The sequence below is a fragment of the Rhamphochromis sp. 'chilingali' genome (genome assembly GCF_963969265.1).
Source record: "Rhamphochromis sp. 'chilingali' genome assembly, chromosome: 10".
NCBI classification, from domain to species: Eukaryota; Metazoa; Chordata; class Actinopteri; order Cichliformes; family Cichlidae; genus Rhamphochromis; species Rhamphochromis sp. 'chilingali'.
Genome location: NC_137937.1, coordinates 26,755,672 through 27,016,616, shown reverse-complemented (window position 1 = coordinate 27,016,616; position 260,945 = coordinate 26,755,672). Strand labels below are relative to the sequence as shown.

Here is a 260,945-nt window from a genome sequence, read left to right as displayed (position 1 = left end):
TATGAAGTGGTATCTCTCTAACGCATTTCTAACAAATAGGACTCAGCAGGTTAAGTTCAACAATACTCGGTCTGAGCCAGTACAACAGAACAAGGATGTAGGCTACTTAAACAATCACAGAGAATGCTGTGTGATCCATCTGAGTACATTCTGCACTCTTTGTATGAGTTGCTACCATCAGGCAGATGGTTTAGAGTTCATCAGGGAGAAATGAATAATTTTAAGAACTCCTTTGCTCCTCTGTGAATCAGAATATTAAACTGTAGCCTAAAATACGTTGAAGCTTCACAGGTTGCAATATAAGCCAGTTCAAAGCCAGTTGGAGAGATGCAGATTGTTTGGTTGTTTTTGATTTTAAATCACTGCTTTTATCTCCTAGCGTTACATTCCCACATCTAAATAATCAACAAAATAAAGTTGGCAAATATCCTAATTTTATTCATAATAGTCATATTTAATACGTTTATTTTACAGCCCTTACAATACTATTTATTCTATATCCTAGTACAGATAAGAAGTCCTGCATATTAATTATGCATATTGCGGGACTGGCAGTAGTTAGACTGTAGGGATAGCCCACCTGTGGTGGGGATGTAATGATGTTATTTGAACGCAACAAACAGAACCGTTCCGAATCACGAAGAAATGTTAACAAATTTGCAGGGCAAATGACGAGAACACCAAGCAAAGTGACTGAATCAGCAGCATCCTCTTGATGTAACAGAGAGAGAGAGGGAGAGAGAGAGAGAGCGTGAGGAGGAGCGAGAGAGAGAGAGCGCGTGAGGACAGCGAGAGAGACCGCGCACGAGCATCCTGTGCTCAGACTCTCCAAGGAGGCTGCGATGTAGACAGGATGAAACTGGCGGGGTGTTTTTCCGAGGACCGTGCCTCTCGGTTGTCGTTACCTGTCATGGTATATCATTACCATCTATTAATTATGTGGAGAACAGGAGGAGTTTATTATAATTTTGTCGATGCCTGAGGATTATGGACCGTTACAGTAACGAACAACTGTGTAACGGTTCGGACAGCTGCCTCTGTCTTTTTCTTTTTCTTCTTCTTTCCCTTCTTTGCTTAAACAATTTTTAAAGCGCTGGCGTCGGTGATTTTCTAACAAAATGTTGAATTTAGCGCTCTGTCGACGTGAAGGATGCCCGTGGCACGTCATTTTTTGTTGCCGTTGGACATAAACCTGTGGACGGGCGCTGTTTCCCAGGCAGTATGATACAATATTTTGACATAACCGTTATTTTTGTGTGTTACGCTCTATTGCGCATGCCTAGTGTTAGCTATAGAATGCTGCCCGACGCCACTTCTCTCCGTCCTGGCCGTGATTTAGGAGAGAAAAAGTGACGGCAGCTGGGGGACTACATAGCAAAAAAGAGAGAGAAAATGCGTTGGCAAAGTGGCAGCGTGGCGAGCAAAGGATTTGACTTGAGATCCTTCATGAAATAGATTGTGCCATAAACTGAAGAATGTCAGGGACACCAAATGCAGAAGCTGAAGGAGTAGTCTCCAAAGTAAAAGTGAAAAAGGAGATCAAGACAATCGTGGAGAATTTGGAAACCATCCTGGGAGATCTTAAGGATGTAGCTAAAGAGCTCAAAGAGGTAAATTAGAAGAAGTGTTCTGCCATGTGTCGTGTTATTTCCACAGGCTTGCTGTGAGGGTGCTTTTTCTGAGCATCCTTGACTGAGAAGAGATGGAGGGCTGACATCGACCTCACCAGTGGGGCCTGGAAAAGACTACACACCGTGCTCCTGCCTTTCCCATTAATGTATGTGATCATTATCACCAACATGAGAGAGATTTGGCACTGGGAGGACATAGGGTGGGAAATGGCAGGACAGCTTCTTCACCCTGACTCATAAGCTTTGATGAAAGTGTGAAAAAAATGTGATCACAATTAATATTTAATGGACAAGTTGGTGCAAGCAGGAAGGTGATTTTGCATTGAATTTCATCATCTTAATGCTGACTGTTTTGTTGGTCCAAATGATTTCCTGTCAAATAATAGAGAGAAAGTGGTCTTCTTCTTTTCACCTGTCACCTCCCTGGACTCCTTGTGGTGTCTTGCTTATCTTCATCTTTCTTTGTCTCTCGGCATGTGTATTTGTGGCTGTCCTCCTCCTCTCTAGTCCTAAAAGATCAAAACTCTTTTAGAGCTGTCTGACTGAGGTCTCAAATCTCAGTGATGGAGAGACTACAGATGTTTCTGTAGAAATCAGGATGATATTTCAGGTTTATATTCACAGTCACAGAACCAGTAATATATAGCTGCCTCTGTGACATATTTCCCTTCATTCACATTAAAGTGGTTTCTCTGAATCAGTCTCACCCCCTCACTTGAAATAACCTGCAGTCTTACCTGCTTTTATGCTTGCATTCCTCTGCCGACTGCACACCAGGCATCCAGTCCGCTCTGCCAAACCTCTAACCTTAACATGACAAGCTGTCATTCTAATACAACTCTGTTGCGTACAGCCTGTGGTACATTATGGATGGGTAGCCGACACAGCATCTGTCTCCTTCTGCCGCTCTGTTCCCCTCACTCTCATTTTTTCCTGCAACTTTGACTAAATTACACTCCTTTTGTGTTTTTCAGCAGTTTACAATATGTCACAGCAGGCACCAGAGATAAATGAGAAGAAGAAGCCATTGTAATCTGTCTATTCTGATCTTTTTATGTGATGTGCCCTTCCTTTTTCTTCCCTTCTTGCTTTTTTTCTTTTGCTTCTGGGAGATTGTGTAGAGGATCAGTTATTCTGACACCGCACACACTAAACACATACCTCCAGGGGGTGTTACTATCAAAGCCAGTGTTTGGGGTGTTATCCATTTGAAATGCAGTTATCTGTTATAACTCACAGACGGGGCTGGAGCCGAGCCTGGCTCCAAGGAGGGACCCTGCCCAGATGCTTGGCACTGCCGCCGAAGCTGCCTGGCCTACAACAGGGGCTGCACACTGGGATACTGGTATTACCTCTTGTGTGTGTCCCAACAAATTATCCATTTAAAGACTGCATGGAGAGTTTAGCACTCTGCCCTAGCCTTCTCATCTTTATTTTTATCGCTCCCTCTCAGTCACTTGCTCTCTCTTCTTAGTTGCTGTTTGCACATGCATTTAAAACCACATGATAGCAAATGTGCTTGAGAGCAGGCTAACATACTGGGTACTCTAAGATGAGAACCCCTAATCCAAAAGATAAACAACATCTTTGTCTCAAATGTTGTAATTTTACTTTCTAGAGAAATTTTCTCCTTGGTTGCTTTAATGGCTAGGATACTGTGAACTTATGCATGCTCAGCTCAACTTATGTTAGACTTTTTTTAGACCCTATGAGAGCTGCCGAGTTAAACATTAGCAAAATGTCCAACACCACTTCAGTTCTGGGCTTCAAAGGAAGCACCACTCTCCAACAAGGGAAGAGAAGCAGGAAGGAAATGTACTCTAAAGGGAAGGTTTTTGGAAAGACTTCTGAAAATGCCTCAATAACGTGGGCATTATATTACTAAGTACCAGTTATTAGTTCCCAGTAGAGTTTACTATGATTATTAAATTTTATCTGCTGTGTTAAAGACTTCTTGGGCAATGTTTATGATGTATTATAAACCTTTCCAGCATCCAGATATTGCCTGAGCACTGTAGGTGTAAATGAATAGTAGAGTATCTGTGTCCATGGAAGTGCTGAAAGTGCAAGTACTTACATTTCTAAAGATAAAGTGTGCATGGTCTATCATATTTTAGTTGTCTAGTCAGCCCTTGGTTTTAGGTGGGTGTATCTTGTTTGGTCGACAGCTGGAATTTAGAGGTGTCACAATTAGGGTTAATATAGCTTTTAGTTTATTTTTTTATTTCAACTTTTTAATGTTTTTATTTAGTGAGTTTACTTATTCAATTTATTGCCAGTTATTCAAAATTGTTCAGTTTAATTTTGAATAACTAAAAAGGTTAATTTTATTTTCCTTTGTAGTTAAAATTTGTCAGGGGCAAAGCAGAAGTTCAGAACTGAAGGAAGTTTCCTCTACAGTCTACATCTTTGTTCTTTTTTCATTAGTTCAGTTCAGTTAGCTGGACTTTTTTCATAGTAAGCTCTAGTTAACTATAATAGCCTTGGTTTTGATGGTAAATGGTTAATGGGCTGGTACTTACATAGTGCCTTTCTACTTAATTTGAGCACTGAAAGCACTTTCTACAACAAGTTTAATTCATCCAATTACACAACACACATATTCAGGCAGTGCTTTTATCTATATGTAAGCACTTATCTAATATTCACTTAAACTCAAAATATGAAAGATGCATCTGGAGTAACGTGGGGGTTTGACACATGAACAGGAGTATCTGGGATGGGTCCATTGACCTCCAATTGGTAGACGACCCGCTCTACCACCTGAACCACTGATAAATATAATCACATACTGAGAATAACATTGATATTTAAAATTGAAATATTAATATTGTGTCAATAAAGAATATACGATAATATAACACATATTGTTCTACTGATTAATAAATGATTGCTAAAGAAAAATCACTACCAAAGTGTTAGCAAAAGACTTTTAGCTTTTGTTTCATAAGTATTTTTAAATAATCTGGTTAAAACTGAATTCTATTGATCAATTCCAGAAACAAACAAAAGAAGAAAAAACATGCATATATATGTAGATTAATCATTCTTAGATGTGTAGTCCATCCAACCTTCAGATCCACCATTTGTTCATCGCATCCAGTATCAAAGCACCAAGATGGCAAAAGTGAAAACACATAGCAAGGGACTTCACTAAGCTGGCTACTTCCATCATTTGTTAGCTATATGAGAGCAGCTGAGAGCAGTACGACGTGGTGTATTCCAAGAATGGTCAAACACTTCCCAGTGAATATTGATGAAGTATTCATCTCTGTTTTTAATAGATATCTAGTTAATATTGTTATCAACATTTGATACATTTTTTATAACAACATGATGTGACAATCTAATAAGACAGTGTTAGAGGAAATTCAGCTATAGCATTTTGCATGTGCACTTGAATATATGCAGGTCTAATTTTTAAAAAATTAAAGGAACATTTTAAAAACACATAAGATTTTAATGGGGAAAAAAACATGCTGGATATCTCTGCTGATATGGACTGGGTTTTGGATTTATTGGGAATGAAAGGATATCACATTGTTTGATGAAAATTAAGATTATCAACTTACAGAGGGCTGAATTCAAAGACATTCCATAAAATCAAAGTGAAAAAATTATGCGGCTGACTAGTCCATTTTGCCAAAATGCAGCAACTCAAAATGGTACTCATTGGTGTATGGGCCCTGCGTGCTTGTATGCATGCCTGACAACATCATTCAGGACCTGCTCCTAATGAGATGAGTAATGGGTTTCCATCTCCTCCTAGATCTGTGAGGAGATCTGAGCTCCTGGACAGTCTGGCGTTCAATTTGGCTGTATTGGATTTAGGTCAAGTGAGCATGTCTGCCAGTTTAAAGCAATGGGTCCAAGGATTTCATTCCATTTCCTAATGGCAGTCAGGGTGCTGTTGCTCACCTTGTAGAGGTCTGTGCATCCCTCCATGGATATGCTTCCCTAGACCATCATTGACCCATCATCAAACTGGTCATGCTGAACAATCACATGTGTCTCCAAAATCACGTGTCACATGTGTTAAGGGTGAACCTGGTCTCATCTGTAAACAGCACAGGGTGCCAGTGGTGTACGTTCCAATTCTGTGGTTCTATGGCAAATGCCAAATCAGGTTCCACAGTGCCAGGCAGTGAGCACAGGACCCACTAGAGGATGTTGGGCTCTCCGGCCACCCTCATTAAGTCTATTTCTGATTGTTTGGTCAGAGACATTCCCATCGGTGGTCTGCTGGAGCTCATTTTATAGGCCTCTGGCAATGTCCATCCTGTTCCTCTTTACACAAAGGAATGCCCTGCTGATGGGTAAGGATCTTCTACAACACTGTCCAGCGCTCCTAGAGTAACTACCTGTCTCCTGAATTCTCCTCCATGCTCTGGAGACTGTGCTCGGAGGTGTTGGACTGTGCAGCCTTTCTAGGGTCCAGGTATCTCACACTACCAGTAGTGACACTGACCATAACCAAACGCAAACCTAGTGAAAAAACAACCAGAAAAGATGAGGAGGAAAAAAGGGGTCAGTAGCCTTCATCTATAAAACCATTCTTGTATTGAGTCTCACTGTAGCACCTTTAGTGCATCTGTTAACCCTCTCTGCAACTTAAATGACGAGAAGTTTAACTGGCTCAATTCTATACTCTAATTAAAGTTTTCCTCTATTTATTGTTTTTATTTATTTTTATCAGTACATATTGCTTGTTATCTTCCTGAACAGTTCTTAAGTACTTTCATTATGTAGGATGTGGATGCAAACTTCCGATGGGAAGACATAGATGTATTTTTCTATCTGCTGTTTCATATCTACTGTATCTACTGTATTCATATCCTTTCTGATAAAGTTAGTAGGGCATTTTACATAATTTCTTTTTCATTACAGATTTGTTAAATGTCTCCTAATGGTCTGCTGTCACATGTTGCATTTCAAGGAAACAAAGCCTTCGGTTATGTCTTTTTCATGGTATTTTGATTAATAAGAGACAAACAGTTTAGTGATCTTTTCACTCCTCTGCACTGTTCTTTTTTTTTTTACATTCCTTTGTCTTTGTCATCTTTTCTCTTTTCTTCTTTCTCAAAATTGGTTGCATATTACAAATGATGGTTCTTCCATCTTGCATCACAGGACATGTTTGGTGCTGCTACTTCTCTTGAATTCTGCTGGTGCATGAGATTGATGTAATCTATCACTTAGGTCAGAATCTGGCAGGCTCATGGCTTCTCTCAAAAATCCTATTGATAGTTATTTTCTCTCACTGTGGTTGTCATTGGGATGTATTAAGCAATCTTCAGTCTTATAAATTTGGAAGTGTTTCCTCTTTAAAATGTAATTAAGAACATACAAAGATTTTAATTTGTCTTTTCCTCTACTTCATCTTCTTACCCTATATCCTAATGCATTTTTTCCAAGTTGGTAACTTTTTAGATGAGACTGTAATAGTAAATATTTTCTGTAGGGCTTCGCAATTGAAAATTATGATGGCTTCTGCAATTATGGAAATAAGATTATTGATGTAAAACAAATAATTTTAAAGTAGGCTATCTGCTAAAGCGTTAAACTTTTGCTCTTTACTAAAAGAATCCAAACAAACTCTCCCATATGCTTTGGCTGGTTTAGTTCATCTCAGTTCACCCAGGATGACAAAAAGAGAACCTTTTGTTAACAAGAGTTTGGCTGTTAGGAGGAACTTTGGTTCTAGAAACAATGTTTCAAAATTAGGTCAATCTAATTAATAATCACTGACCAAAATATTGCATCATTACAACTTATACCATAACCAGTGGCTCCATGGTGAAGTGGTTTACACACATTCTCCTAACAAATCATAAGCTCCTCGGGTGAGTCTCAGGAGGAGACACAAATCCCTCTGGGCTTGAATCAGGAAGGGCATCCAGCATAAAAATTCTGCCAAGTGAAACATGTGGAGATACCTGCTGTGGACATCCCTTGTGAATAAGGACGCAGCTTTTACAGTTTATACCATAATCTAAGTGGCCTAATTTCATCTTCTTGTGACACACTTATTTATTTTTCCTTCAGCTGTCATAGTTACACTTCCTATTATCACCAACAGGTTGTTCATGAGATTGACACCCTAACTTGTGACCTGCAGTTGGAGGAAGACGGACTAACAGACAGCTCAAAGACAGACACACTGAACTCCAGCTCGAGCTCCACCACCACCACTACCACTGCATCCAGCCTGGAGAAGATGAAACTCTTTCCCGAAGACTGCATATTTAAAACACCTGCTTCCCTAATGCCAGTCCCCATCAACCCTCCTGGAGTCCTGACTGTACTCAAGAAGCCACACCCACCTCTACCACCACCAAGGCATACCCCGCTGAGAGCCGAGGACCACAACGTTAAAAATCTGCCTCATCCAACTTTAGTGTTATCAGGGAATCTATCCAAGGCTAATGGGTCTCTATTAAGGAATGGTGGGGTTTTCCCATTGAAATCAAACAGGGATTTATTTTCCTCTACACCATGCTTCATTTCTAATGACAGTGGAATCCCTGAGTCGGGTCTTGTTCCTACATTGCCCAGACCCATGCCTCTTCTACGGCATGAAAAGAACAAATGCCCCAAGGCCCCTGGCAGGGAGCCACGTGAGAGGGAACGTGTACGTTTCAGCGAGAAGGTTCAGTTTCATGGCTACTGCCCGGACTGCGACCTCCAGTACGATGTAGATGACACAGAACTACACTTGCAGGCTGAGCTGAATGACTTGAGGCTCAGCCCAGTACACTGCTGCTCCTCTTCCCCTCCTCCTCCTCATTCTCTTTCCCATGAATTCATGTTGGAAAATGGCGGTCTACCAGTCAGCCACAGTTTCCCACCAACAGGAAACACTGCTCCACCTTGTGTGCCTCCCCACACACCTTCTCTCAAGCCCCAGAAAACAATCCTTCGCAAATCAACCACCACCACAGTTTGACACCAACCCCCCTTGTTGTGTCTAGTTTAAACATTTTCGAATCATTCATAGTGTTTTCTACTTTATGAGTGCTTTCTACTCCAGTTGAACTTTGGATTATCCAGAGAGAAGAAAGGATTGGAAATAATAAACAAAAGAGCGGATATAGTGAGTGGAACAGAAGAAGGCATCGCCGTGGGCATCGAGATGTACATGGAGAGATCAGGACGAAGCGGTGAGTGTTCCTGAGTGTGCCTATACGAGTTGTTCATCAAGAAGGTTTGTTTGCTCCAGCACATCCCCATGAGTCTGTCTGTGTTTTTGTGGTTTTTTAGAGTATCTTCATATGTACAGTACAGAGGTGTTCCCAGGATATTTTTAAAGAGCACAGCACAGGAAGAACCAAGAACAAGACAGGGAATTAAAATTGGTGTAGAAAACTTACAATTTTCATGTTCATGGGTACTCCTGTGCCCTCATACAGATGCCATTGCTTGAAAACTGCCACTGCAACTTACCAAGCCTCAATAGGCACAATATTAGCATGTATAATATACATGATATTATTAGATCATAACTGTTGATTCATGAATTTGTATCTTTTTAATGTTGCAGCTGGAAATTATTTCATTACTTATGGCTTAAAAATATTAAAACGACAGTATATTTTAAAGTAAGCAAAAAAAAGGTAATTACAGTTTCTTACAATTTAAAACAGTTGTTGTGAAGCACATAGTATATTTGAATTTAAAATATAGTGAAAAAGAAATAGCAAGCACTAAAAGAAAATTGCATGTGCATATGCCATACCAAGTCTGTATATTTAATTTAAGAAATACTTAAATAAAGTACATTAAAACACTATAAAGTAACTTGTTAAATATAACAAGTTATATCCCAGTACTGTTCCTGCTAATGCTATTATCTAAAGATATAGGGCACTTTATCCAGGAGTGCCTATTTCATATTTCAAACATGGGGCGAGTGCCACCCCATGTTTCCCCTCTGGACACACCACTGCATCTGTTTGTTGGTTCTTGGGCAACTGATACTGGTAGACTGCTTTTTGTTTTGTTTCTTCCAGGAGATTGTTGGTACTGAGTCTATTACTTGGGATCTTCTCCATTAGCAATAATATAATGAATTAATATCTTTCTAGATGAAACAATAGCACCCACTTCCCCTAGATTTTATACAAAAACTTAAAGATCTTCCAATATGCTGGCACATAAACAGAATATATCTTCACACATACCTGCCTAGATTCACAGTTAGGGTTGTGAGACAGACAAGTGAGTTGGTACTACCTCTTCCTTCATCACCTTCCAGGATTCATTTTGTTGACGTGTGAGACTGTAGAAGTAAAAGGAGGGAGAGAAAATGAAAAGAGTGACACGGCAGGTTGGAGAGAGAGAGAAGGAAGTGTTAGCTGATACAGCTGGCATTTTGATTTGCGTCGACAGACGTCTCCACAGCGCATACTAATTGAAAAATCTTTTACTTTATTTTCTAATAAAAATCTGTCTTTAGCAATGCAAGTCTCATTTTTGTTGACATCTACCCTCCACCCGCTGTGATATCAGCACCACCCCCCTGTGATGTGAAGCTAAATGGACAGTAAGCCTATCAGTTCTGCTCTTGAGTGGAGAGAATCAGGCGAAACAATGCTGAACTATTTCCTTTTAAATCAGCAGTAACATCGGACCATCTCAGTCTATATGAACAGTTGGTAGTCTCCACTTTATTGGCTTCCATTAAGAAGCATGTTTCAGAAAGTCTGTTATTTTTGCATGTGTGTGTGAGAGAGAGAAATGTGTGAGCATATGGCTGATATTTCAGTACATCTGAGATTGTTTTCAAATCTGTGTGTGTGTGTCTGCATATACGTCTTTGTATTTACAAAGGTGTGTGTAAAAGCACGAGTCAGTTTGCCAGACTGGGGAGACAGCACACCCAGGAGTTAGATGAGAATAGTAGCACCTTCCTCCCAGCAATGCCCTTAATTAGCTAGATTAGACTAGAGGAGATAACAGCACTGCCTCAGAAAGCCTTTGTACCAACATTAGCCTTGACAAAGCTCTGAACCGCTGCTAAACATATTTTTTATGACAAACAGTGAGAGAGGAGAGAGCTAGCCGGCAAGCAGAGAAACTGAGGAAAGAAGGTAAAGATGTGTGGAGGACAGTTGTGATGTTCGGGAGGCATGTTATATAAACAGTGAATTTACTATGTATATCACTTATATGTTCTGTTGGGGTGGTGGGGGTGGAAATCTTGAAGGTTAAAGCTGAGAAAACCAGGGGAATGAAAATCGCACATTGATGACTAAATCCAATGCAAGACCTCGCTGGCCTTACAATCTAAAATCGGCATCTAGATTAGGGATCAGTGGATATTTAGCCATGTAAAAAATGAGAAAGAGTAAGCACGAGTGGGGATGAGGGCACATAGGGTAAAAGTGTGGGACAGAGAGAAAGTGAGTGTGCCGTAGAGAGAGACAGACAGAGAGATGGTGATGCAGTGAAAGCTGATGCTCTTTTAGCTGCATTGCCCTGCTGTTATGTAGCAAATGTGGATGTATGTTTTTCCACTCGATTAGTGCTCACGGCACAGAACATCCACTGTATTAATGTTGTATTCATGGTTTTATGTCTGGCAGCAGCATGCACACATACGTACATATTGAAATACTCATACAAATAGGTACATCATCAGTAGATCCTACTCATATGGGCTTCTGCCACCGTAGTAGTTTTTTAGTAGCTGAGGAAATTGGCACAGTGTCATCATGTGATTAAAGATGTTTAAAGTTGTTTTGTTGCAAATTCTGTGCTTAAAAACTCTTAGGCTAGCTCAGTTTAGTAATAAACTTCAAAATCTTTTACCATATCCATCCATTCGCTTCCGCGTGTCCTTTTCAGGGTCACGGGGGTGCTGGAGCATGTCCCAGCTGTCTTTAGGGCGAGAGGCGGGGTACACCCTGGACAGGTTGCCAGTCTATCGCTGAGGTTCCTTTACCATATTTTTTTTTAAATCTCTTATCCACCTCAGTATCTAGGGCTGGAAATTTACCCAGCTGTCACAGAGTGAGAGGTAGGGTACGCTCTGGACAAGTCACCAGGGCTAGACAGAGTCAGACATCATCATAGACAGATAAACAGAGAAAGACTTCTATTCACATCACATCCAACCAATTAAGAGTCACCTAACCCTTACTTTAACCTGTGGGAGAACATGTAAACTCCACACAGAAAGGGCCAGCCCCAATTGAGGTTGAACCCAAAACCTTCTTGCGGTGAAGCGACAGCGCTAAACATCATACCACCCAAAATGCATACCAAATTTACCCGTTTCTGATCAAAAACTGTGATCAAATAACTAAACACAAAAAGAAAAACATTGAAAACATTGGAGGCATCTGCTTTATTTTTCTTTTCCCACTCTGTCTCATTTGTGGCAATTTGCTGTTGCACCTTCCAGTCAGATGTCTTACTGAATACAACATGATATACATTTTGTAAATTATGGGCCTTGTTAGAGACAAAAGTGCTCAGTTCTGGTATGTTTTAGGGCATGCCTACTTTGGCATTGATAAGCTTTTGCCACATCAACATAAAGTTGCCAGGGTACCAGAAAGGTGGTGGTCAATACCAGAAACAGTAGAATGACATGGCTCTCAATACCCATGTTGATATGAAAACACAAAGATATTCCCATGTATTTGAATGTATGATCATGTATTTAAAAAAAATTACAAAAATGGCATTTCTGTATATTAAAGCACAGTACAAAGAACAGTACAAAACCTAAAAAGCTAAAAGTATATTTTGTTGACTGAAATATTAGGAAGCCTGCTTACATTATTACAATTACATTAAATTAGCTTAAGTACGTTATATTAGACATTGCAAACATTTTAGCCTGTGGGAACAAACTGTCTTAAACAAAATGGTAATGTGTAATTCAGGATAACATAAGAAGGATAATACTTTAAGTGTTGTTAACATTACGTAAAACGTATTCAGCCTGAATTCTTATGAATAGATTTGGATGACTAGGTGCTTCAGTAAAAAAAAAGTATTTCTTCCCTTGGTCTGAAAAGCATGTTTGCACATTTACATGCTGCCTTTTGTGTGGCATGTAAGGATAGACTAGAACACGTGCTCTGCTTAATGTTTCACAACAGGACTAACCAATACAAGACATCACAGTGGCTCACATTGTCCATTTTTTCTGAAGTGTTTCTAAATGTTTATTCAAAAATATTTCTCTCTTAAACTAAATCTGCTGACTCCAAAATGTTGTTGATGGTTTTTTGTATTATTTGTTTGTTTTGCCCTCTCACTTCAACACTGCAAAACAGATTATCATTATATCAACCTGTTCTTAACCTTTAAAATGTTTTGGCACTAGTGGCAATTTATTCATTTTAATAAAATTTCACAACCATTAAACATAGTTAAAACAGAAGCAGGTACACATGAACTTTGTTTTGTAAAAGGGACGTTAAATTATAGAATTTGTGGACACACAGACTACAGCTATCTTTCATTAGGTTTACATGTTTCAGTGTGTTGAGATTTGCTCTGCCTTTCTGGTATTACTTTCAACCTACTCTGTATTAATCTACCAGACATGTGTGACAGAAGGATGCCAGTATGAAGTGGGAGAAACTGTTCTGCCATTTGGGCTGGCTGACCGATGCAAAAGTGTTTCATCAGTCACTGGTTTAATACATGCATGACCTATTATCAGATTGTTCTTGTAACACAAAAATCACTACTCCTCTGACCATGGGTGTAGGAGTTTTTCACAGTTTTTGCAAAGGCTAGCTGAGCTCCAGCGCTCCAGGCTTGAGGATGAAGTTGTAATGGGCAGGGAGGAGGTGGATATTCACCGCCTCCATCATGAGTCAAGACTGACTCAAATGCACTGACCTACTCCCTACAGCTCACAGCTCTTGTTTATAACCCATCTTTCTCTCTCTCTCTCTCTCTTCTCTCACCCCCCCCCCCCCCCCCCCCCCCCCCATCTCATGCTCTCTCTCACTATTTCTTCATTTCTTTCTTCCTTTCCCCTTGGATGATGCTTTACTCCCACTCAGCAGCATCTGTATGCATAACACTCTCTTTGTGCACATGCAGCTCCATATACATGTGGGTGAGGTAGCTATTATTAAAGCATATCTGACACTTTGTATAGCAAACACTCCTGTTTGTAGGTTTAATAAAAAAAAGGTCAGGCACTTCCTGACTTTGAATGACAAAAAACCTTCTAGGGATGATGGCTTTTACTCCCTATTGTTATGCGTCCAGCACCGCCTCCATGTACAGCTTTTACATTTCAATCCCACGTCCTGCTGACGTCAATAGTCCATTTATCGGGTGAATTGGTAAACATCCGCGTTCCATAATGAGTTTGAAAAATCCTTACATGTAAAGGCTTGATGTGTAAATTTGGATATGTTACAGTAACAAGTGCAGAAGAGAGGATGAGCTCATGAACGGGGGTTCATTTAAATTAACAAACAATCCAAGTTTAAGAATGACCAATTACAAGTGTAGGTCTCCATTTCACATTATTGTAACTTAAACAGGGGCTCGTCCAGGATTTGGATCCAAGACTCACACAGAGTCTTAGTAAAACTGTAAATCCAAACCTGTCCCACGGCCTAATAAAGGAGACGTGGAAATCAGTTTACTTTGTGCCCAGATCAAAGTGAAATTCATTTTATTGATTGTTTTGGTATTCTTGGTGATACATAGCCTACAAATGCACCTGATTGATTTTCTGTGTTCCAGAAGCTGCAATTCAAGCAGAGTTAAACATTTTCTGCATCACCAATTGAATGAATGTAAAACCACAGACAATACGAAGCACAGTTTGTGCTGGTGTAACTTTATAGCTGGCCTTCAATTGGTAGTGTTAACAGGTTGCATTCCTTCAGCAGAGAAGCTGAATAGTACTTAAAGCACACTAAATAAATCAACATAAATGTGGTGATCCCAGCTGATTATAAATACATTTAAGAACATAACCTGCTCCAGACCAGGTTATATGTTCAGGAAAAGTTGCCATGGTGATCTAATCAGGTGATAACCACCTCTATAACACATAAAACTCTGACTTTAAGCTTAACATAGCTTGCTAACCCATTAATCATGCTTTGTAGTACACCCCTCTGCTCTGTTACTATGATTTGTTTCTTGCTATAATAGTCAATGCATGTGCTTATAGTGCTCCCACTGACTGTATTGTCTTCGTTCCATTTTCCAACCTGGCATGTGCACAATGTGCGATAAAACCCAAAAGATGTGTCAGAGTGAGACACATTTTGCCAGTGAATATTAATTAGCTGTTGTGTCTTGGTCTGATTGTTTGTGGTGATAGTCTGCCAAGAGACACAGTTGTCTGTTTGCTCATCCCATTCTGCATGCATCATTTACTTTGATTTTTGTTTCCCTCAATCAACTATATTTCATAGCAATCATTGAAAAATTAAATTGGTATGGGGGAAGCATTAAACAAAATGAAAACCAAATCATTTTGGTGTTTTGTGCCAGAGGCATTACATTTGTAATGGAGATGCTGTGTGCAGGGTTCATTAGAATACAAATAGACATGACCTACATTGCCAAACGCCAGAGCATTCAGAAGTAAATCTGGTGCACATTAGGCCTGAATACTGGCTCGTCTTGGTGCTTCTCTGTCAGTGACTCAGGCAAAGTGATGATTTGGGAACGTGAGTGGGCATGTGTGTTATTAAAATGCATGTGCGTGCTCATATGCATTTATTTTCATTTTAAAGGGGATACGTGTGCATGAGTTTTAAAAGGTGAAAAAGAGTGCAAAAAGACTCATGGGTGTATGCAGCCATGTGTGTAACATGGAGTCAAAGGCCGTGAGATGGCTCGGTGCAACTTAGAAAGCTTTGGTGGTGAAGCAAACTTAATCTGAGGCTTTCACGCTCCTTTGGAGATTGTTAAAAGTTAGAGGCATCAGCTGCACCTTACTCGGGGAAGGTAAACAATATTTCAACAACAGGATCAGATCTGTAAGAGCCACAGTGGCCCAGATGGGGTCTTCTGCTCATTGAACCTCTTCAGACTTGAGTGAGAAACACAGAAAAAAATGCTATTTAAGGAGTCCCACAAGTCTGGGCAAATTGTCTGTCACAAAAGGGAAGGCTTTTTAATCCACGAAGAAAAATGCAAGACTGTTCAGTCTTAATAACTTTGATGGCTCGTGTATGTGTTACTGGGCGTTTGTGCTTTGGCATATTTTCATTTTGGTCAATGAAAAGTGATTGTTAGTGCTGTGACTGCTCTGTCAAGTGGCTCTCCACTGTGCAGCCAGATATTCACACTAATATGTTTCCTCTTTTTTCTCTCTCTCTCTCTGCAGGGCCCATTGACACACTTGAGATACGAGACAAAGGGATGCTTGCTTCATACACCGATCGACCCCGGTTGATCAGGCAGGGAAGAGCCAGAGCTGAGGCCAAGCATCCACCACCATTTGCATAGCTCTTGCATAGTGCTTGTGCTGTTTGTGCACTAAGCAATCTCTGGGAACCAGCTGTGCTGGAGCAGTGTTACTGTCTAACTGGCAAAGCAGGAAGGGTAGTCACTGTGTGTGTGCAAAAAGATGAATCTATTGATGTGGAGGTGATATTTTCATTCATATAAATGGTTGATTTAAAGATTCAAACACCGATGAAACCTTATCATCAAAAGTAAAGATGAACCAGTACAAGATGGGGTGAAATAATGTCAGCCAGTATTTGATTGATGTCTATACTTGTTTTTGCTTTGTGCGTGCTCAGATGGAAATCAATAGCTCCACTCAACCGATGGAATTTGCCTTTTAAGAATTGTAATTGTTTGTGTCTGGAAAGCCCAACGGTTCGGCCTGGGAGCGAAACGCTCTCTGCTGGACTGCAGAAAAGGAGAAAATAATAGCTATGTCAGTACGTGCCATATGCACAACCACAGCATGTTTTTGGAAAGACTCGTGTTTTGAAATGGTTGATGATGCGGTCACTGGTCCTTGTCCAGACATTCTGTTCGTTGTACATCAAAATCTATCCGCTCATCTGGTGCCATACAAGCTGTGTTTATTTCACAATGACATGCAGAGATTCAGTACAGTGTGGCATAGTTACAGCTTTAAAGGGTTATTGAAGAAGTAATAATTTGCATCAAATTTTTTTTGTATACAAATGTACATGTATATTTCAGGCATTTTTCTACAGAGACTTTAACATTTAAAAAGATGATATTTTTGATATTGTGTTGGATGACTGAGAGGTATTTTGATGAAAGCTGACATTCCCTCGAGGTATATGTTTTTCAGGGCAGAGCAAGATGAGTTATTTATACATACCGAATCGTGTTTACATGAATGACAAACTTAACTATTATAACTTAGAGAAACTTTACAATGTCGGCTGCAGTGGGAGGAGGAAAATATAATGCAGAGATGAAACGTGACGAAAACCAAATACCTAGTTGTGCTTTATCAGAAGGGAGGCATGGGACTGAATGAACGCATGACTGACTCTTCACTTTGTCCTGCCATCACTGTGTTTTTCTATGCATTTCTGTGGAGAAGCTGTCTGGTAGTGGGCCTGGAATGCTGGATTTTCTGCCCTCCAGAACAGAATTAAATAGTATTCCCTCTCATTCCCTCATCCATCAGGTCAATCCTGACGTCAATATAAACCTGACAAATTTCCATGTTGCTCTGGGTAATGAGTCATAGGTAATTAAAAAATGATGAAGTACTTTTATATATATATATATATATATATATATATATATATATATATATATATATATATATATATATATATATATATATATATATATATATATATATATATATATATATATATATATAGCACTTATAAAAACCAAATGAGTTATAAAGAAACAGAGTAACAAGATGAATATTACTCCAAATAGATCAAATATATACAGGATATACATAGAAAATCAGTCAAAACTCATCAAAGTTCCCACCTGACATCCAAAAAAATCAGCTAAGCAAAAAATGCAATAACTTACATATTAAATGAAATCATGCAAGGTTTAGTACAATGAAAATTAGTTACTGGCCATCAGAGTAGATAAGGGTTAAAACTCACTTTTCATTCCTTGCAATTTCACCACAGGAGATAACCAAATGACCTTTTCAGCACTGAGAAGGCACTAAACTCAGTTAAAAGCTGAAATTAAATCAGTTCTATACCCACTGTAAGTGTCCCCATCTACAGCCAATTCACCATATTTTTTTCTAAAACCAACTGTAAGCATCAATATTATGGAATATAATCACCGTTTCAGCAGAAAAATTGTACTAATATAACATCTGTGAAATAGAGTAACAGAAACACCCATCAAATATGGTATGAGTGTTGATATTGCGTAGAGAAGCTAAAGAGGGCACTTTGCAACTTATTTGGAATGCCAGAAACACAACCAGCCTTTCTGAACAGAGTCGGCATAAAGGAGTGAATAAATAACTACAAACAAATATGTGTGTCTGAAAGAAAAAAAATATTGGCCGATATAGCAGACTTTTTAAATCAGAAAATACGGGTATCTTAAAAGTCCTACATCAGTCAGGCTCTAGTTTAATGATATCACCATGTGTGTAACTGGTAAAAACCAACAGCATGAAAGGTCTGCTTGGTACCAGTTTGGTACCATGCTCATCTGTGACTTCTTCTAGTGGGTGGATGTAAAATTCATTTGGTTAAGGTTAAATGTGTTTTTCCACTCTGATAATTTCATGTACTTCATGTACTTAAGAAGTGCATTGAGGTCTAAAAAAACGCTGTAAAAAAATAAGGCGAATTAAAAGGCGACTAAATTTCCACCCGCTCCATGTACTCATTTCAGGTCTGTAAGTCAGAAAATATCCACAGTATGAACAGAAAATGTTGCATGACTTCATTTAGTATGCTGAAGATATTGCACACAAAAATAGCTTTTCTGGGAGGTTAAATGAGAGGCATTCACAGGTATTTCATGTAAACATGATTGCTGGTGAGCAACTTTTTTTTATTAGCACACCCCCCTTGATACATTTAGATTAGAGGCATCACACACACTTGTAAACCTCACCTCTTTGTTCAGATACTGAATTAAGGACTAAACTGACTCAGCAATGAATCGCTTTTAAAGCTGATTGGAATGTCTCAAAAAGTTGTTTGTGTTATTTTATTGTGTGTCCACAAACTGTTGGGAAATAACCTGTGAGAAGTAAACACTTTGCACTTGGTCAGTGTGCGTGTGTGTGTGTGCTTTAAACCTAACAATACTTTTAGTGCTGATTTTATGTCTGTATTCTCTATTAAAAGCTGTCCTCTTGTGCGTTTATCTCACGGATATGTTGAGCCTCTGTGAACCGGGAGCCCAACGGAGGAAATTAAACTGCCTCCGAGAGCGTCACACTTCATCAAAGTTACCAAAAAGCAGTGAGAGCAAACGTTTCAAAAAGAGAATGACAGAAAATGGCATCAGCAGCTGCATCAGTTAATTGAAGATTAGTGTGATGAGATAGCAGGCTGGCAGTGCTAAAGGCCATCAGCTGTCTCCCGAAGATATTCAGAATATCGTATTCATTAGAATAATTCAGATGAATTCATGGTGGCTTGTCATGGTCATACAAAAACAGACCGCAGCCAGCAGCTCAGTGCCATAAAAGTGACAGGGTTACAGGAACGGGGCAGCGGTGGCCTAGAGGACAGAGGGGAACATCATAAGTTCAAATGCATGAACTGGAAAGCTCTGCTAAGAATGTGCATGAGAAAAAGATATCTTTAACTCTGCCTTTTGGAGTGCCCTCAAGCAGGGCTCTCCATGAAAGGACTGCAACAGAGCTGGGCAGCTGTTTGCAGCCCAAGTGAATGGGAATCAGGCCGTGACAATAAAAAACTACTTGCATTTAATCCCGGGGTGCCTTATGTTGTAATTATAGTAAATGTGCAAATTTTCACAAAGCAGAACAAACTAAAGATGCTCGTGGTGCTATGATACTATAATGAATGTGTTACTGATATATAACAAAGCTATGATTATTTAGTTACAATATTAAAAATTTAGGAACCAATAGCCCTACTGATTGGAGAATGTTAAATATATTTTGAATCCTGAGGCAGTAATTACCATAATATGTGATTATTTTACTTGAAATATGATTAGCAAAATATGTTATTCAGACACTTGTTAAAGTATATTAGATTTACAGAGAAAGAGTGAAAACACAAGAAGTGAGGCTGGTGTTTGTATTTTCCATTTAGTCCACGTCAGACCACATCAAGAGACCAGATAATGTCTAGAGTAAAAACAGCTACTCTTAGGACCACATGAATCCCGAAAAGCTACTGACTGTTTAAAACAATGTTTCAGATTAATGCAATACCATGCAAAAGTCTTAAGTCACCAATTTCTTTATGTTTTGCAGTGAAAATGGGAAACACTTGCAGTGATTAATTAAAATATGTGCAAGCATACATGAAAATCCAGTAAATAAGGGAGAAAAAAAACCCTACAAATTTCAACAAGCTTGAAAATTGACGTCTAATATGATCAATTTTGCTGTGCATCATAGCCTGAACTCGGTTAGAAAGGCTTTCTTGTTATTTCTTCAGGAATAGTTAACCAGGTTTCTTAAAGGAGTCTTTTGGATGTTGGGTGTCTTTTGTCCGTCAAGATCACTGCATCAATATTACTGAAGCAAATTTGGATTCATCACTCCACAAGTCCTGTTGCCATTGCTTTTCAGTCCAGTTCTTGTGAAATGTGGCATACCTCAGCCTTTTCTCCCTGCTTAAGAAAGGGTTCATGTCAGCCATCCTTCCACTGAGACCATTTCCAAACATTAGCTGGATCATCTGAAGGGATCTCTCAGGATCCTGTTGCTAGATTTTTTTCTTAAGGATATCACTTATAGAGAGTTTTTTTAGGCCTGTCAGATCATCTTTTGTTCTCCGTTCGTCCAATTTCCTCCATTTTTTAAGGCCACACTGCACAAAGTGCTGAGGTATTCCAAGTTTCAGGCTAATAGATTTTTGGGAATCACGTTGTTAGTACCAAATACTATTTGAAGCCTTTCAAACTGTGTTATTGTTGGTATTTCAGGTAGATATAATTAATGAAATGGGAACAAATTGTATCTTTTTACAACAGGCTGCTGGTAACAAAGTGCCTAAAGAGATACATTTTAAAACCGGTTCTTTGCCATGTTGTTTGTGATGTAGACACAACACTGGTTAATTCCTTGAGTTAGGTGCCTTTTTCATGCTTGAATGATTCATAGCTCAGTGTTAAGTTGCCCAATAAACAAAAATAATGTCTATGAAAATGGTCAGGCATAAAGACATAAAGAGGAACTTTGAAAGACCTTAGGAAATCCAGGTGAATTATTGTTCAATACATTTTCTTTTTAAATACAAACTCTATTTAAACCCTAAATATAAAGGAATGACAGGTGACTCGAGACTTTTGCACAGACCTGTATATTCAGCAATGCTCCATCCGTGCAGGTGGAGAAGACAGCAGCCACCTTTCCAAGGGCACAGACAGGCGCGCCTGTTTTATATTACTGCTTATCCGGATGACGGCTGTTTCACCAGGATGGCACGAGAGCTAAAGTGAAGTGATCACCCCGCCCTGTCAAGCTGGCAGGGTTAGGCACAACGCGCGCTCTGTTAGTGTGTCACGTGACCGGGGGAAAAGAAGAAAAAAGAAAGAGGCGAGGAAGAGAGAAAGGGAAAAGCAAAAAAAGAAAAAAAAAAACTGTGGGACTATCCGCTTGGAAGAAGAGGGAGGTTTTCTGTTTACGCGCAGGTAATGAATACTAACACTTAGCTGGTTATTATAATATTGTCCTAACTTGTGAGAGTCCACCTCTAGCAGCTCGTCTGCAGTCTGCCGGCTGGATAGACGTTGGATGCATGTTTGTTTCCACGAAAGAGGCTAAAGGCGTGAAGCTAGTTGGCACTGAGAGATGTGCCTTCAAGCACGCTCGTTCGTGTTGCTCTCGCTGTGTTACTGAAGGCCAGCACGAATTCCTGTAAAGTGCTGATGTGTCAAATGCTTGTGACCAGTCAGCCCTCCTTGATGGTGAATCACTCGCTCCAAAAAAAGCACGAAGCGGTGGAAAAAACTTGCGGCTAATAATCCTCTTAACGTCTAAAACGAGCGAGGACGCTGAACTGGCCGCTTCCTCTTGGATTCTGTCGTTTATGCGGCTTCCTGAGTGTAAAATAAACGTGAAATAAAACTCGTTACTTTGGTCTTTTTTAGTATTTAGTCGAGAAGGGCGAAGAAGTCAGAAGAAGTGGGAGACTGTTCAGTTAAGAGCTCCAGATGTGATGGGAGGACGGACGTGGATGTCGGCTGGATATGAGACAAGCACGTAAGTGAGGGATGGGTTTTGTTTGGACGGTCAGTAAGCAAGACATGTTTTTATTTTCTTTTTAGTCTAATTTCAGCTGTTTTAAACTCTTACTTATACTTTTTCCTTACTTGCATATTAATTTTTCAGGAGTAGATTTAAGAAGTTAAGAATCTGTGTTACAAACGGTTAGTTATGTCTATAACTTCTGTTCCCTGAAGGAGAGGAACGAGGTACAACACATAAGTATGGGATATCACGCCCTCGCGTGTCCTGGCTGAAGAAACCTTTATTCACGCCTTTACGGCAGATGACGTGTGATGACACGCGCAAGGCCCCGCCCGCACATATAGCCGCTGCCATCACCGTCATCCCTCAGTTCGATAGCCGCTCTTCACCGAGCCAACTGCTCAGTGGGGCCACCCTGTGTTGTACCTCGTTCCTCTCCTTCAGGGAACAGAAGTTATAGACATAACTAACCGTTCCCTTTCAGTCGATTCACTCGGTACAACACATAAGTATGGGACCTATATACACGCCCCGCAGAGCAGCCACCGAACCGGAACGGGACCACCACATCCTTAGTGAGTGGTAGACCCAGCAGAAAGGACAGCATGAGCCACCGAAGGGGCTGTAACGTCCAACCGATAAAACCGCACAAAAGTGTGCGGCGACGCCCAATTAGCCGCTGCACAAATATCAGCCACAGGCACCCCTCTAAAAAGAGCCCATGAGGTCGCCATCCCCCTGGTGGAATGAGCTCCCACCCCGTGGGGCAACGCAAAACCTCCGGTGCTGTATGCCAGCGAGATAGCTTCTACAATCCAGTGGGACAGCCTCTGTCTGGACAGAGCTCTACCTCTATTCGGATTAGCGAAGCAGACAAACAACTGGTCACACAAACGCACATCCCGAGTGCGCTCAATGTAGGTGCGTAGCGCACGCACCGGACAAAGAGAATGCACCCTCCTCTGCTCCTCAGATTCAAAAGGAGGGGAGCAAAAGCTCAGCAACTCAAACTCCATTGAACTATAAGATGCAGGCATGACCTTGGGAAGATAGGCGGCATTCGGACGCAATACGACCTTGCGGCCATCAGGAGAAAACTGCGTGCAGGCAGGATGCACAGACAGCGCATGAAGGTCCCCCACTCGCTTCGCCGAGGCCAAAGCGAGAAGTAATGCGGTCTTATACGAAAGAAGTTTCATATCCACCGACTCAACGGGTTCAAACGGAGGGCCACAAAGGGCCTCCAGCACCAAAGACAAGTCCCAAGCCGGGACACTGGACTTAAGCACGGGCCTCAGCCGGCGAACCCCTTTCAGAAAACGCACGGCGAGGGGATGCGCACCTGGTGTCACCCCGTCAAAACCGATATGACAAGCAGATATAGCCGCTAAATAAACCTTGATCGTCGAAAACGAAAGGCCTTTATCCAACAGCTCCTGCAGGAATGTCAAAACATCCACAATAGAGCACTGAAATGGGAGAGTGTGGCGGTCCTGGCACCATCGCTCGAAGGCTCGCCATTTGTAAGCATACAAGCCTCTAGTAGACGAGGCCCTGGCGCTCTGAATCGTCGCTACCACACTAGGTGGCAGACCCTTAGCAACCAAGTTTAACCTCTCAGCAGGTAAGCATGAAGGTGCCACAGATCCGGGCGCGGATGAAACACTTCCCCCCCCCGCCTGAGAGAGGAGATCCCTGCGGAGAGGAAGCTGCCAAGGACTTGCTGCAAGCAGGCTGATTATTTCTGCATACCACGACTTCGCGGGCCACCAAGGGGCCACCAGGATCAGAGAGAGGGAATGCCGACGCACCCTCTCCAGAATTGGAGATATCATTTCCACTGGGGGAAATGCATACAGGAGCACGTCTGGCCATTGGTGCGCTAGCGCGTCCAAGCCCAAGGGTGCATCGTGGTCGATTATGGAGAAGTACAGGGGGCAGTGAGCATTCACCCTGGAAGCAAAAAGATCTATTTGCGCCTCGCCAAATAGATCCCAAATCTGAGCCACTATTGAAGGGTGTAACCTCCATTCTCTCACCAGAGGACCCCCCCTGGAGAGAAGGTCCGGCCCCAGGTTCAGGTGGCCCGGGACATGGGTGGCTCTTAGAGTCAGAAAATGAACACTGCACCATAACAGCAGAGAGCGAGACAGCTGCAACAGGGGAAGAGAGCGTGTTCCTCCCTGCCTGTTTATATAAGACACCACTGTTGAATTGTCCGTCCTGACTAAGACATGCTGGCCCTGCAGGACTGGACGGAAACGCTTTAGAGCTAAGAACACTGCTAACAGCTCTAAGTGGTTGATGTGCAGCTGGCGCTGAGCCGCGGACCAGATCCCTCTCACTGACGCACCCTCGCACAGCGCTCCCCACCCACTTAGGGAAGCATCTGTGGACACCACCTTGCGAAACAACACCCTCCCAATCCGAGAGCCCTGGTGCAGTAGCCCGGGCTCCCTCCAAGGACGGAGAGCTAGCATGCAAGACGCAGTTACCGGCAGCCTCCTCCGGAGGTGACGCGAAGCACACAAACGGTGAGAGAGAGTCCAGCGTTGAAACGCTCTCATTTTCAACAGCCCAAGCGGCACTACGGCGATCATAGATGCCATCATGCCCAACAAGCGCAATATCGTCTGGAAACGCAGTCTGCGTCCCAGCTGAAATTGAGCGAGGCAGCGATGAAACGCGGCCACTCTGTGCTCTGACAACCGTGCGCGGCTGGAAAGAGAGCATATTTCCAGACCGAGAAAAGCGATCTGTTGACCTGGGATTAGCGAGCTCTTCTGAAAGTTCACAGAGAACCCCAGTGTCTGAATGTGTGACAGAACCCGCGACAGCTGCGTCTCCGCCTGTTCTCTGGAGCAAGCCACGAGAGCCCAGTCGTCCAGGTAGGCCAAGATGCGGATGCCCCTCTTCCTGAGGGGCGCTAGCGCTGCCTCGGCACATTTCGTAAAGGTGCGGGGAGCGAGCGACAGCCCGAACGGCAGCACTAGGTATTCGTAGGCTACGCCCTCGAATGCAAACCTCAGAAACTGCCTGTGTTTCGGGTGTATAGCGACATGAAAATAAGCATCTGTTAGATCGATTGTCGCAAACCAATCTCCCGGGCCGACTGCACTCAGGAGCTGTCTGAGTGTTAGCATCTTGAACCTGTACGTTCGCAGGTACGTGTTCAAGACTCGCAGGTCGAGGATGGGACGAAGCCCTCCCCCTTTCTTCGGAATGACAAAATAACGGCTGTACCAACCTTTGTCCGTCTCCGAAGCGGGGACCACCCGTATTGCTCTCTTCTGTAATAGCGCCTGTATTTCCTCTCTGAGTACCAAGGCTGCCTCGGGGTTGACAATCGTGTTCACGACTCTTTGGAAACGAGGCGGCTTGACCCGGAACTGCAACCGGTAACCCATGGCAACGGTTTGCAGCACCCACGGAGAGGGGGCGCAAGCGCGCCACTGAGGGAAGTGAGCAGCCAGCCGGCTGGCCTGCAGCACTGACGGCGGGGCGCCGTCGCCCCCCAGTGTGTCTGCAGGGGACTGCATCCCCTGCCTGACCTGGCTCATTTCGCCTGCAGGTTGAGCATTTGAGATTGTTTGAGAGTAAACAACACTCTTTATTGATTGCAACATGGGAACATGTACATTTATACATTTTGTTGGGTGCACCTTTTTCGGGGCATAACAATGAAAAACAGCGGGAACACTCGATGTGGTCGCTTGAACATTCAACACATCTGAACCGTGTGCAGGGGTTATGTGCTTGGGAGACCGCGATAGGGAAGTGCAGCGCCTTCTGGGGCTGACAACCTGAACAGAACTTAAGCGGCACCTCTTGTGCGGCAACAGAGGGGTAAGAGCAGCGTCTCCCTGCTGCCGGATCCCTTCCCCACTCGCAATCACAGCTAGGAGGGCTGAGGCTTCTTCCTCCTGGGCGTCGGGTCCCGTCGGGGGCCCGGGGGAGGGCCTTTGCCCCAGGCCGACTGGCGTGGAGCTCGGGCCGGAGTACGTGCTCTCGCCGGCGGCCCTCCCACTCCAGCAGTGGGCGCCGGTCTCTTGCCAGCTGTCAGAGGAGCGGCGGGCCTGTGAGAGCTAGCAGTGGGCTTGGGCTGGGGCTGGCGTCTGGGGATGATGTCGCGCAGAGCTTCCGTCTGCTTCTTCCTCAGATCGAATCTAGCCTGAATGGCTTCAAGTGAATGTCCGAATAACCCAGCCGCAGACACTGGTGCGTCCAGATACACAGCTCTGTCTCTATCAGGGACGTCGGAGAGGGTCAGCCACAGGTGCCTCTGCGCCACCACTGTCGAAGCCATCCCTCTGCCCAGGGAGAGCGCTGCACAGCGAGACGCACGGAGGATGTAATCCGTGGTGACTCTAACCTCGTTAAGAAGAGGTGACAGCGGGCTGTCCTCCGGAACCAGCGATCCAAGCTCCGCCAGGCACATTGCTTGGTACGTCTGGAGCATGGTGACGGAACTCATGGCTCGAGCGGTGCCGGCCTGAGCCCGATAAATCTTCTCCAGCTGCGAGGCCGAGAATCTGCAGTGCTTGGACGGCAGAGTTGCGGGGCCACCGACACCATGGTTATGGGACGGGGCCAGATAAGCAGCCAGAGACGGCTCCATAGGGGGTGGGTTAGCTAAACCAGCTCCCTCGGCGCCGTCCAATTCCATGTACTGTCCATAGCCGGGCACAGTGACGCGGGTAGACAGAGGTTTGTCCCATGACGCTGTTAGCTCGCAGAGAAAGTCTGGGAACATGGGGAGGCAGTTTTTGGCCGTTGCGGGCTCCGGTGGAAGGAAAAAACCCGCAAACCGCGACGGCTTCCGAGCTGGTGGAGGAGAGGGCCAGTCCACCTGCAGCTTCTCAGCGGCACGGCGAAACAGGGAGAAAAGAGAGGTGTCATCGTGGCCGACCGGCGCAGCAGCGGCGGCATATTGGGTCGACAATGAGCTCTCCTGCTCATCCTCCGACAAACCATGGATATCCAGGCCGATGTCCAGCACGTCATCGTCTTCCTGGGGAGCGCTGGCGGGCTTCAACCCAGGCTGAAGCCCGTCAGCGCTCCTGCATGGTTCCGGTCCGTCATCGGCTAACCCGTCAACGTATTCCATGTGGTCAGCCCAGCTAATCGCGGGGACATCGACCTGAAAATTTTCGTCTTCGGACTCGGACGAAGCCGGGGCTCCAGACTCGGAAAGAAGAGGGTCATGCCGTGCGACAGCCGAGCGTCCCAGCACTCTTTCCACAAACGTCACCCGTCTTTCCAGGGTCGAGCGTCGGAGCTGGCGACAAAACGCACAAGCTTCGGGCTCCGTCAACGCTCTCCTAGCGTGGACGATCCCCAGGCAGACAGGGCAGGCATCGTGCTGGTCGCTGTCGTGCAAAGAGAAACCACATCCCTGAGGACAGGGGCGAACAGAAGATTTCTGCTTTGCTCGCTTCGGTTTGGAGTCCATTCCCAAAACGCAAAGCGAAACGCTGCACAAGAAAAACTTGAAAATAGCGCTCCGCGGGCAGCCTACGCACCAGCTGGGCGGTGGAGGCTAACACCAACAGGGGCAGTTAAGCTAGGTTCAAGTTGGCAGACAACGGAGCTAACTAGCAGTAGCTAGCTAGCCCAACTCAGCAGAGGTGTTCTCAGCGAGGTGAAGAGCGTAAGAACTGAGGGATGACGGTGATGGCAGCGGCTATATGTGCGGGCGGGGCCTTGCGCGTGTCATCACACGTCATCTGCCGTAAAGGCGTGAATAAAGGTTTCTTCAGCCAGGACACGCGAGGGCGTGATATCCCATACTTATGTGTTGTACCGAGTGAATCGACTGAAAGGGAACACTTTTGTTATTCCTTTCTTTTTTTAAATGGTCTGGAGCATTGGCTGTCGAGGCTTTCCGAATGTCTCTCAAAGTTTTTCTTTGGCTCTTTTTCACTCATTTTCAGGGAAGTCTTTTACTTGTTTGTTAGGTCACTTAACACTAACCTATGAGTCATTAAAGCATAAAAAAAGGCACCTGACTCAAAGGATGAACCAGGGTTCTGTCTACAACTTGTCTGACAACTTGGCAAAGAACCAATTTTAAATTGTGTCGTCAGGAAATTTGTTACTAGCAGGCTGTTGCAAAGACACCTAATTTGTTCCCATTTCCTCATATGAATCTGTGAAAAATGCCAAAGATAACAGTCAAGAAAGGCACACAAATGACATGCTTGCACCAAAGGTTGATTCCAAAAGAGCTAGTAGCTGAAAGCATGGTATACAGTGTGTCCCTAAAGCACATGAGGAAACTGGACAAGAGGAGGAAAAAAGAAGAAGAGGCAGGTTTAAAAAAAAAAAAAAAAAAAAAAAAAAACTACGGCAGATGAACAGTATCTAAAAATGATGAACAGTGCTCCAAAGAAACAGAAAAGAAATCTGACACAAGATCTGAGGGATGCATCTGGCTCTTTAGTTGATCCATCTATTCTTCCATGAAGCCTTATCAGAAATGGCCTCAGTGGAAGAATGGCAGTCAATAAGCCATTTTTTTAAGGAAGGGAAACACAAAAGGCAAAGGAATGCCAAATTACAGAAGAACTGAAAATCAGTGGAAACGGGTCTGATGGAAGCAATTATTAGTGATTACTGAAACAATGATCTTAACAAAGAACACAACAAAAGGCAGCCAACATCCAGAGAGGAGCTCTGAATGTCTTCGACACTGTATAAGCTGTATTTCCTGTCATGTTTGCATGTTTCAGTAAATCACTGCAACTGTTTACCATTGTCCTTGCAAAATATATATAGACATGTGGGGTGACTAGAGACCTTTGGAAAGTACTTATATCTCAGTTAACTAAAATACTGTTTCATATCTAAGTTTTAATAGTTTTAATGAACTATAATAAACTTAGTGCATACTCAATGAACCTGAAGCTTTTTAATTGGTTTCTCCTGTTTTTATTCTGATGTTGGAAGAAAATAAGAAACATGAGTTATAGCATGTGCAAAGGTGAATTTGTCTGATGGGGTATTGATGCCCATTTTGGGAAAACTATCGACGTGGGGTTTCCCCTGTATCCTAAGGCAGTACACATCTAGTTTAAATTTTAAAAAGGAAAAGAAAAGAAAAAACATTTGTAGAATTTCAAGGACTAGAAAATGAAGGAATCTCGAGCACTCGGAGGAGCCTTGCTTGACCATCAAGGAGCTACAGAGAATACACCAACGTGGACATCCTGCTCCACCACCTTCCTACGCTCCACTGTCTTCCTTTTTCCAGCCCGATCTTCCACCACATCTTCCTCAATGACTTCCACTGCCTCCCAGACAAGTTTCCCTTCCAGCTTACTCTCATGGTCCTCAGATAATAGCTTCATTACCAAAAAGCGAAAGCTATAATACAAACAAGCTATTAACTACCATCAAAATAATAAAGTGCCTTACTTCTGTTTCCTAACAAGAGTAAAATTGGATTAGCAGGAGGTAATCTGAGCCCCAGTTTACAGTTGAACATGTGATTAAACAGCATGTAACGCACTAATCTGTCCATGCTGTGCAAGTTAGACTTTCAATTTGTCTTGCACCTGCAGAGGGTTGCAGTATTTATGTGTGCTACAGCGCTCTGTTGGTGTTATGACAGGCAAAACAAAGTAAATGGACAGTGTTTACATTGGCAGGATGTCTCAGCGGGGAGAAGAAGAACAGGAATAGGTTGAAGTCCACTTTGCAAGCATGTGCCCTTTCTAAAGTTCCCAAGAGTGCAAAATTCAGTCACTCGTTTTTAACTCCTGCCCCACGGCTCTGACCTTTTCTGAAAGGAGAAATGCAAATAGACTGTTATTGAAGAACTTATTATAACTACTTTACAGTGTCAGTGAACCACAATTTAGTATGGTACTGTGATAAAGTTTTTTTTTTCTTTCAGCAAACATAGATAAGCACAAGTTAAAGTTGGCAGGAAGTACACTGTGCAGGTTCTTGTTGTACCTTTTGAGTATGAGCTGATAAATTTAACCTTGTGATGACCTCTGACTTTGTAATATTCTTAGGTAAATAAATCTGAAACGGAGGAGGGGAGAAGATGAAGCTGAACGAGCGCAGCATGGCGCACTACGCCACCTGTGATTCACCACCAGACAAGACGGGCTTCCTGTTCAAAAAGGGGGAGCGCAACACTGCTTATCACCGCCGTTGGTTTGTCCTGAAGGGTAACATGCTCTTCTACTTCGAAGAGCGCGACAGCCGAGAGCCCATTGGCGTCATCGTTCTTGAAGGATGCACCGTGGAGCTGTGTGAGTCGACCGAGGAGTTCGCCTTTGCCATCAAGTTTGATTGCGCCAAAGCTCGTGTGTACAAGATGGCTGCTGAGAACCAAGCAGCCATGGAGTCCTGGGTGAAAGCGCTGTCAAGGGCCAGCTTTGACTACATGAGGCTGGTGGTGAAAGAGCTGGAGAGGCAGCTGGAGGAGATCCAGGAGGCTGCCGGAGGCAGCTTTGTTGGGGCTGGAGTTGGAAACCTGCAGGGCAGGCCCAAGTCCTCAAAGCGAAACCATATGGGACGGTCCAGGTCTGGAGCATCTTCTTCTTCATCTTCCTCGTCCTCCATATCATCGTCATCATCAAGTGTCCCTCCCATGTCAGCCTCCTTCTCTGCCCAGAAGAACCAACAGGATGAGCTGCAGCTCATCTCTGGGCCCTCCAAGGAGAATGGTGTTGCATGGAGTAAACCACCAGCTGCCTTGGCTAACGGCTTTGTGGAGGGAGCTTCATCCTGTGCGGTATGGGAAAGCTCCGGGGACCCTGCAAATGTCACTGGATACGGAGCTGATGGAGCGAGGGCTCCGCCTGTGCCTCCCCGGAGAAAAGGTGCTTCTCTGGAAAGCCCCGTATGCCCTGGAACCGGCTGCTTCTCCAAACTCCATGACTGGTACGGCAAAGAGGTGGAGGAACTGAGAGTGCAGTGGCTTCAGAGCCAGTAAGCTTACTGAGGTAGATCGCCTCTTTTTCCACAGTATATCATTCCTTCCTGATCATTCTGCAGTGCTTCACCTATCTGAACCCAGCAATAGAGTGAAGTGACTGAATGGAGACTTAACTGCAGTCTTAACTAATGGCAAATGAAGGAAAAAAAGCATTTGAGATTATTTTAAAATCCTGTCAGAGGGGAAAAACTGCCATAAATGTTAACACTATCCTTTGTATAAGCCAAAAAACACAAAATATGCTCTTTGTCCACAAACCGAGTTATATTTGCCAATTGCAATTTTAAAATCATAATTCTTGTATTACAATCATCAGTTTTTCAAAAATGATGCAATGAGTTTAGCCTTGATTGATCCTTTATTAGATACAAATAAAATAATGCAGCTTTATATTTGCTGTGACCTTTTTCCCTTAATAAGAACCATGACGTTTCTCATTCCTTCCTTATCATTCTGCAGAGATTGTACATGCAAATTACTTTGCTAATCATGTGGACATTGCAAAAAACAACAGGTAACTGATAAGGTCACAACAGGAAAGTCTTTTTATAAGGAAAAGGAAAAGCATGAGGTGATTTCTGTTGTGTAATAACAATCTGGAGACGTTGCACAAGACAAATCCACAGAGTTTGAAGTTGTTATGTCACATTAACCACGCTATAGTGCAAAGACAATTCTGCAGCTTTATGATTGAAGTCCCAGTTTTGTGCTGTCCAGCTTTCACCCCTTTTGGTGATGCAACTTTTCAAAGCTGCTGGACTGTTTTTGAATCGTGTTCAACCTAATGACTTGGGCTCCAGGACAGTTTTCATATTTCAAGTTATATATTCAGGATTTTCTGTTTTGGTCAAACTCCCGTAACGCTGAGATAATTCACTATAGTAAGGTGCAGGTGTATGTACTGTGTATGGCCATCGCCAGTATTTTTATTGATCTGGGTGACCTGGCCCTTCAAATCTTTAAATAACGAGGGTGAGAAGTGCCACAGTCTACTTGAGGTCCAATATTACCTCAGATATTTCGTTGTCATTCTTGAAACAGGCAAAATTCCTCTAACCACAACAATATAAGGCACAAAAAATGTGTTTTCATTTCATTACTAGGCTACTTATTTCCATATTATGCACTAATGATTAAAGAGGTCATGTCCTCTATAGTAGTTGGGATCAATGCATATAACTTTGATACAGTAATCACTTCTGCAGATATTGACTGACTCTGTCTGCTTCAAACTTCCTTTTACTGAAAGCTTTTATGAATGTCTTTAATATTCTGTTCATTTCCACATTTTTATGCTTTCTGTTTAATTTGTTTCTGCGAAGCACTTTGTATCTTTGTTTAAAAAAGTGCTGCATAAATAAACTTTATTATACATATTACAGTTTCTCTGAATTTCTTTAGGATATTTTTGTCTAAACATTTAACCGTTTTCACCTAATTAGACATAATTTGTAAATGTGAGTCAGTCTGTTTTCGCACACAGTTGCACATTTTGTTTGCTTGTGCGTGTCAGCCATTTTGCTAGGCACGCTCTTTAACATAAGTATCTGATCAGTCAATTGCATGGCAGCAACTCAAAGCATTTAGTCACGTAGACATGGTCAAGGCAACCTCATGAAGTTCAAACTGAGCATGGTTGATCTGGGATTTCCCCCACACTATCTTTAGGGTTTAAAGAGGCTGGTGAGAAAAAGGATGCGTCCAGTGAGCAGCAGGTCTTTGGGCAGAAATTCCTTGCTCATTTCAGAGTTCACAGGAGAATGGGAAGGCAACAGGAATTCAATAAACCACTTTTTACATCCAAGGTACCCAGAAAAGAATATCTGAATGCAGAACACATCTAACCCTAAAGCAGATGGGTTACAGCAGCAGAAGACCATGCCGAGTGCCACTCCTGACAACTAAGAATAGGTGATAACTAACTATGATAGCTGTAATAACTATCAGACTAATTCACCTAAGTTGGAAAATTAAAAAATTAATTTCTAGTGCAACATTCAGATCATGGTCAAAATTAAGCACTGATCAGCCTGATTAGCACATCAGGCTGATGAGTAATGGTGTGGGACATATTTGCTTAGGCCAAGCAAAGCAAATATGAGGATCATTTACATCCCACAGCCTATCTGAGTATTGTTGCCGACCATTCCTTGATGATCAAATCTTCTGAGGGCTCCTTCCAGCAGGATATCACGCCAGTTGGTAAAGCTTTAATCATCTCAAACTAGTTTTTGATCACAACAAGTTGTTCACTGTACAGTCACCAGATCCCAGTCCAGTAGAGTTCCTTGTGATGTGGTGGAGCGGGACACTTGTGTCATGGATGTGCCACCAAAAAATCTGCAGCAATTGTGTGGTTGACAGAATTAACAATGCTATACTGAATTTTTTCATTTGAGGAGATCGACTAATAGAAGCCTAGTACAGCAGCAGCCTTTATTGCTGCTCCTCCTGCTGCTTGTTTTCAGCAGAACCCAAGCTAATTGTATTATATTGTAATTACCAGGAAGAAAAGCAAAACTTGAGTCTCATCTCTACAGTTATAACTCATATCATTGCTTTTCTGTACCCCTGTTTATAGCTTGTCTTTCTCACTCATATCTTTCCCAAGGCCTCTGAAAATATCCATCAGTAATTCTCCCTGTTTTAGACCTTTATGTTCACTGCCTGATTATCAAAGTTGACCAAATGTTATTCATTATGTTCAGATTTATGCCTAATGAGCAAAATTAAAATAATATAAAAGTATTCAAGCGAGTTTGAACCTGTTTAAATCCTCCATCCTCCACAGCCTGTCCAATATCCTCCAGGTTACAGAAACTATATGAAGGTCACTCACCTTCATATGGTTCATATGATTCGCTCATATTCTAACAATATTGTTGTCTATGTTTAATTCTGCACAGATTTTTTTCGTAGATGGAACAAACGGTTTTAAGGAATTTTATTAACAGCCCTTTGGGGTACGAGGTGTTGATTTGCAAAGCGGTTTACATGCAGGTCAGGTAGCAGGCCCCCTTAGCACAGTTCTGCTCATCGGAAATAATCCTAAAAGCAGCCAGAGGCAGCAAACTAAAGTCAACCCCTTTTAACATTTTGGGAGAATCTGAATTACAGTCTGGTGAATCGTAGACAGGTCTGTGTGAGTCAGCACTGGCGCTGAAATATGGAAATAGTCTCATGATCAGATCTCATGTGTGCAGAAAAAGGGGCCCATTTAACCTGTTTTTTAAACAATCATCGGAAAGGGTTTTGAGGGATCTTCTCTATATTTTGTGTATTTTCTGTGGCAGTGTGAGAGCTGAGACATGAAGGTCAAAGCAGCAGAATCACTACGCTTTCGGTACCATCACTGCTTTCTCGCCTGTGCCTGTAGCATTGTGACCTGGTCGCTGAAGCTGCTTTCCTTCCTTTCGAGACTCCAAAACCTTTACTCATTTTCACCAGGAGTTTTGTCAAAACTTCAATTAAGAAGCACTGAACTTTTCCAGGTAAGTCGCCACCTTTATTTCCCCCCACAGGCGTGCTTTGCTTCCCGTGTAGAACTTTTGTGCATTGTGGGTGAATTACAATTCACAGTTCAGCACCTGAAGCTTTAATAGGAATTCTGTCTACTGCTCCACCTTTAGTGGCATGACTTTTACAAAAATGCAGGCAAGTAGAGCAGACTAAAGCAAACCACATTGTGATTTTCAACTGGACTCTCTTACCTTCATCTCTCCTGTTCCACTCTGCTTGCACAGCTTCATCTTTTGGCAGTCTCACTTGGCTGTGTCAAAACTTCTTCTTTTGAGCTGCCTGTGAGCATGTCAAATGCATAAAAAGACTCCATTCAAAACCTTACTTGAATAAAATTATGTAAATGTCACCGGCAACATGTATTTAAAATATCATCAATACTCTATCACCACTCTGCAGCACAAAAATATCTTACCTGTCAGTCTTTCGGTGCTTTAATCTATAGAAATGTACCGTATTCTGTACAAAATATGTATTATTTCCCTTTGAGGTATAATTCAGAGGAAGTATAGCCTAAATTCACACAAAATGGGAAAACTAAAGTATTTGTACTCCAGTCACAAGCTTGTATTTTACTGCCTCGCTGTGCATATTACTGCAGATCTGCAGAGTGCCTTATGTCTTGATTATCAGAACAGAAACCATATAAATATGAGAGCTAAAAAGCACAGCAGAATTAAAATGCTCAGGTATGATGTGGCATAGTTAACTATAAGTTATGTACAGGTAATTGATAAACTCATAAACATAAGGTAGAGTAATAAACAAACTGATCACTGGACTTCAGAGTTCCCTCTCTTAATTAATCTGAATGTTCTGTGTGAAGTCCTTCCAGACTTCTGCTCATGAATATCATTAATGCATGCCACCCATCCACATCCCCCATGCAACTGCCACCTGAGAGAACGTTGTTATGATACATGAAGAGATGTGTTTTGCTGCGATCTGGTGTCTGTCTCAAACTTTAACTGGTCAAGAAACTACTTACTTTGCTTGTTGTGACTGCACACTCAGTGAGGTGCAGCTAGCCTTGGGCTCAATGCCTTATTTGCAGAGCTTCTGCGACACGTTAGTCTTGCAGGGTTGCAAGTGTTGCTTACTGCCTGCTCTATTTACCTGCACCTCCTGACCTATTAGTGCCTTCATGAACTGAATACTACCATGTAAGTAGTAAGACATTTAGGACGACAGTGGATTAGATGATTATTTTTACTGTTTGTCTCTTTTTTTCTCTTCCAGAAATGGAGAAGCACATTTTATATAACTGTATGTCTGGTGTCTGATGCGCTCAGTTTCTCACTTGCAAAAGGATTAAGAAATTCTTTAATGGTGCATGTTTGACATTTTCAATACAGAAGAGAGACGTCTCTTTCGTTGGGTTGCCATTAGCTCTGCAGCACATAAAAAAGACACACACAGAAACACACACACATGCATTTTTCTTGAAGTTCATTTCACTTTTCTCCTAATTTAGTTTCGAGGGCGAGCTTCTTGTTTCAGTGTTTTTTAGTTGTATTTGAATATGCATGTATATCATATCAAGACATTAAGGGAAATGCACCTGACTATTATCTTTTCTAGTTTTTGAAATTTTAATTGCAAAGGTTTTACACCTAGTTTGGTTTTTAGTTTTTATTGCCACTTCCTAGCTTTTATATCAGTCTTGGTACAGTATGAGTCTGAATGCATACAGTCATATTAAATAGCTATACAGACACAGACTGCACACATCTCTCCTGCATCTTTGTGAGCTCTTCTGCTCACTAGAGGAGATCTAAACAGTAACACATAAACACATATTCACACTTTGTCTCACCAGCTGCATTTCTAAATTGCAGTGAAATTAAATCATTCTTTAAAGATCTATTTCTGCTTTTCAGAGAATAGATGTGTGAGGTTCTTCAAAACCTGCAAACTGCCAGAGCATTTCCCGGTGGCCTGAAGGTCATTTTCGGCCTGCAGCGAACCGTCAGTGAACATGCATTGAACTTGAGCAGCAAAGTCACAGCAAACACAAGAGAGCTGACGGACCTCTCAGGCGTGACTCTGCAGGGTTCATGGTGAGCACCGAAAAGGGGAAGTGCATGTGGGCTTGCTCTTTCTTTCTGTAAAGCCTTTACATGCTTCTAGTGGAGTCAATCGGCATAATGCTGACTCCTCTAGAAGAAACATGGAGCACAGAAGGAGAGATTGGAAAAGAGGGAATGAAAAACATGAGCATGAAAACGCATAGTTAGCCTTTTTTTGTACTCTTGTAGCTCATGCTCAATTTCAGTACGTTCAAGGTTGCATTGTAGATTTATTGCATGACGTATGAAAACTTTTCTGTGTCTGTCCTTGTGGCAGCAGAGCTGATTCTGCTGTCTGTGCAGTGATGCAGAGGGCCTTCAGTATTGCCCATGATGGATAACAGTTTGTTTAACTTCAAGTGTTTTCCCACTTTGCAGGAAATCCCAGAGTAAGACTCACTAATTACTTTATTGAGTCTGCTCCAATGCTGCTCCCAGAGCACAACATACCGTTCTCACCATGGCAGACTGGTAGAAAATCTCTAGATAAGGGGAACTCACACAAAAATGTGTGTGGTGCTCTTGGTTTATATAAATATTTATTATTAAACTTTGGATGTTAAAACTGAGAGACTTTTCAAATTTAAAATTGCTGACACGGAAATTCTAGCATATCCAGTCATGGAGCTGTTCACATTATGTGTGCGTTGTGTTATATTCACAATTACATTATTACACTTGCAGCCATTAGCATATATCTACAACCACAATAGCTGACTTTTGCTCTTTTTTTTGGTTTCTTAATTTTGTCATGAAGTCTCATCTCCATTCAAATCACTTTTTGGTTACACGGTTCAGTTCCGTTAGTTTTCATTAGTGCATAACACCATTATCACTGATACATGAATGACTTGCGCAGAAAAGGGGTAGGAGTGATACAGTGTGATTTTATGTTTGTTTGTTTGTTTGTTTTTCAAATTGCAAAATGTAATATTGAGACAGCTTTCATTTTTAGCACGTATCATTAAAAGTCATCTTTTTTCACAACTCCAAAAGTTTGTTACTGTAATCGCAGACTGAAGGAATATGTGACTGTGCCAAATTAACACTGTCATGCAGTCTGATGCCTCGACTCTGCTGGCTGGGTTCTCTGCGGGTGCTTTGGCTTCCTCCTTCAGTACAAAGGCATGTTAGATTAAATTGTGATTCTGAAATGTCAGTAAGTGTGGCTACGTCTGAATCGATGGGCTAGTGACCTGTCCAAGGTATATCCTGCCTTTGCTCAGTGACAGAAGGGATAGACTCGAGGAAATGTAAGTTTATTGTGTAAATATCCAGTGATTTTTAACCGATTTCCCTTTATGATACCGTAAAAAAGACGTTTTCTATAAACAGGCACACGCTCCTCATGCACTGCAGGCCGTCTACCATTAGATGTCGCTGTTTAACAATTTTAGATATGTATTTCACAAATAGCTTCAAACTTTATACTCATACCTGGCAATATAATTTAACGTTTTTACCATCAAACAAGAAATAAACAACGGATTTCGGGTCTCTAGAGAAGTAAAAAGCAAAAACAAAACAGAAAAACACAACAATCCATTGTAGGTCAAGATAAAATATGTCTTCGTTTGTTTTTATTTCCCCTGTCTTATGTGTTAGAGAGAAAGAGAAAATATTAACGTCACATTTAAGTGATCTCCTTACTTTAAAGTATAGCATAGTACAGATCTACTGAGTTAAAGCCACAGCAAACAACATTACACACCTGAACATCTGTTTTGTTAATAATTTTTTTTTTTAAATGATCTGCATCCATAAATAAAGTACCAAAATAAAGGTGCAATAACTAAAAGACTTCACCTAAGAAACTAGACACCTTTTGCAGTAACCTGCCCAGGATGGTATTCAATAGGAGCTACTTCCTCCCTGATAATTTCAACATAAAAGTACACTCTTAAAGCTAAACACTGGTGACTCAGAAAGTGTTTTTTCATCTATGTATATCACACTTCTGTCATAAAATCTGTCCTTATGACAGTTTTAGAAGATTATTAAAGGATACATTTACAGCTGTGGATACATCTCATTGAGTGAAATCAGCTGAGACACAATACAGTGTTTGTGTGCATAAAAATGGGTCAGTGGTGGCAAACATATAAGCATGTTTGCACAGGAAATAGGTTGCTGACACTGCTGGGCCAGAGTGATTATAGACCGCCCAGCTGTCCCAAACATCCTGTGTTTGTTGTGAGCTCATTTAACTTCATATTTTTTGTGAATATGCAGTCATACAGGATGACAATAAATTAAATGACATGCGTGTTTTCAGGCAGATTGTGCCTTGTTTCAATATTTGGTGCATATTCCTAAATAGGTTCATATTTGATTGTATCATGTCGAGCACAGTGCCAGTGAAAAGTGGCTGTAAGTAATTTAGTTGGTGTGCACTGAGCTGTACAATTAAGAGACTGATTTCATGCTGTTTTATGCTTGTCTTGCGCCACATGCATGTCACAGGAAAATATCTGACAGCTGCAGTTTGCAAATAGAATTAGATGAGCACATTCAGTTACTGTATTTTTAATAAATTCTGCATTTAAACAGAGCATTTGCTAAATGCAGTCAGCTGTTTAATACTTGCCACGTGTATAATTAATAATAACACGATCTAAGGTGACGATAAATAATTACTATAATGTGAACAGGGGCCATGTTGCATGCAAAGTGAGGATATTGATAGCAAAAAGACAACTGAAAACTAAAAGTAGGCGTGATAGAATTTCAGTTGACTCAAATAAAAATGAAACCTTGACTCTGAAAACCAATAAAAACAAAGTAAAGCACTCTCATAAAACACACTAACAATAAATAAATACATAAATCAAACAGGAAATGTCCCGAGTTTTCATCTGTGTAATTTTGGTCAAATTTGTCAACAAGCCCCACATTTCTTCATGATTTCATGTTAACTGCCATCACAATGTGACGTTTGTTTTGTAATAGTCTACTTACTAGAAACACCCAACATATTATAAGAATTAAAAAGACTGAATCTGAAACTAATGAAAAATGAAGTAAAAGTGAACTGTGGAAACAAACTGAAAGGAAAATATAAAGGAAAGTTCATTAGAAATACAAAACAGAAGAAAAAAGTAAGGTGTGGTTTATGTTGATTTCATGTATCACTATTTCATCACAGAGGGTCCTGTTCTCATCTTGTACTAGAGATCTTAAACAGCACTGTATGGGGTTTATTTGCAAGACTCCACAAAGATCGCCTGGTTATCTCTGCTCTTTGCCTGAATTTAAACATAGGACTTTAAATGTCAGCTCACAGGACATTGTTACCTTGGCTGTACCTTTTACCCACAGCAAACTATGGAAGAACTACATTTGAATACTTTCCTGCACACAGATGGAACAAGCTAAAAAAAAACCCAAAAAACTATGAAGTTATCTGATTCCATTGGAGCATTTTAAAATGTTATATTTGTGTATCTGCAACTACTCTTGTACTTTTTCTTTTTCCTTCTGTCTTCTCATTTACAACAAGTCCCTTTAGGGTTGCTTTGGCAACCCCTAAAGGGACCTCTTGTACATAGCTTTTTTCATTTCTGAGCGTGTATACTGTGTCATTGTGACTTTGTGCTCTTAAACTGTATGCCCTTTGTTGAAAAGAAGATCTCAATCTCAATGGCCATCTATTTGAATAAAACAATTTAATTCTACTCTTTCTTTTGGCTGCTTCCTTTAGGGGTCACCACAGTGGATGGTCTGGCTCCAGCTGACCCTATCCATAGGATTCACACCATCTGCACTGTTCTCCTTCACTACATCCATGAGCCTCCTCTGTGATCAACATCTTTTGTCCAGTATATCCAGTCTCTCTCTTCTACACAAGTCCAGACCATCTCACTAACTTTGTCCTAAAACCGCTCAAGCCGTCCCTCTGATGTACTCATTTCTAATCCCGTCTAACTTGGCCACTCCCAACAAACATGTAAACATCTTCCACTCTGCCCCCTCCAGCTCAGCCTCCTGTCTTTTTGTTTGTGCCACCATCTCTAAACCATAGATCATAGCAGGTCTCACCAACATCCTGTAAACCTTCCCTTTCACTCTTGCTGTAATTATCTCAAATCACATCCGACACTCGTCTCTGGGCCTGCACTCTCTTCTTCACTTCTCTTGTGCACTGTCCGTTGCTTTCGATGGTTGACCCCAGGTATTTAAAGTCATGCACCTTCACTACCTCTACTCCTTGCAGCTTTACAGTACACACACGCGTATTCTGTCTTATTTGCACTGACTCTCCATTTGCCCTTTTGGTTGGACATTTCCCGTGTGCCTGCGTGGGCCTCCTCCTCTACTCCACCTTCCTCTCACAGTCCAAAGACATGCATTATAGACTTATTGGTCATTCTAATTTCGCCATGTAAGGCAGAAAAGGTGACTTGTAAATGTACGGTTAAAAAATTGTTTTTACAGAGCAGTAAGACAAGAAAAGTACATTACATTTCACTTTGAATTTTTATTTTCATTTAGGTTTAGTTTCAGTTCCTTTCCTGTGTGGATCTGCTCATTTCAGTTTAGTTTTTATTGTTGGAAAATGTTCTGTTTCAGTTCAGTTTTTATTAGTTTCAGTGTTACTTTTGGTGTTTATTTTTTAATTGGGGTGGCATTTGTCAGTCTATTACAATGCAAACACTTCTCATCATGTAGACATTGCAGTCTCAATGAACATGAAAAAAGCAAACGCTAAAACTAAGCACATTACCTTGGTGGTTTTTATTCTAATGAGCTTTGTAAGCATACAGTTTGTTTGTCTTTATAAAAGAAACTCATTTTTAATTCTTATTTAATTTAAGTAAAATATTTTCCACGCAATATTTTACTTTTGTTTTAGTCTACTGTAATAACGGTGTTACAATTCGGATATTGCCTCCTTAAGATAGAAAGTCTTATTTTGAAAATACAAATGCGGAAGTAAGTTTAATCGCGAAAGCTCACTGGACCGCCACACTTTTTTTTTCTTTTTTTTTTTGACGGAAACGAGGGCTAACCATTTTTTTCCGCGTCAAGTTCGTGGCTGAAAGTTTTCTTCCTCTCTCTTTTTTCCCCCCTTTTGCGGAGGACCAGTCGCATGCAGTCACAATGAGGGAGAAAGCGAAGGACTTTTTATCGCACGGCTTCTCCTCCGGTGTCCACTTCACGTTGCTCTTCACTGACGTCGTTTAGACTTACTTTAATGCACAACACATTTCCGTTATGCGAAGTCCAACTTGTTGGTTAGTCGTCGTGCTGCGGTGGGTGCCCATCCGAGATAACGGAGAACGTGAGTATGTTGTGGCAGTAACTTTCACCCCCCCTCCCTCTCCCACACTCTCTTCTTAGCATTGCTAAACTTTTCTTTCTTTCTTTCTTTCTTTTTCTTTCTTTATTAAATGTAGCCGCTTGGCGACTAATCCCAAAATATGCAGCAGCCATGTGAACATTTTTTCTTCAAGGTCGGAAAAAAGAAATGTAAAAAAAAAAACAAAAAACGTGGTTGTGTATAGTTTAAAGGGTCTGCAGGAGTAGCTTCCCGAGTTGGTTGCATGCAGGCGGTGCTGGCGCAGATTTTCCTTTAATTTTTTTCCCTTTTGCCCCTAAAGTGTTTTTTTTTCTTTTAACTAGAAATTAACTTGGTCCTGTCAAACCACAGAACAGCTTCTTCTGTCTCAGCGAGCACAGCTGTCACAATATACACACATGGAAATGTGCAGTTGGCAAGTTTGTAACTAACTCGAGTGAATTTATGTCACTCAAAAAATTGTTTAAGGCTTTGGCGCAAATTTACTCAGCAGTGGTCGCCATGGTGATGACGCAATACTAATCCCACTGACCCTTGATTTTAGGGATTCGTGTCAGGTATTTAAATACAGAGACAGGCACTGATAAAGTACGCTTTAAAAAAATACCGTGTTAAAAACGTGCATCTGAAATTTAGTTTGCGCCTATTCATGACTGCTGGATGGAGATTAGAAACTAGTGGGGAGAAGCCACTTGGTTTGAGAGTCCAGTGCTGTGTGAGTGTGTGTCTGTGTGTGTGAGAGAGAGTAAATCAAAGTACTCATTTTGGTGTGTGTGTGTGTTGGAAGGAATTCAGGTCTATTTCTGGCTCATGGCTGTTTGTGTGTGTGTGTGTGTGTGTGTGTGTGTGTGTGTGTGTGTGTGTGTGTGTGTGTGTGTGTGTGTGTGTGTCTTTGTTTGCACCGATTCCAGCTTTTAGAGCTTTGAAATGAAGGTACTTTTGGGAAGGTGAAGGCGTGTTGTGCCTTTAGTTGTGATGGTTCAGTTCAAGGTGTGTGAATGTGGAGTGCTTTATGTGGCAACGTTGGTCTGTGTGTGTACTACAGGAGCATGATCCTTCAAAGTAAAAGCTTCACTAGCTGTGGTGGTTGCTGAAATCCTCTGACCAAAAAATGTGTAGTAAAGAGCAGATGGAAAACTACATTCTAAGATGCTTTTTGGAAAATATTGGGGTTATGGTTCAGATGAAAACAAAAAACACCAGAGGCTGCTAAACATGTTTTTTTTTTTTTTTTTTTTTTTTTTGGGCCTGTCCCGTTTGGCTCTTTTGCCATCAGAATTGTTGTCTAAAGGCAAAGAAAGATGCCCAACGGATTTACTTTACCAAACTGACCATCCCAGCCTTGCCGTAATGGTCCATTTGATTCACCTTTTATTGTTTATTTTATTTTCACTTACTGAATACGGGACAGACTTGACTGGGGGAAAGAAGGGGAGAAAGAAAGAGGGAAAGAGAAACAGCTGAGAAGAGGGACGGGAGAGAAGGGCAAAAGACAAAAACCAACAGAACGGGCAGAGAAAAAAAATGCATATATCAATCACCTGGATCACCTGCTGAGAAAGAAAAAAGAAAGCAAGCAGAAGAGAACAAGAGTAATAGAATAAACAACATCACAATGATATATGGGAATATGACAGTAAATACTAAATGTTAAACATTATTGTGCAGCACATAAGATCAACAGAACACAGTGTGCTTTGAGGTAGGAGCCAAAAAGGGTGTAGTTTGTGGGTGTGATCACCCGTGTGTACACCTGTGAGCATGGACGCGCTTGTTTTTTGTTTTTTTAAAAGGTTCCTTCATGTAATAATCTGCTAGAGGGTGTGGGGGGACCACAGCCCCGTCCTCCAGGGCGTGAAGCAGGTGTGGAGGAGATCAAAACTCCAGACATCCAGAGGCCCCCAGAACACAAGAGACCAAGGAAGACCAACAGAGGGGCAGCTGCGCCACTGTCCCAGAAAGAGCTGAGGAGAGTCCCAGATGAGGGCTCACTCAGCAGCCGCGGAGCAGAAGCCAGGGGGAGTTGCAGTGACGCGCCCGTGAGCTCCGCCGGCAGCCAGCTGCGCCTGAGTGACCGAGCCCCAGGCCGAGAGGCCGGGGGCACCCCACCTCCGAAGTGGCCCGAGCGAGCCCCAGGCTCCAGGCCCCGATAAGCGGCCGCCAAGGAGTGAGCCGGTGTGTACCTGGACGCCCATCCCCGGACACAAAGAACCACCAACGCACCGATGTCTGAGGGGGTCCGCCACTGGCAGGGGAAGTGGTGGTAGGGGGAGATAGGCCTCCAAACCTTGGAGGGCCTGAGATGTCCCCAGAGAGGTGGCGCCTGACACCCAACCTGACATATAGACACAGACATACAGGCACACACAGATACAAACATCCATTCCCACCCTCATGCTCTCATATGCACTTACTCCACACTCAACCAACGTGGAGACAGACATAAAGAGACGTTGTACACACGATCACACTCCCCAAGCGTACTCTACAAACCGGGTCTAGGTGCCCCCGCCCCTGGAGGGGGGAACTGCACCCAGACCCAGGTGGTGTTTCCCTTTTCCCTGCGGTGCTAAACATGTTAATACCAATGTATTAACACTCAATTGGGGTTTGTTTTGTTGTGATATAACTTGGGGAGTACCACATCAAGGCTTAAATGCATTTTTTATTTAAAACATTTTCATGACCACCAGATATGTTTTGCCATCCTTAATCGCCATCAAATGGGTAAAATAGCATAAAGACATGCTGACTTCAGTAAAATTAGAAGGCCCATTACATGCACCACTGTTTGGGTCACAATATAATTACAACATTATATTGGAGGTAATAATGAGCTGTCATTCACGTTAACATTTTCTTTGCATAATTCTGCCTCTTCTACATTTTTCGGTGGTTACGTTATTTTACTTTTGCCCGTGTGTGATCTGTGTGATATTAACAGGTGCTGAAGCTTACCTGCAGGGTACATATTTACCTTGTGAGGTCTGCATACTTTGACGACTGAGTCATTTCGATGCAACAGTCACACCTTGAGCCACAGAGGCAAAAAATATCCCTCTTGGGTGGTAAAGTAACACGGCTTTGTATATAGTTTCTTTGGCTGATAATTTTAACTCTGTCGAGCCAACCTGACGTGGTTTATGCCAGACAGGCCTGCAAAGCCAGGAGAATATTTAACGGTGCATTGGGTTAAGGGAGCGCTATTCAGTCACCATAACTTACAGTGTGGGATAAAGAGCGATGGTGAGCGATGTAGGTGCAGCCATGGCTACGTCTTCTGTGCAGAAATTAATGAATTAGAAAGGCGAAAGAGAGACAGCAAGGACTTTAGTTCCTGCTTCCAGCATGAAGAGAATGTAATGTAGGCCATACCAGCTGGAAAACAGTGAACCATATCAGACACAAACTAAAATGACCGAACTGATTGCATCAGAAGGTGAAACTGTATTGAGTCATGAAATATTCCTTTTTTTGTAGTTTAACCACAAGTTAACTCTTTTGTCTGTTGTGATAGTATCTTTTGTTTGAAAATACATCCTAAAAAATTCTTCAGTCTTGGTCGTCATTGTTATAAGCTGGTGAAAACCCTCCACAGACTAAAGCCTATCTGTAATCTTTTTACAGGTTTGCAGCACTTCCAGATTCCTGTTTGGCTTGTGTAGTCTCAAGTGAAACTGTTATTTCTCAGAAAAAAACCCTTTTACTTCCCCACAGATTTTCTTGATTTCTGATGCATGGATGCATTGGTTCTGTCTTCACTTCTCTTTTGCTCTTTGTGGTATGGCTAAAGTGGGGGTGTCACACTTATAGGCCACATGCAACCCAATTTGATCTCAAGTGGGCTATGCCCGTAAAACCGTATCAATGCAAAGGAAGAAAGGGAAGAAAAAACTGAATATACAATCACAAGTATATTCTAACAGAGACATGCCATTAAAAATGAGCTCGAGTTGAACATTATGCCTGACCTTTGGCATTCATGTAGTGCATTTGCTCTCATTGCAATTTACTAATCAGAGTGGAGCTATAGAAGGAACAAAACCTTCACATGTGGTGTTGTTGTAACTAAACAGCATTAGTGTTTTATGACTTTTATTAATCCGACAGCCTGGTTAGATCTTAAAATCCTTTTGGCTTTCTGTACATTTTCATTCCTGTGCGATCCAGGATTAGCAGTGCATTTTGATATGATTACTTGGTTGGGGATTTTATGCAATACAGCACATTAATATCCTGGAAGCTGTGAAAGAAAGGAGTGCAGCTTAATCGTGATCATTTTTACTTTTTTTGTTTTTTGAACCAGTTGTGCATCCAGAAACAAGTGAGAGGAGTGAACTCTGAAGCTTTGGCTATCAGATGCGGATCAGACACTGTCATGGTTCGATGTCTTGAACTGAGATGTTATCAGAGTCAGCTTTTCCGCTTCCCCCAGGGGTTCTAAGAAATCCACTGATGAGACCACGAGAGAGGTCTGACTAGAGCTGGGCGATATGAGATTTTTTCATATCACGATATGTTTTTTTCATTTCAGGCGATAACGATATCTATCACGATATAAGCCAAATAACTATATTTGTAAGATTTAAATGTGCCGTTGCTCACAAGTAAAATGTGAAATAATCAGCAGCTTGTTTTTATTTAAATATTTATTTCCCATAATAATTTCAACAGGGTAGATGTACTTAAGGAACATGAGACTTTTTCAGATAAATAAAGGCAAATATTGCAAACTACACAAAAGGCAGCCGCTAAAGCGTTTAAGTTTCAAAATAGAACAAACGAAACAGACTAAATTGTCAATTCCACTTAGAAACAAAATATTAATTCTAAAAATAAATCTTAGTTTGTTTTACAGAAGAACAGACAAAATTGACTAACTTTTGTCAATATCAAATAAACTGAGAACTAAAAGGAAATTCTCAATCTCTCCTTGTTGTATAGCTTAGCTTTTCAAACACTTTTAACAGTTACTTTAGTCTGACAAAAGCCGAATGACGCATTAGCGCTTCCAGTCAGAGACTGAGGCTACGTCCACACGTACACGGGTATTTTTGAAAACGGAGATTTTCCGTTTTCGTTTTAAAAAATAATCCCGTCCACACATAAAGGCAGAAATGAAGGAAAACGCTGCTATGAACATGCCAAAGCAGCAGGTGGCGCTAGATTCCTAACCGTGCAGAAATGTTGGCCAATCAGAAGTCTAGAAGCCTCGGTGGGAAAAAGTAAACAAAGCTGGGGCATAGAAGCAGAACCGAGTCGTATGTGTGGAGGGACAGTAACTGTGTGTATATGTAAGCATTTAAACACTGCAGAGAGTAGAATTAACAGTATTGTAGAAATTCATTTCACCGAAACAATAACGTGGCGCACAGTGTGACGCATGCACCAGTTTATTGTATTTCCAGACTTGCTTTCGGCACAATTTACAGTGCACGCTACTGTTTTTTTGTCAGACTTGAAATAGCCGAAATACCTTCACACTACGGAACTTCTATGGCTCTTCCGTTCGACAATCTCTCCGGCATTGGAACCATCATCTGTTTTCTCTTCGGTCATGCTCGGTTGATTTTTCTAGTCGGCACACTCATTTCCTCCATTATGCGCTGGCTCCATTACCCGCTGGCTGCTTCCCAAACAAACACAGTGCGGCTTGGTACTTGTGCTGTACGTAACGCGACGTGACGCTGCGGCTGTGATTGGTTCGGTTCTGCGCTACGATACTTGATTTGGATTGTCTGACCTTTTTTTTTTTTTTTTTTTTTTTTTTATATTAAGAGGACAAGAGCGGCGAGGTCTATCGCGATAGCTTGATTTCTCTATCGAGTAAAAGTTATATCGCGATACATATCGTTATCGTTCTATCGCCCAGCTCTAGGTCTGACCCACAGTGGCCTCAGTGGGGAAGAGGGAGGAGGCGGCAAAAGAGAGAGGAGAGCCATGGGAGATAATTTGGCAGGGAGCTGGGAGTTGACTGAGAAATAAAGAAGAAACAAATTAGGACCAAAAAAAGGGGAAGGAAAGAAGGCTATTTTCTGGTCATAACAGACTTTCTACAATAACCCGGACATTATTGAGCTGTTGGTGTATGTTTATGTGATATGACTTGCACAGCTTTTGGCATCTGAGTCCTAAAATTTTAGCTTTAATTGTGGATTCTCACCACAGACACACACAAACATATACATATAAGGCGTTCACTAGGGTTAAGTACTTGCCTGTGTGTGAACACGTTTGTGCAAGTGTTAGAGAGGGGATACGCATGCGTGCCTGTGTTTTTTCCAAAACAGCAATAATTAGAGAGTGTGTGTGTGGGTGTGTGTTTTACTCCAATGCACCCTTGTTCTTGTTGTTGGAAGAATGTTGATTATAGTCTTGATTTAGCTGCAGCAGCATAAGGATCTCACTTAAAAGCATGTGTGCGCTTGCAGGCTCGGCATTTGCTGGACATTGATGGATATGTGTGTGTGGGTGGTTGCACACAGTGAAGGTGTATGATGGGGTCAAGAGTTTGTTTTGTTTTCAAGTTGTCCAAAGAAACACTGCCCGTCATGACAAGTTTTTCCAGATTCCTTGGCTGCGTGGTGCAGAGCTGGAGTTGTTCGCTGCATTTAAACTGTGCTATTCTTTTGTTGTTGTTTAATTTTTTTACAAAAATGCTAAGTACTTCATGGTTGTAGTATTGCAAATGTGAGAATTTTCTGCCCTTGCATGTCAGACAGAGCTGTGTTTTTCTATTTAGCAGAAATACGAGTCGTGTCTCAGCTGAAGTGAAAGTAGGATTACATTTCTCACACAAAATGTCCAGTTTGCAGCAAGTCCCATCACAAGCACATAATTTGCTATCAGTGCAGAAAAACAGGATTCTTGGGAAATGTCTTTGTGCCAAAAAGAGGCACTTTGTAAGGCCTAACACAGAAACTCTGTTCGCTCCTTATAAGCCCCAACGTAGAAAGGTTTAGACTAGCCTTCCGGGAAGGCAGATGCCTGCAGATGATTCACTGCTGATCTGAGTGAATGATGGAGTCAATTATGTCTCAGCCAAATCCCAACAACAACTCAACACAGTGATGGAGTATTGCACCTCTTAAATATTGGCAAAGTGAATCAGAACAATCATGTGACTCATTCATAAAGTGCTTGTGGATTTCAGACAGACATGTATGTGGAGTTTTGAGTCGTGAATGTGTGAATCGACTGAATTGTTTTGATTTGACTCAGTTTTAGTGGTGAGTAGCTGAGTCAAGGATTGTGTCATCAACTTTTCTGAAACTAAGCTTTTGATCCCTTACCTTCCAGTAAGAAGTTGAGGTTGAGCTTTCGGTGACAGTCGAGCTGAGAAGCTGTTTTTAAATTCAACAGTGAACTGATTTTTGTGTTTAACGGTAAAAAAAACCCCACTCTCATTTGTTCTTGGCCAACAATTTCTAAGCTAATTAGACCAAAATTTGAATATCTCTTGATAATGTGGGGATATTTTGTACCCAAAAGGTCAGAGGTAAAGTTTTGGCTCGGTTTTCGACCTGTGTGAGTAGGGGCTCAGTTCTTCAGTGATCTGTTTGGATTGCAGGCAGCCATTTTTGTTGTGAGTGAGTCTGGCCACTGGTCTTTGTAATTATTCATACATCTGTTTATTTATTGATTGGCAGTTTTGGTTCTCTATTGGAGCTGAGTGTCAAAAGTAATATCCATATGAATGTCAGCAGAACATTGCTTTGTAACAAGATGATCAACCCACCTGTCAGTGTTTTTTGATATTGTGACTCATTTGTGTAGCTTTAGGGAAAATAATAATTAAATATTAAAAGTCAGGAGTGTATCATTTATCCTGTGATGACGCAGAAATGCAACAGATTTGTGACACATCAGTGGTGGATATTCTCTTGTTCCCTTCTATGTTTGCATTAGTCTGCATCACAGAGCTGGAGAAATCAAGAGGGGATAAAAACAGTGGTCAAGACTTGTCTTTTGTACTGGGTACACTGTTTCTTGCTATACACTACATATGGGCAAATTGCTATTACTTAAAGGGGGGGGGGGGGGGGCTCAGGCCTCTGCATTCCGACAACAATAACACAATGCTGCTATTCTTAAGACACAGAAATAAAGTCCAGCCACTTTCTGCCTATTTCCTGTGGTGGGAACTGAGACAGGGAGGCAGGTTGGGAAAGTAGGAAAAGCAAAGGCTGGGTCTATGATGATAAGAAGGAATTCAGACTGTGTGCAGGAGTAATCCACGTTGAGCACTGGAAAACAAAACTGGGGTTTTAGCTTAAATGAAACAGTTAATATGATGATATTATGTATCCTGACTAATACACATCCTTCCAGCTGTCCGACATCCTACCAATGACTAATACAAAACATCTTTACACAATCTGCAGTCTGTCATTATCCTGACCCTGGCATGTGAAGGAAATACTAAACTATAGGGCTCGTGTAGCAACAGGCAAAAGAAAAAAGAGAGAGGCAAGTTATGACTTTGCTTTGATTGTGTGGATTTGACATGTGAGGAGGGAATGAAGTCAGCAGCAAATGACAGGCATCACAGACAGTACAGGCCTCAAAGCTGACAAAACACAACACACAATGAGGTCTGTGTTACAGGCAAACACTTCATTACAATCAGGTCCGGTAAAGGTCTGATTTGGTGTAACAATTCTCAGAAACAGCGGTTTTAGATTACAGCTTTAGGTTTTGTTAGTTTTTTTCTTTCAAAAGAAGACTGATAAAAATTATTTTTGCCAGAGGCCTGATCATGTGATTTCTGATTGGGTCACAGATAAAAACTAAACTCCTCATTTGCGACTAGTATGATTAAAGCAGGCTCCACACGGGCAGACGTTTGACTGATTTTGGTCTCGGTTTCACAACTGTTACACCCCCTGCTTTCACTCCACATCTAACGCGGAGATTTTTTTTTTTACAAGATATTTCCTTCTGATTCTCCTGGAGCATCAGTGTGAGGTATTTTAGCTTTTGGAAGACTGATCAGTTTATTCTAGGCCCCATCACCATTTCTTGTGGCCTCTAGTAAGTACATTTAAACCACTTGAAAGCCACAGTGGGTATGTTATCTGTTCAGCACTGTAGTGGTATTTGAAAAATTCATATCGCGCTTGACATTATAAAGAGTATATCAGTACAGCCGACGTACTGGCCAACACTGAAGCACGTGGAATTGGGTTTACATTTAGTGCTATTTAATCATTCCTATTTTTTCAGCATTTTTGAGTCTTTATAAGGACATAAATTTAAAACACACCGATAAAGAAATCTTCAGGTCTGAAGAAACACGTTTTCAGAATTTAAAGCCAAAATCAAATTTTTGAGCATAAATTTAAGCATCTGTCTGTTGAGATATAAAAGATGAGATATAAAAACTGCACCAATTTGATGATGATGATACAAAATAAAAGAAACAAGCACTGGCAATCCTGGATGTTTGACCTTATTTCTGATAATTCAATGAAGGAAACCTGAAAAAGTGCATTTTCGGGAAACTTGAAGGACTTCTATCACCATGTGGGATAGATGGCTGGTCAACATATTTTCTAATATAGGAATATTTTAACACTTTCAATCTTATGGCATGGCAAGTCCAGATTTGCAGATCTTTGTAGTGTGATTTCAGTCTCAGTTTCAGTATTGTTACACCCCTGCTCTTACTCCGTAGCTTCTTTGTGAGTAATATGGCTACATCCGAATTGTTTTCCTTTGACATGTGTTAGACAAAAGGTTTCCTGCTCATTCTCACAGAGCAACAAGTTAGTGTTTGGAACAGGGATTACAGAGCCAAAGCTTATCCATGTCTTTGTGATATCCAGATTAAACTTGTATAACAACACCACTGGGCTCTGGCTGTGCCTAGTAGTTGCAATCGCCGCCTCCCCTCGTGTTATACCTTTGAATCAGCTGATGCTTTCCTCGGGCTATGGGAAGTTAAGCCCAAAGTTATCTCATGTTTCAGCGCTACTTCCTCCTTTACAATATGTTCTTCAATTATGTAAGCTGTGTGCGTCTCGCTTTCTGCTCTATGTATTATCAAAGCTCTTTCACATCTCACTTCACACAAACAGGAACAGTAAGCCTCAGCCAATCCCAACCCTGCGACTGTATGTCTTTTTCATGTCGGCCTCTGCTTTTATGCACCTGATCAATCGGCCTCAACGCAGCTCGTTGCGGGTAGCTGATGTCAGGCCGTGCCACTTTGGCGTGATGCAGAGCAGCTTGTTGCATTCAAGTATAAAACATGAAGTGAAAGGAATGGAAAAAAGGTCACATGGTGTCGGTTTGTGTTAACTGGTATGTTGCCTATCAGTACAGCAGGCAGTTGTGCTTGTCAAAACAATATTGAATGGTGGCTGTATTAGAGCGAATTCCTGGACCCTTTTCTCTTGAAAACAGACTTGGATAGTAGTGGTATGTGGATTTTTATTCATGTCGGCTTTTTTGTTTTTTATGGATGTTGTTGATCAAACTTGGTGGGACATTTATTAACTTTATGTACACTTACAGCCATGAAGCAGACTCTTCACAGGCATGGCGATATTTTTTCTTAGTTTACCGATCAAACTAGAGAAGTTATGAAAGTATAAATTTGCTAGTTCGTATCGTAGACTGTACATAAAAGATCAGAATCAGAATACTTTATTGATCCCTAAGGGAAATTATTTTTTGTTACAGTGCTCCATTATAAACAAACATTAACAAAGACTGGATGGAGGCAGCCACTGAAGCAGTACCTATTAATTTCTTGATTCCTCGTTTTAAAGTATTTAGTTTAGGTTATTGGTTACTGCCAGTTTGTCTTGTCACTAACTTAACAGCTAACAGTAGAAAACTTGGTTAGTTGTATCTAAAATCTGAAAGTACTAAAAAAAAGATAAAATTGAACTTTCACTCAGTGGTGCCCACATGTTCTAAAAAAATTAACTTAATATGCTCAAAAAGGCATGGTTGAGAGGATTTGAATGAAGACTAATTAGTAGACAGCTACTGGTTATAATGGTCTCTGTTGGTATACTTGTCAATCAAGGCAGTCAAAATCTAAATGGTTTTATTCATCCACTCTACAGTTATTAAAGAGAAATAAGCTATAGAGACCAAAGCAGTTTCTGTATCAGGCTGCTAACGTGATTGCTGCTGCTTAAAATGGGATTGTAATGACCGTTTATTCTCGCCGTTCTCACTCTCCCATCTATAGCAACAGTGTTAAAACATAGCAAAAATAAGTAATCATAATACTAAGATCACTAGTGACGACGTGTCTCAGTGGAGTGATGGCAAAAAAACAATTAGCGATTTCACATCTTTTCAGTTTCATATTGTGACTCGGTTTATTTTTATCTCAGAAGCCGATAAAAGCCGACCCATTTCCTCCCATTAATATCATGTTGATAAGAGCTAAAATTACCAGCTGTTCTTCAGCGGGAACATTTTGTAGCTAATTTGGCTTTTTGTGTGCTCTCGTATATCTGACCAAATGATCATGTCACAAGCTTTCGGTGCTGAATTATGATCTGACTTACAGTTTTTCTCTCAACAGTTTTAGCTTAGCTGATGTGATCATATGATTTTTTGTGTGCATGTGGATAAAAAAAAACCCATGCAACTCTAAGCTGAAGGTCCAGTGCATAAATCTGCACCTCCAAGGTGCATCGTGCAGGCTATGATGAACCTTAGCTGTGTCACAAATGATCTCGGTTTTGCTTTGTTCTTGTGGAGAGAGGATGCTTGAATTGCACTTAATTATATATTTATTTAATGACACTGTCTGCGCCATTTCTCTGAAAAGAAGATCATATGCCAAATTAGCATCAGCCACTTTCGCATATCATCCACCCTCTTAGTCTAAGTTAGAAATACCCTATAGCTGAAATCACAACTTAGCTGTTGTTTGTAAACTTCTTTAAAACTTGTAGGGTTGTGCAGGAGTTTGTAATGGCTTAGAAGTAAATGAGTTTAGTGGGATGCTTTTTATACATCATATATTTCATACTCTTTAGGTTATCTGAGGAGCTGTTTTGGGGAATTATAATTATTAAAATACATTATGTAGTGGCGAAGAGACGAAAACGTGCGTAAGCATGCCTAGTTATTTTTTGATAGTTATTTTTGGTTATTCTCCTTCTCAGGAGTTGGCTCACAACCGATCATTAACAGATGGTTATAAGCTAACATTATGCTGGCTAATGTTAGGCTTAGGTGTCCTAAAAATGACACTTTCCCTTTGATAAATAGATTGATTATATGACAGTTTATTCGCTAAGTGTCCAAGTCCAATGACCTTAGCTCCATTCCAAATAGGGCTGGGTGTCGTCACTGATTTCTAGAATTGATTCAATTCCGATTAACAAGGTCCCGAATCGATTCGATCCACGATTCGATTCAGTTCGATTTGATTTGAATCGGGGAAATTTTGCCTCAGACAGTCAGAAATATTATAATTCTGATCACGTATCAGTACATTTCCATATTTTTATATCTATAAAAAGAAAGCTGACACTTGCGAGACTTTATCAAAGGTCTAAGCATCACAGCAGATGCCTTTGTGTCAAAGTAACTGAGGATAAAACACAGAAAAACATGAAGGCGATTTTCCAGGCCTGGGCTTTTATAAAAAATATTCTGCAGTACATCAAAAACAGAAGGAAACCGTTAATCAGCATATGAACATTACCTGATGCTGTTGAAGCATGAAGCAGAGCAAACTTACAGAGGGTTTATCAGAGACACAGCTAAGCGTTTTCAGTCAATATTGTTTGGAGAGAGATCAAACCTGCAGCTTCAGAATCAGCGCAAAAACGACATAAACACAAAGCGCGCACCCGCCGAAACATCAGAATCAGCGAGCTGTCGGGTTTCGGCCCCGACCGTGTCCGTGCCATTGGGTGAGAAAGGCGACATTTCGCTGATTCTGATCTGTCGGCGGGTCAGCGCTTTGTGTTTGCATCTTTGTGAAGAATCCGTGTACCTGCTCTCATTTACTGTTTTAGCTGTTTGGTGGTTGTTGAAATTTTGTGAGGTTTAACCTGAGATTCTGGCGTTTCGGGCAAAATAAATTTATATAAAAAAATTGATTCAGGATTTTAATGAATCGATATCACGTTATCCAAGCTAGAATCGATTTTAATCGATAAATCGATAATCAAAACTCACCCCTAATTCCAAAGACTGGTGTTGCTAATAGCGGCAAAAACAGGATCAATAACAAAACAGGATACAGTTGATGGCAGTCTGCAATCTACTGACATCTAGTGGTGAGATTTTACACACTGTACCTTTAAATTTAACATATTAGGTCATTATTAAGTAATCAGTGTAGTGTATGTATCAGAGTAGATAAATCGAACATTTATAAAATAATTTAGAGGTTATTCTAAAATATCATGATGTGTATTGTGTACTGCGATTTAGCCTTAAAATACGAAAGCAGAAAAGTTCCCAGAACCACTTGTTTTTTTTTTTTCACTTGCAGCTTTCACCACAAATGTGTATTCATCATGCTCACAGTTAAATATTTTAAGTAACACTTGTACTTGATATTCTAGTTCTCTCCTCACGTAAGGCAGCACGTTGGTGTGCATGTGAGTGTACATGCACGGCGTCTTTGCATGTGTGCACTGTTTGCTGCTTGCCAGGGCAGGGCTTCCTGTTGCTGTGATTGCTGCCCAGGCAGAGCAGAGCAGTGATCCTTTGGTCTCCTTTCCTCTTGTGCTCTGCCACCTGGACCTTCATCCACAAACCTGGCGCCGTCTCCTCTCCTCTCAGCTTTCTCCTGCTTGTTATTCTCACTTCCTGCCTGGCCTCTCATTATCCGCCCATCTGTCTTTCTCTCTGTCCTTGTGACTGTTGTTCCTCCTCCTCTTCCTTTTCTCACTGCTTTATTGCCTTCTCCCCCCTCTTACAATCACTTACTGTGCCCCTGCTTTATAAGTTTATCCGTATCTCTGATTCATTCAATGATTCAGGGAGTGAAAATTCAGAGGTAATAAAATCTGTTTTTGACCCGAGTTCCTTGGATGCACATGTTGCTGTGTTGTTTTTTTTATTTTTTGGCTTTAGGTTTTTGTGTGTGTGATTTATATAAATTTTCCACTGCAGTTTTTACAGGAAACGCCGAGTGTTTGATGTCTCTGTGAGCCTCTATGCCATGCATATTAATTGAGTCATAAGCAATAGATTGGATCCGGCTGATGTCGGTAATAAGGCTCGGGCTATATAAAGGTCGGACGGATGTGGTTCGCTGTAAATTGCATTTTACTTAATGAGCGTGACAGTTAGGACTGCATCCTATTTTTTTCAATAATGTACAACTAATCAGCACATAGAGGTGTACATGTACACACATTCCCAGACCAGTTGCTCACACATCTGTATGTTTGTGTGTTTTAGAGCAAGAGCAAACAGTTTAGCTCATCGCCCAACAATCTGATATCTATTCATGTTTAAGTGTGTCTGAAAAAACATGGAGGTAGTGTCTGTGATGTCATGTCTGGAGGGTCTGGCGGGAGTGCAGTGTTGGAGCTGATGTGTAGCAGTCAAGTAGTAACTAATGTTTATTGCGCCTGTGGTTGCATCTTCTTCCTGTCTTTGTGCAAAAAGGAGTTCAATTCCACTTCTGCTGTCGTTAGTTTCTCATATTTATCTTTTTATTCTTATAGTTTACAATTTCTTCACAGCTTGCTCTTTAGGGAAAGTTCGCTTGATTTCCACTGTGAATTCAGTGAATTTGGAATTTTTTATAAACATTTTTTATTTTAAAATGATTTGCTGATTAGTAGAGCTATAATCATAGAGTTGGCTAGTTGATTATTTAGGCGATATTGTTTACATGACTATAGGTTTTGACAAGCCCCGGCCACACATGCCTAATGACTGGTGATCCCCTGAAAACCACAGGTCACTCTGGAAAATGTGTATTCCTCAGTTGAATGGCAAGTGATTGCTGGTGATTGCTGCCTGTGTGGTACTGCAAGGCAAGGCAAGGCAAGTTTATTTGTATAGCACAATTCAACAACAAGGTGATTCAAAGTGCTTTACAGAGACATTAGAAACAAAAACAAATAAAAAGCACTGCGCTGAAAACCTGCTTGAAACCAAGCTGCTTGCCAGCAGATTGTTGTGGGTGTCCATAGTTTGCATGGAAGATGCTGACTTGTTTGCGAACATGTTTGCCAAGTGATGTTAAAACTGTGAGGAGTGTGATGTAAATTGAGAACAAGACCGGTTGCCTTCAAAATCAAACTTGGATCAAGTTGGCATCATGCAAACTATGGGCGACTGTAGAAATCTGCAGCCAAAACTATCACATTGAGGTTTTTGGTATAGCATCCTCTTTGTGACCAGTTTCACCTAGAAACAGCCACCTGTTGGGGAATACATATATTTCCTTTAGTGACTGGAGGTTGCTGACCCCTTACTTTCATAAGGAGAAAAGTGCAACACCAATAGCCTTCCTGGACCAGTTTAATGGTAGTTTAGTAGCTGGAAAAGAAGACTACATTATGAAAAATGCTATGCTTTGAAACATCCAAATGTAATCTCCATAAATCTGCAAAGTCTTGTCTATTTTTCCTGAGTCTGGCGTGCTTTTTCCAGTTGTTTACAGTGGCAAAAACAGCTGTAGCAACATAACAAGGTGCTAGTCATCTTTTCCACGCTGTGCACCTCTTCCTAGCTTAACCAGCTGTCCAGTAACAGTGGAAAGACGGTCGAGCAACACACTGACCGAATGTCACAACAAGTGTGGAACAGCAATGAAGGACAAGTTAATGCTGCTGCTCTCTGAGTATTTATGCCTGCACCTGTTCAGTAACCAGTGTCAGAGCTGCTGAGGCTGTGCCTTTTTGGTACTATCAAGGACTGAGCTGAGTATTGTCAGGAGTGCTGAGTACTTTTAGCATGAAAAAACCCAACAACTCCGAGATGCACAGAATCTGCTGAAATTAAATTGATACTGTTTCAGAGAACTCATTGGCATATAGTCATCTTGTCGTTGTTAGGATCTTCCAATACTGTCATTTTTCAGTATGCAAGGTCTGATAATTTTACATTGGCAAACTTGAGTTAAACCACTTAAAACTCCAAGCCATTAAGTAAATTTTAAAAACATAAATTAGATAATTGAGCTATTTGACGTTTACCAACATCAAATGTTTTACATTTAAGCTAAAATTATTTTAATTATGCTTTTTTTGCCATGTGACTCCGGTGACAAAACATTTCAGCTTCGGTTGGCAGCGGGACTCAAAAATTCTCCCTTATACAAACTCACAGGAGCCTCGAGATCAGTTTATTGGTTAAGTAAACTTGTTTTTAAAACCCTTTAAAATCTTATTTTACGAGGTAGTTTAGCACTTGTCAGACTTGTAACATTTTCCCACCCAGTCTGCATTTCGGTTATGCATCCAGCATCTAGTGGCCATTAGAGGTGCTGCAGCGCTCTCAAACCAGACCCCTACTTCCTAATTTGAATGCATGACCTGAAAACTCAGGTCACTTCAACACTTTCATGGATGTGTGTGTCCGTTGCATCAAACGAGCTGTTCCCTAATGGGGACAACAGGGTAACTCAGTGGTGTGTGAGAGCTGATACCAGGCCTGTGAGATATAAATAGCAGTCTACATCCACCAGCAGCATAGATTATTATCTATGAGTTGTAGTGTTATATAAGCCGCGGTCTTGGGAGATTTTATTTTCTTGGTTTTGCTCCAAAAAAAGCTTTTTCTTTTCTTTTTGAGAGGAGCCATGTGGTGTTAATGTTTGTGCAAACAAAAAAATATTGAGCAAAAGATCATGTTGTCTCTGTTCCCTGCAGACCACATCCAGGACGCTGTTTACTGTAAATCATACTGCTAGCACTTCCATTTAGTGGGAATAAAATGCCGCAATATAACACATGAATTTCCCCAGTAAGTCCTGAGTCATGAGGTTACTCACGCTAACAAGATCGATTCATGTCTGTGTTTCACACATCCTGTTTCCTTCCGTCTTGATTAAAATCAGACTCTTTTATGTCCACTTCTGGAGCGTGTACATCATGAGTATTAGGGATAGATGAGAGCTGTGTGACTCATTGTGGTGTCTTGCAACCTGACCTGGTGTGTGGTTAACTTTATAGGACAAGGTCAGGATACAGTTTTTATATTCACTGACCAACTACAAGCTAATTTAGATAATAGATAATTACTGCCTAAGTTATTGTGGAGGTGATTCAAGATGGCTGCTGAGTGGTTAGGCTTGCTTCTAGAAGGACTTTGCCTCATGTCACATGCTCAGAAGAGATTGTTTTATATTTGTCTAAATGTCAGCAAGTGTGACTAGCTGCTGCGTTTTGACACTTGTTTGACATTTTGCATTTGTCCATTAAAGACTTGTGTGGTATGCGTCACTACCTGTTTGCTCTTTTAAACAGCAGTGGTTGACTTGCTGCATCAGTAGTTTCACAGTAGCATTTGTTTGGTTAGATCATTTTTCTCTTTTTTTCTTCTTGCCAAAAAAATCTGACGTTGATCTCGACACAGTGCAGCAGTTCCTCAGGTTGTTTTGTGGTGTCGATGGGGGAGAAAAAAGCGGTGCCAAATTTCTGTAAAGCCCACGAGAGAGACGAAGAAAGCAATCAGTGTGCCATCGCGAGCGTGCGTGTGCTTCGCAGAAGAAGAATGCGGGCATTGTAGGGGAGGAGAAGGAGCTTGAGGGAGTGATGAGTAAGGTGAGGAAGGAAAAAAGGCAGGAGTGCACAAATGTTTTCCAGTTGCAATTTCGTGTGTTTGGATTGGCTTTTTTTTCTGCCGTCTCCTGCCGAATGCTGTCTAGGAAAGCAATAATACAATAATAAAACACTGAGCTGAGGTTAGAGGTCCCGGATAAGAACAGAGAAAGGAGACACAAACACTGTGTTAGCCTTTTTGTTTCCCCTCACAGTTTGAATATGGCTCTTCGTCAAGGTAAAAAGTCAAGGAAGTTTGAGTCCAAACACATCTGGAGATCCTCAGAGGACAGAGAGGATGAAAAGAAAGGGAAAACCCTGGGAACGGAGGCGGCCAAGACCCCAATGGATACGGCGAGAGGAAGTGTGTGTCTGTGTTTTTGTGTGCATGTGTGTGTGTATGTTCTCTAGGCAGTGCTGAGTCATCGCTGGGCTGGCCAGGCAGATAGAACCAAGCTTCTGGGAGGCCAGCTGAAGGGGCAAAGTGAGGCATGCACTGAGCATGCTCTGAAAAAGTACAGGAAGGGGATTAGTTGTTGTGACAGGACACATCCAGGAACTTTAGTGACGCAATATTTCACGATGCCAACTTTTCACTGCCTCATTGACGTACGTGTCCCCTTGATATGTTTGATGGTGCTAATGAAAAAACGGCACGCTTATTTTAAGATGTGATCTCACGACTTTTACAAGTCTTCATCTCAGAAGGTTGTCGCTCAGGACACAGAGAGAAATTAGATAACAAGACGCGTTGCTCCATGTTTTGGCCCGACCACAGCGCGACCCCCCCCCCCATCCCCCCACCCCCTGTTTCTTGTGGTTGTCTGTGATCTGTTGGACCACAGTCTGTGACAACCCCCCCCACCAGACACAGAGACACAACAGCCCACACGCACCCATATGCAAAAGCACTCTCACACTTCCTGTATGCCGATTAGACTCTTCTCTGCAGCACTGGAGGAAGATGGTATGTACTGTAGGCACATGTTGAAGTTAGAAGGTTAAACTCCTGTTAATGATACTGCAGTTTACGTCTTATAGTCTAACTGTTCATCTGTTGCTCAACACTTTATTATGGAAAGACATGCAGGGCAGAAAAAGAAGCAGCTTATATATAATGCATGTTGACTTCTTTGCTAAAGGCACCTTGAGGTGTTGCTTTTGGTTTGTGTTATGGTGAATATTCTACCTGTGTTCACCGCTTTACTGTGCAGCACATAAGAAGAAATCTGACTAGTTGTTGTATGCTAGTTACAGTCTGTTAGTTACACCATGTGTCTGCAGTGTTTACACATGCAAAGTGGCAGTTTTAAGATGAAGCTTAAATTCACCTCTGTATGTATGTCTGTGTATGTGACTGTATTTCTTCCAGTGGTGGGTTTGAGTGTCTTATATCCAAGCACAAACTTCCAGTTATAAAATTAAGCCAATGTAGAAGTGCCAAGAACTGCAGATGGCAACTAATGGCTATTTGAAGTAGGTGCCAAAAGTGAATCAGTCACCATAGACTCTCGTGGTAAAATGCCCACATTTAGTTAGTGCAGAAATGAAACATTTTGACAGTTTAGCACAAAAATCAGTTATGGTCTCTACAGATGTTTTCCCCCCTTCAGAAGTTTCTTTTTTCCTGTTTCCTGGCTAAATCGTATTAAGACTTAAAGTTCGGCATCATTGTGGGCGTCTTCTGTCCATTCGATGGAGTCAGGAAACATTCTGTTTTAGTTAACACCTTGCTAAGTAAGCTTGCACCAGCACCAGGTGATAATGCCACAGCTCTGCCTTCTTGTTCCAATATGGCCACGTCTGGATCGAAACAAAAACTTAAGATGAACACGCACAAAGTACCAAAATGGGTGCTCCAAAAGTCCACACAGCTGATATCACAGTAGCTACATCCTTTTTTTTTTTAAATATCCTATCTATGGCTCTTCCTGTCTGCTTCAGAATTTAATATGTCAGCGTTTTAGGACTAAAAAGACTCTAAATGTCCAGTCATATTTGTCTTCTTTCATTTCCAGAAGACCCAAATCTGCTTCTTTATTCTACCAAAAATGGGACTCTTTCATTGCCGTCATTGGCTGTCTCTAAACGTCACTTGAATCTTGCTATATCTGAACAGAAGTCGTGTCCAGTTATTCCAGCTACCAGTCATGCCTGGGCTACTCACTTCCAAGTCAACACACTTTTATGTCATCCTTATGCTACATGCCCAAAAATGTGTTCTCCCTGATCCCCTATGCCTATTTGTTTAGTATACTCAAGGTCAAAAAGGGATAAACACACACACACACACACACACACACACACACACACACAGCAAATGGGCATTTAAAAAGAAAGAAAAGAGAAGGGCTTGTTGAATACTTAGGAATACATCCTTCCTTTATTCTGATGAACTGTGTGGTTAAAGCTGTTAACCACGGAGTTCTTTTAAATTACAACAGTACTAGTTTTTTAACGGTGGTGGACAGGTTGAAACACGTGTGCACTGTACAGAGAAGCTGCGTGTTAACTTCTTCGTGCACCAAATGATGCAGTACCTACAGTTGATAATGTAGTTGTGGGCCCTGATGAGTAAAATGGTAGATGGCTTTTGATAGTTTCAATTTAGTGATTATTATAAGAAAAGCCACAAGTTTAAACAGAGAAAGCCCTGTGGGATTAGACTAATCAGCAAACACTGAAGCACTGTGCATTAACAGAAGCAAGGAAGTGAAACAGTGCACGCAAAAAAAAGTAGCAGAGCCCCACTGTAGGAGGCCAAGCCTTCCAAGGCAACCCGAACACATCAAGTTCAGTGCAGTATATTACCACATGTCACATCTTTACTGTCTCACTCATAAAATGAGGTTGCGTGTGTGAATGTTTAAGGTTGGATGATTAATCAGTTTAAAATTTTAAGATTTTGCCACATTCATTAAGTCCAAACTCAGTCGGTGTTTACTTCAGTTTGAGCAAAGATTATGAAAAGCGCGGCTTTGGTCAACAAGAGCTGTCCAACAGAAGCTAAAAACTTTTAAAATCTTTCAGGAGGTTTATTAGATGTTGTCTGCAGCTGTTTTTCTCTCCATATCTTTGAGAGTCTCTCACTAAACCTGGTTTCGGCAGCATATGACTGAAATGCCCTTTGGTTGACTGCTACGACTTTCTGTCTATTAAGTCAGCTTCTGCCTGGGCCCCTTGTTGCCCCCCCCACCCACACCTGCAGATGTTGTGGTGGAGGCTAGCCGGCAGAAGTGGTTACCCTTGCGAGACAGGTTATAGGGTCAAAAACGCTCATTAATATGCGCCTCGCTCTCTACCGGATGAGCCTGTCCCTCTCCACCAACGCCACTGATTTATTTATTTTTCGTGTTAATTGTACTTAAAGAAATCCCCTTTAAGTATAATAAATAAATAAATAAATACTTTTGTTTTCACTACACTTATGATGTTTGTTAAGTTAATGAATAATCATGTTGTTTGTGTATCGTGTTTTAAAACGTGAGTGATACACTGGGGGGGAAAAAACGGAAGGACCATTAAAATAGGTCACGTGTAAGTACACAAACACACGGATGAAAATACAGGCAGCGTGGCTGATTGAGAGATTTTCTAACTGTACTTCCTCAGTCAGGGCCTCATTCACCTTCTGTCTGACTGACTAATTACTGTTTCCATTCATAAAATACTTGAGTTGCCATCATCCATATCAGTGGAGGTTAGAACGCAGTTTCTCCTTTCTCTCTGCTCGCCTCTGCTGTAGGAAACAATTTCCTGAAATTTACTTAAAATGTGTACACTCGCTGCGTTTTCTCCCATTAACTGAATGGTAACCGATTGTCCTTTGAGTGAACCGTGGCCCTGTGTTGAGATACTCTAGGATACTCTGGTTGATTGCCAGAGATTTTTTGCAGGCCCATGTAATCCAATTTGTGCGGTTACAGATCAAGCTCAGATGAAATCAGAGTTTTGAATGTTCTTTCTTAGTGTTTGAACTGTTTTTAAACTTTGAAGCAATTCAAAATGTGCTGTAACTGTTGTGCCATTTCCCATGTTTAGTGCTGCATGTCTTGCACAACCCTCCACATTATCCTGATCTAATTGCATTCCTATATTTTGCTCTCGTTATTTGCTCCTCTGGCTTTTTTCGTTCTTTTCTTCCATGCTTCATCCATTCATTTCTCTTACCCGCCTTCTTTTTCTGTTCCGCAGTGATTCTCATCCACTCTGGTTACTGCAATGAATGGTAACACTATCCATCCAGCCAACACCACAACAGCAGCAGGCCAAGGTGTGGCAGTTGCCCAAAAAGGCTGGACGGAATTCTGCGAGCTGCATGCCATCGCCGCAGCCCAGGAGCTGGCCCGGCACTACCGGAGTTTTGCAAGAGAGCGACCACACCATGATGTGCTTCCACCAGAGACCTTTTCAAAGCAATTTACTGACCTCTTCCAGCAACACTTCTGCTGCGAGGTCGACAAAGACGGCACGCCACTGGGTCAGAACACAAGCTCTGCCGCCTCCGGTAGCGCTCCCTCATCGTCTCCAGTGGTCCTTCGTCCTCAGCCTGTAATCACTCGAGTGCGGACTTTGCCTCGGGTGCAGGACTATCGGGAGACTGGCAGACCAAATGGAGGAGCTGCTCCACTGACTGCGTCACCGAAAGTGGAGCCGGTGGTGTTGAGCCGGGAGCAGGAGCTGCCACTGAGATGCGCTGCGGGAAACTCCTTTTCAGGATCTCGCACAATTGTCAGCGGGACACTGGTGATTCATAGCCATAGCAACGAGGAGATCTCTGGCACAGATCATCGCCAGGTATCTGAACGGTACTCTTCTGACTCTTTAACCTCGAACCCTGAAAACTCAGAAGTCACACATTTCTCTTTCAGCCAAATCCGGAAGTCTGTAAATAAGCTTTTAAAGAAATCACCCCAAGCCAGTCCACGCTCATCCCGGGACCTTACCCCTAGGAACCCCACCACCACCAACAGTAATCTTCCAAATAATGGTGACAGAGTGGGTGCAGTTTCCTCCATCAGCGAAGAGGTGTCATCCTCTTCTTCCCACTCCTCCGAAGCCACACCCACAGCTGCTTCACACCGTCCTGGAATGAAGGAGCTGATCATGGCTCCTTTCAATAGGTTTCGTAGTAAAAGGCAGAGGCGATCCGAGGCGAGCGGCTGCTGTAAAGAGGGCCAGTTGAGGTACTTTCTGGTGGACGAAACTGTTTCAGACTCACAGCCCCGCTGGCAGCGTTGCCACCTGCTGGTCAGGAGGATCAGAGACATTCAAGGAGGAAGAGGAGCAGGGGAAAGTTACCAGTTAGAGCTCTATGATCCTCCAAAGGTAAAAACACAAGCTTTGGCACACTTTATATTCATCGTACACGCGATTCACTAAACTCTAACAGCTCAGCTGTGGTTTCACATGATAATATGTGGGCATTTCTTTGAAAACAGTTCACAGCAGGTGAAAAGTATTCATTTTTATTTTTAAATAGCTTTCTGTACAAAATTTGACTCCTGGGGTTTCTATCTGAAACAGCTTCATGACTTTTGCTTACAAAGAGAAAGATAGAGAAAGATTTGTCTTGACATCCTTATCAGTGGACTGGTGTTTCATGTAGGTTTAGCTGATCTCACAATCGTTTACCGTGGTCTTTCTTTATCTGCCACATTGCAGAGAAATCATACAGATTAAATCATTAATGCTGCTATGTGTAAGTATTTTATTTTGAAAGCTCCACTACTGGTAACCAGCTAGCCCCGGCCTAGCCCCATCTCACGTGTACACAACTACTCATGTGATCACGAGTTAAACTAAATATGCGAAAGAAGTATCATTTATATCATGAATTGTAAAACCCTTGCATGATCTTCTGGCCTGATTGCTTGCCTCTAGTTGCATGCATGAAGTGTAAGAATGGTACCGATGGCACTATTCTCAATTTTTTCAAGTTTATTTAGTCAGGCTAGTATGAATATCTTTATCTGCCTTTATTATAATTTGGAAAAGACAAAAGAGTATGAGTTGTTAGTAAAATAATTCTTTAGTTGCGCACTTTTTATAGTTTTCTTTTGGTCTCTATTGGACATAAAAGTCATCAAAGTGTGTGAGGAGTGTTTAAGTCAAGAGGTTACAGAAATACTGTTTAGCTTGTCAGGCAAAATATATAAATATATAAAATTATGCCATGATGTTGCAAATTAAAGGAGATTGCAAATCATTTACTTTCTTTCTTGGAACACCAGACTAGAGTTTTTTTGCCTGAAAAGTCACGGTGTAACCCCTCCTGTCACCTCATATCCTCCTATATTCAAACAAATAGAATTTAGCTATGCTAGTCTGCAGCTTTTGTTAACTGTGTATGGAAAGAGACTAGTCATGCACTACAAGTGCATCCTCAGTACTTTATAGATTTGAGCGAGAAAGAAAGAAAACAAAAAATGTATTTTCAGAAATGTTGAAGAAGTCAATTCAAAATATTGTCTACTGATCTACACACATCACGATTTATCTTCTTGATGCTTAGTTTGATTGCAACAAGCAGATGTTCATGAAAACCACTGATCGTTTTCTGTTGCTGCTGTTCTCAGTACAGGAGAGCTTTGCAGAGTTTCACTGGATTGTGTCTGCCGCTTTTGCAGATGTGCATGTGTTGTTTTTTTGTTTTTTTTTAAATAACCTCTTCTCAGAACTGCTCACACTGTGACATGTTACAGCTGACAGGTTTGTCATCTTGTGTTTCATATCTATGCATGGTAGGTCACTAGATCTGTTTGTGTCAATAGGATGGAAACCCACATTTGCCTTTAAAGGGCTGGGTAAAGTTTGCCAAGCAGTGTCACATACTCTTAAGTTAACGCACACACAAAAACAAGCGCACACACATTAAGGCACAAAGTCATTTCCTGTTTCCAGCTGTTTAGTTGCAGGGGTTTCCCCCCCTCCTTCAAATCATCTCTTTTCTCTGCCTGTGTTTGTTTTTGTTTGCATAAATGGTATTTTTACTGCCTCTAAGAAGCTCCTTTTAGTGAATAGTTTGCCACATGACAAAACAAGACGAAAACTGTGATGACATTTAGCTTTGCCTCAAAAAAAAAACGTCTTGTCTTACTGGCGGTTTGCATTTCACCTTTACTTCTGGTGATTCAGTGGCATCTAGAGGGAGTGTTTTGATGATAAACACAAAGCTTTTTTGTTAACCAAACTGAAAACACAAACTGAAAAGATATTAGTCATATACTCACAGCTTAGTTTAAAGGAGGGCATGAGCTTCAGGTTCACTCATGCTTTCCATGCACAATAGGGTCATCACAGTTCATAGATGATTTGTTTCACACTGGTACCCTTTAAAGATTATCCTAACTGGTTTACCCTTTAACCTAGTTAAAGAAGTGGAAATTAAGTTGCTAGTCATATGAGATAGATTTAATCAGTCCGTACTTCATTGACTATTGTTACTTATCCCTTTATTAATATACAAACATATACAGGGCATTTCTATAGCTCAGAAATATAGCTCAATATTTTCTCGCTGTGACATTTTCACTCGATTACATCAACAAATCTGCAACATTCATGTCTTCTTTTAATCCTTGGTGAGTAGATACACCTCCCACACTGTTTCCTGTTTGCTTGGGGTTTTCTGCAGCCAGTCACAACTTTTCTCCTTACACGAAGCAACCATGACATTAAAGCCGACGATCTAACATTAGTTAACTTACCCAAATGCCAGTAAAACAGCTCTGACCCTGTCAGGGTTGTGCAATGACCTGATACCTGCAGGGTTGGATTGAGCTTGTTCACAATAATCCCACAGATGGTTGGTCAGATTGGAGTCTGGGGTCTGAACAGTTTTGGTTTGAATATAGTAGAGAGTTTTAGTAAATAATTAAAAATAATGCTTATATAGCTTCAAAAATTATTTACGTTTTATCAAAGTACAGTTCAGATTAACTGTTAGGTCTATGACATCACTAACCGAACTGTAGCTGCAGCAAGTGGCAGGTAGATGTAAACAAGCAAGGTGGAAACTTAGATGGATAACAACCCTCAAACCAGCAGTACTTTGAACTGTATGCGATCCATATGTTGGCTGCAACAGAGTAAACTGGCATATAACCACTGAAGAGGAGTAGTAGGTAGCCATGTTCAGCACATGCATGTTCATGTTAACCTGCAAGTAAAGAAAGAAGAAGGCTGCTGCTAGCACTGCAAACATTAGTGCCTCACATAGCAAACTAATCTGATAATGTGCGTGAAAGTGACACATGTCAACAAGCTTTCTGACTTTTGGATTAGTCAACTATTATTATTTATTAGTAGTAGTATTTCTTCCCATTTTATCAACCAGTAAATAAGTTGCCAGTATTATCCCTTCTGTATTGTACAGTGTATTTCCAGGGGTGTTGGTCTGCCACGATGTGTAGGTGGGTGGTGATGGATGATAGGACTAAGATGATTAGTTTTATTCACTAAAGTTGTCAGTGGTTTAAATGCAATGCCTGACTGGTGTATTACTTCTTAATTAACACTTGTTAATGCCAAGTGGCAATTGTAACTTGGAAACATGACATCAGTTGTTGCTGTAAGCTCTTCGCAGCACAGCAGGATGTATTTCTTTCTTTCTTTTTCTCTTTCTCTTTTTCTCTCTCTCCTCGCATGCTTAGCTCCCCCCACAAGGCCTCATGGCATTAAACCCTGCAATATTTCCAGATGGGGCCAGCTGTGAGGCTGCATGTAGTTGCACACTTAGCCCCTAAACCAGTGATCAGAGCAGGTCGAATGCTGTCCTGGGCCCTGCCATCTATAAGGTGGCAGGGCCCAGTAAGCAGAGTTTAGTCTCTTTAGGGTGTGTGCAAGTGTGCATTCAGACACACATAAAGGTCCATGAGAGAGACATTGCATGCATGTGCATGTGTCTGAAGGCGTATGTGTGTCTGTAGAGTTTTATATTTAGCAGCCCTCGAGTCCTCAGCCGCTTACAGCCCTAACCATGTGTGTGAGGTAATTCAGTTGATTTCAGAGCCAAAGTCGTGCATGTGTGCACGTGCTTGCGTGTTTATTTAGAATGGGAAGACATTGGCAGGATTTGCCTGGCTGTTTGCAATTTTGCTTTAATGCACTGGTGCTCTGAATACGCTCTCTCTTAATGTGTGTGTGTGCGTGCGTGCGTGTGTGTGTGTGTGTGCATGTGTGATCTTGGAAGGCAGATAGATAAGGGCCTGAGAATGACCTTAAAAGGAAGGAGAGCTGTGGACTAGCATTCTCACATTTAATGTACACATGAAAAACTTGTGCATTAATTGCCGTAACAGTTATTTAAACACACCAAGCTGGAATGCGTTGAGGTTGCTATTAGTACAGTTTCCCTATTCTGAATGAAAATTGGGGTTTTTCACATCTGTAGGCAATGTGTCAGTGTGTGAGCATGCACGCCTGCACACATCACACATATCTTAGCTGCACAGAACATAATAATCCTTGAGCAAAGTACGCATGCATTTTTATTTATATCTTTATGTGTGAGAAACAGAAGTAATATCAGTGAGCTCATTTAGCACAAAGGCGCAAGCTGCATGGAAACTGATAATGAGTTTGCGTGAGAAAGCAGCAGGCAACAGCACAGTTGTCAGTTGCTTAGTATTAGCCTGAAAAGGCAATAAACCAGTAAGATGATACCCCGTAAGATTTTATGCAACACATTAGGTTGTCTGTGAGTATTGTTGTTTTAGTAGGTTGACTTTAAAAGCAAAAACATGCTAAAGGCAACAGTCAGCTAGGTTACTTCTGGGAAAGATGCAGTCACTTTTCAGCCAAGTCCTAACAAATGTCTGTTTTGTCCTATAATTATATTTAAAACTGAGGGCAGTTTCACTTCTGCATAATCTGAAGTGTTAGCCCATATTTAGGCCTGAAATAGATTTTAAGCATGCAGCTGCCATAGGTACTGTGTGGAAGATTAAAGCCTCGATTACACCGTGAGTACTCCATCCGTGTCCGTGTCTGCAGCATGGAGTATAATCAAGGAAAAGTGAGATCCCAGAAGTGCAGTTTTAAGGAACTGATCTGTGAATGCAGTTTATCTGATGGCAACACAATAAAGAACATTTTGTATCACATCATTTTATATCTCTGTACAGCTGTGGGAGTTTCCTCGGTGATTGCAAAGTGAATATATTATACTGTTTTAATATTCTACAGAAAAATAATGTCAAATATTGGTCATAAATTGCACACATTTATAGTAGAGTTGAAACACTTTACTGGGTTTCATATTAAAATTGATGAGTAACATAGAATGTGCATTTTTAGTGTTTAAAAAAAGGGCAACAAGAGAGATAATATATCTCTATATCTTTATCCTTCCATCATCAGCAGCTTGTCAAAATTAATAACTTGGTTTCATGTTTAAAGTATATCACAGCATCTGATCTCCTTCTTCAGATGGTTATCATACTGTGAAAATGTTATAACCTGTCATCCTCTAACCTAACAGTGCACTAAAATTACGATAGCATTCTAGTTAAGGAACTTAACGCAACTTTCTGTTGCTGCTTTCTCCTGCTTAGTTTGCTTGCTTTGGTCAAATTAGTAGCAATAGAATAATTGCTTTCATTTTTTAGGCTTGCAAGCTGCTGCTTGCTGAACCACCACTGTCTGTGTGAACTATGTGAGTCACTGATGTCTCATCTAATGTGCACTCAAGTCCTGCCCAGTGTGTACTGGGATAGACTCCAGCACCCCCGCAATGTTAGTTGGATGAACTGCAGTTCTTCAAATGGCCACTTGAGGCATGCTCCAAAAAGCAAGATGTCCAACCATCGATTATTAACTGCCTTGAACAAATAACAATTCTGGTTTCTGTGGATGGCTTCCCCCTTTCTAAAGACCTCTATAGGGTTGAATTTTTATGTGTGACTCGTCCAACATGAGACCGGAATAGGGGGCGTGGCTACTTGGAATCCTAGGTGTGCAAACAAATTACTAACAGAGTGGCTTGAAAAGGCAGAGTTAAAATGACACCATAGTGGCTACGTCCAATTTTTACACTGCTGCCAATTTAGAGTCAGTTAGCCTATTAGCCTTGTCTTAGGTCCATAGAAATAAGTCAAGTCTTTTATTTGTGAGGGTACACATAGCTGTGAAATTTTCTATAGTGTAAAAAAACAAAGTTAAGACAATGTAACTCTTGATATATTGCAGAAGTGAAAATTGTTATGTCAGCTGAAAAGAGAAGCAGTCTCCAAATTCTCATTTCGCCTCGGTATTCAACGCTGGAACTTCATGTTACAAGTTAATTTAAATTATTTATTGTGATGAAGTGTTTTATTGTGAGGTTTTGTGTGTATGTTTGACATAATTCGTTTAGCTTTTCTTTGCTTTGATTGTTTCTGTACCGCTAAGGCTGTTTATTCAATAGCGATTCCTACTTTTCCTTTTATCTGATGTTCAGTAGTCAAGGTTACAGACAAGGTTTGTGTCTTGCCAGGAAAATCGTGGCTCTGTCTTCCAGAGAGAGTTCCCACAGACTGCTACAGTCTGATATGTTTCCTCAGACCTCCTGTAGACTTCATCTTAATCATACGCCTCTCATCTCATCCCATCTCATCTCAGCTGCGCATATGTGCGTGCTTGTCCTTTCGCATGTGTTTGTTCCAGCTCTTCTAATCTTTCCCACATGCTCTTGTTTCATGCTTGTGTGTACACGTGCATGCATGATGTATATTGTTGATTTTCGAGCAGGTCCTTCGCTGTCTTAGTGTGTTTGTATATTCGCACACATACTTTTATGTGTGTGAGCATGTATCGTACAAGCTTCTTTTTTGCCTCCCATTTAATATGTCATGCTTTATCATGAAGCTGCAGCAAAAAGTCTGAAGTAGAACTTTCAAAAATGGATCTTCTGAGTCAAACATGGATTTTTTCCACAACGATCAACAGAATCAAATGCTTTCTTATATGCATTAGATGCTGTTTTCTTTGAGTGAACATTCACTGCTTTTTTTCCCTCTGCACTTTCTTACTGACAGTAAGAGAGGAGTTTGCAGCATCAGTGGAAAATAGTTTTCAAAGAGACTCTGGTGTCCATCTGTTCTGTGTTACTTGTTGTAATTCAGTCTCTCATATGGCAACATGCAGCGTTAATTTGGCTTGGCTCGTTGCATACCACAACTAAAGCCCTAAACACATGGGCCCCAGTCAGCTGTCCGAGAAACAGAATGAAACCAGGCGAGAGAGACGCAGGAAACACAACAGGAGGAGACATGAGAAAGACAGACTGACGGTTAGGCTGAAATCAAAAAAATATCAGAATTTATCAAAGTTAATTTTCCCTCGTGAAAAGTCTTCTCTAGTTTTGCCCATTTTATCCATATCGAATCATTTAAAAATGCATGTTTTCTCACATTGAGACATGCATATTTTTAAAAGTTTGCCTCTGTGGTTTCTGCTGCTAAGCCGGCACAATCAAAGTGAATCAAATTTTATTTGTGCTGTTCCAAGCTTTTGCAAATGGCATTTCAAAGGCTCAACATCAGTGCGTTTTTCCATAAATAATGTCCTACTTCGTGAGGATCACATGCACAGTGCTGAGGCTTTACTGGAACTACAATATTTCTCTGCTACAAACCCTTTTTTTATGTTTCTAGTATGCGGATGACATCGGATGACTACTTGTTTACACTAATTTAGAAACAAAGTCGATTTCAGCTTTCTCAGAAAATGCAAACCAGACTTAAGCGCATCAGTAAAGAAATAGATTGATTACATGATCTAGAAAAATCTTTAGGTTTTATGTATTCTAGTAAACTGAATAAGTTTGGGTTTGGGAGTTTGGGCAAAAAAAGACTGCCTGTAAGACAATACCCAGCTGATTGTATAACAATAATGTTTTTCCATTGTCTGGCCAAACATTTAGTCAGTCGATTCTCAAATCAAATAGCAGATTAATCAATAATGGAAATATTACCCTAGCAAAGTGAAATGCAATATGTCTTTTCTTCCAAGAGAAGCACAATGATCAGTCTGTCACCATTCACAACAGTATTTAGAACAGCAGAGATTGTCTCTCTTCAGAAATAGTTTCCTTCTTACTCAGAACTGTCTTCATATCTCACCCACAAAGTTGTATCTTTTCTGCTTTCCAGGGATCGAGTTTCATGAAATCTTCAAATGATGCCTTCAAGTAACTGAGTCATGTAATATGTGTGGGTGCGCTTGCATTTTTGACTATTCACCAAAGGTGCGCTTACCACATGTATTTAGGTGCAAACTTTCAGGTAACGAATCCATTTGGTGGATCGAGACAGATGAAACAGACTCGAGACTAAACGTTCATGTTCGTGTTTGTGACGTTAAAGGCAACAAGGTTTGAAGAGGACAAAGGTTCTTCTCACATGCCTCAACTCGTCCTCGCTTCCTCTAATTTTACATCATCTGATCTCATCCAGCCCACAGGGATCTGAGGGATGTTTTGAAAGAAAGAAATTAGGATAGTTAGAGCTCTGCAAAGACCTTAAACATCTAGCCAGTTGGCTTTGAGCATGTGTGGTTGGTTGGAATAATAAATGTTTTGAAATGTAATGGCCGCCCATAGTGACTGTGAAGTGAAGGAAAAACTGTTTTGCTGGATGAGTTTTTTGATGTCTTTCTTTTCTTTAATAAGAGTTGTATGTGGTGCTACTGTGGATTTGATTGGAGGGTTATATAGAGATTAGAGCAGGATTTTTAAAATGGCTTAAAGTCAAAGTGGGGGGAAAAAAGATAGTCATAAGTTTTCGGCTTACATTACATTCTGTCTGTGACCATTCGGGTAGATGATTGATGGCTGGCCTTTGTGCGGGTGAGAGTGTGAAAGACAGCAAACCCACACATTCTCAGGTTACTAAGTGAATAATGCCATGAAGTTGTGGTCAAAGGTTTATATACCCACATCATGGGCATGAATGTCGTGGTAATTTTTGGGCTCTTAATGATTTATCCCCATCCAAAGTTGTGTTTCTTAATGTTTACAGGCCTCCCAAATACTGCACAGACTTTTTTAATGACCTCAGTGAACTGCTGTCTGTGATCTGTGTTGATTTTGACTGTGTAATTATTGCTGGGGATTTTAACATTCATGTGGACAACCCTCAGGACAAAGGGACTAAAGACCTGAGTAACACTCTGGGCAACTTTGGGCTGACTCAGCATGTAACAGAGGCCACACATAATAGAGGACACACTCTTGACCTACTGATCTCCAAAGGCCTGAGCATTTCAAAGGTTACTGTGTCTGATGTGGGCCTGTCTGATCATTACTGTGTTTTCTTTGAAAGTAAAATCTCAGCCCACACAAATATATCAACAACAGTGATCACAAAACGGTGTATAACTGAACACAGTAGTGCAATTTTTAACCAGGTCTTCCCATTAACACCTGACCTGCCCAGAGGGTCAGTCAATGAGCTCGTCAATAGCTTCAATGCTAACATGTTAAATGTAATGGACACTATTGCTCCCATTAAGGTGAAGGTTATCTCTGGAAGGAAAAAGTCTCCATGGAGAAACTCCACACTGGTGAAAAATGAAAAAAGAGAGTGTAGGAAAGCTGAGCGCAGATGGAGAAAAACAAACCTCCAGGTTCATTATGACATTTATAAAGAGAAACTTCACAATTATAATTTACAACTGAGGAATGCAAGGAGGTCCTACTTCTCTGACATCATCACTAAAAACAGCCATAATGCTCGGGTCTTATTTTCTACAGTTGACAGGCTAACAAACCCTCCTGTGTCAGTGGCAGCTGAACTTCATTCGACCATGGCCTGCAATGACTTTGCCAAATTCTTCACTGAAAAAATCCAAAAAATTAGACAAGCAATTGGTACATCAACAGCAGATCCAGGATATGTACTGTGTCCACCAAAAAACTGTTTAAACACCATGAAACAGTTTCAACCTATTAACAGCAAAGACCTGGAGGACATCTTAGGTCAACTGAACTCCTCCTCCTGCTGTTTAGATGTCCTGCCAACAAGTTTTTTCAAAAAGGTCTCAAAGACTTTAGAGTCAGACCTGTTACAGATCGTCAACTTTTCTTTATTATCAGGTGTGTTTCCAGAATCACTAAAAACTGCTGTAATCAAACCTATACTGAAAAAGGACAATCTTGACAAGACACAAATGAACAACTACAGGCCGATCTCAAATCTCCCGTTTTTAAGTAAGATCATTGAAAAAGCAGTTTCTCAACAGCTCAGTTACTTCTTAAAACAGAATAATTGCTACGATGCCTTCCAGTCAGGTTTTAGACAGAACCACAGCACTGAAACCGCTCTGACCAAAGTGTTTAATGACATATGTCTGAATACAGACAGTGGAAAAATGTCAGTCCTAGTTTTACTGGATCTCAGTGCAGCATTTGATACAGTTGACCACAACATATTACTCAAACGACTGGAGAACTGGACAGGTCTTTCAGGAACTGTACTAAACTGGTTCAAAACATACGTAGAAAACAGGAAATACTTTGTATCAATAGGTAACTTCACATCTGAGCAGACAAGTATCACATGTGGAGTTCCCCAAGGTTCCATCTTGGGACCCCTTCTGTTTAACATCTACATGCTCCCACTGGCACAGATTATAAACAACAACAAAATAAACTATCACAGCTATGCAGATGACACACAAATATATATCACAATGTCACCAGGAGACCGAGGCCCTGTACAGGCTCTTGGTAAATGCATTGAGGAAATCAATGACTGGTTGTGCCACAATTTTCTCCAGCTAAACAAAAACAAAACTGAGGTAATAGTCTTTGGCGCCAAAGAAAAACGATTACAGGTCACCAGAGAACTTCAATCTATACATCTAAAAACCACAAACCAGGCGAGAAATTTGGGTGTAGTGATGGATGCAGACCTAAACTTAGAAAAACACATTAAGACAATAACAAAGTCAGCTTACTATCACCTCAAGAATATATCAAGGATAAAAGATCTGATGTCTCAACAGGACCTGGAAAAACTAGTCCATGCATTCATCTTTAGTAGGCTTGATTACTGTAACAGCATCTTTACAGGTCTACCTAAAAAATCAGTCAGACAACTACAGCTCATTCAGAACTCTGCTGCTCGAGTCCTCACTAAGACCAAAAAAGTGGACCACATCAGTCCAGCTCTGAGGTCCTTACACTGGCTGCCTGTCCATCAGAGGATAGACTTTAAAGTTCTGATGCTGGCCTATAAAGCTCTGAATGGTTTAGGACCAAAATACATCAATGACCTCCTGACCCAGTATGAACCATCCAGATCCCTCAGGTCATCTGGATCCGGTCTTTTATCAGTTCCCAGAGTCAGAACCAGACACGGAGAAGCTGCATTCAGCTTTTATGCTCCTTATATCTGGAACAAACTCCCAGAAAGCCTCAGATCAGCTGAAACACTCAGTTTATTTAAATCCAGGTTGAAGACTCACCTGTTCTCAGCTGCATTTGAATAAAGCACCAAATCCACACTTTAAGCTTAAATTTCAAAACTTACATTTAACTACTGATTTTATCTACTGTTCTGATTTTATCTGTTTTGATTTTATATACTGTTGTTTGTTTGTTTGTTTGTTAATTAGTTAGTTAGTTTATTTGCTTGTTTTAATCAATTTTAAATCATGCTTTTTATTTGTTCTTGTTTCTAATGTCTCTGTAAAGCACTTTGAATCACCTTGTTGTTGAATTGTGCTATACAAATAAACTTGCCTTGCCTTGCCTTATGCGATCTATAAATTTTTTTGCTTGGACAGCATCAATAACAGCTCTAAAAAACAAACATTGGGTGCACAAGTTTGAAATTATTTTACTAAAAGGAGGATGCCACTATAGCTCAATTGAGTGCACTGGAGACTTCTAAACCAAAGGCTAGAATCTGTATTGCTGGCTAAACGATTGGTGCCATTCCCCACATTGTCTCCCTACTTATCCGTGCACTGTCATGTCAAACAAAGGCTAAAATGTCCAACTGTTAATATTTAAAAAAAAAATGTATAAAATAAAGTAGAGTTGAAAAAAATACCCAGGTAGCCTGCCCAAAAGTTATTTGTGATGGAAAACTGGATTTCTATTGCTTTTTTCCCTCTGGCAGTATTCAAAGATTCTTTATTTTGATTGATTTGCTGCAGTTGTATTTACTTTCGATGTCCCATTTTTTTGCTGGCTTTCTTGTTTGATCTTTGCCAGTCTCTAACACTACATTTTGTGTTTTGTGTAACCGTTTTCCATTGTTCATGTACCAAGCCAGCAGCCAACACTCCAACAAAATCCAACTTCATGAAGTTTTCAACTTTCATTAATTACTGAAACTGCTTTAGAGGCGAGTCAGTTGATTTTCGTGTTGAATTTGAGTCATATGTTTATTTTTTTAATCATTTGTATTCAAACGGGAAGAAAGTAAATGTTAAAATATCCGCCCAAAGCACAGCTCTACATAATTCAACAGGCTAAAGCCTGCACAAGGGCTGAATACTTCTACTTCAGCTCTTGCTGACCAAATGAAGTCTTGCTGGTTATCCCTACCTAAAAACAAACATTTCACAAAGCACCTGGACTTAACATCAGATGCATTAAAAGCAGCTGACAGAGGCTGGAAGCTTCAGCAAGTTATGTGGATCGGTTATTATATGACATCACCTGGAAGTCCTGTGTGGAGCTTATTGAAATCAGTTTCTTGTGGAGTTTCAAAGAGTTGGATTTAAAGGTTTGCTGGCAAGGTGAGGTGCTGAATTATGGCTGAGTTCACTAGTGTTGAAAGTAAAGTCATGGGAAAGTGCAGTGAAGTGCTTGGACAAAACTAGTCACAAAATTGCCTCTGTATGTTGTCACAGTGGGAGCCGAAGTGGCAGTGCTATGAAGTGATACAGCAGGAGCATGAATTAGTGAGCATAATAAGCACGAAAGATTTCAAGTACATAGCCTGGTGATTAGAAAGTGAAAAGTGAGCACGGGGCGCTTGCTACTGTCAGTGTTAGTCATTCTTTACCAGAATGTCTCATTAGGCCATTTTCTCTGTGTGGTTAAACATAAGAGCTCCATTTGCCGGTGCTGGATTTCAGACAATTCCCCGTCCAGAGTCTTTTTTTAAATATATAATTTTAGATTTTGCGTCTTAATTAAAAAGTCTTCACAGACCAGTCTTGCATGAAAGTAGGCTTGAGGGATTAAGACTGAGTAGAAAACCAGTGTTCAGTAAGAACTGGCAGTAATGACTCCTGTCAGGAGCACATGAGGACTCATAGAAATCTTGCCAAGTACAAGCCCACAAATTTCCAAGAAAAGCACTTGGTGTTGATATATCTCAAGGCTTCAAAGGAGTAAAACCTCTCATAGGTTCTAGACTACAGACAATAGATCACTGGCAAATGTTCCTCTTCTTCAACTTGCCTCAACCGATCTAGATATGGGCAGAAAAAACAAAGGCACTTTTTAACCTTTAATTCTTTTTCCTCTGCATTGATGTCCTGTGATATGAATTATGTACAGATTTGTGATGGAAACACTCTTTAAGTTTATGTACCGGATCCATCTCAGTTGACGTGTTTATATGAACCTGTCTACCCACGCACTTCACAGCAGGAAGGAACAGCTGATCCTGTTTCCAGGGATGGCCATGACTTTCAAATATATTAGTCATTAAATTATGAAAACAAAAATGGGATCGCTTATGCAAGTATTTTTCATTTTAAATTAGCAACTTTTCATCTTCTGCCAATGCTTTGGATGATGTAAGGCGTTTCTTCTGCCAGAAAGTGGCAGTAATGCACTTACACGCTGTTTGAAAACCAATATTAAACAACCAAAATAGAGGACGGATGTGTTACTACCTACCAGGCGGCAGGTAAAGCAAGTGTGCTGCAGTGAGATTAGTACAAACAGAAGAAAGAAACAGCTCAAAAAGCCCTTAAGGGAAAAAAATTAACGAAATCGAGGCGCAGTGTACACAGCTGCAAGCAAAATTAGCACGTTTCACATCATTTTACTGCTATTTGTGGAAGAATAGTCAAATAGTTCCTGACTACTAACAATCAAATAGCATCTTTGCTTTAATTTCATATTTCTTGTACAGATGGATTACATATTAATGGGAATCCTGAACCCTTGCGAGGAGATGCTGGCATAGTTTAAGGAAGGCTAAATCAATACAGAGTTGTTCTGAAATATTTCTAGAAAGCCCTCGTTCAAAGGGCCAAAGAGTCACTGAATGGTTTGAGTACTGTGTGCATGACAATTGTGCTATGACCTTTGTAGTCCGCTTTGAGAGATTAGGCCTGTATTCTGACACTGCCTTCCACCTTCATCACCAAACCACCAAATGAGGGAATAGCTTACAAACATCGCTCCATCAGACTTTAGACTAGAAGAATCTCCGGCCCATAACTTTATTATGGTCATTTCTCCTTTAATTTGTCATTCAGCTTTAGTTATATGGAACGAGCACCGGCTATGTTTTCATTCGAGCGTTGCACTTTCAATAACATTTTAAGAAAATCTCCTGAAAACAATGCAGATGAATGTTTCCATCCACTGTTATGAGGAGTTGGTTTGTTAAACAGCTGGCTGCACTAATTCTCCAGCTGCCTGCCATTAAATTACAACAAGATGATATAATTAACAGGGAAATAGTTTAAGCCCACAAGCCATGGCAAACAATATGAACTCCTTCACCAAACTTTTGCATTAGTGTTTGTTTTGCATATTGATTTGAGGAGCATTGTGATGGCCTCATCTGTCCACACAGATCAGATGTTTCCATCTGCAGCTCGTTTTCATGTATTCAGTGCAGAACAGCCTTCAGTGAACATCTGAGTTATGTTTCAGTGTTTCCATAACTTTGTCATTAACAGTATCCGTAGGAGAGGATGAATGGAAACCCAGAAAAATAACTATGTAAGACCTGCGCAGAAAAATAGCCAGGAACTATTAGGAAATTTGCCTAATTATTCAGACAGGTTTCAAGAAAAAAAGGCAAAAATATGCCTCCTAAAACCACAAAACCAAACACATTTGTGCCTTTGGATGCTTGTCAAATAATAACCACATAATTTTCTGTAATTTTTTCCCACTATTCCTTGGTCTTTGGTAGAGGTCACCCATTACCATGAAGCCATTAAGCTGCAATCTAGAAAGTCCAGCTTGAGTCTAACAGACTTGTCTACCATCTGACTTGTGCAATGCATTTTACTAATGCATAGCAGTTATTCCTCCACATAGTTTTGCAGCATTTTTAAAAAGCCCAGAGTGAATATCTGCAATTAGAAAAGAAGCCAGCTAAGCAGCACAGACACTGGACTGACTCCTTTGAGGAGGATGTAGGCAAGTAGAAGTTGTAAAAGATCTCATGGCAGGTCAAGATTTTACTTCCAATAAGTTTTCCGGCATAACGGAATTCGCTTTCACCGGGAACTCTTGTTTCTCCTGTCAGCGTAAAATATGCAGCCTGTCAGGGGGATTCTTAATCTCACGAGTTATATTTCCTGGTTGAATAAAAGTTAACCTCACGAGCAGCTTGTAGGTTGTACCTGCAAAGAAAACAATCAGCGCTACCTTTCATAGCCTGCTCACTCTGTGACTGGAAAGGTTTAATAGTAAAATGATGCCATTTTAAATACTTGAATTAATCGTCTTTTTTTTTTTATTGAGGCTTAAAAGGTTGCTTTTTAATACCTAAAAGAACACTGTAAAGCAGAAGCAGCTGAGCTGAGATATGGTGAAAACAAGAAAAAGTTCATGGCAGCAGGCAGCTTGTCACATCATTTTTATTTCTTTTTTCTTTTTTTTTGTTTGCATTAAGTCTAAAGGAGCCCAACATATTTCTCATGCAGAGTGGAAAAGTTCTCTCTCTCCTCTCTCACAGTGCTGAAAATGCACGTGTTTGCCTGTGTGTATTTCAGTGTGACAAAAATGTAGAGAAACATCTAAAGGAAGTAGAGTGGTTAGAGTCATGTGGTCAAGATGTTTGTCAGATCTCTTGCTGTGTCTTTCTAGTTCTGTCTTCTTCTGCACAAGGTCCTCTCATGCTGCGTTTATATGTCTTTGCTTGCGTCAAAGAAAACTGCATATGTGTGACTCATGAAATGGCTACTATTTATTTGTTCATGCATTTTAAATGTGTTTTCCCCCCCTCGTGTTGTAAGCTCTTTGTTGGCCTCTGTTTTGTGTGTGTGTGTGTGCAACCTACAACCACAGTGCCAGCGCACATGACCTTGCTGAGTGGCGTGTGGAAAGCCCCCAAGCTGTGCAGCACCCTCACCCATCAGTTTTTTTTTGGCCTTTATTCATCTTCTTCATCAGATCCCATGCAGACCTGAACACACTTTCACACCTGCACACTTTCACAATCACCTGCAAAGGCTATTGTATTACCAAGAACAATTATGTCACGGTTTGAGTAAGCAAAATCGCAGCGATATTAGGCATGTGCATTTATCGAAGGTGGTTTGTTGTCACGGAAACGAACTGCATAGCAGTCAACAGAGGATGAAGTTCGTGTATAGTTGTTTTGCAAAATCAACTGGAAATGTTTAATGCAGCATGAGCATGAGCTGCAGACTAAGCACTGGCAGAAAGGGTTGCACAAAGACAAGGCTGACCCCTTTTGTTTGGCCTTCCTCCACCCAAAATCATAATGCTGAACTCCTCAGACAGGAATTCAAAGGTCACATATTGCATGCTCTGTGATTTCCTTTAATTTTCTTTAGTGCAGTGCACTCAGCAGAGCACATCCCTCAACCGACACCATGTTTGTGTACTGCTTTAGCCGTGGCAATGCTATGCTCTAACCTGTACCCCCTACTTTTATAGTGCTGGGATTTTTCTACATCTTTACATAAAGGCACAATTGGAGCAGGTTTTTCCATGGTTGCCCTTTTCTTTTCTTTTTTTAGATCCACACAGTTGAAATGATTATGCAAAACTTTATTAAAATTTAGTTCAGCAAATATTGGAAACCATTATGTGTGAAAAATAAATATTATGACCTTAAAGAAGGACTTTCTTAGTCACAGGACTCTTTTGCATTATTTTTAGCTCAATGTATGCAATGATTTGGGGAATTAATCTGTTTCTGTCTGCTATATTTATTTTGCACTTTTCTAATAATACCAGTTTTTGATCATTCACTTATCTGATTCCCACAAGGTCATTGTGAGAATCTGACATTTGCTAATTGTTCAGGTTGGCTGTGCTCTAAAATTGTTTCTCATTTACAAATTTTCTCAAGGCTGCAGACAAACTTCCTGTTCTTTATATGTGGCTATTGAGGGCTTTTTGTTAGTTTTTCTCTTTCAGTGTGAAAATCTTATCATTTTCCATATTTGGTTTTACTGTAGAACACTTTTGTGCAAACTCTGCAAAAAAAAAAATTGCACACATATTTTTTTTTCTTCCAGCACCTTCAGACATGTAAAGCAGTGGTTCACAGATGGACCAGATGTGCCTTGGTGGTATTATGGCAATAATAGATTATTACTGCATTATATTAGATTACTGAATTAGTATGTTGCATGCACCCATTTGCCTTTTAGGAATTATAAGATGCATCACGGGCCTCTGATTGGTAAATAAGGGAGATCATGAATCACTTTATTTTGTGTAGCCAAACACCAATGCAGACACTCACCACTAGGGCTGTGCGATATGACGATATATACCGGATGACAAAATTAAAACGTCTATCGTTTCATATTATACAGCATCTTTTGTTTCGTGGTGTCGCAAAATACCCTGTTTATGGCAATATTTTTTCATCTTTTGGATGGTAACCACGTGGATGCAGACACAGAGAATACCAGTGAGGATGAGGCAGAACAAGGTAGCTCCAAACAGGAGGACCAGTCAAAAAAAATCAAGGACCTTGTTCCTAAACGAGGGTCTACCTCTGTAGCATGGACATGGTTTGGCTATGAAAAGTCTGACATGGACTAGGAACCTTTTTTTTTTTTTTTTTTTTTTAAACGGACCAGGAAACTGCGCTATGCAAATTATGCCGCAAACCGGTCCCCACCACAGACTCAAACACGTCAAACCTCCTCTATCACCTACACAAGAATCGCGTGAAAGTATGGAGAGAGTTTACGGATGAGAAGCAAAAAAGAACTGTCAGGTGTTCAAAATGAACCTTAGACTCAAATGTTAGAACAGGCAGCATGCCATGTTATAAATGCTCAAAAAAATAAAATAAAATAAAAATCGCGGCCGTTACAACTTATATCTAAAAATATATAGTTTCATGCATCGGTCAAAACACTCGACCCCAGTGCACAACACCTAGCTGAATACGCTTCACACACGTTGAGTTGCCCGAGATTCACAGAATTTACAGAAAATGCACTATTTTGTGATATATGTGTTAGACATGAGATTTTGTGTGTATATATATATACAGTGGGGCAAAAAAGTATTTAGTCAGCCACCGATTGTGCAAGTTCCCCCACTTAAAATGATGACAGAGGTCAGTAATTTGCACCAGAGGTACACTTCAACTGTGAGAGACAGAATGTGAAAAAAAAATCCATGAATTCACATGGTAGGATTTGTAAAGAATTTATTCATAAATCAGGGTGGAAAATAAGTATTTGGTCACCTCAAACAAGGAAAATCTCTGGCTCTCACAGACCTGTAACGTCTTCTGTAAGAAGCTTTTCTGTCCCCCACTCGTTACCTGTATGAATGGCACCTGTTTGAACTCATCATCTGTATAGAAGACACCTGTCCACAGCCTCAAACAGTCAGACTCCAAACTCCGCCATGGCCAGGACCAAAGAGCTTTCGAAGGACACCAGGAAAAGTATTGTAGACCTGTACCAGACTGGGAAGAGTGAATCTACAATAGGCAAGCAGCTTGGTGTGAAAAAATCAACTGTGGGAGCAATCATCAGAAAATGGAAGACATACAAGACCACTGATAATCTCCCTCGATCTGGGGCTCCACGCAAGATCTCATCCCGTGGGGTCAAAATGATCATGAGAACGGTGAGCAAAGATCCCAGAACCACACGGGGGGACCTGGTGAATGACCTGCAGAGAGCTGGGACCAAAGTAACAAAGGTCACCATCAGTAACACACTACAACGGCAGGGAATCAAATCCCGCAGTGCCAGACGTGTTCCGCTGCTGAAGCCAGTGCATGTCCAGGCCCGTCTGAAGTTTGCCAGAGAGCACATGGATGATACAGCAGAGGATTGGGAGAATGTCGTGTGGTCAGATGAAACCAAAGTAGAACTTTTTGGTATAAACTCAACTCGTCGTGTTTGAAGGAAGAAGAATACTGAGTTGCATCCCAAGAACACCATACCTACTGTGAAGCATGGGGGTGGAAACATCATGCTATGGGGCTGTTTTTCTGCCAAGGGGACAGGACGACTGATCCGTGTTAAGGACAGAATGAATGGGGCCATGTATCGTGAGATTTTGAGCTAAAACCTCCTTCCATCAGTGAGAACTTTGAAGATGAAACGAGGCTGGGTCTTCCAACATGACAATGATCCAAAACACACCGCCCGGGCAACAAAGGAGTGGCTCCGTAAGAAGCATTTGAAAGTCCTGGAGTGGCCTAGCCAGTCTCCAGACCTCAACCCCATAGAAAATCTGTGGCGGGAGTTGAAAGTCCGTGTTGCTCGGCGACAGCCCCAAAACATCACTGCTCTCGAGAAGATCTGCATGGAGGAATGGGCCAAAATACCAGCTACTGTGTGTGCAAACCTGGTAAAGACCTATAGTAAACGTTTGACCTCTGTTATTGCCAACAAAGGTTATGTTACAAAGTATTGAGTTGTATTTTTGTTATTGACCAAATACTTATTTTCCACCCTGATTTACAAATAAATTCTTTACAAATCCTACCATGTGAATTCATGGATTTTTTTTTTCACATTCTGTCTCTCACAGTTGAAGTGTACCTCTGGTGCAAATTACTGACCTCTGTCATCATTTTAGGTGGGGGAACTTGCACAATCGGTGGCTGACTAAATACTTTTTTGCCCCACTGTATATATTGACCAGGAATGTGAACGAGAGTCGTACTAACTTAAACATGGTGCGATTCTCGTTAAAGAGGCTCTGTGAAACTAATCATTATTCTGAGAAAAACGTGGCCTGTTTCAAAAGACGAACTGAATCTGAATGATAAGCAACAAGTTTTTTGGATTGTGTAATATAGCAAAGAGGTGAGGTATATGTCAGATATACAAAGTTGCAACAGTACTGGAAAAAAAGGCTGCAAATTAGCTGCTACTGCTACTGACATGTATTATTGTACTTTAGAAATTGTTGCAAACCACTGCGCTAAACAACATCTTTGTCACTTCTACCTAAAGGAGCTTGAAGGCATGTGGGACTTTAATATAACTCGAATGTATTTTTCTCAGTTTTCCGAGGCTTGTCCAATTCCCTGATTAAACAATTTCATTAATAAGATTTATTTCCAAGTGTTATTTACTAACAAATTGTGGTATGTTTTCTAAGTATTCACATAGTAGAAAAAAAAGTCCGTAAAAATTGTTCAAACAGTACTAAAAATGTTTCTATATCTGCATCTTTTCTGTGCAGTCTACAAACACATTCAGGGCACGTGTATTGGCACTAAGTTATTAAATATTAATTGAGAAACTAATCTGCAGACTAATGACTTTTTGTCTCCTTCTCATTACAGTTTTTCCGTGAAGCATTAAATAGGAGTAACAAGTCCATGCGTACTTTACCCTCTCCTCATCACACTTTTCTCTCTCCACTCGGCTTATCCTGAGGCACATCTCCAACCCTGCAGATCTCCCTCCTCCCGATTCTTTCTGGACTACACTTCCCACTAGAGAGCCAAACACAACTAACATTTATTCATTATCTACCCCTCTGAATTTCACCTCAGAAAGTCTGGGACTCTTTTTTTCTTTTTTAAATCTTGTTGCAAACTGATATGATTTGTTAAATGAGCTGTAGCTTATAAACATTTAGAGCTTTCTCTGGTCCCAGCAAGACAGGAGTGATTAGTGCGGCTTGTGTCTGGGTCAAAGTTAAAGTTGAGTTTAATATGTTATTTTAGGATTTGCACACAGTTTTAAAACAGAAAACAAAAATGCACAGCAGAAAGGGAGTGAAGAAAAATGTGCTTCATGCTGGAGAGGATTACACTTTTCTCCACACATATGAACAGTTACTGGACCCAACACACCCTTAACTGACCATCACAAGTACACACACACACCCATAACTGACACAAGTACACATGTGGGTTAGTAGATCCTACACAAACAAGCAATTGTCCATTCAGTGCTGCATGAATTTGGTGCCTTTTTGTTGGTTTTTTTACAAATTTGTGCTCAGCCAGTAAAAAGCATAAACAGCATCGTGCTGCAAATAACGACACAACTACATGCATAGTTTATGGGTTAAGACTAAGAGCTGTGGGCCAGCTTTTCATTGTTATTTCATAGTCTGTTAGATTTCCAAAATGATACATCTCTTAACTTCTTTACTGAGAAAAGCGTGTCATGCAGGTGTGAAAATATTTTTGCAAGATTTTGCTCATTGATGCAAAACTGAATCAGTTAAAGTACTTGGAAACTCAGCTGCAGCAAAGCCCATGTAAGCGTGCGCAGTTTCACGTTCAGCTCACCACTACACCCAATCGCATAATCTATTTTCTGCTTCTCAGTAAGCAGATTTCACCATCGGAGCAAAGTCTCCAAAAAGGTGCTGCTTGGGAAAATTCATCTTGAATGGATTATTTTGTATTTATATTGTATAAAGAGATTTAAGTTTTACGCGATAAAGAGATTTAAGTTGGTCCCACTGGAACAGCGGTTAGGGCAATGACCTGGTAACAACTATTCACAGACATTTGTCTTTCCATTGAGAGTCTGGAAAAATATATTTCTATAGTTTATAGTTATTTTAAATACAGTTTTTGGGGGGCAAAAGGAAGATTAGTGGTTCAGTTTCCAGCTCTTCCACTCTTTGTGTCTAAGCGAACCCCAAACTTCGCTTGAGTGAGTCTGAGTGATGGATAAAAGCTCTTATCGCCTGTAGAATAAAGTGCTGTGTAAATCTGTGTGTATGTGTGTTTGGGTGAGTGTGGCTTTTAGTGTGAAAGCACTTGAAGTGGTTAAAAAAAGAAACAAAACAAAAGCGGTATATAAATATTGATCAATTTGCCATTTACCATAGTGACAGTAAAGAAATGGCTTTAAATAAGAAAAGGGACTCAGATTGGGATTTCTGTGACCCTGCTATATATCCCAGATTATAAGCAAGCCGTTCACACAAGTTTACACTGTAGGTTTTAGTGGAAAACCTGCAGAGATGATATTTATTCAGCTTAGTTTCACTTCATATTTTTTTCCATGATTATCCGTCAGTAGCTGCCCTGTGTTTAAGAACCACTCGTCGGCCCACTGAGACACCCCGAAAGTGGTGTCGCTGCCATGCATTTCTATTTAGGGTCATGAAGCCACTTTTGCCCTTTGGTTATCAATGCTGTGCAGGTCAGTTCATGGTGCTTCAAGCTTAAAAAAGGATGATTAATTTCCAAAGCAAGATGTATTTCCAAAAACTTCTGTGCCGCAAAGTATTTCACAGACCTCTCTGTCAGATGTTATTATTGGCAGTTTGTCTTTGGTCGAAAACAGTGCACGTTTTCGGTAGAAGAAAGATCCAATGAAAACTCTCAGTGGGTCTGAGGATTATCTTGAGTAACTGATACGTGATTTCTGTTTCAGTTGAGGTTTTAAAAAGTTGTGTTTTTTGTCAGAAGCACAAGAAAATGAAATGCCATATCCCTCCGCTGTGTTTCAGCGATGACAGAAGTCTCACTGGTGAATATCTCACATTTAAAGTGCTGCTGAGGGGTTTAAAAAAATGGAGAAATCGGGAAAATGCTTCTCTGTGATTTGCATAAACACTGGCAGAATAAAGGCACATTATACAGCTATGCATGACCTATAACTGACAAACAGTTACTCAGAAGTGTTGACTTGTTTATATCATGTTATAGTATATTCTCGTGGCTCAAAGGCTTTAGGTTTTTTAAGCCTGTGTGTAAAAATGCATGTTGATGAGTTATGTTGTAACTCTCTGACTTTTCAAGCTCGCTGTCACAGGAGTCGTGTTTTCACAAACTCAGAAAGATGTTGCTCCTTTCTTCTTTTTTTCTGCTCTGTCAGACTTACTAATTGGTCTTTACTCGTGTGCAAAACCGCAGCTAATTCATTTACGAGGAACTGCACTAGGTTCTGTGAATCTTTAGTGCGCTGTCTTAACTTCTTCATATTTGCTTATATATCAGTATTTCTGAGAACTAAGCAAGGAGGGCAGCGCACAGTGAAGTGACACATTTATTCATTACAGAAGGCTACGTCTCTGACAGCTTCTGACAGGTTTCCAAGAACACAGTCATCACATCAGTGTTGGTAACCCCACAAGTAGTGCTAAGTGTGTGTGCGTTTCCCACATCCTCCATGATGCCACAGATAGAGCTGATAGTGAATGTGATCAGCTCTAGTGATCTCCTGCTGCATGAACTCCACCTATATGCACAGCTAGTCTGCGCAGAGGTGACTGTACCGAGTTATTCTCAGTGACGTGAATGTTTTTAAAGTAAACTAAACTTCAATGTCTGTAGTGATGATTAATTTTAAAGTTGCATTTTTAGCACAGCTGCTTTAAAAAAGGTTGCACAAATCTCAAAATGCTACTGCTGCCAGAGTTAAGTTCAAACATGATTCAGTTTGCATGAATGTTTTATTTTGTGATTACAGCTGCTCTCCGTCTATGTAATCCTCAGCAGGGACCTAAAGTTCTTATCGTGTTTTGGATCTGTTTTCTTTGCAAGCTAAAAGAGACCTCGTCAAAGAAAAAAGCTGGAGTTAGCTGGGGTTTAGAAAGTCTATTTCTGTCCCACCAGCTATGGAGGGCAAACTCAGGAGTGTTTATCTGCATGACACACGCAACAGGTGCTAGAATCAAGCAGCAGAGTGGAAAAACAATGCCAGCTGCAGCTGTATGTGTTCATAAAGTCGTTAAAAAGGGAACAATTTTTTCTGTACAAACATACCAGGAATTTGTGTACGGTAGCCAAGATTCAGGCGGCGCAGTAAGCTATTCATCTTAGATTATAAACACAATCCTGTAACATAAAATGTCCACTAAAAAACATGCAGACAGGCACAAAGAGGAAGATTAAAGCTGGCCATTTTCTGTAGCTAATATCAACAGACCAAAGCCAGAGTTAGTCTGTCTGTCCCAGTCTGCACAAAAGCATTTCTCATATGAAGTATTTGTGTTGTCATTAAATGTCAACCATGCAAATGAACACATGACATCTGTGTAGCTTCCTGAAATTACTAAAATAAACATTGCTTGCATGTAGTTGACATTTCTAGTAGAGCTGGGCGATATGAGATTTTTTCATATCACGATATGTTTTTTTCATTTCAGGCGATAACGATATCTATCACGATATAAGCCAAATAACTATATTTGTAAGATTTAAATGTGCCGTTGCTCACAAGTAAAATGTGAAATAATCAGCAGCTTGTTTTTATTTAAATATTTATTTCCCATAATAAGTTCAACAGGGTAGATGTACTTAAGGAACATGAGACTTTTTCAGATAAATAAAGGCAAATATTGCAAACTACACAAAAGGCAGCCGCTAAAGCGTTTAAGTTTCAAAATAGAACAAACAAAACAGACTAAATTGTCAATTCCACTTAGAAACAAAATATTAATTCTAAAAATAAATCTTAGTTTGTTTTACAGAAGAACAGACAAAACTGACTAACTTTTGTCAATATCAAATAAACTGAGAACTAAAAGGAAATTCTCAATCTCTCCTTGTTGTATAGCTTAGCTTTTCAAACACTTTTAACAGTTACTTTAGTCTGACAAAAGCCGAATGACGAATTAGCGCTTCCAGTCAGAGACTGAGGCTACGTCCACACGTACACGGGTATTTTTGAAAACGGAGATTTTCCGTTTTCGTTTTAAAAAATAATCCCGTCCACACATAAAGGCAGAAATGAAGGAAAACGCTGCTATGAACATGCCAAAGCAGCAGGTGGCGCTAGATTCCTAACCGTGCCGAAATGTTGGCCAATCAGAAGTCTAGAAGCCTCGGTGGGAAAAAGTAAACAAAGCTGGGGCATAGAAGCAGAACAGAGTCGTATGTGTGGAGGGACAGTAACTGTGTGTATATGTAAGCATTTAAACACTGCAGAGAGTAGAATTAACAGTATTGTAGAAATTCATTTCACCGAAACAATAACGTGGCGCAGTGTGACGCATGCACCAGTTTATTGTATTTCCAGACTTGCTTTCGGCACAATTTACAGTGCACGCTACTCTGTTTTTTTGTCAGACTTGAAATAGCCGAAATACCTTCACACTACGGAACTTCTATGGCTCTTCCGTTCGACAATCTCTCCGGCATTGGAACCATCATCTGTTTACTCTTCGGTCACGCTCGGTTGATTTTTCTAGTCGGCACACTCATTTCCTCCATTACCCGCTGGCTCCATTACCCGCTGGCTGCTTCCCAAACAAACACACGTGCGGCTTGGCACTTGTGCTGTACGTAACAAGTCAGGCGGACGTGACGCTGCGGCTGTGATTGGTTCGGCTCTGCGCTACTTAATTTGGATTGGCTGACCTTTTTTTTTTTTTTTTTTGAGGACAAGAGCGGCGAAGTCTATCGCGATAGCTTCATTTCTCTATCGAGTAAAAGTTATATCGCGATACATATCGTTATCGTTCTATCGCCCAGCTCTAATTTCTAGTTATATCACAGACGTGCACATCTTTTCTCTCGCAGTTTAAAGCTAACATAGTAGTTTTGTACTGTTTTCTTAAAGAAGGCCTGGATGCAGACGCTCAGTAGGTAGTGCAGGTAGTCTCTCTTTAAGCCAGCTTTCTGCTGATTGGCTGACCCTCGCAAACAGAAGATTGAGTAGTAGCTGGGCGGGGCTTCTATGCCCACGGAGATAACTGTATCAGGGATACTCCCTGTCCCATCTGGCTCACAGGGGTTACTTTTATATAGGTTGACCTCATTCTCTGAAACGTGGGTCATTATAAACATTAACTTTAATATGTCAGAACATTAGGAACAGCAAAATCATTTCTTTTTAATGTAAAAAAATCACAACCAATTAGGTTTGGAAAGTTAGTTTGGATTTGTTTCGAATGCTTTTTATGGAAAAATATAATATCATTAGAAGGAAACTTGGCTGGTGTAGTTTCTTGGTATATTTTGGAACAATAACATTCTGTTGCACAGAAGAATGGATCAGGTTTTGGATATAGGTCTCTGCTTGTTTAGTAAGATTATTTTACTGCGCTGTGTGAGTCCTTTTAAATGGAATATCAAAGACAAGAAAAGCACAAAACAAATCGTCAGTGATCCCGATGTCAAACCGGGGGAAGTACAGGCCGATGTGTTGGTTACTGTGATTGAGGTCATGACCTCCCATGCTTGAAGAGGGTCTGATGGGTCGTGCTCTAACCATTTAAGCTGTGTGTGTGTGTGTGTGTGTGTGTGTGTGTGTGTGTGTGTGTGTGTGTGTGTGTGTGTGTGTGTAGGATAACTGTGCACATACAGTTTGCAGAATCTCTCCAGAGACCAGTTTGGTAACCCTGCAGAGTCTAAAGTCAGTGCAGCACACACACACACAATGCATGCACCCCAGACAGCGTTGGCTACGGTGACCCTCGGAGGGATAGAGGAATGTTGAGTGTCAGTCAGTTGCTGTGCCGACGGCCTTGAGAAAGGGACCCTGGGAAGATTGTTTTGGACTCCAAACATCCTGTGTGTCACCCGTGTGTGTGGGTGTGTGCGCACAGACTGTAGATCTGTTTGTGTGGGTGAGAGGTTGCATGGTTGCATCTGCTGTCGTGTCTCTGTTTGTTTGTGCGCTACTTTCACCAACTGTTTACACCTGCTGCCATGTGTGTAAACCAAGGTGAAAGAAGAGTCATTACAATGTCTGAAAATTACTTTGTGTTTGATTTTTTTTTTTTTTTTTTTTAAAGAAAAGTTATTTTAATAGTAATTTATGATAGTATGGTGAAAATAATTCTTTTGGTACTTTAATGATGATATAAAAGTTAAAAAAGCAGCTCACACGTTATTAAAGCATCTGTGTTTGTACAAATATGACCTGTAGGATTTGGATTAAATATGTAAAATAACCTATTTTAAAAAGTAATGCAAAAAGTACAAATATAATGAAAAATATAATAAAGGAGAGATTTTCAACTGTGGGGTTGCTGTAGCTCAGGGTAGAGCAGCTTATCTACTGATTGGAAGGTAGGCTCCCCCTAGTCTGCATCCCAAACATCCTTGGGCCAGATATTAACCCCAAGTTGCTCTCTGATGCATCCATCGGTATGAATGTGTGTGAATGGTAGTTAGTAAGCACTTAAAAGCATAGAAGACAGTGCTTGTGTGATTGGGGGAATGTGGCATGTTGTATACGGCGCTTTGAGTACTCCGGAAGAGTAGAAAAGTACTATATAAGAATCAGTCCATTTACCATTTAACTGCTAAAGATGCTGAGTAAGAACTGAAAAAATACTTATCTTCAATCAAAAATCGTTCCAAAAGACTTTCATTACAGTCCATTGATATTTGGGTTTTATGGGGGGGGGGGGGCTGATGTAACCTATACATGGCAGTTATTACAAACTCAAGTTCATTTTTAGGAATTTGCAGCCCAGGATGTAGGCTGTATTGTCACTGCTGCATATCAGTGTTTCATATTTGTCATATCTGTGTGACTGTGCGTATGTTTGAAGTTGAAACATAGTAGTGAAAGTTGACTCAAAGTGAAAATTTGTGGTGTTGTATTATTACTGGCACTGATCACCATCAGCTTAATATTTCATAGTTGACATTCTCGTCCCAGAAAAACTGTATTATGAAAGGATTTACTTTAAATTGTCCTGCCATAATTACTTTGATTATCAGATAAACTGTAATTTATTTAGTTAAAAAATCAAAATGATGGATAAAACATGACTCAGAGAATGTCTTTAAACAGTCATATTCAATTTACGGTAATAAAAAGCGCTCCCCAAAAAACAATCCTGCTGCTGGACTTGATTAAATTTGACATTTTGGTTCAATAAAAGTCATAATCTCGTATGTTCTTTCATCACCATCTGGATTTTAAACAGAAACGTATAACTTTTAGCCAAGTGTCGTTCATGTGGGGATGTCAAAGCTTCAAAAGACAGTTTTGGTGGGTTTAATCCGTAAATAATGTCTAATATATTTCAATAAAAGATAAATGATAACAGTAACGAGCCCGAACAAGCTGACACTGACAAAGTGTCACTGATAATGTTGAACGTTGTGAAATAAGATGATTTCCGGCCTCATTAAAAAGGGAAGTTTAATTCTGAGCTAAATTAGAATTAAGCTCAGATAGCATCACAGAGGCGTGTGATTGGTCCCAAATTCGATCACCACCATGACAGCAGCGCATGCAGCTTTGCGAGCACTCAGCAGCATGTAGCCGCCCTTTAACGCGGGCCAGAGGATCCACACAACCAGTCCGGTATCAGTGTATATATGTTGTGTTTTACTGGTAAAACTTGAGCTTCTTTCTCTTGACTGTTTAAACCACCCACAATCAGATTGGTTGCATCAATAATTTACAGAAAGTTGTCCTAAATAATTGCTAAAACAGTGAAAGTGGCAGTGTGCTGCAGCCTTGCGTTCTTCCGCAGTTGCAGGGTGAGGAACAGGCCATAGCCTCAAGGTCTGCTGGCAAAACAATGCAGCGAGCTGTCGAGACAAAGAGGAGCAGTAATTTAAGACATAAATGAAAAGCTTTCCCGTGGGCGCTATTGTATATTTACGCTTTCAATGTACTCAGTCTCTAGGGTTACTTGCGTCTGGATGTGGAGGAGGTCGATGCCAGGCAGTAGTTGGTACAAGCATAGCTTTTGTGTGTTGATTTCTCTCTAGTAATCAATCAAGCTGTGTAGTTGCTCGCAGACCTCACAGACGGGGTTTGAAGTTTTTGTCTGGGAGGGGGAGAAAACAGCAGAAGTGAGAATGTGCTGCTGTGACTCACATTTAAAGCCCCGGTCGTGGACAATGCTAAACCGACATTTTTAATGCTTTTTATTTGGTGCAAAACGAATTCAAACATATCAGGGACAGTAAATACAGTGGGGCAAAAAAGTATTTAGTCAGCCACCGATTGTGCAAGTTCCCCCACCTAAAATGATGACAGAGGTCAGTAATTTGCACCAGAGGTACACTTCAACTGTGAGAGACAGAATGTGAAAAAAAAAAATCCATGAATCCACATGGTAGGATTTGTAAAGAATTTATTCGTAAATCAGGGTGGAAAATAAGTATTTGGTCAATAACAAAAATACAACTCAATACTTTGTAACATAACCTTTGTTGGCAATAACAGAGGTCAAACGTTTACTATAGGTCTTTACCAGGTTTGCACACACAGTAGCTGGTATTTTGGCCCATTCCTCCATGCAGATCTTCTCGAGAGCAGTGATGTTTTGGGGCTGTTGCCGAGCAACACGGACTTTCAACTCCCACCACAGATTTTCTATGGGGTTGAGGTCTGGAGACTGGCTAGGCCACTCCAGGACTTTCAAATGCTTCTTACGGAGCCACTCCTTTGTTGCCCGGGCGGTGTGTTTTGGATCATTGTCATGTTGGAAGACCCAGCCTCGTTTCATCTTCAAAGTTCTCACTGATGGAAGGAGGTTTTGGCTCAAAATCTCACGATACATGGCCCCATTCATTCTGTCCTTAACACGGATCAGTCGTCCTGTCCCCTTGGCAGAAAAACAGCCCCATAGCATGATGTTTCCACCCCCATGCTTCACAGTAGGTATGGTGTTCTTGGGATGCAACTCAGTATTCTTCTTCCTCCAAACACGACGAGTTGAGTTTATACCAAAAAGTTCTACTTTGGTTTCATCTGCCCACATGACATTCTCCCAATCCTCTGCTGTATCATCCATGTGCTCTCTGGCAAACTTCAGACGGGCCTGGACATGCACTGGCTTCAGCAGCGGAACACGTCTGGCACTGCGGGATTTGATTCCCTGCCGTTGTAGTGTGTTACTGATGGTGACCTTTGTTACTTTGGTCCCAGCTCTCTGCAGGTCATTCACCAGGTCCCCCCGTGTGGTTCTGGGATCTTTGCTCACCGTTCTCATGATCATTTTGACCCCACGGGATGAGATCTTGCGTGGAGCCCCAGATCGAGGGAGATTATCAGTGGTCTTGTATGTCTTCCATTTTCTGATGATTGCTCCCACAGTTGATTTTTTCACACCAAGCTGCTTGCCTATTGTAGATTCACTCTTCCCAGTCTGGTGCAGGTCTACAATACTTTTCCTGGTGTCCTTCGAAAGCTCTTTGGTCTTGGCCATGGCGGAGTTTGGAGTCTGACTGTTTGAGGCTGTGGACAGGTGTCTTTTATACAGATGATGAGTTCAAACAGGTGCCATTCATACAGGTAACGAGTGGGGGACAGAAAAGCTTCTTACAGAAGACGTTACAGGTCTGTGAGAGCCAGAGATTTTCCTTGTTTGAGGTGACCAAATACTTATTTTCCACCCTAATTTACGAATACATTCTTTACAAATCCTACCATGTGAATTCATGGATTTTTTTTTCACATTCTGTCTCTCACAGTTGAAGTGTACCTCTGGTGCAAATTACTGACCTCTGTCATCATTTTAAGTGGGGGAACTTGCACAATTGGTGGCTGACTAAATACTTTTTTGCCCCACTGTAGCTGTTACTGCATTCTCTGTTAATTATTATAACATCTAAAGCACTTCTGGATGGATGCAAACTGCATTTCGTTGCCCTGTACCTGTGCATGTGCAATGACAATAAAGTTGAATTCTATTCTATTCTATTCTATTCTATTCTATTCTATTCTATGTCACGAATCAACAGGCCTCTGCACAAAGTTGTGCAAAAGGACCCCACTCCTCTCGCATCACACTGTAGTGCTGCTTGTGTTTTTAGGTGTTTTGCATCACTTCGACATCACTTTGCATGTCTTTATGGACATTGCACTTTAAAAAAAAAATCTTTTCCATCATCAGACAGTAGTTTCAGAACAGAGCATTGTCAGGGCTACATAGCTTCAGGGGCTGTTTCCTACTTGTACTCAATGTTAAGTCGACATAGTAACCAGCTGGCAGTGTGCTGAGCAGCAGCTACAAAAGAGCACTATGTGTGGGTTTTTTTGTTGTTGTTGGGGTTTTTTAATGGTATCATATAGAGCAGCGGTGTTAAACATAAGGCTCGGGGGCCAGAATCGGCCCCACTGGACTGCTCTGGAAAAAAGGAGTGCATAGATTTTAGTTTTAACTATATTTTCATAACTTTTACAATTTCTCTATTGATAAAGATTCCTAATTACACCAAAGCAATTAAGTAATTGATAAACAGTTAAATGATAACTTTTCAACATTTACTGTATTAATTTGTGGGGTTTTTTACTGTGGGTTTACAGGACAGTCTGGCCAACTTTACACAGTTATAATTTTTTTTGATGGTCCGGCCCCTTTGATCATAATAGTCAGTACTTTGTTTTAATGCTGTTGTTGCACATGTGATTAATAAAGCCAGGCCCATTTTTAGACCTAATTCTTGCTAACATGGCTGTTGCTTATGGGGGTATTTTTAAAAATCCTGAGGACACAAGTTCATATATTTACGTCTACATCAGTCATTGTACATGTAGGTCAGTTGTGCTAGACATAGGCAGTACCTGTCTGAACATAGGTACCACCAAAAAAACCAAAACTTGCTTCTGTGATGCTGGTTCCTGCAGTGTAAAGATACAAAACATGGTAGTCTTGTTTAAAAAGTTATAGGAACAATAAAAACGTTTTTATGGGTAGAAAGCTGCTATTTTTAGTCCGTTTGTATCCCTTACATGATCATTGTGCATCTTTTTGGGCAGGCTAATGTTTCCTCATCTTCTCAACACTAATGTGTTCCATAAGTTACAAAATGAAGATAATTTTATATTCATAGAGAACTGAAACTAGAGTTTGAGACCATAAACTCATGAGGAAAGTATTTAAAAAGGCCACAAATCGATACTTTATGTTGTGAACTTCTTTTTTTGTTTCTTCGATCCTGCTGGAAGTTAGAAAGATCGCAGTGTTGAATCTCTTCCTCATAGCATCTGTGGCTGTGGTTGTCTTTTATATACGGTTTATGACACTAACAAGACTGCTGTGTTCTTTCCTTTGACTCTGCCGAGGGAGGGGCGGGGGTCACCACGGATGAGCAGAAAGAAAAAGAGACATAGACCTCTGCACTTCTTTGAGAGCTTTAAAACATTAACACTCACGCAGTTCGTAAATGCTCTGACTGTTTTCCCACATTACTCACCGGTTCTGTTGGAGATGGGTCCAGATTTAAAAATGAAAGAAAAACAGCAAAGACTGCGCCTTGTGTGTGTGTGTGTGTGTGTGTGCGCGTGCGTACACTCTCCAGGGAGTATTACAGGCTGCAGCAGTTTGCAGTAATAGGAAATGCGCTGTGAGCTTGAACTTGCTCCCTCGATGAAGTTGATTCACAGAAATCAGGCCTGTTACGTTGTTGCTCAACCAGTCAGACATCTGCTGAATGTTTTTTCTTCTTCTGTTTTTTTTCCCCTCCACAGACACACATGGTTCCTCAAAGATGCTCCTAGTCAGGCTCTCATTCATATTCACACAATAAATTCTTCTCAATGAGTCACTCTCTGCGCGAATGTTCACCAACACACACACCCAGAGTGAGAGTGACTGATAGCATTAGTTGTTGCACATCCGGTGCAGTTTTAACTTGCATTTGTAAATTAGTCTGCAGCCAATCTGCCTGTTGCTTTCTTGATTAACTGCATGCCGTGTTAAATGATAAAAAAAAAAAAAACAACAACGTACAAATGTCTCTCTTCTTCTTTTTTGGGGCTGCAGATGCTCAGACTCTAGTGCAAAGCTCAAATATAATCTCTTTAGATCATTTTAAGTAGAAAGAAGCTGACAAAATGATAAAGAGATATTTTATTCTTCCTGTCACAGTCTGGCGAGGGCAGACTGTATGAATTGAAAAAGGACCCAAAACGCAGACGCCAAGGAACAGGGAACAGAACTTGAAATGTTAACAAAAGGCGAGCCGTTTAATAAGGCTAGTAGAAGAGGTACAAACAAAGGGCAAGGCAAACTGAAGCAAAATTAACACAAACCTAAACTGGGGAATCTAAACAAGCAATAAGAAAAACCTAGGCAAGAAACTTGGAAGCATGGCATGGGAAACATGGCGTGGACAACAGACGACCTGACAATCACACACTGAAAACAGAGGACTTAAATACACAGGAGGTGATTAGGGGAAGTGGAGACACATGAGGAAACAGCTGGCACACATGAACATAATGACGTCACAGTGGGAGAGTAAAACTGAACATGATGAACACAGAACACCAGACCTCTTCACAATAAAACAGGAAACATAATGAGACATAGACATGACAACCCGAACTTGACAACGTAAGACACAGACATGAAACGCATGAAGAGCAGGGGAGATTTAACATGGTTGGAAACACGAGGGGAAAATAATAACTAGAAACACTTAGGCATAATAATACAAACTTGATAACATAAGACACGCAGCATGAAACACGAAGGGTGAGGGGAAGCTTAAATACAGGGGAAGAAAACACAAGGAGTCTAATAACCAAATGAACTTAGATAACCTAATGAACAAAATAAACTCAAACTTAAAACGCTGGGTCAAGAGACCCAGGACCATGACACTTCCTTTGATGAGCTGATGATATTCGAGCCACCGATTTATCACGCATCCCTGCTTCGGCACGATGCATGAGGTGGCGTAAAAGAGGCTGAGGTTGAGTCAAACAGAAAAACAAACAGAAATGTGGCACATAGATCAGATTTCAGATAGATCAAAGAAGGGGTATCGGAGGGGTCACATGTAGGTACGCACTCCCAGATAATCATCACCTGAATCCTCTGAGCTTTACAGTAAGTTTCACCTCATTGCTTGGCTGCCCAGGCTCAAGCTTTACTGTTGTGGTTCATTATCGAGGTGAGCTCTACAAATCCCCCTGCTCAGTGCTCAGCACCGAGACAGTCAGTGACTCACCGATCCACACTGAAGTATTTAGCAGATATTTCCCTCGGGAGTTGGTAGAGACCAAAAGCAGAGCTAAGACAGAGTGAATATTGAATTCAGCAAGACTTGAAATGAGCCATGATGTTGGCTCTGTGGCTGCCAGATGTGTTGGTAGCAACTGACCTATAAGGTGATGTTTAAAACTTGTGTTCACTGCCCCCAAGTGGCCAAAGAAAAGCAGGATTATTCAGTGCACAGTTTTGTCACTTCTTATTTCTAAATTAATAATCCATTTTTTAAACTTTGATTAATATTAGCTTTCAAACTCAGCTTCCAATTTGTTATCAGACAACATGATTATTTTCATACGAATCTTGTAAAAAAAAATCATTTTTTTGCATTGTTGTTTTTCTCTTAGACTGTATATTTATGTCATCTTTCTGGCTTTATCTCAATCTTTCTACAGGGGAAATTATTAGAAAGCCTGAAACTTGTAACGCTGATGTAAATTTCTGTGAACATACTCGACTGAAATACAGCTGCGGCAGCAATTTGGTGCGAGCTCCCTTTAATCGGTTCCTCTTGCACTGACTCAGGTTCTCTAAATGAGTCACATCCTTGACCTGTCTGCGTCATTGTGCTTTTTAGTGATAATATTAGACACTGTGGTTGAAACTCATAGCATTAAGGGTTGTGAGGGAGAAAGGTAACTATTCTTTTGATGATTGCGCTCCTGTGTTGTTTTATGTGTGTGCAAAAGATTAACATATGCATTCCTCGGGCTCATGCACTGTCACATGCGCTCAAACTCATGCGGTGCACAAAGCAGTGGAATTTGTCCTCCCTGCACTTTCTTTTGCCCTCCGTTCCTCCCTCTTACCCACCCACCCGATGCCGTGTCTTTTACTGTCTTGTCTGTTTCCTTTCGCTGCTTCTGCTCTCTCACGGTGCTGATTTAGTTAGCTTCCATTATTGTGCAAGTCTGTTTAATTACACAGTTTCACTTCGCGGGCAATTTGATGCTCTTCGTCTGGCTGGTGATGTGCTTTTCACAGGAACTGAACAGATCATGTGAAGAAATGCTTCACAGCATGGACTACACCGGAGTTCACTTAGTTGTGACGCATTTATTAAGGCACTTGCAGCACTAACTGCTGCACTTCGGAGATCCACTTCGTCTTGCAGTTCGACAGCATGGCTGACAAAGAAAACAAGCAGATACAAATCACCATTTCTGGTCAAAACGTTAAGACAAAAAGCTGAATTTAATGCACAGATGCAGACAGTCATGCAGTCTGGAAACCCACAGGCTAACTTCTCGCATTGGCTATGAACACAGATTAATTTGATAAAGATAAATTGATGTCAGTGCTTTTGAGATTACATTTCTGCGTGTGCACTATTTACCTTCATGCAACCAATGCTCCCTTAAATATGTTTGCTTAGTATTTAAATGCACTGGCATTTATATAGCAGTATTTACCACTCAAAGCACCTGCAAGCCACATTTAGCCATTCAGTGCTTTCTTTTGTACACTTCACACACCTTATCTAGTTCTCATACCTGAAAAATTTGGAATCATCAGTAAAGCCAACATGTATGTCTTCTGAGCCGAAGGCCGAAGGAGAACATGCAAACTCCACACAGAAATATAACTTGGATCGTTGCAGAAATCTTGTCCCTTACATGAGACAGATTCAACAATTTAGGATTTGCGTTTTGAAACGTTTGTCAAACACAGCTGGGTGTGACAGATGTTAGCTTGGACTGAGGGGAGTTTGCGGGCCACACTTTTTAATAATTGTCAGATAAATCGATAAGGTAAAGAGTCACGAGTTGTCACTATAGCTTGTGATTACGTTCACTCTTAAATTTTTCTCTTTATCTCCAATTTTGGATTATTGTGAAAATAATCAGAAGTTCAATCCAGAACTTTGCTTTTCTCATATTCTGTTCTGTATGACCAAGTTTGCACTCGCACACATGCAGTAACAGAAACTAGTGATGAGAGCCGTGTTCTTCTTCATGACGCCTGACTACTAAATGTCAAGGTTTGACAGGATTTGACATTTCCAGTTGTCAAACATGAAAATACTGTATGCAGCTGACACGCTGTAGTTTTTAAACTTTTCATAGTAGCTGCTGATGTTCTTGTCTACATGTGTTTCTCTCAGTTGTCACTCAGCCTTCGTTTCAGCAGTGACTTCTGTCCCAGACATGCCGCGGGCACTTTACACATGGCTGACTGAGTCATTCGTCCATGCATGTGTGTTTGTTTATGCCGTTGGCTCTGTTACCACTTGTTTGGATGTAGGGGTTCGGAGGCTCTTCAGAGCTGTTTTAGTGGATTTTTTGTGTGTGTATCTGTTCAGCATTCTTTAAAAATAAATTTTTTCCCCCAAAAATGTGTCTTCGTGGATTGCTTTAAAAAATAAAAAATAAAGCGAGGTCCAGTGCAAACTGCTCCAGGTAAAGTATGTCACAAGTCAGCAACAGCTGTGTGGAGTCATATGAAAGCAGCCTGGGATGGAGTATTTTTGCTTTCAAGATCCTTTCGCATCATCATCCTTTTGTCCAGCTGGCTTCAGGTTCACCTGACTGGGAGGGGATTTTGAGAAGTTTAAAATATGTGTATTTTTTAATAATAATAATAATAATAATACATTTTATTTGAGGGCGCCTTTCAGAAACCCAAGGTCACCTTACAAAAAACACAATTAATAAAAGGAACAGTAGTCATAAAATACATAAAATAAGTTACAATTTTAGTATATTGAAGCCTGGATCCTTTCTGGTTTTGTTGGTGGTTAATAAACTCGCAGTGTCATAAGTTCATGCTGAGGGCCTCGGGTCAAACAGCCACCAGAAAGCCCCTCATATCTCATTTAGGTTTCTTCAAACACAGCCAGCCTTCAAGCCCCGCTGCGGGAGCTTGCGTCACGCTCGTTTGTGTCCCGTGGTATTTTTAGCCTAATTGGTCAACATTAAAATTAATCTACAGAGGTGATCGCACAAGTGCAAACTGCCTCTAATCAAAATAGAAAAAGGCCCCAGTGCACAAACGAGTCCTTACTTGGCAGCCTTCTTAAATGTTACCCATGACAGCCAGATTGAGCTGAGTAGTACACAGTGTTGCATGACATCCTTTTTTGGGGGGCAATTTCCTGTTTGGAACAGTCTCTACTTCTCAGAAAAGGAAAACCAAATGAGTAACAAATCTACACAGACCATGAAAGTTTGACCACTGCACGCTTTAAGCTAAGTTAAAGAAGACGTTTGCGTGGAAAAAATGTTTCCATTTTGTTTAAAAGACGATGGGCTGATTGTGTTTTTCTTATAATACTTGAGTGTTGAAATGTGATGTATGTCACCGACACATCATCTGCTATGCAAAAACAATGGAGGTAAAAGGATTTTCTTTGAAAAACCAGGCTTCCTCGTACACTACCTGCAGCAACCCTGACCTGTTTCTTTCAAAGAATTTGGCACATGCTCATATCTGATGACTCATTTTGCACTTTTGATACTTGCACAAGCCCATTTAAAAATGTGTTAAAGATTATCAGGCCAGCTTATGAGGAAGGTTGACGGCGTGCATACAATTGTGAAACCCTTTTTTTTTCTCCGTTTCTTTCCCTTTTATGTGTTCATCAGAGGAATTACTCTCATGTATCAGACGCTAATTATGTACTCACTGTGTGTTTCAGGCCTCCAGTCCCAAGCTGACGACTCACTGCTCAGATATCCAAGAGGTCCGGCGTTGCAACCGGCTGGAGATGCCTGACAACTTTAACACGTTTGTTCTAAAGGTTTGTACACGATTACAGCTAAATGGAAAAATGATGCTTCCTAAGAGAAGCTGTAGTTTGGGACTCTGACCGCTGAGTTGTTTATATCCACATTGCTTAGATCTTCACCGTTCAGCCAGAACAGGATAAACACTGTCATTTCAAAACTCACAAAGTGGACTGACAAAGTAGACGTTGCTGGTTTGAAGTGAAACGATATTCCACCATAAAGTCTCTTTTTTTTACCCACCAGCTGCTCAGCTCTCCATCAAACATAAACCCACTCAAACAGACAGCGGTGTTGCTGCACTCCAGCCGTTTTTTTTTATTTTATCTGCAGCGATATTTGAATGGCATTTTGTTTGTTTATCGAGCACATTCGTGCACAGCAGAGGATTACAGCCTTTGTTCACAGCGAAGAAGCAAACTACAAAGTTTTCACAGCCACAGGAGCGAGTATTTGATAGCGGTTTTGCACATCAGTGGTGAAAAGTGTTAACTTTCACTGTTGTCTTCTTTTTTAGTAAATTTAACAAAAAGCTCTCATGCCTCTGTTTTTTATTTCAAAAGTTCTGCTTCACCCAGAGGCTCTTGATATTGATAGTATCTCTCCTTACCAAGGAAATGCTTTCCTGTAGCAGGTGCAGGCAGCTTTTCTTTGTTTTTAATTGGAGCACAGTAAGCACACCTTCCCTCGAGCTATTTGCCTTTTTAACGGTAAACCTTTTGAAATTTAACAGAACATTTTGTTATGAGGGTTTTTTTTCTTCTTTGTACTTATTAAATTGCGGTGGTTACATTAGTATGCAGTGTTTTATTGCCCTGTGCATTCCTTCCTGTTACACTATTAATTCTGTTGTAGTGAAAATAAACGAAAAAGCTCTAAGTAAGTGCAGAGGTTCAGGGCATTTTATGCATTTGCATCATGTCCATTTTGTGTAGCCTGTTTTTTTTTAAGCATCTTTATCTCTGCAGGTTAATCGAGGTAGCCTGATATTTGAGACGGACAACGAGCAGCAGGTCAGCTCCTGGACCACAGAGCTAAAAGAGTGCATCAGCAGCAGGTGAGAGATGTGTAAACACAAAACAAGGACAGATGTTTGTGTGATCTGCCTTACACGTGTCTCATTTCTTTACCCGTTCTTTGTTTTTATGAGTGTAAATTGACTGAAGATCGAATCAAAAACTAAATATCACACAAGAGACTCAAAGTATATTCAGTCAAGCTCTGTAACGTCACAGAGGAGTAGCGACAGGTCTGCAACCCCCTGGTAACCTAGAGAAAACTTTGTTTATGGTTTAAAGTGTAGAAGATTACATTTATCAATCACATTAGTTATATAGTGCAGAACGAGCATTTTTATTCTCAGCTTGCTGTGGGTACTTCCTTGCTGTACTTTCACTTCTGAGTGGAAAGTGGAGACACACTGACATGCCAGCTTTGGCCAATCTCAGCTTTGTTGACTGATATCAGTACATTGGTAGTGTTAGGTAGCATTTTTAAAATGATATTTTTAAAAAGTCAAAAAATCTTACCTGCCAAATTGTTATTTTAAACACGAGCGTCAGCCCAGAAATTCACATCGCGAGAGGAAATATTTAACACTTGGCTGTTTTTAGTGTTTGTGGGTGTGTTGGATGTTTACTTGTCCTGAGGTATGTGTTTGCAAAAGGAAGTGAGAATAAATGTTGATGTATGTGCATATGTAGACAAACAGGTGTGTGTGTGTGCGGCCTCGAGCGTATTTATCTTTTCTTGAACTGCACAGTTTGTATTCGCTCTGGTTTGTCCGTACAGCTTTGTGCTGGTTTCAACTTTACTGCATTTGAAGTATTCCTCCTAACTGATCAGTCAACAGCACCATTAGTCAACTTAGTGCTCGCTGCACACCTTTGAGAGGTAACGTATGATGTTTAGAGGGAACGTGTAGCAGTAAATGTAGCTTTTCAAAGGTTAAAGTAGGAGACGGCTTTAAGAGCCCTGAAGGCCCTGTTATTAAGATCTTTCATGTGGTGCTTCATTTCCTATCAATTCTCTACTTTGCACGGAAAGAATGAAGAAATCTCTTTGAATTTTAAAGAAATGGGAAAAGTAAGAAGAGTAGAAGTCATGCAAGAAGACAGAATTATCAGTCATCTTCTAAAAGGAGATGCAGACTGCACTGTTGAAGCTACTTCTGTTAAGCAGTAATCAGTGCAAACTGTACTCACAGGAATACCCAATCCTGGAATAAAACTTAGTGGTACACAGGTTTTCTGTTTCTTGTTATAAAGACAATCTCTGTCTATTTGTGTGTGTCAGTGTGCGTTTCTCTGAAAGGAAGTGTGGGGGAGGTCTGAGAATCTCGGGGCATTTCTCGTTTCTGCAGATATCTGGAAGTGCACACACTCTAAAAACAAACAAACAATGAACTTAGAAAAAGAACTGCCGTTAAATTTGAATAAATGTCTTAAAGTAAGTACATGTTAGATTCTTCAAGGCTTTGTTTAGAGCCGCAGCTGGCCTGCATGTTGCATTAATTGAATGGAAGCAGCCCACAAATGCGTTGGAGCTGGAAGATGTTCAGATGAAAGAAGGGCTGTTCAGAAACAATCATATGATTCTGGATCAACTTTTGCTGCAGTGTTGCGTTAAAAATAAAATAAAGGACGTACAGAAATAACAGTCCAGTGTTGTAAAATCAAGTGTGTAATACTTTGCATCTGATAATCCTTTGAATGCATTATCTGGACCTTTGAAAACAGCTTGTTTTTGTCTAAATTCTCACTAATATCATCTAAAAGCTGGTTTAGTTTTTGTAACTTCACCAAGCAACACTTGGATCATCGTGACTCTGCAGTGCTGTTCAGACACGCCTCAAATGTAAATATTAATTTTTACAATTACACTTGAGCTTTACTTTCACGGTCCAGATACCAAATCTAACAAAGCATTGTTTCTTATGTGAAGCAGAGTCATTCTTAATCCTTTTAACAGCATCCATACTTTTCCTATCAGTACAACTCACAATGTCTACTGTGGAAAAGGCTTGTTGTCCAAAAGTCCGTGGTTTTATTTGTGCGATTCATCATGCAGAGCCTACAGAGGACCTCAAAAGGCACACAACACTTGGTGAGACATCAGGGAAGCAGTGTGAGGGAAATAAACTCGCATTTTTCTTCAGATGTGGTAGGTGTAGCGTGCTTTAAGTGTGCTGAGGGCAAAATTTTATTCCTTGAAGATTTGCTGACTGTGTGAAATGATGTCCATACTCAGGGAAAAAATGATTGTCACAAAGATAGAAGAACAAGAATGGACACACACACATACACAGTGAGAAGTAAAGTCTTCCTGTTATTCATTGCTCTGCAAACTCAAGTCAGCATTTAAGCAGGATTTTACTCCAACTTCCTTCTTTAACCTTCCCGTTCTCATCTGTCGGGAAGCGGCACACACAAGCGGCCCAGATATACCACTTGTGTGTGCGTGTATGAGAGAGAGAGCGAGCAGTGAAACAGAAGAAATGTAAGTTCAGATCTCAACTGGACTCACTTCCCGTCTGTGGCTTTGTTTGCCTTCAGCCTGCAGACTCACCTCACCAGCACATCCTTGTGAGGACCCTCAGTAGTGTAATGCATTTCCTAGCCTGCTGGTAAGCAGATAGAAGTCTGTAGGCAATGTTTGGCCTTCTGTCAAAAATATTAGGCCCCACTTTTTCATTATTTTATTTTGTAAAAAGCTCAACTTTCAGTTTTTATACTGTGCGTCTAACTGTTTGCATAATGTCCCAGAAACTCAACAGTAGTTGCAAATGTAGAAGTTGGTTGCCTGATATTGTGCAACTCTTTAACCAGTTTGTGTAGTACACTATGTCTTGACGTGTACTCAAATACATCTGCTGATTCGGAGTGTTAAACATTAAAGCTGCAGACAGCTTACAGTTTTTAGATTATGTCATCTTGGCTGTTGAGCTGTGATATGCAAACTGCATTGAAGTCGTTCTGGGGGTCCATTCTAACAACATGGAGCCACGCCAGTGACATTTTTGATATGTTGTAGATTAGTTTGAAGCTGACACAGTGTCTAAGCTCACAACTCAGTGTTACGTTCAAGTCCACAGCTGCAAAGTCCTGAAGGGCTTTCAATGTAGCGCTTCACTTTATAAAAGCCCCACCAGTGAAATGGGGAGACCGCGGCTTACATATTGAGGTTTGATGACGATGCAGGTCAAGTGAATAAGGTCGCAGTCACACACTCCTAGAGATCGATCTATGAGCATCTGCCAACCACTGCTTGTTAGGGAAAAATGAGTATTTCCCAACCAGTTGCGAGTTGCTGTTGCAGGTTCACCTTCAAATTAAGAGCTGCACCTTTTGGTGGCTCCAGTGCTGATTGCACAACTTTTACTTTGAAGGAGAACCTTCTCATTTTTGTTATGCATTGCACTTTTTCAAGTTCTACTACAGCTGACTTAGTACTTAGTGAATTTTTGCGGGCAAACATGAAAAGCTACAGACAGCCACGGCAATCCGCCAGCAGCCAAAGCAGACACTAGAGTCAGAAACCTCCAGGAAACACTGCCAACCAGTCGGGGAATACACATTTTTCCATAGCAATATGTGATTATATCGCATCCATTATGACAAACAGCTGTTTGGTTACAAGAGAAATCTCAAAAAACAAATGACAATTTGCAAAACAATTTGCATCTCAGTCACAAATATAGAGTAATATTATAGAAGTATAGTATTAAATTAGCTATTTTTAATAGCTAGCAAGTAAAGGCTAAGACTCTTCTTTTGGGTCGAAAATTGGTCGACGCATCGGGCAGTGGACGACCCGAGGGCTTTTCTCCACTGTCGTCATTAAGGGTTGCCGATCATCATCTTCGCCCTGATTCAGTCGATACTGAGATTCACTTGCTGTTTCCGTAGCAATTGGAGTTTTTACAGGGTGGGGTTGCTAGCCCCACGCCCAACCCTCCTCCTTTCTCATCCGGGCTTGGGACCGGCAATGGCAGAGACTATTGGCCCAGCTTCTATATGAATTTGACTCGTACCGTATGGACATCTTGGGCATCTCAGAAATGCGATGGGCAGGAAGTGGGAAGATGGTTAGTGATGGAAAGATGGTGCTCTACTCTGGCCATGCCCAAGACCATGCACGTGGCGTGGGCTTCATCCTCTCGCGACGTGCAACAACATCATTGCTGGCCTGGAAGCCCATTTCAGACCGCCTAACCTTAGCTCGTTTCCAAGCTAGGCATGTGAAAGTCACAATTCTTCAAGTATATGCTCCAACAGAAGAGGCTGACGATACTGACAAGGATGGGTTCTATGCGATGCTCCAGGATGCCATTGACAACTCCCCGCGTCATGATTTGCTGATCGTGGGCGGAGATTTCAATGCGCAAATAAGCAGTAACCGGGATGGCCTGGAATCGACTATCGGCCCGTTTGGAATCGCAGCAATGACAAATGAAAACGGTAGGCGGCTGATCTCGTTCTGTGCGGCAAACCTGCTGACCATCAAGAACACCTTCTTCGGCCACAAGCGGATACACAAGGCGACGTGGAAGGCCCCTGGTGGCAGATATACAAGCGAGATCGACTACATCTGCATATCATCCCGCTGGGCATCCACCATTAGCGATGTTAGAGTGTGGCGTGGAGCCGACATTGACTCGGATCACTGCCTGCTAATTGCCAAATGTAAACTTCACCTGAAGCGCCTCCAACCACGACTGCAGCGGCCAAGTCCTTTTAACATTCAACGCCTAAAAGATGCAAATACGGCAGCAGAATTTCAACTCGAATTGAGAAACCGCTTCCAGCTCCTTGCTGCGGAAGGAAATAACAACAAAAATCCAGATACACCCTGGGATGAGCTAAAAGAGGCTGTGGTCGGTGCAGCAGAATCGAAGATTGGTCGCCGACGGGGCGGCTTTAAGGAGCGCTGGATCTCCGACCGTTCATGGGAACTTATAGATCAACGTCGCTTGGCAAAGTCAGTTCGGGACCAGGTGGCCTTTGACCCACATGCTTCTGCAGACCAGCGTGAGAGGGCCATGGCCACCTACCAAGACCTTGCCCGACAGGTCAAACGCAGCTGCCGGCGTGACAGGCGTGAATGGATCGAAGCTAAAGGCATCGAAGCCCAAGAAGCAGCCGATCGGAACGACACCCGAACCTTATATCGCATTGTACGAGATCTAACTGGGGCTCGTGGTGGCCGCGGTGTTCCAATCCGAGACAAAAATGGACGTGTCCTCCTTACTGCAGCTGAACAAGAACAACGATGGGTTGAACACTTCCGTGATACTCTGAACCAACCTGAGCCACCCCAACGGTTCGAGGCCGAAGACCTGGCACCTTCCATGGATCTTCTTCCTGTCGATATCGGACAAATCAGCATCACTGAAGTCAAGACAGCGATCCGACTCCTCAAGAGTGGAAAGGCCGCAGGCCTGGACGAAATCCTCGCCGAAATGCTGAAGAATGGTGGACCCCATCTTGAAGCCGCCCTTACAAGCCTCCTAAACGCCTGCTGGTCAACATCACATGTACCCGATGATTGGACAAAAGGCGCCATTATCAAACTTCCAAAAAAAGGTGATTTGGGTGACTGTAACAACTGGCGGGGCATCACGTTGCTGTCGGTACCCGGGAAAGTGTTTTGCCTCGCTCTTTTGAATCGGCTACGACACGCTGTGAACGAACGATTGCGAGAAGAGCAGGCTGGGTTTCGGAGTGGCCGGTCATGCGTCGAGCAAATCTTCACCCTCCGCATGATCATTGAACAAACATTGGAATACCAAAAGAAGATTTCTATTAATTTCATTGACTTCGAGAAGGCTTTTGACAGCGTCCACCGGCCGACTCTATGGGCTATCCTACGCCACTATGGAGTCCCTCAGCAGTTTGTAGATGCCTTTCGTTGTCCCGTTGCTGCGTCCAGACGGATGACGGCTGCACAGCCTTCTTCAAGATCAATACTGGCGTCCGACAAGGATGCGTGCTATCCCCTTTCCTCTTCCTGTTGGTAATTGACTTCATCATGCGACGATCAGTTGACCAAGCTGACATCGGTGTGCCCTGGCACAAAGCGCGTAATCTCACTGACTTGGACTTCGCAGATGACATCGCCCTGCTGGGCTCGACTCAGGAAGACCTCCAAAAGTTGACCGCGGCCCTGCAGAGGGAGGCAACGAAAGTTGGATTAAGAATCAGCGCCAAAAAAACCAAGGTACTCCGAGTTGGCTATGCACGTGCCCGCATTCCTGTCATGATCAACCAACAACGTGCTGAAGAGGTGGAGAATTTTACATATCTTGGCAGCATCATCTCGAATGACGGGGTCTCTGATCGGGATGTCGACGCCAGAGTAGGGAAGGCAGTTGGTGTCCTGCGACGTCTCCAACCTATTTGGAACTCGACCTCCCTGAATGTAAGGGTCAAGATCAGACTACTGAACTCTATAGTCTTCCCTACTGCACTTTACGCTAGTGAAACCTGGCGCTCAAGAAGTGCAATTATTCAACACCTGAACGTGCTTCAACAACGTGGCTTGCGGCGAATCCTGAGAATTTCCTACCGGGACCGAATAACAAATGAGGAGGTCCTACAAAGAGCAGGCACCCGCCCATTAGCCGATGTTGTTGCAGAAAGGCGCTTTCGCTTTGCGGGACATATTTTACGCCTACCCCCTCATCGCCCAGCTAAGATTGCCATGACATGGCGTCCACGCACTGGCAAGCGAAAGCAAGGCCGACCAAAGACCACATGGCGTCGAACATTTATGGACGATCTGAGAACTGTCGACATTGCCTGGGACGAAGCTGAAGCAGTCGCTGCTGACCGACATCGATGGAGATCACTAGCTGCCCGATGCGCCGCTCGGCGTAGGAGGAACTAAGTCTAAGTCTAAAGGCTAAGACTACCAAAGAGGGTTCAAATAATCCCTTTTGTGACAAGTAAATAAATCAAAGACCAGACTAAATTCTCACAAAGACATCTATGCAGTAACAATGAAGCGTCTTAGCAGCTTTTCATCACCGTGGTTATGTACACCCAGGGCTGAATCCGTGCTATTGGAACTGTGGTCCAACCTAAATGTGACTAAGGCGTGGTGAAATAATCCCAAGCAAAGTCTACAGACAGAATAACATTCGTGTGTGTATAATCTGAGTCTGCTCTTGTCTTTCAGGTCAGTCAGCGTGGATCTGGAGCCCCTCCCTTCCCCGCCTGACACTTCTGCCCCAGCCAATCACAGAGGGAGCTCAGAGCCAGAAAGTCAGAGTCAGCGTGAGTACTGGGATGAGGGGACGTTACCTCGGCGACACATCCTCTGATAATCAGAGTGTTGCTGTGTATTTCAGTTCAAAACTGTTATTTTTTTATTTCTGAGGTTTTGTTTTATCCTGTTCGTTCACACGTGGGTACCCAGAGATAAAGTAACTACACGAGAGGAAGTGCAAACATTTAGTTTATTTCTGTTTTGCTCTCCTTTAGCTCTGCTTTTAGTCTCTACAACAACATACTCCTGTTCGTCTGCTATAAGCGCTCCTCTGTCTTTAACTGGGTGGTCACTGGGTTTCTGGTGTGTTTTTAGAGCTTATTTGCTCTCTTCAGCAGCTCAAAGATAAAAACAGACAAGCAGGTTGGCTGAACACAGAACCAGTGTTTCACAGTGAACACGGAACCATTACAGTTTACACAGTATTGATTATTTCAGCCAGTTTTGCACATTCGGACAGAAACAAACACATTCGCCGTCTTTGATCATCCCTACAGCTCCTGTCACCTTCACCCTGCCAGAGCAGGTAATCCAGAAGACAGATCACTTCCTGTTCTCCTACCCCTGGTTCCACGGACCCATCTCTCGCGTCAAGGCGGCCCACCTGGTTCAGAGCTCCGGGCCAGAGGGACACGGGGTGTTTCTGGTCCGACAGAGTGAGACACGCAGGGGCGACTATGTCCTCACCTTCAACTACCAGGGAAAAGCAAAGGTACGGATCAGTATGTGGGTACAGTTGTGGTTGCAGTTGAGGATTGTCTTTTGAAACCCAAGTTGTTTTGTTTTTTTCCATCTGGAAACGTGAAAATTGTGCAGACACAGGAAGCATTACACAAGCATAGATAAACAAGTGTGCACACTGAGCACTGTGGTTAGGAAAAGAATTCACTTCAGCCAACGTGAAACGTCTGTTTCCTCATCTTTTTTCCCTCTTTCCTCTCTGCAGCACCTGCGCCTCTCTTTGACAGAATGGGGTCAGTGCAGGGTGCAGCACCTGCGCTTCCCATCTGTTATGGACATGCTCAGTCATTTCAGACTCTTCCCTATCCCACTGGAGTGTGGAGCCGCCGGTGCTGTCACTCTGTCCCGCTTCGTAGTGGCGGGTTCCACCCCGCCTTCACAGGGTGAGACTCGTGGATTTGGACCTCATTCAAATAATAATGTGTACCAACGGTGTTATCGCTGAATTAGTAGTGTGATGCACACACGTTTAAAGGCAGTACACCCGTACTTATACAAATTAAAGGAGCAGCTTCTCCAGTAGTTTGTGGTTGTGCTCCACTGCAGTTTGTAGTACCTCCGCGAATCAGTGCACATCTGAAATTCAGACTGAATAAAGAGGTTTTTAGTTTTTATATAATCAACTTCTACAGCTCATGTTTGCTGATTTATTTCCTCTTGTTTCCCTCAGGTCAGCTCTCAGGCGCTTTCCTCGTCCCGTTCTCCCTCCATCGCTGGAGCTCTGAGCCCAGCTTGGCTCACTGCAGCCTGGCTCGCAGCTCCAGCCAGCCCCCTTCCTCCTGCTCCACCAACACCACGGCCAGCACCAGCTTTTCCACTTCCAGCTCCTTTTCCCAGTCTGGAATCCATTCTTTTACCCGCACCGGCATGGTCCCCGAGCCCACGCTGTCAGCCCCGCCTCCACTCCGTCGGAGCGAGTCGGTAGGAAGGAGGAACCTGCTACGCCACCCCAGCACCCACGCTCCCATCATCCCTCAGCGGGACTCAGACTATGAGCTGGAACCTGACCGCGGTCGCAAGCGGGCAATAGACAACCAGTACATGTTGCTCTGACCCCGCTGAGTCAAACACCTGCAACACCTCTGAACGACAGCAGACACCTGTGAAGCTGACACACTCAGACACACACAAACACACTTGTGTTTGCTTGTCGCTCCCCTCCCACAGGTATATAACCTGATTGCAGCAGACTCATGAACTTGAGTGAAGAAGTCTTTGTCTGATGAATGCATACCACTGTGTATGTGGAAACACACACAAACACTCACTTTGTGCGTGTGTGTGTTTACCAGTGTCAGACCCTCACATCCTCCACCCAGACTGTCCACAGTGAATGTATTTTCGGAGCTTTATAACAGTGCTGATTATTAATGTTGAGGTTCTCTGTGAGAGTGGGAGAGTCAAATGACTATTGACCTAAAGCCCAGGCAGAAAATAGTTTTCTATATTTCTATTCTGGTCATTTTTATAGAGGTGCACTTGTTTTCATTTCTTTGGCACTTAACCAGAACTGATGGGAAGGCACTCCCTGCAAAATTGGTTAATTTAAAATATTTAAAAGACATTTACTCTCCACACAAAGTTTCCAGTGTGGAGCAAACTCTCACCTTTCTTTCTTTTTTTGTACACAGACAAAGAGCGCTCATTTTAGAGCATTATTACATTAGATATTCTCCCACTTGTGCTTTATTATGTATTGAAGTATATCTTCAGTGCACTTTGAAAGCAATGTGTATTTTTTCTATGCACAGATACTTTTGTAGAAAAATAATAATGATTTTTATTTTTTTTTACAGTCAAAAAGGGGAAACTTTTGTTACATTTTGCTAAAAATGGATTGAGCACCGCTTCCACTCCTTCAAACTTACAGAGAAGAACGGATTCAGAATCAGATTTTCATCACCGCTCTTTAATTTTTACCCTAAATCTAAGTTTGAGTTGTGCATCTGGATGTGACCGTTTATGCGAGAATAAAGCAAGTGTGTGGTGTTATGTTGAATTTTGATCACCTAAGGCAGTTATACTCAACTTATGGGTAGGTCAGGGTCACTTTGAGTGTCAGCTGGAATATCTGCCCTTTCAGATTTACTAAATAAAAAGGACAGACGAGGTTCCGGCTCTTTAATTGTACCCAAAGCAGCTGCAGCTACAATCCAGCTGCTGAATGCCTTAAAAGATATTATTTACTTGTAATATAGTCAAGTATTTTAAAAATAAACTATTTTACAAGAGAGTAAATTATTACTTATAATTATAATTACTTATATAACAACAAAGCACCACAGAAATCATTTCTGCCACAAAATCAGAGAAGCTGGAGTGATAAAGTAACAAGAGAATTTTAATATGTCGCCATCCTGCAGCCGTGAACGGTGGGTTTAGATGGTCTGTGGATATTATTACAAGCACTTTTTAAGAGTTTGAAGTTTCAACTGAATGAACGACAGAAAATTGTACTTCTGCTCTGGTTTATATGCTATAAGATGTGACGTGTAAACGTTTTCCTCCATTGTCACAGGTTTACAGGTCGCAGGCATTTAAGAGCTCATAAAACAACCTTTAACAGCAATAACTCTGAGTGATTGTTTGCTGGATCAGTTTCTCTCACAGTTGAGGAGCAGTTTTTATCCCACTCTTCTTTTGTGGCCATTCATTGTGCACACCTCCCATATGGAAAAGATATATATAAATCTTATAAAGGTTGTATCTGTCTTGTGTGAAACTTGTATGAAAAGCATACAAGAGTGAAAACAGATATAAGATCCCTTGAAAAATTATATAATGATAATGATATAATGATACTTACTAAAACAATATATGAAAGAAATAAGAAAGTGGCCACTTTCATGAGTAAATCATATACGTTTTTACTATCTCTTTTCCATATGGGCTCTGTTCAGGACCCACTGCAGTATTTCAGGCTGCTGTGGTTGGGATCGTCGACCTGTTGCACGATCCAGTTTCAGTCAAGCTTTAGCCTTCACACAGTGGCCTTACATTTGGCTCTAGAATACTTTGGTATAGAAAGGAGTTCCCGGTCGACTCAGTCGATGCTTGAACGTTGGCGTGACAGCTTTGTGCAGGCGTGCTGTGTTTGGCTTTCATCAAATGTGGCACTGACTGTGGCATCTTTTGATCCACAAGTCTTGTGGTTTGCTCAGATGCTCCTTTGCAAACCTAATCTGTGTGCTGACATGTTCCCTTTAGAGAGAAGAGGTTGTCTCCTTCCAAACAATTCATACTTGTTCTGTCATGGACTTTAACATTAAGAAATGTTAAAGGTGCTATGGAGGTGCTCACACTTGCAGACGATCAGTTAAGTGTGTTTAATTTGCTTCTTACTTTCTTAATTACTATGGAAACAATAAGGGTCTTCTTAGTTTTTCTGCATAGAGTAATGTGTGATTTAAGCGGTCTCTTTATGTTTTTTCAGCAATACCTTCACTGCATTTTACTGATTTTGTGGCATGAAACGATTTACCAAAATAAGACTTGGCACTCCAATGTGAATTTTGCACTTGTATGTCAAAAAAAACAAAGACATAAACTTGAATGGCTTCACTTCAAAGAGCACAACAGGGGGGGAACTTTATGTGCAGACCAAAACAAAGTAGTTATTGAGTCAAAGTCGGGCATTTAACACAAGTCTGATTGATTTATCCTTCACGTTGTCTGGAGTCTCAACCTTTTTCCAATCAGTTTTGCATCGGGCTGTTAATCCAGCATTAAACCCTTAATGCTCCGGAAAAACTGAGGTGGCTCAGTTAATATTAACATGTGCTTTCCTGATTTGGGGGAGGAGCGTCATGTTCTTATCTGTATTTTTTACACTCACAGCATTAATTTTTTTTTTTTTTTCGTATTTTCTGTGTGACTTCACCACAGCAGCTAAAAACCAAGGAATGGCTGTGAAGTTAATGTCTTTTTTTTTACACTATATGTTATTTGTAATAGAATTTGTATGTTTATATCATAGAAGAAGTTTGGTTTCAATCAGCAAAGCTTTGAAAGTGTCACGAGATGTTAGACACCAGTGATCGGACGCTGTTCCTCTGTCCTCCAGCTTCATGTTTTTGTGCACTTAAACTGGATTTAATCGATAACATAAGGTGCCTTGTGAGTTTGTCATCATAGCTTTTGTAAGGTTTATCCCACCAGTTGAAAGTGCACTGACTATGCCAGGTGTCAACTCAGGTGTAAATTTTATTGCTGTGAGCGGACTTAAAAAAAAAAATCTCATTCCACCACATTGAGTTTCTTCAAAGGGCATCTAAACAGCTGATTTTTACCCCAGACTTTATGGTGTTCTCGTTTTTCACACGCCAAACATGAAATGTCATGTTTCCTGTAATTTTTACTTTATTTTTATTTTAATAATTGAAGCTTCAGTGCCACTAGCAGCAGGATTTCTTGGGGAATGGTGTTGTAGGACTTGTCTGTCTTCTAACCTTGCTTTAACACTAACTTTAGCAGATGATTTTAGGTTTACTTGCAGTAAATCTGTGCTTAATATATGGTTTAGATATGATTCTGTTTGTCTCGCTGTCCTCTTAATTATTGCAGTTTGCTGGTTTCTTTCCTTTTTTTTAAATAAGAGAAAAAGAAAAATGCAACTTGACTCCCTCCTTGTCACGATCAGAGCGAGATCGTCGTCATTACTCCTCTAATAACAAGTCAGCTTTGTCTACCAAAGGAATATTTGTTACAATGGTTGTGTAGTTCTCTTTAATGTAATCATCATGATAAAGACTGACATCTTTCAAGGGGAACAAAAACAAGAATGTTTTTGGCAAAAGTACGGTTGGTCTTCCTAACTTTTATGTTGCTCAAAGTCAAAACAAATCACCTTCTCCATCAACACCTCTGTTTCTCTTCTGCTAAACGAAAGCAACGGTAACAGTAACTATTTTTAAAAATATACCAGTCCCCTCTCTTTGCTGATTTCCCTTTAAGGGAGAATGACTGTGCCTTTTGCCAGAAAGCTGCTGTTGCTTTTCCCCTTTTTAATTGTTGTTGTTGTTGTTTTTCCTCTCCAGAGCTCAGGGTGTGATTGTGTAGTGCAATATCTGAGAGATGCCCCGTGCTTCACACCTTCATGTTTGTAGCTAGGGAGCGATCAGAAGCTTGGATGGATGGCTTTCGGTGTTTTCACCTGGTCATAGATTGAAGTAAAAAATAGCCAATGACTGCCCAAGATCCTGGGAAAACATGCTATGTTAGAAAAAATAAACAGGGCTACCGCATATTTCTGTTGCTTCATGGCTGATATTTGCAGGAATCGAGATAATGCAAGAGAAAATCCCCATGTACCTCAGGGGTCTTTTAATCTTTAACATCTACTCCAGAAATGCCCCCACTCACCCCCCCAAATCCATGTTTTATTTTTTTAATGTCCAGTAGATGAATGTCATGTGTTCTCAATACTGTTCATCCCGTTTTGTTTTGTTTTTTTAACTCAGCACTGTAAACATTCCAGTTTAACCCATCATCCCTTCTACAGTCAACGAAAACCACCTTTGAAAATCTGTCATTGTGTTTGCATCCCTTTCAGCATCTAAATTATATTAAATATATATCAACTGTATATTTGACCCATTTTTTAAAATAAACCCAACCAAAAAAAAAAAAAAAATGGTGTGGTTAGTTTGTGTATCTGATGTTTGTCTTTGTTCATCACAAAGAACAAAGTTGGCAAATGCGACATGGTGGCATTTCTGTTTTACAGCTGTAAGATACAGAGATTACAGTGACTACACTTACCTGACACTTTGTTGGGTACATCTGTTCACATGGCAACAAATCAGAATCAGAATCAGAAAGGGGTTTATTGCCAAATGTTGAGCAGGTTTACAACATTAGGAAATTGCTGCGGTGCTTCAGTGCAAACATAGTGTCATAAATAGCACTTAAATAGACATGAAAAAATAAAAGTAGGGATAAGAATTAAAAGTGCTACGTAGAAAGATATATACATGAGTGCAGGTGGTGATCAGTGCCAAACATGGAATGATGCAGTGAACACAGCGTAGGGTCATGTGTTAGTGGCGGGTACAGTCATATGGTTATTGTTCATGTGTCCAACAGCAGAAGGGAAGAAACTGTTCTTATGGCGAGAGGTTCTGGTGCGAATGGACCGGAGCCTCCTGCCTGAGGGGAGCAGGTCAAACAGACTGTGTCCAGGGTGAGAAGGGTCAGCTGAGATCCGAGCTGCACGCCGCAATGTCCTGGAGGTGTACAGGTCCTGCAGAGATGGGAGTCTGCAGCCAACCACCTTCTCAGCAGAGCGCACAACACACTGCAGTCTCTGTTTGTCCCTGATAGTGGCTCCAGCGTACCACACGGTGATGGAGGAGGTGAGGATGGACTCGATGATTGCAGTGTAGAACTGCATCATCGTCCGTGTGGACAGGTTGAATTTCTTCAGCTGCCTCAGGAAGTACATCCTCTGCTGGGCTTTCTTGATGACGGAGGTGATGGTGGGCTCCCACTTCAGGTCCTGGGTGATGGTGGTACCCAGGAAGCGGAATAAGTCCACAGAGGTGATGGGGGTGTCAGTCAGGATGATGGGGGGGAGTGGGGCTGTGTGCTTCCTGAAGTCCACAATAATCTCCACTGTCTTCTGGGCATTCAGCACCAGGTTGTTGTGGCTGCACCAGGACACCAGACGTTCAACCTCCCTCCTGTAGGCAGACTCATCCCCGTCAGAGATGAGCCCAATAACGGTGGTGTCATCTGCAAACTTGATTAGCTTGACAGACTGGTGGGTGGAGGTGCAGCAGTTGGTGTACAGGGAGAAGAGCAGAGGAGAAAGAACACAGCCCTGAGGGGAGCCGGTGCTAATGGTCCGGGAGTCCGAGACATTCTTTCCCAGCCTCACATGCTGCTTCCTGTCCGTCAGGAAGTCAGTGATCCACCGGCAGATGGGATCAGGCACATTCATCTGGGAAAGCTTGTCTCGGAGATGGTCTGGAAGGATGGTGTTGAAGGCAGAGCTGAAGTCCACAAACAGGATCCTGGCGTAGGTTCCTGGGGAGTCCAGATGCTGCAGGATGAAGTGTAGGGCCATGTTGATGGCGTCGTCTACAGACCTGTTGGCTCTATATGCAAACTGCAGGGGGTCCAGGAGGGGGGCCGTGAGGGTCCTGAGATGGGAGAGAACTAGGCGCTCAAATGACTTCATGACCACAGATGTCAGAGCCACGGGTCTGTAGTCATTTAGTCCAGTGATCCTAGGTTTCTTGGGGACAGGGATTATGGTGGAGGACTTGAAGCAGGCAGGCACATGACATGCCTGCAGTGAGGAGTTGAAAATGCCAGAAAACACTGGGGCCAGCTCGTTTGCACAGTGTCTGAGGGTGGCAGGAGACACACCGTCTGGGCCGGGAGCTTTCCGAGCATTCAGGTTCTTAAACTGCTTCCTCACATCTGCTTCATGAATATGAAGAGTTGTGGTGGGAGGAGGTGGTGTGAAATCCTCTTTTGTGTGGGGTGAGGAGGGGGGTGTTGTAGGTGAACAGTTTGAAGGTGGTGATGGCTCTATGGAGGGAGGAGAGGTGGGGGAATTAGTGTCCAAAGTGCCTCTATTGTTGGGGCCGTTGGAGGTGTGAAGGCTGCCTGATGGCTCGTCAAAACGGCAGTAGAAGTCGTTAAGGGTGTTGGCTAAGAGCAAGTCATCAGTGGAGTGGGGGGTTTTAGGCTTGTAGTTTGTAATATTCCTAAAACCTTTCCACACAGAGGCCGAGTCATTCTCTGAGATCTGCTGCTGCATCTTCTCAGAGTGCTGATGTTTAGCGATGTCCACTTCTTTAGTGAACCTGTACTTGGCCTCTCTGTAGCAGTCCCTGTCTCCGCTTCTGAACGCCTTTCTCTTTTCCAGCCACAGCTTTTTGAGTTTAGGAGTAAACCAGGGTTTGTCATTGTTATAACTCACCCTGGTGCGTGATGGCACAATGCTGTCCTCACAGAAGTGGATATAGGAGGTGACAGTGTCCGTAAACTCGTCCAAGCTGTTAGAAGCAGCCTTCATTGTGTCCCAGTCTGTAGACTCCAAACACGTGCGAAGCTCCTCCACAGCCTCGTTGCTCCACAGTTTTTTAGTCCTCACGACAGGTTTGGAGAGCTTCAGCCTCTGTCTGTACGCGGGGATTAGGTGGATCATGACGTGGTCAGAAAGTCCGAGTGAAGCGCGGGGCACCGCGCGATAGGCCCCGCTGATCGTGCTGTAACAGTGGTCTAATGTCCTCTCCTCTCTGGTCGGGCATTTAATATACTGCTTGTATTTGGGAAGCTCATGGCTCAGATTGGCTTTGTTAAAGTCCCCAAGAGCAATGATGAGAGAGTCCGGGAATGTCCGCTCCATGTGCAGTATCTGCTCCGCGAGTGCGCTCTGAGCTGCCTGCGCATCTGCGTCTGGCGGGATGTAAACAGCGGCCAGGATGAATGAAGAAAACTCCCGCGGAGAATAACAACCAAGTGCATTTAGACATGGTCAAGATGACCTGTTCAAACGCCAAATGAAAATCAAAAGAAAGGTGATTCTTAGTGCAGCAGATAACTTAAGATTACAAGGAAATGGTTCACAGAGATGGATGCCCAAAGTTGGTACATACATTCTTTTATAATCACTTTCTTGATAAAACTCAAGATGGTAGTCATTTTCATGATGGTTATTGACAAAGGCAAAAAAGTATATTTTGTTAGATAAGTAGATCTGAGTTTTCTGTGATCTACTTTAGCCCAGTAATTTATAAAACACTTTTTGGTAGCTCCGACCTTGCACTGTAAACTCCACCCCCTGAGATTTTTTCAGTGTTTTTGGACACATGCAAACCCACATGGATACATTATGGGTTATTCACAATAAACAGGATTAAAAAATTATTATTATTATTTTTTTACATTAAACAAAGAAAAACCCAATATTATAAAAAAGCAGTTTAACACTTGCACTTATGTATTTTCCTTGCTCAAAATCAAATCCAGTCATTTTATTGCTAAGATTGCACTCAAAGAGTGAAATGGACAACTTTTTCCATTTACTATTCAATGCACAGTACAGTGGAAAACTCTTGAGTCATCACTCATTTGATTCACTTATTTACTTGAATAGATGAAAAATAGTAATGAAAATGCAGTTCGACACCCATTTTCAAAGCAAATACAAATGAGGGGTGGCTCAGGACTTTTGCACAGTACTGTACCCTACTACTGGAATGCCATGTAAAGACCTGAAGCTTTGTAAATCTAACGTCCACTTGCCATGCTGTGTTATCAGCGTTCTTGAGACTGAATAAATACAGTTAGCGTTCAGAGATACAGTGGCTTGCAAAAGTATTCGGCCCCCTTGAACTTTTCCACATGTTGTCACATTACAGCCACAAACATGAATCAATCTTATTGGAATTCCACATGAAAGGCCAATACAAAGTGGTGTACACGTGAGAAGTGGAACAAAAATCATATATGATTCCAAACATTTTTTACACATAAATAACTGAAAAATTGGGGGGGAAATTGGGGTCTGCGTAATTATTCAGCCCCCTGAGTCAATACTTTGACCTTTTGCTGCAATTACAGCTGCCAGTCTTTTAGGGTATGTCTCTACCAGCTTTGCACATCTAGAGACTGAAATTCTTGCCCATTCTTCTTTGCAAAACAGCTCCAGCTCAGTCAGATTAGATGGACAGCGTTTGTGAACAGCAGTTTTCAGATCTTGCCACAGATTCTTGATTGGATTTCGATCTGGACTTTGACGGGGCCATTCTAACACATGGATATGTTTTGTTTTAAACTACTCCCTTGTTGCCCTGGCTTTATGTTTAGGGTCGTTGTCCTGCTGGAAGGTGAACCTCCGCCCCAGTCTCAAGTCTTTTGCAGACTCCAAGAGGTTTTCTTCCAAGATTGCCCTGTATTTGGCTCCATCCATCTTCCCATCAACTCTGACCAGCTTCCCTGTCCCTGCTGAAGAGAAGCACCCCCACAGCATGATGCTGCCACCACCATATTTGACAGTGGGGATGGTGTGTTCAGAGTGATGTGCAGTGTTAGTTTTTTGCCACACATAGCGTTTTGCATTTTGGCCAAAAAGTTCCATTTTGGTCTCATCTGACCAGAGCACCTTCTTCCACATGTTTGCTGTGTCCCCCACATGGCTTGTGGCAAACTGCAAACAGGACTTCTTATGGTTTTCTGTTAACAATGGCTTTCTTCTTGCCACTCTTCCATAAAGGCCAACTTTGTGCAGTGCATGACTAACAGCTGTCCTATGAACAGATTCCCCCACCTGAGCTGTAGATCTCTGCAGCTCGTCCAGAGTCACCATGGGCCTCTTGGCTGCATTTCTGATCAGCGCCCTCCTTGTTCGGCCTGTGAGTTTAGGTGGACGGCCTTGTCTCGGTAGGTTTACAGTTGTGCCATACTCCTTCCATTTCTGAATGATCGCTTGAACAGTGCTCCGTGGGATTTTCAAGGCGTGGGAAATCTTTTTGTAGCCTAAGCCTGCTTTAAATTTCTCAACTTTATCCCTGACCTGTCTGGTGTGTTCTTTGGACTTCATGGTGTTGTTTCTCCCAATATTCTCTTAAGACAACCTCTGAGGCCATCACAGAGCAGCTGTATTTATACTGACATTAGATTACACACAGGTGCACTCTATTTAGTCATTAGCACTCATCAGGCAATGTCTATGGACAACTGACTGCACTCAGACCAAAGGGGGCTGAATAATTACGCACACCGCACTTTGCAGTAAAAAAAAAAAAAAAAAAAAAAAAGTTTGGAATCATGTATGATTTTCGTTCCACTTCTCACGTGTACACCACTTTGTGTTGGTCTTTCACGTGGAATTCCAATAAAATTGATTCATGTTTGTGGCTGTAATGTGACAAAATGTGGGAAAGTTCAAGGGGGCCGAATACTTTTGCAAGCCACTGTAAAAAGCTAGAACACAAGAGTGCACGTTCACAGTAACGACACACCAACAGTACAAGCAAACCACAAGAAGCAGTTCAGTTTTTAAAACTTTTTTATTGTTTTTAAATTTTTTTGCTCATTTTTTAAATTATTTATATTATCTACAAAGTAAAAGTTTTAACTTAAAAGTTACATAAGGGTTGGGTGAGAAGTGGGATCTGATCACCTCAGCCGTTATAATTTCATAACACTTTCTCCTGTCCTCTCGGCTGCCAACATGAGTTTATTTCACAGAAAGTTTCTCGTCATGTTTCATTTTTAGTTTGGTTAGAAACGTGTCGTGTAGTCTGGAAATAAATGCAGCACATAGCAGCAGCAATAAACAGTAGGATTAATACTGTCTAAAGGTTGGAAGATTCTTTTCATAACAAGGTGCGGACAAAAATTACGAGTTCCAGTTGAATTTTCTTCTTCACACTCGCTGATTGTTTACTCTCTTTCACTTCTTACTTGGCAAGCTGACTTAAGTTGCAATTTGGGACCCCTGAAAGTGTGTGTAGATGTAGGTATAACTATCTGTGTTTGCAGATCTGTATGTGTATGCGTGTGTGCTTGTGTGTGGGGGGCCTGAATAGGAGCAGTCTTGTCTGTTAAAACTCTAGCTCGTTAAAACATGTCACTGCATCAACCTGTTAACATTCTCTTATTGCCTGGTCAGGGAGGGAGGGAGGAGGGAGGGAAGAGAAAAGCTGATGTGAAGCATGTCTGGTGAGGATGAGGGAAGAGAGGAGAGGGTGGGCTCTCTCATCCTCTTCATCGCCTGGTTATGAAGGCTCTGGTTGAGAAGCGCGGCGCAGAGCGGGTCCCTCAGCTCGCTGACGCATCTACAGCTGCTGCTGATGATGAGGTTGCACTGCAGGGATGACAGAAAGTTTCTTTGTAACACGTTAGACAGCTTTACAAAATACAAACTATTGTTTTAATTACACTCAAATAACAAACCAGTAATTCTCCTCCAATCATCTAAATCTGCACCTAAAGACGGAGTTTTCCCTGGTTTAACCTGAGGAGAATTAAATATCTGATAAAAAAAAAAAAAATAAGTGTGTTTCTTCTGAAATTACCATTACTCAAAATCTCACCCCGATCATGTGTCCCAAGCTGAATCTTTTTAAAGACCTATCTTTAAATAACTGATGGTTCTGCAAAGCCCACAGTATGACTCGACCATCTGCATGGCTCTTATTGTGTGTATCGAATAGAGGACAGATGTTTTCCTTACAAAACACAATCTGAAAGTCACCAGTTCACCTTCGACCAGTGTTTAAATGCAGTTAGCTCAGAGCTGGTTAGTTATTAGCCCCTCAGTGGATGCACCTTTACCACCTTTACATCTTTCAGCCTTTTATGACTCAGGGGTGAAATGTGTTTCTTGTACTGACTGGACACTTGTTACTTTGTCCCAAAGAATATGACAATATGTTAAAATCTTCTGACCAGTGACTGCTGACCTATGTGTCAGCAGTGTCCACGCACATATTTGCCTGCTGGGAATAATACAAAAATCACCTCTTTATGGTCATTTTTAACTGAATCAGATGAAAGGTGTAACATGTGCACAACTTTTATTTATTGCTTTATTTCCCAGGGGATAAATTCTCATCTGAATCAATTCCTACACAGGACAAATTTTACACGCCAAGTTTATGATTTGGGTCAAATACAGCAGCTGCCACTTCTTTCAAAGCTACCTTTTCTTGGCCTCTGTGTTCGCGGGAGTCGCCACACAGAAATCTTACTTCCTATTAAAATTCATTATTTTGAGCTGACTGTAACAAAAAAAAAAACAGAAAAAACAATTTGTGTCCATGAACATGACCGACTACATTGCTGTTCTCCATGGCACCGACACTTGGGTGTCCACGCCTCCCCTGCCTGCACAGGGAGTGACGACAGAACCTCATCAGACTTTCATGGCTGAGGGATAATAACTGTCCAAAGAATTAAAAAAATAAAATTATGTGTGATTGCCCCAGCTAACTGCCATTATATCTATTAATGACACTCACCCCCCATGCAAAAAGAATTGAAGTCTAAATATTTCAACCATTGCCATGAAGAGTACTCACTTATTGCCTCAGTTTGCACAAAGGTGTAAAGAGGAGCTAGTAATGTAAAAGAACATTAGAGAAGGAAAACAACACAGTCTCTTTATAGAGGAAGGAAAATAATAAAAATACCTTGTGGATGTGCCAGGTAGGAGAAATGTGTGGTTGAGGAAACAGGGATGGGGTTAAGGGCAGTCTGGGCCATAGGTGGCTGTGGACCAGCTGGAGGACCCTGGGTAGCCATGAGCATCATTGGGGGATGGGTGGGTGCCGGGTGGTGGGATGGCACAATACCAGACTGCATATGGGCCTGGGAGCGAGAGAAAGAGCACAAGTGTGAGTGAGTGCGCCAGAGTGAGAACAAAAGTGTGACAGTGAGAGATCAACAGAAGGACAAAAGCCAGACTGGGTAAAACGATGAATCAGATGAGTTTCAGTGACACAGCGTTTCACGGCTCCGCCTGTCTGTTACCGACAGGAGCAGCAGCTCTGAACAGACACCGCATGATTCTGAATGTTTTTTTTCCTGTCTTCTTCAGCAGCCTGTTTACATAAAGGTGGGGCTCAGAGACAAACGCACATACAGCATGTGACTTCAGCTAAGACAATAACACGAGGTTACAGTTTACTTTTCAAGTTTGACTTGGAAACGGCAACGTTTGTTTTCCATGTGCAATGAAAACTTCCTGTAAAATGAAACGGTGCGAGTACTTTAACACCTGTAGAACAAACAGAAAATAAAAGAGCACTTTCACTGTGGTCGACCCTTCACACATAAAAGTCTCCTTAACGTACAAGGAAGGAAGAGCCAGGATAACAGAGGACAGGACAATAGCACAATGATTACCTTGAAAGTCTTGCTTTTAAGGCTTATACATGCCCAGACAAAATCTGAAACGGATCCACCACTAGAAGAAAAAGTTTAGCTTCCACAAGGTTTATAATATCTCTACTGTACTGAGACAGGGGTATGAAATCCTGCCAATCACAATCCTAGGGCTTTGGAAAGCTGCTCCACTCGAGTAGCATCATACAATTTACAGTTAAAAATATCCATATCTCATATTTGGCCTTGGTGGAGGCCCTCAGTAGAGACAGATTGATGTATCTCAATGGCAATATTAGCTAATTGGCAGTCTATTGGTATCTGTATTTATAATGGTCAATAGATGAAGTAAAGTTGATGTGTGAAACACTCTTCAGCCAGACAGATTGCAGAGTGGCCTCTGGTGTACAATTCTGAGCAGAGCACAAACAGGTAAATAACTACACATAATGTAACAATGCTAAGGAAACCCATTTGTTTCATGTATCTAGGGGGAACCCCCCCCCAAAAAAACCCCCCAAAACTGTCAGCTATTAGTCATCCTCCCTCTGAAGCAATCTGCTTTATCTCCTTAACCAGTTTCCTTCTGATTGGCTGCCCCTCATAAACAGATTATTTGAACAACAGCTGCTCTAAGCCAGAGCTGCATGTCTGAAATGATCATATTAAAGCCATCCACTCTCACTGACTTCATACATATGAGAGTAGAAAAGACTGAAACTGATCACTTAGTAACTTAAGTCGTGCACAAACACTGAAGTCATCATTTGAAACTTTGGGCAGGTTTATTGTGAGCCTTCTCTGTGATCAACTCTATAGCCTATATATGACACGCAACAAGGGAACTCTCAATAGGTCTATTTAAAGAATTCCTTCATAGACTCAATGGGGCCAAACTGCTATGGGTATCCAAGAATATCTCTGAATTCCGTGGTTAGGTTGTCTTCTTATCAGGAAATAATGTTTCTTTTCCTCTGTACCCCACAGCGTACCGTGAGAATGACAGCGCTACATCCCAACTTGATCATACTGCCAACAAAATGTCTACCTCATTTAAAGGGATTAATAAAAGCCAAATATGACCCATTCATAAACTCAAACACCTACTGGAATGGATCCCAGACCTTTCTCACACCCACAGTTAAGTCCAGCACAGGAAACACTGCCAATCTGATTGCCTGGCTTGAGCCACTGTGGTCGCTGTTGAGCACGTTCACAGCAGGCTGTGACTTACCTGCTGCACGTGCGCCATGTGGTTGGGGTTGTAGCCATGCTGGACCTGCTGTGGGTGGATATACACAGCCTGCTGAGCAGAAGGGAAAGATGCCTGTGGGGACTGAGGGTTTGGCCCTGGGGTCATCGAAGGTGGCGTGGGTGCCAAGGCCGAATACATCTGCTGCTGTGGAGGCTGGTTAGCCAGGTGGAGGGCCTGGGCTGCTGCTGCTGCTGCTGCTGCTACAACAAAAATCATAAACACATGTATACATTACCATAATGCTCCACTTGAAAAAAATCCAGCTCCATGGGGGGAGGGGGTAATTACTACCGCCAACCTTAGGGCACTCACCTGCTGCTGCCTGTGGGTGCTGTGGGTGCTGGACTGGGCTGGCAGCTGGATGGCTAGGAGGGCCTCCATGTTGTGGTCCACCCTGCTGTGCCTGGCCTGTAGGCGTGGCAGAGGGCTGAGGGTGCTGCGGGTGAGGGTGCAAGGTGGCACTAGGGTGGGGGTACTGCTGAGGCATTGGCCCTGGAGACACTGAAACAGCAGTCGGCGTTAGTAATAGTGAAAAGCATTAAAAATCACACCCCGTGCATTGGCCGCACACGTACCATACATGGTGTGTGTCTGCTCTGGGTACTGTGTAGTAGAGGAAGAGACGAGACTGGGCTGGCCATGCGTGGGAGGCGCCATCATCCTGGCACTGCCCTGCATCACTGGACTGAACACATGCTGTGCCTGAAAGAGGCAAAAAGGAAGCCAAAAAACTGAGGAAAGCCTCTATCAACTCCTGCCGTCACAGTTTTGGTAACTGAGTGCCAATTTAGAGAGCCAACATTTGTTCAGAGGCTGCACATGAAATATGGACATAAACACTTTTTTGTGCTTCTGATGCATCTGTTCAGAGAAAGGAAGCTTATTTCTTTCTTGGTTTATACTTTTTTGTAATCATTAGTTAGCCGACTTGCATTTCTTAACACCAGCTCAATTTGTAAGCGCTGTGATGAAACTGAAAGAGAAAAAAAAATGGCTTCTATGGTCTCACTCTGTGGTTCTGGCATATCACATGAACTGTGGTCTGATAAAATCTACAGTAATGCATTCTATGTTCATAGGTTGCATAAAACATTCTCACAAGCTTTCATTTAAAGAGCCTGTGTGTGAGATCATGTTTGTCTGTCTCATCCCAAAGCTGGCCATCTTCACTCAATTTAATTGGCACTGACGATCAAAGTGACATAAGGTTCATTATTTTTGGGGCATCAATGATTATGTGCGTACGATGTGTGTTCGATATGTCCTGAAAAATGCTTCCTTAAAGAATTATGTATTTAAGAGGCCAAATCCTTTCATGACTGTGTTAAAGAAAAATGTAACATTCATGAGGTTTAACTTATTTTCTTACATTTATTTACCTATTTTACATTTCACAACTTAACAGTCATTGTGGTATTGGCATCAAGCCTCAGATATCTTTTTGTCAATACCATCTACTATTCATTAGTAATCAACATAAAAAAATATAAATGTGTGCTTTGAGTAGGCTCTGCTCCAAAAAGTGCTTGAGCCTAGCTGTTTGTATTACTGAGGATTTTCCAGGATTTTTTAAGTCACTGCAGTAAAAGCTGTAGTTTTTCCAATGACAGCCTGTAGCAAACAGGTAGTAACTCTTCAGGTATAAGAAGCAGGAGTACACTTTGAGCTCAATAAATCAGAGGTGATAAAAAAACAAAAACAAAAAAAACTGGCATGACATTGGCACCCCATCAAACTGCTAAAGATCACCAGCATCTGTCAGCCAAATCACCGACAAGTGAACAGCTGCGGGAGATAAAAACTGCCAGTTCTAATTGATGGTACCAGAGAAACTTTAATGGTTACATACGAGTCTTAATAGACGAGCCTGTTCAATCTATCCTTCCTCAATGAGCTGCTAAATAATAATAATAATAATAATAATAATAATAATAATAATAATAATAATAATAATAATAATAATGGATACTTTATTGATCCCCATGGGGAAATTACTTGTTTTTCTCTGCATTTGACCCATTCACTCAGTGAAGCAGTGGGCAGCCCACTAAGCAGGCGCCCGGGGAGCAGTGTGTAGGGACGGTACCTTGCTCAGGGGTACCTCAGGCTGTATAGTTGTGATACTGCTGGTGCCAGAGTAAATCATACCTGTGACTGGTAGTGAGGCATCTGCTGGACGAGCTGCTGACTGGTGAACTGCTGTGGGCTGCAGGTGAAGTACTGCGCTGAGTAAGCCGGGCTCGGTGCTACAATCGGTGGCCCTGCTGCTGTGGCTGGGTGCATCATGGTGGGTGTGCCTGGCGGATGGTGCTGGTCTGACCTCTGCTGGGGCATGTTGGGTACTAGAGATTTATGTTAAGAGATGGGCAAGATGGAGAATAAGTTCAACATCCCATATCACACATATATATACACCAACTCTAGAGGCTTTGGTGAGAGAGAAGGGTCATTGGCTATGAAAGACACTAGTAAAGTCTATATGTGAGGGGGAGAAGAAAAAAAACACAAGCAACTGATCATATTATGAGCCATATTTAAACTTACTGAAAGATAATAAAGATTGGCCAGATCAGAAATTAAAAACAAAATCCTGAAGCCTCTCTCTTGTAAAAGCAAACTACAAAAATACTTGCACAACAGCATTTCTGTACTTGCGTAATAATTGCAGGTCGGTAAGCGTGTGTGGTAAAACAACATATACAACATCAGTGGTTTTTGGTGTCCCGCATAGTGAGAAGAATATACAACATTCTTTAAATGATTGTATAGCGATTGCTGTTGTTGCACGTTTGATTTTGTGTGGGCAAAGCAGCTCAATCCCCCACATGAATAATCAACGTAATTAATCAACCAATCCATCACACTTCATGTAAGACTGGGGAATTATTTTCAGCTTTCATTATTCTCAGCTTCTCATCATGATATTGAGTGACTGGTAATATTTCAGATTGCAGGCTCCTGCGTGGTGTGCTTCTGCAGGAAGCCCTCTCTTTGTTTTTTACCCCATTAGGAATTTATTTACTCCACCAACAAGACATTTTAATTCAACCGTTTTGTAAAAAAATGCCACAACAATGCCACATTGTAAACAATGTTTGGGCTGACTCTGAAAACAAGCTTATTATCACATACTGTCCAAATAGCTGGTTAAAAATATTTATGTATTCACATGGTTTGTAAATATTGTTCACCAAGTTGAAAAAAAGATTATGTGGGAGGGAAATGAGAGAAAGAAAGCGGTGGTTATTCTCACCTTTACCTGGTCTGTAGGGTTTAGATTGGCTCACTGTCATAGGCATCTGAACCTGGTACATGGGAGACTGGAGAGAGGTGAGGAACGAGGAAAGGTAGGGAAAAACAAAAAATAAAAAAACATGTTTATACTCAATTTTCTGTGAGATTTCCAACAAGATTATAAAACAGACAGTCTGAGGATAAACATGGGTGCATCTATGCTCATTTGTCTGGGAACCTTAATAACAATCTGGCTGCAGATAAACTTTTCATCTTCTTTTTGTCTAACACAAACAGCTTACTAGAATGTAAGAGCTTGTGGGAGTCATCGCTTACCTGGGGCCACATGCACTTTCTACACCTGACTATCATGAGCCAAAAAGGTGTTTTTACAGCATTCATAATACTGTTTTTTCAGTTCCTGAACTCATTAACATTGTCCACCATGCATTTGTGTTACAAACACCCCTTCAGCAAAAACAAGCTAGCTTAAACTCATTTTAGCTTGCAGCCATTTGTTTGGAAAACAGATGGAACAAAGGGAAATGAGCACAGTTTTAAGTCCATCTGAAGAATTGCAATAAGAAGTTGGCAAACCAACATCTGATGATATTAATTCAACAAGCAAGCAAAACATCCCAGTACTTATTGGGCTTAAAAAATAAAATAAAAATAATACAAAAAAAAGTTTTTAAAAATAGAAATCTTAGAAAAATTCACAAACCTTCCATATTATGCTTTTCTAATGGAGCGAGAGAGAGAGAGGGGAGGAGGAGGGGGAGAAAAGGGAAGAAGAACCACTTTTTAGTTGTTATCGTTTGCACGTGTCTGATGTTGGATCACCAAGTTTTTCTTAAAGCAACATAAGAAATGTATTGATCACAGCTACATATATGCAACATCAAAATTATATCTATACTAAACTTCTAAAAAAAAAGCTTTGACTAAACATTTCTAAGCTTGTTATGCAAATAATCACCTAAACATTTCTCAGTTCATTCTGTAAGAAAACCATGTAACTAACACCTTCTCAAAAGAAGACAGGGAACAACATGTCATGGGGAGGGGGACCTTTTTCCCCCCTAATGCTTCTTCTGCTACATGGAGGGAAAAAGTTTACAATGAAACAAATGACAACAAATGTGAGCTTTGTCCTTAAAAACATAAAATACACTGAGAAAATAATGATGGCAGGCATGAATCAAAGAAAAGGAAAGAAAATTACCACGTGAGGACAAACATAGACATGTTAGTCACTGTTGTTAGGGGTTGGTCTGAATGAACCCTGCATTTCATACCAACACAGTGTGATGCTCTGGGTGATTTGCACTGAATAAAAATGAATATCTCCATAATGTACATTTCAGTATGCAGGTGTGTATCTCACCTGAACTCCAGGGCTGACTGGCGTCAGCGGATACATCTGGGGGAAACAGACTGTCTGGCCATAAACAGTTGGAGGTTGCTGGACCACGATGGAGGGGCTGGGCTGGCCTTGAGGCCGGGGAGGCGTTGGGGTGTTGGCTGGTTTGGGCTGAGGGAAAATACAAAGAAAAACAAAAGCATATAGAGACATAAATAAATTAAATACCAGACCTAGTTTTTGGTTTCCAAATGTTTTAAGCTTGGCAGAAGTGGGTTATAACTTACCTGTGTATTAAACCTGGGTTTGAACTCATTAGCATTTGGGTTCAGGGTTGATTTTCTCACTTGACTGCAGAGAGAGAACAAATAGAGAAAAGGAATGAAAAGGAAGAATTTGTTTCTGAAGCTACTTAAACTTCATTAAATTGTGTTTCTTTAAATTAATAAATATTTATCATTAAATAATTTGTTGTTGGTTTTGGACAGTAATAAATCCCTACTGTGCATTATAGTAAACTGACTACAGACCACACAAAATGCAATAAAGTCATTTTTGGTTTTCTCGTGGAATGGGTCTCCTGTCCACTCACTCCTGCACTGCTTCTTTTTTCTCCTCCTTCTCTTCATGCTTGGGTCCGCTGAATGTTGAGGTGGCCGTCGTCTGAACTCCCTGTGACGTCACATCAAGCCCTGGCCTCTTCTGGTCAGTAGCAGAGGGAGACTGAGACATTGCAGCGGGGCTGCCAGGCTTACTGGTGCTTGTGGTGGTAGTCGGTGGAGCATGGGTACCACTAGGTGTGCCAGCAGCAATTACTACAACACCATCTTCAGTGGCCTCCCTCCCCACTGTGGAGGCTTTGTCCAGGGGAAGATCTTTAGGTTTGTCTGCAGGGTCTCTAGCAGACTTGGTCATCACTGGTTCACAGGGAGGGTCTGGGTTGGAACTAGACTGCAACTGGCAGAGGGAAAGAGGAAAGATGAGTGGAAGAGGGGCACAACCTCTGCTAAAGCCTCACAAACATGAGATGAGATCAGTCATATCTTAGCAATTTGTATGTCATATAAATTCAAGATATACTTACCCTAAAATCTACACTAAATTTCTTTAAATTATCTATTTGTTTTCTGTGGTCTGATGGTATAGAAGGCGGTCCTGCAAAGTGAATGGAGAGAAATAAATGCAGATTCTGGAAATATCAATTTTTAAGACATTGTTACATTACGACTACTAAAGAAAGGAACAGATGAGAAACCCTCGTACTCATGTTTAAAATTGTATTGCTTCTCAACATTCTGAGGTTAAAAAGAACAAGTTAATGCAAATTTCTAGTGTTTACCAACCTTTACAAACTTGTCTTGTAAAACTAGGTGAACTTTCCAAAGGCTTGATGTTCTCCTTGTTTGTAGGAGATGTTTGTCTAGTCTCCTGGGCACGACATTCTTTTGCTAAACATACAAAAGAAAGAACGTTTACTTACTCCCATCAAAATGATTTAATGATAGCTTTTTCTGATTGTAGCACTTATTTATTCATTATAAAAACCAACAGACGTGTTTTCATATCACTATTCATACTCAGTCCTTTGTTAAACTTCAGCTTACCATCTCCTGATGAAGAAGTGACTATGCTGGGGGCAGGGCTAGCTGCAGTAGGAGAGGAAGCTGATGTTGGAGTAGTAACAGTTTCCACAGGAGCTGTACCTGTCTGAGGTGATGGGAGGGAAGAGGAGCCAGCTGAAGCTCCACCCATACTATTCTGTCGGGGGGAGCGAGGTCTGTGAGCTGAGAAGGGGAGAAGAATTTGGTGTTCACAACACATTCAGGTTAAATAACAAACAATAACAGGTGCTTTGAAATATGCCCTCCAGTGGCATTAAACTAAAATCTCTGCAAAGGGAGAAAAATACTGGACTAGTAGGTTCACCATTGGGATGCATTTAAAAATCCTATGTTGCCTTGTTCTCAAGTTACATTGCATTCACAAGCTTTGGTGTCCACACTACCTGCCCACCCAGCAGGGTGACAATATCCCATCAGCCTTTTATGGCTGAGGGGTACAAACTATTCAGATTAATAGTCTACCTCCGCTAACCACTGAGGACCATGTCCCTCCAGAGGAAGAGCTGCTCCTGGTTTGTGGAGTCACTATGGACTCTCCAGGGGGATTATGGGAAATTAAGTCCACTCCTTGGGGTACTCCACTGGTCCGACAGGGTGGCACTCTGTGAGCACGAGGCGTCCGCTGAGATTTTGGAGACATCCTTGGTGGACCTAGAGATGTATAAAGACAGAGGCAAATGGATAGAAGCTGGTAAACACACAGTGACAGCAAAGTGAACATGTGTTTCCTAGCATCCCTCTGTTAATTGTTTTTTGTTTTTTAACTCACCAGTGCCTCACAAAAACTTTCAAAAACTCAAGTCTACATGCTGATAAATATCACACCAAACAGTAAGGTTATTTGTTGCATGCATGCTAGTGGAGAAATTACAGATGATCCTGTAAAGTGATCAAACACCACATCACAACCAAGCAAAGTGAGAGATGAGAAATGGGAAAGCAAAGGCCAAAAAGTGAGATGAACAGTGGCCTACAGTAACAGCATATTAAAAAAATAATGAGAGGCCAAACACTAGTTAACAATTTTTCTATTCAAGTAAAAATAATTGACGTCAAGAGATTAAGCCTCACTACCAGTTTTTTGGGGGCTTTTTTTTGGAGGAACTCTGGAAATTGACGGATCACATTTCTGGTCAACAGTTCGTATCCCAATGGAGTGGAATACAGAGAAGACTTTTAAAAACCGCATGTGAAACTTAACTGGTATTACAACCACTTATCAAATTTGTCAATTCAAATATCTCTGAGCATCTTTCTCATGCCTCAAACATCAAGCCTTTTTTTTTTTTTAAATTAGAATATCATCGTGCACCTTCTTTTGAATGATCTACCAGAGAAGTTGATAAATTGGTGCCTTAAGTGTTACCACACCCAAAGCATGGCACACATTGGTGCACCCACATGCCAAGGTGAAACTGCCTGATGTACTGACAGAGAATCAGAGTTTTTCAAATCTGATCCCAACTCAGTCTGACCAAGCAATTTCTCCTATTTCTGCTGTTCCACACTAGACCTGGGCAAACTTATTTTTCAAATAAAACTGATCGCCATCAACTTTGAAATATTTCACATTTCTTTGTGACTTAAATCCCTCCACCTTCAACTCGTGTTTTTTGCCCAGGTCTACTCCACAGAGATGTGGGTACCTTCTGAAGACATGCGTTTGGCCAGAGCGGAGGCTGGCGATGTGGGCCCATGGTGGGAAAGGGAGGATGAAGAGGAGGGATAAGAGAGGTGGGATGAATGAGAGGAAGGTCTGGAAGGTCGAGAGGGGGGCCTGGAAGGTGGCCTGGTGGGCGTGGTTGCCCGATGAGGCAGGGAGGAGGGACCGGACTGGTAACGAGAAGGGGGACGGGAGGAAGGAGATGGACAGGGTGAGGGCCAATGGGATGAACCTAAAAGAGGCAAGGACAAATGATCAAGGATGACACAAGCTATAGTGCAGGGGAAACAAAGGTATAGTGGGGACAGAAAGAAGAGAGAAATTTAATTTAAAAAAAAAAAAAAATGACAAGGGATGGGGAAACAGGAAAAAAATTGCTTAAATAAAAATAAACTAACAAGATAACACAAGAATAACCCAAACACTTTGCCACTGCAAAAGAACTTATTTCGAGTCGTGGTTTGATCACAACAGTGACTCACTCATCCACTCCTTTACTCTCACAAAGACTGTGTTTGATTTGCAGCAAGTAACAGCAGATTTGTAGGTGACATATTAAATATACCTCCATTAACCACCCTCTGGTCGGATCCAGAACTGGGACTGTAGTCGTGGGGTCCTGGTCGAGGAGTGGGGGGTCCAGCTGAGCTCTGACCAAGACGAGGTGAATTCTGACGCCCTGGCCCCCATGACATTGCCTCCCTGTTTCTCTGACCAGGAGGAATGTACTTGTTCTCTCTACAAACATACAAACAGACTTAACTCAGCTAAACATATACACAAGGCAATAATAAAGATGAGCAATTAATTCTATACTTTATTCCATTCCAGTAAGTGGTCATTAGCTAAAATGAGCTTATTTTTTAATTTTAATTACCAGTTATAGGAAGTATTTGTTATAGGAACATTTGCTGTCTACTTGTCTAATAGGCTTAAATATTCCTCCCAAAGAACAGGAAAAGGGGCAATAGAGTTCTACATGCAGCACAAGAAGCATTAGAAAAAAACCGACAGAAAACAAACTCCACAAAGATTTTTTTTTTTTTTTTTAAAAAAGGCACTAACAGCAGTAGTAGTAGGCCCTGTTCAAAATTTTTAACACTCAGTTTAGAAGTTCTTTGTGTATTATGACTTTGTGTTCTTCACTGCCAGTGCAAAGCCAAATGAGCAAGAGAAGCATAAACTAAAGCAACAGTTTTATTTCAGTGCCCCCTGGTGACAGCACACAGCTACAACACAGATGATTGTATGCAAAGCTCAGCAGTATCCTTTTCCAGCTCCTCTTAAATTCTTATAACAATAAATTGTGAATAATGCGAGTTCTAACAACTCCACAGAATGCATCAAGAGGCAATAAAAATTGAAAATCGTTCAAATATGTTTACGAACACAATTACATTTACATAATTGCAAAGTGTACACAAAATGTATTCACAGAAACACGTAGTATTTTTGTAAAAACTCATATCCTGGCACCACCTGCCAAGTGTGTGAGTCTCCCTTTCCCCTCGCACAACAGCAGTGAATTTCTCCTCGTCAGTCCGTTCATCATTCTCCAGAGCAACGCGGGCCTTGTACGTGGCACTAGCCTCGATCTCCTCTGCCAGCTGGGCAGCACGCGCCTCCCTCTTCAAGAACTCTTCTGAGTTGTCCCTCTCTAAAGGTACCCTGGGAAATAAATTCAGGTTAGACAAGGAGTAACATGGGACAGCATGGTTCTAAGTCTTTAATTTTATAATAAAACCAGATTAAAGAGTGAACGTTTGTTTACTGTCAGAGATTCAAAATTAAACATATCTAGTATGACAAGTATACAAACAAATACATGGAGAACATGAAGAAGCTTACGTATATGTGGACAGGCTGCTGTCATATGTGGACAAGACTCCATATTTCTCCTCATTGTACTTGAACATGTCATTGGGATCCCACCCATTAGACTGATGTGAAAACAGTAGCAGAGACAGAATTTGACAATCAGCATGTGAACAAATTTAAATGCTCTGGATCACATGAAACAAACTCTTTGTTTCGGTTGAATATATAGCAAGTTTAGCACCAGCCTGTTTCTGGTGTCTGATACTTTTCTCACCACATCAGTATCCAGAGACTCGAGGCTATCAGAGTTGTGGGTCTCTCCTCCATCCCAGGGCTCAAGATCTTTTTCTTTATGCTCGCCATTGATCCGGCCAGTCACTGCTGCATCTGTGAAGTTGTCTGAAACATGAAGAAAAGAATGTATATATTTATGTACTGCATGATACCACACACACGCATGCACGCACGCAGGCTCCACTCTCACTGCTTAGAAAACAAAGTGCTCATCATGCTTCAAGAGCCTCTGAGAGAGTTCTTACAGCAAACGTCTATATGGAGAGTTTGACGGTTCAGAAAGACACACCGAGTTACATCCAAACACAGGTTCAACAGGATTTTGGGGGGTGGGGGTGGGGGGTTCCTTTCCAAAAAAAAAAAAAAAAAAAAAAAGCAATTTTCTTGAGCTGGCATTGGTGAGTCTGGAAGTGTGGGCAAGACTTGTGAATAAAGGGAGAGTCCTGAATCACTGTCAGAGTATGTAGCATAATGTCTCTAGGTGCTACAGTATTTTCAGATGGCTCACTTTTATCAGAAATTAAATCCAGCTACGAGCAGTGTCTACAATGCTTGACTTGCACCCTATTTATTAAGAATCACCATAGCAACATCTTGAAAGGGAGCACATTAATTAAACAATTTACTTTGGGCTAATTGCGGTTTCAGGATGTTCATTATTTTTATGTAAATGTATGGAATACATTGACTCAACAAAGTCATAAACAGACAGATCTGCTCAAAGAAAACCCCCAATTATAACTGAATTGAAATTCTAATCTCATGTTAGCCCAAGTCTGCTCTCACATTTGCAGATCTGGCACCAGTGAACTATGTGCTCAAAGCATACCAGCCACCTGGAGTTGCTTATCTCACACGTCATAACTCATTTCACAATACAAAAGGCATTTAAGCGTTTCAGGCACAGAGCAAGTTCAGAAACATTAGACTGACACCATACGGGCAGTTGGGCCAATAGACCTGGTTTATATTTCCAGTGTTTGCTGGCATGCTTTGTGCACACTGTCCACCAAAGGAATTATACAAAGTAAGAAAAATTTTAAAATCAAACGTGAGAATAGTGAGAGGTAAGCAAACATGCATTTAGACTGCAGTTAATTACATGACCTCAAAGCATTTCAGTGCCAAACAAAATTAAACTTCTCCTAATAACCTTTTAAAAACAATGCTCAGAAAACAAATGATGTAAGAGAGCCCAATATGACTTTTGAATCAGTTGCTTTCAATGGAATCACATTAATGTTGCTGATAATCTACCATTTAAGTGTGACATGACTCGAGCAAGGCCAAGAAAGGTTTAAAAAACAAACAAACTGATGTTTAGGAAAAATCCTATAAAAGATAAACTAAACAAAAGCAATAAACATTACCTTCTTCTTATACAAGTCACTGCTTCATCATTGCCACTTCTTGTTGTTTATTTCCCCCCATCCTATTTTCTCTGGTTTTCACAATTTCTGTGATTTTTTATTTTATTTTAATACAAAGCACTTTGTAACCTTATTAACACAAATAGAGTTTATATTAGTATAAAAGAAATTACCCAAATGTATCCCATAGGCTGTATCAAAAGTTAAAACTGGATAATATTTAAAGACTCCAAAAATCAGCTTGAATGATTTTGAGGGAATAATTCTTCCACTGAAAGCAACATGCAGTCTGAAGACGCAGTTAAAAATATAAAGCAACACTGATCAGCAATACATATCTCATTTTTAGTTTTTGGGTGTATGAGAGCAGTGATCCTAAAACTTTGAGAATCATACTGGAATCAAAATGCAGTAACAATACATACAGCAAAAAAAAAAAAAAAAAATAGATCATCATGCCCAAATGTTCATAAACGTTACATTTCTAATTTAACAGGTCTAACATAAGAGCACAGTACATATTTTTAAGAGCATACAAAGATGTGCAAAAGGAGAAAACAGCCATAGATTACCTGTGTCTGAGGAGACTAGACCATTGGAAAGGAGAGACACACAGATGACAGATAGTCAGAAGAATGACTGACAGATAAAATGACTGGCAATCACACCAACAGTTAAATTCATACCAGACATATTTATGATATGGTTCACCTAGATATAAGTTGTAAAGGTACTCAATTCTAACAATCTGAGCTTGGGTCAAGCCATGTCTAGTGCACTCCTCACATCCCATGATTTCAACTGATCACTTATTGAGCATTTCTTTAAAAAAAAAATAAAGGGGCAAGCAGACAAACCGACAGACCACAGTACGTCAGGCTGAAGGACATCACGTCTGACACAGTGGTCAGCAGCACAGGAGCACCACAGGGAACTGTGCTGTCCCCTCTTCTCTTCACCCTGTACACCTCTGACTTCTGCTACAACTCTGAATTATGCCACATTCAGAAGTTTGCAGACGACACAGCCATCATGGGGTGTATCTGGGATGATCAGGAAGAGGAGTACAGAAGTCTGGTGAGGAACTTTGTCGCATGGAGTCACACAAACCACCTGCAACTCAACACCTCAAAGACTAAGGAACTGGTTGTGGACTTCGGGAGGTCTAGAGCAGGTCCACTGCCGGTTCAGATAGAGGGGGAGGAGGTGGAGGTGGTCAACAAGTACAAGTACCTCGGGCTGTGGGTGGACAATAAACTGGACTGGTCATGCAACACAGAGCACCTGTATAAAAAAGCCCAAAGCCGACTGTACTTCCTCAGGAGGCTGAGGTCTTTTAACATCTGCAGGAAGCTCCTGAGGATGTTTTACCAGTCGGTGGTTGCTGGAGTACTTTTCTATGCTGTGGTGTGCTGGGGGAGCAGCACAGCAAAGAAGGACTCATCCAGGCTGGAGAAACTGATCAGGAGGGCTAGCTCTGTGGTCGGCATGAAGCTGGACACTCTGGTGACAGTGGCAGAGAAAAGGACATTAAAGAAACTGATGGACATTATGGACAATGCCAGACATCCTCTGCACACGGCCATTAACAACCAGAAGAGTCTGTTCAGTGACAGGTTGCTTCTCCCAAAGACAAGAACTAACAGACTTAAAAACTCCTTTGTCCCACACGCCATCAGACTGTTTAACTCCTCCCTGGAGGGGAGAGGGAGGGGAAACAGGAGGACAAAGGAGGGGGGAACAACTAAGCTGTAGTGCCTCTTCACCTCACTGTGCAATACCTTTTGTGCAATACTTTTGTAAATAGTCAACGGTGCAATAGACTCAATACTTGAAATGTGCAATTCACTTGTATTTTTATTTTTATTCCTATTTATTCTATTTATCCCCTTCGTATATTTTATTTATATTGTCTCTGTATATATATATATATATATATGTGTGTGTGTGTGTGTGTGTGTGTGTGTGTGTGTGTGTGTATTTTTATATATATATATATATATATATATATATATATATATATATATATATATATATATATATATATATATATATATATATATATATATAATATTCTGTAACTCTGTAACTTCTGTCGGTGCTGTGCTTTTTTGGAAATCGAATTTCCCAGAGGAACCCACCCGAGGGATTAATAAAGTTCTATCTAATCTAATCTAAACATGGGTACTTTTGACATTTTATCTTTCTGTGTAAATTTCACTCACTTCACAAGTTGTTAAAGTGAAGTGGCATCATTGTAGTGCCATAGTTTCAAATCATGAAGCAAAACCCCTCACACCTTCATGCCTGTATATTTTCAGACAACAAAACTCTCCTGCAGAGTCAATTATCGTCCAAAGCAGAATCATATGGGTGTACATGAATTACATGAAGCAGGCTCCTTCAGCCTTTATTGAGTGTCCTTGTTGCACTAGAGCAACCTTTGGACCAATCGATAGATCAAATTAGACTTCAATGACTGGCCACTCTGAGCAGACACACAAGACTTAACTCACAGAAAAGCCTCTGCAACATCAAGATAGAGAAGACTGAGAAGGGTAATACATTGTATGTATGCAAAGATGGGAATTCACTGACATACGTTTATATTTTCGTATGTGTAAATGGACAGTGTGACAAACTCACCCAGTTAACATTGTCCATAGGTTTTCAATATGCGCATGATAACATCTCCAGTTTCAATAACTAAAAAAAAATCTTTGCCAAAAAATAAAAATATGACCACACTACCTTTCCTGGCGAAATTTAGATCCACATCTTTAAAGTTCACAACTACGACATCAGAAGCCTTGAAAATGATGCTCTCTACAATATCTTCTTTCCTGGGCCCTGTGCTCGGTTCTGTACTCTTTCGGTGGGCTGCATCCAACACCAGGTCACACTGAGGGAGAAAAATATCATTTGAAACACAGAGGGCAAAAAAACAAAAAAAAAAACTATCTGCAAAAGACACAAGAAACTATGGACACAGGAGACTGGGACAATGCACTCTTTCATGCCCATCACACTCCACAGTAGCTAGAGACACAAAACAGCTATAAACAATCTCAAGAACAACCCTAAAACTAAAACATACTGAGAAATCTCAAGAGATCTGTTTTAAGCATCACAAGAAAGATATGTGGTGTATGGTTATGAATTAAAGATCTGGAAAATTGTAGCAGGCTTCCTTTAACTATTAGTCAAATAAATCACTCATCACTCTTATCAATTAAACTACTTTGTGTAATCCTGGCATCAGCAGAAAACCTCAAATTTACTTATGATTATTACTTTTGGGAAATAATTCAGCCTAAAAGGGAAGGTAAATGCTCAAATATCAGAAAAAGCAATGCCGGTCTAAACCACCTTAGGGGTGAAACTAGTACCAAGTGTTAGCAAGACTCCATCACATTTAACCCTAATCATATTCAGCTAGTGAGAAAGTAACAGATTTCCCTCCATATTGGCACAATAAAGAATACCACATTATGCATGAGCCTTACCTCTGGGCCATAGGTCTTAAATACTCCCTCATAGATGGCTCCATTTTTCACTTTAAGCTCACACTTGGTCCCCTACAATTAAAGAGGCTTGTCGTTATATACGGTATGTGCCTTTCAGTACAAATTTTAACTTACATGTTCAAAAATATAAGTTCAGAAACCCATTTTTCTGCAAGGCAAACCATTGATTGATCAATCACTCGTTTCCTTTTATGCAACCAGCTGTCTCTACAACAGGCTTTGTTTAATGCTGTATAAACAATTTGAAGAAACAGCATGTGGTAAAACAGACTGCAGTAAATAATGTTCTTACTAACTCACTTAGAGTAAGCATGATTCACATGGCTACTTCATCCAAGGAATTTTGCAACTATGCATATTCTTATAATCATTACACACAGAAAAAAAAAAGGAACAAGGTAGGCACACAGTAAACGTACCACCACTGAAGTCAAGACATGGACCATCCTCATATTTGCATATACACCATTGAAAATGACCTAAAGAAAAGATACAATTAATTTTGATGCTCCCATTTTGAGCACAAAAAAAGATGCCAAATAATGTCTCATCACTGTGGAATACCAATACACTTGTTCCATTCTTAATGCAATTAAAAAGGCGATATCTGGATTTATGCTTTCTCTGGCATTAAAATGCTTTAAAAAGAGGAAACCAAGAAAAAGAAGTGTTAAAGCATTGTGAGGGTTTTTCCTGCATAAGATAAATTCTGGTGCCCACCAATGACATGCCTCAAGAGGAAAAAAACACCATCACTATGTTCAAAAATCTGTATTTTTTTATTTTATTTTATTTTTTAAGTTTTTTAAAATACTCAAGCTTGAAGGTAATTTTGTTTCTCAAATGTATATGAAAAATAACAGGTTACTCACTGCTGCTGGACCTTTGCCACTGTGTCTCCCCCTGAGGGACAGAAAAAAAAAATCGCATTTTGATTAAATTGTTGTCAAACTCACCATCAACTGTAAAAAATAAAATAAATAAAGACTTGACTTAGCACATGCTCTGATATGTGCAACTCACTAAGAGAAATCATAAGAGGCAGTGATTAAGATGATACAGAAGTGCACTTGAAGTTAATCAATACAAGCTATATAATTTGCTTTAACCTTAACCTCATTTCTAAAATATACTTTCACAGCATACTGCAAGTATCTGCATATTACAATCACTTGTAGCAAACTACAGAGAACCAGGTTTAAGAATACATGAGGGTCTTATAATGATGCTTTACTGAGATTATGACTGAAGAGGACATGTGAAATGTTTGCAGCTGCAGACATGAAAATGAAATCACTTTGGTTTTATCAAGTATAAGATTTATTACCATCACTATCGATTTCAGCTGTGGAGACATCACCACAACCATCAACACAGCCCTCTTACTTGATCAATTGTTTAAATTGTGGACATTGACTTCATATTTAAGATCGACAGAATTGCTCTTGCAGATCACATTTCCAATGTGCAATGTAAATTCTGAAATTTCCCCAGTGTCTCCAAAACATTATGCTTATAATAATGATGTTTGTGATGCAATCTAGCCAAACACTCAGCCGCTAAGAGTTTTCCCAGGCATGTCCTAAAATGCACCTTGTTCAGCAGCTGGCACATAACCAACCATTCAACGTAAGCAATGGCCACTAACCCCTATATTATATCCGTTGCAGTAAATCAGCCCTAAGCTTTCTAAAACACACTTAGCCATGCCATTTTGAGCTGTAATGTGCAGGTTTTGTGAGCATGGTTATAAACTGGACCAATATTCATTTATAGCATCTTCACGATGAATCCTACGCAGTGAAAGGGGAGTGCTGTCCTAGTGACCGGTGAACAGCAGCCTGACCACCAAAAATCACAGCATGCATGCTGTTCATGCACTGACAGTGTGCTTTATCTTCATCTTGGGACGACGTGTAGAGAGAAAGTCACATGCCTCAAGGACACTATTTCTCACGAACAGCAATGGCAACGTCAAGGTTGAAAGCCAGTCGGTCTGTAATTCCCCCTTCTCCTCCTCACCCCCGTTTCCACACCCGCCCCTTTCTTCTGAGCGCCCACACGCTTTATATCCATTTCCTGGCAACCCCGTTGCAGCAATGTTGCGGTAACGTACCAAGCTACATGGCAGCCAAAAGACAACAAATGCCGTTGCGTGTCCCCCATTAGCCAACGGTTACAAAACTGAAATGCAAGCATAGGCTGGCAATTGGCTAATTAACGCTAGCTGACTTGGCTTCAAGCTTAGAGTAAACTGATACCAGCAACTTGGCAAGCAGCGTCACTAGTACTACACTCATGTGAGGAAAGATAAATGTCCACCCGAACATGTATTTATGGAAAATCAACCTCGTGGTGGCATGTTTGATTTAACGTGCCAGAGAAGATAATGTCACGTCGAAAGTTGCAACAGCACTGGACCAAGCAGACAGGCAGGCCTCGCTAGCTGAACTGCACAACTGGCTGACCAACACGTCGCAAGGCCCGCACAACGTTCACAAACACGCACTAGTTTTGGACCACTTAACGGCAATGTCATCTCTTACAACCGCTACCGTTTGGCAGTGACTATGTCCAAATATCGAAAACGTGTCAAACCAACCCTCCTTGCTGTGTTTTTGCTTCGCTATGTTAACGTTCTAATTTCACATACCTGCCCAGATTCTGTCTTCCCCCGCCGCTTCCTCCGGCACCGGAGGCGGCGGCGGCACCGGCGGTGCTACCACCGCCGGGCTTGCTGCGATTTCCACCGGCCTTCATTGACATGGTGATCCCATAAAAGACAGCGTCTTTAACAGACCAGTTTCACGCCGCAATTTCTTGACGATGAGACGGTGTGCGGTACCTCACTAACGTTGGGCAATCCGAAGACCTAGCTTAGCCAGCAGGCTAAAGTCAACGTGCCTGTTCAGGAGGATGCTTTGCTAAGCAGCTAGCCTGGCTAACAGTTGCTAGCTAAATTAGCGACCTGTACAATTCCTATTAAAACTGAAAAAAAATATATTTAAAAAAAGACAACACGCTCTAGTAACTTTTCCGAAATGAACATGTGTGTTACACCTCTTGTCAATTTGTTATATAATTATTATCTCAAAATCGGGTTTGCAGCTATCTCGGATTCTTTCCGTTGCTAACAGCGAAAAGACCAAAACAGCCTGAAAGGGGGACAAAAACAGCGGAGGGATATGAGAGGCGTGACGGCTCGCAACACTTCACTCTATATTTTTATACGCTGTGTTATTTGAAAACTATTGATCTTGTAAACAGATGAACATGACCATCTTTAACGTAAAAACCCAATGCAGACATTTGTGTTAAAAGAGACACAGTTACATCATGGCACTATTTTCAGGAAGTCCATGAATTTTCAATTACTATGTAGTGTCATCCACGTGAGCCGGCGAACTCACTACTAACATACACACAAACACACACACACGGCGCGTGTGGGCATAGTGATGGCTAGTATCCACTGAAGCATGAAGGTTTCCAATTAGCAGGATTGGAGGGTCACTTTGAGATAGTCCCATTTTTCGTTAATAACTGGTGTAACTTCCACAATCTTGATATGACAAGACAGCTGTACAAAGAGGATTCCAGTCTAGTAAACTAAACTAAAACAAAGTAAGGATAAAAAAAAGTTTCATCAAATAAAAAACAAAGTAAAATAAAATAAATAAATGGACCTAGAAAACTAACTAGTAGGGCTAAGGGGTGTGTCACAACTCTGTTGCTTGTGAAGCTCGCACACAAGAATTTCACTCGCATGTGCTGTGACAATAAAAGTGATTTGATTTGATTTGAGAAGAGGGGCATTGGGTGGCACCAATCCCCCTAAGATCTTATGTAACAAGTCTAAATACTTTTTCCCACTTTGCAAAACATTTATACAGTGCGTGATTGTGCTTAAATTCTTGTGCAGCATCACTTTATACAAAACAAATCTGCAATAGGAACCAGGGCTGCACATGAGCCTGAAAATTGTCTTTTCTTGCCCATTTCTATACCTTTAAAATTTTATTTTATTTCATTTTCCCACAATGTCAAATATGGTAGAGACAATGTTGTTGCATGGCCAGGTATGGGCTGCCAGTGGAACTGAGTCAGACAAATAGTGCAAGACTGACTGGAATGTAAATGGATAATGACCCAAAGCTTACTGCAAAGGCAACCTAAAAGTTTCTCACGGCAAGAAATGTGATATTCTTCAGTGGCCAAGTTGGTCACCTGATTTCAATCTAACAGAGCATGCTTTTCACTTACTCAAGGGCAGAGCGACACAAACAAGGAGCAACTGGAGGTGGCTGCACTAATGTTTTTCATTTAAAATTTCCACAGTCAAATATTAAATATATTATTGAGAAAAGTTCAAAGGTTTGACCTGTTGGTCTAACATAATGAGTCACTGCATGAAGAAATATCAGGACTTTCTGTTCTATAATAATCAAAATATATTACTTCACAATTTATATGGAACTGAAACATATGTAAAGACCAACAATAAGAGATAAACATAGTCCTTTAAGTAGGTATTGATGGATACATTTGCCACTTTAATGTTGTAGCATGTGGATTAAATGAGATTCATAAATATTTATGTCATGTAAATTATTCAAATGGTATTAATATTGAAGCTATTATTGAAGATGTTATCCTGAACAAAGTGTATGCCTATCAAGTGCTATTTAGTGCTATTTTTCTGTTGTCTTCCTCTTTTGGATTTATTATGGTTGGCAAACATCTTTCAGCTGCATTACTACAATCTGAGCTGGACTGTGGCCCAAAGGTCTGCCATCTAACCATTCTCAAAAAAAGAAAAAGGGAGAATTGCAATGACCAGTATGACCTTTCCTTAATCTTGTCATAACACTTTAGTCTTTCCCATTTTGTCCTCCACAATGTGCGCCCAACTGATGGTTTAGTTAAAACAAGCAAATAAATAAAAACCCCACCCCAAAGCCCTGCTGTGATTACTTTGTTCCATATATTCTTCTTCATCTACCCGACACAGCAAAGAACCCACAGACAAACACATTTGGTGAATTGTAAATAGAATGATTCAGTGCTGCGCAATACTCTGATGCTGTACTTGCTCTGGGATGGATTCTCTGGTATGATGTTTCTTATCTTGACTGGACAAGTTATAATCTTACAAGATAACTTGTGCACACTAAATAAAAGCCCATAAGTGCCTAACACCATCAAATGCATGTGATGGTGATAACTCCACTTATCAAGTTTTATTTTCACCTTGGGTGGTCATAAAATAAAATTCCTTCTTCTCTTGTGCATAACTTGAGCACTAACAAAAGGACTGTATAGTAGTATATGTGGTGCAGCAAGAAATTTCCACCTATTTACGTGCTTGAGCAGCACAGATTTCACTGTATGACATTCTGAGGTGAGAAGAAAACATAATTAGCTGGGTTTTCTGACACTGTTACATATAGCGTTGTAGTAAATTATATATACAATGTGATGTGTCGACACATAACAGCCATCTTAGCAAAGAACCAATTTTAAATTATACCTTTGGGGACTTTGTTATTAGCAGCCTTTCACAAAAATGCATAATTTGTCCCCATTTCTTTTGTTGAATCTCCGAAAAATGCCAAAGAAGGTGATTACCAAAGACAGATAAGCTGGAAATGTGGCAAATCTCAGTATGGTGTGCATATTGAGGAAACTGGACAGGGGAAGGACAACAGAAAAAGCAACCGGCTTAAAGAACTGTTTGCAGCTGATGAACAGTATCTGAAAATCATGTCCTCGAGAAATATGGGGGGAAATGCAGCAAAGATCTGACACAGAACACCTGAGATTTATCTGGTCCTTCAGAGATGCATTTGGTCTGCTGAGCCCTCACCAGAAATGGTCTCAGTTAAAGGGTGCCTGTCAAGAAGAGAAACAGGGAGAAAGGACTCATGTATCAAGAACTAGATGTAAACTAAGTGGCAACAGGTCTGATGGAATGATTAGTGTAAATTTGACATTTTTGGTTCAAATTGTCACGAATATGTACAGAGGAGGTCAGGAGAAAGGTACAACAGTGAGTATCTACAGCCATCTGTAAAACACGCTTGAGGCTCTGTTATGGTTTGAGACTGCATTTCCGCATTTCAGTGATGTTTGGGATCTTATGGAAATTCATGGAATTATGAATCCAGAAAAGTACCACAGTGATCCCAAACACATTTCCAATGCAGTTAAAGCATTGATGGATCCTCAGGTGTCAATATTATTGAAGCAGTGAGGGATCATCTTGAAAAAGAACAGAACAAAAGGCAGCCAACATCCAAAGAAGAGCTTTGACTGTGTTTCAAGAAGCCCGAAGAACTATTCTTGAAGACTACTTAAAGAAATTACAATAAAGTTTGTGTAAAGTTTGTGTCAGGCTGTGTTAAAGAATAAAGACAATCATACCAAATGCTCCCTCCCCCAAATAATTTATTGTTACATTTATTGTTATTTATTACAATTGTTTAGTGAATTGTATTATCCTGCCCCAAAATGAGTCGTTGGTGGGTGAGTACCCGTGCCATGAACAGAAGAGTCTGTTATCTCATTTGACAGTATCTATTTTTCTTGGTATTTCCGATTATTTGATAAAGTCTATATTATGTTAAAGTACATCAAATCTAATTAAATAAATAAAAATTTGAAAGCGAAGGAGAGTTTTTTTCACACTTGGATTTAGCTAAAGCTCATTGGGTGTGCAGGTGATATCTCTGTATAAGAAACATTTTTAACGAAGTCGTGGAAGTCTTATTTTTAGGGGTTACCTGATGGAATACTGCCACCTGGGGGGATAGTTTTTTTTTTTGGAAGGTAGGTGTCTAACAAATCATCTTAATTAATTAATTTTAGCACATTCTGATATTAATCAAAGTGTGATGGTTGATTTTTTTGTTTGCTTGTTTTTTGCTGGCATTTAACTTTTTAAATATAATAAAATTTCCTATAATGTGTAGATTTTTAAGTTGAGCTTAACTATATTTCCGCCAGGGGTAGTTCTGCAGTAGTTCAACTTCTTCCACTGTTAAGTAATCGGTAGTTTGCAATGCTGCTTATGGGACTTGAGTCCGCATTGAAAACTAGGTCCTTATAAGGACCCATTACAGTGTATCCAGTTCAAACGTATTTGATTGTAAAAAATAATTTGCTGCTTCAAAAATACAAAAAACAAATACATGTATTATACGCCGAAAATTACGTGGTGTGTGATAGATTAAAACGTGTAGCCTAACATATTGTTCGAATTTATTAATGTTGTCAATAATTTTGATCAGGCTTTCTGTTCGGACAGGCGTTATGTGTATTCCTCTGGCAAGACCCCTATGGGATTAGCAAAACAGTCCAGAGATGCGGATATCTTTTGGCCACCGCTGAATGCAGTCTCCGATAACTCCTGTCATCTGCTATGTGTTGTTGCTGTTCCATACGCGTTCTGATAGTTATCACGGTCTGCTGAGAATTTTAACATCCCTGGCTTTGACTGGAGCAGGAAAACCGACGCGACTCGGTTAGCTCGTTACCTAGCGTGTCAGAAGGCTCGACGACATAATAGATTGTCCTGCTGCTGAGAACGCGGTGTGCTCTTCTTGTCAGATCAACCCAGGTGTCACCCAGTGTACTATCGCTAATTTTCAGAGAGTATCTTCGTTCCGCCGTATCGTTCACTGTTGTCTTTGTTATGTAATCGACTGCTTTCACCGTGAAATGTAGCAGCATACAGCAGCTTGGCCAGTCTTCAGTGTCTCCGCAGCGTTAGCAGAGCACTGCTCTCACTGCGCTGGCTAAAAATACCACTGTAAGGCCCCCCTGCTCGCTGCGCCTCCAAAAGTGCTGGACTTGTCCCTGTTGGACTTCTCTTTTCTGGTCACCTTGCTCGCAGTTTGCCACTCTACATGGTCACTACAGTGAATTTGAGACGACTGGTAGAGCGAGTCGGGCCCCGAGGTTGTGAGCCGAGCTGGTCTGATCTAACGTTAAATCGTACCAGCTGCTGGGCTTCAGTTTTCCAAAGGAACGGCACTCGGCTTTGGTTGCTCTGTAGCCGAGTATCATTTTTCCCCGATGGCCTTTTCCTGTTATAACTAGTAGTATAGAAAGCCTTGGTGAAGCCCGGGGTACTTTATAAAGGTCAGACAAGACACAAACGCTTCGTTTCCACTGTGTTCAGTCTGAGTTTGGGGAGGCAGACTTCATCTGTCCGGAGCACAAAACCATGTCGGAGGATAACAATGCAGACAAATTCATCAAGGTAACCTAAAATGACACTTCTTCTGCTTGGTTACTGGTCCACTCAAGTGATGGAAATATTATCTTTTTAAAGCTGTTGCTCAATGCATGCTACATGAAGAGCGCAGTTTTATCTTGTTTCATGAGACAGTCATAAACTCATATTTATTGACAGCAGATGAGTTTTATGTGTGATTTGCATGGCAGAAATGTTGAACATGTTTTAAAAAACATAATATTCATTTCTTAGTTTAAACCCATTTAACAATGGTCATGATCATTAACCAGCCTTACTTCCCTGCAAACTGGATCTGGGGTTTGTTCCTGGCTGGCTCCCCTCAGTGTGCCTGGCATCTATGTCAACAGTAAAATGTGATCTGGAGTTGCCCTGGCCCCTGCTTTCATGGTTGGGCAAGAGGTACTCTAGAACTGGAGCACACGTTCGCTGAGTAGCTTTTTGCTTAACCCCGACTCTGTTTTATCAATTTCCTGGCTCATTAAATCAAATGCTGGGAAATAATCTTGCATGTTTCCTTGCTCCAGAAAAAAAAAGTATTAAAGCATTACAAATCTGCGTAGTTTTTGATCACTCGTCCTTCAAGTTGTGTGATTAAAGAACCCTGGACTCCCTCTTAAAGTGATGAGATCTGTTGACTTTGTTAGGTTGTGGGGGTTTGCTGACATCATTTGGGTCCCCTTAGAATGAAAAGTCACTGCAAATCAATAGAGTTGTTCTGTTGACTGCGTTTATCTCTTAGTGAAACCATATGGAGGGGTGTTTTTCCAGAATGACAGTGCTTCTGTCTTTTGGTTCAGTGAGTCACCAGTGATTCACTAAACCTCACATTCATCAAACATAGGGTTTGATGAGTGTGAACATCATGTGAATCATATGCTATGGCTTTCACAATCAGCAAGTCTAGTCCCAATTAAACAGCTATGGGAGATTTTGGCCGAATACTCCACCTCGACCAAATAAGAGGATATCTTTTTTTGGATTACTTTAATAGTGTCTTGACACGAAATCGCACTTTCCTGGTTGTCAAGCTGTAGTAAAACATTGTCAAGTGTTGCAACAGTTATATTTTAATCAGCCAATGTTCACATGTCCCAGAAAATTATGTTATAAGGAAAAGGGACTAATGCCAAAAATTTCTGGCCTCAAGTTTGGGGGTTTGTCAAAGAGAACTTGATTTGTTTTATTTTGATTTTTTTTAGTTGATTACTGAACTTGTGTGGGTGAACTTGTCTTTAAATAATTTATTTTGGCACCAGTAGTAGCAGCATGATTTTCCAGGTGCATTTGTGTTATAGCAGCCAAGCTGTCTTTTTTCTAAATCTTTTTTCTGTCAAGGAATGGTACTATTGTGAAACTAGAGCCCATAGATGTATAGCTATTACACCACCCAGTGTTAACACAGTAGGGTTAATGTGTTTCTTTCCATTTAGTATAATGTAACTAGTATCTGCAGTAGTCTTTTGAATATATGTTATGAATATAACATACAGTATGTATTATAATAAACATCATATTCTGTGTACTGGTATAATCACTGCCTGTGTATTGGCATTGATCAAATGTTTGGGGGGGGGTTTAGTTTTTTTTATACAGTATTTTCTTTTCTTTCTCGTGAGCTAATGATCATAAAGCATGACATACCCCGTGCTGACTGTTGTGAAAGGCACAGATGATTCATAAACTTAAGCCTAGGTCTTTTTTTTAACATTCCTGTACCACGGTGGTCTGCCTTTTCTTCAATGTTCTGATATACTATATGGTATTATTTTGTCTTTTTAACAGGAGACATCTATTTTGGACGAGTACAACATAAACTGGACACAGAAACTGGGAGCTGGCATCAGTGGCCCTGTCAGGTAAGTCTTTTTAAAAAGACTTTTCTTTATTCTTGACATTTTATCTTTTCTGCTGCAGTCTGTTGGTGCCAAAATGTGGAACGGGATTATTTTTCTTGAACTATGGCCAGTGTGAGGAGTATTACACAACCAGGAAACATTATCATGATATCTGTTTGTGATTGAGAAATCACCTTTTACCTGTGCTTCTGACGTCTATGGAAATGAGTTATTGTCATTTATTAGTGCTACAGAATCCCACAGGGAGAACTCTTAACACTTCTGGGTTAAACACAACTGTGAGAACGCAGTCAGCGTTAACTGAGGTTACAGTGTAGTTTTGTTTATCCTGAAAATAGATTATTGTGATTCAGAGTATTTTTAAGTAAAGTGATTTGATTGAAGAGGGTGGCAGAGATTGTTGTGTCCCCATGCAGTGCATGATTAAATCTATGTATACATCTGAGTCTCTGAATACACCGCAGAGTCGATGTCAGAGCTGATTTAGATTTATTTGTTAGCTGAGCTATTGACTAGACAAACACGTCTGTATGCATTTCTAGCGGTTCTCTTGCATTAAATTTGCTGTTGCACAGCCTGACCTTATCCTTGGCACGTTAACACATTAAAAATTATAAAAGGACCAGGTGCTTGTCACTTGCTTTAACTGACTGGACCTACTACTCGTGTGTAAGAACATTGCAGCTGGGAGCTTAAAATGTTTGGCACAGGCACGATTTCTGTTGTTTTTGGAGGTGGCTCAGTTGGCACAAGCACAGTCTATGTAATTGCAGCATGGTGGACTTGAATCCCACCCAATGCACGTATCCCTCAAAACCTCAGTGGAAGTCAGTTAAACTGGACTCATTATGTTTTCATTTTGTTATGTTCATGTACACCATATAATAATGGATTGGATTTATATAGCACTTTTCAAGGCACCCAAAGCGCTTTACAATGCCACTATTCATTCACTCTCACATTCACACACTGGTGGAGGCAAGCTACGGTTGTAGCCACAGCTGCCCTGGGGCAGACTGACAGAAGCCAGGCTGCCATAGCGCGCCATCGGCCCCTCTGGCCCACACCAGACTGTTACTGTTACCATATGAGAAAAAGTATTAGGCTACCTAAACATTACACCTAAAGGCGATTTTCTGACATCATATTCTATTAATATGAGGCATTAATATGAAGTTGGTCCCCATTTGTGGCTATAATAGCTTCCACAATTTTGGAAAGGATTCCTGCAAGATTTTGGGATGTGTCTGTGGGAATTTTTCACCCCACTCGTTTAAAAGAGCATTTATCAGATCAGACACTGAAGAATCCTTTGGTTACTGGTGTAACCCCAGTTCTCTGAAAACCAAGTGAGGTATCTCACTATGGGGAATGACCTCTGAATGACCATTCAGGCTCCACTACCACAACGTCAGAGCAATGACTTCAAGGACATGGGGTTTCCTGACCCCCTTTGTAACAGTCTCTAGCCCCCCACGAGAACCTGGAGTTCTTCAACTCCTAAGAGAAGCATGGAGAAGACGAGGAGGAGGATGTTATCATGGATATCATCAGAGATGATAATAATGAGAATGAGGATGATGCTATGCTGCCCTGGCATCTTGACCTGACAGCTCCATTGGCAGGGAAGCTAAGCCCTCTCCATCTCTCCTGCGAAGTCACTCTAAGTGAGATATGCAAGCATACGTCAATCAAGCTGTCCATTAGCTGGTCTATAGCTTCTAGTTTATCCCAAAGGTGTCAGGGCAGACAAGTTCTTTCATAGCAGAGTCAAACATTAAAACTCGAAAAATGGAACTAAGAGGCCCAGGTAGACCCCAGAAAAAATAGTCCCATAGCATTATTCTTCTTCCACCAAACTTAACACCTGGCATAGTGCAGTCAGGTCAGTAATGTTCTCCTGGCATTCTCCAAACCTAGACTTGTCCAGAGTCCAGTAGTGGTGTGCTTTACACCACTCCATCCAACACTTGGCATTGTGCCATAATGAGGTAAGTATGTGTGCAAGTAACCTCAGTTACTCAGTTCAGTTTCAGATGTTTTTGTCTCTACTCTTGCTTCTTTATGGCGTCAATGATAATATGGTCGTTTCAGGCATGCAGCTCTGGCTGTGAGCACAGCAGCTCCACACAGCTGCTCTGGAAGACAATCTGTTAGCAAGAGGCAGCCAGTCCAAAAGAAAGTTCCTTTAACAGGACGGTGGCCCTAAGCAGAGTTTGGGAGTTCAGCATTTGTGCCCATTTGTGCAGGTTCTTTTGGCATTGCAGAATGAAAGTTTAAAAATGCGTAGACATGCTGTAAAATACACAGCAGCGTGTGGGCATGGTAGGTTTCTTTCAAGCCTGTTGCACAAGCCTGTTGCGCCCATATTGATGGGAACAGTTGAGAGGGACAAGAAACATGAAGTGCGAGAAGCGAGTGGAATACAACAAATGGTCAGACTCGCTGGGATTCAGTTCACAGACTCACTGTTAAAAGCATTACTACCCATGTGTTGTGTAAACTAACAGCTTAAAATCGTAATCCTCTTGAAGAAAGTGAGTTTATTTCCAATTCCTTGGCTTTGTTGGGTTTAGTCTAGCGGTGGATACACAAGGGATCAATTATAAAACATAGCAGTTTGCTTAAGTCGTCCATTTCCCTTCTATATTCCTCTAATTGTCTTCACACTGTAAAATGGGGAGTAATCGATCACAGGAAAGCTTATACCGCATATGAATAAGTAGCAATCACTGTTATAAATGACTCCTTTTAATATTAAAAATTAGTAAACGCTGCATTGCCCTGCTTCACTGGGATATCTGTTCACAGGAATGACTTTTAGATTCATTCTGTTTCTGCTGAACTTTACAGAGAGGCAGCAGCTCTGCCAGCAGATTTAAGTCTGTTTATGCTATACGCAGTCTTTTTAGTGCAGGTCTGTCTTGCTGATTCTAGTTAGATGCCAGTGGTAATATATCAGTGTCTGCCACTGACTTCTTCTGCTCATTCTGCACTTTGAGGCTATCATTAGTCTGGATCAAGCGAGAGCAATCTGTTATTACCCAATGTGTATATTTTTGGCCTTGAGTGATGAGAATACAGTGAAATTGACTCATCAGGCCACCATGTAAACATGCTGGTATGATTCATGCTATTTTTTTTTGAGCAACTTTTACTCACCTCGTGTTTTATATTTCTAACTCGGTTTTTTGCTCAGAACTCTTATTACTTCCTTCTTACCTGCCTCCGTCTGCTAGCACATTCATGTCTTTTACTGTATCCCCCACCACCGGACTAATTCTGTCATTCATTTGGGAAGGTATTGGTTTCTAGTGAAGTGAACTTTGGCCAGAGCTGAATGTTTCTCCCAGTAATACTTTAATAGTGTAATCTGAGTTCAAAGTAAGTGTTTAAAGTGAATATTTGAGCCCCTGTAGATTAGAGGAGAGGGAAAGGGAGTTATTAGATTCTTCCAAAAATGAATTATGTATCTGCACGTTTCATATTTAATGAGTGTGCAGTTCAAAATGTGGATTGAGGAAACCCATTTCCAGGAGTTATTTACTTCATTTTATCCTTGTGACGATGAAAAATATGCATCCACAGATGACTTTTCCTTTGGTTTACTCTACATACAAAGATGCAGAGCAGATTCACCATTCCCACAACAAACTTTGATATTTACAAAATAAAGTAAATCCAGCTAGTCAGCTGATGTCTTCTCTGTGCTTCTGTTTGGCCTTATTTAATTCAACATCAGATCATATCCAGGCGGTATGTAGGAGTGTAATAGTCTAAAACACCACGTTAGCACACAGAAACTACCTTTACAACTTTAAAGTCTTTTAAATAAAATAAGAGCGCCTATGCAAATATAAATTCAAGCTTTACAGATAAAGTATTTACACATCCACAGATTATAAATATAAGTCCTAAAGTGATTAGTCTATTAACAGAAGAATATTTATTTTAAATAACATGCAAATAATTAGTTGTCTGCAGACAAAATATATATCTGAAACTAGGTCTGTGCAATATGACCAAAATCTCATATCCCGATATCAGAATTCTATCGTCCCGATACCGATATAAATCACAAAAATGTAACATTTTCTGTAAATTCTGTGGATCTCGGGCAGCTCGACTTGCGGAAAGTGTTTCCAGCTGCGCGTCATGTAGCTGGAGTCCAGTGTTTTAACAGATGCATGAAACTATACATTTCTAGACATAAGTTGTAACGGCCGCCGTTTTCTTTGTATTTATCACACGGCGTGCTGCGGGGAAAAGCCTGTTCTAACGTTTGAGTCTAAGGTTTATTTTTTAGCACCTGGCGGCTCTTTTTTTACTTCTTATCCGTAAATAATCTGCTCTTTCACGTGATTCAGTTTATTTTGTAAAGTCTCAACAGGATCTTGAGCTTTATTGTGAAAGGTTTATGTGGAACATAAACAAGCGGACACGCGATGGTTTTAACGTCGTTGTTGCTAACGACAGCCACTACAGTGACCATCAAAATAATGAAAAAGTATTACCGTAAACAGTTTATTTTGCGACACCAAGGAACAAATGATAGCGTAAAATGAAACATAGACGTTTTTATATCGTCATCCGATATATATCGTTATATGAACAGCCCTATCTGAAACTGTAGATACTGTTGAATTATGTTTTTTATCTACTTTAAAGCTTTTTGTAAGGGTGAAATGGCATCTCAAGTTAAAAGAAAAAGAAGTGTCCAGACATTGTCAGCCTACACATTGTCCCTCATTGATATCAGCTGTTTTGTTTAAGTAAAGGACACTGGACACTGGACACTGTCTGGCATTTTATTTGTTGTGGATTTGGGGAATGCAGTTTTATCTGACTGGACTTGATTGTAATCTTGTTTCTTAATCAGATAGGTAGATGGGAATGCTGTAAAATGCTTGGATGGTTGTTTTATGTGACATAGTGGTTTAATGATTTCACCTGTGACCTCATGTAGAGGAGCTGGTTGCAGGTATAAGAGAGACGCCTTTTAATGATTTAGTGTGTTTATCAGGATGTTGTGAAAAGCTGGCAAGGCTTAAATCGTTTTCAGGTGAAACTGTAAATAATTAAGCCAATTTGCTATAAAGTTATGTCAATAACGTGTTAAAGAGTTTGCACAGTTTTTAGGTTTTAATCTGAATATATTAGATCACGTAATACAGATGAGTGACAAGCAGAGCAACTGATTGTTAATAGAAACACCAGAAAATTAGAAAAGTCCTGTGAGTTTAGATATATTTAATTCCTGATTGTTAGCACAGGCACACATCTGACACATCTATCATGGTGCGTGGGGTGTTTGTCGATACTTGTTTTCTTTTTTTGCAGAGTTTGTGTGAAGAAGTCAACTCAGGAACGCCTGGCCCTGAAGATCCTTATTGATCGCCCCAAGGCCAGAAATGAGGTTAGAGGAAACACTGTCATGGCTGTGATTAATACCTGCTGTTTGTTGTCTGGGGCTGTGTCAGCATGCTTTGTTCTGCCTGCCTGTTATCAGTCTGTATTAATTCCGGTTTTGTTTGTTTTTTCTTCCTTGCTTCTCTTGTACTTCAGCCTGTTTGTATGAGCGCCTTTGTCTGCAACGCTGTCTCCCTGCAGTGAACAGTTTGTCTTAGCAGCCTCTCCGTGTCATTAGCAGCCCCGTGTTTTGATCAAGCAGCTTATGCAGCAGTTAAGCAGTGCAGTCAAAACAAGCTACACAGACTTGGTGTTGGCGTACTGTCTTTGTCTGTCTTGCAATCTGCTTTTTTCTGAGTCTGACACTGTATAATTTCCGATGGTCTAATTATTTAGAAGAATTCTTGGTATTTGCAGCTGCTTAATTTGCATTTACATTTGCAGAATTTGTCAATTTTTGGCATTCATTGGTAACGAATGTGCATTAGTTGACTCATCTGCTTAATAAAACCAGTAAAGCAGTGGAAACGTGTAATAAAATGATTTCTGTGTCAGCTTTGATGTAGTTTAAACATTTGAATACTAATAGATGTCATTGATCTCACATTAAATTTCTCTTTTTGCCTGGGAAGTGCCGACACTGCACATCAGAGTGACTGTACTGATGATATGATGCTATTCTCTGTTGCAATGACTTTAACCTGGCTTAAACATGGAGAATTTAAACTTAAGAGAGTTACTCTAAATTCACTTTGCTTGTTTTCTCTCCAGGTGCGTCTCCATATGATGTGTGCCAACCACCCAAACATAGTGCAAATCCTGGAAGTTTATGCCAACAGTGTTCAATTCCCCCATGAATCCAGCCCAAGGTGAGGCGCTCAGTCTGTTTTTGTAGGATTCAGTGAATCTCTTGTCATAAAAGAAAGAATTTAACATATCTCCATCTCCTGGTTTTCACGGTTTCCTCCAATCGTTCTTCACAGAGCGAGGCTCCTGATTGTTATGGAAATGATGGAGGGTGGCGAGCTGTTCCACAGAATCAGTCAGCACAGGCACTTTACTGAAAAGATGGCCAGTCAGGTCACCAAACAGGTAGGTGAACAGACCTAACTGTGGTCCACCTTTATCTTGTGTTTTATGACATCGTCTGTCTTTTCCTTTAAAGCTGCAGTAACATGTCACACAGCCTCGCCTTGTCATTACTACCTGCTGTTTGGATTAAGTGGCACACACCAGTTCAACCCTAGGCTGTTTTTAATAAATCTATAGATGGTGTCTCAGTTTTATGTCTCCCTCCCTGTAGATCAGCCAAGCGTTGGAGCATTGTCACTCTCTAAATATTGCACATCGTGACCTGAAGCCAGAGAACCTTCTCTTCAAAGATAACTCTCTGGTAAGCTCCTGATGCTGCGTTGTTGCACACACAGATGTAAATACTGCAGTTTTGAAGTAACGTTAAAGCTGCCACAGCCAATTACTTTTAGCTAATTAATTATTTATACAAAATACAGAATGAAATGCAAAAGAGTAGAAGCTTTGCTAGACTTTTCAACACAGTGGATCAAAGGGTTTTTTTGGGGTTTTTTTTTTCTCAGACTATATCTAGCAGAGTTTGGCAAAGATAATGTAGAATTAGAAAATCTGCAGTGGCTGTGACAGACTTGGAAATCAATTCTGCTCTGGCAGCAATTTCAGTAATGTCCCAAAGGTGTTCCAGCTAAGAAATCCCATCAAGTGAAACTCCGTGAAGCCCCAGAGAAAATATCTTACATGAAGTTGCTAATAAAAAGTTTTTATGCTCAAAACATATTCGTATCTCTCATTCGGTGATTCTGTCTGTTCTGCAGGATGCACCTGTGAAGCTGTGTGACTTTGGCTTTGCCAAAATCGACCAAGGAGACTTGATGACCCCTCAGTTTACTCCTTACTACGTAGCACCTCAGGTTAAAAAAAAAAAAGATGCACTTGCTTTCTCATTCCACTGACGGCTGACACATCATTAACGACTGAATGCATCATATCTTAATGATGTATTCTGGCCCTGTTTTCTGTACAGGTACTTGAGGCTCAAAGAAGGCACCAGAAGGAAAAGTCTGGAATTATACCTACCTCACCCACTCCTTACACCTATAACAAGGCAAGACTCATATCTGGGATTCCTGCTGCAGGTGCGTCAGGCCTGGTTCACTGGTGAATTATTTTTTAAAAGGTTTCTTTTCTGTCTACAGAGCTGTGACTTGTGGTCTCTCGGTGTGATTATCTACGTAATGCTGTGTGGCTACCCTCCGTTCTACTCCAAGCATCACAGTCGCACCATCCCAAAGGACATGAGGAAGAAGATTATGACCGGCAGCTTTGACTTTCCCGAAGACGAGTGGAGCCAGATCTCTGAGATGGCCAAGGACATTGTACGCAAGTAAGTCTTCTTCCTATTTCTATTCTTTGTCTACCTACAGGATTTTTTTCTATAACCTAATAGATTATCACACGTCCTTCATTATGAAACGATTTCAGACCTCAGTCACCTTTTTCTTAAATATTAAGTTTGTATGTATCAGAGTTCAGATGAGCAGCTCCAACATGAGAAATAAATGGAAAATCGGGGTGCCACTTTAGCTCTCTGAGGGCACAGGGCTGGGTTTGTCTTCATATGATCTTATTTCCAGCTTCCTGTTGTTTCTCTACTCTCCTATCACAATAAAAACTAAAAAAAAGCCTTCAAATGATCTAAAATAAATAAATGACCAAAATAAAATTAGATTAAAATAGTCATTCACGCCAATAACACTCTGCACAAGTTTTGCTTTTTGCCATGAAAACTCTTTTAAATGTCCTTCATTGTCCTTTGTGACCTTTTCTTTATAATTGAAGAAAACTGAAGAATCACATGACCCCCATCAAGCCCCCCCCCCCCCCCCTTTTTTTTTTTTTTGTGAGTAGGCACAGAGCCTAATAACAACGAGACTTTGCAATCCCTACTGTCGTAACCATTATCTCTGATTTATGGTTTAGGTTTGTCAATCCAGTTGATGCAAAGAATACCTGACTTTGTCCAGCATATTTTGTAGTACACCCCTCAGCAGACTCATTAACTCTCCTGTCATCTTGTTTACCCCATATTGCCTTCCTTTTCTCCTCTGTCTTCCTTGTGTTTATTCGTCCCATCCCTCTGTTAGTCTCACTCATTCACTCTTTTTCTGACCCACATGTATTTTCTGTTGCCTCTTTGTTTCCTCCCTGCAGGCTGCTGAAGGTGAAGCCAGAGGAGAGGCTGACAATCGAGGGAGTCTTGGCTCATCCTTGGCTTAACTGCACCGAGGCTCTTGACAACGTGCTGCCCTCGGCACAGATGATGATGGATAAGGTGAGTGCATTGCGTCAGTGATCTGACTGGCAGAGGAAACTGCTAAATGAGTATTCTTAATTATTATAATATAACAGACGTATAGCCCTCCTTAGGCAGAAATTTAGATACCAGCTTTGACTGTCCTCTTTCTGCTTCCCAGGCGGTAGTTGCAGGGATTCAGCAGGCCCACGCAGAGCAGCTGGCCAACATGAGAATTCAGGATCTGAATGTCAGCCTGAAGCCCCTAAACTCTGTCAACAACCCAATCCTCAGGAAGCGGAAACTTCTAGGGTATAGTTGCTGTTTTGTTTTGTTTTCTTTGTGTGTGTGTGTGTATCCAAAGTTTTTTTTATTTATTTGGAAGTCCTTGTATTTAAAAAAAAAAAAAAAAAAAAAAAAAAAAAAAAAAAAAAGATCTGCTCTGAAATATGTTTTTCTGTCCATGTTGCAGCCCAAAGCCCAGTGACAGTTTCTTCATTCACGACCCAGAAAACGGAGGGGAAGACTCCAACGTAGCACTGGAAAAATTACGAGATGTCATTGCACAGTGTATACTACCACAAGCTGGTCAGTAAACCCACGCCGGTATACAACTAGCATTTTAATGAAGAAGTATGAAAAGTTGTGCTGGCTTGTTGAGTTTGGTGTCTGTTTTTCACTTCAATTCAACTAAGAAGCATTTTGGCAGTCTGTGATGAAAAGTAAACATAAGAACTGCCAAAGTACAGAGGAACAGATGATCAGCTAAGCTTTTTTTTTTTCCAAACCTTTAATTGGTTGTAACGTAACTTGAAAATGCAGAGAAACTCACTGATTTTTGAACATTTATGACTAATAATTGCTGGAATTCTAATCAGGCTGTATAAGGTTATAGACACTCACTGACCACTTTATTAGGTACACCTTTCTAGTATTTTGTTGGACCTTGTTTTTTCCTCCAGAACTGCTTTAATTCTTCATTAATTCTTCAGCAAGGTGCTGGAAACATTCCTCAGAGATTTTGGTGCATTTTGACATGATGGCATCAAAGAGTTGCTGCAGATTTGGCATGATGGATGTGCAGGCAGCAATCTCTTGTTCCACCTCAAAGGTGCTTTATTGGACTGAGATCTGGAGACTGTGCAGGTCCTCTGAGTATAAAGAACTCATTGTCATGTTTAAGAAATCAGTTGGGGCTTTGTGACATTAAGCTGCTGGAAGCAGCCATTGGAAGATGGGTACACTGTAGCCATAAAATCATGGATATCATGAGCAGTAACACTGCCGTAGGCTGTGTTAAACTGATGCTCACTTGGTATTAAGGGAGCTAAAGTGTGCCAATAAAATATCCCCCACATCTTTACATTGTTCAATTTTGGTGAGCCTGTGTGACTTACAGCCTCTGTTTTCTGTTCTCAGCTGATGTGATTGGCTCCAGGTTTGGTTTTCTGCTGATGTAGCTCAACTGCTTCAACATTTGACATGTTGTGTATTCAGAGATGCTCTTCTGCATACCTTGGTTGTAACGAGTGGTTATTTGAATTACCGTTGCCTTCCTGTCAGCTCAAAGCTGTCCGTCTAGCATCAACAAGGCATTTTTTAGTCTCTGTAAACGCCAGAGATGTTAGTGTGCGAAATCACTTTCCTTCCCTGTGACTAATTTTTTTGCTTCCATGTGATTGGCTGATTAGATATTTGCATTAAGGAGGAGTTGAATAGGTGTACCTAACAAAGTGGCCATGGATAGTGTACATTAAAGTCTATATGGAGTCTGCTTGTGATTTTTTTTCTGTTGACAATGTTGCACATCTCTCAGAGAGGGGAAAAAAACAACAACTTCTGAAGTTAAAAAAATAATAATTTTTGTGCAGGAGAGAACGAGGATGAGAAGCTGAATGAAGTGATGTATGATGCCTGGAGGTTCAACAGAGACTGTAAGCTGCTGAGGGATGGCCTGCAGGGGCTCAGTTGGGACGGTCAGTGTTGCTTGCTCTCTCTAAAGTCATCCATGTTTTTTTTCATTCACTTTTCAGGTGTGAGCTTATGTGTGGTGAATGAATAGCTTATTGCAAAGATCAGAAAAGACTGTATAAACAATATCGCTGCACCCCTAATTATTCAAATTGACAAAAATCTACAGAAACCAGATTAATTGTCTCTGTTATTATAAGATTAGGGGGAAAAGACTAAGCATGGCTCTCATTTAGAAGTGTAATTTTATTGTTACCAGTTACCAGATCCTTAACCAGCAGATTTTCATTGCAGGACGAGCCTTCTCCGATAAAGTCGACCGCTTGAAGTTGGCTGAAATAGTGAAACAGGCCATCGAAGAGAAGACAAATCTCCAAGAATCTCATTAGCAGCTGCTGTCTTTCTATCTTCTTTTTATATTGTTTGTTATTACCCTTTTTAACTCATATCTGTAAAAAAGCTTTTTTATGTATAAATTTTTTTTCTTTTCGTAAATTTACTTGCAAGATTTATTGTCAAACTGTTGCAAGAGCTATTGTACAGCTGTAGATATATTTCAAAGATGACTCATTGGTACTATAAAAATTTTTTTTATGGATACTTGCAAAGAACGTGGGGAGAAAAAAACCAACAACTATATTTTCATTTTTGCAAAAAAAAAAGAAAAAAAAAAAAGCAAGACCAAAAAAATGAAAATCTGTGAAAGAAATTATTTTCTGGGAGGAAATTTTTATTAGCTGTTTGTCCAGCTTATTCAAGATGTCATGTGTTTTATCCCAGTTATTTCATTTTATTCTATTTTATGTTATTTTATTTTAACCTTGCTAAGGAATGTATTTATTTAAACAAAATTCCATTATTTTATACCTTACTCGTAGGTTGGGGTCCGAAAGTTGACAGAAGCACTCTACAATGTGATTTTGTTCTTCCACACACCTTTAAAATCTCACGCTAGAGAGAAATGGTCTGAAGCTTTGGGTTTTCCGTCGTCTCGTGCGTCTTTCCCTCGACCTTTGTTGTTTAGAGGTTGGGGAGAAGCAGAAATGCGGGTAAAAGAAGGCATCATAAATCAGAAAAATGGAGGCAGATTTGCTCATTTTTTTTCACAGTACCTCTCTTCCAACTAAATTTATTAGTTATTAAATTGTTTGAGCCAAAAAAATAAAATCTGAATACCTTTTTTATGAGCTTTAGTTAAGACGTTCTCAGACTTTTTCAAAGCCCCCCAAAAATCCCCCTCCCCTTTCAAAAACATTAATAAAAGTAACAATGTGTTTTTCTGATTTCTGATGGTTTGGATGAGAGTCCACTGTTTTATTTCAAGTTGTTTATCTGTGAAACTGACACAATCTCTGCTGCTTTCACGTCACAGTTGTATCTGCTGGAATTTAGACCTGCATAGTTAATATTTGAACTCTTTCCTAGCAGGAGTGGTTGTTACTTGAGCTCAAAGAAACACACACACAAAAGAAACCCCCCTGGTGATTTTGGTCCAGTGTGGTCTTAGACCAGAGCAGATCAGGGGGGAAGGACTGGATTTCAGTGTTGTAACTTGATGTTCAACTGAATGTGCAATAGGGGCTATAATGTGATCATGCCCCCCCCCCCCCCCCCCATGCATGTACATACTGAGACCGTACTTATCTAATGTGTCAGTATTACTGTTTATCAGAGGCCTTCCATGTTTCATGTCATTTCATTTCAGAGGTTTGAATACCCAGAAATGTCCCCACATCCTCACCCTTAAGGTGTGATTAATGTCATATTGTTAGTTGACTGGTCAGAGTGAAATCTTCACTACACTGTTTGACTCTTGTGGTCTACTCATATCTAACAATAATATCCTTTAAAAGAGGCGTTTGGAGAAAGGGTTCCTCTTAAGGTGTTTGAATGAGGCCACACTGAGTTTGCTGAACAGCTGGAAATGTTTATTTTGTGTTTTGGAAAACCTCGTCTGTCCTGAGATAATTCTTTGATGAAGTCTTTTACAGAACTTTTTCTGTGAACATAAATTCTTGTCAAGATTACTGCATTAACTATGTGATCTTCATTAAAAAGAAGTGTTTCTTCTGAGTAATTTGCAAACACTGGTGCAATATATCATCACTGTCATCGCTGCTCTCTCTGACTTTTTCTCCCCTTTTTTGGGGGGACATGGTCAGATTTTAAACTCATTGCATTATCATAAAAAAAAGCATAGTTTCAGCCTAAATGTCTGCTTTTCTTAATATTTATTTCTTTGGAGGCAGGAGATGGCAATCATGTTGAAAGCTGATATTTTTCACACTGTTTAAAACTGATACGAACAAAAAAGTGCAAGTCTTCCTTTTTATGTCTGTATTCAAATTTAGGTGGCGCCGACAATTGGGTGGGATCATTTTCACTTTCTTTCAGTTCCCCTTAATGATAACCACAGCTTGTGTTTAAAAAGGCCTTATTCAAGTTTCACACTCAAATGTGCCTTGTTTGAAAGGGCGGCATCTCCATCCTTTACTTAGTTGGAAATAATTGACAGGAATTAGAAGCTTCTGGCTGTAATTTGCTGGTTTTTTTTATATGAAAATATGAAGGTTATGGATTTGACAACACAAATTAAAGTAGCACCATATTAGCAGAAAAAAAGTGTCCTTTGGAAAAAGATTTTTTTTTTTCTTCTAATACCTGAAAGATTAGATTAGTTTGTAAAATGCTCCACTGGGTATGTTTACACAGCAACAAGTTCTGCCCACAGATGCCTCTAAAAGTAAAAAAAAATAGGTCTCGAATCTGATGTGTTTTTGAAAAAAAAAAAAAAAAAGTTTAAGAACCTAGTTTCCCCTTCACACAGGGTGCTTTATGTGTTGTAGAGTCTACAATGTAGACCATTTATGTAACCAATGGGCTCAACTGGTCGCCTGTAACGGCCTGAACCGCAGTCTGACAGAAACGTCACGGAAAATGAGGAAATGTGGTTTTTGCATTTTCAGAACAAGGGTATCAGACTCATCTTTGCTCATAAGTGACTTACAGCTCAAGTGGGCCGCCTGCATCGCTGAAGCTTCTGACTAATTGTTCCCCTTTCTTTTTGTGAAGAGCAGTTTCAGTACATTCAGGTTATTGCTAATGATCTATTTATAAAACTGATGATGCGCAAACTGAAACATCTTTAAGAAAAATGGTTGTTTTTCCACATTCAGACTAATGATGATTCAGATGGACAATAACACTTTCATCATTGTTTATTCAGAACGTTTTGCTTACCGGTGCAAAAGAAAATGACAACCTAAAATTAATGTCTTCTTTGCAAATTTCACACTTGGAAAAGTTATGCAACAAGCCTGATTGGATCCTTTGGCAGGCTGGTTCTGGCCTGTGGACCATAAGTTTGACACCCTTGCTTTAAAAAGAGAGATGAAAAGTGTGTTTTAGTAAGTCTTACAAGTACTGCTACTTTAAATCCTGCAGAATTTCTAGAGCTTCTTGAAAAGAGTGGACATGATTTGGGGTTTTTTTTTATTTGACTGTGTGAACCTGTGTAATTAATTTATAAATATATACATATATGTATGCCTCTGTGTGTGGTTCACTATGAAGAACCTTCTTTGTATCTCTGGAGGTCAATCAGAGCTTCTTTAATGGCTTCCACAGATAATGTGGAATCCACAGATAGCATCATTTGTATCTTTTGCTACCTGACAGTGAGCCGTGTATTTATTACCAGTTTTTTACTGTGAAGTCAAGGCATGCATCTTTATATTGATAGTTCTAGGAGTGAAGCGCAGTCCTGCTGAGACACCATTTACATGCTGTTTGCTGCTCGGTGTTACTAAACATCCTGCTGGGTAGATTTTTTTCAAAGAGACTACATTCTTTTACCACTCAGCTGCAGAAATGTTTTATTAAATATTAGGTAAAATCTAGTTTTCATCTGCTCTTCCTTGTCTGCTGAATGAAGATAAATTAGTTTCATAATTTTATATAAGGAAAAAGGACAACATTTCTTTAAAAAAAAAGCAAAAACGTTGTCCCAGCAAAGAATAATCAAGTCCTAAAAGAATACAAAAAAGAACCAACTCATTCAAAAAAAGAAGAATTTTCTTTTTCAGCTCTTGATTAAATAAAAGCAGTTGCTTCCCTTTCGTCTGCTGTATAGGAAACATGTTCAGTAACTGTTTGGTTTATTTATTTATTTTTGCATTTGGCATTGAATGGATGTAGAAAAACAAAGTTCTTACTATATCAGGAGGAAACTGAGGAAGAACACGATGTCCTGGTTCTGCTCTACCTGTCCTCTTAGTTTCTCTGGTCCTGCAGTCATGTAGCATGAATCCCTCATCAAAGACTTGCTGTATTTTTGGGTTCTTGTATTTTTTTCCTTTGTGGAATGTCATCAACATGCCGACTTTGTAATAAAGGAAATCTTTAACTTTTATGAATTTATTTTTGTTGGTCTGAGGAAACTTTTTGGAACATGTTCTTTATTGGATTATTATAATTAGAGTTTACAACCTTATTACATGTTTTCACATGTGCATTTAGTAATGAGAGGAATTTGTTTGGATGAGAGGCTATGAGTAGTTAATTACACTCACTGCTCACTTTGAGTATGCCTTAGTACCGTACATAGTTGGACACCCTTTTGCCTTCTGAGTTGCCCTAATTCATCATGTGATTCATAAGTTGCCAGAAACATCCCTCGGAGATTTTGGTCCATTTTCAGATGATGATATCGTACAGCTGGTGCCGCAAATCCATAACGTGAATCTCCCGTTCCACTACATACTGTGTTGAGCAACCATCAGAAGACAGGTACACATAACGTTCAACAATTTATTAATAATAATACTTAGACAGGCTGTAGTGTTTAAATGATGCTCAGTTGGTCATAGGCTAATAAATTATCCCCCACACTTTTCCGAACTGCATGATTGAGCCACATTCAAAGTTTCTTCCCCGTTGTGATGCTCAGTGTGAATGCAGACCGTGTCTACATGCAGAGTTGCTGCCGTGTGACTGAAGGATTTGATACCTGTGTTAAAGCTGAACAAGTGTACCCAATAAAGTGGTCAGTAAGTACATAATCCCACTGCACTGCTTCTGTCAAGACACATTTCTCTATTTTCTTTCAAAAATATCCATTCAGTGTACATAAGTTAAAAAAAAAAATCTTTATTTGAGATTGAAGAAAGAGCAGACAGAAATCCTGAACAGTCCTCTTAAGAAATTCATAACCTCTGAAGACAAACATGTTCACACTGAAGAAGAGAAAAACAACCGCAAACACTCGCACGAATTTACATTTAAGGCACTTTTCCCCCTCAATCTGTTGGAAAGCAGCAATAAAACCAGAAATATGCTCACAAGATGGAAATCAAAAGCTTGAAAGAGTTCAGAGTAATGTTTAGTTTACATGAGGAATATTATTTTTAATTACAGTGAGCTGAAAGCAGGCTCTTAACAGCGGTGGAAATGTTATAAAAACACAAGCAGTATAGAGTTCAACAAGTGAGTTTACTGCTAGATGAGATGCTTACACATACTCCGGCCACATTAAGCCCATTTATGCACATCGGTTGCATGCATAATTTAAGTGTTGAGAATATATGTGGGGAAATCTATTAGGGGGGAAATGTTGGAGCTAAATACATGTTTAATAGTCTTCCTAATGTACATAAAGGTTTGTAGTTGTGGTAATGTGTTTCCAATTCCTTCTGCTCATGTTTGTAGTTCAGCAATTTAAGTGGAGCTTGAAAAACTTAAGTAGAAACACACCAGATCAATGTTTAATCTGCATTGGCACTTTAATAGGTTAAACATAAGCTGTATGTTTGGAATGTGTTTCTAAGAGTTTTGGTCCCTTTTCTGCTACTACATATACTCTGCCCTTCAGCCCACAGTGCACAATCGATCCTCCAAGACAAATCCCCCACGTGTGGAAATCCACTCGGGGTAGAAAAAGCAGGCCAACTGTAAAACACACTAATTCAAAGCTCAGAGACTCGCACTGAAGTGAGGCTGAGGGCAGAGGAGTGAGGTGTTTGAACAAAATAACTGAACTAAAATGAAGTTACAGTTACACAGCAATTCCACTTTAGGTCCTGTAATAAGACTCTGCAAGGATCACGAGCCCCAAACCCAATGGAAGACAGAGGTAATGGTTTAATGGGGCCAGCTCAGTCAGAGTCCTCATCGTCCAAATACTCTTCAGCATTGCTGTGTATGCGGGTGGTTTCTGCAACACAGGAAATGGATAGTTAATGACAAACATACTGCACTATTTTTACATATTATGTGTAACTGCATCATCTCTGTACACTTCATGTCTTTCCTCAACTGACGAATGGGGGGGGGGGGGGGGGGGGGGGGGGGAGTAATAATAATATTTTATATATTTTTATATATATATATATATATATATATATATATATATATATATATATATATATATATATATATATATATATTTTTTTTTTTTTTTTTTTATTTATTAGGGGTACAACGATACACAAAATTCACGGTTCGGTTCGGTTCGATACTTTGGTGTCACGGTTCGATATTTTTTCGATACAAAAAAATGTTCATGCCTTTTTAATTTGTCATTTATTAAAATTATAAATATATATTTTAACTCAAAAGTACAGTTTTTAAATTTAACCCTAACCCTTGTGCGCGTTTTTTATTTTGACAGCGAATGCGCACCTGCGGACCACTTATGTGCAGCCCTGGTTATTTAGCTCGTCATATTGCAGCCACAGAAATTCTTTTGTCCATGAAACCATAAAGCTGCACTTTCTTTTTGCCTTATAGTCTCATTTGTCATAACTTCTCCGTTTTGTGGTAAGCTTTTCTTTGGCTGTCACTTCTTCACCCCGACCTGTCTTATTTGGCTCAGCAGAACTAAAATATATATACTGCTACTTTTACACACGACTCACATAAGCTCAGCGATTCTCTGCGCGATCAACCTCTCACATGTTTAAGCTTGCTGCGGGAGATTTCACTTGTCATGTTTGCATAGTAAGCTAACGATTAATAAGACGATGTCAGAGGAATTGGTGCACAAATTATCATCACTCACAGATCAGTGCTGTCATTGCAAAGTGAAAGCAAAAAAACAAGCGCAAATTCAAACGCGATTTCAATATGTCACATATTGACAGTGACTCACCGATGCCAATGACATAATTACCCAGCTACATTTCTGAAAGAATGCAAAAGCATTGACATATATTTTTCCTACAATAGCCCGACGGGCAGGGCAGAGAGATTTTTGTAGCCCGACTGGAAAGATCGCTAGCTCCGGGACGTCGGGCTAGCGATTTTGCAAGCCCTGTATCTGATTGAGGAATCACTCATCTTTGGAAAAGAGAGTTTATTACAGAGAAATGTCTCTTTCCAAAATAAAAGCTATACTATCCGCTTCTTCTGGGCTATATTCTCAGCAGCATAAGGAGAATCACGTGCTAACAGCTGTCTAAATGACTCGGCTAAAGTTAGTAGCATGCTTGTTGTTTTTGTCTTTGCACTAGGATGATGTCGGCGTAAATGTGCAGTCATATTCGTTGTGTTCCCACTAGTGCTTTCAGGTTAATCTCGTTGAAATGACCTTAACGCCACAACACGGCAAATCTCCGTTAACGAGCTACCGCCGATCGCCCCGTGCATGGGGCTAGACGGCCAACACGTTAACGAGCTAACTGCGCTAACACACTAGTTCCCACCCATGTAATTGAGCATTGCATGGCACATCCAACATACTGTTTTACTTTAGTCCATGACTCGCTTACCTTCAGGGTCATACGTCACATGAAAACCAAAATAATTCCAAACGCCAGATCTGAATGAGGGTGGGGGAGGTCCATCTTGCAAGGAGAGCTTAACTTCTGTCTCGCTAGCTTGCCCTGCGCTCTTCCTCCTGACTATGCTGTCTGTGTTGAGCGCTCAGTGGATCTGCGCTCGACAGTGCAGCCTAGGCGGAGTAGTCGAACGCAGATTCACTGAGCGCTCAACACAGACAGCATCGTCAGAAGGAAAGTTGATAAAATAAATTACAAATGTTGTATTGTTCGATACATATGCGTACCGAACCGAAAGCACTGTATCGAACGGTTCAATATCGATACGAATATCGTTGCACCCCTAATATATCTCAGATAGATATATATATATCTATCTATCTATCTATCTATCTATCTCTCTCTCTCCATATATCTATATCTATCTATCTATCTATCTATCTATCTATCTATCTATCTCTCTCTCTCCATATATCTATATCTATCTATCTATCTATATATATATATATATATATATATATATATATATATATATATATATAAGTGAGTTCCTGATGAAGGCTCTTAGGGTCCCATTGATCTTGTACAATTCTAGGCATTCCAGTATCCAGCTGTGGGGCATTGAGTCATAGGCCTTCTTGTAATCAATCCAGGCAGTGCACAGGTTGGTCAGTCTGGTCTTGCAGTCTCGGCTGATTGTTCTGTCTACCAGTAGCTGGTGTTTTGCACCTCTGGTATTCTTGCCAATTCCTTTCTGTGTCCCGCTCATGTATTGACCCATGTGCCTGTTCATCTTAGCCGATATGATGCCTGACAGGAGCTTCCATGTAGTACTGAGGCAGGTTATTGGTCGGTAGTTGGAGGGGACCGGTCCCTTCTTGGGGTCCTTGGGGATCAGGACCGTCCGGCCTTCAGTTAGCCATTCCGGGTGTCTTTCGTTAACTAGCAGCTGGTTCATTTGTGCTGCCAGACGCTCGTGGAGTGCAGTCAGCTTCTTCAGCCAGTAGGCGTGAACCATGTCGGGCCCTGGTGCTGTCCAACTCTTCATACTGGAGACCCTTTCTTGGATATCTGCCACTGTGATGGTTACTGGACCCTGTTCAGGGAGGTCGCTGTGGTCTGCCCTCAAATCCTCTAGCCACTGAGCATTGCCGTTATGGGTTGCATCCTTCTCCCAAGTACCTGCAGAGGGTCAGGCAAGTCCTGAGGAGTCAGCTGAATGGTAAGAACAAGATCCGGGCCATCAACACATACGCCCTGCCCGTGATCAGGTACCCTGCTGGGGTAATAAGCTGGCCAAAGGAGGAGATAGAAGCCACTGACATAAAGACAAGAAAGCTCCTGACCATGCATGGAGGGTTTCACCCCAAGTCCAGCACCCTGAGGCTGTACGCTAAGCGGAAGGAAGGGGGCCGGGGACTGGTGAGTGTCAGCACCACAGTCCAGGATGAGACAAGGAACATCCAAGAATACATTGGGAAGATGGCCCCAACTGACCGAGTGCTCAGTGAATACCTCAGGCAGCAGAAACCCAAGAAAGAGGAGGGAGACGAGGAACCATCATGGAAGGACAGGCCCCTGCACGGTATGTACCACCGGCAGATAGAGGAGGTGGCTGATATCCAGAAATCCTACCAGTGGCTGGACAAAGCTGGACTGAAAGACAGCACAGAGGCACTAATCATGGCAGCACAAGAACAAGCTCTGAGTACAAGATCCATAGAGGCTGGGGTCTATCACACCAGGCAAGACCCCAGGTGCAGGCTGTGTAAAGATGCCCCAGAAACAATCCAGCACATAACAGCAGGGTGCAAGATGCTAGCAGGCAAGGCATACATGGAACGCCATAACCAAGTGGCCGGCATAGTGTACAGGAACATCTGTGCCGAGTATAACCTAGAAGTCCCGAGGTCAAAATGGGAGATGCCCCCAAGGGTGGTGGAGAATGACCGAGCTAAGATCCTGTGGGACTTCCAGATACAGACGGACAAAATGGTGGTGGCTAACCAACCGGACATAGTGGTGGTAGACAAACAGAAGAAGACGGCCGTAGTGATCGATGTAGCGGTTCCGAATGACAGCAATATCAGGAAGAAGGAACACGAGAAGCTGGAGAAATACCAAGGGCTCAGAGAAGAGCTCGAGAGGATGTGGAGGGTGAAGGTAACGGTGGTCCCCGTGGTAATCGGAGCACTAGGTGCGGTGACTCCCAAGCTAGGCGAGTGGCTCCAGCAGATCCCGGGAACAACATCGGAGATCTCTGTCCAGAAGAGCGCAGTCCTGGGAACAGCTAAGATACTGCGCAGGACCCTCAAGCTCCCAGGCCTCTGGTAGAGGACCCGAGCTTGAAGGATAAACCGCCCGCAGGGGCGTGCTGGGTGTTTTTATCTATCTATCTATCTATCTATCTATCTATCTATCTATCTCTATATATATATATATATATATATATATATATATATATATATATATATATATATATAGAGTTCAGTTTTCCTGTGATCAGCTCAGTAACTACAACAAGTGACTCTTGTGGTAGGTGCTGAACTTACACTAACTGAGCAGAGAGAGTTTCTGGGACTGTGTGAATGTGAGATTGTGTGAGTGTGTGTGGGTAATGCTGTGTGGCTGCTCCGTAACAGCAGCTTTACTTACGGCCTCCCTGCCTCCTTTTGATAAGTGACGCACACTGGGCATTCGTGGCCATGTCCACAGCCAACTTGTTCTCATTATTCCTGATGTCTATTCTCGCATCTGAAACAAACATAAGTAACATAAATTTTCACCTGACATCCAGACTGGTCTGCAGCTAGAATTTTTCTTTTAACTTGAAAGCCTATCTTGCCACCCACCTTTGCTTGGATTAAAAAGACGTTATTTGTTATACAAACTGAAGAATTATGAGTATGAGTAATCCAGATCCTCGGGGTAGATTTAACAGGAAATGCAGGCTTTTTCTTCAATAATACCCTCAAGTGGCAAGATCTACTTTTTTTTTTTTTTTTTTTTTTTTTTTTTTTTAAATCAGCCCAACAGGATGTGTAATTTTAGTTATGTTTCTATAATGTCAGTACTTTGACGGCAGTTTCCTTGTCTTAAACTACCTATGTATATTTTAATGTCTGGCAGCATTTTTTTTCTTTACGTGTAATTTGTACATAGTACATACAACAGCCAATGAAAACTGATAAAGATGAAACCTGTTTTCATGAAAAACTTTGTTTTAATGTGTGGATCACAGTCACTTATTGTCTACTCAAACTGAAGCCACACGCTCCCATCTCAGAGTTTCATAAAATATTTCAGGAGATTTCTTTCCGTCCATCCCTGCAGAGTTTCTAGCAAAACAGCAAAGATGACCCTGCTGACCAATGTATTCTTTTAAACACAAAAAAGCAACATGGATGGATACTCACTCTTGTTAAGCAGCATTTCCACTATGTCAGAGTAACCCTTCCAGGAGGCAGCGTGCAGTGGGGTATCTCCGAGTTTATTCTGAAACACAAAACATGATTGTTACTGGCAAACACCCTGACAAGGATCTACTTTCACCCAAACCACACAAGGTTTATGAAATCATGACATCATCACACTGAACTTTTTGTTGATCAATTTTTTGTCCACAACAGTTTCTTCTCTGTTTTTCCTAGCATGATAAACTGGGTGTTGAATAACATCAGTTTCCTTACACACGTTAAACTGTTGACACTCCTTCCAAATCTTCTGAATTCTGAATGTGACTTTAAACCTGCCTCACCTGCTGGTTGAGCTCCACATTGGGCTGGGTGAGCAAAAGCTCCACCACATCTGGTACAGAAATACAAGAGAAGAGATTTCATGTTAAATGTTACCTAACAGTAATGGAGAAACAATGGAGGGCAAAGAACAAGTTCCTATTTTCTTGTACTTAACTTTTCATTGGAAACAGAGCTCCCTGTGTGTGTGTGTGTGTGTGTGTGTGCGCGCGTCTGTCAACATTTAAGATTTCTGAAATGTAATAAGTAGCTGATCCATAATCTCTGACATCAAAAAACTACTTTACTCTTACCTTTATGTCCCCCATGGCATCCCCAGTAGAGGGCAGTGTTTCCAGCCTTATCCAGCCCGTTTATTCCAACTTTATTGTCCAAACATTCTCTCAGCCAGCTCAGATTGCCTGTTTAAATAACCAGTATGTACGCAACGAACACACAGAGTCAAATGGAGAACTTTACTAATAATGTAAACAGTGGTACAGGTTTTCAGCAGGAACAGAAACACTGTCATAACAGTCACACAGACAGACAAAAGAGAACTGTCTTAGGATTAAAAAAAACCCTCCTGTATCTAAATGCAGCCACACCTCAACCAAGAATTAAGAGCAACAAATAAAGACTAGTAGAAATATTGCCATCTACCTCGTTTGGCTGCCTCATGCATCGGATTGTCGATAGACTCTGCCTGCTCAGCCACTGAAAAACAAAACAAGGGCATCAGTGCATTATGGAAAATTAACTTAAGGGACAGAACTATCGTTTTTGTACGAGCTACACCGCATAGTACTGTACTCATTAATATATCTGCTATTTAACTGTGAAATTGAGATGTGTACTCACCATAGTTACTTGGAATTAATCCTGTTCTTCCTCTACATGTCCCTTTCCACCAGTTAGTGTCACTCTGAGTAATAGAGAAGTATTTGTTAAGAAAGAAAAGACCAAAATAAACTAATAACTAAATGAAGCAATAAATTAATCTGCTTCAATACAACACTGAAGTGGGGGGAGGTGTAAAAATGGAAAAATAATAACACAAAAGGAAGGCAAAAAATGCAGAGAAAGCAAGATTATGATTCCACAGAAAGAGGAAGAAAAACTTAAGTTAAATTAAAACTCGATGGGAAACAAAACCGTGGAATAAAAGATGGCTGTTACATGATGTAGCTTCTAGGGTTTCCACTTACTGTGTCAGAGATGTACAAGATGTCTCCTTCTTCGAAATATAACTCATCTGGCTAGAAAATAAAAAGACACTGTTACAAGTTGATAACCGGTGTGTGAATGTGTGTGTGAATGGGTGAATGACTGAATGTAGTGTGAAGCCTTTGGGGTTCTTAGGGACTAAGTAAAGCTCTATACAAGTACAGGCCATTTATAACCATCAGTGACCCAGGATGTGGCATTCACACTTTTCTGACCTCAACACTAATGTCAGATTTGTGTTGTATTTTAAGCAGCCTCCCCCTTTTTTTCTGCAACCAAATCTAGACCAACACATGAAAAACATGAAAGCAACTGGTAACTCAGTTTGCAATTCGGTGGTTTAGACGACTTCTGCCAAAGTGTTTCCCATGTATAGCGCTTACTTGGAGGAAAGGTTTGGTATCTCAATGCTAGGAGTGCAACGATATTCGTATCGATATTGAACCGTTCGATAAAGTGCTTTCGGTTCGGTACGCATATGTATCGAACAATACAACATTTGTAATTTATTTTATCAACTTTCCTTCTGACGATGCCGTCTGTGTTGAGCGCTCAGTGAATCTGCGTTCGACTACTCCGCCTAGGGTCGACAGTGCAGCCTAGGCGGAGTAGTCGAACGCAGATTCACTGAGCGCTCAACACAGACAGCATCGTCAGAAGGAAGAGCGCAGGGCAAGCTAGCGAGACAGAAGTTAAGCTCCCCTTACAACATGGACCTCCCCCACCCTCATTCAGATCTGGCGTTTGGAATTATTTTGGTTTTCATGTGACGTATGACCCTGAAGGTAAGCGAGTCATGGACTAAAGTAAAACAGTATGTTGGATGTGCCACGCAATGCTCAATTACATGGGTGGGAACTAGTGTGTTAGCGCAGTTAGCTCGTTAACGTGTTGGCCGTCTAGCCCCATGCACGGGGCGATCGGCGGTAGCTCGTTAACGGAGATTTGCCGTGTTGTGGCGTTAAGGTCATTTCAACGAGATTAACCTGAAAGCACTAGTGGGAACACAACGAATATGACTGCACATTTACGCCGACATCATCCTAGTGCAAAGACAAAAACAACAAGCATGCTACTAACTTTAGCCGAGTCATTTAGACAGCTGTTAGCACTTGATTCTCCTTATGCTGCTGAGAATATAGCCCAGAAGAAGCGGATAGTATAGCTTTTATTTTGGAAAGAGACATTTCTCTGTAATAAACTCTTTTCCAAAGATGAGTGATTCCTCAATCAGATACAGGGCTCGCAATATCGCTAGCCCAACGTCCCGGGGCTAGCGATTTTTTCCAGTCGGGCTATTGTAGGAAGGAAAAATATATGTCAATGCTTTTGCATTCTTTCGGAAATGTAGCTGGGTAATTATGTCATTGGCATCGGTGAGCCACTGTCAATATGTGACATATTGAAATCGCGTTTGAATTTGCGCTTGTTTTTTTGCTTTCACTTTGCAATCGCGCGAACTGTGTATAGAGAGCGACAGCACTGATCTGTGAGTGATGATAATTTGCGCACCAATTCCTCTGACATCGTCTTATTAATTGTTAGCTTACTATGCAAACATGACAAGTGAAATCTCCCGCAGCTTAAACATGTGAGAGGTTGATCGCGCAGAGAATCGCTGAGCTTATGTGAGTGCGTGTGTAAAAGCAGCAGGATTTATATTTGACTACGATGACCTGGATGACTGAGAACCTTCACAGACAGATATATATTTTAGTTCTGCTGAGCCAAATAAGACAGGTCAGGGTGAAGAAGTGACAGCCAAAGAAAAGCTTACCACAAAACGGAGAAGTTATGACAAATGAGACTATAAGGCAAAAAGAAAGTGCAGCTTTATGGTTTCATGGACAAAAGAATTTCTGTGGCTGTAATATGACGAGCTAAATAACCAGGGCTGCACATAAGTGGTCCGCAGGTGCGCATTCGCTGTCAAAATAAAAAACACGCACAAGGGTTACGGTTAAATTTAAAAACTGTACTTTTGAGTTAAAATATATATTTATAATTTTAATAAATGACAAATTAAAAAGGCATGAACATTTTTTTTGTATCGAAAAAATATCGAACCGTGACACCAAAGTATCGAACCGAACCGAACCGTGAATTTTGTGTATCGTTGCACCCCTACTCAATGCATGTGCAATCATTCATTTAAGGAAATCCCAAAGAGCTGATCCAGTTCTGTTCGTGTGGACGTAGCTATGCCCACATGAACAGAATTACCTTTTATAGTATGTTTAGTAGGTTATTAATTTTTTCTTAGTAAGTCTGAAAAAAATGACACCTTCTGATGCTAATTTACCAGTGAGTCATTCCTTCACTCTTACTTTGAAAGTTCAGTCATTGCTAACAAGCTGGCCCCACCCTTCCCGAATTTAGCTTCACGTACTTGCTACCTTCCTGTCTAGGTTACCATTGTGGTGATGCTCGATATCAGTTAACCACTTCCCCAGTGAGATCTTATCACAGAGATTGATACAATCCACCTACATCATCATGAATTACAGCTTGAAACAGCAGTCCTTCTGCTCAAGACACCTGCTCTGAGCTGCAGGAAGCGTGCAGAGTGGTGGGATGGTACTCCCTACTGAAATGTAACTGGCCCTTCCTGATGCCCACCCACCAGAGCCACTGGTTTGAAGTACTGTTAATATTGTTTTGGCCGACAGCCTAGACAGGACCAGTGGAGGAGTGTATTGATATATTAGTATAAATAAAATCTTCTAATATTTAAGTATAATTAAGATTTTATGATCAAATATTCCGATTTTGGGACTTTGTTTTGATTCCCCTGCCTTGTCATCATCACCATCTTCTAGCTGCCTCTTACGAACTAACTGGAAACTACTCTTAACCCTACACCACAGCCTTCCACACCATTCAAAGTCATTGCAGGCTGCGTTTACTCAAAGTGTAGTTACACTTCCTGGGAGGTGCATATCAGATTATGGCATAGGGTTAAAAGGATTCTCTGGTTATGTCGTATATTTCCAGCTGAAACACAGTTCAGGCATTACCCCATCCCTAGCATCCTAACCTTGTGAGAAACGCTAAGATTAATTGATGATCAGAATAAAGTTATGAAAGTAAAAAGAAAAAGAATTAATCTCAACAAAGAAAAAACTCTTACTGTCCGTGGGTCGAAGGTGAACAAAGCTCTGAAAACCTTGACTTGGCCTAGTGAAGACAAAAACAGACTAGATGTTAGACACAATATGTGTGCGCACTCTGTGACAAACAAAAGTGAGGTGAAACCACTCCTGGTTAAGCCCCGCAGAACACCCAGCTAGTTTCAGTCCAGTGAGTATACAGGTGAGTGCGTGCAGAAGGCAGCTTCTAATGTGGTAAACTACTCTCTTTTCTCAAGTGCACAAATCAAAGGTGAGACGTTATCTATTATGTAAACAAAAAGACATTTCAACACGTACAACAGGCACAAAAAACAGCATCAACAGTGTGAGTGGTTGTTGTGTGTAGCTGCACTCGGGGCCACTGGTAGCTCAAACTTGAGGTTGAGCTCTGCTGCTGAGTTGCTACTATGCTGTGGCTTTAGTCAACTGCTAAACTACATCAAAAGCTTGAACAGCCATGGTCAAGCTTTCAAAACGTATTTAAATACTTGATATAAACATTTTATATTTCAACTAACTGCCCGTTTCTGGGCATTAACGTAAGGTTACATATAGTCTGCTGTGTTGTTTACAACATAGACACAAAGTTTACTAAACAGACTACTGAGCTGGTTACACTCAGCCCTCAAATAGCAACCCTGTTTTGGTTAACAAAACCAGGATAAATATGCTCTCCTGCAAAGTTAAAGAATTTCCTGTGATTTGCATCGACTGGTAGATAAGCGTAATTTGGACTTCCTTTTAAAATTTTGACACACCCGTTTTTTGTTTTAAATTGGAGACAGATGTTAATAATATGCTTTAAATAATAAACCCAGTGAAAAAAATATGAGTCCGCCCCACTATTGGTGCATATCTGATATCTTCAATCATGCCTTTATTTGGTTATTTTATCAATCCTTTCAGCTTTAACTTGAAAGATTATCACAGTGTCAACTGTCTAACAGTTATATGTTAAAGGTGTTCACCACAACTAAACACAAGGTGACTGATTCACTGTCTTATGTTTAAATGCAAAGGCCAGTTAGAGTCCATCGTTCCTGATCTCTTTACTTCACAGGCCTAACCGCTGGACTCTGTAAATCCCCTCTGCCTGTGCTGTTACTCAGGATTTCTGTTTAGTGAACACACTGCCTCGGTGTCTCAGATTGATGGGGGCTGAGCTGCCGCACAAGTCCAGCTCTGTTCAAACACAGTAAGCACGTCTGCTTTGCAGACCCATACTGAGGGCCTGTGCTGGCTCAATTAAATTCTTGCTACATTTTAAACCCTGGGCACACAATAAGATAAAAAGAAATCTAATGAATAAACAAAGAAGAAAATTTGTGCCTTAACATGAGCAAAGCAATGACAGTATATGTTTCATCTATTACTGTGTGAGCTTTTTAATGAATTCCAGTTATGTTTTTTTTTTGTACATTTTACTTTATTGCAGCAGCTCTTCTGAAAAAGCATGTCTGGTCATGGTGGTTATGTGATCCCTCAGTCATGTTCAGTGCTCAGTTTAACAACGTAATCTAAACTTCTAATCTGCTAAACCAGAGTTTGCACAGGGCTGCCTCTGTTAAACTGCACATACCTTAAAAACAGAATCATAACCTTCTTGTAAAAATGTGGCTAAGTGGGTGCAAAAAACAACCAACCAAAAAAACCAAAGAAAACATGCTAGCTCTTGTTCAAGCTGAACGCATACCTCGGGGTGCTATTTGGTCACACATGGCTACAAACACTTGCCAATGTTTTTTTTTTTTTTCCTCCAAAGCCAATTCATGCACAGACACTGAGCACATCCACCGAGCACATCCACCAAAGGGAAAGTTACAGAAAACCAATCCTGAATCTGGATAAAATAGCTTTAGCAGGATGGATCATTTACTCCTGCACGAGCCCCACCGGCCTGCCACCTGTCACTGACAGGCGATCTCACCTACAGCCAGGTGAGGCATCGTGACTGATTCGTCAAGGACTGTGAGGAGCGCAAAAGATTGTGTTTCATGCGGGTAAAGAGATGCGCCTGTGTTTGCGGTGTCAGCATGTTTGTAGACATAAACACCTTTAACTTCACACACGAGGAAGGTTATTTTATGCTTCTCTCCCCATCTGTGAGATGGAGATTTTTTTTTCTCCCAAACATCTGCATTTACCTGCATCCACATTTAATTCATAAGATGAGAATAGTGTACTAGGTGCAATTAGCCAACACTACTGCAGAAACCATTGGCTAGAACAGGGGTGCCCAATCCCGGTCCTCGAGAGCTACCGTCCTGCAGCTTTTAGATGCATCCTTGTTCCCACACACCCGAATCAAATGAATGGCTTGTTATCAGGCCTTTGCCAAACATGATGGCATGCTGAAGAGGTAATCAAACCATTTGATTCAGCTGTGTTGGAGTAGGGATGCATCTAAAAGCTGCAGGATAGTAGCTCTCGAGGACTGGGATTGGGCAGCCCTGGGCTAGAAGATGTAAAGAAATTGACTTTTTCCTTTAGAAAGCTTTGATTTGACATTGTGGACATTTAAATGTTTTTCTGTACATCCCAAAGTTTTACAAATCATAGAAACATTAATAGTCACCCAATTTCAATATGGGTAGACCAGCGCAGTAGAGTGCAGCATGGGCACGAACGAAATGCTCAAAAATGATTACAACAATAAATCAAAAGTTGTTTTTTATCACATTAAAGTACAATTTTCTGCCTCCCTCTCATCACGCTGCCTTAAAATTTCATCACAGGTGCACATATGCTGTACTTACAACCATGATCGATGAAATTTGACACTTTATTTAGTAAATAGAAATTCAAAAAACACTTGCCACAGCATTACAAGTTTATTGAGGGAGAAGTCACAGTTTCACTTTTAGCCTCAAACATATGCACCAGGAGATCTGTGTAATTGCTTTGAACAAAGGATACCTATTAAGCTGAATATCGCCTCTCCTTCCTACACAGGCTGCTTGTGTACACCTGTTGCACTGACACAGTGCGTAGGTAAATGCAAACGCTATGACGTGCTCTAACGTTGGTAAGTAAGGTTTGGGAAGAGGTTACCAGAATAATCCGAGCAAGGAGGAAGTAGAGCTGATGTCACTGACCACGCAGACTTATCACCTATTCACCCAAAGCCACTGACTCGCGGTGCTCTCTTTGCATGAGTGATGGAAATAGGGAAGTGACAGAGGCCTGCTGGTAAGAGCTGGATGGCCCCGTCAGTGTATTGAATGGCCAGAAAGCGCTTTCAATAACTCCAACGCGGTCCTGGCAGGGCTAGCGATAAAGCGACACGGCTTCCAATTAAAGTTTAAGACCTGTCTTTCTATTAGCCAAACAAGGTTTCACAGACAAACAACAGAAATCAACCGAGCCCGTGGAGGAGTGTTGAGCGCCCGCCCATTAACTGTTTAACGCCAACAAGGTGCGTTGTCCTCGTATAAACACGTCACAAGTTTAGGTTAAGTTTAAACAACATGTCCTCGTAGTTTTGGTCTTACCTGGCTTGGCTGGTTTGGGAGGAGGCTTCGACATTTGTGAGGCTGGCGGATAAAGCGAAAAGAAACGCGCTGTGCTGTTTCAGTCACAATCGTCGCAAGACTGTCGAGTTCTCTGCTGTTAGCACGCTCAATGAGGAAGTTCGGCTCAGTACGCGGAAAAGTTATTCAGCGCATGCGCCAACCTGTGGCTCGCTCAATCGATTGCCTTTTGGATGTAATGCAGCGTTTTTTTCCCAAGTTTTCAACATTTCACAACAAACAAATTATAGATTATATTATAGATTATAATGATAGACTATATATTAAGTATAAATATATTTACATTTTCTTAAAATTCATTTTTGTTTTTTTATTGTTATTTCATAACTGTACATGTTTAGATTTAAGTTGTAACACTTTGAAACATTTTTTTTGCAAATAAATATTTGAGTACGAACATATCAGTATAAAATGTAATAAATGATTAAAGAAGAGAAAACAACATGAATAAAAAACAAAACAAATGTTTTTTTCCCTCAATGGGCAGGTCGTGAGTGACGTGGAGGCTCCAACGGCAAATCGTAAGCGTCCAGAATAGCACGTGGGAGGACTGTTGCGTTCGCAGGACTAGCTACCAGCGTGGTGTATACATTTGCACGTGACTTCTTAATTACGTTAGTATTACAAGTTCTATAAATCGGTAGCTTTGCAGCGAACAGACGCAGACAAGTGGAATGAAGACACTAATTGTAGGAATTGGTGGGTAAGTGATTAAACACACTAATAATTTTGAACCTTTTGCAAAACACCAATTTTACAGCCTACTTCTTTTTAGGTCATTTTGGGACATTTGAGGATATTTTCCATGCTCGAGTTTTATTTATTTATTTTAATTTTTAATGTGAAATCCTTTTTGGTAATTGCTCATATGAGTAGAAAGTACAGGCAGATAAGAAAGGCAACAAAATATATTAGTTTATTAAATGTTAAATTACTCACCAGTGCTGTTTAGCATGCATGTATCACAGAGTAGCAGAGGGCACACGTGTTAGTAAGCCACTGCATATGGCAGTGATGTCAAAACACTGATAAGAGTTGTTTACTCTTTAGACATGTGAGCCCCAATCTCCCTGGGTTTTTTACTTAAATATAACTTAAATACAACAGATAATTGCATTGATTCTCCTAGTATTAATCTAATGTTATGTGTTTAATGATGATCAATGCAAACCTTGTCTGCAAATGCTTATTTTAAATATTCCAAAAAAAGGTTTGCGAACCATGCTTTGAATATCTGCCTCCACAGTAGAAGGTGCAGTTTTAAGATAACCCTTCCTCAGAAAATGGTACATAGGCTGATGGAAGGATGAAAGAAGGGGCACTGAACTTTGCACTGCCTATTTATTACCAACAGCATGCAGGAATTCTTTACTTATCTGCATTTTAAAGTTTTCTAGTTAAACCTCAGACCACACCCAAAATTGCGGATGGGTGTAGTTTGATATGGGGCAAATGCTGGCTGTACCCCTAACTACATCTATTTTTAGGCTGATATACAAATAGCTGAGAGTGTTATAAAAACATGTCAACTGGTACTATTTTAACAACTTTTTTCAAAATAAAAAAAAAGTTCCTTAAAGAATTTAAACCATTTATTTTGCATTTGACAACACATTTTGCAGATAAATAGCCTGTATTTATATAGTGCTTTACTAGTCCCTAAGGACCCCAAAGCACTTTACACAACCAGTCATCCACCCATTCACACAAAAAATAAACAGAACCAGCTAGGGCCTAACTGATGCTGATAGCACCATAATAATCAGTTATTCTTTTTTAATTTTACAATAAATAAAAATAATGAGCAACATTTGCAATGAGGATACCTTAACCCTTTAAAGTCTGTACCATGAAATAATTGCTAGATAATTAAAAATGTATTGTGCAATTTTTCTGACGTCTGCTACAGCAGACGGTGTAGAGTGAAGAGAGTGTGGGCCCAAAAGCACACAATGGAGACGGAGCGAGGAGTTGAACAAAAAGTGAGCCTTTTCGTGGGGGCTGAACAAAACTACAAACAAAAGGCAGGAAGGGAAGTAACAAAACCTAAACTGGGAAAGCTAACCAATACATGAAAACAAGGAACCTGGAAACACAGAGGGAGAAAAGACAAACCAGTGACAGACAGTGGAAGACAGAGGACTAAATACACAAAAGAGTAACGAGGGAATGAGGACCAGGAGGAAAATACAGCTGGGACTAATCACACCCAAGAGACCGGGAGGAAGCAAAACAGAATACACTAACACAAGATGAGGAACTATCAAAATAAAACAGGAAACATGAGACACAGACAGAGACTCGATGCTGGAACTGGGGAAGAACAGAAATGAGAACATAATTTGACGAGATGTGACACCTGGAACACATGAGGAGGCTCAGTAACAAAAGCCTAAGAACTAGAAGTCACAAATATACAACCAGAAACTAACCCAGGACCATGGCATTTATTTAGGTTTCTTGAGGGGGGAAAATCAGAATGATGTTGATGTAGAAGTCTCAAAAACTCACAAAAAACTTATGTATGAAATATAGTACACTAGGCACTAAGGGGTTAAATTTGTTTTTTTTAAATATTTGTGACCATGATATATATTGATTGGTGCATATTACAACTAGGAGTGATGGGAGTTACTGCTAGTTGGACATGGCTGCCCTTTCCTTATCCTGGTTCTCCTGGAGGTTGCTTCCTGTTAAAAGGGAGTTTTTCCTTCCCGCTGTCTCCAAGTGCTTCCTCGTCTGATTGTTTTCCTCTTTATTATTGCCAGTAGTTAATGCAATGTGGTATTAAGTAACGCGTTACAGTAACTACGTTATTATTGTGGTAACGAGCACGGTAACTAGTTTCTATGCCAAGATCAGGAATGCGTTAATCGTCACTGGGATTTAGATAGAGTCGTTATTCGTTACTTTGTGTGGTGGCTATGGCGGAGCTTCCACAGATTCAGTAACATTAGCAAGTGGTGGAGGCCAGCAGGTGGATGAGGGAAAGGGGAGGCAGGAGAAGAGACCCGAGGTGGCCACCGGCCCGAGTGTCAGGTGAACTGAACTTCAGGTAAGAAGTTATGACCTGTAGTCTATCTGGGTCAGATATAAGCCAAGTTTAGGTGGAGTTTATTTTCGTTGTGCTGACTTTTTCGTACTGCGTGCTAGCTAGCATGACGGAGTTTCTACAGCTGGGTGGGTGCTATGATGTTACTGATACTGAACTTTATTTTATTCATAAGGTTAGTTAGTAGAGTTGCCAACCGTCCAGTAAAAAACGGAATCGTCCGGTATTCAGAGAAAATATTACGCGTTTTGTATTGAGCTGAACAGGAACACAGTTTGTCCCATACTTCAGCTAGAATGAAAAAGACACAAAGCTGGAGTTATTCTGTGTCTTTGCTGCGCAGCTGCTTCTTCTTCTCTCATTCTCTCCCCCGCCCTCTCCTGTTGCTACTTCAATCATGAAACTGATCAATGATCAGCTGATCGTCTTTTCTCTCTTGTTTGTTAATCGCTCACTTTGCGCCCGAAAGCAGAAACCAGCGAACGCGGTCGCACTAAACAACAGCAGCACGTTTAAGCTTGATCACCTGTTGTTAGAATTTATTTAATATTACTTTCTAGTATCAGCTGATGTTTGCTGGAGCCATAGCTGTAAAGCTGCTGGTCATGATATCGGTTTGGATATGTGGTGAGAGGGAAACGTGAAGATGAAACCAGGAGATGTCCTTACTGAATCATCATAGCTGAACAGGTGATGGAGAAACAGGTTTACCTTTTAGGTGACATGAATGAGTTGAAGGGAAGTTATGAACTGTTTCTGAGAGACAAATAGCACCAGGATCCTTTGTAGCCGACAGCTGGTAACTGTGCAGGGGCGGATCTAGCAAAGTTTTTGCCAGGGGGCCAGGTAGGGCATTAACAGGGAGAGGGGGGCACAAAGAAATACTTTTCTTTCTTATTCTCATTTAAAATATCTAGCGTTTATTTAATAATTATCAGAGTCTTACAACAAACGATTGATAGATTGATGCATATATACCATCAGAACAGTGTACATCACTGTCACAACAGCGTTTTTTTTTTTTTTTTTTCATTTAAAGGGTTTATGATTTTTCCTATAATGGTGGGCTAGTCAAAATGCCCAGGGCCAATTTTTTGTCTCAGTCCAGCCCTGTATGCAGTCTGGTGTTACCTACAGCTTCCTATTCGGAAGGCAGAATTTCCGAGTTCTGAGTACAATCGAAAGCAACACGATTGCAGTTTTCCTGTTGGATGTAAAAAGCGCATGTGATGCTGTGATGTAGGGCTAGAATCATGGTGGAAGTCGACGATAGTCCAGGCCTGGGATTTCTCTCCTGGAAATATGCATATTATTTTTTCCTTTCTGTTGATAGGTGGCACACTGCACTTGTGGCAGGATAGTGCTAACATGTAAGCAAGCTAGAAGACTGGCATCCTTGCCGGGTATCCAAGTTAGGGAAGCAACACATTAACAAGAGAATTCTGAGTAAAGCCAAAGTTACTTACCTTAGTAACTAGTTACTTTGAAAGTAACGAGTAACTTGAGATAACTGAGTTACTTTTTATAGAAGTAACTAGTAATTTACTAATTTAAAGTAACTTACCCAACACTGATTATTGCAGAGTCTTTACCTTACAATATAAATCGACTTGAGGCGACTGTTGTTATGATTTGACTATGACTATGGACAAAAACCTGCTGCCAAAGGAGTGGGCAGGTCTTGAAATGAACTTTGAGGCAAGCCTGTGAAGCAACTATCAATGAAAGAGTGGGATGCTGTTCACTGGCATGACCTGGCAGTAAATACATTACAGCGTTACTGCCAGAAAGTTGATTCTGTTCATCTGGATGTAGCATTTTAACTTTTGCTAAAACGCTACGTTATGTCCAGAGGAACAGAATCAGATTTCTGGGATTTCGTCACATGGAGCGTGCATCAGGACATTACAAGCTTTCTGCCCTTTTCTGTTTCTTTCTGTGTGGTTAAAGGTAATTTAATTAAAAGAGGCCCAAAATATGAAAAATGTCATGAGGACATTTACACCTTAAATCATAAAATAAAGCAAGAGTTGACCTATATCGAATCAAATAAACAACACTTTAAAATAAGGCTATGAAGCACAGTTACTGTAGTTTTGTCAGCATTTATGATGTGACTCTCCCATTTCACCGTGACACATAGGTACTCTATTAGATTCAGATCCAGGGACTCTGGTGGCCACTACCAGCCTGAACAGTTCATGTTGTTTTCACCAAATTCTGACCGTACCGTCTGAATATTGCAACAGAAATTGAGACTCATCAGACCCAGCAACATTTTTGCAAACTTCTGTTGTCCAATTTTGGTGAGATTGTGTGAATTGTAGCTGATGTAGCCGATGTTGGTGACACCTGTTGTGGTCTTCTGCAGCTCTAAAACCCAGAAATCCCAGTAGATTAGCAGTTTTTGAACAACCTGGCTCAACAACCATGCCACATTAAAAAAAACTTAAATCATCTTTTTCCCCCAATCAAGGTTTAATTTCAGGTCATCTTCATCATGTCTACATGCATAAATGCAATGAGTTGCTGCCATGTGCCTCTGTCAGTGCGCCCCAGGCCAGCTGTGGCTACATTGTAGCTTGCCATCACCAGTGTGTGAATGTGTGTGTGAATGGGTGAATGACTGAATGTAGTGTAAAGCGCTTTGGGGTCCTTAGGGACTAAGTAAAGCGCTATACAAATACAGGCCATTTACCATTTACCATATGATCGGACGATTAGATATTCACAAGCAGTTAAGGAGGTGTACCTAATAAAGTGACCAGTGAGTGTATATACACACAAGGCTGATTAGACAAAGGTGAAACTAGAAAGAGGGCAGGAAAACTGTCATATGTGATGACAAGGTGCAGGTGGAAAAAAAGATAGGAAAGGCAAATAAAACAGGAAGTGGAAAAGAAATTAAGAGACAAAACAAAGGGAGAGACAAAAAGGAGCATCAGAATAATTAAAAAACGTATTCAGTTATTTATTCATGAACATATGGATGGCAAGAAACCTCTTTGTCAGTTGCAGTAATTTCGATAATGGAAGGAAACACTGGCTGAGCAGGACATTTTACAGATAAACATCCCTGGGGCAGGGATAGCTCAGTAGGTAAAGTGGTCGCCCCATGATCGGAAGGTCGGCGGTTCGAATCCACTTAACGGCTACCCTGAGGTACCCCTGAGCAAGGTACTGTCCCTACACACTGCTCCCCGGGCGCCTGCTTAGTGGGCTGCCCACTGCTTCACTGAGTGAATGGGTCAAATGCAGAGAAAAACAAGTAATTTCCCCATGGGGATCAATAAAGTATCCATTATTATTATTATTTCTGTATTGACTGTAATTTCAGAGAGTTTAGTTAAATGAAAGAGGCAAACATTAAAAAAAATATCAAGGCTATTTTTGTAGATTTACTGTTAAAAGTACATGTTCATTAGTTAATGTATGTTCTTTTTCCTTTAGGATGACCAATGGAGGAAAAACTACACTTGCCTCAAGTCTGCAAGAGCAAATACCCAACAGCTGCATCATTGCACAGGATTCATATTTTAAGGTAGACTGTGAGGCTGTGTTCAAGGCATACTGCTACTTTTCCAGCCTTGGTGCAAGCATCACATATGCTTCTTTCTTCAGGATGACTCTGAGGTGCCGATGGACAGCAATGGGTTCAAGCAATATGACAGTAAGGACAATTTGCTTTACACCGTATTACAACATATTAGATAAGACTTATCTAGGACAGATTATTGGAAAAACCTGTGGTGATAAAAGCTAGAAATAGGTTGTTTTTTCTCATAGACCTCTATGCAATTAGACTTCTTTGTGCAGCAAGAAAAACCGCCCCCTACTGGTCAGTAGAAAGGTTGCAGGTTTTATGGCATTTGTCCTTCAGCTTCACATTTCAGACTTGATGGCTACATTCATCTTTGATATCCAGACTTATGATCACTACAGAATTTGTAGTTCATCTGTCCATCTAAAAATATGACCTGTGGTATTTTTTTTTAATACACGAGTTCCCAAGTTTTAGCAAACTGGAGAAGTTTTTAAAGTCTGAAAATGTTAATATGCACCACTATTAGGGTCAATAACTGTGAAAAATAGTGTAAGGACATTAAGAAATCCTTTACATGTTTTAAAATTGCATAAAAATGTATGTAAAATATAGAAACGTGGTTGGTTGACTACAATAACATTTCTAAGCATTTTTAAAAAGAAATACAGGGTATTGTAATGTATTGTAATGTGGGGTATCACTGATTTTCTTCTCCATTCATTGCAATCAAATTAAAATTAAATGGTAAAAATGTTTCACAGAACTCAAGGTGACACCTTAAAAATCACTTTTTGTCAATCAACAGTCTGAAAGATATAAAAAAGCCACAATGGCAGAAAATAAAGGAGAAGTATCCAAACAATGGATGTAATATTCATTCAGTTATTAAATTTTTTTCATTTAAAATGTGAAAGAAAGTCATGCTCACTGGTCTATTTAAGTCCTCGAGGCTCTGCACATGCAGATGATGATGAGGGACGTTGACTCCTGGCGAAGAGATCCCGAGTCGTTCCTCAGACAGCAAGGCCTGGAGACCCAGCTTATAGAACCATCAGTCGATAACCAGGTGTTCGTGCTCATAGTGGAAGGCTTCCTCATTTTCAACTACAGGTACACAAATGAGGATTAAATAAAAGGACATCATGTGTGTTTCAGTTATAAATTTAGCAAATGAAAGCTTAAGATTTACAGGACTTTATATTTTGGAAAGTAACTAAATACTTTGTTTATAATACTGGAATTTGCTGTTCATGTCAGTTTTTATGAAATTCTTTTTTTTAAATCACTTGGGGCAATTATTGAGCCTTACGTTAAATGTTAGGCAAAGATACAGCACTGATTAATGTGTTATTGTTTCTAGAAAAAACTGACAGATATAAATAGAAATAATAATTTATACTGAAGAATTTGTGAATTGTGTTTATCTGATGGAGATTTCTACTGGTTTATTATGTTTTACCCTTCCAGGCCTCTGGATGAACTGTTTGACAAAAAATATTTCATGGAAATACCTTATGATGCCTGCAAGAGGAGACGAAGGTATTTATTTAATTATCGAGTATTTATATGAAGTTTTTGACATTTTTTGTGCACTTTTATTCTGTTGTATCGCTTAATGCAAAAAAAAAGAAAGTAACTGTGTCTACCTTCTTTGCTGTCTTCAACAGTTTAAGAGTGTACACACCTCCTGATCCTCCTGGCTACTTTGACGGATACGTGTGGCCAATGTACCTGAAAAACCGAGAAGAGATCGAGAGCGACACATCAGAATTTGGTAAAAATGCATGTGTGATGATTAGAACAAATGATTATTAAACAAAACAAAACAAACAAACTGCACTATCACTGAATGATAAAATAAATGACACTGATGTGGGGTTTTTTAATGTGGCATTTTCCCCCCAGTATTTCTGGATGGTTTGAAGCCAAAAGAAGAGCTGCTGGCAGCTGTGTGTAAAGATCTTTGTCAGGAAATACAAAGACTCAGAGGTAAGTCTGTCTGCTTGATATTGTTTTGCTATTTTGTTTGAAATATATTATCTACTTTAAAACTAGATTACTACGTTTTATGTATACAATAAGAAAATCATCTGATCACAAAAATCTGTGTCAGGTATGCATGATTGTTCCTTATTCTGAAAAACAAGTTTTCCAGACTTTTGTAGTTAAATAATTTTAGTTTTAAATCATTTCTAAGATTAAGAATCATATGAAGTGCTTTCTGTATAAGCCAGCAAAAACACGAGGACCTAACTGTGCCAATTCATAATTTGAATAATAAATAAATATTTATTATTTGAGTTTAAGTTTGTACCATTTTGTCTATTTTCTTTTCAGAGAAAAACTGAATTGACCAGCGTATTATTTATTTGCCATTTGAAGATGAAGATCACTGCTCCCATGGATGTTAGGACCACTCTCAATTAGACTAATGTGTGACTGAAAGGACCAAATTTAGCTGTGTGAATATCCTGGAATAAAAGAGCTGTAGCATCTGAAGTTATCTGCCTGGAGACTGAAGCAAATGTCTTTACCATAAATGTACAGTATTTTGAAAAGACAAACACTGTGGGACATATAAATGTGATGTTTGAGGACTTGCAGTTTACTAATCCAATAATCGTATCGGTATGTGTAAGCTTAAGTTTGGTTTTAACTCCATTTTCTTACTCGATCCCTGCATCCTGTGAGGAAATTTTTAAAGTTTGTTTTTTTCTAATATGTTCTGTAGAATAAATTGTTAAGTGTACATCCATTAAAACAGCTTAACAGAAACACTAAACGTTATCTGATGTCTGTGTATCATTTATCATAATTCGTTGTTATCTGACGACTGAACTGAATATACTGGAGACAGATTAATCTTCCTCTTGTGTAGGGGTCAGCACAGACTTGTTTTTAGGTTTTAAAAACATAAAACGGCCTTTTAAAAATTGTATTTAAATTTAGATTTTGCTCTGCTAAAGGCAGAGGACACAAAACAGAAATATGGATGAGCCGGTTTCTGAAGAGGACAATGATATGAGGTCTTATGAGGCGGTCATGGGGACTGAAGCTGCTCTTCCTGTAACACACAAATTCAAAAGCGGTACCATCTTTTGGAGTCCAGTACCTTGTGGCTTATATGGCAGGGCAACTGCTACAAATGTCATCAAAATGACCCCTGGGATTGCAAGGTTTTCTGTGACAAGAATAAGTGACACCAAAACATGTTTTGATCTGGTTATGCCAATGTCACTAAAGAGAGTTGTCATTGGTGTGACAAATCTTGAAAAAAATGTCTATGGTGACATTTGGAATGACACTGATGAGGAATACCTGGACTATCTGTTGATGGGATACATTAACAGGGAGAAATATTTTCCAGGCAACAACGTCCCTTCAGACCTTTTGAATGATATGAAGAGTCTTCAGATCTGACAACAGATACTAGAGCAAAATCTGACAAGCTTGCTTCCATCAGGGGTGACTCGTTGACATGACTACCAAGCAACACAATATCATGTTTCACAATTTCTTTGAGGAAAGTATTGCCTTACATATATACCTTACATTTAGTAACAGTAAGATAACTTGATAAGCTTTTATTTTTTAGAAACAAAAATCTCTTGATGTTCAGTTTACCTTTTGGGGGGGGGGTTTCAGTTTTTATTTACATTTTATAGCATCCTGATTTTGTCATGGTTTACTTCTATTTATTTATTTTTTATTATTTGTTAACCTCTGTTCTTAGCCTCAGGTGGAATAGCTTGGCTAGCACCTTCCCTCTGATCCGCCCCTGGGTGGAGCCTTCTGGCTCATGTTGTCGTTCCCCCAGCTGTTTTCTATGGCGTAATCAAGAGCTTGGCTGTTGGGTGCCACAGTTCTCAGATTGTCCTGACATGGTGACCGTCAGGCCTCCTTGGTTTTGAGTAATTTCCTGCACTTACCTTGTGTAACCTGTATTTTCTGCTCCTCCTCTAGCTGCCAGGAAACCTTTGAACTCCAAGTCAAACACTCCTGTGGACTGTGAGCACCTCCAGGCAGTTTTTCTTATTTACTACCTGCAAGTGGAATGACTTACAAGGTCTCCGCCTGCGTCCTTTTGACCAAGTACTCCTTTTGAACTCCCCCATGCCATCTTTTTATGTTAGACTTTTACAATCAATTACAAATACAGCAATACTCATTCCTACTTACCTGGTACTCCACTAATAGTCACTCTCCTGTCTGACAGAGCTCCCAGTAGCATGGCTGTTAACTCAGTTAAGCAACTAGTCACTTACAAGAACCTGCTTTTCCGTTTTCTAATGAAGACATGCAAACATCTGCTTGACTCTGCTCACGGAGTCCAGTTTATACCAAACTATGCCTTTTTTGGAGTTGTTGTACTTTTGCCCATTTGGAAGAAAGCTCGGGATGCAAACAATCCTCCATGAGTGGAAAGGCTGGAGTGCTCAAATGGTGCACAGTTGTTTTGGTGACTCAAATCCTTCCTAGTGATTCAGGTTAGTCCTTTAACATATGAAAGTAAAGCATTAAGTGACATTTTACATAAACATTATGTATGGCATTTAAATGCATGTTAAGCTTCGGTGGTTACAATAACATCTTGTTGTTGCATAACGTGTGTTTGCCTAAACCGAATGTTGAATTTTTCCATTTACACAAGCAGCCTTCATGTCAGTGTTTCCTTATGCCCGCAAGAATTTGGGCGGGCTGTATTAGAAACCCTTGGAGCACCAATTGCTTTTTTTTTTTTTTTTTTTTTTTTTTTACCCTCTTCCTAAACCATAAGCCATCTGTCTGCATAATTTAAGGTAGGAATGTGTGTTCATCAGTGGTTGAAGTTACAAAAAACATGTGTTACACAATCTGTGAATCAACTGTATCGGTTACAAAATCAGTTGTTTTTGCCACTTTAACATAAAGCATTAGAAAAGTTGCGACAGTCATGCATGGGGATTGTTATTTTGGTCTCTTATGAGGAACTTGTATTTAAACAACACTATTGGAAAAATACGCCTGCAACACCTTTAAACTTTTTAAACTTTAACTTTGGAACAGAAACTTGTCTGACAGCAGTTTTTATCCATACATGAACCTGCAGCTGGCTGCTATAGTGGTCACATGTCCTCTACTATAAACCTCAGAACAAACCAATGAGGCTACGTAATTTCCAATAAACTCAATGATCAAAAATGTTGCCAAAAACTCCGCGCTGTCAGCAAAACCTTTGTTTACCTCAGCAGTCATGTTGCTTGACCGGCATGTGCGGTACAGGAGTTGTCACATGTAAATCTGGGCATTCCTCACTTCCCTGAACTGACTATATCCTGTTCTAACACGACTTATACAAGTCGGCTGCTTTCATTATCCACAGCTCTGACAGCTTTGTAAAAGAAGACTGCTCTGCTGAACTAAGCTGGTGACCAAAAACATGTTTAACACAGGTGTTTCGACCTATCTGTGCTTGTTTTTTGCCTGCTGCTTCTGCTGCAGCAGAGCTATGCCGACTAAACGCAACAACGAGGCTGTGAATGACAGATCTGTGATAGGTGAGTAAAATACACCATCAGGACTTTATATTTGGTATTTCACTCAGAGATGCACATCTTTAGAAAGCAGAGCGAATCACTTCTGTAGCTGTGTCCCTGTTGACTGTTCAATCAGAGCTGCTGTGATTTTTGTTCCACAGGTGTTTTAACTCAGGTTGTTACAGATGAAATTATGAAACCATTTGGGAGGACTTACATACCTTCCTCTTACGTGAAATACATCGAGTCTGGGGGCAGCAGAGTGATGCCTATAAGGTGGGTTGAGTCATTTAAGAGTAAAGATGAGCTTTTAAAGAAGTCTGTTCTGTTGGCTCCAATGAAAAGGAAAGAACTGGGTGTATTTAGAGCTCATTATGCCTATTAAACCTCACTCAAAACAACAGTGTCTTTAAATCTGCATATTAAAAACAGAGAGAGGGGTTTTTTTTAGTTTTTTTTTAAGGAGACTCATTTTGAGTCATTGGAGCTTGGTGACTTTGCATCAGCGTTCAACATTAGGTGAATGTTAACTCGCCTAATGTTTACGTTGTTGCTGACATTTTGTGGAAGAAGAAGAAGTTGACCCCCCTGTGTGAGCTCACCATTGTGTAGTCTGAACAATGGAAAATAGTACAACGCTCATTGTTTTTTGTTTCCCTGCACAGATTAACTCTGACTACATCTGAATATGAGAACATTTTCATGAAGATAAACGGGTGAGCTGCTGTATATTGATTTAAATGTGTTGGCAACTGAAATTTGTGTCTAAATAGATTACATTATTTGCCATGTGATGTCGGTTCAGGTTGATTTTCATTGGGGGAAATGCAGATTTGGAGACTTCAGACTTTGCCCGGGTGGCGAAGATTTTTTACAGGCTCGCTCTGGCGGTTAGTATAGAACATCATTCTCTGTTTATTGTTTTCTGCTTCAAAGCCTGTCTCGTTTGTGCAGAAATGAACTCCTCTTAGGGGAAGATCTTGTACCTGTCCTGAAGGTTTCCAATGCTTAATAGCAAAGAAAAATAAGAGCTTCTTCTTTAACGACATTTGAACACTTACACTTGGCATTTTGAAATTCTGCTCTACAAAATTAACGTTAACTTCAATCAATTATTAATAGTTTGAGGTTAATCTTTGCACAGAGAACATTGTTTAAGATCAAGACTAGTTTGTTAATATGACGTACACTTGCCCTACATGTGCAGGACATTTAAGCTACTGTTGATTGCAAAAGGGAAAAAAAAATTAGCAACATTTTGTATGTTAGCGTAAATTTTCGTTTTGGTTTCCTGCTGTTGGTGCAGAAAAATTACATTTCCAACTTCCTGTGACTTTCAGGCTAATGATGCCGGGGACTACTTCCCTATTTGGGGCACATGCATGGGAATGCAGCTACTCACTGTGCTGGTGGCTGGTGAAAATCTCCTGACAAAAACCCCAGCTGAGAACTTAGCATTGCCCCTCAACTTAACCACAGGTTCGTGCTTGGTTGCTGTCTTTATGTGAATCTGTGTTATTTTTTTTACTCTTTGAATTAACTGGAGGAATGTGTTTTTGTATGTATGCATGCATGCAAGCAAGCTAGCTGGAACTTTTTTTTTCTCAGTGGTTAGAAATTTTTTGCAGAAGAGTGCCTGAACAAAACAATTGGTGTCAGTAGAGGCAATTTACAAATCTGGGGGATTTTTGGCCCCAACTTTAAATGCTCTTTCTGCATATATGTGATGTGCTCTTTGGATGAGGTTGCTGTTGTAATTCTTTGACCCTAACTTTACTCTTACCCTAAGAACCCCCTCTTGAGCCTCTGTTCTTGCCCGGATGGTGTGGAACCTTCAACGGGTCCTTCAGTATCTGAGCTGCTCTAGAGCAGCATCTCCTGGTATAGATGTCCTGAAGGGAGGGGAGAGCAGTCCTGCAGCAGCGTTCTGCTGTACGCTCTCTGAAGAGCTTTTTTGTCCTTGACACAGCTGTTCCCATACCAGTATGTGATGTTCTGTGTGAAGATGCTCTCCACAGCGCCTGCATAGAAAGTCCTGAGGATCCCTGAGAGACCCTGAACTTCCTCAGTTGTCGTAGGTGGTGCAGGCGTTGCCTAGCCTTTTAGGACTGGACCTGAATGTGGGCAGATCATGTCAGATCTGAGGAGATGTGGACACTGAGGTACTTGAAGGACTATACCGTCTCCACTGGAGCGCCGTTGATGGTAATGGGCTTGTAGTCTCTGTGCTTACTCCTTCTGAAGTCCACCACCAGCTCCTTGGTCTTGCAGACGTTCAGCTCCACTTGGTTGTTCCGGCACCACGATGCCAGATTCTTCACTTCATCCATGTAGGCCGCCTCATTGTTATTGGAGATGGCACCCAACACCACTGTGTCGTCAGCAAACTTCATAATTGTATTGGAGCCATGGGTGGCCACACAGTCTGAAGTGCAGAGGGAGTAGAGCAGTGGAGAGAGGACACAGCCCTGTAGCGCTCCTGTGTTGATGGTGATGCTGTCGGAGACGCACCTACCCACCCTCACCACCTGAGTTCTGCCAGTGAGGAAGTCCAACACCCATGCACACAGACGGCTGTTGTGTCCTAGATAGATCCCTCAGCTTTGTGAACAGTCTGCTGGGCACTATTGTGTTAAATGCTGAACTGTAATCAGCAAACAGCAGTCTCACATAGTTACCCTGTTTTTTGTCCACGTGGCTAAGGATGGTGTGCAGAACATGGGCGATGGCGTCCTCCGTGGATCTGTTGAGTCATTAGGTGAACTGGAGCGGATCTGTGGTGTTTGGGATGGAGGATGAATCAGTGCAACTGGCCAGTAGTTATTTAGGCATGAGGGCTTGTTGTTCTTGGGCACAGGGATGATGATGATGGATCTCTTGAAGCATTAAATTGTTAAATTATTAAATTGTTCTCAAAAGCTTTGTCAGTTAGAGAACAAATAAAATAATCAAACTGAGATGCATCAAAAAATATTCAAATTTATTCCCCCCAAAAGTCTATTTTTGCCTTTCTTCAGAGTGTGAGGTTAGACATATCAGCTATGATGACTTCTGAAGATCTCTGAACAGTTAAATTGCCTAGATTGTCTTATCCTAAACTGATATATCTATTCAGATGTCAAAGGAGCTTGCAAAGAAAAGCGTCTGGACTTCTTTAAGTTACTTGAAGACGTTTCACCTCTCATCCGAGAAGCTTCTTCAGTTCTGAGGTCAAATGGTGGAGAGTCCCAGATATAAACCTAGTGGGAGTAACCCCCCACAGAGGGACCACAGGACCCCTGATGATCCTCTAATCGCCTGAGCCAAGGTGTGAAACTGGGTGTGGGTCCCAATCAGCCAGAGTTTCGGGTGCGTTCATTGTGAAACCTGGCCCCACCTTATCATGCGAATTCCTGAGGTCAGATGGCCCAGGATGTGAGTGGGCGTTAAGGCGTCAGGGAAGGGATCTCAAAACTGGATTATAGATGGCAGAGAGTTGGTGTCGTAAACCCCCGCCTCTGTTCAAAGATGGTCGCTCACAGTGGACATAGATGGCTTCTTTCACTCCTCTTTCAAACCATCTGTCCTCTCTGTCCAAAATGTGAACATTGGCATCCTCGAAAGAGTGTCCTTTATCCTTAAGATGCAGATGGACTGCTGAGTCTTGTCCTGTGGAGGTGGCTCTTCTGTGTTGTGCCATGCGCTTGTGAAGTGGCTGTTTGGTCTCTCCAATGTAGAGGTCTGGGCATTCCTTGCTGCACTGTACAGCATACACCACATTGTTAAGTCTGTGTTTTGGCGTTTTGTCTTTCGGGTGAACCAGTTTCTGTCTGAGCGTGTTGCTGGGTCTGAAATACACTGGGATGTCGTGCTTGGAGAAAACTCTCCTGAGTTTCTCTGATACACCGGCTACATAGGGGATGACAATGTTGTTGCGTCTGTCCTCCTTATCCTCCCTCGCTGGTGTCTGGTCTTCTTTTCTGTGCCTCTTTGCTGACTTTAAGAACGCCCATTTAGGATAGCCGCACGTTTTGAGTGCTTCCTTTACATGTGTGTGTGTTCCTTCTTTTTTCCTTCAGGCTTAGAGGGAACATGTTCTGCCCGGTGGTGTAGGGTCCTAATTACTCCAAGTTTGTGTTCCAGAGGGTGATGGGAGTCAAAGAGGAGGTACTGGTCCGTGTGTGTGGGCTTCCGGTAAACTTCGATGTTGAGTTTGCCGTTCTCTTCAATGTGCACAGCGCAGTCCAGGAAAGGCAAACAGTCGTCCTTTGTGTCTTCCCTGGTGAACTTGATGTTTTTATCCACAGCGTTAATGTGCGCAGTGAAGGATTCCACTTCTTGTGTCTTGATTTTGACCCAGGTGTCGTCTACATATCTGTACCAGTGGCTGGGTACTCTTCCTTTGAAAGAGCCAAGAGCCTTCCTTTCCACTTCCTCCATGTAAAGGTTGGCTACAATAGGTGACACGGGGGAGCCCATGGCACAGCCATGTTTTTGTCTGTAAAAGCCTTCGTTGTATTTGAAATATGTAGTGGTGAGGCAGAGGTCTAACAGTGTGCAAATCTGATCGGGTGTGAAGTTGGTCCTGTCCTCCAAGGAGCTGTCTTCTTGTAGTCGTTTTCTGACAGTCTCCACGGCCTCCGTGGTGGGTATGCAAGTGAAGAGAGAGACTACATCAAAGGACACCATGGTTTCATCTGGATCCAGGGTAAGTTTCTGGACCTTGTCGGTGAAGTCGGTGGAGTTCTTGATGTGGTGTGGGGTGTTCCCCACAAGAGGCGCAAGGATGGTAGCAAGGTGTTTAGCAATGTTATAAGTGGCTGAGTTTATGCTACTGACTATGGGTCTGAGTGGGACAGCTTCCTTGTGGATTTTAGGAAGTCCGTAAATGCAGGGTATGGCATCCCCTGGGTAAAGGCGGTGATATGTAAGGCGAAACTCTGGCTGATTGGGACCCACACCCAGTTTCACACCTTGGCTCAGGCGATTAGAGGATCATCAGGGGGTCCTTTTGTCCCTCTGTGGGGGGTTACTCCCACTAGGTTTATATCTGGGACTCTCCACCATTTGACCTCAGAACTGAAGAAGCTTCTCGGATGAGAGGTGAAACGTCTTCAAGTAACTTAAAGAAGTCCAGACGCTTTTCTTTGTAAGCTCCTTTGACTACGATGACCTGGATGACTGAGAACCTTCAGACATATCTATTCAGATGTTTTTTTTCTTCTTTTGTGTTAAATGTGTTCAATTTTATAAGTGGACTTAATCAAATACCCTTTTGTGTTGCGTGCAGAAGTGCAGTCCAGCCGGATGTTCAATACTTTCCCAGATGAGCTCATCAATGCTTTGACCCAGGAACCTCTGACTGGCAATTTTCACAACTATGGAATTACAATAAAGGTACAGCATGAGCCTTCTTCTGACCAGTGTCGCCAAACAGAAAGTTTTACTTCCTCTGTTAGGTTTTGAATAGTTATTGTTTGGAGAAATAAAATCCCAGCCAATGATCACAGTTAGGAGCGTTCGTTTCAGCAGGGGATTAACAGATATACTTTACAGATATATCTTTTAATCTGCATTCAGAATGAATTTGTCTGCCATGAAAAGAGTTGTCGTCATTTGAGCGGACATTAAACAAAGCATTAGTAGAAATGAAGCCCAAAAGCGAATTCTTCTAATAAATCCAAACAGTTCTGAGTATTGCATACAAGAAGGAGAGTTAAAATAATAACAAATAGAGACACTTAAATGATAACTGCTAATATGACGAATGTTCTCACAGGACTTCCAGGAAAATGAGATGCTACAGAGTTTCTTCACCATCTTGTCAACAAACATCGCTAAGAACGGAGCTCACTTTGTGTCAACTTTCGAAGGTCACAAGGTTTATTTTTTTTATTTGGGAAGCTGAAGGATTTCCATGCAACAGCACTGTACCAAGAGATATATTGTTTTGTTCTGACAGGTAAAAGATATCCTTTCTACGGAGTTCAGTGGCACCCGGAGGTGAATCGTTTTCAGTGGTACAGAAAGCTGAACTTCCCTCACTCCCGTCACGCTGTGCAGTTATCGTCGCTGCTAGCTGAATTTTTTGTCAATGAAGGTAACATGACAAGCATGCATTATCAAAAAACATACACTGTCACGGTCTGGCTGGCAGACTGTGGGGATGTGGGGAAGGAGGACCCAGGCGCGGAGCTCAAAGTTCAAGCAGTGCGTTTATTTACAGAGGGTGATATCAAACAACAATAAATCCCCGTGTTTTTCCCCAGACTCCCGTGTCGTGCCCTCCAAGTGCTCTCTGCTCCCGTGTCTGCACTCCCGGTGCTCGCTGCTCCTTAAGCCTTCCACGCTCCTCCTGCGGGAAACAATAGCGGCAGCAGTCAGGACACTGAACAATGGCAGGCATACACTACACGACCAAAACCTAAACTGGGTAACTAACGTGGAGTCCCAAGCAATGATCCCGCGTCGGTGGGAGCTCCAAGACTCTCTTAAGTAGCTCCCCCGACGAGGCCTGATCAGCAGCAGGTGTGTGGCTTCGGGTGTGGCCAGTCCCCTTGCAGGGCCACACCCTCCAGGCCTGACGCCGCCTATAAACAAGTGCTCAGCCACCCACACACACACATATACACAAGCACAGAGAAGGGGAAGCAACACCAAAATACACAACAATAGCACAGGTCCATGACTGCCCAGGGGTCCTGGGTCGCCCAGTCCCAGGACCCTGACATACACTGCTCAACAAAATTAAAGGAACACTTTTTAATCAGAGTATAGTATCAACCCAATTAAACTGGGATATTAATCTAGTCGAATAAGAAGCAGAGGGAGTTGTTAATCAGTTTTCAGTTGCATTGGTGTTACATGAACTCAACAGATGCATTCAGCTAGGGTCAATGTCACTACTGGTAGCATAAGGTGATACATGGACCCTACATAGGTTTCACAGGTAGTCCAACACCTCCAGGATAACACAGCAGCGTGTACAATGACCAAAAGGGGTTGGACAGAGCTATAGAAGGTCCTAACACATCACCAGGACTGGTATCTGCTCCTTTTTGAAACGAGGAACAGGATGAGCGCTGCTGGAGTCCTACAAAATCACTTCCAGTAGGCCACTAGTATGAATGTCTCTGACCTTTGTGGTGACCGCTATTTCCTGGTGAAACCAACTTAACTAATCAGCATCACTGATGCAAACCTTATATAAAACAGCGTGCTATCTTCTCATGAACTGCTTTCAGAACTGTGGGTATATTTATCGCCCTGTTTTGATCAGTTTCATTTGCAGACGTGAAAAAACAAAAAAAAACAACAACTTCACAGGACTCCATGCAGTGCTGTGTAAACTAGTAGCTTGCAGAACCACTTTTAGTGGCAATAGCTTAAGTAATCCTTTTGTGTGACTTTATCAGTCTGTCACGTCACTGTGGAGGAATTTGGGCCCTCTGTTCTTTACAGCAGTGCTTCAGTTCATTAAAGATTGCAGTTTATGCATGGCACCTTTAGGTTCCCGTGACAGGATTTCACTATGGTTGAGGTCTGGAATTTGGGCCGTTGCAACACCTTGATTCTTTCCTTTTGATTTCTTTTTTTTAGCCATTCTGTTGCAGGTTTGCTGCTGTGCTTGGGATCGTTGTCCCAACAATTTTGGATAAAGCACGTGAAGAGTACACTATGAATTTAGACGCTTTCGATTAAATTGGCTAAGTAGAAAGGCTACACAGGCCCCACTGTGCGCTGTAACAGGAACGGGAAGTGATACTACTTACCGCAGAGCGAGCTAACACCCAGTGAGATGCAGTGATGGAGCATCACTAGTATTTGAAGTTCATGGTTAACTTGGTGACTGCAAGGCATGCAGGTCCTGTGGCTGGAAAAAGAGCACAAATAATTACCCCCCCACCATTGTGCTTGGCAGCTGGTGTGAGGGGTTAGTGCTCATTTGCATTTTCTTGGTTTTCTCCAAACATCTCTACTTTGGTCTTGGCTTTCCAAAGAACTTTGTTCCAGAAATCTTGCAGTTTGTTCAGATGCATCTTTGCAAACCTAAACTGTGCTGCCATGTTCTTTTTAGGAAAAATGTCACTTTGTCTTGGCAGCCCTTCCAAACAAGCTATATTTGTATCCATCAGTATACTCTCATGCATTGTAGCATTTAACATGGTTACTAAAGCCCGAGTATGAGATGTCTTGTTTTGGCTCTTGTTTGTTTTGTTTCTTTAAATTTCTGAGTATTGCACTTGAAGTGAATTTGCTGGGATGTCCTCTTCTGGAAAAACTATAGCACACACCTAAACGCTCCAAACTTGCAAACTATTTTATCAAGTGAGTTTGATTAATTGCTATTAAAGAAGTAAACATATACTTAGTTTTTCACAGGATTTTCACATGACCGCCATTAAGCTATTTTATTCTAACGTAACCTAACCACATGTATGTCTGCTCTGCTTTGTTTAGCAAGGAGAAGTTTACATCACTTTGACAGTCCTGCAGAAGAGGAATCCTCACTGATTTACAGCTACTCACCTGTCTATGTCGCAAACATCACAGCATATGAGCAGGCCTACTTCTTCTGAGCTACTCCTGCAGCTGAATGGATCTCTGCACATGTAAATGTTTATATGCTCTAGTGTCTGTAGTACGCTCGTAAAGTCTGCTGGTTTTAATCTCAGATAATCAAAAGTGCTGTTTAAACCTTTGTGCTGATTCAGAGTATATTTGTATTTCACTAAGGAAGTATTTTTGCTGGCAATTATGGCATTACCGACCCAGAACTATTACTTTAATGGCAAAAATAACACATTAATGTGGTCGTTTATCATAGTGAAGTGTGACTGTGTTTGAAGTAAACATCAGGATAGATTTTAGGAGAACTAGGTCCACGTCTTTTGTACTTGGTTGTCATTTAATAAACAATTTTTTTTAATGTGTGTGGCGTTTTTTTTTTTTTAATTTTAAGGCCAAGTGAAAAATATCTTCCAGTTCTACTTAATAATTAAGCGATCAATTTCTTATGACCAACATGGGAATCATAAATGTGTTACCTACTTTGCTCTTCAGCATAGGAGGTAACACATTTATGATGTGTTTAATGCAAAAAACTGGCAATAAAAGCTCTCAAACATCTTCAGCGCACAGAAAAACAAATTAATTAGCCTTGCTGTTCCAGTACCTTTGGGGGGCACTGTGAATCTATTAAAGACGTGACATTTAGAGGTGTGTGAGTGTGTGTGCTTTAATATACAGGTTATTATGCCACACTGGTGATTGGCTCATGAGCTACAGTGAACCAGACCCCTTGCTGTAAAACATACATGCATCAGTAAGCTGCAGACGTTAATGAGCTACAGGAAACACACCAGCCCGTCACATCACAGCGCGGATCAACCGGCCTCGCCATTGGTCTCCCCGGACGTCAGTCTGCCGGAGAGGGGGCGGGAGCAGGGAAATCGAGCCTGTGCTCTAGTTTCTCTTCTCACACAGATGCTGCCGCTGGGTCAGTGTCATGCCGTCTTTTAATAATAACAGAGTCAAAACAGCGACAGCGAGGAGAAGCTGGGGAAACACTCACATCAGCATTTCTGCTTTTTGAGACGAGCCAACGTGGACAATGTGACATAACCCAGCTGCAACTTCCGATACAAAAAGATTAAACGCCCTTTATCCACCTTTTTATTCGTCTTTCACGACCTCTTCAGGGCTGCTATTGTCTCACTCACCTTTGACACAGCTGGCGGGCAGTCACCGGCTCTACTTGTGCACTTCATTGCGGTCATCCATCTGCGAGGAGGCCTGCGGTTTGTTGGTAAACACGAATCGGATCCCGACGGCAAGGACTTCATCTGGTGCATTGATGCACCCGTTTCAGTGGTGTAACGGTGAGGAGTCATTTTTGTTGTTGTTTTTTGTTTTGTTTTGCTAGTCTGTGACAATAATGAACAATACGTCCTATTATTTTAGTAGGATTAAAACAGAGATTTTAGAACAAGACTGACTCAGGCCAGTGCTTTCTAAATTTAGACATCCCCAGCGAGTGCAACGACAATGTGCAGGATCTTAACAAAGAGACACAAAATGAGTTGTCCTAAGCTGTGTGCTCGGTGCTTCATTTGTTCTTAAAAGTGTCTCTAATAATGCTACAGCGATGACATATAAACACCCTATAAACGTGCTAAATGTTAAACACACGAAATCTAGTTTCGTTAAATAGACTAATGTAAGCAGACAGCTGCATAGTAGTGGTATTAGTGATAAGTGATTTCTTGTCCACAAGCAGCTCTATACTTCGTCCTGTCCAATAAGTCAAAGTCCACGGAAAAGAAAAGTATTAACAGCAAAAGTTAGAAGTGCTGAGTGAATACTAGAAAAATAGAGAAGGACTGTTAGAGCTGCAGTAATTAGAAGATTAATCCGCAGCAGTATTAATAAAAAAATCTTTTTTTGAAGCTGCAATGTGCACATCACCCAGTTCTAGCTTCTCAAACGTGAAGATTTGAATTATTAATTTGAAGCTTGGATGCATTATTTTTTGGCTGTAAGGCTTTTGCCACGACTGTCTGATATTTTATAGACGCAACAATCAAAGAAAATGACCAATAAAGAAAGTTATCATAAGCTGCAGCCCTATAGATTACAACATGTTATAAACGTTGTAATCTACCTAAATTAATACACTATCCACCAAAAGGGCGATTAGGCAATCAGAAATTTGGTCAGTTTTTGTATTGATTTGTAGGTTAAGAGTCTACCTGATCAATAAAAACCTTTATTTTGGCCTAAACTCACTCCAGAGAGTTACCCAAGACCGGTCATTGTGCTCTTTGTATAATGTTTTGTCTCTCTAGGTAATCTTGTTTGCTCTGACCCTATCTACAGTCTCTCACTTACACTCTTCACAGCTTCAGCTGATTATCTTCCAACAGGCCAAAAGTGTGAACAAAAGCAGTCACACTTAAACAAAAATAAAACCCTTCATTCCAGTGAAATTGTCTTTCAGTGTTTCTTTGTCATGGTGAGACTGGGTGAAGATGATGGATTGGGGTCTTTTTCCTCTGACTTTGCCTGTTTGAATGCACAACTACAGCAGCCTCCTCAGTGGACTGTTGGTGTTCAGACAAGAACAATTACTCCCTTTGTGCAGCAACTCGGCTGCCATTCATATTGGAAATAATACACACACACACACACACACACACACACACACACACACACACACACACACACACACACACACACACACACACACACACACACACACACACACAGTATCAAAGAGTAACATTCTGCTGGAAAAATGAAGCAGTAACAGGCAGCCGCAACTCTGTGTGTGTGTCAGTGTTTCTGTGATCATGCCTATTCATTCTACTGTTTATATGTGACACATGTCATGCTTTCATGCATGTGATGGGGAGATTTGTGCCCCAACCTACTTTCGTCTTGAAAACAGCAGCAGCCATGCAGGCAGGCCTGAGTGATTCCCCCCTATGTGAACTGCTGAATATTTGATGGGAAGCTCAGTCTTTAGCAAAGGCAGCAGCAGCAACAGCAGCAGAAAGCAGTTTTGTTTGAACACGACATATATAGGACAAAACCCCAGCAGGCATCTCATAGGAGCTGTCAGGGAAACTGCAATAGTCGAGGTATTTTACAGCTCGATCAAATCTCAGAGGGAATTTCCTGCCTTTTTGAAGAATAACTCGAGAAGCTCTCGGATTCTCTTTGTCCTGAAATGAGAACTTTCATTAGCTAACCTTCAGCCGCTTTCTGCATCTACTACTCCATGGCAACGGCATGCCTCATAAGATTGTTGATATATAGGTCACTGGTCATGCAAGACTTCAACCAAATCAAAAAATCACTTAATATAGCTGCTCTCCCCGCATACAAAGGTGGAGGAGGGAAATGCGACGGGATGTGACATGGTGCGCACGCACAAAGGTTTGAATGCAAATGCCCTAGATTTGGATTGTGAGTCTGCTCAGGTGATTTGTGTCATCAGCAGGGCAGTGACATGAATACAGGAGCTGACATTTACACCATTCTCTCTCACTGTGTGTGTCTCTTTGTATGCTGATGGTCTTTGTGAGGCAGATTGTTTGACATGTGTAAAGAGGATGAAGTAAATTCGATCGCCTTGCATCTTTCTGTGTCCTCGGTTATATTCAGGGAATGCAGCATCAGTCTGATCCATCCACCTAATTGCAGTGTAAACAAAATAAAACTTAATTATGAAAGAGTAAACATCTGCAATTAAAAATAAAGGGTGTGCCTTCATTTCAAAATGTGAGAAACATAGTTATCTGACATTTTATGTAGTAGAAATTTCTCTGTGTCAGATCTAAATAGAGGTGTGACAATAGTGAGTTGAAATTGTGGAACAGAAAATATTAGTAATGCATGCTTTCAGCAGGACTGTTTGAATATTTGGATTTCTCCAGTGTGTTTTATTCTGGGCAACAATATGATGGAAAAGGGAACACACTGACTTGTAGAACAACCAAAATGTACCAAAAAAAAGGACTTAATGATTTATTCAACATGATCTGAAATGAGTGACCGAGGCCTTAAACTCAAGAGGAAAGTGTTTAGTCCAGTCAGAGCCCTGTTTTTCTTTGTGAAACCCTGGTTACCATAAGAAAGACACTTCAGTGTTGGTTTCACTTTTCAGACCCGAAAGTTACACCCCTTTTTTAATCTGTTTATAATTATGAATTGTATAGATGACCAAAGAGGACAATTTGTGCACAAAAGCATTTGCAAGTAGTCACTTGTCATAAAACTTGTCAGAGGACTAGTGGAGCTGTCTATCACCATCTCTACCCCTTTTCTAGTCATACAGGAAGTAGAGAGTGTGAAAAAGACAAGCAAACTAAATTGTGACAAAGTGTGAAAGCCAGTGAGCAATCAGTATAATTACTTTGCATGTCTTTGTAAGGAGACATAGCACATAAAAGGCTATCACCGGCAAGAATATGGGAAAAATATTTGGTAGGTGATTGGACAAACCTGCTGTTCTATCAGCTGTTGCTAAACCAAAGTAACTTTGACCTTTTATGTCAGTTGTTTCTCGTAGAATGATGTTAGCTGTGATCGCACAGACCTCACAAAAATCAAGCTCTGTAGTGAAGGCCTACCTTTAATAACTGGTAGCGGGGGATGACAATGACAGTAGCTGTATAGCACATTTCATTACACGATGAGAGGGATACTTATTGTTGGGTATTTAGTACAATGGTTTCAAATAGAGCTTAATAGGCCCTTATTAGTTAATTGCACATGTGTTGCATGGGCACATTTGATGAAAAAAGTGTTGTATGTGAAAGATATTTTTTGAAAAGGAAGGAGCATTATTAAAAATATTGTGGATTTTATTTCATCTCTTACATTTTTAAATCTCTCAAAATCTTTGTCAAATCCTGTCAGCTGTGCTACAGTTTACAACCCTGATGCAAGTTCTCGCCAGTCAGTCACATGAATAATCATAAGGCTGGCTGGTTTTGTCCCGTTTAGACTCTTTTCAGGCATTTGTGGCTTTTTGGTTAAAAATCTGGCTCAAACCTTAGTGTATCTACCATTGATTGCTTCTGGCTGAGTGAAGTGGTGGAACTTGATTTTGCAGCCATCAACGATCCTTGATTAATAGACACGCTCTGCTTGTTCAGCACGAGTGGAACCAAGAGGCGGATAGTATTGATCCCCTGATACTGCTGTTTCCACTGTGAGGCGGGAGAGGCGTCAGATAGAAATGTCAGTCTATTACTTTGGCTGCGGGAGTAACTGGAAATATCCTCATTGATTAAAAAGTGGTGCTGGAAGAAAATAATACCCACGAAAATGAAACTGGTAAAGATCTTCATCTATTCTGTTCATCCATCTCTTCAGTAAGTTGACCCATTCGGCTTTTCTTGAATTTCTGTTAAATAAACATATTTTTATAATGGTGGATGCTTAAATTAAAAATGCTCAGCCTCTCAAAGGTTGTGCTCCTTGTGAGCCAAAATCTCAGGTTTCAGGTGCTCTAATGCTCAGTTTTTGGGTGTTTTTTATTTATTTATTTATTTAAATCCTGGCTCTATGTGATGTAAATGAGAGCTAATATCATCTGTTGGTACAGAAGCCCAGCTCTTCTATGGAATAAATATTTTGTTTGTTACAGGCAGAAAATAATAGGAAGGTGGAAGGGGCTGTACCAAGGACCAGTACTGAAATTTTACAGTCACACTGCTAACCACATGACACAGTTTGGTCAAGTTAAAAAAGCCCCAGTTATGGAAAAACATGTAGTAACTAATTGGCTGTCGAAAATGTCCTTGTGACAGCTTTTGTCACTTGCAGATATCTGCAGTTTCTCTTAGTTTGTATCAACTTGTCTGCAAACGCTTCCTGCAACCACTCACCAACCAGTCACCAACCAGTCTGGGAGTACACATTTCCCTTGGGACCTGCGGTTGGGTCACAACACCACTTAAGAAGCCTCTTAAAGGTAAATATCAATCATTTGGTCCTCTGAGACATACATAGCTCCTCTCATAGAGTATAGAAGTTAAAATTAAATTAAAATATGGTGCTGAAAATCTGTCTTTCCTATGATGATGGAGGGCTTGTCAGTCCAGCACGGGATTAGTAAACACAGACAAATAACACACGAACATCCACAGACAGAGCAGAGCAGACGGAGTGGGTGTTAAATTTGTTTCAGGCTAAGTTTGTTGCAGTTTGTTTTTACATTAAATTTGTTTCCATGCGTGTGCCCTGGAAGGCCAAAAGTGTCTCTGTGAAAGAGCACACGGGCTAAGTTCACTGATTAGCGCCTTGTCTCTGGGTGAATATGCTAATCAGTGAAATCAGCTGCTGCGGTGTCTGATGAAAATGAAAACCTGCAGACTCTCTCAGCTTTCTGTCTTGTTGCTGCTCTAATCTGGACATGAGAAGCCTGAGTGCGACGAGTACTGCGTGAGCTCCACTTCACTATCACTCCCTGGGTTAGCATGACCCTGATCTCACAAAGCTCCTTCTCACATGCTGACTTCTCATTACTCACTCAGATACACAAAACACATAGTGTGCTCTCTGCGTCTCTGTTTATCTAACTTAAAAACAGCTTGTCAGTTCATGCTTGTGTGGATTTAAGGTTATTTCCTGTTTATTATTTTATTAATGTATATAAAGGTCAGACTTTAGACTGATTTAGTTATTGGGATAGCAAAACTGGATAGCACCTAATTCAAATACTGGGGGGTATTATCAGTCGATTATCGGTAGTTTATTTACACAAATTGTTCATTTTGAACTTAATGTCCTGTTTTTGAGCATAAGTCACTGTTTCCTGCTGCTTTAAGAGTCAGCTCAGAATTTTCTGTCTTTTTTTTTCTTTTTTACAGAACACAGCTATGTGCTCCGTTGCATGTTATTATTGAAAACAGCTTGTCAAGCAGAGATCTGGTTACATAGCGCTCCATTTGTGGAGATTTCACCACATCTTCCTCTGCAGCTATGCCCTGGAGTCACACTACCAGGCTTCACAATTGCTAATGAGTCCTCATTTGTTTGGGGATTTTGAATTATATGATATGCAATTACGCTGGGTGGTGCTGTTGGCGATTAACCAACTGTTTAATCCTTTAGGGTAGATGCAGATGAGCAAATAAACAGTTAAATTAACCAGTTACTTACAGCTATTTCAAACATTTCAACCAAGGAGACTACAGTGGCTTTGGTATAAAAATAATAAACACCCTGATCAAATACTGAAAACCGTGTGCGGGGTGCAGCATCAAAGTAGGAAGGATAAATAAAGCATGGCACGTTGCATAGGTTACCATCTCTTCTGATTGGTTCATGCTGCAGTATTCTTCAAAAAATGTTCAGTGCTGCATTTGTGCTATATTTGCACAAGTATCAGCAGATTATATGGACACTATTGTCAAGAACAGGAAAGGTTACAGATTCACTGATTCTTGGTGTGTGAGTCTCAGAGTCTGAAAACTGCTTGTTAACAGACAAAACATTTGTTACATATATATGAAAGTACATTAAAACCATCACATGTGCACAGTGGCAGTCTAACCCACCCGCCTGTTGCGTTTAAAGGCTCGGGATGTGGATTCTGGTTGAGGTTCACAATGCAGGTCTGAGCCTCAGAAAAGAGATGAGGTTACAGGTTGCATTCAGTTTTTGTTTTGCGGTATATTCGTGTGTGTGTGTGTGGGTGTTAGTGTTAGTGTTAGTGTTAGTGTCAGGCTTTCAGTGTTTAGCTGTTTCATGCTATATCCTTCCTGTAAATTTGCTTTTGTTGTTGTTTTAGGGTGCTTCTGTGGTCTCGGACTCGTTTACTCCAACAAGTCGTGCACCATGCCGCCCATCACCTTCCAGGACCTACCTCTCAACATCTACATGGTGATCTTCGGGACAGGCATCTTTGTCTTCATCCTGAGCCTCATCTTCTGCTGTTATTTCATTAGGTGAGAGGCAACAGAATCGTACAGCAAGACCAAAGTCTTAATCCACTTCAAATTAGGGCAGAGTTTGTAGGAATTGTTTTCTCCTTGTTTCAAATTCTAGATGTGTTAACAGTTCACAGCAAAACAACATTATATAAATGATATATGACTCCTCTTGCATGTGGTGCTATTTATCTTTCAGAACTGTTTTGGTGAGAATTGCCCAGTTAGACATCTGCTTTCCCTTGATTAGAATTAAATAAGAGGAGTAAGGATAAAATTGTGAATTACTGAGTTATTGAACGGAGGTGGTGACACCAGCTATGAGCCAGGCAGCCTTCATTTGTCAGAGTGTGGCAGTGTCTCACCAAGAATTCACTGAATGGCTGTTGTGACCATAATGACCCACTCCTGATTCATACCTGGGGCGATCGTGGCTCAAGAGTTGGGAGTTTGCCTTGTAATCGGAAGGTTGCCGGTTCGAGCCCCGGCTCGGACAGTCTCGGTTGTTGTGTCCTTGGGCAAGACACTTCACCCATTGCCTACTGGTGGTGGTCAGAGGGCCCGGTGGCGCCAGTGTCCGGCAGCCTCGCCTCTGTCAGTGCGCCCCAGGGTGGCTGTGGCTACAATGTAGCTTGCCATCACCAGTGTGTGGATGACTGGATATGTAAAGTGCAGTTCTTAGGGACTAGTAAAGCGCTATATAAATACAGGCCATTTACCATTTTATTATATGAGGTGCATGTCAGGTTATGTAGGGTTTGAAAAGGAGTCTGAATCAGGCATAAGTTGCCCATGCAAACATTGGTAAACCTCTAAAACTTGTTGTGTATTTGTGTCTGGCTAAAGAAGTCATACGCAAAGGCTGTGTTGATGAACGTGGCGCCGTGATGTTTTTAAGTGCAAAAAGAAAATTCTTAAAAATCACTGCTCTGTACTGCGAGTAATGCATGAGTAATTCTACCTTGCTTAGGACCAGACGAGTTCTGTTTTTTGTAGGAACATGCTCAACTGGATCAAATGAAGTGCAGCATCAGGTTGGGGACCGCTGATGTAAAATATACCTGACTACAAGAATTTAGCTCACATTTTCAGAAAATGCTTCATAGTTTAATCAGATTCATAGTAAATGGACTTGTTCTCATAAATTGCTTAATCACCCATTCATACAAGCACTTTCTCCTAACTAAGTGCTTTCTATTGCACACATTCACACTCCGATGAATTGGAGCGCAATTTGGGCTTCAGTATCTTGCCCAAGGACATGCATGCAGACCAGGGCAGCCAGAAATTGAACCGCCAACCTTCCGATTAGTACATGATCTGCTTTCCCTCCTGAAATACAGTCAAACAGTGAATACAGCCAACTCTCAATTCGAGTAACATAAATTACCCCCCACAAACAAAGACTTCATATTCAGCTCTGCTCAGACAAACTCTAAGTTCTACTAATTCAGTTATACACTTATAAACATGCCAGAGGGATAATATTGACCCTATTAAGCAATAGGAAACAATGCAATGGGAAATATAAATGCCTGTAAATTATTTGTATACATTTATTTTAGTTGGAAAACAAATAAACACATAAAAGGTTCTCATGATAAATCATCAGGAAAAGTTAAGCATCTGTGATTGTAGGCATTGAATTCCAGCCTAAACCAAACTACGCCACCGAGACCAACATCGTAATCCCTAAATATCTCCACTGTAGAGACATTGTATGTGTGTGGAGGCAAGAAACACACTGTAGGAGGGACTGAGGTTAAAAAAAGAGGAACAGGGTGACCTATCCTGCTGTTGACTGTGAACTCCCTGATGAGTTGAGGATGGGAGGATGGGATGTGAGGCAACAGGAAGCCTCCCGTCACAATGTGTGAAGACAGCAGTGAGGAAAGGAGAAACTGTGTTCAGAATAAACACGGCATAAATAGTGCACAGTTGGAAAACATAAAGCCATCATACACGAAGGTCCACAGTGAACAAAAAGGAAACGTCAGCACCTGCTGTAGGGATTGTGTTTCATCTTGAGCTCTCTCTCTGTTTTTGGAAAATTGCTTGATGTCTCATAATGCGGTGTGCTATTGTTGGACATTTAAATGAATTTGAAATGTTGTTCAAATTTTAGTGTTATCAAAATGCCAGAGAGTTTAAGACATTTTCTGTCTGGAAGACAGGCAGGACGAATGTGCTGTTCAGGAAATAAATCACAGAAAATAACGTTAGAATAAAGACGGACGTCAGCGAGAATCTTGATTCGCATTTGTGCAGATAACATCCCGCCTCTGTTCCTCAGTCGTTTTAATTCTTATAATTAAATATAATGGAAATCTAGTGAAATAAATTTCATCACTACACACCTAAATTAATCTAAACCTAAAGTTAATTTCCTTAAGACAAAATATTGTTATCCCAAAAGGCAATTCAGCAGAGGTGGCAAAAGTACACACATTTGTCACTTAAGTGGAAGAAAAGATTGTTGTTTTATAAAATTCTCTGGTAAAAGCTGAACCACAAGTGAAAAAGTACAGGCTCTGAAATATACTCAGTGTTCTTTGAGTATTTTAAGGTGTTTGCATCCACTCTTATGTCCAAACTACGACAATGTTTTTAAAAGAGGCCAAAAAAACCCAATGAAATAACTAAAAAAATCATTGCATTTAAAAGCTGCTTTCAGCATCTCCCTTTTACACAAGGAGGTCACCACAGCAGATACCTCCGCATGTTTGACTTGGTAGATTTTCTTTTTTATATACACCAGATCCTCCTTTTAACACAACCCCAATAGTGTTACTGCATCCTTCCAGAATCAAACTGTGGATCTTCTGCTTGTCAGGAAAATATGTAAACTCCTACACCACAGGAGAAGCTATTAAATGACGAAAATGTTTCTTTAAATATGTGCTCATTTGAGTTTAATGCTGGCAACATATTCCAGAAAGTTGGGAATAAGGGCGTATTTATGTCAGATTGTATCTACAAGCGTGCATCTCATTTCCTCCTCTGCTGCCTGAAAATAGTAACAAAGAAGTCCTGTTCTTTTGGTTATGTTCAAAAGGAAGCAGATTGTGTTTGATGCCTTTTTTTCATCTTAATTCTTTCTTCTTTTAAAAAGATATACACTCACCACCCCTTTATAAACGTATAAGATACACCCTTTTGCCATCAGGAATGCCTTAATTCTTTGTGGAACGTATTGAACTAGTTGCTGGAAACATTTCTCAGAGATTTTGGTCTATATTAACATGACAGCGTCACACAGTCGCTTCACATTTGTCAGCTGCACATCCATGATGTGAATCTCCTGTTTCAACACATCCTAAAGATGCTCTGCTTTGTTTGAAGTCACCATCATTTTAAAGAAACGCGTTTGAGATGACTTGAACTTTGTCGCGTATTATCCTACTGGAAGCAGCCAGAAAGTGGGCATAGATCAGCGTTTTCTGAAATAATCAGCCCGGACCAACCGGCACTAACAACCAAAACCATGTTCAAAGTCACTGAAGTCAATTTTGATGCTCTGTTTGAGCTTCAGCAGGTTGTCTTGACCATATCCACATGGCTAAATGCATGTGGTTGAAGGATTCAATATTTGTGCTCAGGGGCAGTTGAACAGGTGTACCTAACAAAGTGACCTAAAATGTACGCATACATTTAAAAAAAATTATTTAAAAAAAAGAAGAACTATCATTGAGTAATTCTTTTAAACTTAGTGTTTGCACCAAAAATGGAAGTGATATCAAAATCAGTAGCAATAGTGATAATTATGAAAATAATAACACTAATGATAGGCGCACACACACACACACACACACACACACACACACACACACACACTGTAATACTGCGGCACCACAGAACAAGAAGGAAGGCCATTATTACAAGCTGTCCTAACAATGACAAGTATAGCCGATGTTAAAAACAACAACAACTATGCACTAATGGGTAAGAAAAAACAAAAAATAAAAAACAATCATAAAGCAGCATGAAAATGATCATTCATAAACCACCATCCTCTGAACAGATTCATTACAAACACTAATGGAAAGCGTTTGAGGCGTGCATTTTTCCTCTGCGTCTCTCGCTGATGTGCTTTCTCCCTAAAGCGAACCCTAGCTCTAAATGGACTTTGTGGCGAGATTAATCTTTCACTTTTTGTATTGAAGATCTGGAATAACTTTGAGCCTCAACCATTAAGATCAGCAGCTATAATGATAAATTGTAAGTGGTAAATATTTGTTTCAGTTTGGACTGACTCATGTTCACATGCTGAAGACACGCTTCTTTGATTGAAAATGTTTTCTGTGACCTGGCTTCACCACTAAATTGAGCATCAACTCTGTCTGAAAAAGCTCAGATCCTTCCTGTTTCTCTTAAAGCCCTTTCTGAAGGATCGTAACCAGCGACTCACTTCCTTTGGCTCCATTAACATGCTGAAGGTACTCTTGGGTGGGAGTGTGATTGTGAATTCATTTATAGACCGGGTGATTCATAACATGAATACTGAGTGATGAAAGGCGCTCTGTGTTAGGGGGCAGGTCTCCTATTATCTCTTTCAGACAGGCTCTTTTCTTAATCCTGTGTGTCATCGTGTTTGTGATGTACAGCTGTAACATTAGATTGAGACCTAAATATCTATGCCCGCCCACCACTATTAAAACTGTTCTAATTTTTAAGATGTGGTGGTTAAAGTTTGCTAAGATTTAGCTTTCTTTAGCAAATACACGCCACTTCTTGCACAGAGTCGAGATCTTCGCAGCTGTACCTGTAAAGTACAAGGCCGAAAAGACACAAGTGTTCCACACCAAGGGCACGCCAAAAATATCACAACTTTAATTACGTCCCCATCTGGTCTTACAGTGCAGTACAGGGTTTGTACTCAGCAGCACAGCAGCTAGTCAGAGAGATATTTTAAGATCCACGAGGATCAAGAAGGAGGTGGTAATGTGTTTTTGTCCAGACAATAGAATGACTGAGGAAAGATATTAAGCTGTTAAGTGAATGGCTTTCTAAAATAAACTTTAATTTGCTGGGAGAGATCTTGGAGAAAACCCCAGAAAAACAACAAGAACAGCAACAGACAGTTAATTTGAAAACATGGAAATATAAATGGTTACTCGTCTACGCCAGCCTTTTACATCCAAACTGTGCATCTAACAACAATTTAGTCTCAAACTGAGCTTCTTAAACCTCATCTGTCATCATTAAACTGACGTCATCTCGCTTGCATACACTCTGAAGACAGATTGAGTTTAGCAAAAATAAAAGGATGATTATATCAGAAATGCTACAGCAGCAAGAAGGGCATGCTTGAGGTCATCTACTGTGAAAACAGAGATGCAGTCAGCGGTTTTTCTAGCTGTCCTTGGTGTCAGATGATGACGCTTGCACCGGGGGATGGCGGGGTTCAGCACCACGGCTGTGCTTGCTCACATGTGGTGCAAAAGAGCCCAGATACTGGGGTAATCCAGGTTTATCACGTCTTTCAGTCGTCTCAGTCTGTCCAGGTTGATCTGTTGAGTGCCAGATGTTCAAAATAGTTGGTACTTCCTGTGCAGTAGACTTTAGGTGTAGTCAAGCAAGTTGTTGGCAGCCTCGGGGTAGTTATTTTTTAACCTCTATTGAAATGAATGGGGAGAGATCCATAACCTTTATTTCAAAGGTCTCCAGGATATAAAAAAGGTTACTTATGGAATACATGGAAATGAAAACCTCTTCAAATGGTTTCTGACTTTGCCCCAAAAATAAGAGTTAAACTTTTTTTCTCTTCTGATACGCATGCAGAAAGTTACACGATACTACTGCTTCATTAGTCGAGAGTGCTGACCTCAACCTCTCTGGCTTCACTTTACTGATAAAAAGCCATGCTAATAATGTAATGTACATTTATTTATATGCCTACTACGATAGCAAGTAGATATGCCTGCTGTGCACACGTTTCCCAGTTTGAATGTTGACTGGCAATTATTAAATTCTCCTTTCCTTTTTGAGGAATCTGCTCTCTCTCTTTCTGTCTCTCTCTCTATAGCACCTCTTTTTCCTATCAGCAGCTTGTTTTCTGGGCTTGGAAGGGTAGATGTAGGTCAGTCATGTGGTTACCATGGCTTGTCTAGCAAACGCGGTTTTTGGCCACTGTTGCTTCCATGCAGATTAGTCTTGGAAAGGATCTCAGCCCGGGGGATCTGATCTTCCCAAGAGATCATCTTTTTAAGGCACAAGATGTTGGCAGTGCTTTGTTTTTTTAAATATACCTTTTGTATGGCGTCCATGTTTGTGCCCCATCGAGCATGGCGACGACAGATTACCACAGTGTATGCACCAGTCTTGGTGCCAACTTTCGTGTATTACAAGACTGTAGTTGGAGGAGCGTGCGAAGCCAAAATGGGTGAACTTTGGTTGGAACACCATTCGTTAAGAAGGGGGAAGGAAAAGAGACTGTTTGCCTTAGGAAGCCAAAGGCAAAAAAGTATTTAGTCAGCCACCGATTGTGCAAGTTCCCCCACTTAAAATGATGACAGAGGTCAGTAATTTGCACCAGAGGTACACTTCAACTGTGAGAGACAGAATGTGAAAAAAAAATCCATGAATTCACATGGTAGGATTTGTAAAGAATTTATTCGTAAATTAGGGTGGAAAATAAGTATTTGGTCACCTCAAACAAGGAAAATCTCTGGCTCTCACAGACCTGTAACGTCGTCTGTAAGAAGCTTTTCTGTCCCCCACTCGTTACCTGTATGAATGGCACCTGTTTGAACTCATCATCTGTATAAAAGACACCTGTCCACAGCCTCAAACAGTCAGACTCCAAACTCCGCCATGGCCAAGACCAAAGAGCTTTCGAAGGACACCAGGAAAAGTATTGTAGACCTGCACCAGACTGGGAAGAGTGAATCTACAATAGGCAAGCAGCTTGGTGTGAAAAAAATCAACTGTGGGAGCAATCATCAGAAAATGGAAGACATACAAGACCACTGATAATCTCCCTCGATCTGGGGCTCCACGCAAGATCTCATCCCGTGGGGTCAAAATGATCATGAGAACGGTGAGCAAAGATCCCAGAACCACACGGGGGGACCTGGTGAATGACCTGCAGAGAGCTGGGACCAAAGTAACAAAGGTCACCATCAGTAACACACTACAACGGCAGGGAATCAAATCCCGCAGTGCCAGACGTGTTCCGCTGCTGAAGCCAGTGCATGTCCAGGCCCGTCTGAAGTTTGCCAGAGAGCACATGGATGATACAGCAGAGGATTGGGAGAATGTCATGTGGTCAGATGAAACCAAAGTAGAACTTTTTGGTATAAACTCAACTCGTCGTGTTTGGAGGAAGAAGAATACTGAGTTGCATCCCAAGAACACCATACCTACTGTGAAGCATGGGGGTGGAAAGATCATGCTATGGGGCTGTTTTTCTGCCAAGGGGACAGGACGACTGATCCGTGTTAAGGACAGAATGAATGGGGCCATGTATCGTGAGATTTTGAGCCAAAACCTCCTTCCATCAGTGAGAACTTTGAAGATGAAACGAGGCTGGGTCTTCCAACATGACAATGATCCAAAACACACCGCCCGGGCAACAAAGGAGTGGCTCCGTAAGAAGCATTTGAAAGTCCTGGAGTGGCCTAGCCAGTCTCCAGACCTCAACCCCATAGAAAATCTGTGGCGGGAGTTGAAAGTCCGTGTTGCTCGGCGACAGCCCCAAAACATCACTGCTCTCGAGAAGATCTGCATGGAGGAATGGGCCAAAATACCAGCTACTGTGTGTGCAAACCTGGTAAAGACCTATAGTAAACGTTTGACCTCTGTTATTGCCAACAAAGGTTATGTTACAAAGTATTGAGTTGTATTTTTGTTATTGACCAAATACTTATTTTCCACCCTGATTTACGAATAAATTCTTTACAAATCCTACCATGTGGATTCATGGATTTTTTTTTCACATTCTGTCTCTCACAGTTGAAGTGTACCTCTGGTGCAAATTACTGACCTCTGTCATCATTTTAAGTGGGGGAACTATCACAATCGGTGGCTGACTAAATACTTTTTTGCCCCACTGTATTTATGTTTAGGACATGCTGTATGGACTCTTGGCTTAGTGCAGTCTTGGAGTCATGGTGGAGCTCACAGATTTGGCAGCTTCTCATTTTTGTTTGGGCCTGTAACTGTTTTCTGTCATTGTTGCACTCCAGGTATACTTCATCTTTGAGTCCATGTCGAAGTATCTTAACATCGACCAGGAAGGACTCTAAGTTTCCTGTGATGACTCTTGGTTGGTAATACTTGCTTGGTCGGGACCTTTACAATTTTAACTTTGCTCGGATTGATGTATAAGTACTGATCCTTGTGCTACTCAGTTGCTTATGGTGGTGGTCTTTTCAGCTGTGTTAGTTTGAGTTTTATGTTCGCTGATGTTCTGCGCATAAGAGGGGCTCTTCATTTTCCCCAGGTTATACTGACAAAGGACTTTATGTCACAGAAGACGGCCTGTGCTCACTCGACCTTTTAAGACTCTCATGAGTATTTTTGGTATTTTTAGCTGGGGTTTTTTGAATGAAAGATTTGTGTCCAACTCCCTTTAATGAGGAATTCCACCTGATTGGTATGGATAGTATCTTTTTTTTATTTACGTAAAAGTCTCTGTGTAGTAGGGTTGGAATTATTGATTAAGTTGTTTCTGGCTAATCAATTTATTGCTCTGTTTAAATCATATCAGGGAATAGTGACAGAAGGTAACTGTCATGGAACAACATGGAACAAAGTGGAATGCCAAGGAAACTAGCCAATTTATACAAACTCATTTAAAAAAGTGTTCAAATATCCAGCCAGAATTATGTCAGAAGCTTGTTCATGACTAGCAATTTAATTAAATTTAACATTTAATCAAATATTAGTGGGGGTGTATGTATATATTTGAGCCTGAATGTATACTTTTGATTGATTGGAGAAAATCCGAAATAAATTAAAATTTGAAATTGAAATGATCAAAAGTCCAAAATTATCATGGCATTCATGCCTTTTTCACCACTGCTGTATCCTTAAAATCTGAATGATATTCAGTATTAAAGACTAAGCTAAGTAACTTTTAAATTTTTGTCAGTTAAAGTTTATGAAAATGTTTCTGATGTGATTATTTTAATACAACTGTAGCAGATTAGCAGATCAATTTATTAACTAAGTAATCGGCTTGGAATTAACTGTAAAAAGTATTTCAAACATATATTTCAAAGGTGTAGCAACGCGAGCATTTAACCGTGTTTTGTAACACTGTAACGGGTCTCATATTTGAGCACACAATAAAGCAGGACATGAGCATGAGAGGCTTTGACGTTTGTCGAGAGGAATTTTAAGTCTTGCAGATGTTGCTGCACAATGGTTAGAGGGAAACACAGAAATCTCTGTCATGGCGCCCCTTTCACCCACTTCACATCATTATTCGAGCATGGGAAACCTCAACAAGAAAAACGTGTATCCTCACATTGTTCACGTGGAAAAATGTTAGGAGTAACTGTTCTAAACACTACAACCAAATTTCATTAACAATGAAAAAATTGTCAGTTCTTTACTGTAAGCGCTGAATCACTGCTTAGGGGGATATCATCATAGATAAACATTTAATTTGTTCTCAGATGTTGTCGCTGCACGTACTTTCAGGCCCAATTTATGGACAGCGACAGACATTTGGTCCATGTTCGGTTGGTTCAAAAACAAGAGGCCAAAAATAACCTCTTGAATAGACACTGCTCGCCAAGTGATAAAGATCTCTCCATTGTTGGTTTCAGGGGTGGTGCGGAGTTTCAAAGAGGCAACATACTCATTAGCTTGTTTGTGCATGTGTGTGCGCATAAGTGTGTGTTAGCATTTTTGAATGTAGTTGCATGATTACTTAAGTGAGTGAGCAATGTGTCTGTGTGTAATTATCCATAAACACTGTCCAAACTTTTTTTTAATCTGAGACCAACAACCTGATGACAAGACGTCAGTTAAAAATCGAGTTTTATGTGTAAATATTCTATTTTTGGTCTACTCTATTTACTTTAATCAAGTGGTTGATACATTTTTTATTAAAGTTTATTAGTACTGGGAATATATGCGAGTATATGGCATGAACTGATGCCATACACCTCAGTATTTTTAGCATAAGCTACAATTTGAAATCCCTGTAAGACTGAAAAATACATAAACCACAGCTACAGATACAGAAACTGATTAGGAAACTATAGGCAGAACAAATAAAGAGCACAAACAGTAAGAATGCATCAAGAAGCACCCATTCATGGCTAATTGCCTTTTTAAAACTGTTTAATTAATTTAAAATGAATCAGCATTCACTTTGGGTTCTGCATGTAAGAAATCCCAATGTTGGATTCACCTTACAGTTCCTTTTGGACATTCAGTGTCTTTCTGAGCCTGAAACTCTTAAGTGGAACCACAAGGGACAATTATGCAATCTTGCTCTCATAACTGTGTGACTAACTGTGTCATTAAGGGCCTGCCTGTTGTAGCTACTGACTATGATAAGAAGGTTACACAATAAGTTAAATATGAAGAGATTGCAGGAAGATCATTAAGCTATTTTCAGCATGAAATTGTCTCTAATAAGTCTAAGCATCAGTAAGCTTGCTTTTTCAACCTTGTCCTACATTGACATGCTTCTCAAAAACCATTTGCACATTGTCTATTTTTTCTGGTTGCATACAGAAAATATGAGCAGTCAATATGATACCATATATTTGTGCAGACAGTACTTCACTAGCCCTTTAAAGCCAAGCGTATTGTATTTGATACATGTGTTTTTGTGAGTTTTTGAGACTTCTACATCATCAGCGTGACCTTTTTTGGCCCTCAAAAACTGATATAAATTGCATGACACATTTTTAATGACTAAATTCCAAAAATATGGCTAATGTAGCAAATGTGATACAAATTAAAAGTCATACATGCAGATTCAAATCTGATATATTTTTTTTATATTTTTTTGTCTAAAAGGTACAACAAACACTCCATTATCAAAAAATTAAGGATTTCTGGCAGTTAGTTCATGGTTATATAGATATTTATAATCTTGATTATTTTTGGAGGCTTTTTGCTGTTATTTGATCTTACAGTGAAGATTAGATAGAAAAGTGGGGAAACAGACAAAGCCTCAAGTCAGAGTTGAACCCAGGCTACTAAATTTAACCTCAAGGTATGTGGTTGCTTAGTAACATCGGGGCTAAACCAGCAACCCTAGATATTTATTGAAAAAGTTAAGGATGTTAATAAAAGTCTTATGAAGAGGGAGCTTTTATCTGTTTCCTTATTTTCTGCCATATATACATCATTACAGTGAGCACATTAAGGGGTTTATCCCATCTTGGAGCTGCATGATGTCAGAGTCACACAGAGAGAGCACAGCAGCCCACCCAACTGCTTCTTAAACCTTTTGTTTGGGAGGGGGAGCCAATCAGAAGAAAATTAGGGTCCACTTTAAAGTAAACGAAGATTATTTTGATCAATGAATCGTGCAAATCTATTTAAAAATAAAAATTTGCCTCTAAAAAAGAATTTAGATTTTCTTACAGGTGTACTTTAAGACAGAAACCAAGAAATGCATGCACACTGTGGTTAAAGGAACATTCTTTAAGGAACAAATTGCCAAAGTTTATTTATGTGTTTCTCCGCTCATCCACAGCAAACTACGACACCAAGCACAGAGTGAGCGGTTTGGATACAGAGAGGTAAGACTGGTGTTGATAATTTAAGATATTTAGGCTGTTAATTTTTTAAAAAGCATTACTTTAAAAAATATCTTGTGTTATTCCTACAGGTAGTTTTAAAAGGAGATCCAAAAAAGTTGAGTCTTCATGGGGTAAGAATGAAATTTACATTTCTACCTGTTTGCGTTCAGCTTTAAGCTGTTGAAGCAGGATAATTTAATCTAACGACTGTCCTCTCCCGCTTCCTTCCGTCTGTCACTCACGCAGCAGACGTGCGCTGTGTGTCTGGAGGACTTCAAAGTGAAAGACGAGCTGGGAGTGTTGCCATGCCAACATGCTTTCCACAGGAAGTGAGTAGAGCACAGTGGAGTCTTTCTTCACACTCGCTTGCCAGTTTGCACCTGCTAGGGCTTGGTAAAGTGAAAATGGTCACGTCTGATGTGAAGTCCATTGATCAAAAGTTAAATGGAAATTTTTGGTGGAGTACTCGTCATCATTCATTCATGTCTTGGTTCCTGCTGAGGATCCCAGCATGCACATCAGACAGAGCTAGTCTGAAGACCTTGCAGAGGAGGCAAAGCTATATCCTTGTGCTTTCAGTTGTCTAAAATTGAAATGCTTCTTAATGTGAGAAGGTTTTTTTTAAATTTTTTTTTTACTGGGTTCTGTGAGAAGAGTTTAAAAGCAAAGAGGCCTTATCAGAGGAGCAATTTGATATTCTGGGCTAGCAGCCTTGGGCTACAGTAGTTTGGTATAAATTGCTAAACATTCTCTACTTCATGGTTTAACTACAATCAAAGGCAGCAGGACATTATTTTGGTTTCTTAAGACTCTCTTACAGAAAGATAGAACTGAAAAAGCTCTGTGAGTCAAATATTGCAAGTAAACAACCATATGTGGGTTGCTGCTATTGCCTAAAGACATTTGTGTCAAGCATTACTGAGATGACACTTGCATTAGGAGATAGATGTTGCAGAGGTGGCGCAAACAAACTTGTCTGTGTGGGGGTTTACCTCTCATATAGGACGTGGGTTTTTGTTGTTGTTGTTGTTGTTTGCTTGTTTTTGTTTTTTTTTTACTTTTCCAGTGGTTTGTTGAGGTTTAGGCACCAAAACGGCTTTGTCAGAGTTATGTCACTTTTCTAGGTTTCAAGGATACCAAGTCCATTAGAGGGGACCCAGGATCATTAATATTCTTGAACACTTCTACACTTCATGCAAGTTTCCGAATAATCGGCTTCGGTGCAGCCTTTCATTTATTCCCCTCTCTAAAATGAGCCATAGCTCCTCCCCTTTTAATTCTTCCTTTTTCTGATTGGCTCCAACTCACAAACAGAAGGTCTGAACTGCAAACACGTGGAGCTGCTGTGCTCACAGCCAGAGCTGCATGTATCTGCCGATTTTTAGGATCATCTGAAGCCTGAGCTGTTGGCAGACAGGTATTATTTGTATATACTCTGATCCCATTATTTGAAACTCTGGTCTTGTTTAATATAAGCATCCTTCATTTATTGCACACAGTTTTAGTTGGATCAATTCAGATGGCCAAAGAGATTTCTTGGTTTTAAAACATGACTCTAGGAACAGCTTGCACAAGTGACCAGTCCAGCTGTTTTCTCAGTAAGGAGAGCTTCAGTAAGATGTAGCATACTTAAAAATCTATTACCATGACCACTGGGAAAACTGTGGGGAACCTGATTCCATCCAAAGGTAACAGAACCTTCATACCAGCACCAGCAAAGCTAAAGCACATTCTGCTTGTCCATCCCGTAAACTGTAAAACCGACACATTGGGGAGACTGTGCATACGTCTATTTTCGGTCCAACTTTCTGCAGTCTTGTCATCACTGTGAGACGACCAGCACAGGCTCCAGGAATTAACGGCCCCCAGCCTAGAAATAGTTTCTGCAAATGCTGCTTACGCATGAATGGCGGCAGCATCGCATTTTGATTGCTGGTGTAAGTGAGTTCTAAAGGGCTCTCACATACTCATGCATGGGTCATAAGCTTGCCACTCTGTGAAAAAATGACTAAGCTGTTAAACATTGAAGATTTTGTTGAAGTTAGTCCAGCTTTCTTTTTTCTCATTCCTGTCCTGTCTGTGTTCCTCTATGCAGGTGTTTGGTAAAGTGGCTGGAGGTGCGCTGCGTCTGCCCCATGTGCAACAAACCCATAGCCGGCCCGCCCGAGCCGCAGCATAGTATAGGAACTCTGCTGGATGAACTGGTATAACCTCTCAGCCTCAACCAGCCTGGTTGGGACGCCGACGCCCGGCCAAACTAGCTGGTGTGAGTTACAGACCATCAGGAAGAGGGAGACCGCTTTGCTGTTTAAATACGGCAAAGCACAAAAATGAACTGAAGGATGCTGTTGCCTAGCAACAATCTCCATGATAGCAACACAACACCTTGTGGTTGAGATTATCTTCAGCCGCCCACACATCACTCCAGCCCTCTCCTTTCACGATCCCGTTCTACATGCCTTTTCTCCACGTCCCTCACATCCTCTCTTGTTGGTTCGACTGAGGTTAACAACAGCACTGAACGGAGGGCAGTTTTTTCTCACTGAAGTGGACAAATGAGTGTTGATGAACAGCAGTGCTCGCAAGAAGATGCTGATCCCCCCTGAGTGTGTATCAATGCTGCCTGTCATGTGCTACCTGGGGTTAAATATTATCCATATTGGCTGAGTTATTTAAAACTCAAATGGGAAAAATTATTCCAGTACGTGGCACTCCATGAATTTTTTTCAGTTGACAAGTTTTGAGACAAAATTATAGTTTGTGTTTGACATTCCCAGCAGTAGCTCAAGGTCAGTTTTTAAGATGCAGTAGAAAAGAAGAACAAACTGCAGCCGAGGAGAAAAAATATCACTGTAGCAAAGAGGGCTTAATAAAACTAAGAAATACTTTTTTTATGATTAAATTGAGGTCATGCTGCTTAAAATTCAAGGAAACGGTTATTCATATTGCATTTATTCAGATGAACTCAGAACAGTGGTAGAAAAAGAGCGGGACATGAAGCTGCCCTTGCTCACATGTAGCACGCAAAAGGTGATGAATTTACTAGAAATGTTCTGAAAGGCTGAGCTGAGGCGTGGTGCCTAGGTTTAATGTGCAGAAGACCCGTTTGCTGTGAATCCTCCAGACAGTTGGCTGCTCTATATATAGAAAAAAGTCCAGGACTGCCGAACGTTTGTAAAAACAGCCTTCGAGATGCAGCTCCAGCTTTCGTCCATGTGTGGTAAACGTCTGCATCAAGTCTCTTACAAACCAGTTATTTCTGATATAACGTCTAAAATCCCATACTGGTGCCAACCCCTACAGTACCACAGGCTCTAGCTGTTTTCTGTTGTTGTTGTTCAAGGGGATGTTTTATTGTCCTGTTGTGTTCTCATGTTAATATAGAAGGAACACATCCTGACGTTCACGCTAACAGTTTTGTTGAAATGTGTTGAAAGGTTTTTTATTTTTAGGTTTTGCACTTTGAATTCGGACACACACACACACACACACACACACACACACACACACACACACACACACACACACACACACACACACACACACACACACACACACAAGCCTTTGTTCTTATAAATGTTAGACTTCGGTTTGGTTACAGCACAGCTGTGTTTTGAGGTGTGGTGAATCTTTTATAAAAGTCTGTGAAGTACCAGAGCTGGGTGATAAAGGGAGCAGCAGTGCAAGCCCTCAATGAATTCACCTGGGAAGCAACTAAATCTCACTCTCATAAACCGTGTTTTCGTGGCATTATTGCAGGTGGTTTACATTCCTCAGTCGTAAGTTATTTTTGTCTATTTTGTGATTTACAGATTCTGAAAGCAAAACACTGCCTAAATTGAGCACAAAACTCACAAAGCACATTGTCCAGATACAGCAGGCAGCTGCACTGTAATTAAAATGTGCCCTGTGCCAAAAAGAAAGAAAAGAAAACAACAAACAAACAAAAAAAGAGTTGATCATGTTTCATTTTCTGCACACGAGAAAAAGAAATGTTCACTCTGATTCTGACCACATTCCACATTTTGTAATCCAACAGATGTAAATAAGTTAAACAATAAAAAATACAGTTCTCTGGTCATGCAGGCTCTTGCTTATTTCTTGAAAATCATGGTTATGGCACCACCATCAGGTGAAATCAAGTGTATGTGATGTACGTTGTTTTAAGGTTGTTTATTTACTTGTCAAACAGTTGTCAAAAGTTTTAGAGTCTTGGTGGAAACCAGACTGTTTGCACTGAATTTCAGCAGGAAAAATGTAAGATTTTCAATTAAATACACTAATTAAATACTGTTCGAGTTCCTCTTTCCAGCACTACAGCCACTATTTGTTTTTAACTTGAGAAAACTCTTGATTGTTGTTTGTTTTGTTAATACTAGACTTATATTGCAGAAACAGTTGTTGTTATAATTTATTGAGACTTTTGAGTTTAATTGTCATATAGCACAAATAACAACCAATTTATGTTTCTCACCAGCTTGCAGTGACATCTAGCCATGCAGATAGTTTTTCCTGAATCTTTTTTAGACTTTGACTCTGTCTCCGAGACTCCAAGATGTTCAAAACTCAGTACAAAGCAAATTTCAGTTAATTCTAAGCAGTATGCACTGAAGCAGGCAACATATGTTTATATGGAATGATTTGCTTGATATTCCATGAGTATGCACCCATGAGACTGCTTTACGATAAAAGACAAAAACAAAAAAACCCCCCGAAAAAGTATGAACAAAAGTGTGTTTAACAGTTTTTTTCAAGAGTTCAAAATCCAGAAAAGTGTGACTACAGCAGGTGAAAAGGTGTTTGGATCGGGTGAATTAAAAGCAGTGAATCAGACAATGTAACAAGACTAACTAAATCCCATCTATTCTGTGCCTGAGTTTAATTTTACTTACATTACAATAATGGAAATTTCAGAAACACTATTTAAAATATTGATGAAAAAAGAGAATACTTAAATATCAAATTGAAGTAACTGCACTTAGAAAGAAAATCTATGAGCAGTAAGGAGTCTGACCTCAGGAGTTGACGGCTGAATGAAAACAAGGACCATCTGTACAGTGTCTCATTAAATGTGCAAGACCCCATCCTAATGGTGGGACCGGATGGGTACCTAGCTGCTTCCCTCACAGCAGCTTGCAGGTGGCAGAGCATCGAAGTCTGAATGGCATTCTTTACTCTGTTTGCCTTCTAAGTAGTCTTAAGGGTGGAGCGGAGCCTGGGAAGAACTGAAAGGGAATTAAGGATGAAGGCAGATGGTGTGAGATCTTGTAGGGCAAGTAGAAGTATGAAAGGTAATGTTGAATTCTCCCAATTCTTTGAATCTTTGGGCTGAAGGAAGGACAATACTCGGTGTATAAATGCTCAATCAACAATCATTTATTTCCATACAATTCAACAATAAGAGCATTACAACGTCCGGACGGGAGAGATGCTACCAGAGGGTCAGGCACATGTCTCAAAATGGTGACGGGTTGCTCAGCTTTTTATAGTCTCTAGTGGCCCCCAGCTAGTCGTAAAAGCCAAAACATCACATTTTTTCTCTGTTACAGCGCCTAAGTTATGACCTCGGCAGTTGTTTCTCTGCTTTCTGTAAGGTGGGGGTGTGGAATGTGGTCTGTCTATCTCCCCTGTCTTTAGACACAGAGTCTCCTGCTTACAACCTTCTCTTCATGATTCAACAATTAAGCATGTCAAGAAAACAGTGTAACACATTCCCAGCAGATCAAGGATACAGAGTGATGCACATTTATCTAATGAACTAATATGTGAATATGTTCTGTTAACTCAAAAGTATAATGAGAACTAAACTACATACAGCTCACACACTCTATATTAAAGGGTATAATGTGATCTACAGCAGTATTCTAATTCAACTACTCTGATTACATATATAAGGTAACATATAATAACAGAATAATCTAATAATTCCCCCTTTTGATCTCTGAAAGAGATCACTTACAACATGCACTCCAGGGTCGCAAGGTCCAGGTTTTCTTGATCCTGAGGCCCTCTGTCCCCCTTTAACGGGTGGACCATATGTGGGATGACCTCTGTGTTCACGCAGTTCAGATGCAAGCAAAGTTAGATTTACAACCATAACAGCAGTTACAGATGACTCTCCCATCACTCCCCAATTCTCCCACAGCTTTATTTTGGTGCTCCAGTTTTCCACTCCCATTTTAATGCCCCCTTATACCTTTCAAATGTACTTAGACTAGAACCTCTGTCTAAGGAGCTTTTAACCTTTATTTTTATTGCTGCAGCTACCAGTGTCTTCCAGTTGGGTGATTCTCAGCTTCTTTCTTCGACCTCCGGGGTTAGACCACCCTTTAGTCATTGCACAGTTCTGGGGATTATTCTGCCCCGATTTCAAACAAAGATCTGTGTGTTTTGGGATCACCGCCGTGTCCCCCTTTTTGCCAAGAGCCTCTTGAACCTCGTTGGTCTGGTGTTCCTGGTTTTCGCCAACCCCTTCATGGTTATTGCTGTGTTTGTGGGATCCATCTTCTCCAGGAGCCCAAATGTCATGACACTTGACCCCAGTTGCTGTCTCGGCAGTCCCTACATCTGTCCCTGCTGTGAAGGGTCCTCACATCTCCGGGTCCCCGTCTGGTGTCTGTTCCTTTCTCTGCAAGAGACAGAAAACCAAAACACCTCTCTCCCTAGCCTTGATAATCTAATATTGTTATCCATTGTTCTTCTAATGATTCAAATTTGGTTTAAAATATTATGTTCAGAACCTATTCTAATCATAATCTATGTGTGTGTAAAAGAAATCAAAAATTAGTGAACCCTTTCTAAGTCTAACACATTATAAGCTTAAGTTTTACCATAGCTAAATTATTAAACACACAAATAAAGTCATAAAATGTTCATAACACCATTGTTTGATGTTCGGACTCAACTCCCCCTTTTTGACACACTCCCATGTGTCAATTCATTGGAGCTAGACACTTAAAAGAGAAGGTTAGTGACATCATATCTGGTAACTGGTCCATCCAGAGCTGTAACATTTTGAAATGTACATACAACAAGCCAAACCACACCTTGGTCACACCAACCCTTTTCTGCCCCGAAGATGTCCAATGCCATCCTAGTATGGACTGTCAAAAGTGGCTTTAACGCTGACTATCCTGACAATCCATTTTATAACGTTTCCTGGTCAGATTTGCCAATCTCTGCACCAGGGTTTTAAACTTTTCGCCATTTCCATTAGTTGTTATTTTTATTTAGTTTCGACTCCAGATTTTCAATTTTTACCAGTTGTAATTAGTTTTTACCAATTCTTTGCTAGTTTAGTGTAGTTTTTATTTTCTGAAAATCCTTAGTTTCAATTTAGTTTTATTTGTGTTTTGCAAAAATTAAGTGTAACAAAATCCCAGTTCCATCATATCAGTCATGCTCTTCTGGTTATCCTTGGGTGTTGAGACTAATAACTATTAACTCTTGCCGCACCGTGTGGTCCTAATTTTGGTTGAAGTGAATTGATAACCTTTTGAAGGCGATTGTTTCACACCTTTATTTAGATGTCCCAGTCCTGTTGTCTCGGGATGCATCACGCTGCCTTATCTGGGGTTAGCTGTTTTCTGGGGATGCGGGTTGAGTGGGTGAGCTCTTCAAGAAGGGGGAGTGTGCTCCCCCTGATGAGGTCTTCTAGGTAAGCTAGGTTAGCCTTCTTGTGTGAGCTTTTCAAGTGCACTTTAAGGTTAGTGGGACTTTTAGTTTTATAAATGTCCCTCATGACCCCCTGATGACCCAGTACTTCATTTTTGCACACTGTAGTACACATTTTAGTTTTTGCTTGTAGCTCGCATACTCTACTTGCCACTCCTCTAAGTCCTGATGTTTCTTAGAGAGGGCAACAGTACCTTTAAAATTATATCACATGTGTGGGGGTGTGGCCTTGCCAATTGTTTTGCCCACCTTTTCAAAATGGCTGGCGTGCCCACAAGCACATTTCATGGAAAAAGAAAGGTAAGCTTGATATTTACATTTAAAATGTTTTGTTAAACTCAGATTTTTATTTTATTCTTTTTGCAAGTACCCCTCCTCGGTGGCGAGAAACTGTTGGTGTGGTCAAGTGGGTGCTCTGGAAACAAACGCTCAGGACAGAACAGTTATCAGTCATGTACTTCCTACAAGTTTTGCATATGTTTTATTCCATATTGATCCTCTGAGTGTAATGGTACATTTTAATTTGAATTTATCCAAACTAAACACAATATTTTCTTTATTTACTTTGCTCTTGTTCTTTTGCAGTACCACATCCTATCAAATGTCCCTGTCGATTATATTCTACATTTAATAACTTACTATTTCAAGTGAGAACCTAAATCATGTGGACCAATGTTTATTCTTGCATATCTCTATTCTGAATGTGGCCAGTCATTCATAGGTATTGTTCAATTTTGGCGATTTTCCTCTATAAAATTTAATTGACTTTTTACAGTGGCCTGCTGTGGTTAATAGTAACATATTCCAGTCATGAGTGGTATCAAAAGTCTTCTCCACTGTAGCATTTGGCATTCCCAATAATATAACATGATACCTTACTCAAAACACAGCTAATATAGCACAGTTTTCTTAATGCAAACATCGGTAACTCAAAATCAGCAACCACAGTGTTAAGTCTGCAGTTCATACTTATGTGAAGCTAGAGTCTCCTCCTCCAGTCTCTCTTATCCTCCTGCTCCTGAAAAAACAAAACAAAACAAAGCGAAGCATCCACCCTTCTCTTGTCGGCTGGGTGAATTGTTTATGAATTGTTTATTGGCATTTACTAATCCTAAAGTGGGTGCAGTCATTGTCTCAGTATCAAGTCAGTCAAAACTTTTAGTCGTCAGTCCATCACAGTCCATTCACATGCATACCTCCATACACATTCATACCAGATGTTGCTGATAATGGAGTCTCCCGCTCAACCTATTCGAGCCTTCATCACCAGCAAGATGACGTCATCATTTTAAAGGAAAACAATTCCTTGTTGTTTTTTGGGCCGGATTGACTCGGTGCAATCCTTTTAGATCAGTGTTCCCTATAAGTGAATTTCTCCCAAGCCAATTACAATCATGGAGAAGCACACTTTGCAACTGTTTACAGTAATAATATTTTATAGCGCTTTAAATTTCAATCTTTCAGGCCTTGTTTAAAGAGCTGATTGTTAAATCATGAACTCACAAAATATCAACATATCACCACCGGTGGATCACACCTCTCAGATGTTTTTTCTCCAGTGCACTGTAACAAAAACGAAAACAGACATAACCAACAAAATACTACTAAAATAACACAAACTAGGGCCCGTTGCAGACATGTCTAAAACTATCCCTCTCTCGCTTACGAGAAAGAACACAAGCCAAAGCTCACTGATAAAATCAAGCTAGCGCTAAACAAAACCAAACAATCAACCAGAAATTCACAGGAACATTTTGCTTCCTGCCGGGACAATATTGTGTGGGAATGAGAACCTCAGGTGCCGTAACACCTTTTGTTCCTCCTTGAATTAAAACTCAATCACAGAAAATGCCGTACTCCGACCTAAAACTTACACTATTAATTCATCATTTTCACTCTGTGCCACTGTTCCTCATCAGGGCTGTGTGAAGCACAGCAAAGAATTCAGTCAAGGCCTTGAGCCATAAACAGACATCACGCACAGACATTGTTTTCATAACCAAACCATTTTAGAGCTTATTCCTAAAATCTACATAAATGCCTTCTAGGTGACATATAACACATTCTAAGTAATCAATGGCTCCTCATAAAAATTATGCATTGGGATGTTTGTGTGCAGCATTTTGCATATCAGCATAAGCAAAGCATTCTTCATTGCATCAGCGTGTGTGTGTGTGTGTGTGTATGTGGATCACTCTTCATTGCACAAGCGTGTGCATGTGTATGTGTGTGCATCACTTCTCAGTGAATCAACATTCCCGTGTGTGTGTGTGTGTGTGTGTGTGTGTGTGTGTGTGTGTGTGTGTGTGTGTGTGTGTGTGTCATTTCTCACTCACTCAACGAGTGCACGTGTTCATGTGTGTATTTCACTTCATTCTGAATCTGTGTGTTTGGAGACGTGTGTGTGTGTGTGTGTGTGTGTGTGTGTGTGTGTGTGTGTGTGTGTGTGTGTGTGTGTGTTCATCACTTTCCTGTTCTGGTGTTCTGGGTAAACCACGGCCTGAAGCATGCCCTGGGGTCCTGCCCCCCCTCCTTTTCAGTTTGTTTGCGACCATTGCTGCTGCTGCTGCTCAAAATTCAGTCCGTCCTGGTTCTGACCCCAATTGGGGCAGTCCTTTCTCCAGTGTCGATGTTCACCGCAGGTGAAACCTGCATCTTCTTCTGTGTTTTTGTCCATTCTGAGGTGCCTTCTGTCCTCAGTTACTCCTCTTGTCTCGGTCACGCCCTTTTTCGCCACCCGATCATCCGTGTTGGTCCATCACTGTCCTGCACAGTGTGAATGCAAAGTTATCAAGGTCAGCATTCTTTCGCTCGGCCTTACTTTTCATTCGGGCTTGGCGGGCGTCTCGTCACAGCTCTGTCAGCTGACGCAGTCTGGGAATTTTCCCCCGTGTAGTGAAACGGGCCTTAGGTTTAGTGCTCTCCGTCTCGGCTGCATGAGATCACATTCCTGCAGGTCTGTTGACATTCTCAGGTCGTTGTTGTGGGTCCAGCTGTTGCAGCATTTGGTCAGTGTCACGTATGGGGGAGAGCAGGAGTCCAGTCAGCCTCGGCTTTCAGGGCCGGCAAAGCAGCCTGTAATTAAATATGTATAGAAAAAACAAAAACAAAACAAAACAAAAACAAACGAACAGGAAAATGATGTTGTGTTCGCTGTGTTATTCAGAGGGGAGACACACCGGGACCAGGCCCTGTGTCAGCCTTCTCTCCCCCTTTTTTTTTTTTTTTTTGTTTTTTCTCTCCCGATATAATCAACTCCTAACCCACCAAGTTGACAGGACAACACAAGTACATATTAAAATTCTTAAGATCATGTTTAAAAACCCAAAAAAGGAATTTTCTTTCATTCAGTAATCACTTTTATTAATCAATCAACAGAAAACATGTCACAATTTGACTCTTTTTACCACTAAATTTGTTGCGTCTTGCCTGGTTGGTTAGACCAGTGTTCCTTTTTTTTTTTTTTTTTAGTTAAATTGTTGTCCTGCAACCCAGAGGGTTTCTTTGTCAGTAATGTATAGACTTCATCATTTAAGTATGTTAATTTTTCTTTAACCTTGCTGGAAAATCTTCACGTGTTCATGAGTGTAAGCTGTTTCTTCATTGCGTGTATGTGCATTTGTATAAAAGCAGGTTAATTTTATCTTTTCTCAAACTAGGCGTTACCTTAAAAGGAGCCTTTCTCTCAGATTTCTCTGCTTGTGTGTTTTTGTTTCACCTTTTTGTTGTGATGCTCCGGACGCCTTCCCAACCTCCACAAGTCCGTTGGCCCCAATTTTATGTGTTAAAACTTCTCTTAATTTCTCCTCTAATTCTCTTCTCGCTGCTGTCTTTTTCACAGCTGCTGATTCGTGCTGGGTGTGGTTCCCATTACCTATAATTTTGCTTCGGCCGCTGTGCTTGTGGGGGCAGTTGGTCCAGGTCCGCAGCTTCCTGTATTAACACACTAAGAGATTTATTTTAATTTCATTTTCATCGCTTTTAAACCGATAAGCAGGCAACACGCCCACCTTGACAGCGTAAACTGTACGCCAGTCTCCCAACACATTCCTCTCTCTACTCCTCCATAATTCTCCACTGCACACCTCTTACTATCTCTCCTTTTTATTTTTATTACACCACAGAGTAATACACCCAATTATGCCCGTCTATCTCCATGTGGCTCCAAATTCCCTCTTTATTTTAATTTCACACTCGTCAGGGGACAGGCACACAACAATTTCAACCACTGAAACGAGGAATTCAACCTTTTTATATTTCTTTACTAATCTAGACTCAACGTTTGTTCGCAAAATGTGTCTTGTTCTAGTCCGGAATAAATGTGAACCCGTGATTACACGGCCGTTCCAGTGTTATATCCGTAGCTATGCGGGGGCCCTCACCTCCCCAAGTCACCACCTCGGCACCCGGACGACGCCGGTCCTGGCCACGCGTCCACGGACAGGAGGGTCGCCACTCCTAGGGCAAAATGTTCCACAGGTACACTAGGCATCAACCTTTGATCCTAAAATGTGTATTTGCTCTAATGTCCTCCTAATCAAACACATCAACCGTCACTGTCACTGTGTTCAGACTTCACACACACAAAAAGCACACTCAGAGCGCGCCTCACCCACGGCCAGAGCGCGCCTTACACACACAGCGCGTTACACCATCAGTGTGACACACAGAGAGCGCCTCTCATCAGCAGAAATTTGCACAGAAACCTCTGAGCTCAACTATTAGATCTTCTTAAAGCACACTGCACCATAGACCAAAATACCCCTTTCTCTGCGCTTATGACCGCCACCACGGGGCAAAGTCGCATCATAAAAGTGATGCTTGCATCCCCGAAGTTATACCTGACATCATAAACCAGGTGTTGCTATGTACTAAATTTTTACTTTGTATTATGACCGCAGCCCTTTATACTCGACTGACGCCACAAACCACCGTCAAAACCTCTATCCAATGTACTAAAACTAGCACCAACCACTACTGCACTTCACGGCCGCACCACCGGAACACGCCGTATCATAAACCAAACCTACGGACGTGTTTCGCTCTCGCGTTGCCAGCGTTCAACTGCACCGTGAAGCCAGCATCTGCTTTTCCTTAAATCAACTTCTATTTCATAGCCGGCAAAAGCCAGGACGTCACTGACACCATAAACAAAATAAACAAACCTCGACTTCAATGTACTGGACTAATGGCCGCGTCTTCAGAAGAAATTCTAACGTATTATTGCTACAGAAGCCAGTATTAGACAAAATTAAATGTGGAAGGTAAAGTGGCTGCAACTAGCTCAACGTAGTATCTTATTAGTTTCTCGGTAGAAGCAGTTTACTGCAACTAGCTCAACGTAGTGTCTTATTAGTTTCTCGGTAGAAGCAGTTTATTTAACACACTGGAATTCAGCCTCAACTTATGTTGTTAGTATCTTGCGCCAAAAACCAGACACCGACAAATTTACTGTGAAAATACATGTGACTCAGTGAACAGATTAATTTGGAAAGCCCAATATGCACATTTGGTATTTATAATACAACAGGCTGTGCTTACCTTTCTGTTTTAGGCCGGCCTTCTGTTCACTTTGCCCCACGATCTCACCAAAGGCCAAATCTACACCTCCTCAGCACACCAAAGATCCGGGTCACACGGCACCAAGTTGTTGAATTCTCCCAATTCTTTGAATCTTTGGGCTGAAGGAAGGACAATACTCGGTGTATAAATGCTCAATCAACAATCATTTATTTCCATACAATTCAACAATAAGAGCATTACAACGTCCGGACGGGAGAGATGCTACCAGAGGGTCAGGCACATGTCTCAAAATGGTGACGGGTTGCTCAGCTTTTTATAGTCTCTAGTGGCCCCCAGCTAGTCGTAAAAGCCAAAACATCACATTTTTTCTCTGTTACAGCGCCTAAGTTATGACCTCGGCAGTTGTTTCTCTGCTTTCTGTAAGGTGGGGGTGTGGAATGTGGTCTGTCTATCTCCCCTGTCTTTAGACACAGAGTCTCCTGCTTACAACCTTCTCTTCATGATTCAACAATTAAGCATGTCAAGAAAACAGTGTAACACATTCCCAGCAGATCAAGGATACAGAGTGATGCACATTTATCTAATGAACTAATATGTGAATATGTTCTGTTAACTCAAAAGTATAATGAGAACTAAACTACATACAGCTCACACACTCTATATTAAAGGGTATAATGTGATCTACAGCAGTATTCTAATTCAACTACTTTGATTACATATATAAGGTAACATATAATAACAGAATAATCTAATAGTAATAAAAGGGAAAAGGCAGGAAGAGAAAAAGAGAGAAGGAGGTGCTGGAAAAAGGTGGAGACTACGAGGAAAGAGGAACGGAGAGAGGACGTCCTCAGTTCAGTTGTGAAGGCACTTCAGTCCTCTTTTTTTGATAGGGCAGGGAGATGTTTTAATGTCTCCACACATTTTTAAAGTAAAGGAGACAAGCTGTTTAGGACAATGGATGCCCTATCATAACTTCCCTTCAGCAGGTGAGTGCATTTCTTTCATCTTTTTCTTTGTCTTTAATTGCAGATTTATAGTGAAAACTTTGCTTTGAGGTCACATTTCAATGTTTTAGTTATAAATGTGATGATTTATTTACTGCCGGAAAGTGGATGAAAGCTTTATGTGAAACAGATGAAAGACTTTAATAGGAGCATTAAGAGAGAGAGATTAAAGGCATGACTGTAATACTGATTTTAAATGGAAGTGAGATAGTAAACTTTTTAACTTGCAATCACTTATATTAATTATACACAGTTTCTAAAGGTCAACATATTATGATCTCATACCTACATGTATGTTAACACATAGCGCCTGGATGGACGTGCAAACATAAGTGTCTTTCATAAAATCAGCTTCTACCTGAGTTATAAAGAGCCGACTGTGCTGTGAATAAACTGATTATGGCAGCGCGCGCACACACACACACACACACACACACACACACACACACACACACACACACACACACACACACACACACACACACACACACACACAGGGTGGAGAGAAACACAGAGAAATGCTTGTTTCTGTCACTTCCCACTTTCGGGGGTTGTGGCAGTCAGGTCAGAGTATTTCTCTTTCTGTGCGTTTTACAGCAACCAAACTAAATCTAACCAGCAGTCCAACAGCAATGAAACGAGGCCACGTGCTGTGGACTAGTAACAAAAACTCGCACTGAAGATAAAAGCATCAAGGTTTTCCTTCATGATTTTATCTCAGTTTCTTTTGGTGCTTTTTCTTTTTTTTTTAATTTTTTTTTTTATCTATCGACTTGTTTTTTGTCTACTTTATCTGCTGCTGGCACAGGTTTGTCCAGAGGTACACAATCTGCGTCCTTAGATCTGTGTTTGCTTTGATGTTTTACACGTACAGATTTTCTTTATACCTCTAACCAACTCTAGGCTAGGGGTATAAAATACATCATATTTACATAAAATACATCTTATTTTATAAGACACTTCAACCTTCAACAATTGGAGTCTTTTGGTTTGGAGTCTTCTCCCACCCCCATTCTCTGCGGCCTGCTGGAGCGGGAGGGCTAGTAGGAGGAGTTGGCCGTCCGACTGCGGTCTGGGGTGTGGGGCCTCCCTGCTGCTGCGGAGTCGGGGTGGTCTGCCTCTCCCCACCGCAGGGAAAAGGGTAACACCACCTGGGTCTGGGTGCAATTCCCCCCTCCAGGGGCAAGGGTACCTAGACCCGGTTTGTAGAGTACGCTTGGGGAGTGTGATTGTGTGTACAGCGTCTCTTTATGTCTGTCTCCACGTTGGTTGAGTGTGGAGTAAGTGCATATGAGAGCATGAGGGTGGGAATGGATGTTTGTGTCTGTGTGTGTCTGTATGTCTGTGTCTATATGTCAGGTTGGGTATCAGACGCCACCTCTCTGGGGACACCTCAGGCCCTCCAAGGTTTGGAGGCCTATCTCCACCCACCACCACTTCCCCTGCCGGTGGCGGACTCCCTCAGGTGTCGGTGTGTTGGTGGTTCTTTGTGTCTGGGGGTGGGCGTCCGGGTACACACCGGCTCACTCCTTGGCGGCCGCTTGTCGGGGCCTGGGGCTCGCTCGGGCCCCTTTGGAGGTGGGGTGCCCCCGGCCTCTCGGCCTGGGGCTCGGTCACTCAGGCACAGCTGGGGGCCGGCGGAGCTCACGGGCGCGTCACTGCAACTCCCCCTGACTTCTGCTCCGCGGCTGCTGGGCGAGCCCTCATCTGGGACTCTCCTCAGCTCTTACTGGAACAGTGGCGCGGCTGCCCCTCTGTTGGTCTTCCTTGGTCTCTTGTGTTCTGGGGGCCTCTGGATGTCTGGAGTTTTGATCTCCTCCATACCCGCTTCACACCCTGGAGGACGGGGCTGTGGCCCCCCCACACTCCCTAGCAGATCATTACATGGAGAAACCTTTGGAATGCAAGCATGCTGATCCACACAGGTATGCACACATGGGTATTCACAGACGCGGACTAAAGCTTTCTTGGCTGCTGCCTCAAAGCACACTGTGCGCTGTCTATCTTGCGTGCTGCACAATATCGTTTATTATTTAGTAAATATTGATATCTATGACTAGCTAGTTTATTGTGATGGTGCTTTGTTTTCTCTATTATTATGTTACTCTTTGTTGTTTGCTGTCTCCTCTGTTTGTTTTTTTTTTTTTTTTTTTTTTTTCTCCATACAGGTGACCCAGGAGTTTTTTTTTTTTCTCTCTCTCTCTTCCCCCCCCTTCTCACCGTCTCTTCTCCCCTTTGGTTTTCTTTCTTTCTCTCCCCCTCTTTCTCTCATTCATTCCCCCTGTCCTATTTATTAAAAAAAAAAAACAAACAAAAAAAAAAAACAATCCCCTTAGACGTCAAAGGTCATTAGGAGGATTGTTTTTTCCAGCATTTTCTGATGGCAACTTTGTTTGAGGATTTGTTGCTGCATGTTTCAGGCTGCCGTTGGCCTTCGTATCCAGCTGCATTAACTTTGGTGAACTTCAGCTTATCTTAAAACTAGTATTTTCCCCTTCCCTAGCATTAGTTGTACTTTATATGGTGTTACACGTCAGTCAGCATGTTGGCCTTTGAATGTTAGTTAACTCCTAGCACTGCTTCACAGAACTGTGATTGCAGCTGTAGATGAAACTTGTACATGGCCATGTTACAGTGTTGTTTGGCCTTTTTGTGGTGCTGGCCATTAAATTAAGATGATAAGATGTTTTCATGAGTTGTAGGTGCATAAAGGTAAAAGACAGGTAATTTTATCCCATGGCTAGGTGGTTGCAAGGTAATATGATGGCATCATAACATTTCATATCGTTAAGGGCCGTCAGAGGGTTAAGATGTACTTGTGTGCCAACTTTAGCTGTTCAAGTTCTGATCAAGTAGATGGGACTAGATGAGTTAATGGCCAAAGAAGCAAACACACAGACAGATTTCTGTAGGAAGATACTGGAACCTTTGTACAACCACTAATGAAGGTTCATGTACCTCTTCTTCTTTTGACTGGCCCAATCAGAGGTCATCACAGCAGGTCATCTGCCTGTATCTAACCCCGTCTATAGCATCTTCCTCTGTCACACCAGCCATCTGCACGTCCTATTTCACTACATCTATGAAACTTTTCTGTGATCTTCCTTTTTTCCTCCGACCTGGCAGCTCCGTCTTCAACATCCTTTATCCAACATATCCCCTTTTCCTCCTCTGTACATATCCAGTCCATCTCAGCTTTGCTTCTCTAACTTCGCCTCCAAAACGCTCAACCTGAGCTGATCCTCTGATATGCTCATTTGTAATCCTGTCGATTCTGATCACTCCCAGTAAAAATCCTATCATTTTCAACTTTGCCATCTCTAGGTCTACCTCCTGTTACTCTAAATAGCCTAAGTGATTGAGAACAACAACTTAAAGTGGTATATTTTTCATTGTAGTGATTTTCAGCACTTCAAGACAAACAGATTTGTTGAAAACAAATGACCATCCAAACCACATGCCAAGATGCTATCTGAGGATATGAAAGAAGGGGACATCACAAGAAAAGCGGAGGACTAAAAGCCACATGTTTTAATTTATCTTTAGGAACAATGGGTCACTTGTCTTTTCCTAGATGCATCTTTAGCCTTAAGTGTTTAGGATTTCCTTAAAAGACAATCCACCATGTTCAAACGGTGGCTGATGGCCCTGGTGGCCCGTGTTGGCCTCATTGTGCTGACCCTCTGCTGTTGCGTGCTGCTGCTGTATCTCCTGGCCTGCAAACCTGTATCTCACGGCAGCCAGCAGTCTTTGCCATGGGCTGGAAGTGCCACCAGTAAGGAGAGGTACATGGCTTTACTGCAGGAGAGGGAAGACTCTCACAGACATTATATCAACAGCCTGACAAAGCAAATAGCCCAGCTGAAGGAAGCTCTGCAGGAGAGGACGCAGCAGCTTCAGGAGTCCCTGGATAAAGCTAAAATCAAAGGGATCCTACCTCAGGGTTTGGAGAGCCTGCACAAAACCCCAACGCAGTCTGATCTGAAGGTAGGACAAGAAAATAAATACATTTTGTGTGACATTATAGCTGTAGTAGTAAATGCTACATGATGTCCTCCAGGAGTTCTTCCGCTCCCAACTGAACCAGGCAGAGGTGAACTCAGGTGTGAAGCTGCCCAGCGAATATGCACTAATTCCTTTTGACACTTTCACCCTGCAGAGGTAAGTGGGACAGCGGCGCAGTAGGAGCCCCCCAGGAGCGCTGTGTAGCACTTAAATTTTACCTTATGTTGGCTGTTAAGTGGGGTTTTGTTTTTTCATCCAGCGTGTACCAGCTGGAAACAGGGCTGACCAGGCATCCAGCGGAGAGGCCTGTGAGAAAAGACCGCAGAGATGAGCTGATAGGGACTGTGGAAACAGCTCTGCATGTCCTGAATGGACCCAAGCATCACACTGACAACATCAGGAGAAAACACACATTCTCCCCTTCAGACTTTATCCAAGGTGAAAAAGACCTCAGGTTATTCATTCATGTTGTACACACAGATTCATACACTGCATTAATTTGTTTGCAGAGAGCTAAGAAATTGTAGGAAACTAGTGGCCCAATAAAACAGAATGCATATCATGATGCTTTCTTCTCCATCGCAGGGCTGACTCGCACAGAGCGGGACAGAGGAAGCATTTACGAGCTGACGTTTAAAGGTGACAGTCCACAGGACTTCACGCAGCTTGTACTCTTCAGGCCTTTTGGCCCCGTGATGAAAGTGAAGAGCGAAATTGTGAACACGCAAAACATCATCATCAACATCATCGTACCTCTGTCCAAGAGGGTGGACACATTCAAACAATTCATCAAAAACTTCAGGTAACATTTAGAAGTAAATTAACAAACAGGCACCCAGTAAACATACTCCACATGGGGCCACAGTGGAAAGACCCCAGTACTGCTCGGAAATGTGGTGAGGAGTTGCTCCACATTTCATGCTGGCTCCAGGGCCACAGTGGGCTTGGCCATAGAAAACCTATATAAGGGCCCCAAAGGGCAAAACTGCTGTGGGGCTTGTGTTTAGACACCAACTTGGGGTCCACGTGGAATAAGTGTGGGTTTGCCCTGGCCTCACAGCCCCACAGCTACCCACAGTGGGGAGATTTTTGCTGTACATCTGATCCCAGCACAGACATCTGGAGATACATCTGGAAACCAATAAAACTCATTGCCTCTTAGTAAGGAGACAATGCACAGATTTAAAGACGGCCCTAATTTTAAAAAAGGTCATTTTCAGCTCAGTTTCATTGAAATTTTCCCACATTTGTTCATATGTCTGTTTCATTTAGAGAGGTATGCATCCAGCAGGACGGCAGGGTTCATCTCACCGTGGTCTACTTTGGTCGAGATCAGATAGACGAGGTAAAAGCTGTGCTGGACCAGACCACTAGGTATGTACAAACCATTTCATAGTTCACTCATCATCTAATTTCTAATATCTCATCTCTAATACTGATCGCTTGCAGATTAGTCCAGAGTTGTCTATAACACTTAAATTTGCAGGAGTTGGAGATTTTTGCATCAATCAGTTATAGTGAAATTGTGACGAGACTCTACAGATCTATGACTCTCATGATAATGTGCACTTGCAAGAAAAATATTAAACTCCCGTTGTCTCTTCAGTCTTAAGAAATGTGTCTGTGCTCGGGCACGAGTGTTTAACGGCTGCAGGCAAACAAAAATAAGTCCTGTGAGGCTTCTGCACCTCCAGGGATACACACATGCTGTGGCTGTGCAGGCTATTGTGGTGTTATCATCACAGCTTGTACATATATATCCGCAGGCTGCAGAAATATTAAGACTAATCAAACATCCACGAAAGTCCTCCTGTTTTCTTTTTCCGTCTTTCCCCTCAGAGAGACTCGGTTCAGGAGCTTCACGTTGATCCAGCTGAATGAGGAGTTTTCTCGCGGCCGGGGCTTAGACGTGGGTGCCAGGGCTTGGAGGCGCAGCCAGAACATTCTGCTCTTCTTCTGTGATGTTGACATTCACTTTACAGCTGATTTCTTAACTTCCTGTCGTCTCAATGCAGAACCTGGTGAGAGTCCCGACCCCCCAAGTGGTTCCTGCAATCATGAATAAAATAGCTTAATGAGAAACTACAGCTGATGGAGCAGATAAAATCAGTTCCGTGGGTGTTATTAAATATTGTGGTTGATTAGATCTCAGGCTGAAGGTGAGCGCTTTCCTTTGAGCTGGTCTGTAAAGTCATCAACATGCAATATAAACTGTTAAACATTTTCAAGGACAGAGTAGTAAGTTCTCATATAAGGTAAACCACAGGTTCTACTTACAATGGTTACACTGATTTTTATGCAAACGGGAAGACCTGTCACCCGACAGTCACCTTGAAATGCCTCGAGGCACTTATTTAGCTCCACTTAGAAAACTGCATGTATAGAATCACAAGTCAAATCTGGTAAAAGGTTTACTGACCCAATTAATATTTAAAAATGAATTTCCCCTTGAAACTTAACACTTCTTTGACTATCTTTGTGGTTTCAAAATTGCCCCACAGTTCAGTAAGGAGAGATCCCTTTGCAGAAGTGAACATGATTTACTAAGATAGAGAAATTAATTAAAGTATTTGGTGATTAGACTTAGATGACCCATCATCTAAGAATCAGGTCTCTCACATCATCTCACAGAATCCCAGCAGTGCTAGGATTTAGCACAGGTGGTGAAAATTAAGACTGAGGCTTGAATGGAGCTCTGACTGAGGTGTCTGTGAGGTGGAGATGGGGAGGAGGTGGGTTGCATGAGAGTCTGGCGGGGATGATAGCAGTGAGCAGAGATTTAAGCCACGGAGAGTAGAGGCTGATTGACTCAAAGAAGATGAACAAGAAGATGACTGGACTGGAGTAATGAGTAATGATGTCAGTATTGAGCCTGACAGTGTGGGAAAGTGGTAGTGATCTAAAGACACAGAGACACGGGGCCTAACGCCCAGGAAAGCCAGCAGATGAGTGATTACAGATCCTCCTTATTGAACTTATGCATGAGCTTCATTTTTAGTCTTACTGGGACACTTTTTGCCACTGTTAGCAAATTTCTGTTCAACTAGGTTTTTGGGTGGTCTCCAAAAAGCTTACCTGCGCCATGTGACACTTAAATAATTTGCTCTGTTGAGCAGGTAGAAAGAATATCTTGCATTTTTGGATAGAATATAGGTAGATTATTGTGGCTGAATGCAAAAAAATAAACTGCCACTGTACTGTGTCAGCCAACAACATTAAATTCTAATTTCTATCAGTATCTTTAACACCTCGTGGTGTGTGATTATTAGCTGATGGAGACTCAGTGTCACATCTGCTCTTGCTGCTATGCAACGAGCAGCACGGTCCTGGCCTCATAAATTATGGCCCAGCTCCACTGAACAGGCATCTGCCAGAGCCAGCATGCTACAGGTGTCTGCACTGTCTGTTCTGAAAAATCACATGGGCACAGCTATCAAACAAGAAGAGGCAATAAACAGGTTAAGGTAAATAGGTTTGAAATTTTAAAAAATGGTAAATGGCCTGTATTTGTATAGCGCTTTACTAGTCCCTAAGGACCCCAAAGAGCTTTACACATTCAGTCATCCACCCATTCACACACTGGTGATGGTAAGCTACATTGTAGCCACAGCCACCCTAGGGCGCACTGATAGAGGCGAGGCTACCGGACACTGGCGCCACCGGGCCCTCTGACCACCACCAGTAGGCAACGGGTGAAGTGTCTTGCCCAAGGACACAACGACCGAGAATGTCCAAGCCGGGGCTCGAACCGGCAACCTTCCGATTACAAGGCGAACTCCCAACTCTTGAGCCACGATCACCCCATATCTAAAGCTTTTTAGATAAAAAATTTTTTTGTTCATCGATTTGGCTAATAAGGACAAGATTTACAAACGTTGACCTTTGGAGATTCATAAGCTCTGCTGGCAAAATTTCATTTTTTTTATCCACCGTGTAAGTAACAGTCAGCTTATACGGGTGTTAACTTTTAGTAAATAAATGATTGATGAATAGTCATTACTGTCATTTTGGGGGGTAACAGAACTCGTGTCTGCTTTGAGAAATATGAAACTTTTTAGATTTTGTCTCAGTCTTTGTGGCATTTCTGATATTTCTGGAAGTTTGTTAGCAGTCTCTTATTATAGCACTGAAGTGTGATTCTCTGGAAATTGTGTTCTTTCATTTCTTTGTTCAGGCTTGCTGGTTATCGCTTCCCATACCAACCACACAGTTCTATTCTTTTCACTCCAATGAAACCCTCTGTTGCTGCCAGTAAAGAAAAATCCATCTCTCCCCTCACTGCCAAAGTTTTTTTTTTTACAGCAAAAAAACGAGAGTGAGAGAGACCCACCGGTCACCAAGTGTTAAAAATAGAAAATGTGCATGCTACAGCTTGAATCATTAGGTGAAATATTAAAATCATTGTTTTATTAGTGTTTTACACTTCCTGTTTTTTGTTTGTAGAAGTGTGACATGTTTGGTGATGGATGGTAAAAGGCTGCACAATCAGATTACTAAGAAATATTCTATTCTTTGTAATATTACTATTACTACTATATTACAATTATTAAAGCAGATCACATTTCGAAAAGATTGTTATATAATTAGGATTACTTAATTATCTCTTTACAGATGGTCAGTTTTAAGATTATGAGCTGCTTCAAGAAAAACCATCTTCTTGAACTTTGTTGTGGGGGTTTATTTATTTCCATACAGAGTGCAGGAAATTCATTGTTTGAGTTCAAAGTAATATTTATATGAGCTTATTTAAATTAGATTACATACTTTTGTTATACTCTATGCTATATAAAATGCACATTAAATGACTGTAAATGTTTTAAAGTAACCTGTCACAGGATTCAGTGTGTCTGTTTAAACTGTTCTTGTAGGTAAGAGAGTGTACTACCCAGTGCTCTTCAGCCAGTACAACCCATCTATCATCTACAGAAATCAGACGCTCTTGCCTTCACTTCAGCAGCAGCTGGTAGGTTAATACAACACACAAACAGCTCAGTTACAGCAAATGTCATCCAGAGGTGATTTCTGGCTGCTCCTCTTCCCTCAGGTGATAAGGAAGGAGAGTGGATTCTGGCGTGACTTTGGGTTCGGCATGACATGCCAGTACAGGTCTGATTTCATCAACATAGGTAAAGACAGATATATTAATTTCATGTGAAGGAACACAATAAAGTTAAATGTTACTGCTCAACTAAACATAAGCCTTTAAAAAAACCCTAAAGTTCAGGGTTAATAAACCCCTCGAATTTATTCACAAGAAACCCCTGCAAAATGTTTTTCTTTTAAATATGTTAATTGTTAATTTTTATCTTTTAGTTATTTATTTAAAAGTTAGAATTGTTTCCTTTTTACTGCCAAATGACTTTGATTTGGTAGCCTCAGGCAGTGGAGCATTACAAGATAGCAAACCAGAGATTTTTACATAGTAATATAGTAAAAATGTCAAGTTCACTTTTATAGAATGTTAGAAAAACGGGTTCAATATTTTAGGTTAGATATTTCTTATACATATAATCTGCTGAGGAGCTTAACTGCTTTTCATTTATGTTAAAATAATCAAAACTGAACTTTACCTGATTAACCAGTTAATTGACCAGTCAGCTTCAGATCTGCTTTAAATTTTGGTTGATTGGGCTGTTAAAAAACGACAGTCATGGGCAGTAGAAGTCAAATTAATAGCAACTTCTTGATTTAATCCAGCCTTGGGATTTTATCTCCTGTCAGGTGGTTTTGATCGCAGCATCAAAGGTTGGGGCCTGGAGGACGTGCACCTGTACAGGAAGTACCTTCACAGTAAGCTGATGGTGATTCGCTTTCCAACTCGCAGCCTTTTCCATTTGTGGCACGAGAAGAGCTGTGCAGATGAGCTTCCTCCAGACAAGTACAAGATGTGTATGCAGACAAAAGCCATGAGCGAAGCTTCGCACAGCCAGCTGGGGGAGCTCTTCTCCAAACAAGAGATTCAGGTTCACGCTCAGAAACAGATGAAATGAGGAACTTCATGAGAGAAGTTAGTTTATATAATAAAAACATTATAATTCACTGATAAAGAGGATGTTTTGTGATGAGATTCATGTTATGTTTTGTGTTGATAAAACTGAGACATCTTATCTGCTTGTCTCCTGTGTGTTTTTTCCTTATCTAATAAGTTTCTTTCGGCGTGGTTACTGTAAGTTTCTTCAGCAAAAGACGCGATGACAAAAAGCATCTGTTTGTTGAAAGGACAAAGAACCTGAATCACATGTTTCATTTGAGTTTTTTAAAGCAAATATATATATATTTTTAAATTATTATTATTACCAATAAAACACTTCTATAGACTCTTTCTTAAGATTTATTTTTGGGCTTTTCAGAATTATTTGACAGTTCAGCAGTGAAGCGTAGACAGGAGAGCGCTGGGGAAGACACACAGGATATGGGTGCTGGTCAGACCCAGCCCACTCTATGGCATACAGGCACCTGCTCAACCAGTGACCTAAACTGCTGCCTAGCACAAGCTGAACTGCCAGCATTAACTGTGTCTTTGTTTGAAATATTTCATTTTTCTCCTCATCTTTTTTTTTCCTCGATTTTTTGAGTTTGGCAAACAACTTTAAGGTGCTTTGCCACTTTCTTCTGATCTTTTTTCTGATCTTTCTTACTTAACCATCTTAAAAGGAAAGAAAAAAAAGGAAAAACAGGGTTTGTAATTAAGAGTTTTGCTAGTTAAACAGGATTAACAGATCAAAACATTTTATTTTATCCAATGTTTTGCAAAACAGGGAAACCAAAACATGAAATATATCACAAATAGTATTAAGATAAATTATAGGCAACTTAACCTGACTGAGGGAGAAAACCCCCCAAAACAAATATGAGAATCGATGAAGTCTATGAAAGAAATTCATACTGCAGACTGCTGTCATATCCAGTTATGGCCCCATTTGATTATGGTCAGATCCAAAGGCCCTGGTGCTATAACCACTGATCTCTGTGGCCTGTTCATGAAACAGATCTGCTCTCTCTCTGGTCCTCATTTGCCACACCTTATTGCCATAGCTGAACAGCATTCTATTTTGTGTGGTTGCAGGAGTATTGCTGGTCAGTGTGAACTTCACGTGATCTTAAAAGATGAACCATGGGAAAACTGTCAGACCTGTTCTGCTCTGTTTAGCTAAACTTCCCTATTTGTTGGGGGAAAGGTTTATAAACGTTTATAAGGGTTTTCTGCAGTTTCACTTACCTTTTTCACGACGCTCTGCATTTAATCAGTAACAATGAGAAACACCCTGTTTCAGAATGACACTGAAAAACTAGTTCATCCATTTATTACTTCTTGGCTGGACTACTGTAATTCATCATTATCAGGATGTCCTAAAACTCCCCAAAAAGCCTTCAGTTAATCCAAAATGCTGCAGTAAGAGTACTGACAGGGACTAGAAAGAGAGAGCATATTTCTCCTCTCTTCATTGGCTCCCCGTTAAATCCATGTTCAAATTTAAAATCCTTCTCATCACATACCAGATCTTGATTAATCAGGCTGCATCTTATCTTAATGACCGCATCATCCAATTAGAGCACTTTGCTCTCACACTGCAGGCTTGCTTGTGGCTCCTAGAGTATTTAAAAGTAGAGCCTGAGGCAGAGCATTCCACTTTCAGACCCCTCTCCCATATCCCGCTTCTAGTTTGGATTCAGGAGACAGAAATCACCTCTACTTTTAAGTTTAGGCTTAAAACTGTCATGAATCGCTGTGCGGCAGGCAGGAGTTGGACCCAAAATGCAGGACTCAGACTCGGGGAGGTGAACTCAAAACACAGCTTTATTTGTTGGTAGAACAAACATACAAACTAGACTAAACTGGGAAACCATAAACTAAGAACTCACAGGGAGATCCACACACAGCATGAGGGATGACGTCACGCCGAACAGAGGGAGACGCAGACAGAAATACACAGAGGGTAAACGAGGAAAGTGGGAACACACGGGGAACACAGGTGACACTGATAATCATAACGAGACAGGGCGGGGTGAACTGAACATGACATGTACGGGCGTGAGAGTCACAAAGTAAACAGGAAGTGCACAGAGGTTCAGACAGGAGGAGAGAGAGAGCACGGGGAAAACACAGACATAACGGGCTGGGGAAACATGAAACAACCACAAAGGGAGACGAGGGCTCATAAATACACAGGGCACACAGGGGGGGGGGGGGGAGAGAGAGCACGGGGAGAACTTGGACATAATGGGCAGGGGAAACATGGAATAAAACATAAGGAGAGACGAGGGCTCACAGATACACAGAGGGGCACACAGGGGTAAAAGCCATGAAGGGAAAACACTTAGGGAACAACACAACAGGGCAACTCAGAAAACATGGCCTAAATAAGGAACAAAATACAAAAATACAAGAAAACTAAGAACACTGGGCCAACATGGCCCAGGACCATGACAGTACCCCCCCTCAAGGGCTGGCTCCCGACAGCCCAAACCCGAAAAAACAAAAACAGAAAACAACCCACCCAGGGCGGGAGGCGGGGGACCAGGACGGAGGGACCAGAACGGGAAACAAAAACAAACAACAGAAAACACAGGAGCACATGACTATAGTCCAAATAAGGTTCAGGGGGCCGACCCAGAGCCCACAGGCACAAGAGTTCACGGGTCACACGGTCGGGGGGCCGACCAGGTGGGTGGCACAGGTGACAGAGCAGTTCAGGGGGCCGACCGCGCGGAAGGCAGCGGCGGCGGCGAAGGAGACGACGGAGCAGTTCAGGGGGCCGACCGCGCGGAAGGCAGCGGCGGCCCTCCAGTCTCAGGCGTGCTGGCCATGGCCTGGTGGGCACAGGACCAGACCAGACGAGGACGCAGACTCGGAGGCCGGACCAGACGAGGACGCAGAGGCCGAGGCCGGACCAGACGAGGACGCAGAGGCCGAGGCCGGACCAGACGAGGTTGCAGAGACTGGACCAGGCGTAGCAGAAGCAGAGGCAGAGGCTGGCCCAGGCGTAGCAGAAGCAGAGGCAGAGGCTGGCCCAGGCGTAGCAGAAGCACAGGCTGGCCTAGGCGTAGCAGAAGCACAGGCTGGCCCAGGCGTAGCAGAAGCACAGGCAGAGGCTGGCCCAGGCGTAGCAGAAGCACAGGCAGAGGCTGGCCCAGGCGTAGCAGAAGCACAGGCGGATGCAGCCGGACCAGGCGACGACGAGGCGGTCGCAGGTGGCGGCTGGACAGGCTCCTCGGGCCCTCCAGCTGATGCGGCGTGAGGCTGAACGGGCCCCTCGGACCCTCCAGCGGAGACAGGAGGCTGAACGGGCCCCTCGGACCCTCCAGCGGAGACAGGAGGCTGGACGGGCCCCTCGGACCCTCCAGCTGACGAGGCGTGAGGCTGGACGGGCCCCTCGGACCCTCCAGCGGAGACGGGTGGCTGAACGGGCCCCTCGGACCCTCCAGCGGAGACGGGTGGCTGAACGGGCCCCTCGGACCCTCCAGCGGAGACGAGGAGGTGCTGGCTGGGCTCACTGGAACCCCCAGCGGACGAGGTAGATGGCGACACGGGAGCCGCGGAGTGCTGGATGAGCTCATCCGAGCTTCCAGCAGGAGCCGATGTAGAGCCAGAGAGAATTGGGACCCCGGGCTCAACGTTAAGCTGGCTAGAAAACTGCACTGCTACGGGGAACTGGGCCAAAGGTTCAGGTGCGAGCTGAGCTGCTGGACACACGGGGACCTGAGCTGCTGGACACACGGGGACCTGAGCTGCTGGACACACGGGGACCTGAGCTGCTAACGGTGGAGAAGTAAACGACTGCACAGGGGACTGAACTGATGTCTGTAGTAACGGTGGTGGTGAGAGTGGAGTAGGTGGTGAAGTTAATGACTTCACAGGGGAATGAACTAGAGGTAGTGACGGTTGTGGTGCTGGTGGTTGAGTGGGTGACTGTGCTAAAGGAGGCTGCACTGGGGACACTGGAGACTGCACTGGGGAAAGCAGGGCTGCAGGAGGCTGCACTGGGGACACTGGAGACTGCACTGGGGACACTGGAGACTGCACTGGGGACACTGGAGACTGCACTGGGGAAAGCAGAGCTGCAGGAGACTGCGCTAGAGACTGCAGTGATGGTTGTAGTGGAGGTGTGACGGGTGGAGGAGTGGCTGAAGTGGCTGCGGGTCGGGCGGCTAATGGCTCGGCTACAGAGTGCCTTAATGGCAGGGCTATGGGTTGAATGACTGACTGAGTAGCAGCCTGAATGGCTGGGTGTAGTGACGGTTGTGGTGGAAGAGAAACAGGTGGTAGTGTGGATGATGGAGCTAAGGGCGACTGAGTGGCAGACCGAACTGATGACTGAAGCGATGGTAGAGGTGAAAATGGAGCTTGTGGTGGAGTTAATGACTGTGCTAGCGGGGACACAGGAGACACAGCTTGTAGCTGGGCAGCTAAGAGAGCTTCAGGAGGCTGGGCAGCTAAGAGAGCTTCAGGAGGCTGGGCAGCTAATAAACTGTTCACATTACCATCCGTAGCACAAAACACAACCCCTGAACGAATAGTCCCACGGTTCGACACAGAAAAAGAGTCCTTATTCACCACAGCCGGCGATGTAAAAGTCCGAACGTCCGGCTGTGGGGTGGCGCGCCCGCGGCGTGATCGACGTTTCTTCCCCGCAGATGGCTCCAAAGGGCCGGGAAAAACCACATCCGGCCGGTGAAACTGATGCGGCTGCTCCAGGGTGGCTGTTGTCTGTTGCTGCTGGGCCAAGTCTGATATTTCCCGAGTTCGCGCCGCCTCCCGGGCTTCATTCAAATTGGCCAATAAGTCCAAACATCCTCTGACCTGGCGGAGATGAGAATTTCCTTTGAGGATTGCTTCGATAGCATTTATCCCCACAATCTTTGCCCTTGTATTGGAAGTGTGGGTTATCCACTCGACTAGGCATTGGACACGTATCAGATCGCTCTCCCCGGGTAAGTCTGCTGGGTCCATGTTGTGGTGACGTCGTACTGTCATGAATCGCTGTGCGGCAGGCAGGAGTTGGACCCAAAATGCAGGACTCACAGACTCGGGGAGGTGAACTCAAAACACAGCTTTATTTGTTGGTAGAACAAACATACAAACTAGACTAAACTGGGAAACCATAAACTAAGAACTCACAGGGAGATCCACACACAGCATGAGGGACGACGTCACGCCGAACAGAGGGAGACGCAGACAGAAATACACAGAGGGTTAACGAGGAAAGTGGGAACACACGGGGAACACAGGTGACACTGATAATCATAACGAGACAGGGCGGGGTGAACTGAACATGACATGTACGGGCGTGAGAGTCACAAAGTAAACAGGAAGTGCACAGAGGTTCAGACAGGAGGAGAGAGAGCACGGGGAAAACACAGACATAACGGGCTGGGGAAACATGAAACAACCACAAAGGGAGACGAGGGCTCATAAATACACAGGGCACACGGGGGGGGGGGGGGGGGGGGAGAGAGAGAGCACGGGGAGAACTTGGACATAATGGGCAGGGGAAACATGGAATAAAACATAAGGAGAGACGAGGGCTCACAGATACACAGAGGGGCACACAGGGGTAAAAGCCATGAAGGGAAAACACTTAGGGAACAACACAACAGGGCAACTCAGAAAACATGGCCTAAATAAGGAACAAAATACAAACATACAAGAAAACTAAGAACACTGGGCCAACATGGCCCAGGACCATGACAAAAACTGTCCTTTTTGACAAAACTTTTGTTTGGGGCTGGATCGGGTGACCGTGAATCCTCCCTTAGTTATGCTGCAATAGGTCTGGGCTGCTGGGGGATTCCCATGACGCATTGAGTGTTTCATCAGGAGTCGCCTATGCTGTCTTTTTTTCCCCACTCCTCTCGTCATTTAACAGAACAGGTCTATTTTAACTTTGCAAAGTTCCTATTTAAGAAGCAATTTTGGTTCTGGGTCCTCCCCAACTCCTGAAAGTGAGTAAGGGAAATGAAGAGGCAAAAACTATCCCTAAAGCTCCCTGCAGTTTTCCAGGAAAACCCCAAAACACTAAACAAGGCAAACAGTACAACACTGTATGTTCGAGGAAGAAGTATTTCCCATGTTTTGATCCAACAGGAAATGTGCTTTGGTTCTCTTTCAAATGCTTGCTACACATACTCAACCCGAGGAAGCTCCCTGAAGCAGCAGGGTCACCTGCTGGTTCATGAAACCATAATCTGATCAGTTTTACTCTTCTTGGAACCACAATTTAAGAAATGAACATCATGCTGTAGTAAAGAATACTTAAAACTAAGGACCGAAACGATAAATTCACCAGGGAAATGATTTACTGAGATCGCAAATCAAGGGAGAAGTAGGGTGATTCAACTCACAGACCCTTAAACGCACAGAGGAGGAATACTTGGATAAACCCTGCTGCATCAGATCAATATGTTTGACCGATTAGGCCCACGGAAGCTCTCTCCTATTAATAGCAGTGGCGTTGAAACCTCATTACAGCTCCTGAGGGAGGAGCAGCTCTGTATCGGCCCATGACTGGCGCAGAGAGCACAGGCACGCCATAGGTCTAAGATTCCTATTACCGCTTCCACGTTGAGTGCTGCCTTCAGGCATCCTTCGGAAATTCAACAAAATGTTTCCAAGGGCAAAAAGAGATTCTAAACTCCTCATGGTGTTTTCTTAACTTAACAGGACTTTAGTCTGTTTGCGCCTGTCTGTATATTTTTACTTATTTTGATATCCTGTTAATTAAGTAAATAACCTGTCACCAGTTGGAACTGTACAGATTTGCATTAAACAACCCTAAAACCGGTTAAACAAACTTTCATCTCTATTGGTTTTTGTTGCGATTTAAGTCTCAAGCCCCTCAAAAAACTCCTAAAAACAGGAGGGGAGGAACATTATTACAAACATTATTTATGTGCTGATTAATTATCCACTTAAATTGTCGTTAAAATAGCCGAATTCGATTATTATGTATCGGTAGGCCTGAATGGCGGATCAAGCGAAATTGCATATTTTCCCATCTGTCAGTGAAGGCATCTTTAATCACAACTGGAGAGAGGCGCTTGTGTCACAGCGTCACCGGTAATATTTCATCGGGGGCTGGAGGGTATTATGAGCAGAAGAAATCCCGCTGAGTTATGATGGTTTGTGAGCAGCTCAAAGGGTGAGAGGCTCGTCACGTGTGTGGTGGTGTTTTTAGATTAGATTTAGCCTTTAGTTAAGTGTCTTCTTCTTCTTCTTCCTTTTTTAAAAACTCCCAGAGTATATTTTACCTCCCCGGTAGATTTAGAAGCTCTTTGGCAGTTCCAGGATAATGACCCTGGTGTGTTTTAATTTTCTGGACTGAGTAGCGAGACATGTGCAGCAGATAGACTGCATCTCGTCACTCCAAAAAGTAGCCGACGGCCGATCAGCAGCCGAGACAGTCGGGACTGTCCATTTATTCTAAAGGCAGAAACCCCCAGAGCAAGAAGGAGCAACATGTTTGAATCCACGGGAATCCCTCTCATCGCGCTGGATATCGCGTGTCTTATCCTGGGTATGTAAATCAAATTCTGTCCCAACCTGAAGACATCTTTTAAACTGTTTATTCATCGGCTACCAATATCTAACAAAAAGTTGTTTCGTAGTATTTGTTTTTACATCAAACTGAATTTAAAGGAGTGATCTGTCAGAGAGACGTTAGATAAAGTTGATGTCAAAGCAAATCTATTCAAATGGTATGGATATATATTATGTAAATGCTCATGGGAAGGCTTGAGGTTTAGGTAACCTGGCAGGAAGATGGAAAAAGGGCGATAACGTCCCACCCTGTTTGTGTTTCCCGAGCAAAGCCGTATTTTTAGCCCACTGTTTGAAATGTAATCATAGCACAGAGCCTGGTGCACGTCTGCGAAAGGGATCCGACAGTGTTGAGGTAATCATGCAATAAAAGACAATGACTGGAGTTTTAGTGATAGCTGTAAAAGCCTTGAACCTTGTATCTGGGACACTCACTTCAGTTTGATAGTTGCCGTGTTTGATAAGGACAGATACAGGCAGACACTCAAGCCCTTCCCTGTGATTACAAGGCACTCCTGCTTCACTGCTTAGTCAGGGTCTTGTGGTTGACTGTGCAATGCTGAGTCGTACATCTCATTGCTTGTTTTGTTTTGGAGCTGGCACCAGTCAGACTGGAAAAACTGAGTCTCTGATTTTTACCCTGTTTTTAATTCTTAAACAGAACTTATAATTGAAAGAAATGTTGAAATCCATTTATTTACGTGAAATGAGTTTAATACCTGCATTTAAGGTGTACTGCTGTAAAAGTATCCATGCAAAACAGTAACAATACTGGATGCATCATTGTATAAGCAGCATTTGAATGCTGTGTTAAAAGTAGGACTGAACAACTCTGTGCACTGATTACAGATTTTTAAAATTTTTTTTTTTTTTTTACAGTTATCAAACAAACAGATGTACAGTGTTCATCTCTGAAATAACATATAGCGTATTATGGTCATACTTCGATAAGGTGCATGTGTATATATAGTCTTATATATCTAGACTACATGCAGGCCTGTGAAAAACTAACTACACCCTTGCTGCTTCCTAGGAATTAAGATGGTAAGTAGCGGCCTTGTGCTGCTAGTGAAATGCACTTGATTAATTGCTCATCAGCAAGTGTGAGCTTTAAGTGTTTATCTTTAAAAGCAGAAGTTTTGTCATTCTGCTGCTCTGGAGCAATCAGCTGTATGTAGACACATTGCTCAAGTCTTGGAGTGAAGTGGAGCTTCTGACAAATTCACCTTTATGTCAAACTGTGAAAATTCTCCCAAAATCCAAGAGCTTAGACTCTTAGACTCTCCAGGTCCAATTTAGCATGTTAAGCTCTAAAGTTCACGATGGTGGGGATGCCAGTTTAGCTGACTGGTTGAGCAGGGGACCATATGGCCAGGGGACCATATAAATCCCTGACAAAGATTAAGATGTTTGTACTAACTAACTAAAATGAAAACAAAACAGTACACTTTTAAACTGTACTGTACTTTTGAACAGATTTCAACCTGATGTCAACAAAGAAGACAGAAAATGAACAAACTAGTTAATGAACTGGTTCCTTATTTTATTGTTTGATCTGCGTAATTAAAATTTCTGCACGATTATACCTCATATGTCCTGAACAGTAAGTTCAAGTTTATTCAGGATTTCAGAACGATTTACTTTGTGCTTCAGTGACTCTATATTTGGTCATTTAGCCTAAAAGCATTAATACCAATGATTCCTCAGTCTTCATGTTTGAAAATATACCTGTTATTGCAATACTGTTTTCAGTTTAGCCAAGAGACGGTGCAGTTTTGTAATGTCTAAAGAAGCCACAGGGGAAGGGAAGGGCACAAGTCAGAGCACGTTTCATATGTTATGGTGTTCTCTGTACAGATTAACATGATGGGTTCAGTGTTTAACGCTAAACATGTGACTTACGTGCCAATAAAAATTGTCTTCCTGCTGTATATTCACAGATTTGCCTGGTTACTTTTTGAAAAAATGTTTTTGCAGTAATTCAAGGCCTCAGGCAGTTAATTATGAAATAGTATGCCCTTTTTGGGAGGAGTACAAAGGGAAATCTCACAATGAAGAAGTGTTGAAAGTGTCTCTTTGAGAAGAAAGATTTTCTGTGTGATCCAGACAGATCATGTTTCCTGTGTCTGAATCATCACACTTTTTAAAGCATTGTATAGCAGCAGCATTGCAAATATTAATGACATAAGATGAGCTGAAACCTGAAATTGTTCCATTTGCTCCATTTTATTTTTAGTTGGGCTTCCATTTTTTATCCTTACCCCGAAACACAGCCCTTTCAAACGGGGTTTCTTCTGTAACGATGAGTCCATCAGGTACCCGCTCAAAGAGGACACCATATCCTACCAGCTGCTGGGAGGAGTCATGATCCCCTTCACACTGATTGTAGTAAGTCAGGAGTATTCTTCTACAACCAAAGCCTCTTATTTTGCCTTCGGTCAACATGTGTGACTATTTTTTCCCCCCACTTTGGATCTTTTTCCTCAGATCGTATGTGGAGAGTGCCTTTCTGTTTACCTGTCACGCGTCAGGAACCAGTCTTTGGGGACCAAGTATATTTCATGTCTTTACAAAGCTGTGGGGAGCTACGTGTTTGGAGCTGCTGCCAGCCAGTCTCTGACGGACATAGCCAAATACTCCATTGGTCGTTTGAGGCCAAACTTCCTGGCTGTATGCAACCCAGTGTGGGATCGTATCAACTGCAAAGCTGGTGGATACATCGTGAACTTCACCTGCAGCGGGGATGAATTTCTGGTGGATGAAGCCAGGTAAAGATCCTGAGCACAAACCAAATGAAACCTATTTGATTTAATGTGGTGTGATTGTTGCAGTGCATTTGCCCTATAATTTTTTGTACTGTTTAGCATTTGCTGTTTACAAGTGAGATATGAAATACACCCACATTAATAATAATTACTGTGTACAACAGCCTCTCCGTGAATCGCTACCGAGGGGTTTGTGTGTCCCAGGGATCCCAGGGGCTATGTTGTCTGGGGGCTTTTGCCCCCTGGTAGGGTCTCCCATGGCAAATTGGTCCTGGGTGAGGGACCAGACAAAGAGCGATTCAGACGACCCTTATGAGAAAAACATCGAGGGAACAGTTTACCCTGCCCAGGTAAACCCTGCCCAGGAGCGGAGGCCCTGGCGGACTGAAAGGCCCGGGGAGGGTGCCCGAGGGCGAGCGTCTGGTGGCCGGAGACTTTCAGATTAAAAACAGGCAATAAGTGGGCTAAAACCAGATTGAGAGTGTGGCCACACTGTTGCGTGGGTGCAGACACACATCGAACTAAATTAAAAGAATCGGTAGGCTTATCTGGACAGCACACATGAATATTAAAATCCCCAACAATAAGAAAGGAGTCATATATAGGGGGATCACACTCCTCAGCCTCCCCGGGAAAGTCTATGCCAGGGTGCTGGAAAGGACAGTTCGTACGCTAGTTGAACCTCAGATACAGGAGGAACAATGCAGTTTTCGTCCTGGTCGCGGAACACTGGACCAGCTCTTTATCCTCTCAAGGGTACTTGAGGGTGCATGGGAGTTTGCCCAACCAGTCTACATGTATTTTGTGGACTTGGAGAAGGCATTCGACCGTGTCCCTCGGGGTGTCCTGTGGGAGGTGCTGCGGGAGTATGGGGTGTCTGGCCCATTGCTACGGGCCATTCGATCCCTGTACAACCGTTGCAAGAGCTTGGTTCACATTGCCGGCAATAAGTCGGACTCGTTCCCGGTGGGTGATGGGCTCCGCCAGGGCTGCCCTTTGTCACCGATTCTGTTCATAATTTTTATGGACAGGATTTCTAGGCGCAGCCAAGTAGTGGAGGGCTTTCACTTCGGTGGCCTCAGAATCTCATCTCTGCTCTTTGCGGATGATGTGGTTCTGTTGGCTTCATCGGGTGAGGGCCTCCAGCTCGCACTGGAACGGTTTGCAGCCGAGTCTGAAGCAGCGGGAATGAGGATCAGCACCTCCAAATCTGAGGCCATGGTTCTCAGCCGGAAAAGGGTGGAGTGCCCACTCCGGGTCGGGGATGAGTTCCTGCCCCAAGTGGAGGAGTTCAAGTATCTCGGGGTCTTGTTTGCGAGTGATGGGAGAAGGGAGCTGGAGATCGACAGACTGATTGGTGCTGCGGCCGCAGTAATGCAGACGCTGCACCGGTCCGTCATGGTGAAGAGGGAGCTGAGTGTAAAAGCAAAGTTCTCAATTTACCGGTCGATCTACGTCCATACCCTCACCTATGGCCACGAGCTGTATGTTGTGACCGAAAGAACGAGATCGCGGATACAAGCGGCGGAAATGAGCTTCCTCCGAAGGGTGGCTGGCCTCTCCCTTAGAGATGGGGTGAGAAGCTCAGCCATCCGGGAGGGGCTCAGAGTAGAGCCGCTGCTCCTCCACATCGAAAGGAGCCAGCTGAGGTGGTTCGGGCATCTGACAAGGATGCCTCCTGTGTGAGGTGTTCCGGGCATGTCCCACCGGGAGGAGGCCCTGGGACAGACCCAGGACACGCTGGAGAGATTATCTCTCGGCTGGCCTTGGTGTTCCCCCGGATAAGATGGAGGAGGTGCCTGGGGAGAGGGAGGTCTGGGCTTCTCTGCTTAGGCTGCTGCCCCCGCGACCCGGCCCCGGATAAAGCGGAAGAAGATGGATGGATGGTGTACAACAGGACAGTTTTAGACACTGATTATGACAGAAGGACTTAAACATAAAAGGCTGATTTTTTTTTTTTTTTCTTTTTCTTCTTCTAAATTTCAATTTCTCGTTTATTTATTGTAGACTGTCCTTCTACTCTGGTCATTCATCCTTCTCTATGTACTGCATGCTGTTCCTTGTTGTAAGTATATATTGTCTTTAATACAAACTGATTTGTTGCTTTGTTAAAGAGGAGATACTAAAATCTTTGGTATTTGCTCTCTTGTTACTGTAGCTATACATTCAAGCCCGGCTGAGGTCACAATGGGCGAGGCTTTTGCGTCCCACCATTCAGTTTTTCCTGATTGCTACTGCAGTGTATGTGGGTCTATCTCGGGTGTCCGATTACAAACATCACTGGAGTGATGTGCTCGCTGGCCTTCTGCAGGGCGGTATAGTGGCTGTTCTAACAGTAAGTTTCATGTTATTATTCTTTTTTTAAATACAGTTCTAGTACAGTTACAATACTAGAGTACTAACTTTCTCACGTTTCCTGCAGGTTTTCTGTGTCGCAAACTTCTTTTCACAACCAGTGGAGCCAGTGGTGACACAGGAGGAAGAAGCCTCACATGCCAGTTTACAGGACAACCCTTCCAATGGGAACCACTATGGCAGCACTGAGTGAACATGAGGCCCAACAGACAATACAGTGTGGGGACCTCTATCCTTTAAATCCATGGAACTGAAGAATTTATTTTAAATTGTTGTCCGTTTTTTGTGTGCATGTCTTGAACACGTTTTGCCACCATGCAGTAGCCATTGCAACAGCCTGCAGGCTTTAGCTGCTACCTAGTGTAGCCATGAAACTTTGGTCACAGGAAGAAAATGCACTACAGAGGATGAGACTTGCATCGCAAAAGAAGCATGACTTCCTGGCGAGTTTTAGTTAAATCCAACATAATGCTGTTTATTATGCAGCCGTAAAACAAAACACAGCATGTTGAGTTTAAGTTATTTTTATGTTTTAATTTACAGTGTGAGCTTCTGGAAATGTGGTTACTCTTGCGTATTGGTTTAATGCATCATGAATGAATGGAATTCCTTTTGCCCAGAATATAAAGAGTGTCTGTGTGTGCACTGCAAGCAGGCGTTTAGCGGCCTGAAACCTGTGAATAAGAAAACCAAGACTGCCCTTAAAATAGAGTGAACTGAGAAATCTTGTGCTCATCTTATGTTTATTTTTGCCTTAGAGTTTTGCTGCTACCTGCTGTTAAGTAATTTCCCCGATATAATTTAATCTATGTAAAATACAGTTTATTGACTTTTTTTGGTTTCTTTTATAGATTGTATAAATTGCTATGTTTCTGTCCACATTTAAGCTTTTAAAAGTACCGTTTCCAATACTGGGAAGAAATGAGACAAATAATAAAGAAAATGTCATTTTGCTACTTTGAATCAAAGAAAATAAGCTAATCCTTTTATGCCTTATCTATTCAAAAATACAGAGTAGATATAATGCAAGTAACTAGTGACTTGGGAATTTATTTATTTATTTTACAAAACTAGACTAATTTGCTGCTGCAGAGTAGCTAATTTAATGTCGTGGGAAAATAAAAGGACTGAAAAAGAGGGAAGGAATAGAGTGATGATGATTTGGAAAATTTGAATCTGCACTAAAACCTAAAAGTTATTAATACAAAACACTGGCTTGGCTTGTCATTTAGTTTAGGTGACCTTTTAAACCGCAAGTATGCAAATGTAGAGGATTTTATCAAAGGATACTTGTTTTCCAAGTGATGTTATGGATATGTGGATATATATAGGGTAAGCACCAGTAAGCATGCTAACAGGCAGACTATCACTACACATTTGTCACCCGTGGTTGCAAATGACTGAGGTAAGAATGTTCTTTAGAGTTGAAATCCCATCAACCTGATTTAATTACCTGCATGCTAGCTAGTTCTTTAGCACTCAGTAATAGCAGTAGAACACACAAAAATCAGCTCAGATGTACTAAAGTTGTTTAATTTTGGTTTGTGATCCTAAATAGGGTAAATCACCTCATTTATGCACTTGCTAATAGTTAAAGAAATAGTTAAAGTATTATCTTAATCTCAATGCAAAAGCAGCTACAGTATGTTTGCATCATAAGGACATTTGTGATTCTTTGTGGTGAACTAAAAACATTTCTAAATGAAGATGAAAGCAGGAGAGGTCTCTGCTGGAAGTAAGGTCAAAGTGGACAACAAATTAAAATGTGCTTCCACCCGTCCATTAGTTATAGACTAGACTAGTAAATTATTAGTTAATTATCAAATTACACAAAAGAGTTGTGGCTAACTGGAGTTTTAACGTATTAACACACTCTGTGTGGTGGTTAACACATTTACCTTACATGCAAAAGAGACTTAGAGCCTTTTATTGTCATTGTGCAGTTTCTTGCACAGCGAAATTGGGTAGCAGGACCACAAAGGTGCAAAAGTAAGAATTAGAGAAACCAATATACAACAAGGGGAAAAAAATAAGTAAAATAAAATAAAAAGCAATGTATATGTATACATTTATGTGAGTGAAACTATATACATGGTGTATGTGTAAGAAACATTGAAACAGAAACATTGTGGGTCTGTATACA

At 41.3% G+C, this 260,945-nt stretch overlaps 11 protein-coding genes and 1 long non-coding RNA gene across 30 annotated transcripts; 9 read left to right on the top strand and 3 right to left on the bottom strand.

Annotated features, from left to right (window-relative positions):
• Nucleotides 1–843: 843 nt before the first annotated feature.
• On the top strand, nt 844–17,333 carry prr16 (proline rich 16). The gene is made up of 3 exons (XM_080895172.1): nt 844–1,610; nt 7,711–8,791; nt 15,961–17,333. Exons 1-2 carry the CDS (start codon nt 1,476–1,478, stop codon nt 8,575–8,577), a joined length of 1,002 nt encoding a protein of 333 aa, XP_080751298.1. The 5' UTR covers nt 844–1,475; the 3' UTR covers nt 8,578–8,791; nt 15,961–17,333.
• Nucleotides 17,334–21,269: 3,936 nt separating this feature from the next.
• Nucleotides 21,270–32,301, top strand: LOC308403987 (sesquipedalian-1-like). Its single transcript, XM_080893804.1, has 3 exons — nt 21,270–21,413; nt 21,873–21,984; nt 29,994–32,301. The coding sequence occupies exon 3, from the start codon at nt 30,026–30,028 to the stop codon at nt 30,920–30,922; it is 897 nt and encodes a 298-aa protein (XP_080749930.1). The 5' UTR covers nt 21,270–21,413; nt 21,873–21,984; nt 29,994–30,025; the 3' UTR covers nt 30,923–32,301.
• Nucleotides 32,302–41,495: 9,194 nt separating this feature from the next.
• Nucleotides 41,496–117,086, top strand: sh2b3 (SH2B adaptor protein 3). Of its 2 annotated transcripts, none has more exons than XM_080894226.1 (8): nt 41,496–41,794; nt 63,721–64,854; nt 102,381–102,482; nt 103,437–103,525; nt 110,647–110,744; nt 111,234–111,448; nt 111,683–111,860; nt 112,148–117,086. In XM_080894226.1, the coding sequence occupies exons 2-8, from the start codon at nt 63,748–63,750 to the stop codon at nt 112,528–112,530; spliced, it is 2,172 nt and encodes a 723-aa protein (XP_080750352.1). In that variant the 5' UTR covers nt 41,496–41,794; nt 63,721–63,747; the 3' UTR covers nt 112,531–117,086. The 2 variants fall into 2 exon arrangements, with proteins under 2 accessions (XP_080750352.1, XP_080750353.1); XM_080894227.1 differs by having other exon boundaries at nt 41,496–41,798.
• Nucleotides 117,087–122,482: 5,396 nt separating this feature from the next.
• Nucleotides 122,483–144,627, bottom strand: atxn2 (ataxin 2). 12 transcript variants are annotated; one of them, XM_080894474.1, is made up of 26 exons: nt 144,122–144,627; nt 142,341–142,371; nt 141,888–141,947; nt 141,448–141,519; nt 140,693–140,843; nt 138,514–138,528; nt 136,552–136,676; nt 136,308–136,399; nt 135,939–136,127; nt 135,025–135,197; nt 134,443–134,691; nt 133,259–133,447; nt 132,779–132,958; nt 132,518–132,622; nt 132,259–132,329; nt 131,767–132,131; nt 131,462–131,525; nt 131,199–131,345; nt 130,536–130,553; nt 129,831–129,897; nt 128,726–128,919; nt 127,153–127,279; nt 126,890–127,078; nt 126,557–126,777; nt 124,629–124,806; nt 122,483–123,301 (listed from the first exon to the last, which is right to left on the bottom strand). In XM_080894474.1, the coding sequence occupies exons 1-26, from the start codon at nt 144,232–144,234 to the stop codon at nt 123,273–123,275; spliced, it is 3,414 nt and encodes a 1,137-aa protein (XP_080750600.1). In that variant the 5' UTR covers nt 144,235–144,627; the 3' UTR covers nt 122,483–123,272. The 12 variants fall into 12 exon arrangements, with proteins under 12 accessions (XP_080750600.1, XP_080750604.1, XP_080750605.1 ...); XM_080894478.1 differs by having other exon boundaries at nt 126,557–126,774; XM_080894479.1 differs by having other exon boundaries at nt 126,557–126,771.
• Nucleotides 144,628–148,781: 4,154 nt separating this feature from the next.
• Nucleotides 148,782–164,362, top strand: mapkapk5 (MAPK activated protein kinase 5). Its single transcript, XM_080894765.1, has 14 exons — nt 148,782–149,731; nt 151,511–151,584; nt 156,925–157,000; nt 157,765–157,862; nt 157,977–158,085; nt 158,297–158,386; nt 158,841–158,936; nt 159,050–159,130; nt 159,222–159,409; nt 160,237–160,357; nt 160,500–160,630; nt 160,791–160,906; nt 162,190–162,294; nt 162,584–164,362. The coding sequence occupies exons 1-14, from the start codon at nt 149,696–149,698 to the stop codon at nt 162,676–162,678; spliced, it is 1,416 nt and encodes a 471-aa protein (XP_080750891.1). The 5' UTR covers nt 148,782–149,695; the 3' UTR covers nt 162,679–164,362.
• A 709-nt stretch (nt 164,363–165,071) lies between these two features.
• Nucleotides 165,072–181,805, bottom strand: ostf1 (osteoclast stimulating factor 1). Its single transcript, XM_080894768.1, has 10 exons — nt 181,648–181,805; nt 178,156–178,202; nt 175,007–175,057; nt 174,660–174,723; nt 174,462–174,515; nt 174,113–174,220; nt 173,822–173,871; nt 173,481–173,559; nt 172,720–172,818; nt 165,072–168,500 (listed from the first exon to the last, which is right to left on the bottom strand). Exons 1-10 carry the CDS (start codon nt 181,679–181,681, stop codon nt 168,442–168,444), a joined length of 645 nt encoding a protein of 214 aa, XP_080750894.1. The 5' UTR covers nt 181,682–181,805; the 3' UTR covers nt 165,072–168,441.
• Nucleotides 181,806–182,230: 425 nt separating this feature from the next.
• nmrk1 (nicotinamide riboside kinase 1) lies at nt 182,231–191,366 on the top strand. Of its 4 annotated transcripts, none has more exons than XM_080894771.1 (8): nt 182,231–182,389; nt 188,189–188,279; nt 188,360–188,408; nt 189,247–189,392; nt 189,750–189,821; nt 189,950–190,056; nt 190,188–190,271; nt 190,620–191,359. In XM_080894771.1, the coding sequence occupies exons 2-8, from the start codon at nt 188,197–188,199 to the stop codon at nt 190,628–190,630; spliced, it is 552 nt and encodes a 183-aa protein (XP_080750897.1). In that variant the 5' UTR covers nt 182,231–182,389; nt 188,189–188,196; the 3' UTR covers nt 190,631–191,359. The 4 variants fall into 4 exon arrangements, with proteins under 4 accessions (XP_080750897.1, XP_080750895.1, XP_080750898.1 ...); XM_080894769.1 differs by having other exon boundaries at nt 189,224–189,392; nt 190,620–191,185; XM_080894772.1 differs by having other exon boundaries at nt 182,236–182,385; nt 190,620–191,366.
• Nucleotides 191,367–191,507: 141 nt separating this feature from the next.
• Nucleotides 191,508–202,673, top strand: LOC308404627 (gamma-glutamyl hydrolase). Of its 2 annotated transcripts, XM_080894767.1 has the most exons (10): nt 191,508–192,348; nt 192,499–193,819; nt 193,960–194,074; nt 194,464–194,514; nt 194,604–194,688; nt 195,139–195,277; nt 199,068–199,174; nt 199,557–199,650; nt 199,740–199,877; nt 202,238–202,673. In XM_080894767.1, exons 2-10 carry the CDS (start codon nt 193,702–193,704, stop codon nt 202,354–202,356), a joined length of 966 nt encoding a protein of 321 aa, XP_080750893.1. In that variant the 5' UTR covers nt 191,508–192,348; nt 192,499–193,701; the 3' UTR covers nt 202,357–202,673. The 2 variants fall into 2 exon arrangements, with proteins under 2 accessions (XP_080750893.1, XP_080750892.1); XM_080894766.1 differs by having other exon boundaries at nt 191,508–193,819.
• Nucleotides 202,674–203,250: 577 nt separating this feature from the next.
• rnf122 (ring finger protein 122) lies at nt 203,251–226,458 on the top strand. 2 transcript variants are annotated; one of them, XM_080893860.1, is made up of 6 exons: nt 203,251–203,658; nt 210,084–210,240; nt 221,891–221,936; nt 222,026–222,067; nt 222,186–222,265; nt 224,032–226,458. In XM_080893860.1, the coding sequence occupies exons 1-6, from the start codon at nt 203,634–203,636 to the stop codon at nt 224,144–224,146; spliced, it is 465 nt and encodes a 154-aa protein (XP_080749986.1). In that variant the 5' UTR covers nt 203,251–203,633; the 3' UTR covers nt 224,147–226,458. The 2 variants fall into 2 exon arrangements, with proteins under 2 accessions (XP_080749986.1, XP_080749985.1); XM_080893859.1 differs by having other exon boundaries at nt 222,183–222,265; nt 224,032–226,457.
• A 4,458-nt stretch (nt 226,459–230,916) lies between these two features.
• LOC308403947 lies at nt 230,917–235,833 on the bottom strand. Its single transcript, XR_013973010.1, has 2 exons — nt 235,152–235,833; nt 230,917–233,556 (listed from the first exon to the last, which is right to left on the bottom strand). It is a non-coding gene; the product is annotated as an uncharacterized lncRNA (long non-coding RNA).
• Nucleotides 235,834–235,974: 141 nt separating this feature from the next.
• csgalnact1b (chondroitin sulfate N-acetylgalactosaminyltransferase 1b) lies at nt 235,975–246,276 on the top strand. Of its 2 annotated transcripts, XM_080893738.1 has the most exons (11): nt 235,987–236,122; nt 237,097–238,065; nt 239,539–240,127; nt 240,201–240,301; nt 240,405–240,583; nt 240,731–240,947; nt 241,418–241,519; nt 241,985–242,166; nt 245,014–245,108; nt 245,190–245,271; nt 245,867–246,276. In XM_080893738.1, the coding sequence occupies exons 3-11, from the start codon at nt 239,765–239,767 to the stop codon at nt 246,133–246,135; spliced, it is 1,590 nt and encodes a 529-aa protein (XP_080749864.1). In that variant the 5' UTR covers nt 235,987–236,122; nt 237,097–238,065; nt 239,539–239,764; the 3' UTR covers nt 246,136–246,276. The 2 variants fall into 2 exon arrangements, with proteins under 2 accessions (XP_080749863.1, XP_080749864.1); XM_080893737.1 differs by lacking the exon at nt 237,097–238,065 and having other exon boundaries at nt 235,975–236,122.
• A 6,885-nt stretch (nt 246,277–253,161) lies between these two features.
• plpp1b (phospholipid phosphatase 1b) lies at nt 253,162–259,928 on the top strand. Its single transcript, XM_080893424.1, has 6 exons — nt 253,162–253,659; nt 255,919–256,070; nt 256,170–256,450; nt 258,455–258,512; nt 258,606–258,782; nt 258,870–259,928. The coding sequence occupies exons 1-6, from the start codon at nt 253,602–253,604 to the stop codon at nt 258,993–258,995; spliced, it is 852 nt and encodes a 283-aa protein (XP_080749550.1). The 5' UTR covers nt 253,162–253,601; the 3' UTR covers nt 258,996–259,928.
• Nucleotides 259,929–260,945: the final 1,017 nt, after the last annotated feature.

Bases quoted from the DNA above. Each gene is read 5' to 3' on its own strand.
- prr16 (XM_080895172.1), top strand. From the start codon at position 1,476: ATGTCAGGGACACCAAATGCAGAAGCTGAAGGAGTAGTCTCCAAAGTA. The intron at 1,611-7,710 runs GTAAATTAGAAG...TATCACCAACAG, and splicing joins TAGCTAAAGAGCTCAAAGAG to GTTGTTCATGAGATTGACAC.
- LOC308403987 (XM_080893804.1), top strand. From the start codon at position 30,026: ATGAAGCTGAACGAGCGCAGCATGGCGCACTACGCCACCTGTGATTCA.
- sh2b3 (XM_080894226.1), top strand. From the start codon at position 63,748: ATGAATGGTAACACTATCCATCCAGCCAACACCACAACAGCAGCAGGC. The intron at 102,483-103,436 runs GTTTGTACACGA...TTATCTCTGCAG, and splicing joins TTAACACGTTTGTTCTAAAG to GTTAATCGAGGTAGCCTGAT. The intron at 103,526-110,646 runs GTGAGAGATGTG...CTTGTCTTTCAG, and splicing joins AAAGAGTGCATCAGCAGCAG to GTCAGTCAGCGTGGATCTGG.
- atxn2 (XM_080894474.1), bottom strand. From the start codon at position 144,234: ATGTCAATGAAGGCCGGTGGAAATCGCAGCAAGCCCGGCGGTGGTAGC. The intron at 142,372-144,121 runs GTATGTGAAATT...TCTGTCCCTCAG, and splicing joins GGAAGACAGAATCTGGGCAG to GGGGAGACACAGTGGCAAAG. The intron at 131,526-131,766 runs GTGAGTGGACAG...CTCTCTCTGCAG, and splicing joins AAAAAAGAAGCAGTGCAGGA to TCAAGTGAGAAAATCAACCC.
- mapkapk5 (XM_080894765.1), top strand. From the start codon at position 149,696: ATGTCGGAGGATAACAATGCAGACAAATTCATCAAG. The intron at 151,585-156,924 runs GTAAGTCTTTTT...CTTTTTTTGCAG, and splicing joins GGCATCAGTGGCCCTGTCAG to AGTTTGTGTGAAGAAGTCAA. The intron at 160,907-162,189 runs GTCAGTAAACCC...ATTTTTGTGCAG, and splicing joins GTGTATACTACCACAAGCTG to GAGAGAACGAGGATGAGAAG.
- ostf1 (XM_080894768.1), bottom strand. From the start codon at position 181,681: ATGTCGAAGCCTCCTCCCAAACCAGCCAAGCCAG. The intron at 178,203-181,647 runs GTAAGACCAAAA...TGTCTTCACTAG, and splicing joins TCCCAAACCAGCCAAGCCAG to GCCAAGTCAAGGTTTTCAGA. The intron at 173,560-173,821 runs GTGAGGCAGGTT...TTTGTGTTTCAG, and splicing joins ATGTGGAGCTCAACCAGCAG to AATAAACTCGGAGATACCCC.
- nmrk1 (XM_080894769.1), top strand. From the start codon at position 182,361: ATGAAGACACTAATTGTAGGAATTGGTGG. The intron at 182,390-188,188 runs GTAAGTGATTAA...TTTTTCCTTTAG, and splicing joins CTAATTGTAGGAATTGGTGG to GATGACCAATGGAGGAAAAA. The intron at 190,057-190,187 runs GTAAAAATGCAT...TTTTCCCCCCAG, and splicing joins GAGCGACACATCAGAATTTG to TATTTCTGGATGGTTTGAAG.
- LOC308404627 (XM_080894767.1), top strand. From the start codon at position 193,702: ATGTTTAACACAGGTGTTTCGACCTATCTGTGCTTGTTTTTTGCCTGC. The intron at 193,820-193,959 runs GTGAGTAAAATA...TTTGTTCCACAG, and splicing joins GAATGACAGATCTGTGATAG to GTGTTTTAACTCAGGTTGTT. The intron at 194,075-194,463 runs GTGGGTTGAGTC...TTCCCTGCACAG, and splicing joins AGCAGAGTGATGCCTATAAG to ATTAACTCTGACTACATCTG.
- rnf122 (XM_080893859.1), top strand. From the start codon at position 203,634: ATGCACCCGTTTCAGTGGTGTAACG. The intron at 203,659-210,083 runs GTGAGGAGTCAT...TTGTTGTTTTAG, and splicing joins CCCGTTTCAGTGGTGTAACG to GGTGCTTCTGTGGTCTCGGA. The intron at 221,937-222,025 runs GTAAGACTGGTG...TTATTCCTACAG, and splicing joins AGCGGTTTGGATACAGAGAG to GTAGTTTTAAAAGGAGATCC.
- csgalnact1b (XM_080893737.1), top strand. From the start codon at position 239,765: ATGTTCAAACGGTGGCTGATGGCCCTGGTGGCCCGTGTTGGCCTCATT. The intron at 240,302-240,404 runs GTAAGTGGGACA...TTTTTCATCCAG, and splicing joins GACACTTTCACCCTGCAGAG to CGTGTACCAGCTGGAAACAG. The intron at 242,167-245,013 runs GTGAGAGTCCCG...CTGTTCTTGTAG, and splicing joins TCGTCTCAATGCAGAACCTG to GTAAGAGAGTGTACTACCCA.
- plpp1b (XM_080893424.1), top strand. From the start codon at position 253,602: ATGTTTGAATCCACGGGAATCCCTCTCATCGCGCTGGATATCGCGTGT. The intron at 256,071-256,169 runs GTAAGTCAGGAG...CTTTTTCCTCAG, and splicing joins TCCCCTTCACACTGATTGTA to ATCGTATGTGGAGAGTGCCT. The intron at 258,783-258,869 runs GTAAGTTTCATG...CGTTTCCTGCAG, and splicing joins GTATAGTGGCTGTTCTAACA to GTTTTCTGTGTCGCAAACTT.